Source organism: Pelodiscus sinensis, chromosome 12 (assembly GCF_049634645.1).
Source record: "Pelodiscus sinensis isolate JC-2024 chromosome 12, ASM4963464v1, whole genome shotgun sequence".
In the NCBI taxonomy this organism is placed as follows: domain Eukaryota; kingdom Metazoa; phylum Chordata; order Testudines; family Trionychidae; genus Pelodiscus; species Pelodiscus sinensis.
In genome coordinates this window covers 8456826-8703780 of record NC_134722.1, presented here as the reverse complement: position 1 = coordinate 8703780, position 246955 = coordinate 8456826, and the positions used below count along the sequence as shown (strand labels likewise).

Genomic DNA, 246955 nt, shown 5'->3' with positions numbered 1-246955 from the left:
TCAATAGGTGGCATGGATACAGTGATTTGCTAACTCCAAACTATAATGTAGCTGAAGATTCTAGTTCAAAGGAAGATCATTATGGATGTTGCTGTAAACCTGCATCTGACCATGTGCTGAAGTGGTGGTTCAAATTCCGGGTCACAACCCAGTGCTGGGTCATGGAATGTCAGGCATTGAGTCTCATTGCTGCAAGGTGATCAGGTGACCAGCGGGAGTGCTAAGGTATCTACCTGCCTGTCTTGGCATCGCAGACTGCGCCGCGCCCCAGAAGCAGCCAGCAACAAGCCCAGCTCATGGGGACAGGAGAAGTGCACAGCGCTTCATGCACTGCCCTTGCCTTGAACACTAGCTCTGCACTCCCATTGGCTGGGAACCTGCTGCTGGCCGCTTCTGAGGTGCAATGTGGTCTGTGGTCCCAGGAGAGACAGGAAGCTGCCTTAGCACCCCCTCTGCACCGCTGACCGGGAACTGCTCAAGATAAGCCCCTCCTGCCCCAGCCTTGACCCCCTCAAACCTGGACCCCTCTCCTACACCCCAACGCTTTCATCCTCAGCCCCAGCTGGGAGCCCACACGCCAGTCAAATTGTGTTGTAACTTGTGTCACAGGCTTCAACAATTTCCTTCGACTGGATCGTGAGAATGAAAGTTTGAAAACAGCTGTACTAAACCACCGAGAAAGGCTTCCTGGTCTGGTGGGTGTGATTTATCATACACTCTTGGGGCTCACACTTTGCATCCACCCATTTAAGTGCAGAGAATGCTGAGAAGTTTCATGAATATTTTTTCCCACTCGCTCACGGGTTGCAACTTTTATCACATCACTTCCTCTTGGCTGTAGCAAAGAATACAGTTTAGCTCAGAGCTGTGTCCACTCCCTGCCAAAGTCTGAAAGAAATGTCCTTAGCTATTATGTGTCAAAACATGCCACTCTTGCCCGACCTGTCAAAGCTGCTGGTGGCTTTCATCCTCTCCTTGTCTGCTGGATTGTGACCATTTTAATTTCTTTTCTACAATTTCCTGCCCATCTCCTGAAGCACATACAGCAGCCAGAAATAGCCTGACCTTCTTCCCACAAAATGTCAGCTACACGATAAAGATCCCAGAAACTTTCTCTCCACGGCAGCTTCCATCATGCGCTTGAGGTGAATGAACATCCTAGGCTAAAGGAAAGGCCATTTTCGCAACGTACCCAAGGCTGGGAGTAAGGAATATTAGATTCAGGCACTCTAATTTCAGTAACATCTGGAGTGGGTGGCCATCCATAAGAAATTAGATGGAGTCAACAGCAAGGATTTAAAAAAAAACAATGTTAATATCAGCTGTGTGATGTATCTATTCACTGGAATCTTCCAGCTCTTTTAATAGGGTGATACATATTACATAAGTTGCTTGCTGTATGTTTGCTCTCTGTTGAAAGCAATACCAATTGAGGTGAGGGGTTTTGTTCAGTTGCCTAAATCCAAGGCAGTCTGGTTCTTCTGTTTCAAAGGTACCAGCGGTGGGGCAAATCTGGCTCTTATTTACACTGGTGTAAAGCTGTTGCTTGCTCCACCAAAATCAAGGCAGTTGCTCTGTAACTGAGAGCAGAATTTGACTCCGCTCAAATCACTTATTTCATAGCTCCGATCCATTGGCCTGATTCCTCTACCCTATGGCCCAATGTTCCATAGGGGGTAAATTAATGGGAGAAAGCCTTCAGGACAAATAACACCATCTTGCAGCAAACCTCCTGGGCTGAGCGGATGGTGCAGATGGAGAGAAATCAGCATGGTTTAGTGGTTTGCGTATGGAGCCAAGAAGTCTCCCTCTGACTGCCATTTGCTCACTGTCATTTTTCCTAAGGTGCCTCACCTAGTCAATGAGGCTAGTGACACAGGTGGGCTGACGGGATTCATTCATATTTTGGAAAGTGCCTTGAGGATGAGAAGGGATAGAGCTATGTTTGTCATCAAATAATTCCCACATGCATCAGTAGGGAGTCTGTGGAACTAAGATTGTTGTGAGAGAGAAGGAAACCAGGACTGTAGGAAGGGGGAAAGATGCCGATTCAGATACATACACGATGGGCACAGTGGGATGTAGGACACACATCCTGTACCTGTTTACTCACAGCGAGGCGTGCCTGGCTTTGTGAGTAGCACCGATGTATTTCAGTGAGGCTTTGTCCACACTGCGAGTTTTTGCGGCAGCAAATATGCTAATGAGGGACTCATTAGCATAAGTTGCAATATCATTAGCATATTTTCTGCCGTTTCTTTTTGCACAAGGGGTTTTGCACATAAAGAGGCCATGTAGCCGCTTCCGTTTTGCGCAAAAACCCCATTTTGCGCAAGCTCCCAAAGCCTCTCCTTAATGCCTCTCACGGAGAGGCATACGGATCTTGAGCAAAATGGGGTTTTTGCACAAAACAGAAGCGGCTACATTGCTTCTTTTTGCACAAAAAACCCTTGCGCAAAAAGAAACGGTAGAAAATATGCTAATGATATCATGACTTATGCTAATGAGTCACTCAGCCTATTTTCTGCTGCAAAAATTCCCAGTGCAGACAAAGCTTGAGACGTCTCTCAGTATATGGCACCAATCTGTGTGAGCCTAATATCAGAGCATCAGTATTAGGCCCTGCCCTATATTTATATAGTGTCTTTCTCACTAGAACATGATGAATAACACATCCTTGTTGTCTGCAGCTTCACTACACAAATATTATGGAGGCATCATTCACATGCACTGCAAGCAGCCAGCATCAGCACTTCACCCTTGCTCTTCCTTAATCTTTTATGTCGTGTTTTCCTAGTGATTGAAGCACCTGCCATAGGGATATACTTGCAAAATTGCTGCCCCCTGGCATCATGGTTGCAGCGTCATAAACTATTGAAGAGGAAAGCTTGGGTGCATGTGACCATTAAGTGGACAGAATGCACCACCTACAGAAAGAGCAACTATAATTTTCTGTTTGGAAACCTTGTGCAAAGAAAGAACAAACATGGAGGGAATCTGCAGCTCCAGAAATTTAACAACTAGTCCACCCTGCATGGAGATTTTCTGCCCACTGCCCTAATTTAGCCAAGTATTGATGTCTGTGCTTCACTTTAAGCACATGCCGAAGTCCCGTTCATTTCACATGGATTTAAGAATGTGCCTAAAGAATTACTGCTACCAAGGAACATTAAAAGACACGAGTCAATCTCCCTCCAGTCATGAAATTGGCTTAAAAATCGTGATTTTTTTTTTAATTGGCAGTACTATTATTTGCCTACTTGCTTCTTGCCCTTCAGGTACAATCTGGCCATATGTTCAACTTTTCTCCGCAATCCTACAAGGTAGAAATTCTCTTTTATTTTAAATGAAAACTGAGATTCTCACTTAATTATTTGCCTCCTGGAACTGGGATGTCAAGAAAAGAACCAAATAGCATCAGCCTGGCACCACAATTGCACGTTCGCATTTCACTGTTAAAGTTAAGCAAGGAAGTGGTTGAATGAGGGCCCTAATGAGTGAATTCCATCGAACACCACTGAATTGCTATAACCAAGATTTTCCTCCACAGGACAAGGGGAATGTTATGCCTCTGGGATTGTAGCTTTTCATGTTGAGCAGCAACAATTTTAATTGAAGCCTTACTGTTCAAAGACGACTCCCTGGAAGAAGGATGTGGAAGATAACGAGCCTTCACTCTGCGTTGTGTTTAAGCAACAAGTTGCCAGAGGCAGTTTATTTGAGCAATATTGCAAGGGAAGACAGCATAAGCGGATCTTCAAGTACAACACAATTAAAAACCAATATATATACCATTCCGTTACATATAACATTAAACAATTACTTCCCTGCCCACTCAATTCCCATCGGACACTGTCTTATCTCCAAGGTTCTCACTGAGGTCAGCATTCCACTCTTATCTTGGAGAGTGAGACAGAGAGGCGAACGCAGCGTCTCTTCTAGTTCTCGCGTTTGCAGGAGTCAGAGTGAACCAGACTCTTGCTCTGCTACTGACAGACCCTGAAATGGCCACCCAAATCCCCTCTCCCTTAGTCCAGCTTCCACAAGGAAGGCATCTATACACTCTCTTGCAGCTCTTGTGAAACATAAGAACATAAGAACGGCCGTACTGGGTCAGACCAAAGGTCCATCTAGCCCAGTATCCTGTCTACCGACAGTGGCCAGCACCAGGTGCCCCAGAGAGGGTGGACCGAAGACAATGATCAAGCGATTTGTCTCCTGCCATCCCTCTCCAGCCTCTGACAAACAGAGGCCAAGGACACCATTTTATCCCCTGGCTAATAGCCTTTTATGGACCTAACCTCCATGAATTTATCCAGCTTCTCTTTAAACTCTATTATAGTCCTAACCTTCACAGCCTCCTCTGGCAAGGAGTTCCACAGGTTGACTACACGCTGTGTGAAGAAGAACTTCCTTTTATTAGTTTTAAACCTGCTACCCATTAATTTAATTTGGTGTCCTTTAGTTCTTCTATTATGGGAACTAATAAATAAGGGTATGTCTACACTACAAAGTTAGTTCGAACTAACGGACGTTAGTTCGAACTAACTTTCCTAGGCGCTACACTAGCGCTCCGCTAGTTCGAACTTAATTCGAACTAACAGAGCGCTTAGTTCGAACTAGGTAAACCTCATTTTACGAGGACTAACGCCTAGTTCGAACTAGCTAGTTCGAACTAAGGGCTGTGTAGCCCTTTAGTTCGAACTAGTGGGAGGCTAGCCCTCCCCAGGTTTCCCTGGTGGCCTCTCTGGCCAACACCAGGGAAACTCTATGCCCCCCTCCCGGCCCCGGACCCCTTAAAGGGGCACGGGCTGGCTACGGTGCCCGTGCCAGGTGCAAGCCTGCCAGCACCCAGCTAGCAGACCCTGCACCTGGCACGGCACAGATCCACCCACCCGATGCCCCCCAGCCCACCCCCTCTTGCCGGGACCAGGCTGGCGGCTCCCGGGAGCTTGCCCTGGACCGTAAGAGGCGGGCACCTTCCTGGGCTAGTGTGGACATCGTGGACCTCGTCCACGATCTCCGCACTAGGCACATGAAAGTGGCCGTCTAGGGCAGGAGAGCTGCCAGCCTGGCCACCCAGGAGCAGGTGTGCATGAAAATCAAGGGGGTCCACTGAGACCCCCGACCCTGAGCTTACAATGGCCGTCCTGGGTCAGACCAAAGGTCCATCTAGCCCAGTAGCCTGTCTGCCGACAGCGGCCAACCCTAGGGACCCTGGAGGGGATGGACCGAAGACAGTGACCAAGCCATTTGTCTCGTGCCATCCCTCTCCAGCCTTCCACAAACTTTGGGCAGGGACACCACTCCTACCCCCTGGCTAAGACCACTCCATGGACCCAACCTCCATGACTTGATCTCACTTCCCTTTAAACTCTGTTCTAATTGTAGCCTTCACAGCCTCCTGCAGCAAGGAGTTCCGCAGGTTAACTATTTGCTTTGGGAAGAAGAACAACTTTCTCTTACTAGTTTGAAGCCTGCTACCCATTCCTTTCCTTTGGTGTCCTCTAGTCCTTCTTTATGGGAACTCAGGAAGAACTTTTATGAATGCACCCTCTCCACCCAACCCCTGCTTTTAGAGACCTCTATCCTGTCCCCCCTCCGTCTCCTCTTTTCTAAGCTGAAAAGTCCCAGTCTCTGTAGCCTTTCTTCATCTGGGACCTGTTCCCAACCCCTGATCATGTTAGTTGCCCTCCCTTCTCCCAGCCTTTCTCTTCCCCTCTCCCACCTCCTTTTCCCAGTCTCCCCCAGTTTTTTTCAATAAAGACAGAGTCAATGTTGGAAGAAACGTTATCTTTATTTTGTACATCAATAAGAAGGGGGGCTAGGGAAGGGTAAGTGGAAGGAGGTGAGGGAGGAATGGGGTACGAGCCCCCGATGGGGACGACTGGGCTGGCTCTGGGGGCTTCTGGGGGTGGAAGCTCTCCTGCAGCCCCCCAATTGCCCCCTCTCCCCAGATGGCAGCCTGCGGCAAGTGCAGCCGGGCTGATGTCCGAGTGGTGTGATGTGCCCAGTGTGGGTACTCCGGGCACTCCAAGCCAGAACTTCTTTGCAAGCGGGGCACCCCTTAGAACTGTGTGTCCGGGGTGGGGGTCGGGACCCTTTAAGCGCAGCCCTCGGCTAGCCTGAGACAGCATCTCCATGCTCTAAGTCCTCCTTTTATGTCCTGACGGCACTGCTTCCGGCCATCCTTAAGCCCTGTTCAGAGTCCACTCAATGTGGACTTGCTAGTTCGAATTAGCAAAACGCTAATTCGAACTAGTTTTTAGTTCTAGACGCGTTAGTTCGAATTAGCTTAGTTCGAATTAACTAATTCGAACTAAGTTAGTTCGAACTAGCGCTGTAGTGTAGACGTACCCTAACTTATCTTTATCAGCCCTCTCCACACCACTCATGATTTTATAGACCTCTATCATATCCCCCCTCAGTCTCCTCTTTTCTAAACTGAAAAGTCCCAGTCCCTTTAGCCTCTCCTCATATGGGACCCGTTCCAAACCCCTAATCATTTTAGTTGCCCTTTTCTGAACCCTTTCCAAGGCCAAAATATCTTTTTTGAGGTGAGGAGACCACATCTGTACACAGTACATAGCGAGTAATGTTTGTTCCAGAACTGAACGCTCCTTCAAACAAGTTTCTACTCTGAGTAAATGTTTACACGGGAGTCCATAAGACCCTGAAACACTTAATGACACTTACATAGAAAATTGCTTGTAGGCACTGCAAAAGTTATTTTATTATAAATTCATGGTCAGTCTTTTCCCTGACTGACCATAATTCTACTACTTTGGGTTTAAAATTAATAGCTGCAAAGTAGCATTCTCAGACTGTATGCTTTGTGTGAGCAGAATACAGTTTCTGTCATTCCGGGGAATGGCTCCCCTGGGGTTACTCAGAACTTACTGAGATCAAAATCTGGTCCAATTCATACCTGTTAAGGATTCAGTCCTGCAAGACACTGAGTCCTTTGGTCTTAATCTAGCAAAGCATTTAAACACTGACTTCAGGGGGACTATGCACGTACTTAAATGCTTTGCTGGATCAGGACTAGAGTCAGAGCTGTTCTTACTCATATGCAGAATAGGCAGATGCATAGGGCACCTGAAAATGTAGGACTCCACTTAATGTCTTAATGTCCATCCACTTGCCTCTTCCTATCCCTATTCTGTGGCTCTGATTCCTCCAGAGAGGATCTGGTTAACTTAAAAGTGAAAAAGCCTGCCAGCGCTATTAGCAGAACACTTCACCTGGGAAAGAAGCATTGAGGTGGTAATGAAACTATTTAACAGGATTGCTAATCCCAGGTATATGCTGCTAGTTTCTGAATTTACTGTGTTAGGCCTTTTCTACACTTACCAGCACCATCAGTCTACTTCAGCTACATAAACAGCATAGCAGAAGTTGATTTGTCTTGCGTGTGGTAAGGTGGGTGGGGGTTGCTCTCCTGTCAACGCCAGCTACTTTTCTTGTCCAGGTGATGTACTAGCATCAACAGGAGCACATGCGGAGATTGATTTATCGCGTCTAAGCAGACATGATGAATCAATTACAGTGGATCAGCGTCGATCCACCGCATAGTGTAGACAAGGTCTTAGTCTGCAGGAGCTTAGTTTAAAATTTGCTTTAAAACGATTTCATTAGTGTGTTGCTGAAGATTATAAAATCACATCTCTAAAAAAATCATCCTCCCCTTCCTCCTCCCTCAAGCTGCCATGAGGCACCAGGTTAATAATGCTGCGTAGGGCCCCATAAATCTTAAGGACGGCCCTGACTAGTGTGTTCAGTAACTTGCAGGTTGGATCTCATAATAAACAAGCCAGGGATGCCATGCCATGCCATCATAAAAGGGCTAAATATTTAATATCCCAGCTGGCTATTTACTTTGCTCCCTCTCTCAGTGGGGAAATTGCCTGTTAATCTAATCAAATGCCAGCTTCTTGTCAGACCACTGCCATTTATTCTCGCTGCTCCTAGCACCATGCCAGCTGCTTCAAACACACCCAGGAAGAGAAGGCATAAAGAGAGGGGTGAGGGCTAGTTTTTAAATTGGTCTGCATCCAGCCGCCTGGCCTATCTTCGGAAATAATTCATCTGCCAAATGGGACCTGAGGTGTCCTTCAGAGCCCACACCAGCAAAACGCCCAGTGGCAATCAATGGGAGCTTTGCCTGAGCAAGGACTATGGGTGTTGACCCAAGTTCAAAAGCATCTAAAGGAGTTAAGCTCACAACTCCCATATAATCACAATGAAATTTGAACGCTTACTTCCCATAGGCCCCTTGGATTATCTCAGCCTTTATTTGTAGTTGTATTGTTCAGTTGCACTGTTACTTGAAATCTATTTAATTTCCCCTGGCTTCTGGCCCTGACCAGCCCACAGCCAAACTCCCCACCTCTGTGTTGCTAGGGCTTTTATTTCTCCTCCATCTATAACACTACCAGTCCCTGATCTTTGATAGCTCTACCTAGCTGCAGCAGAAGAATTAGGACAGGTCTACACTAAAAAGGAAGGTTGAATGAAGACACACAACTCAGCAATGTTAATTATGTAGCTAGAGTCAATGTACCTTGATTTGAGTTTTTTTGCCATCCCCATAGTGGGAGATTGACGGCAGCAAATGCTCCCATTAACTTCTTACTCATTGCAGGAGCAGGCATGCTGACCACCCATGGGGGCTTCCTCTGAATTTGATTTAGTGGTTCTTAATTAGATCCACTAAATCAAACTCCAGAAGATCGATCATGGCAACATTGATCTTTCACTTAATGAAGACATGGCTTTAGAGAACTGGAGGTAAGGATTGAAGGGCAGGAAGAGAGAGACAGAGAATGAGAAATAAAGAAGGGAAATTGCAGAACATAGGGAATGAGAGAAAAAAGGAATGGAGTGAGAAAAAGAAGAGCAGGAACAAATATTAGGAGATTCAGAATAACAAACGTGAGGAGAAAATGACATTGGAGACTACAGTGGAAAAGAAACACCCTACGTACATAGTGGAAAGAAAAAAATGGAAGAAGAAATCAAAGAGGATGAAGGCTGAAGGACCAGTGTAAGGAGAGCAAAACCGGTTCAGATTTTTGTTATTACCTACCAGAAAACTTAATGAAAAATAATCCAAATAAAATAGACTGTCTGGAAAGGAGGGATAAGGGGACACATATTCTGAAGTTTGAATATGGCTGCAGTCTGACTTAGGCCATCCTGGTTCACTGGGGTAAGAGAGGTTTCATAGAGGTAGCCATGTTAGTCTCTTTTAGAAAAAACAAGGAGTTGGGTGGCACTTTAAAGACTACCACATTTATTAGGGTATTAGAGCATAAGCTTTCATGAGCTACAACTCTCTTCATCATCTGAGGAAGTGAGTTATGGATCATGAAAGCTTATGTCCTTATACGCTAATGAATTTGGTAGTCTTTAAAGTGCCACCGGACTCCTTGTTTTGTGGGGGAAAGAACAGCCAAATTGCACCACCATGCACATGACCAAGCCTGGGAAGGAGCATGTGTTTGAGCGTGTATATCAAATGTTACTGGAGGGGAACATTTTCAATTTGCTCCTTTAAGGAACAGTTGGAATAGTCCTGCCTGGTACCAAACTGCTGCTTCGCAACCATTTTGAGGGGTATTTTTAGAACTGGAGCAGCTCAGAACATTGTATGAGATGTAAGCGCCTATCAGGATCGGGTCCAATGTGTCCATGTCCCACATCCTTGCTCGGAGTTTGATGATGGATTTTTTTCCCAATATAGTGGGCACTTACAATGAATGCTCTTCAATGTGCTTTTTTCATGATGGGTCACATCACTTTGCACTGTTATTATATGTAGGTTGTACCTAGGAACCCTGTTCATTCACTGCAACCTCTTTGTGCTTGGTGCTGTACAGACAAGTAAGAGAGAGATGGTCTATGTTCCAGTGAGCTTACAATCAAAGCATGGCACAAACAACACAGGCAGCAGTGTGACAATTAAGTAGTTTAGAAACACCATGGGACAAAATGCCTGATGAAATTTTATGTCACCAGGGGTGTGTCTAGACTACATCCCTCTGTTGGCAGAGGGATGTAAATGAAGCACTTCGAAAGTGCAAATGAAGCTGGGATTTAAATATTCCGCGATTTATTTGCATACTCACATAATGGTGCTCTTTCAAAAAAGCGCTATTTTGAAATTGAAACCACAGTCTAGACACGGTTCTTTCGAAAACAGGGCATTTTTTGGAAAGATCCTGTAAACCTAATTTTTTTTGAAGCTTACAGGATCTTCCGAAAAAGCGCCCTGTTTTCGAAAGAATCGCGCCTAGACTGCGGTTACAATTTCGAAAGAGTGCTTTTTTGAAAGAGTGCCATTATGTGATTATGCAAATGAAGCGTGGGATATTTAAATCCCAGCTTCATTTGCACTTTTGAAGTGCTTCATTTACATCCTTTGGCTGACAGAGGGATGTCGTCTAGATGTAGTCTAGGAACCAAACTTCCAACCCAGATAAACTCATGAACTAGGGTGAAATGTTGGCTCCATTGACATTAATGAAAGTTCTGTCACTCAGCCATGATTTGACCTTCAGAACCTGTCCCTCACTAGTCAGTTGCTCATCAGGCCTGTTAATAGGTGCATTGTTGTATCTTTTCTGGATACCAGAAGGAAGAAAGTGGTATTCTTTCTAGAGGGGAGCCCAGTCTCTTTGCAGAGAAAAGGAGTGTTCTGCGCTACATTCAAGGACCTTTATCCAGAAAGCTACATGCTATCCCATCCCTTCTTGCGCAGCTAAGTTCTGTGATTTGAAAACTCTCACTGTAATCTTTAAAAGGCCTGATTTTCACTGGGGCTGTGTCTAGACTGGCCAGTTTTTCAGGAAAATCAGCCGCTTTTGCGGAAAAACTTGCCAGCTGTCTACACTGGCCGCTTGAATTTCCGCAAAAGCACTGACTTCCTACTGTAAGAAATCAGTGCTTCTTGCGGAAATACAGCATAGTATGCTGCTCCCATTCAGGCAAAAATCCTTTTGTGCAAAACTTTTGCGCAAAAGGGCCAGTGTAGACAGCATAGTACTGTTTTGCGCAAAAAAGCCCCGATCGCGAAAATGGCGATCGGGGCTTTTTTGCGGAAAAGTGCGTCTAGATTGGCACGGATGCTTTTCCGTAAAAAGTGCTTTGTGGAAAAGCGTCTGTGCCAATCTAGATGCTCTTTTCCAAAAATGCTTTTAATGGAAAACTTTTCCGTTAAAAGCATTTCCGGAAAATCATGCCAGTCTAGACATAGCCTAGCAGTAGGCCACTCTTACATTGTTCTCACAGCGCAAAGGGGCCTTAAGGTCACAGCCAATGTGGTGTAAAGGGGCTTTACAGGTAATGAGAATTTAGCCCTAAGAAACTGAAGTGAAAAATTCCCCTCTGCCCCCAACTAATCTTTGATCATGGTTAACCAGTTACTGATTTCTTATTTTGGCACAGCAGTGAGATCACTGAAATCACTCTCCAAGATTCTTGTGTGTGCTGCCTTTTCTTCTTCCATGTCTGCAGAGGATAAAGGGAAAGCAAAAATCCAAGCAGACAAGCCAACCACTGGGCATTGAAACAAAATAACTATCGGCCATAGGTCAACCCATAACTGGTACAAGTTGGACCTCCCTGGTCCGGCAACCTCAGGGCCTGAGCGGTCCTGAACAAGGGAGTTTGCCAGACCAGGGGAGGTCAGGTCTCCGGGGCTTCCCTCCTGGCCTGTCAGCTCTGGCAGTGCTACTACCCCTGACCTGCCTGCCAGGCTCCACTGTTCCCAGCGCACTAGTGGGGCTCTGACCCTAGCCGCCGTCCCTGTGGACTGCCTACCCACTGATCTGGCTGCCAGCTGCCTGGCCAGGTCCCGCTCCTGACTGCTGGCCCTGTGGGCTGTTGTTGGGTCTCCTCTGTCAGCTGCCACCCATGGCTCCCTGCCCCCCAGTAGAGCTCCACTCCGATTCACCAGTCTCGGCTTCCTGTCCTCAGCATAGCTCCACTCTGGGCCACTAGTCATGGCTCCCTGCCCCCAGCAGGCTGTTGGTCAGGCTCCCTGTAGGCTGCCAGCCCAAATGTGACCAACTGCTGGCAAACTCTCCAGCTGGGGCTCTCTGGTCCAGCAATAACCGTGGTCTGGCCAGACCACGGATGTTGCTGGACCAGAGTGTTCTGGATGAGAGAGGTTCAATTGGTGTTTATTGACATGCTCTGTGTAAACTATGGGTTGCACTGATTCCCTCCATGAGCAAAACTGCATGGGTGGTTGGATTTTCTGATTTGTATTTTATTTCTTCTTCCTACACACTAACAGACCAATATGGCACTAAAATTACATAATGCCACTTAGCAGAGATAATTTGTGATAGGAGCACCCTTTTGATTGTACACTGAGAACTCTCTCTTGCGATTCTAACGTCCTTAGCTCTATAAAACTGAAATAGTTGCCCAATGGGATTGAATGTTATGGTTAGTGTGGTACAATCAACATAGAAGTCAGTCCATAAAGGCAAGTGAATCATTATACATCCCTCCATATGTGCACATGTGTTATGTTTAATTTACAGTGTGTGAAAACTGTGCTTCAAACAACCACTACCAAGAAATTACTGTCTAGAGTTCCGCGACTAGCTAATCCCAGTGGTATTCAAATATCCACAAACTATGGGGACATTGAGATGCAGATTTTAACTTTTCAGCTGGGACTCATCTCTACTAAAGATGTACCTGGGTAAATCCCTTTGCCCTCTAAACAGAGGATCTTTTGTGAACCTCCCATTCTCCAAAGTGCTCATTTACTTTGTAGCTCAGAATTCTAGCCCTGGTTACAGTGTGACCATCAGGGTGCTGGAATACAGTACAACAACACAATCGAAATAACACAGAAAATGCTGATGATGAGTTCCCTACACTTCTCTAGGACAATGAGAAGTCCTGCGGCACCTTACAGACTAACAGATTTATTGGAGCATAAGGTTTTGTGGGCAAATACCCACTTCATCAGATGCATGTGGGCCTTTGTCCATAAAAGCTAATGCTCCAATAAATCTGGGTATGTCTACACTACCCTCCTAGTTCGAACTAGGAGGGTAATGTATGCATACCGCACTTGCTAATGAAGCCCGGGATTTGAATTTCCCGGGCTTCATTAGCATAAGCGGGGAGCCGCCATTTTTAAATCCCCGCTGCTTCGAACCCCGTGTAGCGCGGCTACACGGGGCTCGAACTAGGTAGTTCGGACTAGGGTGCCTATTCCGAACTACCGGTACACCTCGTTTCACGAGGAGTAACGGTAGTTCGGAATAGGACCCTAGTCCGAACTACCTAGTTCGAGCCCCGTGTAGCCGCGCTACACGGGGTTCGAAGCAGCGGGGATTTAAAAATGGCGGCTCCCCGCTTATGCTAATGAAGCCCGGGAAATTCAAATCCTGGGCTTCATTAGCAAGTGCGGTATGCATACATTACCCCGCTAGTTCGAACTAGCGGGGTAGTGTAGACATACCCTCTGTTAGTCTATAAGGTGCCACAGGACTTCTCATTGTTTATGCAGAGTCAGACTAACACGGCTACCCCCTGATACTTCTCTAGGACAGTCAGCCTTAGAAAATGTAAATTACATGAAAGCAACAACACCGAAACCAGTTCGACTGTATCCCTTTCCTAGAAAAAAATATTATTTAATTCTGTTAAGTTTCACTTGAAATAATAAAAAGCCCTAGAAATTACCACTTTTTCCTAGATAAAGGGCTTGAAGAAGTTATGCACATATATAACCTAAATGGAGATCCTTTTACATTGGCCCAGTATCACAGATCCATGATCTCTTTCCTTCCCAAACATTCTGTTTCCTGCCTGCCAAGCACTATTCATCTCAGCCCACCCTTCCCCACACACCAACTTTCTTCTAATGTGACCCTCACTCATTTTTATGCTCTTTCATGGCACAGCTGTGCTATTTATCGGGTGATTCTGTGCTATTTATGGGGTGATTATCTCTCTCACCAGTTTCACTAAACCGTACCGTGTTCTCAAATCCCTCACTTTAGTCTGGTCTCAGTTGCACTTTCAAGCACAGGTTGTGTGCACATATTATTGTTCCCAGGAATTGTTAAAAAGGGCCAGGAGGAGGAAGCCTCCCCATCCTTGAAAAGAGAAGGAGCTCGCCCACAATTAGGTAAAGACAAATGAGACCCATACTGCAGCAGATGTCTGTGACAAATTTCGCATTTTCCATCCGGTTACAGCCATGCAGTGAGTCACTCCATTAGGGATTGCTGTAGAGTGACAAAGGAGATGGCATGCAAGATCATGTTCAGACAGCACCATAATAGCAGGTGTCACAGCATCTGTTTTCATCACTTTCCACGCCAGAGAGGGCTTGCGCACCCTGATTGCGCAGTCGTAATCGCCTGCTGCCTTTCGGTTTTGTTTGTTCCCGCATGTGTTCACATGGCACGAAACCGAAAAACATTTGAATTGCCCTTTCGGAGCTAACCAACCAAAACGAAAGAACCCACAACTTGAAGACTAAGGGGGGGGGGGAGGTGGAACCCTTCAAATGTTAGAGATAAGCCAAGTCCAAAGCCTGTATTGTAGTTAGCATGTAGAAGTGAGCATTTATCAGTAAGTACCATTCTACAGAATCTGCTATCTATCTCTGAATCTTCTGGATCATTTACAAAAATTAGAATACAATAATCTTCTTATAAATATTTCTGAAAGTTTGTTTGTTTGTTTGTCCCAAAAGATCTCCGAAATGGTAAGAGCTAGAAACACAAAATTTTGAATGGATACTACTGATTTCCTAACTTAAATAACTGGATTGGTTATATCTTGAAATCAATTCCCCCAGAGTCCCACTGCATCACTGACTTTTTAAAAATTCAGATTGGATGTTTTCCTAAAAGATCTGCTTTAGGAACTATTTTGTCTGTGTTATACAGGAGGTGAGAGTAGATGGTCACAATGGACCCTTCTGTTCTTGGAATCTAGGAAACCAAACTTTCTATGCCATTAGTTGTGTTGTGGTTATGAGTCATAACTATTCAGACCAAGGGTAACTCGGGAGCCATGTCTACACTGCTGCAATCAGACCAAGGGTAACTCGGGAGCCATGTCTACACTGCTGCAATCAGACCAAGGGTAACTCGGGAGCCATGTCTACACTGCTGCAATCAATCTTCTGGGATTTGATTTAGTGGGTCTAGTGAAGACCCAGTAACTCAAAATGAGAGGGCACCCCCATCAGCTCTGGTAGTCCTGCTCCTCATGGGGAGTAAGGAAAGCTGACGGGAGCATGTGGTCCCTTCAACCTCCCGCTGTGTGGATGATGCAAAAACGTGATTTAAGATACGTTGACGCTAGCTATGTAACTAACATAGCTGGAGTTGCATATCTTAACTCAACTTTTCCCTTTAGTGTTGACCTGGCCTGGGTATTTAGCACTGAGCTTTATAATCCACTGCTGTTAGAGGTATTTCCTGGGGCTGATAAAAAGAATGTGGTGAAATTGTTACATAGTATTATAGGATCTCAGTAATAGTGATTCTAGCAGAAAAACTTCCAGTGCTTTGAAACGTCTATTTATATGTGTATATATTGAAAATATGGATGCACAGTTAAGTGACACATGCTGTTATCCATTTAAATGCAACACAGTTCATGTCCTGAGAAATTAAATAAGGCATGGCAGGTGATAATTGTTAGCAGACTTTTTATAATATGGACAACTATTATTAATATTTAGATCTTACATGATTTAAAAATCAAAAAGGAGTCATATAAAAAGTGGAAACTAGGACAAATTACAAAGGATGAATATAAGCAAACAATGCAAGTATGCAGGGGCAAAATTAGAAAAGCAAAGGCACGGAATGAGCTCAATCTAGCTAGTGACATAAAGGGTAACAAGAAGACATTCTACAAATATATTAGAAGCAAGGGGAAGACCAATGACAGGGTAGGCCCATTGCTCAGTGAACAAGAAGAAACAATAACAGGAAACTTGGAAATGGCAGAGGTACTTAATGACTTCTTTGTTTTGGTATTCATCAAGAAGATTGATGGTGATAGGGTGCCCAACATAGTGAATGCTAGTGGGAAGAGGGTAGGTTTAGAAGTTAAAATAAAAAAAGAACAAGTTAAAAATTACTTAGAAAAATTAGATGTCTGCAAGTCACCAGGGCCTGATGAAATGCATCCTAGAATACCCGAGGAACTGATAGAAGAGGTATCTGAGCTTTTAGCTATCATCTTTGAAAAATCATGGAAGTTGGGAGAGATTCCAGAAGACTGGAAAAGGGCAAATACAGTGCCCATCTATAAAAAGGAAAATAAAAACAACCCAGGAAACTACAGCCCAGTCAGTTTAACTTCTGTGCCAGGGAAGATAATGGAGCAAGTAATTAAGGAATCTATCTGTAAACATCTGGAAGAAAATAAGGTGATAGGTAACAGCCATCATGGATTTGTAAAAAACAAATCATGTCAAACCAATCTGATAGCTTTCTTTGATAGGATAACAAGTCTTGTGGATAAGGGAGAAGCGGTAGACGTAGCATAGCTAGACTTTAGCAAGCATTTGATACAGACTCATGTGATTTTCTCATTAACAAACGAGGAAAATATAACCTAGATGGAGCTACTGTATGATGGGTGCTTAACTGGCTGGATAACCATTCTCAGAGAGTAGTGCTCAATGGTTTATAGTTATGCTGGAAGGGCATAACAGGTGTGGTTCTGCAGGAGTATGTTTTGGGGCTGGTTCTGTTCAATATCTTCACTGATGATTTAGATATTGGCATAGAGAGTATGCTTATTAAATGTGCAGATGAAACCAAGCTAGGAGGGGTTGCAAGTGTTTTGGAGGATAGGGTCATAATTCAACATGATCTGGACAAACTGGAGAAATGGTCTGAGGTAAATAGGATGAAGTTTAATAAGGATAAATGCAAAGTACTCCACTTCGGAAGGAACAATCAGTTTCATACATACAGAATGGGAAGTGAAGTCTAGGAACAAGTATGGCAGAAAGGGATCTATGGGTCACAGTGGACCACAAGGTAGATATGAGTCATCAGTGTGACACTTTTGCAAAAAAAGCAAACATGATTCTGAGATGCAGTAACAGGCGTGTTGTGAGCAAGACACAATAAGTCATTCTTCTGCTCTACTCTGTGCTGATTAGGCCTCAGTTGAGGTATTGTGTCCATTTCTGGGCACCATATTTCAAAAGAGAAGACTGAGAGAGGACATGATAGATGTTTTCAAGTATCTAAAAGGGTGTTACAAAGAGGAGGGAGAAAAATTGTTCTCCTTGGCCTCTGAGGATAGGACAAGAAGCAATGGGCTTAAACTGGAGCAAGGGAGGTTTAGGTTGGACATTAGGAAAAAAGTTCCTAACTGTCAGGGTGGTTAAACACTGGCATAAATTGCCTAGGGAAGTAGTGGAATCTCCATCACTGGAGATATTTAGAGCAGGATGGATAGACATCTATCAGGGATGATCTAGAACAGTGGTTCCCAAACTTTTGGGCATCATGCTCCCTTTTTGATTTTTGAGAAAAATTCACACACGCACCCCCCCAATAGCAGCAAAACTTGTTGAGCAAAAAAAAAAAAAAAAAGAACTGACTGAGGCCAAAAAACAAAAATAGCAGCACAACTTGCGGAGAGGGGGGGATTGATGGGGAGGCTAGGTTGCCTCACACCCCCCCTAGAATTTCCAGTTTGGGAACCCATGATCTGGAAGGTGCTCTGTCCTGCCATGGGGGTAAGGAACTGGACTTGATGACTTCTTCAGGTCCCTTCCAGTTCTAGTAGTCTATGATTTTATTCTATGATTCTGTAAAATGACATCTAGGGCTGTTTGCCTGGAGGATTAATTGTGGAATTCATAAGAAATCACTACAGATGAACAGGCTGCTTGTCAGAGTTTAATATACTTTAGAAATGGATAGATGTTGGTACCTAGTGAATGGGTTAAGAGTTGGGCGTTCACGCCCTGAATTTAGAACGGACTTGATCTTGGAGGGTAAATAAAGAAGGTTCCCTTGGTTATGTAAGAACTAGAGAGAAGTATCTTGCTTAAAGCTGGATTATAAAATCCTAGGCAAAGTACAGTATTAGCCAATAGCTTCACATCTGGAGTCAGAATTCAGGTTGGGGGAGGGGAGGCATTCATTAAAAATAGATCTGCAGAACAGCTAAGATGATTATTGGACCTGCTTTGTAAGATTAGAGACATGCAACATTCTGTCAGGCCGTTTTTTCTCCTCCTTTGGCTGCACAAAAGGCCTTTATGGTGGGAGGAGGGGAGGAACAGACAGGGAATGCTCAGACTTTTCCAGGGGCTCAGACCGAAATTGATTGTGTGGTCAGAGTTCACTGAAAGGGAGAGAAGAGCAATAATTGGGGTGTGGTGCGGTGACAGAAGGGATGTTCTGTCTAGCTTACACTCATCTGAATTCATGACTTCCTCTCTTCCAACCTTCTTTAAAAACACGAGTGGTCCTGTAGCACATTAGGGACTAACCAAAATATACAGAATCCTGAGCATCCATGGGAAAAACACACTTCATTAGATGAATTGGAGTGGAAATAACAGAAACCAAAATGTGTGTGTGTTTATATTTATATTTATATTTATATTTATATATAGCAACAGAAGGAGTACCTGTGAATTGTAGAACCTGTGTTAATGAGGCTAATTAAGTGGGCTGGATGTGTCCCATGCATAGCTTTTGATGTGGAAATGTAGATGTTACTGGCAGGAGAAATTGGACTTTGTAATGCACCAACCAGTTAATGTCTGGCTAGGCTCAGGAAAATGGTGTCAAATCTCTAGATAAATTCCAGTTCTGCAGACTCTCTCTGTAATTAGTGAAATTTCTTTGTAGAAGAGTGGCTACTTTTAAATCCACGAGTGAGTGTCCAGACAGGTTAAAATGTTCCCCTACAGGTTTCTGTGTGTTACCATTTCTGATGTCTGACTTGTTTCCATTTATCCTTCATTGTAGAGACTGTCCAGTTTGGCCAATATACATGGCAGAGGGGCATTGCTGGCACTTGATGGCATAGATCACATTAGAGAATGTGCAGTTGTCTGAGCTGCTGATGTTGTGGCTTATGTGGTAAGGTCCTGTGATGGTGCCACTTGTATAGATGTGTGGACAGAGTTGGCAACAGAGTTTGTTGCAGGGATAGGTTCTTGGTGAGTTTGTCTGGAGTGTGAGGTGTGGCTGCTAGAAAGAATTTGCTTAGGCTGGGATTTGTCTGTAGGCGAGGATTGGCCTGTCTCCCAAGGCCTGTAAGACTAAGGGATCATTTTCCAGGATAGGTTGTAGATTGTTAATGATGTGCTGTTGGGGTTTAAACTGAGGGCTGTAGGTGATAATCAGTGGAGTTCTGGAATTGTCCTTGTTGGGCCTGCTTTGAAGTAGTTGACTTCTGGGTACTTGTCTGGCTGTGTCAATCTGTTTCCTCACCTTCTCCTTTGTGGAGTGATGTCTGAACCATAGCTGAGCACAGAATTGATCCCTCATAGGCTTATCTGTCTCTCACAATGTAGATGTAAAGTATTAATATGCTCTTTCTGCACGATACGCTGAGCCTCTTCCCCTTTATATTCAAAAATCTGCAAAAAGTTTGTAACAGAAAAATTGTAGGTCTTTTTCCTTGCTAGGGACAGTAATTGAGGAAAGATCTATAGATCAGCCATAGATTTCTGGAAAAATTGGGCTGAGTAAAAGCAGTGGCTAAATTTTATAAGCCAGAATTAAAGATTTCCACATGAAAACCAATCAGTAAAAGCACTGGCTGATTAATGGGAAGAAAAGTGTTGAACATGATTGTAAAATCCAACTCAAGGTTCACATTGCTGGGATAAATTTATCTTTTTGTTCATAATCTCTGAACATTTCAGATGTTCCTTTCTTCTATACAGCTGTTTGTGGAGCTGCTGTTATTTGTAGGAATACACATAACAGAGAGCAAACACTAGTTGCTGGATAAATAGAAGTTTTATTCATCCAGTCAGGCACAGAAACGATTTTCAGTCAGGGAACAGATGACCATGTGTCGTAAGACTAATCACACATAATGAATAATCATAGTGATTTATTCCCAGACAATCCAGAGGCTGTAATTTACTCAGACAAATGACATGGCAAACAATTAGGACTAACAAATGCATTCAGGGAAGCTGCAGTCAGTTCTTGCAAACAGGAAGAAGGGTTACATTCATCAAGAAATGGTTAGAGATTATTTGTTCACCTCTACCTAATTCCAATAGCTGAGAGAATACCCAGCTTCTTGTCAAGACAGTCTAATTAACTGCAACACGAAGCCACCACCTCACCACTTGTATTCAGAAAGTTCACAGACCATTCCTAAAATAGCACATGCTAGGAATGACTGTAAGCCTGTTACATTGGAAATGCAGATTCATGGAATTACTTGATTGTTGTTCTACAGGTTATTAACCACTGGATATCTACACAGCTACAGCTTTAACTCTGGTTGGCTATTTGTTCATATTCACAGTTGTCTAAATCATTGCTGCACATAATCCGGTATCAAAATGTACTTTTCTCACTCTACTTTTATGGTAAGCATTTATGGTCAGGCCTGCATGACAAGGACAGGTTGATCTAAGCTGTGCAATTTGCATTACCTGAGTAGCATAACTCAAATCGACATAGCTTAAATATACTTACTGTGGGGTTCACACTGGGAGGGGGGGAGGAGAGGAGAGTATGACAAAAAAAATCTCATGCCAATTCCCCGCACTCATCGTGTTCTACTGGAGTGCTGGAGTACTGCAGTCAATGGGAGAATGATTGATTTAGTGAGTCTATACTAGACTTGCTAAATTGACTGCCGTTTGATCGCTGCACCCAATAATGAGGATAAGCCCTATGATTTGTAGACATTATTTAAGGAACTGTTCCTATATATCCAAGGGCTCTCTTGTGACATACTACGGTAGTTCAAGACAAATAGAGCTTAAATGCTTTTTGATTCCTCCATCAGCACAATCAAGTGAATGGGTTCCACCTCTTAGTTAGTCACAAACAATTAAAGAAAAGCTCACAAACCCAATTATGGAGGTCATTACATGCAGCAGCACTTCCTACACCTAATGGCTGTGTCAGCATGCAGTGTAGAAGGAATCTAGTTCAGTTCCTCCCCTGTAAATAATAACATGCAGCGGATCTGTGGGAATTAAATCCTTAAAAAGCAGCGAGGTCATCTGCACAGATTCAGGACGCCCTTTATCTAGAGAGCTTGCATTTTGGAAACATGTCCCAGTTATATAATATTCTTCAATCCACGTTCAGCATCAGCTTTGTGGCATCAGGCTTTTCCCATTATTCTAATCATCTTCCTCTCTAGCCTCGCATAGTTTATCTGAGATATGTAAATAGGCAAAACAAATCAAGCCTGCATCTTGTAAGCCATCATCATGGCTTGTGAGGATATAATTAATAGAAGTTGCCTTATCTAAGTGCAGTTTATTTCTGATCTGCGGGAATATTAATGCTTTCTTTCCCATGATCTAATTCAGCATAATGGAAGGGATTTTAGAGATTAAAGGGGGGGTAGTTTAGGATGAATTTGTGGTCTTCAGACTTGATCCTGATGCCAGGGAAGTCAACGGGAGTTTTACCATCAACTTCAATGAGAGCAGGAGTTTATTGTCCTAGAAATTAATAGCTGAAAAATAAATCAGTAAAAAAGCCACATTATCCTCTTGTGAATGCCCTTAAACCACTTCCTGAGAGAAAGAACAAGTTTTCTCTACAGACTTAGGTGAGAAGCAACTAGTTTTTTCTCAGGCTTTAGAGACTTGTGCTCTAAGCTCCAGAGGTCCCAGGTTTGGTTCCTCCTGTTGGCAATAGCCATACCTGTTTCGGCGCCCCCTGCTGATAGCTGTCCCATTCATGCAGTGGTGTGTCCCCTTCTATGCTTCAACCCTCCAGCTGAGCCACAAGCTGCATGCACCCCTTCTGGGGCATGACAACTGGTCTGACAAATCGCAATTCCACTGCCCAGCAAGGGGCTTCAGGCTGCACCTGGCCAAAGACTTAGAGTCAGGATTTTCTGCAGTACAGGCGCTTCCTAGTCCCGAGTGTCTAGTATCAGGGTCATTCTCTCCTCTGGGTTCTGATTCATGGCCCCTAGGGAAGGCAGCTGAGTCTTGCACCCTGGAGCACTACACAACGGCCTCCCTACTTCTCTTTCTACCAGCCTCCCAGCCTTCCCATGGAGGGAGGAACAGCAACGATATGCAAACAAAATAAACAAGGTGTCTAAACTTGCAGGTGTGCAGGGTACTGCTCCCTCTGCGGGTCAGGCCCCAGCAGCTGGGCCTCCCACACAGCTCCATTTGTAGAGCTTTGCTCTGCTCCCCTCCATTAACTATTCCGCTTCGCTGTTAAGCTCCTGCTCCAACCTGTGCATGCCTTGCATTGCCTGGCCTAGAGCAGCTCCTTAACCCTGTCCTCTCCTGTGTGGGTCCTGTGCACCCTACCCCACACCTACATTGGGGTTGGGAGTATTAATATCAGCTCTCCTCTATGTACAGAAAGCCTCCTCAGCTGTCTTTTCCCACTAACCACAAGCAGCATATAGTGGCCATGTGTAACTCATTGTGCAGAGCAGTCCAAACTTTCCAAGTAAGGGCTACCCTGCAACTGGGAGCATTCCTCTCAGCCCAGCTAGAGTGGTCCAAACTAGTGTGAGTCTATCTAGTGTGCTAAAAACAACCATGTGGATGTTAGCGCTCTGGTGGAGACTCAGGCCAGCCATTCAAGTTCAGACCCTCAGCCTCCGCACCCACACTGCTATTGTCTACATGCTAACTGGAGTGGATCGAGTTTGAGACTGTCTACCCGCGATGGGAGGCTTGCTTTCAGCGACAGCATAGACCTACCCTGAGGTAAATCAATGGAGATATAGGGTGTGAGGCACTTCTGTGGATTACACAGCACCTTGCAAGGTCAAGACCTACATGAGTATAAAACAGGAGTGAGGAACCTCCAGCCTGCAGGCCACACACAGTTTGTCAGGGTTTTAGCCACTGGTAGGCCACCAGATGGTTGTTTTCCTGACTCTCCACAGGCACAGAGCCCCCGCAGCTCCAGTGGCTGCAATTCACCGTTCTTGTGGTGGGATCCACTGAGCAGAAAAGGTTTGGTCTTCCCCAGAGACTGTGGTGTGTTCTAAACCAGCTTAGGACCAGTCAGGCCAGGCGTAGTTATTTGTTGCCATCTCCGCTTTGCGATTGTGGCAGTCCGCAAACCATGCAGCACATTGATGTGGAATGCCCAGCATGAAAATGTTATGGCTCACTGGAGGGTATCCACAATCTAACCAGCAACGCTGTTTGCTGGCTGGAGAGTCTGGACGTCCGACTTTGACAAAGAAATATAGGGTTGAACACGACATTCGAAAGAAGAAGAAGACTGTTCTTATCCTCTGGGAGCTATGGGAAGTGGCACAGGCTGGGCCATGCACTTCTCACAGTTCCCATTGGCCAGGAACAGCTACCCATAGCCACTAGGAGTGGCAAGTGGCAAGTGGCCGTTCCTGAGGATGCTCAAGAAAACAAACCATCTGGGGGCCTACCTACAGCTAACCCTGACCAACCATGTGTGACTAGTACACGGGAGGTTCTCCACCCCTGTCATAAGGGAATAACGGAGAAGGAAATTTGCAGGATCCTTCCTTCTCAATGGCTGATCCTAGTAAGCGATTTGATCTGTCTAATGTTACAGTCTGATCACATTTAACCCACATTGGGATAGCTGAGGATTGGTCAGTCATGCATCATGGCATGAAGGTGCTTCTTGTTTTCTAAAAATTCCAGTTGTCTCAGAAACGGTTTGAATATAACTCCTTGTTGAGAAATGAGACACGAACTTCTTCTCTCTGCAACTTAATTAGCTCGTTTGTAAAGTTCCCTGTAAAAAGAAACGAAACAGTTATTAATGATCATGACTCTATGATATATGTTGTGTCATGCTAACAACAGGTGGCTAATACAAAAGGTATTCCTGAGTTATTGTAGATACGCTAAGAATGGAAACCATCAACTGAGGTGTATAAGTCACCCACTCCCAAGGCACAAACAAACACCCTGCTTCTCCCCACAGAGTAATATTTATGCATCCCTCCACCCTACAAACAGATCAAGACATTCAAGACAAGAGAAGTCATTCTTCCACTCTACTCTGAGCTGATTAGGCCTTAATTGGAGTATTATGTCCAGTTTTTGGGACCACATTTCAAGAAAGATGTAGAGAAATTGGAGAAGGTCCAGAGAAGAACAACAAAAATGATGAAAGGTCTAGAAAACATGAAGGTCTAGAAAACAGGGAAGACTGAAAGAATTGGGCTTATTTAGTTTAGAAAAGAGCAGACTGAGAGAGGACATGATAGCAATTTTCAAGTATCTAAAAGGGTGTTATAAGGAGAAAGGGGAGAAATTGTTCTCCTTGGCTTCTGAGGATAGGACAAGAATCATAGAATCATAGGACTGGAAGGGACCTCGAGAGGTCATCGAGTCCAGCCCCCCGCCCTCAAGGCAGGACAAGCTCCGTCTGCACCATCCCTGACAGATGTCTATCTAACCTGTTCTTAAATATCTCCAGAGAGGGAGATTCCACCACCTCCCTTGGCAATTTATTCCAATATTTGACCACCCTGACAGTTAGGAATTTTTTCCTAATGTCCAATCTAAACCTCCCTTGCTACACTTTAAGCCCATTACTCCTTGTCCTGTCCTCAGAAGCCAAGAGGAACAAATTTTCTCCTTCCTCCTTGTGACACCCTTTTAGATATTTGAAAACCGCTATCATGTCCCCCCTTAATCTTCTTTTTTCCAAACTAAACAAGCCCAGTTCATGAAGCCTGGCTTCATAGGTCATGTTCTCTAGACCTTTAATCATTCTTGTCACTCTTCTCTGTACCCTTTCCAATTTCTCCACATCTTTCTTGAAATGTGGCGCCCAGAACTGGACACAGTACTCCAGCTGAGGCCTAACTAGTACAGAGTAGAGCGGCAGAATGACTTCACGAGTTTTGCTTACAACACACCTGTTGATACAACCTAGAATTATATTTGCTTTTTTTGCAACAGCATCACACTGTTGACTCATATTTAACTTGTGGTCCACTATGACCCCTAGATCCCTTTCCACCATGCTCCTTCCTAGACAGTCGCTTCCCACCTTGTATGTATGGAACTGATTGTTCCTTCCTAAGTGGAGCACTTTGCATTTCTCTTTATTAAACTTCATCCTGTTTACCTCTGACCATTTCTCTAACTTGCTAAGGTCATTTTGAATTATGTCCCTATCCTCCAAAGAAGTTGCAACTCCATCCAGTTTGGTATCATCTGCAAACTTAATAAGCGTACTCTCTATCCCAATATCTACATCATTGATGGAGATATTGAACAGTACGGGTCCCAAAACAGACCCTTGCGGAACTCCACTTGATATCCCTTTCCAGCAGGATTTAGCACCGTTAACAACAACTCTCTGACTACGGTTATCCAGCCAATTATGCACCCACCTTATCGTGGCCCTATCTAAGTTATATTTGCCTAGTTTATCAATAAGAATATCATGTGAGACCGTATCAAATGCCTTACTAAAGTCTAGGTATATGACATCCACTGCTTCTCCCTTATCCACAAGGCTCGTTATCCTATCAAAGAAAGCTATCAGATTAGTTTGGCATGACTTGTTCTTCACAAACCCATGCTGGCTATTCCCTATCACTTTATTACCTTCCAAGGGTGTGTCTAGACTACATGCCTCCTTCGACGGAGGCATGTAGATTAGCCAGATCGGAAGAGGGAAATGAAGCCGCGATTAAAATAATCGCGGCTTCATTTAAATTTAAATGGCTGCCCCGATCTGCCGATCAGCTGTTTGTCGGCAGATCGGGAGAGTCTGGACGCGATGCCCCGACAAAGAAGCCTTTCTTCATCGACACAGGTAAGCCTCGTGAAACCAGGTTTACCTGTGTCGATGAAGAAAGGCTTCTTTGTCGGGGCATCGCGTCCAGACTCTCCCGATCTGCCGACAAACAGCTGATCGGCAGATCGGGGCAGCCATTTAAATTTAAATGAAGCCGCGATTATTTTAATCGCGGCTTCATTTCCCTCTTCCGATCTGGCTAATCTACATGCCTCCGTCGAAGGAGGCATGTAGTCTAGACACACCCCAAGTGTTTGCATATGATTTCCTTAATTACCTGCTCCATTATCTTCCCTGGGACAGACGTTAAACTGACCGGTCTGTAGTTTCCTGGGTTGTTCTTATTCCCCTTTTTATAGATGGGCACAATGGACTTAAGATGCAGCAAGGGAAGTTTAGGTTGGACATTAGGAAAAACTTCCTAACTGTCAGGGTGGTTCAACACTGGAATAAATTGCCTAGGGAGGTTGTAGAATCTCCATCTCTGAAGATACTTAAGAGCAGGTTAGACAGACATCTATCAGATGGTCTACTCTAGGGTGGTATTGGGATTGTGTTTTCCAGTGCGCATTACATAGTATTTATCAACACTCAGTTTCAGGGTGGTTAAACACTGGAATAAATTGCCTAAGGGGGTTGTAGAATCTCCATCACTGGAGATATTTAAGAGCAGGTTAGATAGACACCTATCATGAATGATCTAGACAGTGCTTGATCCTGCCATGAGATCAGGGGACTGGTCCTCTCAAGGTCTCTTCCAGTTCTAGTGTTCTATGATTCTATGATCAAGCATAATCCATGCAACTCAACAAGGCGTGTTTGGGCACCAAGAGCGTGTATGGATTACAGCAAGAAATACCAGAGAAGGGGACAATTCCTTATTCATGTAACAAGAAGACACCTAGAGGTAATGAAGAATCACAGTGATTTATTCTCAGACAAGCCACAGGCTGAGGAATTTTAGGAAAACTATGGCTGCTGTTGAGTCTCTCCTGTGAGACAAGACACCTGAAAGGAACCAGACCCGCTATGGGCAAAGGCCCCAGAAAAGATTCTGAAAGAGGCTTAGACTGACAGCCCAAGGAAGAGGTTGTGTTCTGGAAACACAACCAGAGAATACAGGAAGAATTGAAGAAAGCTGAAGTTGTTTATGGGCTACAGAAGAAGCTTAGTTCCTAAAGGACTACAAGGGTTGATGGGACTACTTTCCACCAAGGGCTTAAGGTCTGGAGCTTTCATTCAGCTATTGTTTACCCCAGAGGAGAGGCGCTTACTTTGGAGAAGCTACAGAGATCCTCTGTTCTGGGTCTAGTGCTTTCCTCCTCACCATGATCTCTGAGCATCTTCCATAGGGCCATCGATGACCTGACTAGCTTTTTCTCATCCTTTTCCCCAGATGAGAACTGCATGTACTGTGTTGTTTTGGTACCACTGGAAGGCTAAACTACCGATTAGGGATGGGGGAAATTGAGGCAGTGTCTGGACCAGAGGAAGGTAGGCATGGAGACACAGTTGCATTATGATATCTAAAGCTGATGTGGTCTGAATGAGGAACATATTTCTTAATAGATGTGAAAGGAATCCCTCTCCAGCTTATTGGCTTTTTTGCATTGCTGCACCCAAAAGGCATTTACAAACCACTCTTCCTTGAAAATATTCCCTGCCTTTTTTCTTTTGAAACATTTTGTTTCTGCCAAATTATTTTCTAAGGGTACGTCTACACTAGCCCCCTAGTTCGAACTAGGGAAGCTAATGAGGGTGACTGAAATTGCTAATGAAGCATTGGATTTAAATATCCCACGCTTGATTAGCATAATCCTGTCCGGTTGCCATTTTGGAATTTGACTAGCCCGAAGTAACTGCCCGCGTCTACACGTGGCAGAGAAACGGGATTCCGAGATAAACCCCTTAGTTTGAATTAACTAACTCCTCATGGAATGAGGTTTAACAGTTAATTTGAACTAAGGGGTTTATCTCGGAATCCCGTTTCTCTGTCGTGTGTAGACGTGGGCAGTTACTTTGGGCTAGTCAGCTTGCAAAATGGCGACCAGACGGGATTATGCTAATCAAGTGCGGGATATTTAAATCCCATGCTTCATTAGCAATTTCAGTCACTCTCATTAGCCTCTGTAGTTCAAACTAGGGGGCTAGTGTAGGCATACCCTAATGCTCTTTATAACTCTACTAGATTGTACTTTTGAGTGAAGGAAACTTCTTTTGGAGCTCTTCTATTTATTGGCTACACCACCAACTTAATCTAAGATTTTGTTCCACTTTGACCCTGGCACAAAATGGGATTTCCACGCTCTTGTTCAGAGTATGGCTTCGCTAAACATTTCTGTACAGTACCCAGCGGGTGCTTCTTCGCAAGTTCCTTGGAACTGAGGTGCAACCTCTTAAGAATTGTATTAGCGAATTCTGGACTTCAGAAGGATGGGAATGGTATTACCCCAGGCAAATACCAGCCCAGGGGCCGGACCCAGCCCCCCAGGGTTAGTCCTTGGTGGGCCACCTCTTCTATGTTTACCAGTGCCTCTGCAGGTATGGGTGATCGCAGCTCTCATTGGCCGCAGATCAATGTTCCGGACCAATGGAAGCTACGGGAAGTGATGACCTACTCCACGCCACTTCCCACCACTCCCACTGGCCAAGAATGGTGATCTGCAGCCAATGAGAGCTGTGATTGCCAATAGCTGTGGAGACGCAGGTAAATATAGTGGCAGCCTGCCAGGGCCTAGCCCTGGTGAACCGCTTCCTTTTTATTGTTCACCCCTGTACTACCCTGTATGGTATTAGTGTTTGTTAGCCTAGCATCTGGAATCAATCATAGACTATGTAGGTGCTACACAAACATCGAACAAAAAAGTACCCTGCAGCCATTTACATCTCATGTTTCAATAAAGCAAATTCCATAAACTACTCAGACGATAAACTCTTTGGTGCATGGACAAGCTGTATGTTTTGTGACTTGTACAGTGCCTTGAGCAACGGTGTGATAATGCACGACAAGATACCTAGACACTATAAATAAAATAAAATATTATTATTAATAATAATAATAATAATAACAAATAATCAATAATGTTGCTTTACCACCATAGCCATGACAGAGAGGACGGCAAATGGCAGTGTCTTGGGCAAATTATTTTTAGCTATCCTATTGTGTAAACAGAATCCAGCTACTTGTCTGAAAGACCGGCGAGGAGTCCTGTGGCACCTTATAGACTAACAGACGTGTTGGAGCATAAGCTTTTGTGGGCAAAGACCCACTTTGTCACATGCATCTGATGAAGTGGGTCTTTGCCCACGAAAGCTTATGCTCCAACACGTCTGTTAGTCTATAAGGTGCCACAGGACTCCTAGCCACTTTTGCAGATTCAGACTAACATGGCTACCCCTCTGATACTTGTCTGAAAGACTTTCTTATCCCCAGTCCACTCTCCATGTGCAGCAAAATGGAGTGTCTTATTTAGGCAGAATTCTTCCCTTTAAAATCTTGTCTACTTTAGAGACATTTGGACTGGTGTAACAATATAGTTTTTCTATAGCCATACTGGAAGGCCTGTAGCCATAATAGAAGGCCCAAAGTCTATGCAGACAGACTGAAGAGCAGCAGCCATTAGCTGAAAAGCTTGAAGTCATATATTCACGCTCTATCTAAACTGCATTAAAATAGTGTTGCACCAGGCTGTTAAGAAGGCAATCCTGTCTTAATGGCACCCACTATCACCAGATAAAGAAATAGATCTCAAGATGGGTAGAGAAAACTTAGCTTAACAGCATTTTGTCTGGCAAGAAACTGTTTATCAATAGTTGAGGTTGTGGAATCCTCATTCTATGATTATGGTGTTCACTTTCCTATTGTTATTCTGTGTGATCTCTGTCTGGCTTGTAACTGTTTCTGTCTGCTGTATAATTAATTTTGCTAGGTGTAAATCAACTAACGTGGTGGTGTATGATTAGTTAGGTAATTCTGTTACAGTGTGTTATGATTGGCCAATAAAATTATACTAAAATAATTGGTTAAAGTATAGCTAAGCAGGACTCAAGTTTCACTATATAAACTGGGGTCCAAGGAGACCAGGAGGGAAAAAGGGAAAGAGGAAGGGAAAGAAGAAAGGAATATCAAGAGGAAAGACCTGGAAGAAGAACTCACCTCCAAGACATAGCCTCAGACCAGAGCTGCCAGGACTCTTCTGCACGACCGTGATGTGCAGCAGCTAAGATCCCGAGAGACTGACTTTGCCTAGCCAATGGGAAAGTCTGCCTGCCGGTATCAGGATTGGTGAGCATGACACTGTGTGCTTAGCATGTGTATTCTGCTTGCTTGGGAACTGTCAATAAATAGAGAATAAGGATATTACTGTGTAAGGTTCTTTCAGTGGCAAAAGATCCTGCAGACCTGTAGGAAGTTATACCCTGAGCCCTAGGAATTGGATAAGCAGAGCCGGCCCAAACTATGGGCTGACTGGGCTACCACCCAGGGCGCCCCATTGTAGGGGGCACCACGTGGGGCTGCTGGACCACCCAGAGGCGGGGCCATGCATGCTTGGGTCGGCCCTGTGGATAAGAGTAGCTGTTTAAATTAACAAGGTTGCATGTTAAGCCCTAGGTATTGGGTAAAGCTGTGTATTCCTGAAGTGTGGAAAGAATAAGGAAAATTGTGTAACAGTGTCACTGTATAGCTGTACCTACATTTGCTCAAATCCTTACTGAAGGTGCAGTTTAATTAGATAAATAACACTATTGCAATGTATCAGATGGCTACACAATTGCAGATGGACACACAATTGCAGATCTAAAGGTAGCCATCCTGCAGAAACTTCAGGACCAGACTTCAAAGAGAAACTGCTGAGCTACAGTTCATCTTCAAGTTTGACACAATCAACTCAGGATTAAACAAAGACTGTGAATGGCTAGCTAACTACAAAAGCAGCTTCTCCTCTCTTGATATTCACGCCTCCGGATCAGCTACTAGAAGTGGGCCTCATCCTCCCTGATTGGATCCACCTCGTCATCTCTAGCCTGATTCTGGCCTGCATATTTATACCTGCCTCTGGAAATTTCCACTACATGCATCTGATGAAGTGGGTCTTTGCCCACGAAAGCTTATGCTCCAACACTTCGGTTAGTCTATAACAGGCATGTCCAAAGTCCGGCCCGGGGGCCAATTGCGGCCCGTGTTCCGGTTTAATACGGCCCCCCAGGTAATTTGGCAATATCTATCTTTTATGGCCCCCAACGAATCCATATGTATTGAGATGAATACATTGTAAAATCTCAGTTAATGTCAGTTGGTCTAAATCAGTTATAAATATATTTGGACACAACATGTATACTTGGTGTTATGTTCCTGTTCATATTTTTTGAACTTAAAAGTTGACAGACAACCTTTATTACCAATAATATGTAATGTACTTTACAATGTTCCTGACATATATTTCAGCTTCCTGGATTTTTTTTTTCATCTGGCCTTCAGATATGAAAGGCAGAGTGATTTAACACCTGTTTAGATTTGTCATCCATGTAACGAAATGAAAAGTATGCCATTTGCAATAAACTTTGCATAAAATAGTTAATTTGCATTTAATTTTAATGGTTCAAAGAATGTCAGGCAAAATGGTCGGCCCTCATGCATGTTCACTTCATCAAATCTGGCCCTCTTTGAAAAAAGTTTGGACACCCCTGGTCTATAAGGTGCCACAGGACTCCTCGCCACTATTGCAATGGTGTCATACCATAGCATTCCCTAGACTAAGTATAATCTAAATCAACTGTAAAATAAATGTGGAATGCCTGAGGTTGTGAATATTGACTTTTGTTTTATTATTGGGACAATTGATTTATGTCTGTGGTCTGTAGAACTTTTCTTCGTGTTGCTGGCAGTGTCTGAGAATGGGCATAACGTTTTTTCATGATGTCTGGTTTCTTCCTGCAGAATCTGTCATTGATATTTGTATTACTACTGCTGCCTCTTGACATGTCTAAAACTGTGATGTCCTGGGATTAGAATTAGGAATTAAATAGTGGTCATACAACTATCATTTCTGATATGCCTGAATCATCCAATCTGAAAAGTCTCAGAGGGGTAGTCTGTAACTTTAAAAACAATGAGTAGTCCTGTGGCACCTTAGGCTGTGTCTACACGAGGAAACTATTTCAAAATGACTAAATTTGATTTACTAACTCCCGATTTAACAAATTTGAAATAACGTGTCCTCGCTACATGGAAGCATCAAAATTTGTCCCAGGCAGGCTCCATTAATGTGGATGTGCTACTTTGGATCTAAAGACCCAGGAAGCAAGCAATTAGTAATTAATTTGAATTACTCTGGGAAGTAGTTATTTCAAAATAGCAGCACCGGAGCATCCACACTTCCACTATTTCGAAATAACTATTTTGGAATTAGCGTCATTCCTGAAGAAAAGCAGGAGAATGGATTTCAAATTAAGCAGGCTGTTATTTCAAAATAACGGGCTTGGTAGTGTGGACGCTCATCTTATAAATTCGAACTAAGGGAGATTATTTTGAAATAATAAAACCAGGGCTTAGAGACTAACAAAAATATATGTATAGTATCATGAGCTTTCATGAGCCCTCTTTGTCAGATGAGATGAGCTAGAGAGTTGATCTTATTATGAGAGTATAGAGTATGCTCTTGGAGGTAATTGCTCATTATAATCTTTAAAAACAGACACCTGGTTGAACTTGACACTGCCTGAACTACGGTAAGGACTGAAACAATGTCCCTGACATTTCACACTCACACAAAAGGAGCTGAGACTGTTTGAAGGATGGTAACGCAGTCCAGATGGTGTTAAAATTTGGACCTGTGTCGGAGAGGAACACTAAGTACAACATTCTCTTTTCTGGATTTGATTTCTAACATTTGAAAAGATGAAATGACTAAGAGCTTGGTACAAAATGCCTTGGAGTCAACTGACTGCAGGTTTTTGAGCCCGCTTTTTGAGTCAAGTGTGATTTGTGAGACGGAAACATTTATGTTCCAAATCACTAAGGATTTGGGGCTTAAAAAACCATGTGCCAGTAGCAAAGCTCATGACCATATTGAAACAGATCAGAGCTAACGAGAACCAGGCTCTGGGGGCCCAAGACCGTCTTAGTCATATTACTTTTTATCATAAAACAAACCTTGGTGAAATCATTCCCGAACAATATACCACAGCTGTAACATCTGTGCTGTTTGGTTATCTAAGTTCACAATGCCGGTCTGGTATTTCACGAAAATGTAAGGTTGTAGCAATTCTCCAGCCAGCTAAATCCAGACAGTGATCTCATAATCCTGGTTGCATTTACTAGTTTCCCCTTCTAATCATGTTGGAATCAGCATGAATTCTCCCACGTGTTAATGGAAAGGAGGAAGCCAGCGCACAAACTCGAGTCTCTGGAACTAAAACACCATTCTTCCAGTCATTTATAACAAATCCCCTACATCGGTTTTAATGTTGCAATATATATATGCAGATTTGACCTCCAGACTTTTACTTTCTTGGGCTGGAGTATTAAGGGACTTGCAATGCACAAGAAAGTGCTTTCCTTCCATGAGCAGTCTTCTGGGGAAGTCTGTAAATGTGTGCTGTATATGGTTATAGCCTTTTGGTTTGTTTTTCCTTCATAGAAATGTCTATAATATCTTCCACTAGCCTGTCCAGAGTTAAATCTCTCCTCAAGAACTACATGTACCATAATAATGACAAGAAATGGGCCAAGAGGGTGCATATTTGTATTGTAGTAGCTTCTAGGAGCCCTAGTTATATATAACCAGAAGCCTTACCCGGCGTTGTCCAGCTCTGGAGCTGTCCCCGGGCAGCAGGGGCTACATGGCCCACCCACCAGATGCTCCCTGGGCTGGCCTGAAATGGCAGGGGCCACATAACACAGTGGGTGGCTGTTCCCTGGGGCTGGGGCACTTGCTGCCCTCTTGTGGTCATTCATGAGTATAATTGTCCCTGGTAGCACATGCATCCCTTTCGGTTTGATACAAAACAATTGCATTCCAGGCACATCTCATTGTCCTGGCACACCCAATCCCTGACCTTGCCTCAAGTCCAGGGGAAGCTGCTTACCCAATGCGGTGATCCTAGCCCTGACTGTTCAGGAGCTCTTGAACAAGAGGACTCACAGGCTACGTCTAGACTACACTCTCTGTTGACAGAGGGATGCAAATCAAGCATGTTGAAATTGATAATGAAGCCAGGATTTAAATATCCTGTTCCTCATTAGCATAAACATGGCCTCTGCTTTTTTTCTAAGTGGAGTTTTTAAAAAAAAGGCAGTCTAAACGTGGATCTGTCGAAAATAAAGCCTTTTTTGACAGATCCTGTATTCCTCAAAAAATAAGGTTTACAGGATCTGTCAAAAAAGGCTTTATTTTCAACAGATCCACGTCTAGACTGCCATTTTTTTTTTTAACTCCTTTTTAAAAAAAGCAGCAGCCATGTTTATGCTAATGAGGTGCGGGATATTTAAATCTCGGCTTCATTAGCAATTTCGATGTGCTTGATTTGCGTCCCTCTGTCGACAGAGAGGTGTAGCCTAGACATAGCCACAGATGGACACACAGACAGACACACCGATGACAAACTCTCTAACGTATAATAATTTGCTCCCACGTAATGCGTGTGTCCCCTATACCTGTTTGAGGTGGCAACTTTGTCCACCTCTCACCGCACCTAGTCCAGCTCAATGGTAATGAGCTTGCTACAGTCTCTGCTAAAAGTCCTATGCCCTTTAGCTCATGCTGTACAGGCCTGTAAGACTAAGCTTCAGAAGTCCCAGGTTTGATCCTGACTACTGATGACCGGGGTCTGTTGGCGTTACGTGTGCACAAAGCTTTGCTGTATAGCAACCGAATCTCCTTTTTGGAGCCCTTCTTCCTCGTCCATAACTCATACACTCATAGAAATCTAGGGCTAGAAGGCATCCATTCATTCCTACCCCCTGCACTAAGGTAGGGCAGGGTAAACCTAGACCATCCCAGAGAGGTGTCTATCTAACCTGTTCGTAAAATGATGGGGATTCCGCAGGCTCCTTGCAAGCCTATTCCGCAGCTCAACCATCCTTCTAGCCTCTGCCCATTGTTCTGTTTACCTCTGTCACTGCACCATACCAGGATGATGTGATATAATCTTTGAGACAGAGACTGTGTCTTTCTGGGGGGCATAGTCTCTCGCGTACTTGATGTGCATTTGGGGCAGGTTACTCCACAGTAACATGAAATTAGTAGTGAAGAAATCAATACACAGTGCTCATGCCTCAGAGCTAAATCTTCTAAGACTGACACACGCTGCTGATCAAAGCACTTCTAAGTGCTCCCTTCAAATAGCAGCAGTGCCTGCCAGCGTACTTAATAGGTGTGCCTGCGTTCAGATGCTGCGGAGCAATGCATGAATAGGCTGGTACCCATGAATTTGATCCTTGTGCTAGGACAAGGGTGAGTAATAATTTTTGATGGGGCAGGCACTCCGAGAATGTGGTAAGTGGTCAAGGGCCATACTTTTCTATGCTATCAATTGAAGGGGATGGGGGATGGGAGGCAGTTTGAGATGAAGGAGGGAGTTGTGACTGGGGTTTGGTGTGCAGGAGGGGGTGCAGGAACCCCTGTTATATTCATGGGTGCAGGAGAGGAGTCTGACCCTGGAGAGGAGTGTAGGTGAAGAGGGTTTGGGTCCTAGCCAATGTTCCTTCTAATTTTTTCCCATCCATGTGCAGAATACATTTTGTTATGTGTATCAAAGCATATACAGATGTGCACCACCAATAGTGGTGGTGCACCTTTTGGCTGTGGGTGCGCTGCTAATCACCTGGGTGGCATTTGAATCTCTCCTGCGTGGCTGCCCAAGCATTCGGCTTATAGGGAACGCTGCTCGCAAGGTGGGGTAGGAGACGATTGTGACCTGGGACAGGGATTCAGGAGGGGGGTGCAGAGGGTTTGTGTCGTCACCTGCGGCAGAGGTGCAAATGGGGGAGCAGAGGGTTGGGGGAAGGGAGGAGCTGGGGTGCCAGGAGAAGGCTTTGGCTGGGAGGCGCTTGCCGTAAGCAGCTTCTGCTCAGCAGCCTAGTGGGACTCTCAGGCAGGTTCCCTCCATGCCTGCAAGCCAATGGTTTCTGGCCAATGGGAGCTGTGAGAATTGTGCTGGGGGCACGGGCAGCATGCAGAGACCCCTCTTCTCCCAAGGGGCATGCACAGCGAAGAGACACACATGCTGGCCCCAGAAGCTGGTCGCTTTGACAGGCACGTGGGGGCACAGCAGGGAGGAAGCCTGCCAGAGGTTCCCGCTGGGGCGTGAGACATTGACAGTTCAGAGGATTGTGGCAGGCTGGATCCGAATGGTTGGTGTATTTTGCTCCCCCCTCTACTAGGAGAAACCTAGCAGCCTTCTTGGAGGATCTGGCTGCTGCATTCAGCGGCTGCGTCTAGACCGGCAAGTTTTTCCGCAAAAGCAGTTGCTTTTGTGGAAAAACTTGCCAGCTGTCTACACTGGACACTTGAATTTGTGCAAGAACACTGACGATCTCATGTAAGATTGTCAGTGTTCTTCCACAAATACTATGATGCTCCCGTTCGGGAAAAAGCCCTCTTGCACAAATATATTTGCACAAGAGGGCCAGTGTAGACAGCCCAGGACTGTTTTGTGCAAAAAAGCCCCGATGGCGAAAATGGTGATTGGGGCTTTCTTGCGCAAAACCGCGTCTAGATTGTGTCTGACGCTTTTCCGCAAAAAGTGCTTTTACGCAAAAGCATCCGTGCCAATCTAGACTCTCTTTTCCACAAATGCTTTTAATGGAAAAACTTTTCCATTAAAAGCATTTGCAGAAAATCATGCCAATCTAGATGTAGCCAGCGTGTGCACTGTTACGTGCACATAAAGATTCCCTCAGGAGACCCGCTGTGAGATACATTTGTAAAAGAAATGAGCTATGACAGTAGTGTAGAGTAAAATGTGCTTTCTCCTTTTGAGTTGTCTTCCTCTTGGCTGACTGGCTCCCCTTGAAGCAGGGGATGTGGTGCAGGCAGATTTGGAGTCATCTTGTGATGCTAGAAAGCTCCAGGGAAGGTGTAATCGCCAGAAGAGTAGCAGAGATCGCGAGAACCTGTGGTTTCATTCTGTAGCATTTGGAGCAGGGGTGGGGAACCTCGGACCCGGGGGCCCACAGCTTGCTTGGGTCTAGCCCCCGAAGCACAGGACTTCCCCCGGCATTGGGGAGCCCATGCTGGCACTCCATCCCACTGTCACCCTCCCACCACAGGGCTGGAGAACACAAAATCTACTGGCCCGGGCCCCCTTTGGCTGTGGTGTGTGAGGGGAGTGTGGGAAGTGGCTTTCTATTTTTCAGTCGGGGCCACACCAATGAGAGTCTGTTTGCTTTTCTGCTTGCTTCTCACTTGTGTGCAGCCCCTGACCCAAAAAAGGTTCCCCACCCCTGATTTAGAGGTAAACAGAGAGAGAGGGGAATTGCAGCCAACAGAACCTGCACAAAGGTGGATATGCTGTCAGAAGCTCTAAGGCAAAGGCAAGTGCAAGAATGGGCAAATACCAGCCCCTGGACCAAATCCAGTCAGCCAGGGTTAGCCCTGATGGGCCGCCTCTGTACTTACCTGAGCCTCTGCAGGTACAGGCGATTGCAGCTCCCGTTAGCTGCGGATCATCAATCCTGCCCAATGGGAGCCGAGGAAAGTGGTGTCCTAGTCTGAGCGGCTTCCCGCAGGTCCCATTGACTAGGAATGTTGGTCCATGGCCAACGGGAGCTGCAATCTCCCTTGCCTGTGGAGGTGCTGATAAATATAGCATCTGTGGCTAACCCTGGTGAACCTCATTGTCTTATTGCCCATCTCTGGGCTAGGTTAACAGGTTTTCCTAGAACTCAGAATCTCAAGTCCCAGTGAGTTTGAGAGGTCTTCTGGAACTGTGAACACCTCCCCAGGTCCACGAATGTTCATAGACCTGGACTCAGGCGGACTGCATGGCAGACCTAGAACCGGAGCTTGCTCTAGGTGTTGCATTCAAGTCTAGTCCAAAGTAATGATTAAAAGCCATTATCATCTGACCCGCAGTTCAGTGCCCTAGGTGAGATGAGTTGCTGATCTCCCTGTGATTCCTAGTGGTTGGGACCCCTCATGAGCAACTACCCTGGAAGCCTCAGTAAAGAAAATCAGAATTAAATGGGCACAGTGTTTGAAGCTCAGCTCAGGTCATCCATAGCTAACACATGCCAGTGGTGTAGTCAAGTTTGCATCCTCGCTGGGCTGCATTTGCCGTGTGGCTAGAGAGTTCCCCTTCTTAAGGCTCTCCGATCTGATATCTTTCAGGAGCATTAATTTTTCTCGTGTTCTGTTGTATTTGATTCAGCCGGAGACATTGCAGGGAACGTGTCTGCACTCAAAAATGAGTCTGAATGACGGAAAGAAGTGTTTACCCTTTGACTAATTTCCTCCTGATTTATTTCCCCTCTTGGAAAGCTTGTGGTTAATTTGTAATCTTCTGTAAAGCACCATATGGGAAGTAATTCAACTTTCATCTAATCTGAAATGAGAACCTTAAATCAGTTTCAACACACTGCGGCTTTCTTCAGTTCTTCCCAGTTCACCGGCTCTATTCAGGGTAGATTCCTGGCAAGGAACCAAAAAACGCATAGAAGAAAAGTTGTTCTGACAATCCGATTTGTGAATTATAACTGTAAACTTTGATCACATCCCTCTTTCTCCAGAATGGGGGGATTTTAAGTGTCTTGTTATCAACAATGAATTAAATCAAATGTGACAGAATTCCTGGCTCCATTCACTTCAGTGGGAGGGGTCAGGATTTCATTGGCTGTGATTTAGATTCTCACGATCATTATAATATTTATTGTTTCCATTATAGTAGTGCCTGGAAGCCTTGGCAAAGGACCAGGCTTCATGTTGTGCAGGCATGTAGAGAGCTCACAACCTACATGACTAACAGGATGTAACAGATGCAAGAATCAGACAGACCGAATGCAGGTGGGTTGGAAGCAAAAGGAAAAATAAAGCTAATAGAGCTGGGCATAGCCGCGAATAGACATTACTAGAAAACTTATCGTGATTCCTCCATGCTCCTGTGATGGGGCGATCCAACCCCGCACTAGCCAAGCGGAGAGCAAACTGGCCTGCTGGGATGAGAAGGCCTCTTCCCCCTCAGCCTTGCTGGGTATGCTCCAATTGTGAGCCCGGTGTAAAAGCCAGGGAAACAGCTCAGTCGGGGCTGACCTCCGGAGGGGAAGAAGCTCTTGTACGAGCACCGGAGCAGCAGCAACTGCTGCTGCCGCCTGAGCCAAAGTCACAGGCCCAACCAACACTTGCAGCCACCGTCACCGCACCAGCTGCCGCCGTGCCAACAGCACCACCACACCAGACACCACTGCTGCACCAGACACCAGACCAGCCATTGCTGCCGTGCCTGCCAACACCGCTACCGCAGCAAGAACTGCACGTACAGGTGGGGCCTACGTCGGCCAGGGGGATGGAGTAGGAAGCAGCCCAGAGTGGGGAGCAGGAGGTGCCCTGGCAGGCTTGGCACATTTCGGGAGAACTCCCCACCAAGCTAGTGGTGGGAACCACTCACCACTGATAGGGCCCTGGGCTGGGGCCTGATGGAGAGGGAGGGCCCAACCCCCCATACTCCTCCTTTCCTAGCTCCCGGACCAGGAGCTGAGCCTGAGGAAGACTAGGCCTCTGGGCCTGACGGTGAGAGACTAGGACTCAGGGCCCAACAGGGGAGATCCCCCTTGTGCGGGATCATGGGGCTAAGCACCCCTCCACACCTCCCTAAACTTTAGATCAAATTTTCAATGGCATTCCTACATGACTTAGGGTCAGATTGACGGAGGAATTTTGATGCTGAAGGGTGCAGATAACTGTCTAGTGGGATTTTCAGCAGTGTCTAAGCACAGTGAGCAAATGAGCATCAGGCACATCTCCGGTTACAAATCCCAGGTGCCCATAGACCCTTGAAAACCTGGCCCTAGGATCCATTTGAAAATTCTGCACTGTGTCCATAGCTTTTTACTGCAAGGCAGTTGCTCTGCCGCTGTTTATCACTGCACGTGCCAGTCAAGAAGATAGCTCACCTAATACTAAGGAATAACAGAAATTAAACCTCAAAAGATAAACCATGATGGGGAAAAATCAAGCTATTAGGCACCAACTGGATTCAGCTGGGTACCAAAATCTGAGAGAGGATTTCAGCTGGCCCCAAACCAGCCTTTGAGGTCTCATATGCAAATTTAGTACAGACATCTGTTCGTAGATATGAGCTGTGCAAATATTGGCTGTGGAGCAGTAATTGGAGCCACGTGAATTTGTTCTCATATGAGTGACGGACTGTGGCTGAATATCTAACACTGGTTGTTTTAATAACTACTCAATGCAGGAAACCTGGTATGGGAGAGGTTATTGGCTGGAGGCTCAGGATTACACATGCCTGAATCAAGGATGTTGCATTTGTAATCCACACACCTCCTGGATGTGGGTCACTGTCCCATGTACTGGCACTGAGTCCATTCACTGAGAGAGAGAATGAGTTCAGTCTATGGCCAGCTGGCTTTTAGCTCATGCAGTAGAGGCTCATGCACTAAGCTCCAGAGGTCCGAGGTTTGGTTCTGCCTTCAGCATTACACATGGCCTAAGAATCAATGAGCAGGCCAAAGCTGAAGAAAATCCAAGTTTTCCTACTAGCTCTTACACTGAATCACCATTTGACTTTGGGGAAGCTACTTCAGCTTCCTAGCTTATTTTCCCCATCGGGATATTAATGCCGCAGCTTGTTTCCACCCTATTAGAGCACATGGTAATGTTGCCATTGGCTGCAATGACACCACGATCAGACCACATTTACTTGGAGGTGAAAAGCGCCAGTTTAGGCAAAGCATTATCAGTCTGATACACCTGGAAAGCCGGCTGTGTTGCAAAGATACAGACAGAGATCCGCCGGCAAAATTTGCTAATAAAAACCATTAGCAAACATGTCTCCACCATAGAAGCTGAATTAAACAATGTGACACGTATTAAATGAGCAATCGAAACGATGCAGTAGAAATTGCTGTGCATGTTTGTGGATCGGTGACAAAATAATACCCTGTGTTCTGTGATATCATTAGGCAGGCTTAACAAGCTGTCACGGGACGTGATGTGAAAAGAGTGACATGCACCAAAAGGGATACTAAACCGAAGAGACTCAAAGGCATGCACAGTTAATGCTGAAACCTCTGTCCACATCCAGCCTCTTTGTAGCTAGGCCAGTTGGAAACCTAGGAAGGTAAGACCTAGATGCAGAGGATAACTCAACAGTGATCTGCGTGTATGCTGGGAAATGTGTGTCTGCAAGCCAGAGGAACACACTTTTAAATATGGGGGCTTTAAGCAAAATAAAGAAGCTTTCTGGCTCCCGGTTACATCCCCCTGGGGTGTAGGAGAGGAAGATCTCAGGATTATGCTCCCACATTAGCTCTGTTACTCCGATCTCTACAGCGGAGACTTTGAGGCTGGGAGAGGAAGAAAGAGAAGTCCTTATATGCCGGCCCAGTCTTCTCTCTGTAAGATGCACTGCCATTTCATTCAGGTATATGCAGACTCCGTGGGTTCAAAAGTCCACTCCCAGCAGACTCCATTAAAAAGTCATCAATTCCAGTCGTTATAGTGAGGAATGGGGTTTCCGCCATTTTCTCAGAACTCAGAACAACCCATGACTATGACACTGTGTTAAAATGGTGGATGGTTGTTCTCTTTGTGAGGTCTCCTGTGTATTTTCTGCCCAATGGGGTTCCAATGAAGTTTTTTAAATGGCCGGTTCCAAAAGTTGAAGCAGGCCCTGATCTAGGACTTGATTTTTCTTCCACAGAAGTCAAAGGCCTGACCAAGGAAGAGAAGTCCAATAGGTTTGTTGCTTTAATTCCGCTGCTATTACTGGCCAATAAGCAAAGGCTCCAAATAGTGTAGCAACCATAACAAGTACATTATGACAGTGTCCATCATTGAGAGCATTGGTGATGTGTTTTTGATGGCCAGAAGAAAAAAAGGTAAGAATTATTAATGAATTTTGGTGGCCTAAATCACTTTTTGTCTTTTGAAAATTGCCCTTTTATTATGGAAAAGTAGCTACTGCACATCAGTGTTCCCTCTAAGATTTTCCTACCATGAGCGGAGTGAGTTTTGGCATGTGCACCTCTATTGAGGCTATGTGCGCTGGTTTGGATGTGTGACACCGTGGCACCCAATGTATTAACACACACGTGTTCTGGGTAGTCGGAGCAGACGCACCCCTCCCCTCCTCTCCCTGGCCATTTAGCAGGTCCCATTCCCAACCGCCCGAGAAGACCCCCCGACATCATACAGCAGATCCCATTCCCAGCCCCAGCAGCCAAGACTGGCCCCGCTCCCCTACCACGTGGCAGCTCTGGCCACCAGAGCAGGCCTTCCCCCCGCCACATGGCCATAGTAGGTCCCGGCTCACTGCCTCAGCAGCTCCCTCACCACACCATCTCAGCCAGACCTGCCCACCGGAGCAGGAACCTGCTGCCTGAGCGCAGCTCTGTAGCTCTCTCAAGGAGGTGGGCGGGGGAAGAATTTTTTGTGCACGGCCGCACAGGTGTGCACCGTAGTGGGAACTAGGCTGCACGTGCAAAGTGACCCATTTCCATTTGCACCACAAGTCTTATAGCATCTCTGCATAGTCCAGTCAACTTTCCACTCCATCACATAACCCCTCAGTGACTGGGAAGGATTCGGGATGCCACATCTCCCCGCCAGCTAAGAAGGGATAAACAAGAGCCCACAGGCTCAGCTAGCTCTGCCCCACTGTGCCTGCAGCCAAAGCCAAGCCTGGAGGGAGAACAACGTAAAGAACCTGGCTCAGTTCTGGGCAGATTGGCAAGGAAGCAGGATGGAGCTGTGCCTTTCTCTCTGCATGAAGGGAACGTTGCTAGGGAAGAAGCAGGCCGGATAGCCGGGGAATCACTGAGTGAGACGCACGTAGCCCCCAGAACAACGCTCAGCCAAGAGAAGAGTGGGGATGAGCCAGGAATGAGCTGACTTTACATTTTCCTTGAGAAGAATTTGGGGCTATGCCCCTCCAGTCCCCACAAAGGGGTGAGGGCTGTGCGAGTGCCCAGTGGACACGAGAGGCAGAGACTTTCTCCCCTTCCTAGATCACCTGCGGGGGCACGAAGGGTCAAATGCCCTCCCAGCACCATGGGTAGGAGGGGCTAGGAGCTGGCCAGCACTCAGAGATGGAGCTCGCAAGGGTGGGGTCTGGCTCCAGCAGCAGAGGCCCCCACGCAGCCACTGACAGTGGTGGGCGAAGCAGAGAAATGGCTCCAGCTCACTGAGCTCCTCCAGCCATGTTGCTTGGGGGAGGGGCAGGACCACCCCCACACTCCCTCATGGGAAGTGAGGTGATGCAGATGGGTGGGAGCAAAGTGAGCTGGAGCTTTGCTTGCCCTGCCACAGCTGATAAGTGCAGGGGGGAACGGTGGGGCCCCTGCTGTTGCCGCTGGCCCCTGCGCTCAGTAATCCCCTAGGCTGCATCACTTGTGGGAGGGGGGAGAGGCAGAGCAGGGGCAGGAAGGGGCAGAGCGGAGGTGGGGCCTGGAGGGCAGGGGGTTGTCCCAGACCTTCCTGAGGCTGGGGGAGGATCAAGTGAATGGTGCCCTCCATGTTCCCCTTCACCAGTTGTCTCTGCTCCCCTTCTACTTCCGGGGAGACCTATGGCCTGGGCTAGATAAAGGCATGGGCTAGCCAGGCAGCTGCCTAGGGCGCCAACCTATGGGAGGCACTTGATGGCAGCTGTAAGGGACACACAGCACTTGTTATAGCTTCCATCAGGTGCCACACACCCGTCTCCCGGATCGCGGGCTTCAGCAGCTCCCAGCGGCCACCCTGCAGCGGCCGCCCGGGGTGGGGGCCGCGTTAATCCCCGCAGTGCCGGCCAGCAGAGCCCTTCCCCCCATGACCGCAGGGCCCTGCACAGCTAGGCCTGGGCTGTGCGCCAGTGGTGGTAGCCAGGCTGGGCTGGGCCAGGCACATGCATCCTGCCACTGTCAGCTCTGCGCGTCCTCCCCCATATGCCGGGCGGGGGTGGGGGCAGGGCCATGCATGAGCCCTCTCCCACACACTGGTGCGGGGCTGGGGCCACGCATGCGCCCTCCCCCAACCTGGGGCGCAATTAAACTGTCTGCTCGGAGCGCCGGAATGACTCGGTCCAGCCCTGCCCGTGGCCACATCAGGATTCAGGGGAAGGTCTCCAGTGGGGGCACTACTCCACCTGTGCCGTTACTGGGGGGCAAAGGTGAACCGCTCTGACATATGTGACGTCCGTAGCCGCTGCTACTCCACAAATAACACGCATATGTAGGTCTACGTTTTCGGTACACTTGTCTCTTTCACCAACAGAAGCTGGGCTCATAAAAGATATTACCACCACACACATACACACACACACAAACACACCCCTCCTGCTCGAGTGTAGTTCAGTTAGAAGACAGCATGAGGGCACTCTCTACAAGTCATTGTTGCGTTCTGCACCAACAGCCGATGGCTAAACAGTCAGACTTGAAAGTGACACATTTTTCTGGCTCCTTTGGTTTCTCTCTGCACTGAACTGTTAAGATCTTGCTTTAAAATTGAGGCTGCCCCAGAACTATGCCCAATAGCACCAGAAACAGAGTTATTAGTGAAGATTCACATGGGGCGTTAGCCTAATCTGACAGATATAGCATACCATGCAGGTTTGGCTCCGGGGCTCTTTATTTACACGCACAACAGGAGCGTGTAGAAATAGATTTGGAGCGATGTTCATTTTTTCTCCCCCAGCTGTGCTTTTCCTTTGGATCACATTCTATTTTGTCTGTAAGGGTTCCGTTCCGTTTGGCGCCGTTCTCCTTTGGCAAGCGAGAATGATTCTCCCTGGGCCATCCCTGCAGCACAGAGGTCTGTTTCGTTGTGCCACATGTCTTTTGGCTTGGAGCCATCGACGGCGCTCATGCTGCCTTTGGAGTGGGAGGTTATTCAGACAGGATGTTTCGTGACTTGAGGGATGGAGGACGGGGAAAAGCTGGGGAAGATTAATTGGGGTGGTTGGCGTTTGGGGCTATTACACCAGTCAAGAAATAGGCTGGCCTGCATTGCTCTGCTCATAACACTCACCACTCAGCCTTACAGCAACGACCATAACTGAGGCTAGATTTAGGAAGGGATTTTCTGCTTTGTCAGACTGGCAGGGCTCTTGGGGGTCTTGGCTTTTCTCTGAAGCATGGGTCATGGGCATGCTAGGGTCACCTGGGCACATCTTATCTAATCAATTCCATTGCAGGGCTTCAGGAGCCAATGATGTCACAAACGCTTAGTTTCCTGAACTGAATATGTCTCGTCTGGGTACTCGTCTGTACAGGGACACTCAGGCCATGTCTACTGTACACAGTGATGTCAGGCTAACTTGCCTCAGTCTACAGCAGTTACATTATTTGTGAGCGCACATACTTGGCTTCTGGTGTTGGCGGTGCACGCCCTCACCAGGAAAACGTGTATCAATTGTGCGGTTGTGGGACCACTCCTCAAGACCAATGGTAGTCAACGTAAGCAACGCAATGTCTCCAGTGACACTGCAACAACTTGATTACATCTGCTGTGACTCTACACCACTTGGGGGAGGTGTTGTTACTAAATTGGCATAGAAAGGTGACATTTAAGTGGAGACACTTCCCCAGTGACATGGGCACAAGGCAGCTTATGTCAATCTAGCTGTGTAGCATAGACCAGGCCTCAGAATAGTTCATCCAAGGGTTTATCAATGCTTGAAGTGCTACAGTAATACTGCTACAGCTGTTCCACTATAGTACTTCAGTGTAGATATGACACTGACTGGTGCCAGGCCTCTGGGCAAGGTGGGGTGGCCATCCCATGCTCCTGAAAGGGGTGGGGCAGAAGGGCAGAAGAGGCAGGGCCTAGCCTCCCATCACTAGCCATTCATCACCACCCAGCACTCTAGTGGCAATTTAAAAGGTTCGGGGCTCCGGCTGCTACAGTAAGGGTAGAGTGGCGGGGAGCCTTGGGCCTTTATGTATCACCAGGCCCCAGGGCAGCGGCCCCTTTATCCCCTGCCCAGCCCCACCCCACCTCTCAGTCATCAGGCCTGTAGCTTCTCTTGTTGATGTAGCTACCGCCTTTTGGAGTAGTGGAACTCGTGCGCCGATGGAAGGTGACAGTGCAGTGCTGTAAGGGGAGACAAGCTGCAAAGGTGAAGGGGAGCTCTGCTGTAAATTCTCTAAACACGCTCTCCAGCAGACATCTCCAGGATGAGCTGGAAGATGCTGGCAGTCGGGCTTCATCTATGAAGAGGTATACATTATATAGGCATGTCTACATTGCAATTCAAAACCTGTGGCCAGAGGTGCCGACAGCTTCTGCAAGCCCCAGGGCAAGGTGTGTGTGTGGGGGGGAGAGGGTGGCCATGCTTCTGGAAGGGGCGGGGCCTCAGGTGGAAGGGGTGTGGCCAGGGCAGCCAGCCCTAAGCACCGCCCAGAGTGCAGCACCCCTCTCCCCAGCCCTGAGCGCCTCCCAGAACACGGCAGTGGGTCCCCCCTCCAGCCCTCAGAGCTGCCTGGAGCATGCCATGTTGGGCCTGGTGGTGATTTAAAGGGCCTGAGGCTCTGTGGTCACCTTCCCTCCCACCCCCATCGGCGGGCCTGCCTGTGTCTGGCTTGTGACAGCTGATTCAAGCTTCTAGGAATTGAGCTAAAGGGCTGTTTTATTGTGGCATAAACATATGAGCCTGGCATGGAACACTACGACTCTGCATTGGGGAGGGAGGTGGGGTGGCTAGCAAACAGTTCGTTCCAGAAAAGCTAAACCTAAAGACTTTTTCCTGCCACCAGCATACAGCATGGATTTCTTCCTGCTAACATTTCCATCTAGCTCAGTTGTTGTTTCCATAAAGAGCCGTGGGGCTCGGTACCTACTTCCCTTGCAGTGGTTTGTTTGGTTTAAGTCTAAATATGTGTGGAATGTCCCCTTACTTGCTGTGCCTGTTGTTTATAACTACCGAGACATGAAAGCAGCAGCCCAACATGACCCCCTCTGAAGCAGGCTCCTCACGGATACCACAGGGAGCATCTGCTCTCTGAAAATTAGTTTTCATACAACAGGAGGCTTTGCGGCTGTTCTGAACAGATTTCCATGACATCTTGGTAAGAGTACCTGTGGCTATGCTTCCTCTTCCTCTTCCTCTTCCTCTTCCTCTTCCTCTTCCTCTTCCTCTTAACTCAAACCAAGGTCGGGGTTTAGTTGTGCCTAGAAAATGGGAAGTGCCAGGAATGGGACTGTTCTCCAGAACATGGGAGGGGAAGGCTGGGAAAGAGAGGGGCATGGGGAAGAGGGATGCAATGTTAAGAGTGGCCACTGGGGAGCAGCTGCAGCACAAAGAATAGCCATCAAGGCTGGGTCTCTACCATCTTGCCTGTCACCAGACTCATGAGCAGCCCCTGGGTTCTCCAAACTCAGAGCCTGCCCCGCATGGAGAGCCTGCAGGCTGAGGTGGGGGGGGGGGGGACTGGAGATGGGGGAGCCCCCAGAGCCTGCCCTCCAGACAGCCTTCAGGGTGTGTGGGGGAGTGGACCCACTGGCAGAGCAGGCAGCCCTCAGGGCCTGGCCCCTCCCCACACAACTTGCAAGCCATGGGGGGGGGGGACTCTGGAGGGAGCAGCCTGCAGAGCCTCACTCCCCCCTTCCCCCAACAGCCTGCAGGCTGCAGGGGGGCCACTGGAGAAGCAGAAACTGGATGGGGGGAAGCCATCTAGGAGCTTCCCCGTAGGAGCATTCTTGGCTGAGCAGTGGAGCAGTCGGGAGGCTATAGCAAGACTATAAGAACCACAGTTCTTCTGCAACCTCCCCCCAGGTCTCCATGCATTGCAAGAGGGTTTGTGTGTGTGTGTGTGTGTGTGTGTGTGTGTAGTAGAGACTCTGAGGTAGTGGAAAACTTGATGGGGGAAGGGAGGAGAGAAGATGGGAACCAGCTGGGAGCAGGCAGATTTCCCAACAGAATTCCATCCAAAAGATGCTGCCCGTCAGAACAGCGCTAGCTCCACGTACGTGGCTGTGGAAAGTGAGGACAGCTGCTATCCTGTCATTTCACCACTAGCAAGACACTGTCTGGGAGCAAGGCTTCTATGGGTGCTCAGTTATGATCCTGCATTTAACAATGTGACCCTCAGTTTCTGAAGGCTGTCAGAGCTCCGATAATAATCATGACCTGCTATTCTATTGCAGTTTTCATCAGTAGGTCTCAAAGCAGCTTGCGAAGGAAGTAAATGTCCGATCCCTTTTACAATGGCGGGAAACAGAGGCATCATACTTTATTAAAGTCAAACAAATACATATAAATATACCCTAACCCCTGTCCTCAATGGACATAAATCTACTTCATTTTACTGACGGCAGCAGAATTATGCCTATTTACACCAGCTGAGGACGGGGTCTGGATGATTATCTACAGAGATCAATGTGGTGGTCAATTTAGCAGGTCTAGTAAAGACTCGCTAAATCAAATGCTGAGGGTGCCCCCACAGATGCTGGTACTCCTCAAATCGCAAGGAGTAAGGGAAGTTGATGGGAGTGTTTGCTTCTGTCGACCTCCCACTGGGGAGATGGCACCAAAGTTCAAATAAAGGTACGTCAACTCCAGCTACGCAATTAACATACCTGGAATCATGGGTCTTAATTTGAACTTTCATGTCTGTCTCATACAGCAAGGCCTGATTCAACTGTTGTTGCAGGCCTGCATAACTCTACTTCTTTAGCAGTGGGACGGGAGTCAGAGGATAAGGGAGTCAGACCCAAACACCACCTCTAAATTTGGCCTGGTGTCTTTCAGACACACAAAATGACCAATTCTCCTTTAACATAAATATTACTTACCCCTTTCTAGGCATCCTAACGGAAAAGAGGACAACATCGCCTTCTCCTCACTGCGTCTGCAACTCATTTATTACTTGGGCTGGGATCTGACACCTAATACATACATAAAAGGATAGCTGCTAGCCCTTCAGTTTTGCCGATCAGACCTATAAGCTTCTTACACTCTACAGGGAATTCTTTGGAGATTTAGAAAGGGAACAAAAGAAGCCCCGTCTTCAACCTCTTTAAATCCAATTACTTTTGATGGTGTTACTAGATCAAATGAGTCTTTTTTTGTAGGTCTTCCTAGATACCATTTGAAAAGACATGCCATGTGAACATGGAAACTTTTCAAGTTGGGGGGAAAAAGAAAAGGAGAGGAAAGACTACTTCAAACTGATCAAAAAAATGTCCCTAAGTAGTACTCCACGAGGTTACCTATGGATTAGCAATAAGTTGAGTGCAGAGGGCACATTTTAAATCAATTGTAGCAAATAAATATAGAAACTAAAACAAATAAGAACAGGAGGAAGAGGGGGAGGTGGCCTTCCAAGAGGAAAAAACCCCAGATCTATCTGAATTCAGTTCTATTCTACAAAATAGCTCCAAGTTAAAGCACATCAGAATTTCAGTTATCCGTTGCTGACCGTTAGCATTTACTGCTATCAACTTTAGGGTTGCTCACAGTGGCCTTTTTATTTCCCCCCTCATGAGAATGAAGATTCATGGGTGATACAAGAAGAAAACAACCAGCAAAACTTGAAATAAAAGCAAAGCTGTTCTGATCAATCCTGCCCAAAAGTTTAGTTAGGCCTCCATCAAATAGACTGTGGCTATTTCTCTCTAAGGGTATGTCTACACTACAGCGTTATTTCAAAATATCTTATTACGAAATATCAGAGGGGTAGCCGTGTTAGTCTGAATCTTCAAAAGTGGCGAGGAGTCCTGTGGCACCTTATAGACTAACTGAAGTGTAGGAGCATAAGCTTTCGTGGGCAAAGACCCACTTCGTCAGATGCATGGTAGACTCTCCATCACTGGCAATTTTTAAATTAGGGTGGGATGGTTTTTTCTAAGAGACATGCCCTAGTTCAAGCAAGCATTATGTCAGGGAAGTTCCATGGCTTGTATGAGGCAGGAGATCACAATGGTCACCTCTGGCCTTGAAGTCCACAAATGTCTTGCATCTGTGAGGACAGTGTGAGGAGGAAGAGCTCCAAGATGGTTGCCCTTCAAATTTGATGCCCTTAGCAGCTGTCTGTGTTGCGATTAGCAGCTGTCTATGGTGACTATACCAAAACGCTGGTTGTGAGAGCCGGCAGCAACCAAGAAAATGGCTGATCTATCCACACCGTCCATAAGGCCATGGCAAAGGAGGGCTAACAGAAAGGATTTTAGCTGACACAAGAACTGAAGCAGAACACATGATGGCCGTACATAGGATGGGAAAGAATTTTTCCCCAAGTAAGAGTGGCAGTGACCTTGGTGCTGTCTTCTTCAGCATGTGGGTGTCACGATTGTCGGGGGTATATCTCACTTAATCATTTCCCTGCCATTTAGGGGTGCCTCAAACACTGGGTGCACTTCAGTCCTACCTAGTCTCTGTCTAGGGCACATCCTACAAGGAGAGGGCTAGCTCAGTGGTTTGAGCATTGGCCTGCTAAACCCAGAGTTGTAGTTCAACCCTTGAGGAGGCCACCCAGGGATCTGGGGCAAATCTGTCAGGGATGGTACTTGGGCCTGCTGTGAAGGCCAGGGATAGGACTTGATGACATCTCAAGGTCCCTTCCATAGGTATGTCTCCATATTATCTGTCTTATCTTCTCCTAGTCTTAGTCTCCTTGGACTGTAATACTTTGGTCTAAATTTGGTTGTTGGGTTCAGTGCACAGGTGGCCTGGGATGGAGCTTGGTGTAGGGCTTTAGGGTGCAAGAGTGGGTGTGGGGCCTGAGAGGGAGTTTGGGCAAAGGAGTTTGGGGCAAGGGGTTGAGGTGCAGAGTCCAGGATAGGGTATGGATGCAGGAGAAGATTTGGTCTGAGAGGGGGATGTTGGAGGGATGCAGAGTCTGGGAGGGAGTTGGGTGCAGGAGGAGGTGGGGTGACAAAGGCAGGCTCTGGCTGGGAGGTGCTTACCTAAGCAGTTCCCTGACAGCAATACTGTCAGGCAGGCTTCCTTGCCTGCCAGCAGCCCCGGGCTGGCTGTTCTACATGGATCTCTGCACCGCACCAAGGAGGGGGAGGCTCCACGTGCTGCCCTCACCTCCAGCAAAATCTCTCAGCTTCTCTTGGTCAAAACCCACCCAATAGGAGTTAAGAGGTCTTGCTCAAAGCCTCGCTCCCTGCAGTGCAGAGAGCCACAGGGAGCAGCCAGTCACTTTGAGCAATGCTGCTCCCTGCTGCTGGGGCCAGCAGGCCAGATTGAAAGGCTTGCCTGCCCCTGGACTCGATGCTTTGGAAGTCCCTTCTGCCCAGACCCACCAATGGAGGGAGCAGGGAGGAAAAGCAAAATAGTTTTCCCCAGGGCCCAGCGATTCAAAAGGGGTGGTGTCGGCCAGAGTCCCGGGCCCTTAAATCACCACCAGAGCACCATGTGGTGTGCTCCAGGCAGCTCTGAGGGCTGGCCAGTGGTAGAGGATGTACAGCTTGCTTCAGGAGGTGCTGAGGTTAGGCTGCTTCTAGCCCCACCCCTTCCACCCAAGGCCCCACCCCTTCCAGGAACACAGAGCCAACCCCTCACACCTTGCCCAGGGGCTCAGAAAATCAGTTGACACCCTTCTCCCCTCCCCCCAATCATGTAAGAGTGAGTAAAGCCAGAGTTCAAAGAAGGATGGATATTTTGAGTAGATTCTGAGAATATTTGAACTCGCTGAGGTGACAGCTACACAATCAAATGTCTTGGAGGAACACGCAGTTAAAACATTCCTAGCAGACATGGTGCAATAATGGTTTCCATAGCACTGTTTCAGTCTAGCACTCCTGGCAGGGTTAGCTTCTCCAAAGGAGTGGGCAGGTAAGGGTGTGAGCAGAGCATGCAGGAATTCTAGACATGATAGCTAGAATTCCTCCGATGTCTATCGGTATGCCATGAACCTTCTATCTTACCCTCGCTTGTTGGTCCTGCCACAAAGCCACTCTATGGGCCAAAGAGATAATTTGGAATCCTTTAAAGAGATTTGTAAGGCTCATAGTTTACAGTGGCATTTCAACTAGAAGCTTATGTTTATTCCAACATTTTCTGAGCTGGGAAATCAGTTCAATAAGTTTAAAAAAATTGTGCTTTTCAAATTAAATCAATCACAATAGGATCAAAACATAGCTAACAAAATTGCAGAATAGGAAATACCTTTTAGACATGAATTAGGTATATTCATGCTTCTTTGGTCCATCAACGGCCATTACCCGAGATGGTCAGGAATGAACCCTTGCATTTTGCATGTCCCTAAACCTCTGGTGCTATGACAGGGCTCACTCGATAATTGCTCCATTCTATTCATTCTCTTTGAAGCATCTAGCACCAAAACCTATCGGCAAACAAGATAATGTGCTAGGTAGACCATTGGTCTGACCCAGTATGGCCATTCTTATGTTCTTAGGAGATACAGTAAACTTCCGATAATCCTGCATCTTTGAGACCCAGAGGGTGCCAGATTATTACTCCGGAAGGGGGGCTGTGAGGGGTCTGGAGTGGGGGAGGATCAGCAGGGCGTGGGGCGAACCCTCTGCCGTTTTGCAGGGAGGAGAGGGAAGCCCCGTGCAGCTGCCGGTGACAGGCTAGCTGGGGCTGCAAGTGGCAGCAGCGACGTGGGGAAGCGGCAGGGCAGAGCAGCTGGGGTGCTGCCGGGTTGGTCCCGCAGCGCTGCTCAGGTGGGGGGCGGTGCTGCAGGACCAACCCGGCAGCACCCCAGCTGCTCTGCCCACAGCTTCCCCAAGTCCACTGCTCATCAGTTTCAGCAGCAGCAGACTTATGGGGCAGAGCAGCTGGGGTGCTGCTGGGTTGGTCCCGCAGTGCTGCCCCCACCTCCCTGCTCGGCACCCGGCAGCACCCCAGCTGCTCTGCTCTGCAGCTTCCCCAAGTCCACCGCTCATCAGTTTCAGCAGCAGCAGCAGCACGGAGCAGAGCAGCTGGGGTGCTGCCAGGCACTGAGCAGGGGGGTTAGGGGCTGTGCTGCAGAACCAACCCAGCAGCACCCCAGCTGCTCTGCTCTGCGCCTCGTCCCCAAGTCCATCACTGGTCAGTTTCAGCAGCGGCAGCAGCAGATTTGGGGAAGCGGAGCAGAGCAGCTCCAATTGTCCAGCTGGCTGGAGCACTTCCAGGTTCCAGTTGGTGCTGGACTATCGGGAGTGCCAGACCACTGGATGCTGGACAATTGGAGTTTTACTGTATCATGCCATTTGAAGATGACACTAACAGCATTCATGTTATCCATGTCATCCATTCTTCTAAAAGGCTTTTACATTAAAGTCATTAGAAAGCTTGTGGATTACCACCATTGAGGAGATTAACAGCATATCATACAATCTCAGAGGGGTAGCCATGTTGGTCTGTAACTTTAAAAACAATGTGTGGTCCTGTGGCACCTTAGAGACTAACCAAAATATACAGAATCATGAGCTTTCATGGGCAAAACCCACTTCATCAGATGAATTGGAGTGGAAGTAACAGAAACCAAGAGATAAACAGCAGAAAAATTACCTGTCAATTGAAGCACCCGTGTTAATAAGGCTAATTAAGTGATCAGGAGGTATCCCATACATAGCTTTGGATGTGGAAATGCTGATGTTAATGGCTTAGTCTTTAAGGTGCCATGGGACCTTTCTGTGTATCATACATTTTTGTCAGTATAATTCATCTTTCACCTTACTTGATATGACCAAGGCTATGGAGAATGTCAACTACAGTTTAAAGCAGAAGAAAGGTGGGATTATAAAATACAAGATCTGTCAAATTCAAAAGCAAAGAAGCTCCTGAAGATTAGAAGTGTGAAGTGCCTGGCTTCTAGTTTATTATTCTGATGACTAGACCAGAAAGCTGGTTTGAGCTACTGCAAAGCAAAAAGTAGTGAACCAAGCGGCTTGCTCAAAATTAGTCTTCCCCACAAACCTAAACTGAGTGTCCTTTTGAAAGCCAGGAATGTTTATGAGTTTGTAACAAGAATCACAAAGGAGGTGAATTTCATGGGGCATGCCTAGGCTAGGAAATTATTTTGAAATAATTTATTTCGAAATAATAACTCCCAAAATAATAATTTCGAAATAGCATGTGCACATTATGGCTCTTTTCAAATTAAATCAACCTCCTCTTAGAGGGGAAGCCTCTAAATTAGTCCAAGAAAAGCTCCCTTAGTGTGAACACACTACCTCGAATTAGAGCCCCAGGAAGCACTGGGGAGTAATTACTTGGAATTACTCTGGGGAGTAGTTATTTTGAAATAGCGGCACTGGAGCATCCGCACTACTCCTATTTTGAAATTAGCGTTATTCCTCATGGAAAGCGGGAGTTATTATTTTGCAATAACCAGCCCCTTACTTCAAAATAATGGGCTTTTTTGGATGCATATTTCAAAATAAGGGGAGTATTTCGAAATAACTCCTGAGTGTAGACCAGCTCATGGAGTTTGGGGATTTGCTGTGAACATTTCATATGTCTCTAGCTTGCACTGCAAAGAAAGAACATAGCAGATTTGTGAAAGGAGAGCATTTGCTACAGAAGATAACCATGTAGCTAGAATCAAGATTGAGGTGTAGCATTCAGATCCTGATATACACTCCCCAGCTTGAAAGTATTTGGCCTGAAATTTTGATTCAGTCCATTACCACATTTGAACTCTTCCAAATTCAGAGCTTATTCCAACCCTGGTTTCAAGCCCAGCTGTATTTGGAACACCATGATATTGTGACTTGATTCACACAGTTGTGGTATAATAAATCTGCTTTAAAGAGAATCCAGTGTTCTGAATTATAACTGCTGGTAAAATGAGTCTCTCATCTTACTTCAGCAGCCCTGCCTAAAAGAAATCCACATGAACTAAACCTGGAGTCCTGACTCCATTAAAACTTCAGGAAACAAATAACCCAAGTTGCAAAGTCCAAAAGCCCTGGTTGCAACTGATCTAATAATAATTGCTGCCATTTGAAGAAAACGACCAAAACCAAAACAATCTGATTTAAAATATGTAGCAAGCATATGTTCCCCTAGACAGTATCTCTATTTCTTTTATTACTTAATTAAGTAATTGCAAAGGCTGTTGTTACAGACTGAGAAATCTGCAGCATGTTTACGGAACAAGCGAAAGATAAAGACTTCAGCCAGCTGTCTTATATCTTGCACTAATAAAGGAATGATTAAATGACCTGAAAAAACATTTTCCACTCCCATGCCTGTCATCCTGGGATACACAGACAGATCTCCATGCAGATCCTTATCTCAGTGACTCTTGGGTAAGTTGGAGCAGCTTTATTAAAAGTGAATGGAGATGCACCAACGTGAGTGGGATCCACAGAGTTGAAACAAAAGACAGAACTATGTAGCACTTTTAGACTAACACGGCTGCATCTCTGTCACCAGTCGCACAGAGTGTCATGGAAATCCAAAAGCCAATCCATGATCTGTCTTTGTAGTAGAAAAATCCTTGTTTAGGTTATGCATGTGTTATGATGAAGAATATTGTAATCGTTTAAATATTAAATGTATTAATATGTGTTATCATTATGATTGTGTTAGGCTTACAATAAACATCATGAAATAAGTAAAAGAATGTGATGCTTGTTCTTCTTGAAATTGTAACTTGATGTTCCTGTTCGAATGTGCATATTGCTTCTGTAACAAAGAAATCAGCCCTGTTTTGTGTGAATGAAGAATGTGGGTGTTAAGAGATAAGTGTGAAGGCCATCACCACACCAAAAAACAGGACTATGTAGCACTTTAAAGACTAACAAGATGGTTTATTAGGTGATGAGCTTTCGTGGGCCAGACCCTAATAAACCATCTTGTTAGTCTTTAAAGTGCTACATAGTCCTGTTTTTTGTTTTAGCTAGAGTAGACTAACACGGCTACATCTCTATTACTATCAACGCACCAGATGTTCCAGGGAGCAACCAGGGACAGATGTAAGGGTGCTGGTGATTGCTGTCTAATCCCATTGAGATGTAAGAAGTGGGCAGATTGATGACTCTGAAAGGAGGCAAGCACTTTTCAATTGGGACAAGATAGCTGCGATCAAAACCAGCATGATAAAACAATAAAGGATGAGAAGAACAACTTAACATAAACACTCACTCGTCAAACTTCAATCCATTATAGTAGGAAACTCACTGATCCCAGTGAAGAAAAACTATAGAAAGGGACTGCTTTGCCATGAAACTTTGGGTACCTCCTGCCAAGACTGAAGCATCAGTCCAGACTGAGAGAGCCCCATTCCTATCCGTGATCAATCTGGTTGGCCACCAGGGAGACACAGACTATGGACTGGTAAATATAACAGTGATTGGTGGGACAGTGTGTGTGTCTCTCTGTCTATTAAGGATTTACTAACTACTTTACTATTGTATTCTTAATAAATGTGGTGTATTGCCTTTTCCCCTTTGGTTTCTGGCCAAGAGAAGCTGAGAGGTCTTGCTAGGGGCCAGGTTCCTTAAAGAAGGAAAACAGGAAAAGAGGACAGTGTGTTTTCTTTCTTTAAGGACAACTTCAGACCTAGATTCAGAGGGGAAGGGGAAGAGAAAGGGAAGAGAGAGGAATGTTGTTCCCTGGTTTCTAGAGATACCTTGGGATCATTACTGAAAGGGATCATCCCACAGAATCTATTGGCAAATCTCCCTTCTACTAATTTCTATGGAAGCAGGAACAGGCCAATGCGGAGCTGGGGGCAAACACAGAGCACAAAGCATCAGACGATGTAAAAAAACAACAGCCCTCAAACAAGTTGTGTGCATCCTCTACCCATGACCGTGTGTTTAGTTCAGCTCTAACTTGGGTAGTGCTACAGACGTACCCACAGATTTGTCTTCCCACTTTTGAGGAATACCTGGGGTGCTAAAGCTCACACGTTTCTCTGTGCCCATTGAAAGGCTTTACATTTGCACACTGGAGACTTAGACAGGGAGCTCAAGCAAACAGATTGCATTCCTTTCCCAGTTCCAGTTCAGACTAAGCGCCTTTCCCAGTCAGCTAATCCAAACTGGACAATCAGTCGTACTCCATTTCTCAGGCTAAATGGCATTTCTAAACTTCTCACCTCCTTCTAAGTCCTCACAAGTCTCTATTTAACATGCAGCAGGGCTTCCAGGAGAGAGAGGTACAATCAAATTCAAAGTCTATTATCAGACGGATGCTGATAGGGAAAAGCATGTTTGTAAAAATCATTGCAGAATGATTAGGGTTAGATCCACCCTACGGATTTGGTCAGAATGATCATTTACTCTGGTCTCCCTCAGACAAGGCACAGAGTTGGAGTAACCAGCCCGATGCAGAGCAATGCAGACGCTGAACCACTTCAACTCTGGGAGGATGCCATTCTAGGGAGTAGTACCCAGGAAACCTATCCCCAATTGGGACCTAAACCCCCAAATAAATCCATCTTTCTCTGTGTAAAAGTTTTAGAGTGTAAAAGTTCATCAGGTAAGCCCCCTTTATTAATGGAAGAGAGTGGTTGCTGCCCCCAGGTAACAATTATATACACTGGGCCTGATAGTAAACAAAAGTGTTTTTTATTATGTACAAACAGTAAGATTTAAGTGGTTGCAAGTCAAAAGAGACAGATCAAAGTAAGTTACTAAATGAAAAAGAAAAGAAAATGCATAGCTAGTTCTAATTTACTATGGGTGTGTCTACACAGCATCGTTATTTTGGAATAACAACCGTTATTCCAAAATAACTATGCGAGAATCTACACACTGTTATTTTGAAATAATTTCAAAATAACAGATGGCTTATTCTGAGTTCTGTAAACCTCATTCTATGAGGAATAACGCTCATCCTGAAATAGCTATTTTGAAATAAAGCATGTGTAGACACTCCACTGCTGCTTTTTTGAAATTGCCCCTCACCAGAGCCATTCTAAGTTATTCTTCATGGGGCTCTAAATTGAGATAGCCTTCTTCAGATTAATTTTGAGGCTTCTCTGCAGTGTAGATGTGCTATTTTGAAATAAGCTATTTCGGAATAACTATTCCAGAATAGCGTATTCCAAAATAACTGTGTAATGTAGATGTAGCCTAAGAAATGTATTACATACAGATTCTTACTTAAAGAGATGTTTTAATTTTAGGCATAATCTTCAAGTCAGAGACAAACTCTTTTACTCTTACTTGGATCTCCAGCCCTTTTTGTATTCTTTTAGAGTGTACTGGGCCATTTCCAAGGCCAACCAAAGACAAAGGGCTGATGACTTCCCATTGCTTAAATAGACTTTTCCCCAGGGCAGGAACCCTTTGGTTTACATCCCCCCTTCCATGGAAAAATACCAGGGTCAAAATGGAATTCAGTGCCGGGTGGTATGGTCACATGTCTTTCTAGATTAACCAGCTGCTGAACTTAAAGGATAAGCTAAGGCTGTTTACAAGTCGTTGAGTTGATCACCAATTCGTTAGGCTTCCGGGACACCAGTAATAATTCTCATTGGCACATTTAAAACTATAAACACTTTCATACTTCATACTGCTAACTTTACCTACAAGAATGATACTTGCGCCAAAATAAAATATACCGATCCAGCAGATTGTAACTTTAAAATTTACAGGTCACACGAGGCATTTTGTCTAAAGCATCATCGAGCATCATATGAGTTATGCATATTTATACATTTAGAAGTAAGTTCCCTCTAAGGTGTGCAACTGCACAGGAGCACACCAAGAATTTTAATCCCACCCACCTCTTCAGCAGAACCACACAGCAGCACTCACCTTCCCTGGACGTGGAAGGTAAACCGGTGGTGGTGGGCTTCGCGGGAGAGTGGGGGACCAGGGCTGTGTGGTGGCTGCCCAGATGCTCCTGGGGTGGGGCTATGTGCCAGGCAGCTGATCTGTATGCTGGGGCTGCACCCCGGCTCCAGCTCTGGTATCTGGGGCAGCCACCTGCCATGGGGCCCTGCCATGGGAGCAGCTAGACCGTCACCACACAGCCTTAGCCCTCAGCTTCAACCTTCCACAGAGCTTTAGCCAGAGTGGGCTACGTGGTGGCTGCTGGTGCTGGAGCCAGCGCTGCTCCTGGGGCTGAGGCCACGGTGCAACTTTCCCCAGGAGGAGCCGCACTCTGACCCCAGCACCAGCCCTGGCACATGGGGCAGCCACCCACCATGGGAGAACAGGAGGAGGGGGCTCAGCTGGAGGGCTGTGGGAGCAGGGTTAGTGAGGGGAGTTGGAGCTCAGACGGGGGTGGTGTTGGGGCTTGGCAGTGTGGACACCTTGGCAGGACTTTAGGTTTCCATGGGTTCTAGCCTTTGTTGTAAAGGCCGTGCCTGGACTGTGATCCACCCCCAGGCTGGCACCATTGAGATCCTCCCACACACTCTAGGTGCCTCCCCCCTTGTGTGCGTACCACCGCTGCAAAATATTGTAGCATTTCTTAAAGACAAGGGACTAAACTATGTATCGTTTGTGTTGCTGGTTTCCTGGTGTCTCTGTGAAGTGAGATCAGCCCCGCTCTGCTTCATAGATAATTCAAACACGCCCCCCCCCCCCCCTCATTTTCTGTCTGGCAGCTTTAGCTGTTTTTGTGATCCAAACAGACCTTCTTGTGTGAAGAATGGAGATGTAATAGCACAGTCATAACTATGGAACAAAAATAAATGTAGGGTTTTTTTAAATCTGATCTAATTAATTCAAGCATCTTTATAACTAGTGTTTATTTCAAACAACAGTCTGTATTCATAACACAAAATACAGACTTGTTCACTGGAGACTTTGCATCTAAGAGCATGGATTTCGTGATCAGACAGCAGTTGTCTGCAGCTCAGAACCACCAAGGTAAATGGTTACATAATGTATAGAAATGTTACTCAAAATCTATTTTAAATAAAAGAGGACCATGAAAGTTTTTGCCTTATAAGGATCTTTATTCATTCTTGTTTTTATTTTCTCAAAAAGGTTGAGAAAATATTTTTCTCTGAATACTTTGAATGTCTGTCCTGGAGGTCATAAAATGAAGTAAATACCATATTACATCACCCTTTTTAGTCAAATAATTTACTTCAAAACAATGTTTTTAAAATAACAGCTTTAAGAACCAGATCCAAAGTCCAATTAACTTAATGGAAAGATTCTTATTAATTTCAAGGAGTTTCAGAACACGCCTTTGTTTTCTTGTCTGTACTTTTTTTTGTAATTGCAAGAGATTCATCGAAACTCCCATCCAGCATGTACTTAGCTTTACACAAATTCCTTTGATAGCCTTTCCATTCAAATACACAATTCTTTACTTTGAGGAAAAGTAAGAACTCTTGTAGTTGAGTTGATCACTTGAAATAATACAGTCAAGTGCCTGTGCATTCTGGCATTAAGAATATTATTTGTCACTTTTTTATACATTATGTTTATTAATAGACATTCAAGATTTGAAGAATGCTTATGAGTTGATCAAATCAGACCATCAAGGGAAATCTACACTTGATTCCTCAGAGAGCTTTAGCTCTGATTTATGTGTCTTGTGTGCAGGACAAGCATTCCAGGTAACTACATTGTCTAAGTTGGTGATTTATCTGTAATAAAAAGAACTGTCTAGAATTATACCGGATTGACTTCACCTCTGATCCAAAATACAAGAGAGCTCTTGGGATACAATGTGAATGGGGAGAATATTCAATAAGCTGTTGTTTGGGTGTGCAATGGAAAGTGTATCCGACATAAGCTCAGAAATGTGAGTCTGCAAGGCCAATTAACATGGTTCCCTGAAACGAGATCCAGATCTAATTCAGAGGAAGCCCAGCCGGGAGAGAGTCTGCCAGAGGGCTATAAACACAGGAAATTGGCTACTAAAAATTTTGCAGTATTCATTTTCTTATTTGACTTAATATTAAAATAAATATTTAGTCACACGCCTTGTTAATTATCCCTTGTTTTAGTATTCTTTCTTCCATAACATTTTTAAAAGATAGATATTTGTTAGTAATAAGGGTGGCGCACAGCCAAATAAGTGCACCTCAATATTGGTGCACAAGACAAAACTCACTCTGCTCCTGGATGGAGAATCTTAGAGGGAATATTGATTCAGAAGCCAATTTTCATGAAGCATGAAGGGAACCATCACATCACCACTGCAGAAAAGAAGAGGCAGTTTGGGTCAGCTCCAGTTGAAGATTCAGACTGAAACTTGACTCTGACCTAGGGTTGCCAGATGGTTAAACTAAATTACCGAACACACACCTCCCCCTCCAAGGCTGTGTCTAGACTACAAGCCTCTGTCGTCAGAGGCATGTAGATTAGACACATAGGCAAAGGTAAATGAAGCCGCGATTTAAATGATCGCGGCTTCATTTACATTTACATGGCTGCCGCGCTGAGCCGACAAACAGCTGATCAGCTGTTTGTCCGCTCAGCGCGCTAGTCTGGACGCTCCCCTGCCGACATCAAAGCCCTTTGTCGGCAGCCCCGTTATTCCTCATGGGACGAGGTTTACCGGGGCTGCCGACAAAGGGCTTTGATGTCGGCAGGGGAGCGTCCAGACTAGTGCATTGAGCAGACAAACAACTGATCAGCTGTTTGTCGGCTCAGCGCGGCAGCCATGTAAATGTAAATGCGGCTTCATTTACCTTTCCCAAAACAACAAATCTACATGGCTCCGTCGACGGAGCCATGTAGTTTAGACGTACCCCAAGAGTTATTAAGCAAAATAAAATAAAATAATACAGCATGACAGCATGGCCCCTTTAAGTGTGAGAGGGGAGAGGTTGAGCATTAAGACCCAGGGTAGGCATTTCTTCCCCTTGCTTCAGGTCTTTTTGCTGGCGGACATCTTGTTTTCTTGATCGACTCCCCCGAGGTAAGCAGGGATGCCGGGGGCGAGGGGCCCACGGGGGGGGGGGGGGAGAGGAGGCCGGAGGCTGGTCCCAGTTGCTGAGTGTGTCTTTGGGTTGCCAGGTATCTGGTATTTTCGCCTCCTGGCAGGGAAAAGAACCAGAAAATACTGGACATTTCTGGTGTCTGGTATTTTCTGAATTTTTTTACTGGACAGAAGGCAAAAATACCGGACACCTGGCAACCCTACTCTTACCTGGTACTCTGCAGGGAGGTAGTGGAATGAGCTAGTGATATGATCTTGATAGGTTGCGTTGCTAAGATGGGCAGCCACACTGTGCACCAAGTCAGCCATCTTTAAGACCATAATTTCCATTCCTAGATGCGATAATCAAGTTTAATGCAGCAGAGGCACAGAGTCAGTCCCCTGGCCACCAACATTTAGCAGTGGACTTGGTTACCAGTGCTCTTTCTATTGCTGAAAGGCAGGGCAATTCAACACACAGCCCACGAGCCACATGCAGCCCACGGCCTGTTTGTTTGTGGCCCACAGTGCGGTTTGGGTTTACACGGGGCTCAACATGTGGCCTGCAGGTGGGATCCTTTGAACATAGGCTCCACTGTGAAGACACTCCACAATGGCAAGGTGTCTCCCAGGCAGGGTGAGAAGCATTGAAAGATTCAAGCAGATGAGCTGGCTGGAACAGATGGGTACAGGGTGTCAGTGTTTCTAGCTCCTAGGAAGGAGGTGCTGGGAGCACTGGGGAATTGTGGGAAATTCTGGCTGCTCAGCCTTGTGCACAGAGCCTGAGAGTTATTGACTGGCTCACACTGGTCATACTTGGGTCCGGCACCATGGCTTAAGGCTTAATCTTTGTATTCATGCCCGTCAGTGTGAAAGAATCCATTTGCATATATTTGCATATATATTTACATGTACATGCAACCACCCTTAAGTTGCAGCCCTCGGCTTGTCCTGTGAATATCATTGTGGCCCCTGGGGCTTCCAAAGTTGAGTAGCCCTGCTGAACGGAGTCAAAATTAATTCTTACTCTGCCACTGGAAAGCTAATATCCAGAAGAAGAATGCTGTCTCTCAGGAAGGTCTCTTCCATATGAATCCCATTATTCCTTTCCCTTTGAATCTTATGACTCACGCACCACATAACAGCTCCCTGCATGTCTGAGGCTGGAATGGTTTGGCTTGAAGAATCCCTGGAATCTCCAGCTGTTCTTAGCTCCCAGCCCTTTGAAGAGATCTTTTCCCTCCTCTCCTTTTTTATTACCTCTTGCACTGATTCAAAGGAGTAAAAGCCTCCATCTCCTATTTCTGTTCACAAGATCTTATTTGTGGCCTGCAGGGCTAGTGGACCTCTGCTCTTTTAATGGGTCATTTCATTCTGAAGGACACTAGCGTCCATATGGTGAGACAAATAGGAGGAAAAAGGCAGATGAACCCAATCAAAATCACATGTGAAGGAACAAATAATGGATGGTGATTTTAATGAAGTAATTGGAATGGTCTGCCATTTCCTGCTAGGGAAATGTGAAACTAATTAAATCTCTGACACTTTTTTAACTTGAGCAAAAAAAAAAAAAAAAAAAAAATCCTTCCTAACAACAGAATTCTTTACCAACTATCTTCCTGAAAGCGGGGGCGGGAGGGGGGGGGGGAGAAATCCTTACAAGAAATGATAAAATGTGTTGGCTGTAGCCTTTCTGGATTATGATAAAGATGTTGCTGATGCTGATGAAGATTAAGGTGTCAGGAATGTTTCAAGTACACAATAGGGCTGGGAAATGTCCCGCCATATGAGCTGGGATCTTGTACCCAGTGAGGATGAGAAGAAGAAAGAGAAATTTTCTCTCCATAGCAATTATGCAGTGAATTCACATAATCATCTTGGAGACTCAGGTCCTAGGCCTGTTATGGCATGTCTACACTGCAATCAGACACCCGTGGTTGGCCCAGGCCAGTTTACAGGGCTCAGAATAAGGAACTGTTTAATTGTGGTGTATAAGTGGCCTCCGACTGCTTCCCATGTTCTGTGAACTTCTCTTCCTGCAGTGTCTTAGAGTCTGATCATTAGGCCAAGTCCAAACATCTACCGCAGTTAATAAACAGCCCCTGATCCTGAGCCCAACTCAGCTGGCGTGGGGTAGCGACAGGTTTTTAATTGCTGTGTAGACATGTCCTTAGTGCGCCTCAGCTCTGAAATTGTGCTGACTAACAAAGCTAGGCCTTTCCCTCAAATAGCGGGGACTTGTGCTGAAGGTCCCTGCTTCCATCCTGGCTAGAAACCCACGATGGAGGTCACTGTGTAACGCCGACAGACCCTGGTCTGTCAGATGACCCAGTGGGTTCCGGCTCATGAAAGCTTATGCCCCAATAAATGAGTTAGTCTTTAAAGTGCCACAGGACTCTTGGGCTATGTCTAGACTGCAAGCCTCTTTCGAAAGACGCTCTTTCGAAAGATACTTTCGAAAGAGCCTCTTTCGAAAGAGAGCGTCTAGACTGCACGCGGAATTTCAAAAAAGCAAGCCGCTTTTTCGAAAGAAAGCACCCAGTGAGTCTGGATGCTCTCTTTCTAAAAAGCCTGTTTGCTTTCAAGAACGCCTTCTTTCGAAAGAGCACTTTCGAAAGAAGGCGTTCTTCCTCGTGGAATTAGGTTTACCACCATCGAAAGAAAAGCCGCATTCTTTCGATTTAATTTTGAAAGAATGCGGCTGCAGTCTAGACGCAGGTGAAGGTTTTTCGAAAAAAGGCTACTTTTTTCGAAAAAAACCCTGAGTCTGGACACAGCCTTGCTGAAACAGATTAACTCAGCTACCTCTCCGATACTTCCCCTACGTGAAGAAGTGCTGCCTAAACTCCAGAAATTTCCCAGTGGAAATTCTGGGTGAGCCCCTACTTGTAATGCTGCCAGACCTTAGCCATATGCAGGCAGAACTGAACCTGGGACCCTCTGGAGCTTAGTACATGACCCAAAAGCCAGTTGGATTATTAGCTAAGGCTGTAGAGCAGGTTCATTATTCTGCCTGTAAGTGGTCTCAGGGCCACTAAATAAGGGTGTGTCTAGACTACATGCCTCCTTCGACGGAGGCATGTAGATTAGCCAGATCGGAAGAGGGAAATGAAGCCGCGATTAAAATAATCGCGGCTTCATTTAAATTTAAATGGCTGCCCCGATCTGCCGATCAGCTGTTTGTCGGCAGATCGGGGGAGTCTGGACGCGATGCCCCGACAAAGAAGCCTTTCTTCATCGACACAGGTAAGCCTCGTGAAACCAGGTTTACCTGTGTCGATGAAGAAAGGCTTCTTTGTCGGGGCATCGCGTCCAGACTCCCCCGATCTGCCGACAAACAGCTGATCGGCAGATCGGGGCAGCCATTTAAATTTAAATGAAGCCGCGATTATTTTAATCGCGGCTTCATTTCCCTCTTCCGATCTGGCTAATCTACATGCCTCCGTCGAAGGAGGCATGTAGTCTAGACACACCCTAAGACAGTACACCAGCCCCAGGAGGCATGTGTGTTACAACTGGATCTATCCTTGCACTTCCATTTGCTCTCCATCTTGGAACTTTTCTAGACCTACCTGCTCTGTATAGTGTGGTGTTCTAGTTACAAGACCATGCATTTCTGCTTTTTTAAGGTTGGTGTCATTGGCATCCAAAGTCAAAGGTCATGTGAAAGCCAGGCTGTTTCCCATTTGTTTTATTTTTTATATTTTGCCAGTGAGGAAATTGGAAACAGAGCTGTTGGAATTATTAATAACTAGCCAATTAGCCCGTCATAAGACGGGATTTTCAGGTCTCTCCTCCATGTTGGTCTTCTCTCCTGAGCCTCTGGTCTCTCGCTCCGTGTCTCTCTCTCCTCCTCCTACTGCCTCCCCCTCTCTCTCTCTCAGCTCTCCTCCTCCTCCTGCCTCTCACTCGGGGGACCGCAGAGTCCAAATGGCCTTTTGGGCTCAACACTCCCTGTGCTGCATGGGGAGTGCGGAGCCCAAACAGCCGCTTGCGCCACTTGCTCCCATGTGGCAGCCTGGCTGAGTGGCACAGAAGTCAGCCGAGCGCCACAGCGGGAGGCAAAGGGGGGCAGGGCAGTGACGTTCACGGCCGGGGGCAGGGCCTGGAGCCACTGTCATGCTGCACGTCACCACCCCACCCCCCTTCCCCTCCCACCGTGGCACTTGGCTGACTTCTGCGCCGCTCTGCCAGGCTGCCATAGAGGAGCAAGCGGCTGTTTGGGCCCCGCACTCCCCATGCAGCACGGGCCGCCCAGAGGGAACAGCCAGCATTTCGGCGTTACAGACTCTCAGACACTGGGCTACTATATATATGATGTTTGACTAGTATGAAACTAATATGAGAAATCGCCAAACACCAATGTAGCCATAAATTCCTTTATTAAATCCAAAGGCCAAATGGAGCATTATGCAGTTTCGTTAAACATGCCAAAAAAACTAAAGTAATAAGCAATTTAATACATTCAAACAGTAATTCACGAGGTATCAGCATTTGATCAATATCTCTACAAATGACCTAAACCAAAGGTGGGGAACCTTTTTTGGGTCAGGGGCTGCTGACCTACAGAAAAAGCAGTCGGGGGCCGCACACAAGTGAGAAACAAACAAAAAACAAACCCTTACTAAGGAAGCCACCAACGGAGAAGGAGAAAGACACTTCCCACAATCCCCTTGCACACCAGAGCCTGGCGGGAGCCTGCTAGTAGATTTTGTGTGCTCCAGCCTCATAGAATGACAGCAGGTGGCAGGGCTAGAGTGCCAGCACTGGCTCCCCAATGCTGAAGGGGAGCCTCAAACCTTGGGGCCAGATCCAGGCCACATCCAGCCCCCAAGCCTTCAACTCCCCCCATCCCTGACTTAAACCCAGGAATGTTCTGTCCCGTATTGGTCAGCTCCAATGTGGCCAGGCCACAGACTCTGGCGTGCGAGGGAATGTGAGGAGTGTCTTTCTCTTTCTCAGTCAGGAGCCACGGCAGTGAGGGTGGGTTGGGTTTTTTTGGTTTTACTTCTCACTTGTGTGTGGCTCCCGACTGATTTTTTGGTGGGTCAGCGCCCCCCCCCCAACCCACGTGTGGCCCATCAGGGTAATTTGATTGCAGGTTGCAAGTTATTTTGCTGACGACCATCTGCAGTCACCAGCCCCTGCAGCTCCCAGTGGCTGTGGTTCTCTGCTCCTGGAATGGGAGCGGTGGAAAGTGGCAGCCTGCACATCCCTGCGACCCCTTTGTGATTTGTTTTCTACTGAGCAAGCCAGCCACAGACCACAGCTCCAGTTTGCCTTTAAATTAGAGTCTGCATTTGCATCGAGCGGGGGATTTTTTTTTTTTTTTTTTTGGTGCCTGCCCGCATCAAGTTCACCAAGTGCTTGATAACTAAACTTCCTGCCTGGCACACATCCCATGCCTCCCAACAAATCTAGCCAGGGCTAAAACAAAACAGAGGGCTATGTAGCACTTTAAAGACTAACAAGATGGTTTATTAGGCGATGAGCTTTCATGGGCCAGACCCACTTCCTCAGATCAAATAGTGGAAGAAAATAGTCACAACCATATATACCAAAGGATACAATTTAAAAAAAATGAACACATATGAAAAGGACAAATCAAATTTCAGAACAGAAGGGGGATGCAGGCGGGGGGGAGGAAAGGTAAATGTCTGTGAGCTAATGGCATTAGAGGTGATAATTGGGGACACTTCACCAAAGGATCAATGCCCATAAAACAGATATTAGACAGGATCACAAAGAAAAAACAGTTTCTTGCCATTTCAACCAGAAAGGACACTGTCTCAACGACTTAATTACCTGCATCCTGCTTCAGAAGCCTTTTAAATCTACACTTGAAAGGGAATCCTCTGAACTGTCATTCATGCTAAAATTCGACACTCTACGTGGGGGGGCTCAACAAAGACTTTGGCTATCTTACCCATTACAAAGATAGCCTCCCCAATTATCACAGACTATTTTCTTCCACTATTTGATCTGAGGAAGTGGGTCTGGCCCACGAAAGCTCATCATCTAATAAACTATCTTGTTAGTCTTTAAAGTGCTACATAGTCCTGTATTTTGTTTCAGCTACACCAGACTAACATGGCTACATTTCTATCACTAGCCAGGGCTAGTTATGCATAGTGGCAGGGCAGGGTTTTATTTAGTCGACTCAGTTTACTGTGGTGCTCGGTGTTACACAATTTATGCCTGGTTTCTGGGCAAAATCTGTTGTTCCTAATTGGAGCTTATTAAGTGTCACAGCTGAGAACAAACATTGACAGGTCAGCTGAGCACTGAGGCAATGAGTTAAAGCCGAAATAATCTATCTCGGAAAGGTTCCCCCTAAAACTCCTTATGACATTGGATATGTCCTGTCTAAGCAGTATTGGGTGTGAGCTCTGAAAGGATTCCAGCAAGGAAGTCGAGGAAGGAGGGACAAAGGGAGTGGAAACAATAATCTAGAATGGAGAAGGGCCTTTTGAAATTCTTCATGAAAAAACAGAATGAGAGAGAGAGAGAGACTCACCTCAGAGCATCTTCATGGTTAGAGCAGTCATCTAGGAGACCCAGATTCAAGTCCCTTTGAATCAGATGGAGCAGTGATTTAAACTGTTGTCTCCTAAAGTGAATGCCCTATGCAACTGGCTAGTTGGGGTGGGGCATCTCACGGGTTGTGACCAGAAATTCCATTTTGGACCTGAGAAAATTTCCCAATGAAATTGATACATTCCCGTGAAAAGTTTTGTTTTTGCCAAATCAGCATTTGTCATTGAAAACACATGTTGTCAAAGAATTCCCACCAGCTAGTCTACACAACAAGCATGCCAGCAAACCTCTCTTTCAGGCATCTCATCCTAATACCAATTCCCCTTCCCTGCTCCAAGAATTGACCCCAACTACAGAGAGGCATAGAATCCTAGAATCATAGAGCTGGAAAAGATCTCAGAAGGTCATCAAGTCCAGACTCTCTTGCTTGCTGCAGTGGTGCTCTTTTGAAAAAACGCTATTTCGAAATTGAAACCGCAGTCTAGACGAGGTTCTTTCGAAAATGAGGCACTTTTTTGAAAAATCCTGTAAACCTCATTTTTTGAGGTTTACAGGATCTTTCCAAAAAGCTCTCCATTTTCAAAAGAACCATGTCTAGGCTACGTCTAGACTGCGAGCCTTTTTCAAAAGAGGCTTTTTCGAAAGGTACTTTTGAAAAAGCCTCTTTCGAAAAAGAGCATCTAGACTACAACCAGTACTTTCAAAAAAGCAAGCTGTTTTTCCAAAAGTGAACACCCAGGGGCTACGTCTACACTGGCCCCTTTTTCGAAAGGGGCATGCTAATTTTAAACTTCGGAATAGGGAAATCCGCGGAGGATTTAAATATCCCCCACGGGATTTAAATAAAGATGTCCGCCGCTTTTTTCCGGCTTGGGGAAAAGCCGGAAAAAAGCGTCTACTTTGAAGTAGGAATAAGAGATCCTCCGGAATAAGGCTTTATTCCGGAGGTTCGGGCCAGTCTAGATGCTTTTTTCCGGCTTTTCCCCAAGCTGGAAAAAAGCAGCGGACATCTTTATTTAAATCCCGCGGGGGATATTTAAATCCCCCGCAGATTTCCCTATTCCGAAGTTTAAAATTAGCATGCCCCTTTCGAAAAAGGGGCCAGTGTAGACGTAGCCAGGCAGTCTGGATGCTCTCTTTCGAAAAAGCACAGTTTGCATTACATAGCTCCTTTTTTCGAAATATCACTTTCAATAAAAGGCGTTCTTCCTCATAAAGCGAGGTTTTCTGCGATTGAAAAAACTACCATGTTCTTTCGATTTACTTTTGAAAGAATGCGGCAGCAGTCTAGACACAGGGGAAGTTTTTTCAAAAAAAGGCCACTGTAGTTTGAAAAAACCCTATAGTCCAGATGCACCCTGACTTCGGTTTCGGTTTCAAAACAGCACTTTTTCAAAAGAATGCCATTACGTGATTATGCAAATGAAGTGCAGGCTATTTAAATCTCGGCTTCATTTGCACCTTCGAAGTGCTTCATTTATATCCCTCTGCCGGCAGAGGGATGTAGTCTAGATACACCCAAATCTAAATCCAGCACACCATTTTCTTCTAAGCCTGGAAACCTATGTAGGTACTAAGAAAAAGAACTTGAAAGTCTCTGATTTTTTCCAAAATGCTTTCTTGTTTGCAAAGGACAATTCCAACCCAAGTTCTTCTCCTGAGATTAAGAAAGATTGATTAAAAAATGGTGTCTCTGGCCTCTGTTTGTCAGAGGATGGAGAAGGATGGCAGGAGACAAATCGCTTGATCATTGTCTTCGGTCCACCCACTCTGGGGCACCTGGTGCTGGCCACTGTCGGCAGACAGGCTACTGGGCTAGATGGACCTTTGGTTTGACCCAGTACAGCCGTTCTTATGTTCTTATGGATGTGTCTCTGCAAAGTTATATTTAGCAAACTTCTTCCTTCATCAGAGGGTTGGCTGTGTTAGTCTGGATCTGCAAAAGTGACAAGGAGTCCTGTAGCACCTTATAGACTAGCAGTAATCTATTAGTCTATAAGGAGCTACAGGACTCCTTGTCGCTTTTCCTTCCTTCATGTTATATTGGAATGTATCATTTTAAAATACCACTGTGAGACTAATATGCTTACACTGAATAACCCACTAAATGGTAGTTCCATGGACTGTGAATGCTCATCCCGTTTAAAGGAAATATGCTACTTTAGGTGTGAAATTATCCATCTACTAAATGCAATATCATAAAATAAAATATTTTAAAGGCGAAAAAGTTGAAGAAGAGACTTTCTTTCTTTCTTTCTTTCTTTCTTTCTTTCTTTCTTTCTTTCTTTCTTTCTTTCTTTCTTCTGTTTGGAAACTTGAAAGTGATTTTTAACCAAACTTTATTTCCACTAAGCAAAAAACTATGTGTTATTTATGAATTCTCATGAGAAGTTTGGACCCTGGTGGCTCTGAATTATTTATCTGAGAAAAAACAAAATTGTGTCCACACTGCAGCTGCTCATGAAAGTCTGTAATGCATAACAGTGATTAGTTTTTCAATCATGGGGTATTGTCGTGGAAATATTTCTTCTAAAAGATTACTTAATAGTTTTAATCTGTCCAGCCTGCCAGAAAAATTTGATTTGAGCAAAAATGAGATAATCTAAAGTGTATTAAAAAAAGAAATCTGGAATATGTGATCTGAGGAATTAAGAAATTAAATCCATATGGGTCTTCTTTGATCAAAATCTCTGAAGTGTATAAGTACTAATGTGATAAAGGACTCTAGTGACATTGATGGTCTTGGAATAAACACACATTTTTATATTACCTTTAACAATGAGTTTCATCTCTGCAGAGATGCAATGACTGAGTAGACACTGGTAAAGTTATTTCAAAATAACTGCTGATATTTTCGAAATAACTTTGCTGTGTAGACATAGACCCCAAGGGTATGTCTATGCAGCAAAGTTATTTCGAAATAACTTTTTTAGCGTCTACACAGACATTCCGTTATTTCAAAATTAATTTGAAATAGCGGAGGGCTTATTTTGAAATTGGTAAACCTCATTCCATGAGGAATAGTGCTAATTTTGAAATTGCTATTTCGAAATAAGCGCTGTGTAGACGCTTATTTTGAAATAGGGAGCCTCCAGCCCTTCCCAGGGTGCCCTGCTGCCCACCCTGGCCACAAGGTAACTTCTGACTTGATGCCCTGCCGGAACTGGTTCCAACCAGCCTTAAATGCAATTCAATGTCCACTCAGTATGGACGTGCTATTTAGAAATAGAAAAAAGCTATTCCGAAATGCATTCTGTGTGTAGACGCGTTATTTCAAAATTAGATATTTTGAAATAACGCTGTAGTGTAGACATACCCTAAGGTACTACAGGACCGCTTGTTTTTTATGTTTTTTTCAAATATGGATAGTTTGGGGGGAAGGTAGAATAAAAAAAGTCAAGTTGTAATTGTGTGTATATTTCCCCAAAATTAGAAAGGATTTGAATTTAGTCAAAAGATGTGTGAAGAAACACAAAAGGGAAAATTTCAGGTGGTCTGTCTTTTCCCTTTCCCCTTTGAAAATAAAATATCCTTCATTTATAAACAGTTAGCAGGCAACTGTTGCTGACAAGCCTTTGAAACTATGAGAAGTCCTTTGATTGCGTGTCCCTGATATTCTGTTACATTTTGCCCTCTGACCTCTGAGCTTGCATGGACACTGAAAATTCTTTCTGGTGTCAGAGATTGAGGTCATTGGAAGGGCAAGGTGAGGAGTACGCAGAGTTGAGCTGGGGACTCTTTGCTGCTTGTTTTCTAGCTTTGATAACCCTGTCATTCAGCACCTTAAACAAAAAACATTTAGCATAATGCAAAAAAAAATGTTCTCTAGTCACTCAGGGTATGGATAGACTGTGAGGATCTATGGGAAAAAGATACGCAAAATGCTTTCCGCATTTTGCATATCTTTTTCCGATACTTTTGTCGGAAGAAGCTTTTCCGAAATTTGGCCCGTCTAGACTGGGCCAAATTTCGGAAAAAAACCCTCTTTCAAAAGCCCCCTTCTTCCTCGTGGAATGAGGAATACAGGGGCTTCTGAAAGAGTGTATTTGCTCTTCTGCTTTTTTTTGCAAAAGAGCAAAGGCATTCCCTGGACACGGCGGAGTTTTTTTGGGACACCAGAGGTATCCTGAAATAACCCCCCGCTGTCTAGCTATACCCTTACAGTCAGAAGGATTAACATTACATACAAGCAAGGGATTTCATTCTTGCACAGTTCTTTACCTCTCTTGTGCCATAGATAACAAGAAAGAGAAACCTCCCACAATCACAGTTGTGTTTTAAAATGCTGGCATCTAAATGGTCATGAACTTCCTTTACTCTTTGGAAAAGGTTCTTCTTGTTAGCTGCAGGGTGTGTATAGCATGGGGCCTGGCTATTGAAACATTTCAAACGTTCATGAGTGGTGGATAATATAGGCAAGAGAGGGGCATTGCATTCCCAAAATTGCCCACTTCCTGGCTGCCCAGGAGGGCTGGGGCTGTAGCACCAGAAAGGATTGAGCTTCAGGGCTAGGGTTGGGCAGGGCTTGGCACTATGTAGGGAGGTTGCTGAAGGGGCAGGGTTGGGATTTCACCTGTCACCCATGCAAAGGCCTTCTCTGCTGTCCCAAGAGGATCTGCTGGCTGAAATGTCGCACACTGGCACATTTAATTCCATCTATGAAGAGCATATGCAGGCAGCAGGACAAGAAGATGCCCCGCTACATAAAAAGGACACGAGGGCAGACTTGTATAGACTCAGCAACCAGGTCCTCTGCGTTTCACTCAAGGCAAAATAATCAATCCATGTATCAATCCATGTAGAGGAATCTTTAATTCTTGGCTTCTGATAGCCCATGGGTCCTTATTGATAATAAAACCGTCTGGTGTAGGGCCAATAACTTTGTTTTCCCATTTCAGCTAAATATATGACACTGGGGTGGGGTGTATTATTCAAAACTCTTTGCCCTCATTTATGTTTCTCTTTATAGGTTTTCCTTAGTCTTTATTTCACAGATCTCTCAATTACAGCTGATTAACCATCGTGGGGGTGAGATTCTGCCTTTGCTTATAAAAGCATAAATCTGGGGAACTCCCTGGTAATCAGTAATTACTATGGTTTCATCCTAACGTAGATGAGAGTAGCATTAGGCTTTTTATAAAAAAAACAAATGGTCTGGCAGCACTTTATAGACTAACAAAACATGTAGATGGTATTATGAGCTTTCGTGGGCACAGCCCACTTCTTCAGATGACTGGAGTCTTGACCCTTGGATTATTCTTGGTGCTGTATTACTTGAACTGAAGTAAAACAGCTTAAATCTGGAGACCAGAATTTATACAACCTTGTCATTGTCCTTATTAAGGAGTTTCCACAACAGAGCTACAATAGATGGTTCTATATGTAAATTAGGCTTGGACCATTCCACCAGGTAGCTAGGAGGTTGGATGATGTAGTTAATTTCTTCCGCTATATTATAATTTATAACTGATGTGTGTTACAATGTACAGTCCGTCCTGTCACTGCCTGAATCACATGCCACTCCGGTTCAGTACTAGACAAGAGTGATTAAGTGAATCATAGAACAGTAGAACTAGAAGGGACCTTGAGAGGTCATCGAGTCCAGTCCCCTACCCTGATAGGAGTTACACAGTTGGGCTATGTCTAGACTACATCCCTTTTTTGGAAAAGGGATGTAAATTAGACATATCGCAATTGCTAATGAAGCGGGGATTTAAATCTCCCCCGCTTCATTAGCATAAAAATGGCAATCTCTCTTGAAATAACGGATAAGGGATCTTTCAGTTAAAGGCTTTATTTTCCGAAAGATCAGCATCTAGACTGGCACTTTTTTCCGGCAAAGCTCCGTGCCGAAAAAAAGCGGCAGCCATTTTTATGCTAATGAAGCAGGGGAGATTTAAATCCCCGCTTCATTAGCAATTGCGATACGTCTAATTTACATCCCTTTTCCGAAAAAGGGATGTAGTCTAGACGTAGCCCTGTAGCGGAGGGAAGCTATCCTAGTTTCTGCTGTTAAAGGAGATGTTTTTAGCCTGAAAACCTCCCAGTTGTTCCAACAAGCTTGGGAAAATGAAGGGGCGGGTTCCCTGGCTCATTAGCAAAACACACTAATGGTTTTGAACCCAATTGCTGCTGTTTTTTCTAAAGGGAAAACCTTCCTTAAGAATCACGTCTCCACCCAGCAGGCAGCTTCCGCAATCATGCACACTTGCTCCAGTCAAAAGAAATTAAGGGGACTAACAGCAGTCCCCTAAGGCTTTCCAATGGGAAGCAGTGCTTGCTAATCATTAGGAAATTATGCTAACAAGCTCTAGGCCTGAACTGCAGGAGTTCAATGCACCAGGCTCTGAATTCACGCACAGCCGTTAGTCTATAAGGGCTTTAATGGGCCAGAAAATTTATGCTCAGTGGAGATAGAAAAGATGCTGTCAAGTTCCTCCCCTTCAGAAACTGGTTTATAACAGTGAAATATGAAAGCAACAAAACTTTTTTGGAGGCTAATTCAACTAAGGACTCATGTCGAATGCTGAGAACTTTTTAACTCCTAATGAAGTCACAGCGTGTCAGCACCTCTCTGGATCAAGCCTGTTGTGATTGCCGATCAATAAGTGTGTGGTGTCATTTTGGGAAGGAAACTCACCTTTCAGACAACCTTCCATATTTCCTGCTGTTTCAGGAGGCAAAATGTGCAAGAGGCCCTTAGAACTCATGGCTGATCAAAACACAATCGCTAGAACTGCATGCAACATTTAAAATAAAAGTAAAATGTTGGTCAAATGTAAACTATTAAAAAAAAACAGGTTTTCCCCCTCTTTTCCAATGACCAAACAAAACAAACAAGCCAACAAAAGGAAATATTTCTTCATGCAACGCTCAGTCAACCTATGGAACTCCTTGCCAGGGGATGTTGTGACGGTCAGGACTTTAACAGGATTCAAAAAGGAGATAGATAAATTCATGGAGGTTAGGTCCATCAATGGTTAGTAGCCAGAATGGGTAGGAATGGTGTCCCTAGCCTCTGTCAGAAGCTGAGAATGGGTGACAGGGGTGAAATCGCTTGTGGTTTGCTGTTCTGTTCATTCTCTCCGGGGGCATATGGCATTGGCCAATGTTGGAAGATAGGATACTGGGCAAGATGGACCTTTGGTTTGACTTAGTATGGCTGTTCTTATGTTATTATGACCCCTAAAAGCTAATTATTTCCTTTTAGGGAAATAATTCTAGTGCAATATTCTAGTCTGCTTAGTTTCTATGGCATACTATTGCCTGAATGCTAGGGAATAGCATTTCTTTTTGGACAGCATGAAGGGATGATTGGCCTGTAAAAGGAATATGCATCTGTTCCATTCGCGGTATGTGTCTGATTTAGTTTAGTGAGAATCCCGCACAATACAACCTGGAGAGAGTAGGAACAAATGATGAGTGAAATGGGGTGGAAGCTGTGCACTTGGGCAGCTGCCCAGGACCAATTCAAATGCCACCCAGCTGATTAGCAGAGCACTAGAGCTGGCAGACCGTGTTTCTACTGGTGGTGCACATCCACCCATGGCTTGGTGCACAGAACAAAATTTATTCCGCACACGGATGGACAAAATTAGAGGGAACATTGGCAGCCTCCCCCAGTAAGGGCTAATAGCCTGGAGGCAGCCAGTCCAGTACAGTTAGTCTTGCCTGAGAAGGGGGTTGGGATTTTTACTTAAAAAGAAACAGCTGTGTCTAGAGGAGATGGTGCTCTTAAAACAGGTGTAGGCACAACAAGAGTTAAGCTGGGGGTGAAAGAGTTCAGCGGAAGCCTGCTAAGGCAGGGAACGGCTGCTAGTAGAAAATAGGCTCTGGAATGAGAACTCTGAGGTATCGGCAGGGAATTGAGAACCTATAGCAGGAATTGGAAAACACTACACAGCCTGCTATAAGTGAGCCAGCTGCACAAGGGGGCCTTGAGACTTTGGGGGAGAGACTCTAGGGCAGTGGTCCCCAACACGGTGCCCACGGGGGGCATTAGTGTGCACCCGCCAAGTGCTCAGGGCTGGCCTGGCCCCGGGCATGTGGCGTATGCATGGTGCCGGAGCCGGCCCCGGGTGCATGGCGCATAGTGAGCGCCGGCCCTGGGAGCACCGCGAATTGGCCGCCCGCGCTCTGGGCACGCGGTGCTTGGGGGAGGGGGCACCGGCCCCGGGTGCGCGGAGCTTAGGGAGGGGGATCGACGGCCCCAGGCGCGCAGCTATGGGGGGGGCCCCGCCCCACACCCAGGCGTGCAAATATCCCCGCCCCCTGGCGCCCGGCGGGCGAACGGCCACGCCCCCTGGCACCCGGCAACCTCTATTGGTTGAGGACCACTGCTCTAGGGAGATAGGCCTCATAGGCCCTGGTAGGAAGGATTACACAGTTGCATTTGTGGAAGATTTGAAAGCTCTGTTCTGGGACTGATTGGTCACTTTCCTTGATAAATCCAGCCCCACAAAGGAGTTTTGTTTTTAGAGTTTGATTTGCAGGACTCTGAGTTGAAAGAGAGTGGGGAAACTGAGTCTGGTTTGCTACAGACTGACCTTGGCCACAGGAGGGATTTGGGAGCTGGTTGGCCTGGTTACAAAGGATTTTTCTTCACAATCAATTCCAGTTGGCAACTGGTACGCAGCTTGTTTTCATTTTCTCCTTAAAAGGAACAGCCTGAGAACATTTTTTCCCACTGATCCTGAGAAGAGCTCAGTCAGTGCTTTCATGTGCTAGACGTTATGCACATGTGCAAAGTTAAGGGGTTTCGGCTTTAAAGTTTATAGAGCCTGTACTTAAGCCAGCCTCCTATTACAGCCAATGAACTGTAAAGCCTGACACAAGTGAGGCGGGGGTGGAGGGAGCATAATTAGCTGTTTTGACAAGTGGGGAGAAAGTTTTTAAAAGTTTTGCGGGAGGGGATCAGGAAAATATTGAGACAGTTTAAAAAATGTATAGGGAAGGATGAATCTTTGAACTAATCACCTTCCTTTGGAGATGGGGAAGGATCTTTTTGTTTGCTTTCCGTGCCTCTTATACGTGCATTCAAGTCATGGCATATGTTGGCCCCAACTCCTTTGGTGGTCCTCAGCGGCACATCAATGGACTGTATACACTTTGGCATAATCCCAGCTTCCACGTGGTGTCTCCCACTAGAGAGCATCCTGGAAGTCTGCGTCTCTGTGTGTGGGTTTTATATTTGCAGTCATTTAAAAAATAACACAGCATCTTTATGTTTGCTTTCTGGGTCAACTATTTAGCCTTCTAATCTCTAGGGCAGTTCATCTGAAAAACAAAAGGCCCTCGATGTCTCAGCTGGCATGAAAGGAGTGTCAGTTTCTAGTGCGTGTTTTTGAATCTGGGACTGTTCCTCATCTCTCATCAGCAGTTTTTATCCTGTAATCTTGGCCACATACAAAGGCTCCAACAAAGTAAATGTAATGGTTACACATAAATGGCCAAGATATAATACAATAGCATCAGGCCTTCTGCTGGTCTGACATATTTCTGATGAGCGGAATGAACTTTTGTGAGATCACTTTGCAACTTTTAATAAAATGCCCTTTATGATGTATTGCACCATAGGAACTACAGGATGAAAGGGAAAGTGCCAACTTAAACTTGGCTCCAAATAAACATTTTGCTGAAAGAAGATTTCATGCCACCTTAGACTGATGGGAATGTTTCCATGCACAAACTTCCCAATGAAAACTTAGCTGACGGTTAATAGTCACTCCCCTACGGTGCTTGAAACCCACACATTTCAGCACCAGTTCTGTAAGTCCTTCCTCACTCAAGTGGATGGGAATTTTGCCATTAAGGAGGAGGAGGAACAAGATTTCACCATAAGGTTCAGTAAGCCTGTGATAATTTATACCACCTGAGGACTGGACTCCTTACTATGAAGTTGACCATACCTAAAAGCCAGGGGCTTGCAATTTGAAAACCTCACCCATTTCCAAATACAAAATAAAAGTCATTTCAGGACCTTGAGTTCCCAATATTCTCATTTTACAATCACAGTCTCCTTTTAAAGAATTTCTTTTCGGACGTGTCTAGACTGCATCCCTTTTCCGTAAAAGGGATGCAAATTAGACACATCGCAATTGCAAATGAAGCAGGGATTTAAATCCCCCCAGCTTCATTTGAATAAAAATGGCTGCCGCTTTTTTCTGGCTCGGAGTTTTGCCGGAAAAAAGCGCCAGTCTAGATGCGGATCTTTCGGAAAATAAAGCCATTTCCGAAAGATCCCTTATTCCTTATTTTAAGAGGAATAAGGGATCTTTCGGAAAAGGCTTTATTTTCCGAAAGATCCGTGTCTAGACTGGCGCTTTTTTTCGGCAAAGCTCTGAGCCGGAAAAAAGTGGCAGCCATTTTTATGCAAATGAAGCTGGGGGGATTTAAATCCCCGCATCATTTGCAATTGCAATGTGTCTAATTTGCATCCCTTTTACGGAAAAGGGATGCAGTCTAGACACAGCCAAGGAGCCTGAATCTTAGTCATACTAAGAACACTACATTGATTCCTTCGTGTCACCAGTGCCGGATTTATGCCCAAGGTAAGAAAGTTACAGCTTATAGCCTCAGATTATGAGGGGCCTCCGAATCAAAAAATTACTGGTGTTTAGTTGCATCCTTGCCTAAGTATTTATACTCGTTATTATTTCTATTTTCACTGTCCTTTCTCTTAGAATAATACACATTTTGGGGATAATGCTATGCAGACTTTTAAACTTGACATAGTTTAGGGCCTCAGCATGTAGGGTTGCCAGATGTCCATTATTGAACCAGACAGTCTGGTATTTTTGGTTTCTGTCTGGTAAAGAAATTAAAGAAATAAAATGTCTGGTATTTTCGGCTTTTCCCAGCTCGGCATCAGACGGACGCGCAGCAGGGGTGGGAGAAGTGGCAGGGGAGTGTCCCTTAAAGGGGCCATGACTGCATTTCAGTAGCCCAGCGCTTTTTTTTTTTCTCAACAAAATTTTCCCAGCACTTTTTTGGGGGGGCGGGGTCCGGTATTTTTTAAACTGTCTGGCAACCCTATCAGCATGTCTTGATCCAACCCCACACCAGAGCCATGTAAAGTTGTTTTCAAACTCCTGGGTGGTGGAATGTCAGGCACTGGGTCTCGTTGCTGCAGGGGGATCAAGTGACCAGCGGAGGTGCGAAGGCAGCTTCCTGCCTGCCCTGGCACATCAGACTGCGCTGCACCCCAGAAGCAGCCAGTGACAGGCCCAGCACCTAGGTCTGTGGTGCACGGGGAGAGTGCACAGGGCTCCATGCACTGCCCTGAGCATTAGCTCCACACTCCCATTGACTGGGAACCTGCTGCTGGCTGTTTCTGGGGTGCAGCCTGGTCTGCGGTGCCAGGAGAGGCAGGAAGCTACCTTAGCATCCCCGCTGCACCGCTGACCAGGAGCTGCTCAAGGGAAGCCATTCCTGCCCCAGCCCTGACCCTCCCCTCTCAAAGCCAAAGCCCCCTCCTACATCCCAAAGCTCTCCTCCTCAGCCCCACCCTGGAGCCTGCACTCCAGTCAAATTATGTTGGGTGGCACGAGAGAGAGAAATGCTTGGTGGGCTGGATTTTGCCCACCCCTGCTCTAGGCAGTGCCTCCTGCCCTTTCCACATCCCGGTATCCTGGGGGACAATATGTTGGGTCACTCCCACAGTGCTTGATGAGCCCTTTTGCAGGTTTTTTACCCAGAAACTCAAGGCATCAGGTTTGTAAAGAACTAGTTCACAAAATGCTGAATAAAAAATGTGCTGCCTGACGGCTCAATGAAACTTTATCTATCTATCCCCATACAATCTATCTATCTATCTATCTATCTATCTATCTATCTATCTATCTATCTATCTATCTATCTATCTATCTATCTATCCATCTCCTTCTACATGTAAATGGTCTCCTCTGAAACTGTAAGTCAGGTGTGGGCAATCATTTTTTATGGGAGCTTCTCCAAGAATTTGGAAGTGGTCAGGTATCACCCTCTTCCATGCTATTAATGGAGAAGATGTGGGGTCTGGGATGGAGGTTAGGTGCAGAAGGTTACATTATTGATAGCACATACTGGGTTGAAGTGAGATTAACAATAAACCCAGGGCCGGACGGAGGTATGGGCGAGACGGGCAGCTGCCCAGGGCGCCAACTGATGGGGGGCGCCTGATGGCAGCTGTAAGGGGCGTAAGGCATCCCTTACAGGTGCCATCAGGCGCCATGTGCCTGGCTCCCGCAGCGCCGGCCCACCCGCATCCCCACGGCGCCGGCCAACAACGCCCTTCCCCCCACGGCCACGGGGCCCTACATGGCCCAGCGCATGCGCCAGTAGCAACAGCCAGACCGGACTGGGCCGCACTTGTGCCATGCGCCCAGGGGGGCGGGCCTGCGCCCCCTAGGGGGGTGGGCCCACTCCCCATGGGCAGGCCCGCGCATGCATCATGCGCCCGGGGGCAGCGCCGTGCGCCCGTGCCCAGGGCACCACAATGCCTCAGACCAGCCCTGAATAAACCACCCTACTTTGGGGCAACCATGTACTCAAGCACACTTTCTCCCTACTCCTCTGCATCTCTGGAAGCGACAGCTTTGTTTAATGGGTCAGTGCTTCAGTGAGGGTAGGCTGTGCCTACTGCTTTAGGGTAGGCACTCCTGACTCTGTGTTTGGCTCATCAGCCCACGGGCAGCGCATGTTTCACACACAACTCTCGGAATCAAGGGCCTGGTCCCATACACAATCACGTTCCAAAGTGCTAGCAGGATCAGGCCCTTCACAAAAGAGTCCTTTGCCAAATATTCATGGTGATATCATTAATAGTGCACCCAATTTTAACTTCAACGGGCACCAGTGACGACAAGCAAACTGAAAACTAGAGTGCTGGCTGAGAGGAAGCTTTAGAAGAAATGGACCCAAGCAGATGTAGCTGGGCAGACTTTGATTCTGCAAACAGCTTTGCATGGATGCAAGGGTCCATCTGTGCAGAGCAATGGGCAGGAATAAGCCGTCTTCACGCTAATTGTGTGTAGCTTACTGCGATGGATTTGGAAGTTGGTTTCAAATTGACTTTCCCTTGACCGGGCCGTGTAGAGGGGATCTGTAATGATTTATGAACAGCGTATGGGACTGGGTTGGGCGGTGAGTTTTCACTGTATGGTTGTGTTGGTTTAGTTTTATGGCAGGCTATTGGGAAAACAAGAGGAAGGTAAGACCCTGGCTCCAGTTAAGACACCTGGGGATGTCTGAACCATGAACAGAAAAGATCCCACTTCTTTGTCTCCAGCCACGTTACACAGCGGCTACGTCTACACTGGCATGATTTTACGAAAATGCTTTTAACGGAAAACTTTTCCGTTAAAAGCATTTTTGGAAAAGCACATCTAGATTGGCTTCTCCACAAAAGCACTTTTTGCGGAAAAGCGTCCATGGCCAATCTAGACGCGGTTTTCCACAAAAAAGCCCCGATCGCCATTTTTGCGATTGGCGCTTTTTTGCGGAAAACACTACCGTGCTGTTTACACTGGCCCTTTTGCGCAAAAGTCTTTCGGAAAAAAACTTTTGCACAAACGGGAGCAGCATAGTATTTCCGGAAAAGCACTGACGATCTTACATGAGATCGTCAGTGCTTTTCCAGAAATTCAAGCGGCCAGTGTAGACAGCTGGCAAGTTTTTCCGCAAAAGCAGATGATTTTGCGGAAAAACTTGCCAGTCTAGACACAGCCAGCTTGTTTTGTCAGTGCTGAGAACCAACAGATCAAAAGGACCAGAAAGAGTTAAACAGATTCCGGCCAGAGGTCAGGCTGTTGCAAGGTATAGATTGACACACAGTGTGCTGGGGGGTGGGTGAAAAAGAGGTTACCTGGGCTACCGAAGGGATGGTGAACCTTCAGCAAGACAGCTCTATGAAGGTACATCTACACTGCACACTTATTTCAAAATAAGCTGTTCTGGAAGAAATACTGGGAAATAGTTTATTTCTAAATAGCACGTGTACGCTACAAAATTCCAGGCAGGCTTCCCTAATGTGGATGCACTAACTCAATTTAGAACCCCAGGAGACACTGGAAATTAGTTACTTTGAATGGCCCAGGAGCGTCCACACTACTGCTATTCCAAAATAGTGAGTTCAGAATAGGCATTATTCCTCATGGAATGAGGTTTACAGAAGTCGAAATAAGCCATCAGTTATTTTGAATTTATTTCAAAATAACGGAATTGCTGTGTAGTCGCACGCACGGCCGTTATTCCAAAATAACGCTGCTGTGTAACGGTGTGTCTAGACTACACCTCTCTGTCAACAGAGAGATGTAGATTAGGCACATCAAAATTGCTAATGAAGCAGGGATTTAAATATCTGGTACTTCATTAGCATAAACATGGCTGCTGCTATTTTTTCGAAACGGAGCTTCGAAAACAGCAGTCTAGATGCAGATCTGTCATAAATAAAGCCCTTTGCCGGAGGATCTCTTATTCCTATTTGAAAGATCCTCTGGAAAAGGGCTTTATTCCGGAGGATCGCGCCAGTCTAGGCGCTTTTTTCCGGCTTTTCCCCAAGCCGGAAAAAAAGCGGCGGCCATGTTTATTTAAATCCCGCAGGGGATATTTAAATCCCCCGCGGATTTCCCTACTCCCAAGTTCAAAATTAGCATACCCCTTCCGAAGAAGGGGCCAGTGTAGACGTAGCCTAGTTTAAAACCTCTTTCTCTTACATTCTGCTTTGTTCTGACTGTTCAGATTAAACAACACAGAAAGGTGCCTTGGATCACTGTGTTTACTGTTGGTTATAAGCTCTCAGAGTTAAGAACATGAGAATGGCCATACTGGATCAGACCAAAGGTCCATCTAGCCCAGTGTCCTGTCTGCCAACAGTGGCCAATACCAGATGCCCCAGAGGGAGGGAATACAACACGTAATCGTCACATGATCCCTCTCCTGTCATCCTTTTCCAAACAGAGACTAGGGACACCATTCCTACCTATCCTGGTTAATAGTCATTGTTGGACCTAACCTCCATGAATTTATCTAGCTCTTTTTTGATCCCTGTTAAAGTCCTAGTCTTCACAACATCCTCTGTCAAGGAGTTCCACAGGTTGACTGTGTGCTGACTGAAGAAAAACTTCCTTTTGTTTGTCTTAAACCTGCTGCCTATTAATTTAATTTGATGACCCCTAGTTCTTATATTGTGCAAATAAGTAAATAACTTTTCCTCATTCACTTTTTCCACATGAGTCATGCTGATAGACCTCTATCATATGCCCCCTTAGTCTCCTCTTTTCTAAGGTGAAAAGTCCAATTCTTTTTAATCTCTCTTCATATGGGACCCGTTCTCAACCCCTAATCATTTTTGTCAGCCTATATTTTCCAATGCCAATATATCTTTTTTGAGATGAGGCAACCACATCTGTACTTAGTATTCAAGATATAGACATACCATGGTTTTATATAGAGGCAATAAGATAATCTCTGTCTTATTCTCTATCCTTCCCCCATGCCCCTTGTCACAGATACTTAACCCCATTCACATCTATAGGGGGTAAGCATGCACAGGGTGTTATAGCTAAGGACTCAGTCTAAATTGGGAGAAGGGTAGGATTCCCCCACTGGGAGAGAAAGACCTCATAATTGAAAGATTGCATTCAGAGAAGGGGCCGGTGAGGAACTAGCCTTGTAACTGTGACAAGGGCAATCATTGCTGGCAACTCTGGAGTTGAGAATCTGGACAATCCCATTGGTCAATTATAAGTATTTTCATTGTGTGCCGCAGTAGCAGAGCTCCGTCCAATACACTAAACCTCCCCAAGGTCCTTTGGCCTACATTTATCCAGACAGTTTGTAGAAGTGCAAGTTCTCTTGAAAAAAATCTAAAACTAAACACACAGCAAGGATCCTTTTTCCATTATCTCCTTGAAGATGGGATTTATCCCTCTCTTCCCCCCTCACTATGTAGACCCTGCAGAAAAAACTATAAGGGGGACTTCCCCAAACCTACATGACCCCCAGAAACCTATTCAAGCCCCAGATATCTGCATCAGCTTTAGCAAGTCCACTGTGGCTGCACTACAGAGACCCAGAAGTTGCTCCACAGAAAACATGATCCTGCCCCAAGCTGTTATCCTTGATTCTAGCTACACAGCCCCTCACCCATTACTCTCTCAACTGGCTGATTCCTCTCCCCCACAAGATGGATCTCAAGCCAATCAAGCACTTTCCATGGGATCTGAAGGAAAACTACATTTTGTAAAAGTGGTCCACTCCCTACTTTAGTGTAGGTAGGGCCGATATATAATGCAGTGCCTCTTCACCCATGGTTCACGAGGGGAACAAGACGGGACTTGGAATTTAACCACGCAAGAAACTATGATTTAGTTATTCCACCGTCCTCCTTTTTTACAGCTCTTTGGGGGACTGAGACCACGTACATTACAAAGGAATGCAACGAGGCTGCCAATAATGCAATTAAAGAATCCGGCCCTGTTTAGCAAAGATCTCCAGCCAGCTGGCGTTATGTTGGGACAAAATCAAATTCAATAAAGATTTTTAAGGGAAGATGAGAGAATTTTATTGTGTTATTCAATTACCCAATTAGTACATTAGTAATTCATATAAAAACACAGCAGAAATTACAGGCAGGGTAGGAAGAGAAGCATGATTGTTTGGAATTGAAGTTGCCCCAAAAGGAATTAGCTTCTGGCAGAGCCTCAAATTAGGGAGCCAGGGAATGAGATCAGAAACTCATGCAAAGTCAGCCTGCGTTCGTCTGGTCCAGGGCAAAAAGAAACACACTTAAGAAACCAGCCAAAATAGGATCCCATAAAACCTGAACTTCCCAAACTTTCCCTGTGGCTTTTGATATGTAGGACCAGATGGGTGCTAGCTGTATCCCCTCCGATGAGGAGATACGGGTACCCATGTCCACATTACAGATATTATGGTGATAAGTATAGTGTAAAGGACCTAGTAAAATAGAAGTGTTCCCTTCTTCCCAGTACTCTAGAAGCTGTATTCCACATTCGGAATGTGTCTGGGGAGGCGAGGCAGGGATTGGCTGAGAGCAAGTAGAGGGCGACACCATCCTCCAATGGTTCCACAGAGATTACCCAGGACAACATGGGTTCATCTACGCTGCACCGTTATTTTGAGATAACTAGCGTTATTTCGAAATAACAATGCGAGCATCTACACAGCCATTCCGTTATTTCAAAATAATTTCAAAATCACGGATGGCTTATTCTGAAATCTGTAAACCTCATTCTATGAGGAACAATGCCTGTTCTGAAATAACTATTTCAAAATAAGGTGTGTGTAGACGCTCTGCAATTTTGAAATAGCTCCACAGCAGGGCCATTGTAAGTTATTCCTCCCCAGTGCCTCCTGGGACTCTAAACTGAGATAGCATGTCTCAGTTAGGGAAGCACGTCTACATTAGGGAAGCCTGCCTCGGACTAATTTTGAAGCTTCCCTGAAGTGTAGACGTGCTATTTCAAAATAAGCTATTTCGGAGCAATTCTTCCAGAATAGCTTATTTCGAATAAACGTGCAGTGTAGACATACCCAATATAATTTACATGGTATATTTAGGGCTAGAGATGTGAGGCAGTTTCTCCAAGAATTTTGTTCAGAAAAAAAGAAAGAATCAGGAATGTGGTAGGGATGAAAGATTTGGGTTTTTCTTGTTGTCTGTTGTTGTTTTGTTTTTTCACCATTATATTGAAATAAAAGTGAGCTACGTACTCTGCAGAGCATTAAATTCACATGGCGTGTGACAGGAGAAACTACTCCACAGAGAGCTTTAAGCATATTCCTGTCAGTGTTACAGCTGAGACTGCATTCCATAGCTTCATCAATGCAATTCCATTCATCAATTCGGACGGTAATGACATATCACAGGTCGGTAATGCAATCTGGTTTTGAGCATTGCTCCTAAGCCCAGCACAGATCTTGTAGGGTGACCTAGCTTTTTTCAATTTGTGTTCTGCAAATAACCAGCTCATTTTCCTGCTGAAGTAATGTCTATTGTTAATTCCGGTGGGTAATAAACAACATACTTATATTCAGGCTTTACAGTACATTTTTCATGTTGTTATTTCTCTTGATATAAGCAATTCCCTGAGTCTTCCGAATCTTCATCTTCCTTTCTGTCTGAAATATGTGGTAGCAGATGCACAAAAGGGAACATGGAGGGAAACAGAATGTGACTGAGAATGCAAATCATCAATTAAGGTTTTGTCTACCCTGCCAGCTGAATGACAAAACTTTGGTTATTCACAATCATTTTAAAAAGTCCTTCCTGCCCCCACCCCAAAATAAAAGACAAAAGTTTTGCCGTGGTGGTACAGCCAGTGAGAGTCCCACTCTTAGGGGGTAGACGTAGTTTGTCCACAGAAATGCTGACAAATTGCGTTCACGCTACCAGGTGTTAGCAACACGGCTGTGTCAAAACGGTCAAGTGGCTAAAAGCTATGTAGTGTGGATAAAGACTTAAGGGGGGCACTTGCACAGTACGTCCAAATAATTTCCATGTTCCCCTTTATGTCTGACATAGGAGGATCTCCCATAGATAACACCTGTGGAAAAAGCAAGCTCCGTCATACTTAACAGCCGCGACTGATGGGGACCCTGCGCTTCAACAGTGAAGTTCTACTAAGGACCCTGCTCATCTGGAAAGTTTTGTGCGCAAATAAAATGGTGGCGCTGCTCACGATCTGCTTCCTGCCTGCAGAACTTTCATAAGAAATCCAGCTGGAGTTCGGAACCTTTCTGTTCTAGCCAGTTACAGGGGGACCTCCCTCTGAGTTACTGGTGGGTTTGAGACCTGGACTTTTATGCTTCTTCCAAAACCTGCACAAAACTAAGCTATGGCTCAGCAGGCTGAAAAAATGTGACTTGAACAGTTAAGGAAGTTATATCAGCCAAGCTCCAGATGTGACCCACAAAAAAGTTTCTGTCACTCACACACAAACCTTTACCCAGTTCTTAGAGCTTATGGTGTGACCCTGTTAATTTACATATCCTAGGGCTCAGGGAGTAACTTCCTGCAGGTTTGCAGGACCTTTGACTGGTGAAATAGCCTTACGCCATAATATCCTTACTCTCTATTTATTGATAATTACCAAGCAAGCAGAATACACATACTAAGCATAGAGTGCCATGCTCACCGATCCTGATCAAGGCAGGTGAACTTCCCCTGATGGCCAGGCGAGGTCAATCTCCTTTTGGTTCTTGTTGCTGCATGTCACGGTCATGCAGGGGATTCTTAGCAGCTCTGATCTTACGCTGCGTTTTGGAGGTGAGTTCTTCTATTATTATTCTTTCTGTTACATAAGAACATAGAACATAAGAACGGCCGTACTGGGTCAGACCAAAGGTCCATCTAGCCCAGTATCCTGTCTGCCGACAATGGCCAGCACCAAGTTCCCCAGAGAGGGTGGACCGAAGACAATGATCAAGCGATTTGTCTCCTGCCATCCCTCTCCAGCCTCTGACAAACAAAGGCCAAGGACACCATTTTATCCCCTGGCTAATAGCCTTTTATGGACCTAACCTCCATGAAATTATCTAGCTTCTCTTTAAACTCTATTATAGTCCTAACCTTCAGAGCCTCCTCTGGCAAGGAGTTCCACAGGTTCACTACACGCTGTGTGAAGAAGAACTTTCTTTTATTAGTTTTAAACCTGCTTCCCATTAATTTCATTTGGTGTCCTCTAGTTCTTCTATTATGGGAACTAATAAATAACTTTTCTTTATCCACCCTCTCCACACCACTCATGATTTTATAGACCTCTATCATATCCCCCCCTCAGTCTCCTCTTTTCTGTTCTGGCTTTTCCTTTCTTGCTGGTCTCCTTCTTGGACTTCATTCTATACAGGGCAACTTAGTCATACTTAAAAACAATGAGTGGTCCTGTGACACCTTAGGATATGTCTACATTACCAAGCTATTTCGAAATAATAACTCCCGAAATAACTGTTTCAAAATAAGTTTATTGCTCTTTACGAGCAGGAGTTATTATTTCGAAAGAACAGGCTCGGTAGTGTGGACGTTCGCTGTGTTATATCGAAATAAGGGGAGTTATTTCAAAATAACTACCCAATGTAAACATGCCCTTAGGGTACATCTACACAGCAATGTTATTTTGGAATAACTGACATTATTCCGCAATAAGATAGTCCACGTCTACACTACAAGCAGTAATTTTGACATAATGTCAGAATACTGTCAAGCTGGAGGACTTCTTACTCCGACTCCTGTAACCCTCATTTTACAAGGAGTAAGTGTAATTGGAGGAAGGGTGCTCTTCCTTCGACTTCCTGCTGTGTAGACAGTGCCAAAAGCTGAAATAAGCTATTTCGACTTAAGCTACGCAATTAATGTAGCTGAAATTGTGTCGCTTATTTCAGCGTTAGCCCTGCTGTGTAGCTGTGCCCTAAGAGACTAACAAAATATATAGAATCATGAGCTTTCATGGGTAAAATCCACTTCACAGATGAATTGGAGTGGTACCACAGGATTACTCCCTTTTTTAAAGTTACACCACTCCACGGAAGCTCATGAGTCTATATATTCTATATACAGTGCATCTACACCTCACCGTAACTTGAAGTAAAATACGCAATTTGCACTCTCTAATAGCTATTTAGCATACACATAGCCATAGAGCACATCTCGCAAGGAATCGTTTGTCTCCTGAATTACACAGAGGCACCATTCAAGCTCTCAGGGGCGATGCCCTTTAAAGGGTCTGTGCAGAAAGCTACCCAGCTCCCTCCTGCTTGTGACAGAGCATCCTAGGCTTCAGAGCTTCAGTCGAGAAGCTGATAGGCAGCTGCTGCTGTGTCTTCCCGCAAGCCTCTGGAGAAAAGAATCCCTCTCGCATTATTCATTGCTGGGAGAAGGATTTCTCACCTGGGAAGAGGCCACCGCCGCCCCACACACACACACATTGTGGTGAGGGCTCTGAGGTAAATATCAGACAGTCCCAAGATTATGGTAATCTCCACAGGGCTGGAGGAGGGCACAATGTGTCAGTCTGGCTCCACCGGCCTACCTAGGCTTCACTTCTGCCCGCTTCACAGATTTCGAAGGTGCAGAGAGGCCTCATGGAGGTCCGGAGAGGTGAGGAAGTATGTTATGGAAGGAAAGGGCCGGAAGGGGTGGGAGGAGCCACCATTTTGCAAGGGACAGTCCTGCCCGAAGAGCTATTTTGGCTTCCCACACGCTCTTCTGAGGGCATATTGAAGTAATAAATGCTACCCACCGTGCAAAAAAGGCACAATTGTTCTCTAGGCTGAGTAAACATGGCTCAGAAATGTGTCTCTCTCGCCAACAGGAGTTGGTCCAACAAACGATCTTACTTAAAAAACAAGGAATAGTCTAGTAGCACTTTAAAAACTAACAACACATGTAGATGGTATCATGAACTTCCATGGGCACAACCCACTTCTTCAGATAACTGGGTTGTACCCATGAAAGCTCATGATGCCATACATGTTTTTTTAGTCTTTAAGGTGCTGCTAGACTATTTGTTGTTTTTTAAGTTTTTCCAGTTAACAGACTAACTCGGCTCCCCCTCTGAAGCTTTTAAACAGAAAAGATTTTACCTCACCTATCTTGTCTCTCTAAACTTCCTCTTTGTAAGTGGCAAAATGTTTTGAATACATACATCCAGGACACAGTGTGAATGGGAACATTTCTCTAATCAAATTCATTTGCCTAATGTATCTGATGCACCATAAAACTCGTTAACAAGAACAAACCCTTTACATCCCATTTGCCCTGCTTGAGGCAAGCCGCTTGTACAGAATCACTTGCCTGCATTTTGCATTCCCTTTCATCTTTATTCCATGCTATACATTTCCTGCACCCATTGGTAACACACATCTGACATGGCATCCAGCAGTCAGCTTTCCCCCCTCACAGAAGAAATAAACATACAAAAGAGTCAATATTTTTAGATGGTACTGAGCCTAATACACTGTCCTAAGAGGAGAGAGTTGCCTGGACTTTATGGGTATGTCTAGACTGCATCCCTCTGTCAGAAGAAGGATGCAGATTAGGCAGGCTGACATTGCAAATCAGGCAGGGATTTAAATATCCCGTGCCTAATTTGCATTAAAATGGCTGCCGCGTTTTGTCAGAAAAAAGCAGCAGTCTAGAGGGGGATTTGTCGAGAAAGAAAGCCTTTTTCGACAGATCCTATAAACCTCCTTGCTCGACAGATCCCCCTCTAGACTGCCACTTTTTGCCAACTAAGTGCTGAGTTGGCAAAACGTGGCGGCCATTTTATGCAAATTAGGCACGGATATTTAAAATCCTGCCTCATTTGCAATGTCGACCTGCCTAATCTGCATCTCTCTGCCGACAGAGGGATGCAGTCTATACATACCCTATGAGAGGAACAATTGGCTCAGCTCAGGTCTTAGTAGACGTTTTTCCACCAGAAGTGGAGTTGATTATAACTTTTTGATTATGCTCTTATTCCCCTATTTGTCGGATTCATTCATCCGTTTCTGGATGTTTGACCACTTAGAAGGTATAGCACAAGTAAATATGAATGCTGATAATATTTCAGTGGAATGATAGATATATTCTAGTAGCTTTTTTATTCTACAAGCACAGGCAACCAATCTTGCATCCAAAGTGCAGGGTCCAGCGGTGCACAGTTTTGCAGCAGTCTCACTTTGATCATAATTCATCGGCAAAGAAAAGGAGGAACATAAGAACAACATAAGAATGACCATACCGGGTCAGACCTATCGTCCATCTAGTGCAGTATTCTGTCTGCCGACAGTGGCCAATACCAGATGCCCCAGAGGGCGTGAACACAACAGGTAATCCTCATGTGATCCCTTCCCTGTCATCCATTTCCAGACAAAAGGAGGAGGAGGTAAGGAGGAGAGAGAAAAGGAGGAGGAGGAAAGAGAAATGGCAGATTTTACCTCCCATCCTCATCTACGTATCTCATTGCATGAGCTTAGTGGTTATCCAGTTACATGCCAGCTCTCAGTCCAGCTCCTGGGGAACTGGCTGCTGCCCCATGCTGCTGCCTCTGTAAATTTTTAGTGGCTAGACGGTTACTATAATAACCATTTTTAACAGCTGTATGTTCTAATAGAACATATCATCCAGCTGTGTGCGATAATAGAACATACAGATGGATGATAACATTGAAAGCAGATGTTCTTCTATCTGTCTGTAGGGCATGTCTACACTAGGAAACTATTTCAAAATAACTAAAATCAACTTAATAACTCCCAAAATAACAAAACGGAAATAATGTGTCCTCACTCCAGGGAAGCCTCGAAATTAGTTTAAAGCAGGCATCCTTAATGTGAATGCGCTACCTCAACTTAGAGCCCCAGGAAGCACTGGGGAAGTAATTGGTTTGAATTACTCTGGGGAGCAGTTATTTCAAAATAGCGGCACCGAAACGTCCAACTGGCAGGGAAAACAGAAAGCTGCAAGCTCTCAATGCAAGGAATTCTTGAGAGCTCTGGCATGCCAGAACTGGACTGGGTCTGAACATTGAGCGTTACTCTACCCTGCAGCATGGTATGAGCCGTGTGTTCTCGGGAAAGAGCCTGACTTAACCTTTCCCTTGGAGCCAGACCTTTCCTGTAGGAAAGGAGGAAGTCTTGGCATTGTCTGGCCAGCTTAGTCCCTTTTTTGGCTGGACAATAGCATTTTTCTGTGGCTGCACAAAACACCCCGTGAGTTCTATTTGGAGCCTCTCCGAGAACATTTTTTTAATTGTCATTTAATTTATTCTGGTTCAACAGGGAGAGTCTAATTCCAAGAGTGATTTTGTTCTCCAAGTCCAAAGAAGTTGTCTTCCCATCCACATGGTGCTAGCCCGATCCAGCATCCTGTGCCTCTCCACAGTGAATAATGCAGCAGAAGCCTTTAGTTGTGTCTTGCAGGTCTTTGGGCCATATGCAAGCTTACATCATTGGATTCATTCTACTACAGGTCGCATCCGATCCTGGGGGGCCAAGTCTCAGGACAGCTAGACTATGTCTACACTGCTCCCTCTTGTGCAAAAAAATATGCAAATGAGGCAAACGGTGGACTATCACTGCACCTAATTTGCATAATTAATGAGGTTCCATTTTTGCGTAAAACCCCCCTCTTGCGCAAGAGCCATTCATCCTGAAAAAAAGAGGAAGAATAGCTCGTGCGCAAAAATGGAGCCTAATTAATTATGCAAATGAGGCACGGCGATATTCTTGTGCAAAAGTTCCTGCACAAGAGTGCATCCACAGTGCTATGTGCTTTTGTGCAAGAAAAGTGCTTTTTTGTAAGAGTGTCCATGGCAGTGTGGACGCTCTCTTGTGCAAGAAAGCTCTGCTGGCCATTTTAGCCATAGGGGTTTCTTGTGCAAGAAACCCCTGTTCCTGTCCACACTAGCCTTTTTGCACAAGAGCTCTTGAGCAAAAAGACGTATTCCTCGTGGGGAGAGGAATAATTCTTGCGCAAAAAGCCCTTTCTTCTGATGATCTACTGTAAACTTTCTTGCACAAGAACAGGCTTGTAGTGTGGATGCTCCACAAGTTTTTGTACAAGAAGCCTACAGTGTAAACATAGCTCCTGTTTGTACCATCATGATGACTACACTGGAATTACACCAATTTCCACCACTGGGGGATATGGCCCATCGCTTTGTTTTATACATTCATTGATTGAAAAATTACATTGATCCCTGCATGGAGGAATGTGGTTTTTCCATATGTAAGGATACCCAGTCAGGGCAAGGAAGCTGCCTCGTCAGAAGGGTTTGAAGTCAAAGGACATTTTGCCCATGAAGACACAAGCCCCACAGCTGTCCCACCATTTTTATACACACGAGTGCGGGAAACTGGACTTCTTGCAGAATTGCGTATCCCCAGGTTTTGACTCAAGACAAAAGATAAAGAATATGGAATAAAATATTTTGTTAGAGGAAAGATCTTTTCCAAATGTGTCCAAGACAGTGTCTGGATTTATCAACTAAGTCTACACTTATTTTTGATGGTATAAACTTTTGTTTGGGAGGGTGTATGATTGTACACTGTGGTAGTGCACACTGCTGGAAATATTTATGTGGACACAGTTATACTGGTCTAAAGATGGCTTATTATACGGAGACAGCTGATTGCCTTTCCCATATGGGAATGATCAGACTGATCCAAGCATCATTATATTGGTAACACACCATCAGTGACACCAATTGCGAGCCTTCGAGGAGAAATAATCCCCTGGTGCCCTCTTCCAAAGTTTTTGTAGTTTCAAAATTCCACAGGCTGAAGAGCCTCTGTGTGTGTGTGTGTGTGGGTGTGTGTGTGTGTGTGTGTGTGTGGGTGGGTGTGTGGGTGTGTGTGCGCGCGTGCATGCGTGCATGCGGTAGGGAGAGGGAGGGAGTCATAACCCAACCATTTTTAAACAGTGACTCCATATTTGATTATTACAGATGCTAACAAAGCATTTCTCCAGCTGTGTGGTGGCAATACCACTGACATTTGAGCCAACTTCTCCTCTGTACAAACAGAAGGACACATTTCAGTGAATCCCTAGCAAACAAGGACTGGCAGGGACCAGATGTTGCCTGTCTCCCTTGTCCCCACTGCATCCCCTCTAAAGGGTTTGTAATTCTTCAAATGTATTAATAAAGTTGCAATAAATGCATGAACCACAGAGTATGAAAGCGTAGGATCTCCACAAGTGACTTGGGCCAGCCTTCTCTGTCCCCTGGCTTTCCGTCTCCTATAGAGACCAACCACAGCCAGAACACAAGGACGGATTAACTACACCCATGCAGCTGAAGCGAAACAACTTTTTCTGTTGCAGATAAGCCCTAGTTCATCAGAACAAGCGGCTAACATAATCCCTGTGTTGCTATCTCTGTTTTTAATACTTTCTTAAATACCTCGCAGTTAAAGCAATACAATTCAGAACTCTGCTGAGAAGTACAGTTCAAGATTTCAACAAATCATAAAAAAGGTTAGTTAGGGGATATTCCTTTTAAACTTCTAATTATTCCCGTGGCCTCTCTTTGCAAAGGATTTGTGCCTGATTCCGATAATTACATCCCAGGCTGCCAAGACTCCTTTGGAGCAATTGTGGGAACCATCAGCCTGCTGTGAACTACTTTGTTAAACTAGAGGCTCTACAGCAAGAGAACGCTCCTTTTTTCTGAAAGGGTTGTTTAAATCCAAGCGTAAAAGTGAACTTGACAAAACCTAGCAACGGGAAACAAAGCTGGGCCAGCTGGTGGGCTCTTATTCAGTCTACTGCAGAATTAAAGAAGCAGTAATTTGTTCCCTCCTCTCCCCCGTTCCAGTCTGGGTGAATCTGCCCAAGGGTATGTCTACACAGCACCCTAAACTGAAAATAAGATATGCAATTTGCCCTGCACACATTGCATATCTTATTTCGATTCTATTTCGAAATCACTTATTTTGAAATTTGGCGCTTCTTATTTTGAAATTTGGCGCATCGTGGAATGAAGGTTACAGGAATGCCGAAGTAGCACACCCGTTATCTTAAAAAATATTTCAAAGTAACTGGCAGCTTGTTACGATGCAGGGTAGCTATTTCGGGATACCTCAAATTGGTTGTGACAATTTTCTTCCACTATTTGATCTGAGGAAGTGGGTCTGGTCCACGAAAGCTCATCACCTAATAAACCATCTTGTTAGTCTTTAAAATGATACATAGTCCTGTTTTTTGTTCCAGCTACACCAGACTAACACGGCTACATTTCTATCCCTAATTCCAATAGGTGGAACTGTGCTCATCTAATTACACATTAGGCCAATGTTTAGCAATTTGGTAAGTGGCTAAGGCAGGGGGAGAGGCGTCAGGAATCGGAGCTTCATCCTCAGCTCTGTCATTAACTTACCCTGTAATATTCAGCAAGTCCCTTAAAAAAAACACCTCTCTCCGTGACTCAGTTTTCCCCCTCTGTAAAGTGGGGTTAATAATGCTCTTACAGCTTTGAAAATTTAGGATGAAAGCTACCAAGTAGACAAGTGCTAAGATTTAATAGAACTCATGTGTCTGCTAGTGACATGAACAGCTTTAAATCGCGCCTTTAATCACCTCCTGATATTTAGTGATGCAAGGGAATTCTGCAATCTATAAATCAGGATGGGGGGAAGGAACTCTAGCCCACTGGCTGCATGCAGTTCACCAAAGTTAGCTGCTGGTGGGCCATTGATTGGGAACAATGAACTCTGGCCATTGAGAATTGTGAGCAGCTGTACCTGTGGACGTTCAGGCAAACAAAGCATTTGGTGGCCCGCCAGTACTGAGCCCTGGCAAACCATGTCTTCCCCCACCTATAAACATGTGTCCTTATTTCTAGCAGGTAAGTGTCAAAGCTGCATATCTGTCAAGAAAAGGGTCAGCAAATGATTTCTTCCCTGACCCTTAATCTCTAGAATGAATAGCTCCAAATCCAGCATGTGCATGTATTCAAGAGCCAAATGAAATCAGCACAATTCATAGCAAACAACTGGCAGTTGACACATGTTTTGGTTTCAAAGATGCAGCAAAGACGTGAACTATCTGCACAAGTATGTTGATGAAGTGGGAATACTGTCCAGAAAATGACATTTCTTTCAGACATTCAGCCCTGCCATTTATCACCCAACTCTTGATACTCAGAACACACCGATGCTAGCTACCAATTGTGTCTGATCAAAGCTTTGTCGAAGTGTTCTTTATTATTAATGACAGCGATAACAGGAGGAACTGCATTCTAAAATGAATGAAACCCATTTGAGGTGTGTAATCATGTCAGCTGAAGACAGATCTTGCTATTGGAGCTTTCCGAGCAACAACAGAATCTAAAGCCAGCCACAAGCATGATGATGGATTTATATGAGGGGAAAATTTGTCTCTGGTGGTACTGAGATATCTCGGCAATGCTCCAGGTTTATGCCGGGTTTATGCCGCCAAAATTTAGGATTGAGTATAGTGTTGCACTGAGGTCAAAGAGGGCATAAAACATGGATTTCCTCTTGCAGTTGCAAATCCAGTCTTCAAGTCTGGGTGCATCAAGATTGGGGCCTTCAGCTCAGGTATCAATAGCTTCCTGCTGCTAGAGGCACTTGAGAGTGGGTTTAAGTGGCTAACACAGGACGAAATATTGATTTCTGCATCTCAGCCCCACAATCAAGTCTGAAAATAGGGTCCTACATCGTTATCTGAGATAACTGTCTCAAATCCAGCTCAGTTTCACCTATTGTATGGCCCTGTAAGCCAGCCATTCATCTCCAGGCCTGCCTATGGGGGGCGGGGCACAATGGGCTGTTACTCTGGAGCCCGTTGACTCAAAGGGGTCCGGGCTCTGGCTACCACCACTGCTGAAGTAGCAGCGGTGGCAGCTGGTGCCAGGTGCCCTTTAAATCATTGCCAGGATGCTGTGCGCTCCGGGCAATGCTGAGGGCTGGAGGTACCACTTTTTGGGCAGTCCAGAGGACCTGCTGCCTTCTGCCCCACTTTTTCCGCTCTGGGTCCCACCACTTCTGGGTGTGTGGGGCACCTTGCCCAGGGGCCCACAGAAGCTGTTGTGTCCACTGTTTCTATTCTATGTTTAAATAAACTCCTTTCCCATGGACACACTATTTCCAGCATGCTCGCAGGCCCTTCTTTCCCCAGTGGCCCCCTCTGCTCCTCATGTAAATCAACCTTAGAACGAACGCTAAAGCCAACTTGTTTTAATGCACGTGTCCCTTTGTTTGTCAAGTTTTTAAAGAATGTCCTTCCCAAAATGACACCTCCCTTAGAGAATAAACCACCTTGTAGAACTAGGGGCCCATCCCACCCATCAGGGCATCTACTGTGTGGGGGGAACGGGGGGAGAGGACACAATGCGAGTACTTGTGATCTTGGAAAGTTTGCAGCACTCACTCTTCCAGGACCTTGATTTCCCCTGGCAGCAGCTGCCATTTGATCCCCTGCTTTGGCTTTTGAATGGCGCGCCCTGAGAATGCCAGATGTGGTGAACAAAGGTCTAAAAATAATCCGTCCAGTGATCAGTCCAGGGGAATAGGCGCCTCGTGGGAACACGAGACGGGAGAATCTGATCTATTTTTGCACAAGAACGTTCAGCAACCGCTCCAGGCTCCTGGCTGTGGGCTCCAAAGCTTTTTGTGTGTTTGTTTGATTTTTTTTCCCCTCCCAGAAGCTGTACAGCAAAGAGCCGTTTGCTCCAGCAGTCAGCTCTCTCTCTCCCTCTGTCTGATTCGCCGGGCTCCTGGAAAGCTGGGATCCTTATTTCTATTTCTCACCAGGAACATGGAATCCAGCAGCAATGGGCTGGTGCCCACGCTGCATTTCTGTAAAAAGATCTTTGCTGCAGCCTTGTGTATGTCAGTCTTGCTCCCAGAATCGGGCTTGTCCAAGAATCTTTGGAAACGTGCGCTCCATCTGAAACGGACAGAGAAATATGATGTGAGTACCTAGCTGGGGAGGGGAGGGAGCTTTGCGTGTGAACTAGGCAGAGTCGGATGTAATGGTGTGAGTTTTCTATGTCCTTTTAGGATAAGTACGTGAATCCTAAGCTTTTTGGCTACGTCTAGACTACAAGCCTCTTTCAAAAGTGGCTTTTTCGAAAGAATTTTCGAAAAAAGCCCCTTTCGAAAGAGAGCGTCTAGACTACAAGCAGATTTTTTGAAAAAGCAAGCCACTTCTTCGAAAGAGAGTCTAGATGCTTTCTTTCGAAAAAGCACAGTTTGCATTCAATAGCACCTTTTTTCGAAAGAGTACTTTTGAAAAAAAGGCATTATTCCTTGTAAAATGAGGTTTACAGTGATCAAAAAACTGCCGCTTTCATTCGATTTACTTTCAAAAGAACACGGCTGCTGTCTAGATGCAGGCAAAGTTTTTTCAAAAAAACCCTGTAGTCTAGACACACTCTTTCTGTTTGGAAGAGCTCTGGTTCAGGCTTGTGACGCTGTGTTAAACTTTTACCCCAGATCTGCTGCTGCATGAGACAGGCAGAGAAGGGCACACTGTCCACGGAGAAATAAATTTGTAACGCAATAGCTTTGGTCAAAGGAGGAACTCTGCACTGGGAGAGGCCGGAGAAGGGACATGTGAATGGAGAAATGTGGTTGCAAGTGGAAAAACCCATATAAATGTGCATAGAAGTGCTAGCATGAAATACCAAAAGGAAAGTAGCATGGTCTGCTGCTTAATGCAAAAGAAGTGGGAGTCAGAGTTTCGGGGCTATATGCCCAACTCTACCACTGGCGTGGTGCGTAAGATAGGGCAAGTCACGAGCTAGTGACTCGTGTTAGCCATCCACTGTAAAGCGCGGATAATACGTGCCATAATTCACAGGGCAGGTTGAGAGGCTAACTAGTAAAAAATTAAAAGGCCACGCCCTTCCTCTTTCTTTTCTCTTCCCCTCTCCTATTTATTTCCAGTTTTCATATCCTCTACTCATAACTCCAGTCATCTGAAGAAGTGGGCTGTGCCCACGAAAGCTCATGATACCATCTACATGTTTTGTTAGTCTATAAAGTGCTACCAGACCATTTGTTGTTTTTTTCTGTAAGGGTGTGTCTAAACTACATGGCTCCATCGATGGAGCCATATAGATTAGGCTGATCGGCAAAGGGAAATGAAGCTGCGATTTAAATAATCGCGGCTTCATTTAAATTTACATGGCTGCCATGCTGAGCCGACAAACAGCTGTTTGTCGGCTCAGCGTGCTAGTCTAGACGCTCCCGCACCAACCTGAAAGCCCTTTATCGACCTCCCCGTTATGCCTCATAGGATGAGGTTTACCGGGGAGGTCGATAAAAGGCTTTCATGTCGACAGAGGAGCATCCAGACTAGCGCGTTGAGCCGACAAACAGCTGATCAGCTGTTTGTCAGCTCAGAGCGGCAGCCATGTAAATTTAAATGAAGCCGCGATTATTTAAATCGCGGCTTCATTTCCCTTTGCCAAACAAACACATCTACATGGCTCTGTCGACAGAGCCATGTAGTTTAGATGTACCCTAATAGACTAACTCGGCTACACCTGAAGCATTTAAAGCGGTTGTTACTGCAGGTAGCTCAGGGGAGAATTCATCTGCATGTCTGCCTCTTATAGCATCATCGAAATTCAGGACTGGAGGGGATCTGGTCCAGCCTCCTGGGCTGAGATAGAACCAAAATACCTAGAACCATCCCTGACTACAGGTGTTTGTCTAACCTGTTCTTTAAAACCTCCACTAACAGGGATTCCACAATCTCCTTGGGAACCCTATTCCAGAACTTAAATATCCTTATACTGTAGTTAGAAAGTTACCCCAATCTCAAACCTAAATCTCCCTGGCTGCAGATTAAGCCCATTTCTGTTTGTTTTGCCATCAGTGGACGTAGAGATTAATGGATCACTTTCACTATCTTCTTTATAACAGCCTTTAACATATTTGGAGGCAATTCTTAGGTCCTCTTTGTCTCCCCCGCCAAGACTGAATGTGCCCTTTTTTCCCGCCTTTCCTTACAAGTTAAGGTCTTTTAGACCTTTCATAATTTTTGTTGCTCTCCTCTGGACTCTCTCCAATTTGTCCACATCGTTCTTAAAGCGCTGCCCAGAAAAGGTCTCAGTACTCCAGTTGTCTCACCAGTGCCAAGTAAAGTGAGACAACTACCTCTGGTGGCCTGCATACCCCTTTTCCACAACTCTGTCCCATTGTTGGCTCATCTCTAATTTGTGGTTGCCCATAATCCCCAGACCCCTTCCTGCAGGTTTACCACCTAGCCCGTTATTCCCCATTTGTGCAGGTGATGTCGCCTTCCTGGGTGCAGAACTTGGCGTTTGTCTTTACTGAATTTCATCTTCTTGATTTCAGATCGATCCTCCCATTTTTTTCAAGGTCATTTCAAATTCTAATCCCCTGCCCCCAATGTGCTAGCAGCTCTTCTCAGCTTGGTGTCATCTGCAGATTTTATAAGCATACTCCCCACTCCCTTATTCACATCATTAATGACAATGACAATGTACCAGATGCAGGAAAAGCCCCTGCAAGACTTCACTAGATATACCTCCCGCTCCCCCACCCCAGTGAACTACTCATTGAGTACAAACAAAAAACAGGACTATGTAGCACTTTAAAGACTAACAAGATGGTTTATTAGCTGATGAGCTTTCGTGGGTCAGACCCACTTCCTCAGATCAAATAGTGGAAGAAAATTGTCACAACCATATATACCAAAGGATACAATTTTAAAAATGAACACATATGAAAAGGACAAATCAAATTTCAGAACAGAAGGGAGATGCGGGGGGGGGGGGGGGGGGAGCTAATGGTATTAGAGGTGATAATTGGGGAAGCTATCTTTGTAATGGGTAAGATACCCGGAGTCTTTGTTGAGACTCACGCGTAGAGTGTCGAATTTTAGCATGAATGACAGTTCAGAGGATTCTCTTTCAAGTGCAGATTTAAAAGGCTTTTGGAGCAGGATGCAGGTGATTAAGTCGTTGAGACAGTGTCCTTTCTGGTTGAAATGGCAAAAAAACTGTTTTTTCTTTGTGATCCTGTCTAATATCTGTTTTGTGGGCATTGATCCTTTGGCGAAGTGTCTGAGACGTTTGTCCAATGTACAAAGCAGACGGACACTTACGGCACATGATAGCATAAATTATATTTCTGGATGCGCAGGAATATGTGTTCTTGATCTTATAACTCACTTGGTTAGGTCCAATAATGGTATCAGCAGAATGAATATGTGGACAAAGCTGGCAAGTCTTTCAGCCAGTTTTGCACCCACCTTACGGAAATTTCCTCCAGACCACATTTCTCTACTTTGCTTATGCGAATGTCCTGTGGAAAGTGAAAGTAGTCTGGACACAGTTTTTTCCAGAAAAAAACACCCCTTCTTTGAAAAACCACGTAAACCTCTTTTGTTTAGGAAGAGCAGGGTTTTTTTGAAAAAGGGTTTTTTTTCTGAAAAAAAAAAAATGCTTCCAGACTACTTTCACTTTCAAAGGACCCACTTTCAAAAAAGCAATTGGAAGAAGATATACAAATTCCCGCACAATTTGCATAGCCTCTTTTGAAATTATAACATAGTCTAGACGTGCCCAAACTGTGTCAAAGCCTTACTGTGATGAACATATAGCACAGCTGCAGCTTTGCCCCCAATCCTGTAAGCCAGTCATCCTGTCAAGGAAGGAAATTGGATTGGTTTGGCATGGTTTGTTCTTGAGAGATAAGGCAGGTGAAGTTATGTCTTTTATTGGGCCAGCTTCTAATGGTGTAAAAACTAAAGCTAAGGCTGTAGATCAGACTCATTAATCTCTCTGGGTATGTCTACACTACCACCCTAGTTCGAACTAGGGTGGTTAATGTAGGCAACCGAAGTTGCAAATGAAGCCCGGGATTTGAATTTCCCGGGCTTCATTTGCATCTTGCCGGGTGCCGCCATTTTTAAATCCCCGCTAGTTCGGACTCCGTGCCCGCGGCTACACGCGGCACGGAGTAGGTAGTTCGGATTAGGCTTCCTATTCTGAACTACCGGTACACCTCGTTCCATGAGGAGTAATGGTAGTTCGGAATAGGAAGCCTAATCCGAACTACCTACTCTGTGCCGCGTGTAGCCGCGGGCACGGAGTCCGAACTAGCGGGGATTTAAAAATGGCGGCGCCTGGCAAGATGCAAATGAAGCCCGGGAAATTCAAATCCCGGGCTTCATTTGCAATTTCGGTTGCCTACATTAACCACCCTAGTTCGAACGAGGGTGGTAGTGTAAACATACCCTCTATAAGGGGTCTCTGTGCCACGGGATGGGACAGTGCACCACACCCAGCAGGTGTTTGGGTGACACATGGGTCTTGTGGGCATGGGTCATTGTAGCACAGCTCCGTCTGCCGGTTTTATATCTGTTCTGGCAAGGTCTGGTGCATCTGTGAGTTGGTAACGCTGTGGGAAGCTGGCTCCCAACTATGAGCTTGGCAAGGTTCAGAGATGGGCAACTAAAATGATGAGGGGTTTGGAACGGGTCCCATATAAGGAGAGATTAAAGAGACTGAGACTTTTCAGCTTGGAAAAGAGGAAACTCGGGGGGATATGATAGAGGTCTATAAAATCATGAGTGGTGTGGAGAAAGTGAATAAGAAAAGTTATTTACTTGTTTCCATAATATAAGAACTAAGGGCTACCAAATGAAACCAATAGGCAGCAGGTTTACACCAAATAAAAGGAAGTTCTTCTTCACACAGCGCATAGTCAATCTGTGGAACTCCTTGCCTGAGGAGGTTGTGAAGGCTAGGACTATAACAGGGTTTAAAAGAGAACTAGATACATTCATGGAGGTTAAGTCCATTAATAGCTATTAGCCAGGATTGGTAAGGAATGGTGTCCCTAGCCTCTGTTTGTCAGAGGGTGGGGATGGATGGCAGGAGAGAGATTGCTTGATCATTATCTGTTTGGTTCACTCCCTTTTGGACACTTGGCATTGGCCACTGTCGGCAGACAGGATACTGGGCTGGATGGACCATTGGTCTCACTTAGTATGGCCATTCTTATGTTCTTAAGGTTGGGGTGTGATTTGAAGGCCTCACGAGGGGGTTCAGGAAAGATTTCTTTCAGGATGCGGCACCCATTGAGTATGGCCGGCAGTTGTTTGTTGATATGCTGTGGGGGTGCCAGTGTGGGTTAGCAGGCAGGGTGATAGGTGACAACTAAAGGTATAGAGAGGGAGGGGGTTTACTTCTGTACTGAAGCTGGTTCTCTCAGGGCACTTGGTGCTTATGTTAAACCATCTGCTCCCCTTTGTATTGAGCTGTGGCACTTCCCAGACCCAGAGAAGAGCTCTGTGTAAGCTCGAAAGCTTGTATCTCCCACCAACTGTCTTCAGTCACCAACTCCTGGGGGAACTGCTCCTCCTGTCCCCTTCCGGGTCTCCAGGCCTGCGGACACTACAACCGCAGCCTTCCAGTTCTTAAAGGGTGTCCATCAGGATCAGCAGCAGCCATGCTGGCACTGTTCTGGGTACACAGAACAGAAGGGGGTGGGTCTGAGCACGTTTCGGGAGTTCAAAGTGTTCTTCTTCTGGAGCTAAAAGCCGCCTCTCGGTATTGCCAAAGGTTCAAAAATCATGAGTCAGGCTCACCCAAAATCATGAGAGCATAGAAACATCATAGATGTGGTGCCTTTAGGAAGCACTAGGCTCACATTGTGAAGTCTTCTTTGCAGCTAGGAGGGCTAGTTGCTTACTTTTTTCTTTGAGAATCAAGGCCGAAACCAACCCATAGCTGCGTGATTCCAGGAGCCCGGGCTACAAGGAAACCAATAATTACCATAAGACTGATGACAAAAAATAAGGAGGGCTGGCAGTACAGTCTTCTAAACAAAAAGAGGGGAGGGAGGAGGACTGTCATTTTTGTAAAAAGGAAATTCCTATTTGAAAATTCCAGGCATGCTATTTAAAGGAGATCTCAGAGAAATCGTTGCTGTTGTTTGTTTAAAGTAGCAAATCAAAACAAATTCAAGTTGACCATGTCCTTTTTAAAGTCAGTATTGCCTAATGCCTTTTGCCTCTTGAATATCTTGGGTCAAAGGCTATGTCAACACAGCAGCGTTATCTTGGAATAACTCACGTTATTCCGAAAAAACATAGTCCATGCCTACACACAAGCAGTTATTTCGACATAATGTCGAAATAATGTTGAGCTGGAGGACGGCTTACTCCGACTCCTGGAACACTCATTGTACGAGGAGACAGGGAAGTCAGGAAAGAGTGCTCTCTCTCGAAATAACTGCTGTGTAGACAGCACCAAAAATCAAAATAAGCTATTTCAACTTAAGCTACCCCATTAGCATAGCTCACCTTGCGTAGCTTATTTCGATTTTAGCCCAGCTGTGTAGACATGCCCAAAATTTCAGCCATTGTTAAGCTGGCATCTGTTGCTGCAAACTCAGGTCTGACGGTTTCCACAGTAGATGCCAAACTTGTTTTATATGTGCACTGTTGGTTCAGGCTACCCACTACCCCAGAGGAGCATAGGTAGCAGGTTGTGCACACCAAGAAGTTGGACACCGACAGACCTGCTGACAGGGGAGTGGAAGCGGAAGCAGTAACAATGGTGGCCAGAGTCCGAGGTGCTTTACATTGTTGACAGCCGTGTGGCACACTGTGGGAAGCACCGAGGGCTGTGGGGGAACACGTGTCGCGCTCCAGGCAGTGCTGAGGGCTTCCTAGTCCCAGCCCCGCCCTTCCACATGAGGCCCCGCCCCTTCCGGTGGCACAGAGCAGAACCCCAATGCCTTTCCCAGGAGCCTGGTGAGACTGTCAGCCCCGCTGGACACTAACATTAGCAGGCACTATCAGGGACCATGAAGATAAAATTCACAGCCCACAAGGCTGGAAATGACACGTTACGAAGCAGACTGGCTCTGCGCCCGTGACAGGTGTTTTGTGGACTGTGGCGCACGCATCTGATAAGCAAAGGCCCAGTAAGCAGAGATGGATGCAAAATTTCTGCTGTCTTTTCAGGAACATTTTCCAGCAAAATTGTCCGGACAATGCAAAAAATGTTTCATTGTCCAATTTACCTCACTTTCAGGAGTTTAAGAGCCTTCACTGGACTTCAGCAGTCTTATGTGAACATGCGAGGCTGCGAATTATTTTGCAACCGAGAGCAAAGAACAGCTTTGGCTTGCTGAATCTCACAACTGCACTGGAAAAAAATATCTTTAACAACAGTAATAATTCTGCCATGTTGGAAAACCACTGTAAAGTCAAAGTCCGCAATCTTCTGCTTTCCACAGAAATTATGACGCAATGGTCCGGAAAGATAGGATCCTAACTGTTGGTGTTCAGATAGCTTGTTCTATATACAGACAATCCTTTCCCTTAAGGCAGGGTTTCCCAATCTATGGGTTGGGACCCAAATATGGGTCATCATTACATTTCAAAAGGGTCGCCAAGTGTCTCCCCAGGTGGCTCTGCCCCCGTTGCTCCCCCCCCCCATTTTTGAATTGCCTTGAGTCACCAAGTCTTCCTGAATTGTCCAAATGGGTCCCCATCTGGAAAAGGTTGGGAACCACTGCCTTAGAGCTATGTCCTTCTCCATGAACTAGATGTACCTGGCCACCAGGTGAATTTGAACCTGGGACCTCTAAAGCTTAGTATAGGAGCCTCTACCCTCTGAGCTAAAAGCCAGCTGACTCCCAGTCCATGCTGTAGAGGTGTCTTGAGTTTAGCTGTTGCTGTGGTCTAGGTGCCACTGCATTGGTCAGTGAACCACACTAGGTGTGTGGGTTACATAGACACTTTTCAAAGAACTGTTTTTCTCCCAGCTGCTAATCCAGGTGCTACTGCTCTGGCAAGCTCAGCTTGAATTGCTCAGAAGGGAGAGAACCTGCATTTCTCTTTCCTTTCCCTTGCAAGCTTGAAGAAGGAGAGTTCCAATGTCTGGTTTTCTCCCTTAGCAGAAGTCTTGTCTTGGGGGTGGTCTCTGGTGTGCACCAAATGCACACAAGTCACACAGCGTGGGGAATGTGTAATGCACACACCTGCTGGGTGTGGTGCACTGTCCCCTGTAGTAACGTGTAGATCGCGTACAGTGAGCGAGAACAAGTTTGCTCTACAGCTGTAGCTATGCGCCAATGAGATTTTAGCTCAAGCGGAAGAGGCTCATGCCCTCCGCTCCAGAGATCCCAGGTTTGGTTCCCCCTCTGGGTGTTACAAATGCTCCTGTGATCTTCCTTAAATCCTCACATACAGAGCTGTCCTTAGCAATGCTGGTGCCCTGCAGCCCAGTACCTGTATTGTCCCCCCCCCCCACCATAGGCCGGCCGGCTGGCCCCTTTGTGGGAGCATGGAGGGTGGTGTGAACTGTGGGGTGCAGCATCCGTGCAGAGCAGGGAAGCTCACTTGCAGCCTCAGTGGAGGTGTGTGGGCACTGGCAAGCGGCGGACTGGAGGATTCAAGAGGAGCAGTGGGCAACAGCACCACTAGCCAGAGAGAAGCAGCAGTTTCCCACGGAAAAGGAAAGTGCCGCTTCTCTCCAGCCAGTAGTGCCTTCGCCCGCTGCTCCTCCTGAATCCTCCAGAATTTAGGCTCATGCTGCTCACTGCCCCCTGGTGAACATCAGCTGGGCACAGCCCCTGGGTGGGGAGGCAGCAAGGGGGTGAGGCTGGCCACCAGTACCATGAAATTGGGGGCAAGTTGGTACCCCACATTTCGTGGCACCCTATGCAGCTGCGTAGTTTGCGTATCGATAGGGACGGCCTTGCTCACATCTCATTGAACAGTTAACTCGTTGGGGGAGAGAGGAAGAAATGGGACATTGTACTTAGTCCGTAATGTATCGGTGGCTCCCTGCTTAGACCAAGAACAGTGTTTGGAATTCATGCAGGATCGTGCTTCAGGCCCGTTGCTTCTGATGTTAAAGGGAAGGAGTGGATGTATTTAGGACCAAACATTACACGCAGGCCTGCAGACCGGGAGTGGGGTGGGACGGTCCAAAGGGGGCAACTAGAACAATGAAAGAAAGCCAGCCTTGAACTTATAGGATCAGACCCACAGCTGCTGCAATTGGTGTGGTATTATTGACCTGAATGGTGCTGTGCATATTTACCCCAGATGAGAATCTGGCCCTTAATTGCACTCAACAGGAACTCCAGTTAGAAATATGTCTCACCAGATCCCATTCTGCATTGGAATATCTTTATCTGCAGCAGAAATCTATTTAGATTTCCGTAGCATTCGGGTATCAGAGCATTGTGCAGAGATACAAACTGGTTCTCATTTGCAGACAAGGAAACATCTAAGGCTGGGTGGAATTTTTATGAGGCAGGTCATATCCCTCAGATGTTATTGAAAGTCTTGGACTACAGCGAGTAATTTAGGATAATGAGGCGACATTCCATTTTTTTCTACCCACTATGGACTTGGCTTTCCAGGTTCCTTAGCTGAACTTTTAACTCCACCCACCCACCCCACACACACACCCTTGTTAACTAGTTCCTGGATGTCTTTAATGCAGATATCACCATTAAAATGGGTTCACGAGTCTCCTGTGACAAATAGCAACTTGCCTCCAGGATTGAAAAATATCCTCACATGCAGAAATTTTAAGATGTGCCAGCGTTCATAAAATTTAAAAATCCAAGTCATGCTCATAGCCAAAATGTAAATCACAGGCAAGCTTTTAAATGGGCACTTGTGGAAACCATTATTTCAAGGCAGCATTCATATGAGACTTTTTAAATGAAGGAATTACTTCCCCACCTTTTTCTTAAAAATCTTATGATACCTAAAGCAGTGACAACATGTTGATTCATTAAAGACTGCAAACATGCTGTAGTGCAGTGAATTTTTAAGTGCCGGGATATCAGAACACTAAGGACATTAAGAAAATGAGAGAACTCAATAAGGAAAAGGCCATGCTGTGAATTCTTGGCCTTAGAACTTTTATTGTTCTCAAAGGGAAGTCACAATCATTATGGTCAACTGTTCATTATGAATTTTGTCCTTTTAATTATTGAATCTTTTGTGAACCAATAATGTTCATTTTCTTTTAAGTAACCATTAGTCATCTCAGAGGGATAACTGTGTTAGTCTGTAAATTTAAAAACAAGCAGTCCTGTGACATTTTTGGGTATGTCTACACTACAGCATTATTTCAAAATAAGTTAATTCGAAATAACGCGTCTACACACAAAATACATTTCGAAATACCACGTCTACACTGAGTGGATATTGAATCACATTTAAGGCTGCTTGGAACCAGTTCCGGCAGGGCATCAGGTCAGAAGTTGTCTTGTGGCCAGGGTGGCCACCCTGGGAAGGCCTGGAGCCCCCCTATTTCAAAATAAGCGGCTACACAGTGCTTATTTAGAAATAGCAGTTTCAAAATTGGCACTATTCCTCGTGGAATGAGGTTTACCAATTTCGAAACAAGCCCTCCGCTATTTCAAATTAATTTTGAGATAACGGAATGGCTGTGTAGACGCTAGGAAAGTTATTTCGAAATAACTGCTGTTATTTCAAAATAACTTTGCTGTGTAGACATACCCTTAGGGCTCGTCTACATTGGCCCCTTTTCCGGAAGGGGCATGTTAATTTCACGAGTCGTAATAGGGAAATCCGCGGGGGATTTAAATATCCCCCGCGGCATTTAAATAAAAATGTCCGCCGCTTTTTTCCGGCTTTTAGAAAAGCCGGAAAAGAGCGTCTACACTGGCCCCCGATCCTCCGGAAAAAGCGCCCTTTTGAAGTAGGAATAAGACCCTCCAGAAAAGGGCGCTTTTTCCGGAGGATCGGGGCCAGTGTAGACGCTCTTTTCCGGCTTTTCTAAAAGCCGGAAAAAAGCGGCGGACATTTTTATTTAAATGCCGCGGGGGATATTTAAATCCCCCGCGGATTTCCCTATTACGACTCGTGAAATTAACATGCCCCTTCCGGAAAAGGGGCCAATGTAGATGTAGCCTTAGAGACTAACCAAATTATATAGAATCATGAGCTTTCGTGGGCAAAACCCACTCCATCTGATGAACTCTAGTGGAAATAACAGAAAACAAGAGATATAGGCTATGTCTACACAATCAGACACAATAGCTGACATTATTCTGAAATAACAGTCCATGTCTACACTATAAGCAGTTATTTTGACATAATGTCAAAATAATGTCAAACTGGAGGACTTCTTATTCCGACTCCTGTAACCTTCATTGTATGAGAAGTAAGGGAAGTCAGAGGAAGAGTGCTCTACCTTGGACTTCCTGCTGTGTAGACAGGGCCAAAAGCTGTAATAAACTATTTTGACTTCAGCTACGCAATTGACATAACTCAATTTCGTAGCTTATTTCAGGTTTGGCTGAAGAAGCAGAAGTAGTACCTGTCAGTTGTAGGACCATAATAATGAGGCTAATTAAGTAGGCTGGATATGTCCCATACATAGCTTTTGATGTGGAAATGCAGGTGTCAATGGCAGGAGAAAACTGGCTTTGTAATGCACCAAACAGTTAATGCCTTTGTTCAACCCCAGGGGAAGGGTGTCAAATCTGTGTAGATGATTTCTGGTTCTGCAGACTCTCTCTGTAATTGGTTAGTGAAATTCCTTTGCATAAGAATGGCTACTTTTAAATCCATAATTAGTCATCTGCATTTGCTAAATATTTTGGGCCAGCACATTTCAGACTATGGGTTAAGTGACAATAGCATTGGAAGTAGGAGAATAACAAATAATGCACTTCTGAAATGAATGCTTTGATGAACAACATTTTCAGTGATATCCAGTGTTTGGATTGGACGATGAATTATAAATAGACGTGGTGCAAAAGAAGAAAAAATATGTTGTGATTTTTTTTGCAGAAAACTCTCATTTTCCAAAATTCAAATTTGAATTTTTTTTATTTTTTTTTAAATTCAAAACTTCAAAATTGGAAGTTAGTGTTCCGAGAAGTTCTACTGCTGGTTAAAAATGGGAGGGAGAGAAACTGGGGATATCATTGTGAACAGCTTTCTTTTTGTGGTTGCATTTATCATTTGGTGTTTTGATGTTGGGTTGTTTTTCTGTTTGTTTTTTGGAGAGGGGTGTTTTTTTGTGTTTTACATTTTGAAAAAATGTAAAATATTGATTTAAAGAAAAATCAAAGAGTTCTCATGGTTAATAATGTGGCCCATCAATTTACAGGGAGAGATTCTGATGGCCTTCCTCATTTGAGCAGCATCTTCTTCCATGTGTAGCGTGAATGTGTTAAATACATGGACTGCTAGTGGAATAAGGTGATAGATAACAGTGTGACTATATCTCGGAATACGCCTACATTGCAACACTATTCTGAAATAACTTAGTCTGCATCTACACATCAGGCAGTTATTTCGAAATAGTGTCAAAATATTGTCAAGCTGGAGGACTTCTTACTCCAATTCCTGTAACCCTCATTGTACGAGGAATAAGAGAAGTCGGAGGAAGAGTGCTCTATTTCAAAAGAAGTGCTGTGTAGACGCTTCCTATTTTGAAATACGCTATTTTGAAATAAGATTCACAATTGACATAGCTCAATTTGCGAAGCTTGTTTCGAGTTAAGCCCTGCAGTGTAGATACATTCTCAGGCTATGTCTACATTATAGCCTTTTCCACAAAAACATATGCAAATGAGGTGATGCCTGGAATATCGCTGCACCTCATTTGCATAACTAATGAGGCTCCATTTTTGCACAAGAGGCTTTTGTGCAAAAAGGAGTTGTCTGCGCTGCTCCTTTTTCCGCAACCCCCTCGCCCCCCCCCCCCCCCCCGCACCTCTATTGAGCAAGAGCCGTTCTTCTGAATTTTTTCCGGAAGAACGGCTCTCGTGCAAGAGGGGGTTTTTTGTGCAAAAGGCTCTTGCGCAAAAACTAAGCCTCATTAATTATGCAAATGAGGTGCAGCGATATTCTATACTTTGCCTCATTTGCATATGTTTTTGCAAAAAAGGCTATTGTGTGGGCATAGCCTCAGTGTCTTCATTTGTGCAAATACTGGTGAATTAGGTTTTTCCCCTCACTTCTCAACACGTTAAAAACCAACCATCATCTCTATCTTCCCTATCACACCCCAGGATCTACAAACTCCAACTGTTTATTTATTTATAACCTGGATGGGCTTATACTACAGTTTCTATGTAATATATTGGCGGAATCTCCATCAAAAGGCATTTCAGCCATCTGGGAATGTTCACCATTATTAAGGGTGGTTTTCATCATTGCACAAATATATGAGATTGGATTAATAAAGAAATATTCTATTCTTACTATATGTTATGTATGATCCATTGCAAAGAAAGTGGAGGTAAAACCTATCCTGTCACCATTAGGTTTTTCCCCTCACTTCTCAACACGTTAAAAACCAACCATCATCTCTATCTTCCCTATCACACCCCAGGATCTACAAACTCCAACTGTTTATTTATTTATAACCTGGATGGGCTTATACTACAGTTTCTATGTAATATATTGGCGGAATCTCCATCAAAAGGCATTTCAGCCATCTGGGAATGTTCACCATTATTAAGGGTGGTTTTCATCATTGCACAAATATATGAGATTGGATTAATAAAGAAATATTCTATTCTTACTATATGTTATGTATGATCCATTGCAAAGAAAGTGGAGGTAAAACCTATCCTGTCACCATTACAAATAAAATACACCATTACCCCTTATCCTGTCAAACTGAATTACATCAATTTTCTATTAAATGAGCTATTAGTCATTCCTAATTACATTTTTAAATAACTGATTATGGCCCAGTCATTCATAACTGCAAGGCCATGTAGTAGCAGCAGCCAGTCCGAAAGTTAACAGTTAATATTTGTGCACTATCTCATAACAGTTGCAAAATGAGGCCACCTGTTGGACTCTAAAATTATTACCATGAAGCCCCCAGAATCTTGCTCCAATGTTTCCTTGTACACTGACGTAATGACAGTGTTTGAATGAAGGACTCCATCTGATGAAGTGGGTTTTGCCTGTATTTGGAAAGAGACGAATGAGGCTGCATCTACAATCTATGTCACGTCCAAGGAATGCGTCCGCTTTACTGAAAAAATGTTTGGAAAAGCGGACGTGTCCTTTTACCATCCCTGTAAACCTTGTTGTATGAGGAAGAAGGGATGTGCTGAAAGAGGAGGTTTTTCCAAAATCTGGCTCCGGGTAGCTGTGCCAAATTTCAGAAAAAACGTTTCCGAAAAAAAAGCGGGAAAAGATACACAAATTGCGATTCACAATTTGCGTATCTCTTTCTAACTTTTCTTTGTAGTGTAGACACAGCCTGAGTGACTGGAAAATCTAGTTGTACTCCCACTGAAACAAAAACAGTTTCCCAGACACAACCCTTACGAGGCCCACAGAGAGAGGCAGAAACTCTGTGACTGAGGCTGATCCACTTACTCAGCTCCCCTCCAAAGCAGGGGGAAGCTGAGGCAGCAGTAGTGTCTACAGAGCACCTGAGGTGGGGAAATATGTTCCTCCTCTTTCTCACAGAACTTCCCCCTGCCTCACACAACATGTCTGAGCACCAAGCAGGTGGGAACATTTTTTAAAATGGGGGCACTGAGCCCCCTTATCCCTGTTCAGCCTCGCTCCCTCCCCCCCCCCCCCCCACCCAGCAGAGGCAAGGAGCAAAGCCCCAGCATGCAGGGCAAACAGCCATGATCCTGGGAACTGGGCTGGCAGCAGAGCCCCCTGGCATGAGGGGCAGCAGCTGGAGACCCAGAAGTGAGGCCAGGAGTCCCGGTGTGCTGCAGCACCCCCTACACCCGTAGTTCCCACACCTATGAGCACAGGGATGAGGGCTGGCCCATGGGGAGTATGATTTGGGCTTGAGTGACTTGCCAATTTCTGTGGAACCCAGGGAGTTGACTTCTCATCCGACAGCCACCTGTGTGAATCAAATTGCCCTGTGTGCTGCTCCTAATTCTCATTGGGGAAAATGCCACCCACTGCTAACTCCACTTCGGAATTGTCCACATTGTTGGAGTGTGATTAAGAATAAAGAATATTTCCCCCATATCCCAATACAGTTTGATTGGCATGTGATTCAATGGGCATATGTCCCACTCTGCAGCATCTGGTACAAGGAGTTACTCTGGATTTACACCAGTAACTGAGATCAGACAGGGAATCTGAAGTTCCGCATTTTACACACATCTGGAAATTCAGAAATATTTATCTTTAAGGCCAAGGGTGGCCAACACTTTCAAAAACAGCCCTGAGCTCCTGCACTCCGAGGCTTTGTCTATACTGCAGGGTTCTTGTGCAAGAAGCTTTTTATGGAAGAGATCTTCTGCAAAAACTTCTTGTGCAAAAGCGCATCCACACCTCAAAAGCTCGTCGCAAAAGTGATGTGCTTTTGTGCAAGAGAATGTCCACACTGCATGGACACACTTGCACAAGAAAGTTCTCATTGCCATTCACAGGATGGCCATCAGAGCACATGTGGTTTTTCTTGACAGGCTCTTTTTGCTCAAGAAACCCCTGTTGAGCACTCACACACACCTTTTTGTGCAAGAACTCTTGCGCAAAAAGGAGTTATTCCTCATAGAAGGAGGTATAACTACACCGCAAAAAGCCCTGTGTTCTGCCATTTTACTATACATTTTCTTGCACAAAAATTCACTTGAGGTGTGGACACTCCATGGCTGTGTCTAGACTGGCAAGTTTTTCCACAAAATAATTTGATTTTGTGGAAAAACTTGCCAGCTGTCTACACTGGCCACTTGAATTTCCGGAAAAGCACTGACGATCTCATGTAAAATCATCAGTGCTTTTCCGGAAATACTATGCTGCTCCCGTTCGGGCAAAAGTCTTTTTCCGAAAGACTTTTGTGCAAAAGGGCCAGTGTAAACAGCATAGTACTGTTTTCCGCAAAAAAGCCCCAATCGCAAAAATGGCGATCGGGGCTTTTTTGTGGAAAACCGCGTCTAGATTGGCTTTTGCGGAAAAGCATCCTGCCAATCTAGACGTGATTTTTCCGAAAATGCTTTTAACGGAAAACTTTTCCGTTAAAAGCATTTTCAGAAAATCATGCCAGTGTAGACGTAGCCCATGAGTTTTTGCGCAAACACCCTGTAGTGTAGACATAGCCTGAAAAAGAAACCCCTTAAAGTTCTGTATATTGGATAAGTCTAAACTATGGAACCATGAATCTTGCCAAGGGCTTTCAAAAGTAATAGACAATATTTAAACTTCTTTATCCATGGGCAGAGAGATTTTCAAACCTGCTGAAAATCCCGTTTCCCTCCAACCATTCTGTAAGCTACCCAGATCATCATCTATATATATATGTTAGAGTGCATCTATCTGCATGATTGTCTGTGAATCTGTTTGTTCAAGAACTGCTCCTAAATGGTAAGAACTAGGGCCGCCAGATCGGGTAGGCAGCTTCCTCTGATCATCAAAGGAGGGTCAGGGTTTGGTTGTACCAGGACAACCGGAAGCCCCAGGAAAAGGGCTGTGTTCCATAACATGCAAAGGGAGGGGCTGCTGTTCTGAGGGACGTGATACAAGAGTGGCCACTGGGGGCAGTGAGCCCACAGGGAAAAGCTATCAGGGGGATAGCCATACCACCAAGGGAGAGGCCAGCCGGGCGGGGGCTCTGCCATATTAGCTGCCAGCCCACAGGTAAGTAGCCCTCTGCCCCAAACCCTTTCCCTTCTCACTGGGCCTTGGCCACGGTGCTGGAGGGGAGACAGAAAAAAGGCCCCTGACAGCCAGGCGGGGTTGGGAGGAGAAAAGGCCTGTAATAGATGGGACCACCTGCCCTGAGCCCTGAGCCCCCCAGTCCGCACTATTGCACCCCCCCCCCCAGCCTCCTGGACTCCCTTCCTCCACCACATCTCCAAAGCTCTGCCCTAAGTCCTGCACCCCCGCATCGCCAGCCCCCTGCCTAAGGACCCAGGCAACGCCGGGTAATCTGCTAGTGTGTTTTATAACATGGCCAAAATTCCCTATAGCCCCTGGATGTGAACTTTCATTTAAAAGGTTGGAGAAAAGGAAAAGGAGAACCTTGAGAATTCTGATACTGCGGGCGAGGTGGGGATGTTAAATATCGATTAATTGAATAGTCGATTAACCTTGTGAATCCTTATTGGTTACTCAACTATTCTATAGTCCCTAGTGTGGGGCCGGCACCCAGTGCACTCTGGCCCCATTCCGCACTGTATCAGAGGCAGTAGCTTGGGGTGACAGGTAGGAAAGGAGCCAGTTTAAAAACCAGCACCCTTCACGGACTGGATGCCTGCCATCCCACACTGCTGCCTCTGACACAGAGATAGCAGCACAGGGTGGCAGCAGCCCCTGTCCAGGGGGTCTCTGAGCGTGTGGACCTGGCACGAGCCAGAACTGAGCTGGGCTGCCTGCCCGCCTGGCTCCTAATACACTTTAAATGCAGAACTGCAGCAGGGGTAGGTCCCGGACCCAGAGCAAGCTGGGACTGAGCCAGGCAGCTGGCAGCCTGCTAAAAAATGTACTGGCAAGGAAGGGTGAGAAATGCATGTAGTCAATAGCATTAAGTGATAAGCTTTTGCAGATCAGTTAATCAACTATACCAGTGTTTCCCAATTTTATGTGGCCACGGAACCCTTTTAAACTCAAAATAATTTTGCAAAACCCCTAACAACAATCTAATGTATGGACAACAGCGCTGAGTAGTGACATCATCATCCCAACTCTCTGACTAAGCTGGCTTTACACAGGGGCACTTATCGTGGAAATTGTTTTCCATAAAATTAATAAATGCTTAAATATTCATTATTTTTAATCATAAAATGTTATTGTAATGGAATTTTCTTGTGGAACCCTTATTTTCACTTTGCGGAACCCCAGGGTTCCGCAGAACACCATCTGGGAAACTCTGGACTACACTATTACATGCCTAAGGAGAGACACAAAATATTGGTCAGAAAGGGAACAAATGGATTAGGCAGCAAATGCATGAGAGAAAGATCATCGTTTCAAGACATTCAATTGCTAACCTCACTTCACTGGAAGGTTTTAAATTAGTAAGAGGCTGATGTAGTGAATCATCTGCAATACAAAACGCTTATCAAACACAGGAACAATAAAGCCTATGTTTCATCATCTTCATTTCACAACTTCTCTCTCTTTCTCGCTAGGGTATTTTTAAGGCATCTGTTACTGAAGCCAAAACAAAAAAGTAGTCAATATAATGGTCTTCTGTTGATATGTATTTTAGTAGTTAAATTCCTGGACGGTCATTGCTGACTTAAAGTGCTGTCATATGGGTGGAAATTGGGTAAATATTGTATTTTATTAATACCGGCAGAACTAACTTAAATGGGGCCTGTGTGTTGTGTAGTCTTGCCTTAATGTTTGTATTCATACCCATCAGTGTGAAAGAAGCTATTTATTTGCATATTTATTTGCATGCATATGCAACCACACTTAAGTTGTGGCTCTCGGCATGTGCTGAGAGTATCATTGAGTAGCCATGGCGTAGTGGATGGGATTTAGAATTTAGGCTCACAAATACTTCCACATCCTGAAACAAATGTAATAAACAGTAATACTTGGTCCTTAGCGCATTTCATCAGGTGATCTCCAAACACGTTGCTTAGGTAGCGATAGAGTAGTGTCTTAATTTTGCAGGTGGGGAAACTGAGGCACCGTATGGTGGGGGTCACTTCTTTGATGCATACGTGAAGTCGATCGCTTCTTAATGCTCACTCCAGTTATGTCAGCTGGCAGTAGGTTGGTTTTGGCTACATGTTCTCCCTTATGACAAATCCCTGTGTTTTTTTCCCCTTTTTTTCTTTTGTTTTGCAAGGATTATGAGTACCCTCTTCATTCTCACAGTGCCCACTACCAGAAGAATGACCGCTGCCCTCCGCCCCCGCAGACTTTACCAGAACGAGCATGTGAGGTGTCCAGCTGCCGCTCAGATTCCGAATGTGAAAGACACAAGCGTTGTTGTTACAATGGGTGTATCTATGCCTGCTTGGAGTCAGTACAGCCACCTCCAGGTATGGTGGGTGGTGAGATCAAACTGCCTCAGAACAAAATTTCCAAGATGTTGCCCAAATACAAATAGAAACAGCTTCAATGGTAGGCTGTACAATTGTGGTAGAGCCTCTTCTTATTTGGTCTAAATTAGGACTTGGGGATTTAGTGTGAATTGAGAATTGAGCTTTGGTTTCATGGCAGTGAATAGTTGAAAGCTTCTCCAGGGTGATTTTTGGCTCAAGAGAGAGAAAATTGCACATGATTAGTTGGTCTGGCAAGATTTCCACCAACTTGAATGGCAGAAATCCCTGGAAAACAGTTATTTTCACTGTATTTTACATTAGCCCAGTTCATGGCCACCTGGCTGGTAACTAGAGAAAATGGACAAATCTCAAATGTTCCAAATTGCAGTGAAAACTTTTGGAAAGCTTTAAAAACATCTGAGAACATTTTTGATGGTTTTAAATTGGTTTTGAACTTTTTCAAAAACTCAAAATTATGACAAAAATGGTGTCTGCATTTTGGACCACTTCTGCAGATAACCTTTTTATAGGAAAGCCCAAGATGCTTTAACTCGCTATTTCCCCAAGTCATAGATTTTGATGACTGTTAAAAACTTGCTTCTGGACAGTTATTTTTCTTAGGGATTGTCTACACTAGGAAACTTTCAAAATAACTAAAAATCGATGTAATAACTCCTGAAATAATAAAATCGAAATAGTGTGTCCTCACTACGGGAAAGTCTCAAAATTTATGAGGCAGGCTCCATTAATGAGGATGTCCTACATTACCTTAGAACCCCAGGAAGCACTGGGGAGTAATTAGTCTGAATTACTCTGAGGAGTAGTTATTTTGAAATACCGCCACCAGACCATCCACACTACCGCTATTTAGAAATAATTATTTTGAAATTAGTGTTATTCCCTGAGGAAAGCAAAAATACAGATTTTAAAATAAGCAGACCATTATTTCAAAATAACAAACTTGGTAATGTGGATGATCTGTTTATTAATTCAACCTAAAGGGGGTTATTTCGGAATAAAGCCCTAATGTAGACCAGGGCTTAGAGGGGATACTTTTCATCATGCAATGGATTGAATCTCTGCCTATAGATGAATTTATCTGAAATGTTTGAGCAAAAGCCTTTCTTCTGTTCCCAAGTTCAGGAGGAATTCCAAAAAAATTCTCTTCCAACTGTGCAATAATTCTAACACCATATTTTTAAGTAGGTCTACACTTGCGGTAGTGTAGAGAGTACAGATGTTGCATGCCCAGCTAAGACAGGTGTAAATAGTAGTGTAGAAAGTGAGGCACTGTTTAGGCAGGTAGAGAGGAGCAAGTGTCCTACATGCCTGAACCCCTAGGATATGTACCCTACTTTGCTATTTTTAGCACTGTAGTGTCTCACTGCTGGAACCTTTCCCCACCTCAGTGAAAGGCTCTGGCAAGGGGAGGAAGAGGGGAAAGGTCATGGCAGTGGGGAAAGTCTCCTCTTTGCTGACAGAACCTTTCCCCACTGCATAGAATCATAGAATACTAGGACTGGAAGGGGCCATCAAGTCCAGTCCCCTGCCCTCATGGCAGGATCAAATACTGTCCACTCTAGACCATCCCTGATAGACATTCATCTAACTACTCTTAAATATCTCCAGAGATGGAGATTCTACAACCTCCCTGGGCAATTTATTCCAGTGTTTGACTACCCTGGCAGTTAGGAAGTTTTTCCTAATGTCCAACCTAAACCTCCCCTGCTGCAGTTTAAGCCCATTGCTTCTTGTTCTATCCTCAGAGGCCAAGATGAACAAGTTTTCTCCCAAGTTTTATCCCAGCTGCCGGAGACATTCACGGCCATGGTTAGCTACACGCTGCAGTGTCAGGTGTGGACCCAGCCTGTCTGCCATGCAGCTTGTACAAGATATAGTAAAAATAGCTTGAAACTTATCACGGACACTGTTCTCATTGAGCTATGGCTTCTCTTGGGTTGTCTAAGGAGCAAGGAGAAAGCTTCTGAGCATGCTGCAGCGGGCATTTACCGTAACATTTAGCAGCACTCAGTGAAGCTCTGTCCAGCCTGGACCTGAGTTTACAAGGTGCAAAGACATGTCTCAGTCCCAAGTCAATGGAAGTTAATGAGAGCCCTTCTGTTAACTCCAGTGGATTTAGGATGTCTCTCAAAGGTTTCTCAGCATTATGCAGGCTTAGGCCCTTTGTGTCCCCACGTTGCCGGGGTCCTTGCTGTGATTAGGTTGTGTCTGGGACATTCTGAATGACTGTGAATGTAAATACATCACGGAACCACACCCAGCAGAACCATCCTTCGAGAACATCTCCCCCACCCCACGCTTTATCAAGGACTGGAGAAAATCAGTGGCATGAAAATAACTCTGCACCCTGTGACCACTCTTCCTTAACAATGTGGGTTTCTTAATAGTTTTGGACTGGTTGGTGCAGCCGAAACCTCGCTGGCTTGGAGGAAACGGATGGTTGTTAGATGGACCAGAGGAAGTTTTACAAGGTACTGTGAACGTGACTCGGCATGTTAATCACCTGGGTATTGCGTGGGTTGTTGAATTCTCCTAGATGAAGGACACTGATTGGGAAAATAAGATGCAAGTCAGATGCAGTTCGGTGCCAGTACATCAGCCCTTATTCAAGGGAGAGTAGTGAGTCTTGTGGTTTCAGTTCAGAGCCTCCAGCTCCTTGCAGAATCAGCATTAGCCAGGAAAGAACACTTCCGGCAAACAAATCATCCATTAAATGAGATGCCAATGTAAAGTGCAAAAGGTCACATATTAACAGATTTGCGGCTGCACCTATGTGGAAAGGTGACTCCATGGCTTGTGAACAGTATTTCAAATCTAAAGCAAAAGGTTTGTTTTAAATACAGCTCTGCTGAAAACCTGCTTAGTAGAGGCAAAAAATCTCTTCCATCTGCCATGCAGATGCATAACCAGTCCTCATTAGCATATGCAAATTTGATTAGTCAGGGGAAGTGATGTTAAGAGGATGAGCAATGCAACTTGCAGAAGGTTTTGCCCTCAGGGATGGGCATGACGTGATAGTATACCCTGACAGTTCAATAGTGCATATCTTTCTACATGAGTGGTTGTTTCCATAGATGAATAGGTAAAAGAATTTTCTTCCCAATACATAACCCCAACTACATATATCTGACTTTCAAGAATCCATGGCAAGATTAGTTTATGTGAAGTATTCAGTGACAGACGAGAGCCATTCCAATTTGGGCTTAAATCATTTTGTGTAATCTTTATTTTGTACATTTTAAGACAGTGTTATTACTACCTATCACTGACATACACATGCAAAAAGATCAAATATGCCATGAACAAGAAGGGAAAGGGTGACATTTTTTTTCTCCAAATCTTTGGCCTGTGCTACATTCTTCCCGTGTCTTCTACTGTTTTTTGTACCCTGTTCCATGACTTTGCACAGCCTCAGTTACCTCATCTGTGTACCCTCCCATTCTAAACCAGACTAAACATTTTTATGCACAAGTCATTAACCTAAACGGATGCATTTATGCTTATCCTGCTAAAACTTTTCTTTGGTCTGCTTCTATACTGACCTCCTTTGTATTTTCTGCTGTTAATTCTACTGGCTCCATAGGGTGGATTTTTATCTGACTGGTGTTTTTTGTGACCTTGGCTTTTTGCTTGTTAGCTTGTCTTGCAAGGCACCTGAAGTTCACAATTCCCTCGTGGCATTCTGTTTCACCCTGATATTTACTCAGATTAAGTTTTACAAAGCAAGACACACAAACTAGATTTCATAGTTTATACAACCCCAAAGCTCTTAAGTGTTGCATCAGCCGGAACAAGCCAAAAAGCAAAAGTGCCTTTGTATTTTTCTGCTCTCTATTGTGGCAAAGCTCCAGCCATTCCCTGTGAGTCTCATGCTACTGGCGGATTGTTAGCCTCAGAGGTTCACTAAGGCCCTCCACAGTCTCTTTCTCTTTACTAGAGGCAGCAGCCACAGCCTGCTGAACCATACTCATCACAGGCTAATTCATAAGTTTAGGGTAAAATCCCCCTCTGGCATCCCAATCTCCCTTCTCGAGGCAGAGGTTGAGATGTCATGAGGAGGTCTGGCAGTAACCCAGGCTCATCCACTACACCAGGTTCCAGCCCAGGGACCCTGAGATACCAGCAACAGGCAGGGTTACTACCACTCCCAATCTGGTAGCTTTTCCCTGGGCCATTTTCCCAAATCATCCCCCCTAGCATTTTTCCTTTAGTACCTGCTCATGACACCCACACAACACTTCCTATCCCTCACTCTTTTCCATCCCCCTTTGTAGCCTGGGGGAGCCCTTTTAAAGCAGCACCACAGGCCTTAACTGGCTGCAGGTGTCTAATCAGCCTGTAGCTTCTAGCAAGCTGGAATAGACCCCAGGTGCTTGCCTGATTATACTGCAGTTAGATTTGGGACTTTCATAGACTCATAGGGCTAGAAGAGACCTCAAGAAGTCACCTTACTCAGAGAAAAGAAAGCGGTTCACCCAAGTCCCAGTGTGTCTTCCCTCCATCAGTGTGCGGCAGCCAGCTAGTCTAGGTCTGACACACTATATAATTCATTTCTCCAACACTGTTTAACATATATATTGGACTGACACACTTCATTGCACTGTTTTCCTACAGATGGTTGAGATGCACTTCATTTAAATGAGTTTTAGATTAATAGATTTCAAGGCCAGAAGGGATTAGTGTGATCATCTAGCCACATCTCCTGTATAACCCAGGCCAGGTGATTTCACACAGAAAAGTCCTGCATCATGCCCTGGAGCAAGTCACGTCCCCTCAGTTTACCCATCTCTAAAATGGGGATAATAATACGGCCTTCCTTTGTAAAGGCTTTTGAGATCTACTGATAAAAAGCTCAATGTAAGAGCTAGCTGCCATTATTTTTATCTCGTTTTTAGCCAGCATTTCTATAGTATCAGTTTCCAACTACTCGATTTTGTTAGGTTTAGTCTTCTAACTTAAACACCCCTTTATTAAAAATCTTCACCCTGCATAGGTGCTTGTAGACAGTGGTCATGTCATCTCTTAAACAAACATGAAATCACATCGCATTACCAATGCTCTGAGCCATCCAGTCCCACCTCCATAGAGAGATGTGTGAGCAGAGCAGTCTTAGACAGTGGGCACTCAAGAAATGGCATCCCAGCCCTGACACTGATGACCTTGGTGGCTGTAAACCAGCCTCTTGGGCTCTGATTTTCAGACATGCAGATTTTGCTCATGCTGGGCCATGTGTGTTTCCCATGCTTGCATAGCTGAGCATACAGAAAGAAGGCTCCCAAGTAAGCACAGGCCTGCGGTCTGAAAAAACAGGCCTTATTGCCTCAGTTCCCAGATGTATAAAGTGAACATAAAGCAATCAGCCTGGCAGGCTTAATTATTTACTCACTGGCTCTAAAGTGCTTGAACAGCCTTACTTCAAGACTTAGATCCGTCACTGTTAGGGACCAGGATGAGATCTAAGAAAAGAGGCAAATTATCCCCCATGTGCCTATCAGGGATCCTTCCACCTTGCTCTGAAACATCTAGGCTACGTCTAGACTGGCAAGTTTTTCCGCAAAAGCACCTGCTTTTGCGGAAAAACTTGCCAGCTGTCTACACTGGCCGCTTGAATTTCTGCAAGAACACTGATGAGCTCATGTAAGATTGTCAGTGTTCTTGCGGAAATGCTATGCTGCTCCCGTTCGGGCAAAAGACCTCTTGCACAAATGCTTTTGCGCAAGAGGGCCAGTGTAGACAACGCGGTATTGTTTTGCGCAAAAAAGCCCCGATGGTGAAAATGGCGATTGGAGCTTTCTTGCGCAAAACCGCGTCTAGATTGACACGGACGCTTTTCCACAAAAAGTGCTTTTGCGGAAAAGCGTCCGTGCCAATCTAGATGATCTGTTCCGCAAATGCTTTTAACGGAAAAACGTTTCCATTATAAGCATTTGCGGAAAATCATGCCAGTCTAGACGTAGCCCTAGGGTGTGTCTAAACTACATGGCTCCATCGATGGAGCCATGTAGATTAGGCTGATGGGCAGAGGGAAATGAAGTCACGATTTAAATAATCGTGGCTTCATTTAAATTTAAATAGCTGCCGCGCTCTGCCGACCAGATCATGATCAGCTGTTTGTCGGCAGATCGGGGCAGTCTGGACGCGCAGCGGTCGACAAGGAAGCCTTTGTTGACTGGTGCAGGTATGCCTAATGAAACCAGATTTACCTGAGCTGGTCGACAAAGGCTTCCTTGTCGACCGTGGCGCGTCCAGACTGCCCTGATCTGCCGACAAACAGCTGATCATCAGCTGGTCGGCAGAGCGCAGCAGCCATTTAAATTTAAATGAAGCCGTGATTATTTAAATCACAGCTTCATTTCCCTCTGCCCCTCAGCCTAATCTACATGGCTCCATCAATGGAGCCATGTAGTTTAGACACACCCCTAGGGTTGGTCATTATCAGAGATAGAGTATATAGATGACGAGTCTGATCCAGTCTGAAAATGCCTACTGAGAAACTTACACTGTCTTCACTACAATTGTACAAGTGTTAGGAAAATATTCCCATCCATAGCCAAGTACAGAAACAGGCGGTAGGAGTCCCAGCTTCTGTCCCCAACTCTGACACTCACTTGCTGTATAGCCTTTGCAATGTCACTTAACATCTCTATGCTTCCGTTTCCTGTGTTACTTTCACAGAAGTCATGTGTGAGCATTAATGAATTAGTTAGCTGATGTAGAGCATGTTGAATAGTTTGATCCCAAGGGGGAACTACCAGGTTGTACTTCTCTGGGTCTCTCAACCCAACCCTGGATTGATGGCGGCTTTAAATTGTGCCAGCTGGTAACAATCCTGCAGAGGCCACCTGCTATCCAGAGTGTGGTCAGCCTCCTTCTTTTCCTCCAGTCTCCAGCCCCAGCACACACCCTGTTCAATGGGCTGAAGGAAGAATGGTAAAGCAGCCAGCTAGGCGGGTTCAACAGGGCATTGCCTGTCTTTTAATCAGAGCCATTCCTAGGTGAGGTATGGGGGCTGGAGCAAACCTTCACCCTGTGCCAGGCCTCACCCTGCCTCTTCCCACCCTTGCCCTGCCCTCTCCTGCCCCCTTTGCATTCCTTCTTCAAAGCTCCCTCCCCCAAAGCCACCTCCCCCAAGCAACACGAGTCGGGGGATTACCAGTGAACCTGGCACAGGGGCAGCAGGCGCTGAGGTAAAGCAGAGCCACCTGGCTGGGAGACGGCATCAGAGCGGAGCAGGCTTCTGAGTCACTCCACTTCACCGCCGCTCCCGCCAGCCCCAGGCCCCCAGAGGTAAACTCCCAGGCCTCACAGGTTAACCTCAGAATGGGAGGCCATCTTGTCCGCAGGACAGTTGGGGTAGCCAGCGTGCAGGGCCTGGGACGGCCGCCCCAAACCGTTCTATGGATGGGACAGCTCTGCTTTGAGTGGAGTAGGCGGACATGCCGTGTCCAGTTCCCTGTAAGTGTTAAACGTTCAGTGTTATTGTTTGGGAAGCACTTTGAGGTCTTTGCCTGGGAGGGGCTATCAAGAGCAGGGTTTTCCTTCTCTGCTTAGCCCTGGGCGATAAGACCCAGACGTGTGACCCGCAGGCGTGTTTTGCAGCCGAGGCCTGCAGCACCACTGAGGACGGGGACGAACCTCTGCATTGCCCCACGGGGTACGAATGCCACATCATCAGCCCTGGGAACACGGCCGAAGGGATCCCCAACAGGGGTCAGTGCATCAAGCTACGTGGAAATCCTGGTCAGTTCATTCGAAATCGCGCGGCCCCGCGTCCTCTGTCCAGCCTAGGAACTATGCCAAGGGGCCTCTCACCTGCCCTGCAGCAGATTAGGCCTCAGAATATCAGGCCAGGCTAAGTAGTGTTCGTGGTTTCCACCTCCTCCTGGAGTTGCCAATTTGGGTCGGACGTAGTCCTAGAGATTTAACCACGCCATGATCTTTAATTAAAGGTTAATCTCTCATTCCTGGACACTCCAGGACAGGGGTCACAGGGAACCTGGGAGGCTACCAGCCTCGTGACACCCTCCAGCCTGAGAAAGGGTCAGAATAACCCTCTTTCACCAGGCCCCATCCATCCCTCTCTGCCCCTGCTCTTGTTCCACCCCACCTCTTCTCCCAACCGAGGTGGCCTGGGGAATTAGGGAGCCTAGGGGCCCAGGGCTGGCAGCAGGGGTCCACCCCCTCTCTGCACTCAGCAGCAGCAGCAGGGGAAGCAGAGCAAGGTGGCTCCAGCTGCCTTGCTCCCCAGCTGCCACGTCACTCCACTTCCCACTGGGGGAGCACAAGGGTCATCCCCCCACAGCTGGGAGAGCCAAGCAGCAGGGCTACCTGGCACCGCTGGTGAGTGCAGGGGGGCTGGACCCCTCCTGCAAGTGCCAGGCTCCTCCTGCTAGTCCCTCCTCCCCCCGTTGGCTGCTGGCCAGCCGTTCCCGCCCGTGGCATGTGACACGTGACCCCTTGTGCCCTCCACGCATCACCGCTGCTCCAGGCCAATCCTGTAGGGCTGGCAGTCCTACCGCCTCCCTCTTTTAATCCTGGGTTCCTCCAGCAACGCACCCGGTCTCTCGGGCCTGGTTCCCTCACGCTTCCACATGCCACAGGAAATGCTCCGGCCGTGTGGCAGCACATCATCTCCTGCCCCGCCCCTGCAGCGTCTCCATTCCCCGCTCTCTCAGGCACGTGCCGGCTTCGACACCAAAGTTTCCCTGGCATGTGGCTTGGCTTGAAAAGAAAATACCCGGGGACCAACTAAGTTCAGCAAGAGACTGGGAGTTGAGAGAGCAAGGACCACTCTGTATTAACATGGCTGGGAGGGCTAACATCTGGTCCCAGTCATATACTTGTCCCCCCCCCCCCCCCCCCCCCAGAGAGAACAGTGGACTGCCATTATGTAACTTGGGGGGCGGGGCAGAATCTGCAGCATGTTTTTGTGGGTAGTCATTATTGTGTGTTCTGCGGATCACACTAGTACGAATCTCGCAGATGCAGGATAGGAAACCAGTGAATTGGGGAACCCACTGAACACTTAAAAACTGTGTACAGACAAGCGAAAACTAAGCTGCTGCCTTTGAAAGATGCAAAGAGAACGGTCAATACCAACAGCTTGTGTTATGGTCTTCCAGAGCTTTTAGGAAGATGCTGAATGACCTCCATCCCCATAGAAGCCAAAGGGAGATGAGTGTTCAGCACTGCTCAGGATCAGCCCCTAAAAAACTCCTAGCAGCAATTCACTTCTCTCTCTTTTTGCTTTCACGTGTGCAGTGCATGGCATCTGTAAGCCAATTCCTCATTGTAACTCCACTGGGTTCTTTAACACCTGATTGAACAGAGCTAGGCCAATTTACAAGCTGCAGAACAGGCCTTGTAAATTTATTGTATCCCTGTCTGTGCATTTGCCTTTTGGCTGAGACAAGAAAGCACGGATCCCTGTCAACAGGCGATGGTAAACCTTTGCTCATTCTATTTAAATATCAAATAGCAAAGTTCTCAGTAGAAAAGCAAGGCTGCAATTGTTTTCTGTCATCTGACCATGATTTCTATTCAATCATGAATAGAGTCAAAAAGAGTAAAAAAGATCATTCTTTGCTTCTCACGGGAGTATTTGCCAATAAGAGCTCACACATGCTGAGGAATCTTCAACCTCTGCCATGGTGTGCAGTTACTGTGAAAAATTTATGGAATATATACTCTGTGATGCAACCTATCACAGGCCAAAACCATTAGCAGCCCCTTTTCCTACTTAATCACAATAAAAACCAGTAGAAGTATCAAACCAGAGTCCCTTGGAAGGGGAAGTTATAATAAAGACTCAAAGACTTCAGAATTTTCAACTTCCTTTGCTTTTTTCATGTTTTTAATGTCCTCTGGTCACTAATGTAATACTATATCCCCACATTTACATTGCTCATGCACAAGATGTTTCTTTGAGCCATAAAAGTTTCAGACAATGTGGTCCCTGGTAAACAAAGGTGATGAAGCAGGAACTTGAACAGTGTGGAGCCTGTTAGATTGTCTCAAATTCCAGCAATGTTTTATTTAACAAAGGCTTTCTGTTTAAGAAAGACTGTGGTTCCCTACATTATGACTCCTTTTAATGGTCAGAGTATTTAGGAGGATGAAAATTTAAAATCAATACAAATAGAAAAAATGCTTAAAAATCTGTTGGAATTATTTTAAAAAAAATCGAATTCTGCCAAACCTGTTCATAATGTATCTTATTGTTTTGCAGATGGACGGAACCTTAGGAATAAATATTACAAGGAGTATTTTGGTAAGGTGCCATTTGGGGGGGGGGGGGGTCTTTGGCATTGCCAAGCTTTACATTGGTCAAATTGTTTAAGAGGACTTTGCTGCTCATGAAACGGCACAGTGGAGAGGCATTCCTCAGCAGCTTCTCTGCATACCTCTGACACTGCCAAGAGTGTTGCAATGTGTGGTGGGTTTATGACATGGAAGACACGTCTGGAATGGGAAACATCCCATCAAATTCATTTTAACTTGTGATTTAATCAGGAAAGGCATCTTGTTCTTGCAAGGGGGAAAGCTAGAAAAAGCTTCATTACAGGTTGACCCTCTCTAGCCTGGCATTCTCTGGTCCAGAAACATCCATGGTCTGGCATGGTTTTAGTTCACCGGATGTCCACTTATCATGGTTGTGGCCAAATTTCCTGCAGTCCCATAGAGTTTGTCTACAGCCAACAGTCCTGGCTGTCAGTGTTCTGTGCTGTTATTTAGCTCTAATTCATCCCTAAATGTCTCCTAAGAGCCCAGTAAGCAGTGGAAGTGTTGGAAATGCTGCTAGACAATATTGACATCCCATGGTTCAGCAAATTCTCTGGTTCAGCACCGGTCAGGTCCTGAGGGTGCCCGACTTGAGAAGTTTAACTGTACTTTTGCACCTTTTATTTTCTTGTTGATTTTCCATATCTTAGTTTGGTCATGGAATGGTCATATCAGGTGAGAATCTGCCCTTATGTAGTCCTGTGTAACCTAATGGATGTGCTAGAGTAATGAAAGGCAGAGTTTAGGGACTTCGGTGGTGTAACTTAAAGAAACATTTGTCCCCAACTCTAAACCTAGCACTGCTACCAAGAGCCTCACTAAAGAACTGGGAAATACGACACATACCATTTAAAATATACAGCTAGGAATATTTTTGGAAGCATTCATTACTGAAAGGACACACAGCAAACCCTAATTTTGCAGAATTTTGTTTTACAGGGAGTAATTCCAATAATGTAGTTGGATATGTGAAACAGCAGCAGAAGCACTTAGGTTAAGCCGGGTAAGTACCTTCTGAATAAAAGGATGGGAGTTTGAACATAAGGACGGCCACACTGGGTCAGACCAATGGTCTATTTAGCCCAGAGTCCTGTCTTCTAACAGTAGCCAATGCCAGCTGCCCCAGAAGGAATAAACAGAACAGGTAGCCATCAATTGATCCATCCCCTGTCGCCCATTTTCAGCTTCTGACAAACAAAGGCTGGGGTACCATTCCTATCCATCCTGGCTAATAGCCATTGATGGACTTATACTCCGTGAATTTATCTAGCTCTTTTTTGAACCCTGCTAAAGCCCTGGCCTTCACAACATCCTTAGGCAAGGAGTTCCATAGGCTGACCGTGCATTGTATGAAGAAACACCGTTCTTTTGGTTTGTTTTAAAACTGCTGCCCATTCATTTTGTAACCCACACATGTAGGCTATGTCTACACTCGCAGCTTCTTGCGTAAGTAATATGCAAATGAGGCTAAGTGTGGAATATCCCTGAGCCTCATTTGCATACCTATTGAGCCACCATTTTTTTCAGAAGAGGCTCTTGCGCAAGAAGAAGTGTCTATACTGCCTCTTCTTGTGCAAGAAAAACCCTCTTGCGCAATGCCGTTACACCTATTACTTTTCAGGAAGAACGGCACAAGAGCCTCTTCTGAAAAAAATGGTGGCTCATTAGGTATGCAAATGAGGCTCGGCGATATTCCACACTTAGCCTCATTTGCATAATACTTGCGCAAGAAGCCGCGAGTGTAAACATAGCTCTAGTGTGGTTACTGAGTAATGCAAGTGGTACCTAGACCACAGCAACAGTTAAGAACAAGAGATCTCTACAGCATAAGCTGGGAGCCAGCTGGCTTTTAGCTCGGCGGGTAGAAGCTCCTATATCCAGCTCCCGAGGTCCCAGGTTCAAATTTGCCTGGTGGTGGTTACAATTTCATTTGGTGAAAATGCCTGATGGATGCCCAATCTACAGAGATTTAAAGAAACAGCCCTTTACAGGTGAAATTACCCCTCCCTAGCATCAGGCATAAGTGCCACTTAGGTGTCCTTGTGGAGCTGAGACCACAAGAACAGTCATACTGGGTCAGACCAACAGTCCATCTAGCCCAGTATCCTGTCTTCCAACAGTGGCCAACGCCAAATGCTTCAGAGGGAATGAACAGATAATACCGGCCCAGATAATACAAGGACATTCATGCTATGGTATGTCTATGCTGCACTGTAGCAGACTCTGCTTTGAACTCCTTCCCCCTTCCATCCACACACAAGCCAGCATGACTCAGACCTATGGACCCTGCTGGAGAGGTGGTTCAGAGACTGTGGCCTCTGTGGATGCAGCTCTAGCCATAGACTCGAGTCAGAAGAGCAGCATACGTTAGTGTGACTGAGACCTGGATCCAGCAATTGTGAAGCCAGGTTTATGATGCAGTGTGAACGGTCAAGCACCAGCTTAGAAACTTCCAACCCACGAATGTAGGTCCCAGCGTCCCAGACTCACAATGCCAAATCCACATAAGTGAATTTAATTGGAAGGCCATTCACTGAAAACCAGGAAATGATATTTACCATTCCACGACAGGCGTGTGCTGCAGGGGGATCGCTGCTAAATATTCAAGGGGAAATTCATCTCGTCAGGCTCTTTCCATTTTGTTTCAATTTGTCAATGTTGCCCAGTTTCCTGAGAAACCTTTGACATTTGATGGGTTCCCCCTGCCCCGCGCATTAAGAATAGGCCCAGGCAGCAAAACATTGGGATTCCCACACATTTCATAACAGCATTTAGGCAAATCTTAGCATTCCTGTCCATACATTGGATCCCAGCCTTTGGATAGGAGATGCCCAAATGTTTTATACGGTACATCTGGGACCCAGCCCTAAGGCAGCCACGGCTGATCCTGAGGGAGAAAACACAGAGACTGCTTAATTAGAATAGACCCCAATGGAACCCAATCTGGCAAACACGTAGGCATGGGAATGTAAGCGATGAATGTAAGCAATAGTGGCCTTGCACACAGTGAACTGTTAGGCCTGGTCTACACGAACAGGAAAGTCGACTTAGGATATGCAACTCCAGCTACATTAATTACGTCGCTGGAATCAACGTATCTTAAATCGCATTTTGGTGCCATCTACATGGCGCAAGGTCGATAGGAGCACACGTTCTCATCGATTTCCTTTATTTCTCTCAGGAGTAGGGTTACTAGCACCGACGGGAGCACCCTCTCAGTTTGAACTAGCGAGTCTTCACGAGACTCGCTCATTCGAACTCCAGAAGATCAACTGTGGCAGCTTCGATTTTCTCTGTAGAGTAGACAAGCCCTTACTCACACAGGGCCTGATCCAAAGCCCATTGAAATCAATGTAAAAGACCTTTTGTGACTTCAGTAGGTTTTTGGATCAGACTTATATGTAAGAATTTGCAGCATCAGACAACCTGTCCCAAACTGGTGGTCTCTTAACTTTCAGAATCACATGCATCCAAACAGAGAAAACATGAATCCTTTAATTTTTCATTAGACCTGAGGCCAATTGTTGAGGTTACACGCTGGGCTAGAATGTGTTGTGAAAACACCACAGCAATGATAAACAGTGCATTTTGTTTTATTCTATTTCCCCTCAGTGGATCTAGCTATTAAGTGGATCTAGCTATTTTTGAAAAAAAGATGCCACCCAAGAATTGTCTGGTTCAGATGAACTGCAGCCCCAAATCTTCAGATTCAACCCTTCAGCATCTTCCTGATATCACCACATTGTGGATAAAAGAACTGCCTGGTGCAAGAACAGCCATTCTAGACCTCAGAGCTGTGACCAGTGGGAGAAATCCATTCCTTTGCAAGCAGCTGGAGAGTTTATGAGTGGCACCGTTACAACTGGAACAGAAAACCAGCCTGATCCACAATTTCATTTCAGAGCTGTATCAGCATAGCACACACGTTAGCAGACTGATTCTGAATTCGCTTACAAAGGTGTAACTCAGGAGTGACATTGGTCTAAAAATGGTGCCTTGGCATTTAGCATTAGACCATTGGTTTTTCAAATATATGTGTGATGAACACATTCAGTGACCTTCATATTGTATGTACATCATATTAAGAGCACTCAGGGGTCCCATAAGGAAATGAATTGATTGGTAGTTTATGCATAGCATGACTTTAATATGTTCACTAATGAAAATGGGCCAAATTTGTCTCGGTTGCATCACCATTGAAATCAGTGAAAGCTCCACCAGGGATGAATTTACCCCAAGGAACAACTATTTTTTATTTAGTCTGCAAGGTGATCTATGTAATTAACAACATGTGTTTGAAAATGGTCTACCATGGTGCTCGTCTGATATTCTCTTAGGCCCGGTCTACACTAAAGGGGAAAGTCGACTCAAGATATTTTGACTCCAGCTATGTTAATTACATAGCTGGAGTCAAAGTATCTTAAATGATGTTTTGTTGTCGTCCACACAACAGGAGGTTGACGGGAGCACATGCTCCTGTCGACTTCCCTTATTCTTTGTGAGGAGCAGGACTACTGGCGCCGACAGGAGAGCCCTCTCCATTCGAATTAGTGGGTCTTCACTAGACCTACTAATTCGAACCTCAGAAGATCGACTGCGGCAGCACTGATCTTCTCCATAGCGTAGACAAGGCCTTAAAGACTAACGTTTGTGCAAATTCTTCCTCTAGAGTTTGGAATCCCTATATGGTAAAGGGGAAGATAAAAATGCTCTGCATTCTATATAGTTTCTTTTTGACCAACTAAAATGTCCAGGTTTTGTAAAATTTCATTCCAGTGTTAAACTTATAGACTTTAAGGCCAGAAGGGACCACTGTGGTCATCTAGTCTGATCTGCACATTGCAGGCCACAGAGCCTCATCTCTGAAATCTCTCCCATTCCCCCCCCCCCAACCCGCAGCCTCTGGCTGAGTTACTGACATCCTCACATCATGATTTAAAGACTTCAAGTTACAACAAATCTACCCTTTACTCTAGTTAAGGGATGGGGAGCATCCAGATCCAGCCCCCTGGCTTGCGTTGCTTCTAAACCTAACCCTAAGTGGAAACAGCAGTGCAGGGAAGCTACCGCTTGCCTACAGGTGCTGCTCCCATTGGCTGAGAATTGCAGCCAATGGGAGGGTGAAGGGTGGTACCTGCCAGTGGGAGCTGCCCCAAGTAAACACCACAATCCCCTGCTCCCTCCCGCACCCAGCCTCCTACCCGGACCCTACATCCCCACACCCGCTGCTCCTGCCCCCTACCTTCTGGCCATGACCCTGCACCCATCTCTCACCCAGATCCCACTCCCTAAATTACTCTCCAGCAGCCCCTCCCACACACTGAACCCCTCATTTTTGGCACCGCCCCAGAGCCTAGTCTCCCCCCAAAAATCTACTAGCCCAGGCCCCCAGAAAAATTAATCCAGGCTGGGGTGGGAACCATGAGCCTTGGTTCCACCCTGCAGGGCTGGAGCATGAGGAGAACATTGGCACCTCAAGTTGTGAGTGGAGGTGAGTTTTCCGCTTCTGAGTTGGGGGCCATGTCAGGGAGGGTTTTTTTCCTTACTTGGGTGGACCCCAACTGATTTTTCTGTGGGTCAATGGCCCACAACCCAAAAAAGATCCCCCCACCTCTGCGCTAGTTTAAGCCAGAAAGTGACTCCTCGCCCCACACTGCGACGGAAGGAGGGGGAAAAAACAAGGTCCCTGACAACATGACCTGAGGGAAATTCCTTCCTGAATACCCTCTCCTCCCGCTCCATTAAAGTGGGGAAAAAATGTGCAAACATTTTACTATTTTTGAGTCAGCTCTAGAGCTCAGAGCCCATAGCTCCCATTGGTTTCAGACAAAATTATGCATTAGAAGGCCCTCAAAGGCTCAAACCCCTATGCTCCGGCCTCATTGAGCAAAACACTCAAGCACGTGTTTAACATGAGGCGGGCATTTTGCTTTGCAATGCTAGTTAAACTCATGGCTAAGGGCTTTGCTGGATTCGAGCTCTGGAACAGGCATGTGCTCATTGCAAATTGAATCTTTATTAAAAAAAGGAAGACTGATAAAATAACATACTGTCAAATGACTGCTGTTTATTACAGGCTGTAGATTAAATGCAGCCTTCCTCCTGGTGCTAGGGTGTTAATTTTTTCTTTTAAAGTTCTTTAAATTGTTAGACACGAGAAAAGTCTGCATGTTGCATTTCTAACATTAAAACCTATGCTGCTTTTGAAGACACCATCTATTGTAAGACGAATTTTCCTGAGTTTTTACTGCTGCCAAAGTTTTACAGCCACAGCATCAAAGCTCAACAGGAAAGTGGTAATGTTAGCTTTTAAATAACACCTCTGATGTGTGCATAGTGTCATTTCCAAGCCTGGCTGGTGCTACAGTGAACTTTTCATGTAACATTATATGCTCATTATGCTGCTCAATTCTCAGCTGGTGTCAGGCAACGCCATCAAGGGAGCTGCTCTGATCTCCCCTAACCTGAGAATCAGGCCCAATGATTCACTCATGTTTTTGTGGTTAGAAATGTAGGGTCTCCTACTTCGGTGCTCAATAAAAACAAATCCAGTCTATTTTTCAACTCTGTTTGGTTTCAGTTGGGTGTTTTTAATAGGGACTCTGCTCTTCTTTACCTTAAAAGAAAGTACATTTCACAGTGAATTTCCTTCCTGGTGAAAGTTTCCAGAGCAGAAGTCCTGCATTTATCCATATGATGGTAGAGATAACCTTTTCCGTCCTCACCGATGTACCTTGCCCATGTGGAGAGGACACAGGAAACTGAGTTGCCAAAACCCATTCGGTCCTTGGGGACCCCACAAGGTTATCAGGGTGGATTATTACAATATTGCCAGTTGCCTGCTGGGAACTGACTCTACCCGCACTCTACTCTGGAAATGTTTGGTCACCGCAGGTAGGCTTGAACTAGAAGAGGCTTCGCCTTCCAGGAGAGAGGCCCAGCTCTGCATCCGAGTCAACAAGAACACAGATGAGTAAGGGTTGAATGACCCCACCCCCTAAGGTGAGTGAGCTAAAGAAGGGGGAAGGGCCACATGGAGTCTCCAGCCCTGTGAACCCACCGCCAGCCCAGCCAGCGTGGAGTGCAGGCCTGGATGCTGCTAACAAGGAGTCTCAGATGCTACCAGAGCCATGACCTGTCTTCCCCTACTCCACCCTCCTGTCTGTAATGATAAATGTAGCCAGAGCAGCGAACCGGTTGTTTACCCAACAGGGAGAGAGAACTCTTTTTAATTTTGCTTGGGGAGGGAGCTCGGGGGCAGATCTGATCAAGTGGAAATAGGATCAGGGCAGGTGTTTGTGCTAGTCCTGAAATATTCTGCTTTTAGCATGGGCCAGCAGAGCAAGAAAGACTGGTTTAGCTGGGGAGCCTGTGTCAATCCAACTGGTTGTATCGAGCTCCTTTGGGTACATAACTCGTGTACACCCGTCTCTCACTCACACGGAGCACTCAGGTTACATGCTCGGGAGCGGGCCTGTTTCTTCTATGACTTTTCCTGCTCGTGAGAGGCACGCTGCCATCCAAAGTTTCCTCTCACGCAGTCCCTCTCCTCAGAGAGAGGGGCTTGTGTAGCAGGCTTGGTTTCCCAAAGCTCGTCGGCTGAGCAATTTGCATTTTAATGGCTCCCACTTCTCTTATGGCAGAACAGATCTCACTGGGACGCTCACAGCACAGACGGGTAGGACTGGAAGGGACCTCAACAGGTCACCTAGTCCAGTCCCCCTGCACTCAAGGCAGGACTACGTAATAACTAGCCCATGCCTGACAGGGGATTGTCTAGGCCTGGAAGGTGACTGTCTAACCGCTTCAGGAAAGCTTCCCGTGACAGGGAGTCCACCACCTCCCCAAGCACTTTGTGCCATTGTGTAACCACCCTGACAAACTTCAAGATAATATGTCATTTCTAGCGTGGGTGAAGTTTTAATACAGGTTGGACCTCCCTGGCCCTGCGCCCTAATTGATCCCGGATAAAGGATTTGTCTGGACCAGGGGAGATCATTTCTGGTTTCCCTGCTTCTGGCCCTCCCTGTTCTGTCCCGCCCTTCCCCTCCCCGCAGTCCAGTTAGGCTGTGCGTCACTCCCCTCCACTTGCATAACAACAAGTTCCTCTCCCTCCTCCCCCAGCGTGCTGGGATTCTCTGATCCTGGAACATCCATCATCCTTCTGGACTACGGATGTTGCCGGACCAGAGAGTTCTGGTTTATAGAGGTGCAACCTGTAGTGTTATTTAAGTAACAAAGAAAGAAAGGAACCTTTTGATCAGAGTATTCCACAGCCAAAGAAAGTACATACAGGTCAGTCTTGCATTTGTTGATGATATTCTGTTTATCGACACTTTTTTATACACAAACACAAACAAAATAGCAAATCCGGAGGGTGAAGGGGGGGAGGAATCATGCATAAAAAAAACCCTTGGCACTGTCCATATTCCCCATGGAGACTCTAAGGGTATGTCTAGACTACATGCCTCTGCCAACAGAGGCATATAAAATAGGCTACCCGACATAGTCAATAAAGCAGGGATTTAAATATCCCTGGCTTCATTAAAATATAAATGGCCACCGCACTGTGCCAGCTCAGCTGATCGCCGGCAGAGCGCGAGTCAAGATGCAGATCGGTCAACAAGGGAAGCCTTTGTCGACCACTCCGTTATGCCTCGTGAAACGCTCGGCATAATGGAGCGGTCCACAAAGGCTTCCCTTGTCGACCGATCCACGTCTTGACTCGTGTGCTGTGCCAACAATCAGCTGAGCCGGCACAGCGCGGCAACCATTTTTATTTTAATGAAGCCGGGGATATTTAAATCCCCACTTCATTGACTATGTTGGGTAGCCTATTTTACATGCCTCTGTCGGCAGAGGTATGTAGTCTAGACATACCCTAAGAGCACATATGTAACTAACACATAGCGTGGCTATGAACTTCTATTGAATTGATCTTCACTGGAGTTCTTCTATATGCTTTTACCTTAAAAATAAAGAGTCGGATGGGATTCTGTAAGTGCTGACAATGCACTGTCAGAGTCTTGAGAAAGAGCAAAGCACAGACATGGGCTGCTGGACAGACTTGCTATCAAATGTAAGGCAGGGAGCTAGCAGTCTGAAAACCCCTGGTCAAAAGGGAGTAGATCAAGGATCTCTGCCCATTGGAGGATACAGCAAGAGGCATGAAACCTTAAGGGCTTCTCTACACTTACTTCAAGAGCGATGCTCCAGAGAGCGATCTCTCAGGGTTTGATTTAGTGGGTCTAGTAAGGACCCACTAAACCGACCACTGATGGTGTCTCTATGAATCCTGGTACAGCACCAGGTTGTGAGGAATAAGGAAATTCAACAGGAGAGTTTCTCCCATCTACCTCCAGTAGTGGCAACCTAAAATAGTAGAAATTCAACCTAAGGTACTTTAACTCCAGTTACACTATTTACTTAGCTGGAGTTGCGTATCTTAGGTTGACTTTCTCCAGTAGTGCAGACCTGGCCTAAGTGAATGCCCTCAAAAAGACCAGAAAGGGGCAGAGGGAGGGTGTCAAAGTGCAGTTAATCCTGAAATGGGGACACTATTGTGACAGCAAGCGTGGGGTCTATTGTAGTGCGAATTGCTGTGCCTGCCAACACCAGGGAACACAAGAAAAGTAGAAGGAAAAAGCATCTCAGACCAAATGTAAAAAGAATGCTCAGATTTAACTGCACACTAAACACAGCAGGAGTCAGTTTATGGGGCCCTGGTGGGCCAACAAGGTTCTTCCGACCCGTCTATGAGGGCCAGGGCTCCCATTGGACAGAAGGTCCCATCCGTTTGCTGGATCAGAAAGAGGCTCTGAGTCACTGCAAGCTCAGCTTTTTAAACCAAAGAGCCTTTCTTGGTTTGAGTCTCATGAAAATTCAGCCTCAGGGGATGGCACTTTCTGCGGGTTGTTTACAATCCCCAGAGTAACCACCCCTCACCCGTTTCTAGTTCCTGGAGGAGCTGCAGTCACCGTCCCTCTCTCCCCCAAATGAAACACACATTTACATAAACCATTTGTAAATGTAATTCAGTGGCCTGATCCCATAGGTGGTGGGTATCAGGGGAAGGAGAAGGCATTGCCTTCCCAAACTGCCAGGCGTGGCCCTGCACACACGCCGCACCTTGCTTCAGCGTGGGGCCCGTGCTGGCCCCTGTCAGCTGGACTGAGGCTGGGGAGATTGGGACCCTGCGCTGCCATCTCTCCCTATGCTCCAGGGCACACACGGGGGGCTGGAGACCTGCCCTGCAGTGGAGAGTGGCTTATGGGGGGAGGGCAGGAGCTGGAGACCTGCCCCTATCACAAAGACCTGCAGGGGGTCTGGCCTCACTTTCCCCAACCCTCAGTTCATCCACCACCCATGTCTGATTCCCAAAGACAATGCCCAGGGTTACAATATCCGTCCCACTAGCTATACCCAATGCCTCCAGACACATCAGTTCTTTGCTGTGCTCAAGACCTGATTCAATGCAGTCTAACCCTTAACGGAAGAAATCCCCCAGTGAAAGTCAAAAGTAGTAGGCAGAGGGCAGCACTTAGCTTATGCCAGACACTGCTGGACAAGAGTGAATAGAGCCATGAATCATCTAATCCTGGAATGGTGAGGAGGCATTTTGCAAGCATATAATAGGTATGTTTCCTTGCTAGGAGTCATGTGCACATTCTTCTCATTAACACCCTGTGCAGAGAAGCCTCCTTAGAATGCCGTGGAGCAAGACGTTAACCTTCACGGTGATCTCTTTGACAGAGGGTGCGGGTGATTCCCTGCTCCTTGCGACCCTATCTAACTACAGACACACCTTAATAGTTGTAATGACGCGTTGGGGTTCCCCCGCTTCCTGCACCCCCGTAGCGGCACGAACAGACTCCACCAGCCAGTAGAATAGAGGGAGTTTATTGCTTCTCCAGGATACAGCAGAGCACAGATGTCAGCTGGTTACAGGAACTGGGGCTAAGAGGCCTCAGAGCCCCCCTTGAGATGAGGGTGGCTGGACCCTTCAGTTCCAGCCCCCCTCCCCAGCTTTCCAGACCCAAAACTAACTCCCTCTCCTCCAGCCCTGCCCCCCGGCCAGGGCAGCATTCCACCTTCCTTCGTTTCTCTCCTTGGGGGGTAGCTGGTCAGACAGGTTGAGAGACCCTCTTTGCATAATGTCTCACTCCCTGTCCTTCTGGGCTGTGGTACCGGCAGCAGCCAGTGCGGGTTACCACAGAGCCAGCATAGAAAGCAGCCCAATACCCCCACTACATCACAATAGTAGAGCAGCTTTGCTTTAGATCACTGGCAACCAGGTGGCATCTTTTTTTCCCCGGATGAGCCATTTTACCTTCCTGCAACCCAGAAGGGTGTGATTCGACAGTGACTCTGCCCTCTGTGTGCCTTGGAGAAAAAGGTCCTGGCCTATTTACAACATGGGCACTCCTAGAGCTATTTTACTTTAAAATCATAATAGAAATAACAATCCTATGAAATAATACGGAGCAGAGTTGCAGTGCCAGCACTTAGGAAATACAAATTGTATCTGAGACCCATGTTGTTAGCATTACTACAGTAAGTTTCTTGCATGCTATGACTGGCCCTTTAAATAGGTGTTAGCTTAGAATATGAAGTTATTTGTTTCATGCTGTATTTAGCTATGACATACAGGATTTCCTTCCCAGAGCTGAAGAAGAGCTCTGAGCATGTGTAACACTATGGTTACATCTACACTGCAGACTTTTTGCACAAGAACAGCCGTTCTTGCGCAAAAATTTGAGGCACCTCTACACTGCACACATGTTCTTGTGCAAGTAAATTTACAGTACGGTGTCAGAACAGAGGGCTTCTTGCACAAGAGTTATTCCTCTCCCCACGAGGAATAAGCCCTCTTGCACAAGAAGGCAGTGTGGACAGGCAACAGGGGTTTCTCACACAAGAAACCTCTATGGTTAAAATGGCCATCAGAGCTTTCTTGCGCAAGAGAGCGTCCACACTGTCATGGACACTCTTGTACAAAAGCACATCTCTTGCGCAAAAGCACATGGCAGTGTGGACATGCTCTTGCACAAGACCTGTCACGCAAGAACTCTTGCACAAGAAGCCTGCAGTGTAGCCCAAGAGGCAGAACCAAACCTATAACCTCTAGAGCTTAGTGCCTGAGTCTCTACGGCTTGAGCTATAAAGCCAGGGCCGAACTAAGGGGTAGGCTAGCCGGGCAGCTGCCTAGGACACCAACCTACGGGGGGTGCCTGGCTCCCAGCAGGCTGCAGCAGCCACCCAGGGCAGAGGTCGTGTTAACCCTCACAGTACCGGCCAGCAGAGCCCTTCCCCCCACGGCTGTAGGGCCCTGCACGGCCAGGCACAGCCTGCCCTGGGCAGCTCCGGGCTGTGCGCCATCCACCTACACGCCCTGGGGGTGGGCCCATGCATGCTTCGTGTGCCCGGAGGCGGGGCCACATGTCCCGGGGGCAGCGCCGTACACCTGGGTCCCAGGGCGCCAAATTGGCTCAGGCCAGCCCTGTATAAAGCCAGCTGGCTCTCACGGAAGGCTGTAGAACAAACTCTTTCTCTCTATAAGTGGTCTAAGTGCCACTCCCTGGAACAGTGAAACACACCCAGCAGGTGTGTGGGTTACAGGAGCAAAAGCTTGTCTCTCTCTCCCCAAGGGGAAAAGGCTCAATCAAAGACACTACCTCACCACTTTAGCTTATGTACCCTCCATGCTTGGCACACTTATTAAGGACACCCCCCACCTTGTGCACGAACTCACCTGAATTTGTGTAGATCTGCTGCCTCTGGAAAACCCTGTCTGCCTAGTGCTGAAATGCAGCACACAATCAATGCATTTTCTCAGCAGGTGTGGAAGGCAATGGAGCTGAAAGAGCTCCTGGGGTTAAATGCAATTGCATTACACTCCCTTCATAGCTACTGTTTCCTGGGGGAAAGCCAAGTCTGCTCGCACAAATACTAACCATGTAGGACTCCTCTGCATGGTAGCATAAGCAAAGGACCTTCTAGGTGTCTGTTGCTCTGAGCAGCTGGTATAAAGGAAGTTGTGCAGCCTCTCCCAGACACCTGTTGCTGGCCAGGGGCGTGGCTTCCTCTGTAGGCATCAGGTAACACCTGCCGCTCCCTCTTGTGTAACTACAACCCCAGGCTTGCAAGGGAATTTGAGCCACAGCCAGGAACAGGGGACATTCAAGCAACAACTGCTCCTCTTTTTGCTGCTGCAGTGGCTAAGCGAGGATGGTAGAAAGACACTTCTCCAAACTCTTCCAGAAAGGGTCACTCTTCCGCTTGTCCCAGCAGTATCAGCCACTGGGCAATGGGGAGCCAGGAGGGGAGGTAAGGAGTCCCTGTGCCTCTTGCCTGTTTATTGTGAAATATGGTGTGTGGATGGGGTTAAGCCGGCTGTGCGTTGCTGGCAATATTCTCTCTCTGTAACTAGGCCAGCTGTGCTGCTCTGTTGTATTATACATAAAGTGGAGGCTAATATTTATGGACGATGCTCTGTTGCCTATGGGGATGTGGTGTGGGTTAGTTAACGTCCGTGCACAATGGAGGGCGGGATGGTCCATCTTAAGGTATTAACATTCAACTTTATGTCAAGGCTTTGCCAGCCATACTCAGGTTTGCAGCATATGTCGTGGTGTTTGCACTCACTGGGGGGTCAGCCAGATGTACAAATCTAGGCCAGTATTCCAAGCACAAAAGCCCAGGCATGTGAATGAGTTCTCTGGCTGAACTTCCAACTGGCTGATTCCTTCAGTTCAGAATACAACCTGTTTGTGGGTGGGGTGAGAGGTGTGATCCAGCTGGTTTTTTATTATTATTATTATTTTACAACAACAACAAAACCCCACACCGAGCCATGAAATGTCAGTCACTTTCAGAATGACTTTTTGGTTGTCTCAAACATGTTCATGAAATGTGCTTTGGAGCATTTTGGAAATATACATTGCTTGGTGCTCACGCTATTCACCACGGAATGAAAGGTTGGTGTCTGTATTTTTCCATCAGTTCAGCTTTCTTCTTTCTTTTTTCCTCTAGCCACTCTCTGAAACTTGGCCTGCCTCTTGCTAGCATGGGTTTGCCAATGCAGTGCTACTCTGGTGTCTGTTGAAGCCTCTAGGGTCTATTGTAATTGAATTAATAATAATGATAGGATTTGATATTTTTAAGTAACAAAGAGTGTACCAGATCCTGAGGCTTGCCATACTCATGTAGGTATTGACCTTTGGAACCATTCACATGGGTAAGAGGAATTGGATTTCATCCTTTCTTCAGTGCCTGGATTGATTACTACTGATTATAATACTACCCCTGACTGGTGCTGAGCCACAGGAGGTCAATACTGTCTAGCAGTATTACCAATACTTCCACTGCTTACTGGGCTCTTAGAAGACATTTAGGGGTAAATTGGAGCTAATTAACAATGCAAAATGCTGAGAGCCAGGACTGGTGGCTGTAAACAGACTTTATGGGACCGCGGAAAACTTGGCCACACCATGATAAACAGACATCCAGCAAACTGAAATCATGCCAGACCATGGATGTTGCTGGACCAGAGGATGCCAGACTAGAGAGGTTCAACCTGTATATTGCTTTCCCTTTGTGGCATTTGCACCTTCCAAATGCTTGTAGGCAGTTATGTCCCTCTTAATTCACACTTGCCCAAGCTCTCTATATTGTACCTAGTATTCTTAATTTTTCTTCAAAAACTATTCCTTCCAACTCCTGTAACCTTTTCTTCATTCCTTCCTATTTGTTGTCTTCTTTATAATATCCAGTTGGCCAGAACTGTGGGTAGTAGCATATGTGTTGCCTCCGTTGTGCTACAGAGAAAGAGGGAGCCCTTCTTCTTTCTGCTACTGTATACACAGCCCAGCTTCACAGAGTAAAATGGAGGTACAACAGGGATGCCAAAAATAACTTCTGATCTTGCTGTGATGTGTGAGTAAGGGAGCAAAATAATTTCTCTCGTTGGCTAATATGTTAGCCCAGCAAAGATGAATTTGACATTTGGGAACTCCAGTCTATTGTTTTGGCCAATATTTGATGAGGGTCCAGTCAGTTGTCCACAATCAGGAAATTATAGTCACAGTGGCTTGTTCTGAATAGGAACTGGTTCTGCCATTCTCTCTACAGCAAAATAATTAATTATGAGTGTCTGCTCTCAATATGAGCACATGATCTCCTTGAATTCCAGTCTAAGTCTATGCAGACACTACAATGTGCACTAGCATGTGAACAAGAGTGAGCTGGTATATTTGTACCTTCAGAAAGCCTTTGACCATGTCTCACAACAAAGGCTCTTAAGCATAGTAAGCAGTCCTGGGATAAGGGAGAATATCCTTTCAGGGATCGGTAACACAACTACTCGTTGTTTTTAAAGTTACAGACTAACCAGCTACCCTTTGAGACTTTTTACAATTCGAGGCACTGCATTTAGCCATATGAAGTGGAAATCCATCAACGTCATAAAGGAAACTCACACAGAAACAGACATCATACTGCTTTTGCTGTTCTATATTATCTTTCATCCTGTTGTTTTCACTCCAACTCATCTGATGAAGTGGGTTTTACCCATGAAAGCCCATGGTCCTAAATATATATTTTTTGTTAGTCTCAAAGGGTATGTCTACACTACCCCGCTATTTCGAACTAGCGGGGTAATGTAGGCATACCGCACTTGCAAATGAAGCCTGGGATTTGAATTTCCCGGGCTTCATTTGCATAAGCCGGGCGCCGCCATTAGGTTTCCTAATCCGAACTAGCTGTACTCCTCATTCCACGAGGAGTACAGCTAGTTCGGATTAGAAGCCTAATCCGAGCTAGCTACTCCATGCCGCGTGTAGCCGCGCGGCACGGGGTTCGAACGAGCTGGGATTTAAAAATGGCGGCGCCCGGTTTATGCAAATGAAGCCCGGGAAATTCAAATCCTGGGCTTCATTTGCAAGTGCGGTATGCCTACATTACCCCGCTAGTTCGAACTAGCGGGGTAGTGTAGACATACCCAAAGGCAGGGGAACCTCAGGCCTGGGGGACGGATGGGGCCCTTTGTTTGCCTGGATCTAGCCCCCAAGGTTTGGACTCCCCCCAGCACTAGGGAGCCTGCACTGGTGCTCTAGCACCTCTGCTGCCTCCCTGGGGGCTGGAGTGCACAAAATCTACTAGGCTGGGGATCCCTAATCTCTGGTGTGTAAGGGGAATGCGGGGAGTGACTTTTTTTTTTCCCTCAGTCTAGGGTCACAGTGAGGTTGTTTTTTTTTTTTTTTCTGCTCCTCACTTGTGTGCAACCCCCAACTGATTTTTCTGTGAGACAGTGGCCCCCGACCCAAAAACGGTCAGGTGCTCTACGGTGCCACAGGACTACTCGTTGTGGTTAAAAGATAGGAAACAAAGGGTAGGAATAAGCTATCAGTTTACGTGGTACCGTAAAGTAAATAGCAGAGTCCCCCAAGGATCTGTAACTGGGTTTAGAACTTGTATTCTTCAATGTTCTGGAAAAGGAAGTAAACAGTGACGCTAGGTCTAGACTGTGGGGCTTTATCGGAAAAAGCTACACAAATTGCGCTCTACAAATTCCAATTGCTTTTGCGGAAGAGGCTTTTCCACCATTTGGCCCAGTCTAGACAGGGCCAAATGGTGGAAAAGCCTCCGCTTTTGGTGGAGCCCTTATGCCTTGTGAAACGAGGTATACAGGGCTCCCCGAAAGAGCACGTTTGTTCTGCCGCGAAAAAAAAAGCAGAAGAGCAAACGTGTTCCTTGGGCATGGTGGGATTTTTGTGGGATACCTCTGGTATCCCGCTAAAACGCCATAGTCTAGACGTAGCCAGGGGTGGCAAAGTTTGCAGAATTACACAGAATTGTAACGCTTCATCAGTCAGCTTTGGAATTAACTAAGGGATCAGGGCGGCAGGTTTATAGAAATGTTGGTGGTGCTCAGAATGGGTCCAAGCCCCACAATGCTCCTGCTTATGGCTCTGGGAGGGAGTTTGGGTGTGGGAGGACTGGGGTGTAAGTGCTTGGATGGAGTTTGGATGCAGGCTCTGGGCTGGGGCAGAGGGTTGGGGTGCAGGCTTTAGGAGGGACTTGGGGTGAGTGGTGCAAGTTCTGGGAGGGAGTTTGGGTGAGGGAGGGTGTCTGGGATGCAGGCTCTGGGGTGGAATTTGGATGCTAGATGCAGGCTCAGAGTCAGGGTATTGGGTGCAAGAGGGTCACAAGCTCTGGGATGGAGATGGGACATGGGAGAGGGTTTGGGACTGCAGGGTCTGTGATGGAGTTTGGATGCTGCATGCAGGCTCTGGGCTGAGCGGGTGAGGGCACAGGAGGAGGTGAGGGGTGAAGGCTCTGGGAATGGTTGGGGAGTGCAGTGCTTACCTGCCCTCTCTCCCACCCACTCCCCACATCTGTGGACAGGAGCTCTTCATATACTGCTGTCCATGGGCACTGCCCCACAGCTCCCATTGGCCGCAGGGGCACTCAGGATGGGAGCAGCATGTGGAGACACCCCCTCCCCTGCCCAGGGACTGCAGGGACATGCCAGCAGCTGCACACGGGGACAGCAGGCGGGGCTGAGGATGCTCTGGGTGAGATGTGCAGGGTGGCAGGCAGGGCCAGGAAAAAGACCCAGCCCTGAATTTTGCTGGAGCTGGACCCCTGGACCAGGAATATCCCTGGAGCCTGGGCACCATGGGCCCATAACTCACTTTCCCTGAAAGGGATCAAACAAAACAGCGGATTGGGCAATTATACGCCACATGAAACTGAGTGTTGATAAATGCTATGTAATGCGCACTGGAAAACACAATCTCAACATCACCTGCAAAATGATAGGGTCTAAATTAGCTGCCCCCCTTCCAAGCGCTGTTGGAGTCATTGTGGACAGTTTTCTGAAAACATCCGCTCCATGTGCAGCAGCAGTCAAAACAGAATGTTAGGAACCATTAGGGAAAAAGATAGGTGGTAAGATTGAAAACATCATAATACTGCTAAATATATCCATGGGATGCCCAGACCATAAATACTGCACACAGTGTCTGGCTGCCCTGTCTCCAGAATTATATATTACAATTGGGGAAAAAAGAATAGAATCATATAACACTAGAACTGGAAGGGACTTCAAGAGCTTGAGTCCAGTCCCCTGCCCTCATGGCAGGGCAAGCACAGTCTAGAGCAGTGTTTCTTAAACTTTTTAAGACCGAGGAACACCAAACAATATTTTTTTATGAGGAACACCAAGGATTTTTTGTTGGGGGGGGGGGGGGAGGGTAAAGGGGGGGAAGTTATTGAGCAAAAAAAAAAAGTTGCTTGTCACTTTAAGGGTGGCCATTTTGAACTCAGTTGTTCTCTGTGGCACACCTCTGACTGCCTCGTGGCACACCGGTGTGCCATGGAACACAGTTTAAGAAACACTGGTTTAGAGTAGACCATCTGATAGATGTCTATCTAACCTGCTCTTAAATGTCTCCAGAGATGGAGATTCCACAACCTCCCTAGGCAACTTATTCCAGTGTTTAACCACCCTGACAGTTAAGAAGTTTTTCCTAATGTCCAACCTAAACCTCCCTTGCTGCAGTTTAAGCCCGCTGCTTCTTGTCCTATCTTCAGAGGCCAAGGAGAACAATTTTTCTCCCTCTCCGTTGTAACACTCTTTTAGTTACTTGAAAACCGCTATCATGTCCCCTTTCAGTCTTCTCTTTTCTAAACTGAACAAGCCCAGTTCTTTCAGTCTTCCCTCATAGCTCATGTTTGCTAGATCTTTAATCATTCTTGTTGCTCTTCTCTGGACCTTCTCCAATTTCTCTATATCTTTCTTGAAATGTGGTGCCCAGAATTGGACACAATACTCTAATCGAGGCCTAATCAGCGCAGAGTAGAGAGGAAAAGTAGAAAAGGGTAACAAATATGATTGGGGTATGACATGGCTGCCATACAAAAGATGAAAAGGACTGTTCAGCTTAGAAAAGAGACAATTAAGAGGAACCGGGGTATATGAAAGAGGTCTATAATATCTTGGGTGGCATGGAGGAAGAAAGAAGTGTTATTTACCCATTCACATAATGCAAGAACTAGGGGTCACCCAATGAAATGAATAGGCAGCAGGTTTAAGACAAAATGAAGTACTCGTTATGCAATGCACAGTGAGCCTGTGGAACTCATTGCTAGGGGATGTTATGAAGGCCAAAAGTATTAAAAAAAACATGAGAGAGCCTCTGATGAACATATCCTCCTTGAAGTTATTAGCCAGGATGGTGAAGGATGTAGCCCCATGCTCTAGGAATCCCTAACTATCTGCCTGCCTTGAACTGGAACTGGCCAAGTGGGGGGAGAAAAAGGGGGTGGATCATTTGACACTTGCCCTGAATGGTTCATTCCCTCTGAAGCATCTGACACTGACTTCTGTCAAAAGACAGGATACTAGGACAGATGCACCATTGGTCAGACCCAATATGTCCATTCTTATGTTCTTAAACGCCTACGTTTTCTGGGTAAGCCTGAGAAGTAGCTGAAACAATGGGAAATTGGTCTCCATTCAAGTCCACAGAATTCTCCGTACAAAGCAAACACAATGTCAGAATGATTACATTGCAAGTCTCACAAAGATACTAAAATCATTTAAATGTACAACTGGAGACTCTTCCACAACGTCATTATGATGGGATATTAACATGTCAAACCAATTTCAGGATGAACTTATGGGGAATTGATTAGGATGCCATTATATTCTGAAAGCATAATGCCAAACATGGTTGTTGCGTGCAAATGTAAGAAAGGTTTTGATCTACTATACACGCACGTGCTCAAAGATTTTATTACATTATAAATAATTAACAATGACATAATTAATGTGATAACTCACAAATAACTTCCTGTCTTTTGTTATTGCCTGGTAATTGACCGATACACTCTCTATTAGTCACTGTAAAAGTCTTTCCAAATAGAAAATAGAGGGATAAAGAAGTTAAATCCCCACTTCAGAGAATGGTGTAATGGTTAAGGCATCAACTTGTGCTCTAGTAATCCTCAGTTTCATTTCACCTTATGTTATAACCCTCCAAGTCATGGAATTGCTGCATGCCTCAGTTACTCATCAAGAAAATGGTGATATTCATTCTTTGCCTTTTCTGTTTAAACTTGTTGCAACTTTTGTTCAAGATGGTTAACTTTTTAGTTCTGAGTTGGTGTCTTAAAATACAGGTGTACAGGGCTTACCAAAATGGGGCTGTGAGTTCAGTTGAACTGAGTTCCTAGAGCTTCAGAGGGGTAGCCACGTTAGTCTGTAACTGGAAAAACTTAAACAATGAATAGTCTAGCAGCACCCTAAAGACTAATAAAACATGAGGATGGTATCATGAGCTTTCGTGGGCACAGCCCACTTCTTCAGATGAATGGAGTATTAAAGTTCCTAGAGTAACATAAACACCAGTAAGAGGAGAGCTGACACACAACCATGATTTAAATAGGAAATTGGAAAGTTTAGAGTAAAAAGGAGACAACTCTGAAATATTTATGTAATGACACTCACAGCCAGGTCAGCTGCAGAAACAAGGACTGCTAAAAACACAGGTTCTGATAGTCTGGGCTAAAAGACCAAGGCCTGGATCGTCAATTTCATTGGAAGCTAGGAGCCTAAATATGTCTGGGGATGAGGGCTCAAACTCCTTAATTCAGAGTCGGTAGTCAATGCAATACCGTATTTAAGGTATTGCCACAACAGGAAGGCAGTTTCATGAGTTATCAGGAATGTAAAATCCCAGCTAATTTAGTTAAGTGATTAAACCTTAGGTTTAACTGGTTAACCAATTAAGTAGGATCCCGCTCCCAGCCCTCCTCCCTGCATGGTGCTGCTGCTGCTGGCCCCACACATGGGAAGTCCGGCTTCTGCTCCCACCTCCCTGCCTCCGCATTGTGGGTATCTCTTCCAACTCATGTGGGGATGGAGCAGCTCTCTGCCTGTGGCCAGCCATGGGCAGGGGGCTGCTCCCAGTAAAGTTGATGCAGAGTTAAGTGATTGTTTGTTCACATCCATAGTTCATATCAAACCTCTAATGTAGCTTCAGTTTGAACTTTGATACAAGCAAATATGCCTGACCAAATTAGGATGCAAATCAGATAGGAAAATGTGTCCCTTTCCAGTGAAGAATTTATTAAACAGTAGCTCTTGTTAAAAATGTCAAAGCTGGATTTATTTTTATTTTTTTGGGATGAAAAGAAGGAAAACATTTATCATGAAATGTTTCTCATTTTTCTACCATTCTCATTGATCATTCTATTTTTCCGTTCCTTTCATTATACTGTGTCTTGTACTTTGGCTCATTTGCTGAGTTGCAATCTGTTCGTGTCTAAATTACTTATAATTTAGTATCCTATTAGTGAACCTGATGCTGCATACGTTCATGCAAATAGCTCTAAGACATACAGATTCTTCACACACACACACACACACACACACACACACACACACTGGGTCAAAATGTTACAACATTTTTTTTTCTTCTGACAACTGCATTTTTTTTCATATTTGGACTAGAAATAGTTTTAAAGGATATTTCAATAATTTTTATTTTTGACCACAAAATAAAAAACAAAAGCAATTCATTTTCAAAAAATATCGTTGTTTCGTGTCAAGTGTTGGAAAGCCAAAAACAAAATGAAAATTTCCATTCAAAACAATTTTAAAAAATGGCGTGTCTATTTCATTTATTTTTTAAATCAAAATACTTTGCAAAAAGTTTTAAACAAAACTATTTCATTCAAAGTACTTAATGGAAACCAAAACTTGGATTTTTCTACCAGTACTACACAGGATATGTAAGGGTTTGCTGGATCAGAATGTAGGTTTGTTCGCTGTCAGACAATGGAGAGAGCTTAGCTATTGCTTTTTTGTCCTAAATGAGGTGCAGAGTTACAATTGTGCTTTTCCTTATTTTAGCATCTACCATAATGGGATATGTTCTTTCCCTTGCAACGTTCCCATTTCTCAACAGAGGTGTATAAGGCTACACATAATTATCACTCTTTACTTACGACTGTTATTGCTCAACTGTATGTTTACCCACTGAAAGCAAAACTGGTAAAATGTGCCCTTTAAAAGAAAATTGCCAGGAGGAAAGCAATGCTATTTAAAACCAGACAAAGTGAAAGGTCAGCACAGCGTATTGCACATTAGCAAAAAGTCAGAGCTTGTTTACATAGTCTTTAAGCCTTTGATTAAAGACTTTTAAAGGAGCAACTTTGCTGGCTGACACATTTAGCTCCTTACTGGTCATCTTGTCCTTGATCCTTCTGAATTTGCAACCAGAAATACTAAAGGTGAAAAATGTTGCCATGGAAACCAGTCCTTTGACTGCCTTTTGGTTCCTAGTCAGGTGCCCAGGCCTTGAGCAAACACTAGCTTCTTCCTTTAACCAAACGAAACAGAACTTGTCCCTAACAGCTTGAAGGAGACCAGTGGGCCTAATGTTTTTCAGCAAGCTGGGAGTTAACTTCATTCTCTGTAGTTCCCACACAGAGGTGGAGTAATGAAACAACCCAAGCAAGCCCTCAGGAAACTTTATAAAAGCAGCTACCTTATAAAGCTGAGCTCCCCCAGTCTTACCCTGTTACTGAGTGGGTGGAACTGTATTCCGTGTGGGTCTGTGTTTAGGTTAAAAATGTCTTGTGGCTGTAATCTGCACACCCAAGGACATGAGTGAAAACCTGGAACGTGTACTGTCAGTCCACCTAGGGTTGCCAGGTGGTTTAACAAAAAATACCACCACCACCCCCAAAAAAATACACTGGGAAAATTTCTGTTGGGGGGGGGGGGGGAAAGGGGGGAAACCAAAATTGTTAAGGGGGGGAAGAAAGGGTGCTGCACCTGTAAATGGCCCCGCGCTCCTTATTCCCCCTCCAGATGTGGCAGGGGGAAATTCTCCCCACTGGGCTTTTGTCCAAGGGAAACAGGAAACACCAGACATTTCATATGTCCAGTATTTTCTGGTGTGTGGTTTTTTTTGTTTCGTTTTTTACTGGATGGGGGATCCGAATACCGAACTGGCCGGGCGAAAACCGGACACCTGGCAACCCTAAGTCCACCAGACTTGACTTTAGGCTCAGGCAATACAATGAGAACAAGAATGTACAAGTTTAAAATCTCTCTCACGGGGAGAAAGTGAAGGTGCTGTGTGTGAGGGGCGCTGTGTAGCAGCAGTGTAAGGAACTAACTGGGGTGCAAGCAGGCTGAGGTGAGGAAGGGGGATCTCTTTACATGGGACCTGTCAACTGCAACAAAAGCCAGGAGTGGGGCCATCTAGGCTTTGGGCGATCTAGGCTAGCGAGTGGCCCTCCTTCATCTCCATGGGCCACAAGAGGGTAGTAACCAAGGCGCTCTCCCGGGACAGGGTAGCTTTGCTAACCACACTTGCGTACCTAGAATTTGTGGGGGGGGCTGGTTGAACCGCAGCGGCGCTTTGATTGGATGCAGATGGAGCTCAGGGCTCTCACAGCGTTGTGTGCAATCAGCACGCCCCTCACTTCATGTGCCCTTGCTTTGTAGGCACGTCACGTTAGTAATACTGGTAGGGAAAAAAACCTGCACAGATGGAAACCAGTGGAATCTGGCAACTCTGCTCATGGACAAGAGTAAGAAAAACATCTCATGGACCACCCATAGGATCCCCATGGGCTGCATGCAGGTCGCGGGATGCCCACCACTGCTTTAGAAACTTCATTCACATTTCCAGTACCCATGAAAGCTAGAAACTTTTTTTTTTTTTAAGTGAAAGCTGAGAACTTTAGAGCCAAGGGCTGTTAGAAAAGCATCAAATATTGAGACTCGCAGTGAGAGTTAGCACCGCTGCTTAAGCAGAATTAAACGGCATTGGGGCCACAACACCACGGGCTGGGAGGTTGAATACCGTGCAATGGAATTCTGGTTTGATCTCTCTAAGTGTGTGTACTAGACCTATTGCTGGTGTGCCAAGCAGTGTAGAATATTTCAAATATGACACCACATGCACGTACATGTACATGGCGTTAGTCTTTCTGGCGTTAGTTTTGATCTGCTTCCAGTAAATACTACCGTGGGGAGGGTGGGAAAGCAAGGATCAAGTTTTACATTTGGAAAGGGTCCTTGTTTGACCAAATTCAAGTCTGTAAGCCAGCTCAAATAAACCTACCCAGGAGAGGGGAGCAAACAATATCCCAGAACAAACAACCCTAACCAAACAGAAACTAAAAGTCAGTATATCCTCTTGTGAATGAGAAGGAGATGAGCATTTCAGAGTCACAGAAAGTTCTGCCTTTCTCACCCGTTCCAGATTTACTTTCTGTCCAGCATGATATGGATTGAATCAAGCACAACAGTTGCAAAAAGCTGTGACGTTTCATAAGGCGTGGTGGGGCAGAACATGAATGACTCCTCTCCTAAACATCTGCTCCTTTGAAACTTGCAGCACTGCCAAACAATAGTTACTCTAATAATTTTATTTTCTCCTGCTAACTCTTCCTGGAGTGACATGCTCTTTATTGTGTTTAATTTAAGATGCAGCGCATTGCTTACTTTCCTGGTGCAAGATTGCTGTTTTGAGAAGAGGCTAGTTCAGCAGCACTTATGCTATAGAAATGGTAATATATCTTAGGAAGAGATCCATTTATCATGGACAAACTATGTTTTCGATACACAGTTCCAAGTGGGGAAGGGGAAGTTCCGAACAGGTGTGGCTTTTGCAGCTATGGGGAATTAGGTAACCCTTCAGTCTATTCAAGTCAAATTACAATCTACATGCTTGTCTAGCAAATGCCAATTCATTTTGAACATTGTAATCTTGCAAAGCCATGCTTCGTTTACCAAGTGGCATGTCCTAACACATGCAAATGAGCTCCTATTAACAGTTCTTTTGTAACAATACACTTTATTTCAGCAAGACTTCTCACATATGTATCACCAATAAAAAAAAAATAATGGCTTTGCAAGAAATCTTTCAACTTTCATAAAAGGAGTCGATTATGATTATAGATGAGACTTATAAAACATCTAGTTGATAAACCACTGGGCTGAGACTCAGGTGACTTGAGTCCTTATATCTGGCTCTGTCATTTATCAGCAGTGTGACTCTGAGCAAGTTTCTGTGCCTCAGTTTCTCTCTGCACCTTCTGTCTGGCTTGTCTATCACAACGGATTCCTGTTCTCAATTACAGTGTCTAAAGCCTACTATCATACACACTATTATTTGACATGGGCTACTGAGTCTGTAAAGGAAAATCATGCTGTCCCTTCCTATCAGAATTTTTTCTATCGGGGGCTTTTCCAGTGGTGTCTGAGTGTCTTTGAGAGAGTTAACAAATTAAAGGACAAAGGAGAACTGATCATTTATCTGGGCGCTGATAGAGTAGGGAAACGTGCTTAATCTAACTGCCCGAATCAGCAAACTGAGTGTGATACTGCACAAAGATGTCCAGTGGGATGCAAATCTTAATACAGCCACTCCCCGAGTTATGACCACCTCCACTTACGACCATCCGCACTTACGTCCAAAGCAGTCGTAAATGCGGATCCGAGTTACGAACAGCGATCCTCGCTTACGAACAGCACGGTTGCCATGTAACTCTATGGGATCTGAGTTACGAACACTTCGAGTTACGGACCAAGTGTTGGTCCGTAACTTGTTCATAACTCAGCTGTAAAGAGTTTGGGAAACTGAGGCTATGGCAACACTGCCGTTAATTTTCAGGAGAGGATATGCAATTTGCGCTTGTATTTGCATATCTTCTTCTGATTCTTTTTGCAGAAGAGGTTTTGCCAATGAAAAGCCCCTGTAGACGGGGCCATTTGTTTGGAAAAAAACCCTTTTGCGCAAGATCCTGTAAACCTCGATTTTTGAGGAATAAGGGATCTTGCAAGAGAGGTATGTGGGGGTTTGTTTGTTTGTTTGTTTTTTTCCTGACAAATGGCTGAGGAAGTGGGTCTGGCCCACAAAAGCTCATCATCTAATAAACCATCTTGTTAGTCTTTAAAGTGCTACATTGTCCTGCATTTTGCTTCAGCTACCCCAGACTAACACGGCTACATTTCTATCACCTGTCTATATGGCGCTTTTTTTCAGCAAAACCTCTTCTGCAAAAAGAATCCGAAGAAGATATGCAAACGTGAGTACGACTTGCATATCCTCTTTGGCAAAAAAATGGCAGTGTAGCCATAGCATGAGTGACTGAATTACAGAGGCCCCAACCCTGAGGTGCTATGATAGTAAGCCCGATGGCCATGGCCATGCCACAAGTTACGGTAGTGTAAAGCTGCCATGGTTAATATGTCTTTTATGCCAAGTTGTCCTTGGAGGACTCCACGGAAAGTGTCGTTGCAGTCCTCTGAAAGTAGCATGGACAAAACTGGAGACCAACTGGACAGATCTTTGGCTTGAGTGCCAATATGCTCAGAGAAGAAGGCTTTAACCGAAGTCCGTGCTTGAAAACCTTGTTTGTTTGTTTTTTTAATTTATGGGAGAACAGTGTTAGCTGAAACTGATCATAAGCCACTTATTAGCATTGCCAAAAGGGGCCTCTTAAACCTCCGCCCTTTGCCTTCTTCCTCCCGCCCCAGAAAACAGATGTTTGATTTACAAATCAAATAGAAACCTGGGAAAGATGTCAGGTGCAGACGCATGCTACAGAGCATTCAGCTGAAGTACAGGTTGAACCTCTCTAGTCCGGTGCCCTCAGGACCTGACCGGTGCCGAACCAGAGAATTTGCCAAACCATGTGAGGTCAGTATTGTCTAGCAGCATTACCAACACATCCGCTGCTTACGGGGCTCTTAGAAGACATTTAGAGGTAAATTAGAGCTCAATAACAGCAGATAACACTGGGAGCCAGGACTGGGAGCTGTAAATAAACTCTATGGGACTGCAGGAAAGTTGGCCACACCCATGCTAAGTGCACATCCGGCTAACTCAAATCATGCCAGGCCATGGATGTGGCCAGTAACGGTGCTGAACTAAAGATGTTCAACCTGTACCAAGGAGCAAAATCTAGAGCTAGCAATTATGCATGTTAATTTTCTCTCTCTCTTTATATGTTCTTGCTGGACAACAGAATGACATCATGTGATCAGTATCAACAGGCTCTCTCAGCAAAGCGGAAGGAGGGGTAGGCGAGCATAAAGAGCAGAGGGTGCAGCCCACTAGTATTTTACAAGAGAACTCTGTGGTCTCCCAGAACACAGAACTGGGATTGCCAGCAAAGCTACAGAAGGCACTAGCACAGAAGGCCGGGGACATACTGTCCCGGTCACCATCACCAGTTCAAGCAAAGCTCTCAGTCTGAGGTAGGATTTTGTCAAGGATCACAATTCTGGTGACACTAAAGTGTTGGAGAGAAGTGTGCTAAAGGGATACACAGAGGTCTTTTAGAGATTGTAAACTCTAAGGCTACGTCTAGACTAGCATGATTTTCCGCAAATGCTTTTAACGGAAAAGTTTTCTGTTAAAAGCATTTGCGAAAAAGAGCGTCTAGATTGGCACCGATGCTTTTCCACAAAAAGTGCTTTTGCGGAAAAGCAAAGTGTCCGTGCCAATCTAGATGCGGTTTTGCGCAAGAAAGCCCCAATCGCCATTTTCGCGATCGGGGCTTTTTTGCGCAAAACAATACCACGTTGACTACACTGGCCCTCTTGCGCAAAAGCATTTGCGCAAGAGGGCTTTTGCCCGAATGGAGCAGCATAGCATTTCCGCAAGCACACTGACAATTTTACATGAGATCGTCAGTGTTCTTGCGGAAATTCAAGTGGACAGTGTAGACAGCTGGCAAGTTTTTCCGCAAAAGCAAGTGCTTTTGCGGAAAAATTTGCCAGTCTAGACACAGCCTAAGGGTATGTCTAGACTACATGCCTCTGGCAACAGAGGCATGTAGATTAGGCTACCCGGAATAAGCAAAGAAGCGTTTCACGAGGCATAACGGATTGGTCGGCAAAGGCTTCCCCAGCTGACTGATCCGTGTCTAGACTACCGTGCTGTGCCGGATCAGTTGATAGTCGGCACAGTGTGGCGGCCATGTTTATTTTAATTAAGTGGGGATTATTTAAATCTCCGCTTCTTTGCCTATGCCAGGTAGCCTAATCTACATGCCTCTGACAACAGAGGCATGTAGTCTAGACATACCCTAAGAGAAGGCACATGCATTGTTTATGCTGGCCTCAAATGAACAGTGAGAAAGTTGTTGAGGTTGGTCTCCTATACTAAAAGTACAGACTAAGTCAAACAAAAAAAAAAAAAAACCAGTTAGTGACACAGGAATAATTGGTACCTTTGGAGCAGTATAAGAATAGATGTGTTTATGTTGCCTGGAAAAAACTATGCCCTCGTTCGTAACTTGTTCTTGCTTCTCTGAAATAGCTTTACTGCAAGACTCCACACTAAACAGGTAACTGTGCCCATCAAATTTACTATTGCTGGACATGGCGTATTTAGTCTCGTAATGCCAGACCATGGACAGCACTTGAGTGTGATGGGACCTCTGGGATGACATATAACCCCCCCCCCCCTTTCTCTGTCCACCTGGACCCACTTTTACTTGGTCTTGCTGAGCCAGGCCCTCCAGTCTCCTCTAGCAAATCCCGCAGGCAAGACCACCCCCAGCTGCAGCTAAAGACCCTGAGATCAGCTCTGGGAAGACTCGGATTAAGGGATTTACTCCAGCATCCTGGAACCATTGGAGAATAAGCTTCCACTTCTGGCATAAAAAGGACACATGCACACGCAGAGAAAACAAGAGGGAATGGCATCCCCTGTCATGAACATATCAACTTGTGCGTCATAGGTATAACTGAAGGGGTCAGACCAGCCATTCTGACTACTCTTGTGATTTTTGAGCAAATAATTTAACCTCTCTGCCTTAACTTTACCCATCTGTAAAAGAGAAATGATAACGATATGTACCTGCCACAGGAGGGGGGGAGGGGTTGTAAGGGTTAATTATTTAATAGTTAGTGTGAAGACCTTTAACTGAAGGAAAAGGGAAGAAAGAGGCCAGATAAAGAGAGGAACCAAAAAACTAATGAAATAACTGTGCAGATTATTCTGGCATTCTTTGGTCTGGCAACATCTGTGGTCCAGCATGATTTTAGTTACCACACGTCCACTTATGAGTGTGACCGAGTGTCCTGCAGTCCCATAGAGTTTGTTTACAGCCACCAGCCTTGGCTCCCAGTGTTATCTGCTGTTGTTTAGCTCTGATTTACCCCTAAATGTCTTCTAAATGCCCAGCAAGCAGTGGAAGTGTTGGTAATGCTGCTAGACAATATTGACCTCACATGGCTTTGCAAATTCTCTGGTTCAGCACCGGTCAAGTCCTGAGGGTGCTGGACTAGAAAAGTTCAACCTGCACTAGCTATGTCCTTCTTCCCTAACAACTGCTTTATCTGTCTTACCCAGAGAGATGAAGAACGGGCATTGACAGCAGTTAAACAAGTGAAAGAAGTGATCGCTTTGCCCCCCAAAGAAGCTTGCAAATGCCGTAAAGAAGATTTGGCAAAAAGTTTACAAGTAAGGATTATTACATATTGCGTAACTGCACTTTATGGAAATATGGACCTGCCCCAATGTCCCACATTGTTTTACTCAGAGAGGAAGCCAAGCTGTGAAATTCATGTCCAGTTTTAGACGTGAACATCTGTATGCTTCAGGTAGGGATCCGGTCTATCCTTTTCATTTGGGTGGCTTTCTGACACTCAGGAGTTGAATAATTGATTTACTTTGTTCAGGTCAGTGATGATGATGAGTTAAGGGAATTTCTGACCCACAACTGCATTAGTGTTTGGGCAACACAGGCAGCCAATTGCTTTTGGCTCATCACTAACAGGATCTAACACAGTTCTGCAAACTCACCTGTAAGAGGCACAGCCATGACACTCTGTCCCAGCTCCGTTCTAGGAAACTCTTCACAGTGGATATAGGGCTGGAAGGAACTTTCTGGGTCATTACATCCAATCCACTGCTGTTGCAGGCTACCCTGACATATAATCCCTTGTTTCCTTTCATAGATGTATCCTTCTTAAAACCTGTTAGGTGGTTTGTTCCCACTACTCCTATTAAGAGGCAGCTCAACAGTCTCACTCTTCTGATGGTGTTAGGAACCACTTTCTAATTTCCGTTCTAAATGAATTCAAGTTCTATTTATACCCCTTTTCTTCCTGCAGCATTCCTAGCATCTAACTCTATGACCTTCACTTCATGGCTCTAGAACCGTAGGGATTCCCTGGTACATCTTCTGGGGCTTTCACTGGGCCTAGGCCACTGGCTTTCAAAGTTGTGGGGTTTTGTTTTTGGCTTTTTTTCCTCGTGACCCATTTGAAGAAAATTGATGCTCGCAACTCTTCATAATTACATCTTTTGACTAGAGTGTGGGCTCTGGGGTGGGGCTAGGAATGAGGGGTAGGGGTGCAGTATCGGGGCTCAGGGCTGGGCCAGGGGATTGGGGCACCGGGTCGGGCACAGACTCCCCTCCAGCAACTCCCAGTCAGCAGAGTAGCAGGGATTCTAAGGCCCTGCCCTGGCACCTCAAACCACGCTGTGCCCCATAAGCAGCCAGTGGCAGGTCTGAGTCCCAAGCAGAGGTGTGCAAGTGGCTCTGCATGCTGCTTTTACATGCAGGCACCGTCCTCCCCAGCTCCTATTGGCCAGGAACCAGCCAATGGGAAGGCAGAGCTGATGCTCAGGGGGAGGGCAGTGCGTGGAGCCCTGTGCCCCCCTCCTAAGAACTGGAACAGGTAGGAAGCTGCCTTAGCCCCCTCACTGGTCACCCTACAGCAAAGCAACCCAGAGCCCAGTACTGGCTTGTGATCTGTACTTTGAAAACCACTGGCTTAGATCATGTGATTTATACCTTGCCACGGGAAAGGGATGATGTGGGGTGTGCATATATATTCAGCTTCCCCTAAGGAACCTTAGGATGCATTCTGCCTCTGGAGGAATATTTTAAATATTCTATCTATATTACAGTTTGCAAGGGGCAGGAACTAATAATACAATGTCAGTAATATATAGATGTAAAAGGAATATGCTGGAGGATAGAAATCTAGAAAACACTGATCCACCAAAGCACCAAAGGGAATATTGTGATACTGAATATATGATATAGTTTTTCGTTTTTATTCTCCACTGAAGAAACTAAAAATCCATCTTTATTTCCGTGTTGGTTTGTTCTTTTTTATTTGGCAAAACATTAATTTTTTTTTTTAATTTCTATTGAACCCAACAGCCAGTTTTTATTTCGTGATTCATCAACTTTGGAAATAGCATTTGTTAATGAATTTGTGTTCCTTCTTCTAAATCTATGGGCAAAAGCAGTGTTTATATTTTATTTCATTATATCTATCTCTATATTGTTGTTGTTTTTATATCTGATCATTTATGTCTAATAAGAGGATGTTGTGAAGTCCAAGTCTATAATAGGGTTCAAAAAAGAGCTAGATAAATTGATGGAGGCTAGGTCCACCAATACTTATTAGCCAGGCTGAGCAGGAATAGTGTCCCTAGCTACTGTTTGTCATGGACAAGCTGGACATGGATGACAAGAGTGGGATCACCTGTTCTGCTCACTTTTTCTGAGGTACCTGGTGTTGGCTACTGTCGGCAGACAGGATACTGGGCTAGATGGACCTTTGGTCTGACCCAGTACGGCCGTTCTTATGTAGGTCAGTGTCATACTCTCCACACAGATAAGTTGAAGACATGGTGACAGTTTAGACATGAGCTTCTAGGCAATGTTATTTATTTTGAATGCTGTTTGATTGCACGATGCAGTTTTCCTGGATGATTTTACACTGACTTTTAACCTCCCTCCAGGTGGATTTACAAACTGGACTCTCTGACTTTTCTGTGCTACAACGCAGAATAACACATGGCTGGAATGAATTTATAGTAGATAATAAAGAACCAATATGGAAGAAATATCTAGACCAGGTAAAGAGTCCACGTGTGGTTATAGCGCAGTCCATTCAAAGGTGGTTTCACATTGCTGTGGTGTGCCCTAGTACCCGGCAGTGAGAAAATCTGTTCTGAATGGATCTGAATGCTTTCATGTGTTAGAAATTATATGGCTTTTAATTATTTCCATGACTCCAATCCACCAAAGAGCATAGAGACATGGGGTTTCACTGAGCCTGGGGGAGAGTCATTAGAAATCACGGGCCATGTTTGTATTACAGTGAGATAAGAAAAAGGTGGATCTTTAAATTTAAGACATTGTACACTGTATATACATTAAGAGCTTTGTCGTTCTTTGCACCAGTTGCATAACAACACTATGGTTTTGTTAGTCTTTTAAGTGCTATCAGTCTATTTGTTGTTGAGTTTTTTTAAGTTTATCCTGTACAGACTAACTTGGCTACCCCCTGAAACCTCTGAACACTATTGTTATTACCCTCAAGCCAGTGACAGAAGAATGAAAGCCAGGCTGAATAAAGCAAATAATACTTAGAACCCACTCTGATTTCAATTATAACACAGTACAGTGAATGAAACCAAAGAGCGCTAAATCTTCAACAACAAAAGATGGCATGTTTAAAGCTCAGATGACCGTTAACTTGAGCTCTCATGTAACAGTAATAAATGCAAAATTGCGATATCACATTGAGGGATGGAGTGGTTCAAATAATGCAAGAAACACACAGAGGGGTGGTCTTCCATCTTCTCCTTCCAAAGCTGAGTTTTGCTTCATTAGGTGCACGTTGAATCTCATTTTTAATTCACAGATCTCACGAGCAGAATGTAATTTCGTCTGTGCCTTGGATTTTTTTACCACAGTTGGGATTATTTTTGATGATGTATTGTTGTCATTTTTGGTTTTACTTCAGCTGGATTTTCTTTTTCTTTTTTTTTTTTTTTTTAAGGGTTCATTTTTATTTCACTGCTTTCTCCCTCCTCATTATTGAGTGTCCTTTGAGCAGGTCCATATGACCATCAGTACATTTTCTCAGCTTGTTTCTAAAGCATTCTTGGCACCTAATTAAAAATGACTCTTTGGTGCTTTGCTTCCCTGCCTTGACCCTTTTAACAAAGGGATTTTCTTTTGAGGGTCCAGTAAGAGAACACAACTGTACAAAAAATCCTAACTCTACATTCTCCTTGGAAGTGTTTCTTGCGGGGGTGCCCAATTCACACTCATCAACTGGAATGGCCCCTAACATCCGGTTTTAAATGGCCTGACTCCTTTCACTGGCTGTATTTTATGCCTCTAGGGCCAATCTTTTGGTAAGGATGGCAACTAATGACTTGAATTTCACCATTGACTTCAATGAGAACTGGCTCAAGCCCAAACTCCTTTTATCTGCATCTTCATAACTCCACTTGGGGGGGGGAGGGTTGCTTCCCCTCTTATTTTACTTAACTAAGTTACCTCAGTTCTAGCGGTTACTAAGTGAGACTGAGGCAGGGCTATGTCTCCCAATGCTGATATCCTACACAGCCTGAGTACTCTTCCCCCTCCTCCCCCCCATAGGTGGGGACAGCTCTTCAGGGGGGCCAACCCCTCCCCAGGATTGTGCTTCAGGGTCATAAGCTAGGGAGGCAGACCCAGAACTGTGGGGGGCAGGAGCAGGGCAGGGAGGCTTATCAGACAGCCTGAGGGGAGCAGGCGAGAGGCACAAGCATCTGAGAGTGGTGGGAGTGAGGGCTGGAGGACTCAAGTGGAACAGGAAACAGTTGTGAAGCTGGCCACCTCCTCCCCCTCCCGCCCCCACTCCTCCTGAATCCTCTGGCTCATGTTCACACCACTGTCTGGTGAGCGGCAGCTGGGCACAGCTCATGGGGGGCTGGCCTGCTGCAGTCAACATCAGTATGCAGCATGCACCTGCCTAGAGTACCGCAACATTGGGGCAATTGGGTGCCCCAGATTTCATGGTGCTCTGTGCAGCTGTATATTTTGCATATTAATAGGGCCAGCCCTGGGCTGAGATTTTCACTAATGGAAGCTTAAAGTTAGGCTCCTAAATCCATAGTTAGGTTCCAAAATAAGTGACCAGATTTTTTCAAAAGACCTGAGCATCCAATAGTTCCCAATGATTTGGCGCAACTGGTAATTGCTTGCATTTGTCATTAGTCAGAAGACAGCACGTGTGCTGTGGTCTGAACTTTGGAGCATATTCTCCGGGTCAGTGAGTAACCTAGCCGCTCCATGCATGTACTCTTATGAACACGATTAGACTGATGCTAGACAGGGAGGCAATTTAATTTTCACTAATTCTGACTGCAGAATGATGCAGTAGCACTAATTAAAGGAATTCTTTATATCAGTTGCATATTTCTTATTTTAAAGGTGTGCAGCATTAAACTATGTCTCTTAACAGTGAACAAATAAGCATTATTTTTCTTAAATGAAATGTGTTTGAAACAAAATCTCTTATTTTATTTTTAGTTTAAGAATCCGCTCATTCTATTGCTGCTGGCTTCTGCTTTAGTAAGTGTAATTACCAAAGAATATGAGGATGCTGTGAGTATTACTATGGTAAGTTGTTTACCTACAAGTGAATTCATCTGGAAACTGAAGCTAGGCAAATTCAGACTGGAAATAAGGCATGTGGGTTTTAACAGTGAAGATAATTAATCAGTGGATCCATTTTCCAAGGCTTATGGAGGATTCTCCGTCACTGGCAATTTTTAAATTGAGACTGATTCTTCCACACTCTTCTGCATTAATTAGGCCTCAGTCAGAGTGTTGTGTCCAGTTTGGGGCACCACATGTCAAGAAAGATGTGGAGAAATTGGAGAAAGTTCACAGAAGAGTAACAGGAATTATTAAAGGTCTAGGAAACACAGCCTATGAGGGAAGACTGAAAGAACTGGGTTTGTTTAGTTTGGAGAAGAGAAGACTGGGAGGGGCCATGATAATAGCTTTCAATTGCCTAAAAGGGTGCTAAAAGAGGAGGGAGAATTATTCTCTTTATCTTCTGATGATAGGACAAGAAGCAATGGACTTAAATTGTAGCAAGGGACGTTTAGGTTGGACATTAGTAAACAGTTCCTACCGGGGTGGTTAAGCATTAGAATAAATTGCCTAGAGAGGTTGTGGAATCTCCATCGTTGGAGATATTTAAGAGCAGGTTAGATAGACATTTGTCAGGGATGATCTAGATGGTTGTTAGTCCTGCTGTGAAGTAAGGGGACTGGACTTGATGACCTCTTGAGGTCCCTTCCACTTCTAGTATTCTATTATTGGATGTTTTTTCCCCCTAAAAGATCTGCTCTATGAATTATTTGGGGGAAATTCTGTAGCCTAGAGATAATCAGACTTACAGGATCACAGTGATCCCTTCTGTGGATAGAATCTGAGAATCACCTGTAATACAAGCATGGCATTAACCGCATTTAACATGAATTTAATGTTTCTTTCTCCTCAGGCCGTTCTAATTGTGGTTACAGTGGCCTTCATTCAGGTATGTCCTAAGAATCCATAACATTGCAGCACAGCTCTGCATCTTCCATTTGGAGTCGTCCTGATTTTGTAACTTAGTTTTATGCTGCTTTCTCATAAGGAGTATCGCTCTGAAAAATCTTTAGAAGAACTCAACAAATTAGTCCCTCCAGAGTGTAACTGGTAAGTCATGCATAGCTATTCATTTGCCTTTAGTTCGGATTGTGGGGAAAGAGCCAGCTAATGAAGGCAACAGTTCTGATGCTTATGCATGCAATGAATTGCAAGAGAACATACTGGATAAATGTGTCCCTGGATAGGGGATTTGATGGGTGTCCAGTTGGTAATACGTTGCCATAGTGCATGTCGTCGTAGCTCCCTCTAATGACTTGTCCTCCTGTTCACAGTTGCAGGAGTTCTCCTTTAGCTGAGGGGGTCCAAAGGTCATGTTTTGGAACCTATGTTCCTCAGTTTGAGCCCTGATTATTAGCATTGGGTTTATATGTGTACAGCCGGTGCCCAAGTTGCGAACAGTCGACTTACGACCGTTCACAGTTACGACTGAAGCTGTTGTAAATGGCGGACCCCGAGTTACGAACGCGATCCGCGCTTATGAACAGCGCAGTCACATGTAACTCTATGGGGTCTGACTTATGAACAAAGTTACGACCAATTGCTTGGTCCATAACTGGTTCGTAAGTCGGGAAGAGGCTGTATAGCTAAAGATCCTTTACATGTGATCCAAGAGAACAGCTAGCTTTAGTCAAGTCCAGTTACACCTGCAAGCAATGTTCCCTCTAATTTTTTCCATCCATGTGCAGAATAAATTTTATGTGCACCAAGGCATGTGTGGATATGCACCACCTGTAGACATACATGCTGCCAGTTGCGGACACTCTGCTAAACAGCCGGGCAACTGACTCTCCCCTAGGTGGCTGCCCAAGAGCTCAGTTTATAGGGAACACTGCCTGCAATCACATATTGATTTCTGATTAAAGTTAGGCTGTGTCTACATTGGCGAGATTTTGTGCAAAAGCAGCCTGTAGACAGGCAGCGAGTTCTTGCGCAAGAACACTGACGTTCTAGTGTATGAAATCAGTGCTTCTTGCACAAGAGGCCAGTGTAGACAGGCAGCCAAGACATTTTGTGCAAAAGCAGTCTCAATGGAAAAAAGCCCTAGTGGCCGCTTGGACACTCAGTACCTGCAGGCAGCTCCTGGACTTCCTGGTAACCCGAGCCCCCTTAAAGGCAGACACAGCCTGCAGAGGCCACAAGGCAGAAGCCCTTCTGCCACCTCTGCCCAGAGCTCTGCCATGCGGCTCTGCTGCCTTCCCCAACAGCCACCAGAATGGCCACTCCAGGGGGGGAACAGTCACCCGCACCCCCAGCGCAGGAGGCCCCAAGGGGCAGGAAACGGAGAGCCTCGTCCTGGTCCCCAGGGGAGCTCGAGGCCCTCCTGGACCTGTGGGCAGAAGAGGAGGCCCTCCACGACACCCGGGGCACCTGTGGCCGCAATGCGGATCTCTTCTGCCGCATGGCCCAGGCGCTCTCACACCAGGGACATCCAGCCCGGACCCTCGAGCAGGTCGGGGCTAAGGTAAAAGAGCTGCACCTGGGCTATGTCTGGGCCAGCGAGATCCAGGGGGCAGGAGCCGACAGCTGCCCCCACTACCAGTGGGTCCACCGCATCCTGGACCAGGCAGCACCCCACGGACCATCCATGCCTGTGGACACCTGCAGGTGCCCTCCCGTCACCAGGCCCAGCGAGGTGGGGGAGGAAGATGAGCCACCAGGGGGTCAGATGAGGAGGACGACCAGGGCAGCAGCGTGACCCTCCAGCTCGAGGTCATCTCCAGCAGCCCTGACGTCTCCCGTGCATCCTTGGAGGCCGGGGAAGGATCCAGTGGTGAGTGTTTCACTTTGCACTCACAAGGGCGGGGGGTGGGGGGGGAGGAGCCAGGTGCTCAGGGGGACAGAAGAGGGAGGGAGCGTCACTTAGGAAGTGTGAGCTGCACACTGTGTAGCGTTAACAGTGTGCAGCCTGGTGACCGAGTGGCACGTGGCCGTGGCAGGCAGCTCCAGGTCACACCTGGTACCGTGCTGCTCACTCACGTCCGGACCAGGGGAGAGGGTGGATGCCAGTTGGAACCAGCCAGGGCCCCAGGAGCTCAGGCCGCAGCCCACAGCTCCGCAAGGGTGCAGCACACAGAACGGCACCACTGTTCCATGCCTCGCTGTGAGGCACTGCCAGCTGCTGGTGGGAAAACCGCAGCGTCACAGCCCTGTGAGCGTGGCCCCCACTGAATCCCTTGTCTGCTCCCTCCTTGGCTGGCCCTCGAGGGAAGTCCCCACTGCGGCCACACACGTCCCTGGGCTACTGTATGTGAGGGCTAGCGGGAGAGGAAGAGGGAAGCGCTCGGAGCGGCCTTAGAGCCACCTGAGTTTCGCTCCAAGGATGGTACACTCCCCAGTCACCCCTGGTTCCATCCAAGAGACAGTCACGTGATGGGGATCTGACAGCCCAGACCACGTCTGCCATATGTGCTCCCAGGCACTGTGTGGGGATTCATCTTGCTCCCTGCCAAACACCACTGATTAGCCCAAAGCCTCACAGCCTCCCCTAGCAGGGAGTTCCACAGGTTAACACAACACACGCGCCCTCCCACCCTCCGAGGGGCCAGGAAACAGACCGGTGGTTATAATACATGGAGGAGCATCCTTCTCGGGGGGCAGTGCTGTATGCAAACATACAATACGGGGGTGGGGGAGAGTGGGCCCAAGCCACAGTACCGTGGTGTCACCTGGCCTCAGGGGCGGAGGGCATGAGGTGCGGGGACGGTGGCTGGGCTGCCTGAGTGACCCGTCCTTTCCTCTGTTCCCTGCAGCGGGACCGAGCAGAAGCGGGGGACCCTCCAGCCCTGCGGCAGCGGCAGTTTTCCCCCAACCACCCAAGCCCCAAGCCGGCGGGTCCGGCAGCGGGACCAACTGCTTCGGCAGCACGTGCAGGCTGTTGAGCGCATTGAGGCGGCCGTCACCCGGTGGGTGGAGGTGGACGTTGAGTGGCGCCAGCAGGCCTGGGGTCACTTCCAGGCCCAATGTGAGCGAGTGGCAGATGCCATCACTGCCCTCACCGCTCACATTGGGCATGCTGTGTACTATGGCATGGCAGTGCCCCATCCACCTGCCATCCCTCCCATAGCAATGTCTGTGCCCCCCCCCCTCCTGCCTCTCCTGCTCCCGCAATGCCTCCTCCTCCTCCTGCCCCTTCGGCTCCCACAATGCCCCCTCCTCCTCCTGCTCACCTCCCTGTGCTGCCTGCCCCAACGCGGCCTGATCCCCATGTCCAGGTCCGCCCCCGCAGAGGCAGTCGCAGGGGCCACCCCTTCCAGCAGTAGCTCCCCCGTCCCAGTTGAGAGCCTCCTCCCCACTCCCCCCCTACATTCCCCCTTCCATTGTAAATATAATAAAGTTCGAAATATTGTGTTCCAAAAAAACCCTGTGTTTTGGTTGTTTGTGGGGAGGGGAAGAGAGGGGAGGAGGGAAGGGTTGGGGATGGGAAGGAGATGTCAAGGGAGACAGAGCCGACCCTACTATGGAGATGTTCTCCCAGGCCCCATCAGGGCCTCCCAGAAGCGCATCCCATCGTGGTGCACCTGGCAGATGGCAGCTGTGCGGGGCTGTTCGAAGGCCTGGCCCTCGCCTGCCATCCATGCCGGGAGGAAGGGCTCCCCCTTCCGCTCCACGAGATTGTGGAGCAAGCAGCATGCAGCCACTACCTCGGGGACATTCTGCTCCCCCATCTCCAGACAGGTGAGCAAACAGCGGAACCGGGCTTTCAGACACCCAAGGGCGCACTCTAGCTGGTCGTTGAACCGTGCCCGCTGGTGGTCCATCCGCCCCGTGTAGAGCCGCATTAGCCAGGGCAGCAGGGGGTAGGCTGTGTCCCCCACAACACACGTGGGCATTGGCACATCCCCGACAGTAAATTCCCGCTGGGGGAAGAAAGTGCCTGCCTCCAGACTGTCAAACAGGCCGGAGTTTCGTAGAATGCGGGCGTCGTGTGCCCTGCTAGACCAGCCCACATAAATGTCCAGGGAGCGGCCACGGTGGTCCACAAAGGCCTGGAGTACGATGGAGACGTACCCCTTTCTGTTTATAAAATGGGCTGCTCAATGCTCTGGGGCACAGACGGGGATGTGGGTTGCATCCAGGGCTCCCCCGCAGTTGGGGAACCCCAGGGCAGCGAAGCCGGCCACCATAGGCTCCATGTCGTGCAGGCAGATGACTCTCTGGAGCAGGTCGTCATTGATGGCACAGACGACCTGCAGGAGGGTGCAGAGAAACACAGGGGAACACATCACATAAGGCAGGGTGAGTGCGTGCTCCCTTAAGGGGTCCCCCCCCCATGATGCCCTCTGTCCTCTCACTCACACACACTCCAGGGCCCCCTCGGCCCACGGGCAACCCCCCCTCTCCCACCACCACCAGCAGGCCTGTGCAAGGGACGGACGGCCCAAACCCTTGGGTGACCCAGCCTGGAGTCTTGCCTGCCCCTGGGCATGGAATGCAGCACCCTCCTCCCACCCCACTCCCCCTGGGACTTACCTGCATGACAACGGCACCGACGGTCAATCTGCCCATCCCGAACTGGTTTGCCACCAATCGGTAGCTGTCCGGGGTGGCCAGCTTCCAGAGTGCGATGGAGACCCTCTTGTCCACGGGGATGGGTGCCCGCAGTCGGGTGGTGCTTCTCTGGAGCACAGGGGCGAGCCAGGCACATAGCTCCAGGAACATCTGCTGTCGCATGCGACAGTTCCGGAGCCATTGCTGGTCGTCCCATTGCCCCAGGACCAGCCGGTCCCACCAGTCGGTGCTGGTGTCCAGTCTCCACAAGGACCTCTCCACGATGGGGTGGGGATGGCACAGGGACACCATGGCCTCCCTGGTGAGGGAGTCCAGAGCAACCTGCGCCTCAAGGTCCTGGAGAAGGAGTGAAGCAGCCTGGAGCAGCAGCTGCAGCCACTCCAAAATGGCCAGAAGGGGCCAGAGCAGGCACAAGGCCACCCCTGGCTCCATGGCACAACAAACGAGCTGAGATCAAAAAATCAGCCAAAGGCACTAAAGGCAGAAAACAGTGGTGTCCAATAAGGCAGAGGGCAACCACAAATAGAACTGCTACGGCTGTCAGTACCTGCAAGAGGTCCTAAAGCTCACAGCAGGAGAGAAACGGCTGTCCGGGGAGATCCCTTTAAGCACGTGTCTCAAAGGAGCTTCAGCCCCCGCCCCCGGAAAGGGCTGGTGCCCTTTTGCCCTCTTCAAAATGGTTCCGGGCTTCCGCTTTTGCGCAAAAGCATCCTGCCAATGTAGACGCACTTTTGCGCAAAAGCGCATCGTTCTTACAATGAATCCCTGACCAATCTAGATGCTCTCTTGCACAAAAACTCTTGCGTTAAAGAGTATTTGCACAAAATCATGCCGGTGTAGACGTAGCCATAGAGACAACTATAAATCCCAGGTTGGCATTTGTGTCCGATGGGCTGAGACATGATCCGACCATATTTGTTAGGCTTCCCAACCCTGACTAAAGTGTGTCGGGATAAAAGAAGGATTTCTCATCTGAATTTATCCAAATCTGTCTGATTTCCCTTTCCTTTAGGGTTTTTGGCCTCATGACTGAATCCCTTGAAATAATCTACCCTGTGCCCTCTTTGCACCACTGCTTTCCGTAATTCAGATGTACTGAAGGCTGCTCTAATTTGTACCAGCTGCCAGTAACCCAAAGGATAAATCTATCATCTGGAAATCATGTCCCCTTTTCCTTGGGTATAACTCCACTAAACCAGAATCTGGAGGGACTTGGAGAAGAGACACTACAGCAAGTTTACTCTGATTCCCTGATACAAGGGGAATCCCCCATTGGCCACACCCCCATTGGGAAACCCATGGAAAGCAACTCAAATGTGCAGATTAGGGATGTTCATGCACGGATACCTGTCTGCTGATGTGCATTTGCAAATACCCAACTTACATGCACATGCAGGATATTGGGCAAATGTCAAGACAGTATTTGTTGCCCATAATGAGTTCAAAAACAGACCTCTGCAGGTGACAAATAGAGACTATATTTATGTCTAGTGTGGTGTATTGTATATCTGATGTTATTGGTCTGACTGCTTTGGTGTTAAGGATCAACTTTCTAGTTTACAAAAAGCCTTTTACTACTTGTATCATTGAAAATCAGCTCTCTTGTGGCCAATACCAATAAATGGTTCCTGTTGGGGCTATAATTGGTCAAAATTGAGGCATGGGCTTCTCTAGTTCAGTATTCACAGAAACTTGTACCTTACAAATCCTCTGGTTACCTTTTCCTGTTTCCTCCAATGAATTTCACAAAGTAGGCTCCTAATCTTTTCCAAGGTGACCATTTAGTGCGGCGTTCAAAAATACCAACTGTAATTCTACCTTTCAACAGCTTGCCAAGCATGATGATCTCTCGCCTCTGCCTTTCGACGCCCAAATAATGGGGAAAACACTCTAGTTCAGGACATTTCAGGTTAAATGTACATGATTACTGAAATCTAAAGCTTCCGTAATCCACCCATCTGTTTGTGCATTAAAACTGAATTCAGAGTAGGAATATAATCCCCTTTCCTCATTCTTAGTTAGATGGTAAACTTGTATTTGGAATAGAAGGACTTTGGGGGAGGGCAAATGTCCTTACATTTGCCTAACATGATGTTCAGCAGTGTTCCTGCTAAGATTTTTCCATCCATGACTGGAGTAAGTTTTTGTCTTGTGCATCGATATTGAGGTCATGTGCTCTTGTTTGGATGTGTGCCACTGTGGCACCCAAGTTTATAAACCTCTCCCTTTGCTGCCATATCTCCCACCCTTCCCTCATCTGGTCCCTGCTGCTGCTCCCCACCCCTCACCCTCCTCTGCTGCCCTGGCTCCTGCCCTTCTCACTCCCCTCAGCTCTCCGGGCACCTGCCCCTTCCCCATCCTTTCTGACTCCTGCACTTGCCCTTCCCTCCCTCCCGCTCAGTGCCCACCCCTCCTCTAGCTTCCCTTACCATACACTCTCCTTCCTCTACCCAGCTGCCCTGCCTCTCTCCTGTGCCCTCTGGTCCCTGTCCCTCCCCTCCTTTTCTCTTCCCCCCCCCCCCTTCCCTGGTGTCTGTCCTTCTGCTTAATCCCCACAATCCCCTGGCCCCTGCACCTTCCCTATACCTCCTGGTGCCTCCCCCTTCTCTCACTGCCCTTGCCTGCCTCCTTGTCCTCTTCCTCCCTGGTGCCCACCCCCTTACCACCCTCTGCTCCAGTTCTCCTCACACCCCTCTGCACCCTCACATATTACTTGTTCCGTCACCTGCCTTCCTTATGACCACCCGTCCTTTCAACCCCTCTTTTCCCAGCACCTACTCCTCGCCTCTTCTGTTCCTTTCTCCTTTTCCCCCATTACCCCTCCCCTCTGTCTCTCCCCTTTCCTCTCCCAGGGTATGTCTACACTACCACCCTAGTTCGAACTAGGGTGGTTAATGTAGGCAACCAGAGTTGCAAATGAAGCCCGGGATTTGAATTTCCCAGGCTTCATTTGCATAAAGCCGGGCGCCGCCATTTTTAAATGTCCACTAGTGCGGACTCCGTGCCGCGCGGTTACACGCGGCACGGACTAGGTAGTTCGGACTAGGCTTCCTATTCCGAACTACTGTTACTCCTCGTTTCATGAGGAAACCTAGTCCGAACTACCTAGTCCGTGCCGCGTGTAGCCGCGCAGCACGGAGTCCGCACTAGCGGACATTTAAAAATGGCGGCGCCCGGCTTTATGCAAATGAAGCCCGGGAAATTCAAATCCCGGGCTTCATTTGCAACTCCGGTTGCCTACATTACCACCCTAGTTCGAACTAGGGTGGTAGTGTAGACATACCCCCACTGACACCTTTCCATCCTCTCCCCCATGCTTTTCCTGCCCTTTCCCCTCTTTGTCTCCTCTTGTACCCTTGGCATTTGTCTCTCCTCCATCCTGCCCCTTGGTGCCTTCCCCTTTCTTCTCCTGCCTTGGCCCCCTCCTGTCCCCTCTGCATGAGCCTCTTCCTCTCATCACCTGAACCTTTCCTTTAATTCTCCACCCGCCCCTTTCCTCCCCATTTGCCATCCTGACACCTGCACCTGCCAGGCAGGGCAGCATGGCAGGTGGCTTCCCTGTGTGCTAGGGCTGAAGCCAGAACTGCGGTGCTATTTTTAGTATCCTGGCCCTGGGCCTGGCCCAGAAGCAGCTGCACCACAGCCCAGCTCCAGTCCTGGCACATGGGGCAGCCACCCACCACGCAGCCTCACCCCCGGAACAGCCGGGGCCGTGGCTATGTGGCTTTGTTCAGGGGGTGGCAGGACTGAAATTCTTGGTGTGCACCCGCAGAGGCACAGACCTTACAGGGAACCCTGTTGTTCAGCCTGTAGAAATAGTAACCATCATTTAAATAGTATCATTCTCTCAATGTAACGCAGCATACGGGAAGGAAAACTACAGCATCTTCTTGCTCGAGACCTGGTCCCAGGAGACATTGTGTGTCTTTCTGTTGGAGACAGGGTGCCGGCAGATATCAGACTGATTGAGGTAAACACCAGCTTACACACTAAGATTGGTTTGCTGGTCAGCGCTATGATAACGGCTCCACACAATTACATTTTTTATTAGGTTACAGACCTGTTGGTGGACGAATCCAGTTTTACTGGAGAAGCTGAGCCTTGCAGTAAGACTGATGAGCCCTTACTGGAAGCTGGAGACATAACAACGCTAAGTAATGTTGCTTTCATGGGAACACTGGTGCGCTACGGGAAGGGAAAAGTGAGTCCTACATACACTCCACATCATCCACCTCTAGATAAAAGATTCTCCAGCTATTAAGTAAACACAATATTTTGCATAATTCTCATTGTTACTTTCCTCATCCAGGGAATAGTTATCGGAACTGGTGAACACTCGCAATTTGGAGAGGTGTTTAAATTGATGCAAGCCGAAGAGGTAAGGGACAAGAAGTGTTTTTGTTTTGTTGGCACTGTGCTGTCATTTTCACAGCGGTGCTGGGAGGTACCTAAGTCCTTGTTTTGTCACTCAAATACTGGTGATCACATGGCTGTAGGGAGGATGATCTTGTTTCAGGCATTGTAGTAGGGTTTAAGACAGCTGGACCAAAGTTACAAACTTTGTGTGATCTTTGGCATGTCACTTATTCTCTCTGTGCCTCAATTCCCCCTCTGTGAATTGACAAGTCCTCCTATCTTGTCTATTGAGATTAGAAACTCTAACAAGCATTTGTCTTTCACTGTATTTGTGGTGTATATGCACAGTAAGCCCCCTATCTCAGTTTAGGGTTGCTCCAACAATAACTGGATTTATTGGTGTTACTGTTACTAGAAGGATTTTCCTCATGCACTTCATTTTACAGAACAGAAATCAATTTTTTTTCTCTTCACCTTTCCAGACGCCTAAAACGCCTCTCCAGAAAAGCATGGATAAACTGGGGAAACAACTCACCCTTTTCTCCTTTTGTATAATCGGTGAGTTGGCCCGAATGCATTCCCTCTGGTGCAGTCCATTATGAGAGTATTCCTGTGCTCCTCCCACGGGGCTGGAACCATGTTTATAGTGTGTGTTGGGGGGGGGGGGGGGGGGAAAGAGGATGCACCTTCAGCACCTCTAGTTCAGCACCGCTGGGGTCCCGAGGCAACTTTTTCAAAAGGGCCCTTTCATATGCAGGGCCTCGGCCAGAGCCATCCCTCAGGGCAGCTACCCCAAGCCCCGTGCTTTGGGCGGGCCCTGTGGTGGCTGCCGCAACTGTCCTACGGACAGAGCCCAGGGCAGCATGGGGGATTACCTGGGGATCTGGCGTGGGGGCAGCAGCAAGGGTCACTCCCCCATCACCACAGCAGTGGGAGCTGGAGTGACCTGGCAGCCCTCTCCCCGTGAACTATGCAGAGCGCCTCCGCTGCTGCAGAGAAGGGGAGCATGGTAGACTGGGAGGGGGCAGAGCAGGCTGCTGGGTCACTCCAGCTCCTGCTACCACATGGTGAGCATGGGAGGGGAGGGCCAACCCCTGCTGTTGCCCCATGCCAGGCCCCCAGTAATCTCCTGGGTCATGTCTCCCAGGGGAGGAGGCTTTAGGCAAGAGGGCAGAGCAGGGACAGGAAGGGGCAGTGCCGAGGTAGAGCAGGGGTGGGGCTTAGGGAAAAGGTGGCATGCCCCACATCTAGGCTTTGGGCCCCACATCTAGGCTTTGGGCCCCACATCTAGGCCACTAGGGGGAAAGGGGTTGCCCCCCAGGCCCTACACCTCCTCAGAGATGGCTTTGGCTGTCCAGACCATGGGTTCCCAAACTGGGGGGCATGAAGAAATTCCAGGGGGGGCGTGAGGCAACCCCAGCTCTCTCCCCTTCCCCATCAAGCTGCCCTGGTCAGTTGGTTCTTTCTTTCTTTCTTTCTCTCTTTCTCTCTCTCTCTCTCTTTCTTTCTTTCTACAAGTTTTGCTGTTGGGGGGAGGGGGCATGAGGGATTTTCAAAAATCAAAAAAAGGGCCCGTTGCCGAAAAATTTGGGAACCACTGGTCCAGACTATGACACTTGGAGAGGAGAGATCTTAAAATCCCACACCGACCCTTAACTTCCATTTTTCAATTGCCTTTCCCTCCTTCTCCCAGGTTTAATAATGCTGATTGGCTGGTTGCAAGGAAAGCATCTTCTCAGTATGTTCACTATCGGAGTGAGGTGAGGATTGAAAATAATTCTTGTGTTGCTACAGAGAAACACATCCCACTGAGTTTCAGCATTTCAGAGGTTGTTTGATTCAATGGAGGGTGTGTGTTCTCTCGAACACAAGAACTCAGAATACTTGTGTTAGTCCCTTAATCTATGGCTGCATCTCTGAAGCCAATGGGCGCTTCACCATTGACTGCAGTAGATGTAGAATCTGTGCCTTACTAGTCATTCAATGGCAAATGGAGGGGGGGGAAAGGCTTGAGGTTTAATTTATTTATTTTGGGGAACAGAACAATGCATTTTGATATATTATTTCACAAATGTCCAAATTCTGCCATGAATGTATTTCTACAGAATAGTGCTTTGAGAGGCATCCACATCAGCACAGCCTCCCCTACCTGTACCCCTGCCCAAAAAATTCCTGCAACATTTTTGTATGCAACAATGTGAAAACAACCCTAAGAAAGTACTTCTTCACACGTGTGACAGTACATCACATATGCATGAGATAATTTCATGGAGAGCAGGTCCATCCATGGCTATTTAGCCAAGATGGTCAGAGATACAGCCCCACGTTCTGGTTGTCCCAAAGCCACCAACTGCCAGAAGGTGGGATGGGCCAATGTGATAAGGGACCATTCACAATTGCCGTCTTTTGTTCATTCCCTCAGAAACATCCAGCACTGGCCACTGTCAGAGACCGGCTACTGGTCTAGATTGGCCACACTGGATCAGACCTATGGCCTTTGTTCTAGTCTTATGTCTATGCTATAAATTAAGAAGGAATGTTACATTTGCAAATATTAGCCTTTCCCTGAGTTGTTTATAAAGCCAGGAATGTTACATTTGTACTTGCCATATGGAAATATATGCACAGCCTCTTAATCAAACACAATAAACTGTCTGTTTGAGTAACTTTTGGAAAATGGGTCCTTATGTGTTGCCATAGCTCTAAAATTATTCATTAACTAGCACTGCATGGAAATAAAAATGGAAGGAACGGAAGTAGTTCAATTTCATTCTCGCAAGGGCTAGGAGAAAAGGAGAAAAGAGTTTTGTCAGCAGTTCTTGCCTGGGAGTTTCAAAGGTGCTGAGACACACACAGCTCCAATTGGTTCCAGTCATGGCTGAATCTAGGTCTACTGCATTCCAAGGCAGTGCCCTGAGCTCCAGTTTATTGGCTTTCCTGGGTGTCCTTGCTCTCAAGTGTGTGTGTGTGTGTGTGTGTGTGTGTGTGATTTTCTTTTTCCCCCAAAGTCTCAAGTTTTGTGCTTAATATAAACATGTATTGCCTTATAACAGCAGTTATCTTAGGCCCATTCATACCTTCTGGCAGAATAATGGAGGGTTATAAATGACTGTTGGTTTGTCGTTTCTTTGGCATAACTCTGCACAATGACAGATGCCAATCTGGTTGACTATGGCACCAAAAGTTCCTTTGGCAGTACAGGCTGCTCCAACTAGGATTAACTCTCAGAATAGCTTTGATGCATCTAAGGCCTTGTCTACACTTACCAGGAGAATGACTCTGCAGAGTCAATCTCCTAGGGGTCGATTTAGCAGGTCTAGTAAGGACCCGCTAAATCAACCACTGATCACACTCCCATCAACTCTAGTATTCCACTGGGTTGTGCGAAATAAGGGGAGTCAATGGGACAGTTTCAGCCCATCAACCCCTCCACCCATCCCCCAGTGAGGGCACTGCAGTAAATTGAACTAAGATATGTTGACTCCAGATACGCTATTCAAGTAGCTGGAGTTGCATGTCTTAGTTTGACTTTGCCCCCTAGTGTAGACCTGGCCTATGAGAGGAAGTCAGTTTGACTCTTGATCTTCTGAGATTCCAAGTAGTGCTCATTCTCCAGATGCATTCAAACAGCAAAGGATTGGCCGGAGATTATTGTAAACATTTCTGTTTCATTATGGAAACTGGAGTCGCTAATATGCAATGGTCTCAAGATTTCCACCCTAGACCTTGGCATCCAAGAGGATGTTTAAACCTCATGCCTTCTAGAAATGCTTATTTGCAATATCCGACTATCAGCTTGGCGCAGGGCCTGGTAGTGTGATGCACTGTAACCGGAAACCCGTTTTTTCCCTATCCTGTTACCCAGCCTGGCGGTGGCCGCCATCCCAGAGGGGCTGCCCATTGTGGTCACGGTGACACTGGTGCTGGGCGTTCTAAGGATGGCCAAGAAAAGAGTGATTGTGAAGAAGCTGCCCATAGTAGAAACTCTGGGTAAGGCTGATGATTGTCTCATCCAAGGAAACAAAGCAGTACGTTTGTCTGTCCATGCTATACAAATCTAACATTGAACTGGCTACTGGCTGGCGTAGATAACCCTGGGGATGGGTATATTAAAATATTGTGATTAGACTGTAGGCTGGAGAAACCCAATCACCTACGTTCTTGGACTTTGGCTCTATCTTCCTCTTCACCCTCCAACTGCGTTCTTCATTCTTCTCCCTTTAGACCCAACGGCCACTAAAGTGGCACACCAGAAATGCTGCTGAGATCAAAGGCTACAGCCATGTGTCTCTGTAACCCTTTCTTTTCATGGAATTGCCTGGCTTGGACTAGCTCTTCATACTCCTAAGGTTTGTCTTGCTCACGCTCCCATACCTACCTCTTTGCTTCCTTCCCACTCAGTTAGTCCATGTGTTTCTCCTCTTCGGTGCCTGGCTGGGCAGCAGTAGCTGCCTCTGTACTAGAGCAAGGTACTATGGCATAGGCCAGATCAAGTGCTTCCACCTCACTGATACTCCTCTTCTCAATGGCACCTCCAAAATCACTGTCTCCTACGACCTGGCATCCTGGCCCCATGGGTTAGTATGGGGCAGTGCACGAGAGGAAACAAGGATGTCCTAGACTGAGCAACACTTGACTTCTGACGATAGAATGAACTTATCGACAAGGGTCTAGGACCATAAGGCAGCATCATGCAGCTTTAAATGGCTATGGTGGAGCCTTGTCCTGCATTGCTGACACAGACGTAACTCCCATCGCCCGAGGACCGTGGAACACAGGCCTGGAAGGGACCTCCTAGGCCTCTGAGCCCAGGCCCCGGCTGTCACAGGCAACCTGTCTCGTAATCCCATTTAGAAATGTTTTGAGCTCCATCTTCAAACCACTTAGGCCCCCTCTACTAGCACTGAAAGGCTGTGCCAGTACCTCAGTCCTCTAATGGTCAAACACCTTCCGATTTCCAACCTGAATTTATTCATCACGGGTTTAGCCCCATTTGGTCTTCTGCCAACAAAGTCATTAGCTTAAATTAGTTTTTCTCTCTCTCTGGTGTTTATCTCCCTAATATCGAAAGCAATCCTATTCTTTTTTCCCTTTCCTTTCTTCCTTTCCTTTAGGATCAGGGCCCTTGTATTCAGAAAGTCTTAACACCTCATCTACATCTTATCTGCACTGACTCTTATGCCAGGACACGTAGAGCTTCCCAGAAAGAACTGATGGAATTCTGAAAGTACCAGCTCTAAACGGGGTTTTTTTCAGACAATTAGGAATTTTGTAATAATGTCCAAGCATTAAACGCAGCCACATTCTTGTACCTTTTAATGACACAGGGCCACAAAACTTTCTTAAGGCGTATGTTTGTGCTTATTCAACTTCCTTTTAAAAAAATCAGCAAAGAATTATGTTCAAAATAATCAGATAATGATTTGCTCTGCACTAATCCTTCAAAATTGCAATTAGCTTAATCCCAGATCAATGTTCTATCTTCTTTCTGTATTCTTATACAGCCTTACTGTATCTGAGCTCGGCCCATTTTGCCACCTTCTGGGCAAATGATTCAGTCCATTTAAATGACTAAAGTGAGCGAACCTGATTTTTCCTTCAGACTAAAACCTCCTTGTGCCACATCTGTCTAATTCACTCCCACCCTGAATCTGCTATCCATCATCAGTGCAGTTCAGAGGGGCTTTTGTGTAAATTAATTGGGCCCAGAATTTTTATACTTGTTGTATTGAGATGCTTTATCATTTCAAAGGAGAGTGGGAATGTGGAATTGCCTCTCCCAGACTCTAATCCACTTTAGGAACTCTTGTGCTCAGCTCAGAGAAATTGATCACTTCCTCAGAAATGAATGCCGTCTCAGAACTGTGCAACATGTGAGGGTCAAAGGTGAGGGAGCCTTCCTTCCCAAAGCTATCTCCTAATAGAGCCCAAACCCAAATCCTATACAGGGTACTACAGTAGGGGTATGTCTACACTAGCTCGTTAATTCGAGCTAGGTAGGCAAATCAGGCAACCGCAGTTGCAAATGAAGCCTGGGATTTAAATATCCCGGGCTTTATTTGCATGTTCCCGTACGGCCGCCATTTTTAACACCCTCCTCCCCCCCTCCCCTTGGAATGAACTGCCCGCGACTACACGTGGCAGTTTAAAGTTAATCTGAACTAAGTCCTTAGTTCAGATTAACTGTTACACCTCATTCCACGAGGACTTAGTTTGGATTAACTTTAAACTGCTGCGTGTAGCCGCGGGAAATTTGTTCGAACTAAGGGGGATTTAAAAATGGCAGCCGGACAGGAACATGCAAATAAAGCCTGGGATATTTAAATACCGGGCTTCATTTGCAACTCCGGTTGCCTGATTTGCCTACCTAGCTCGAATTAACGAGCTAGTGTAGACATACCCTATGGGATCAAGCCAGTAGAGAAGCACAAAGAAATGTTTGCACCTGGTTTTCTCTCTAAGCCCTAATGAGGGGTTAGAAAATTCATCCAGCTTTTTTGTATTTTGTTCTTTCTCTAATCTAGGTCTTTGCCCGGTAATGGCTTATGTTTGTAATGTGCAAGCAACCTATTATCACTGTAATGTGGCACTTGATTGAGCTGCTCATTTGCATGTTGTATTAGTTCTGAAAAATACATTTTCCTCCCCTCAGGTTGCTGCAATGTCATCTGTTCAGATAAGACAGGGACTTTGACAGCCAATGAGATGACAGTAACTCAGCTAGTAACCTCCGATGGATTCCAGGCAGAGGTATTGTCCCTGAAATTACACACACTTCGTTGTTCAACCCCCCAGTTGCTCACATTTAATTCAGCATAGGCCTAGTCCTGCACATTCATCAGTCTCAATTCCTTGCACAGTCAATTCCTGCGTAAGCTGTTCTAAATGTACGTAAATTTGTATTAGACAATAGGCATATCCTTTGTGCCTCTGAAGTTCCTGTCGACATGAATGGGAGTGTGGGGTGCTGGAGGAATGCAGAATGAGGCCTGTAGCCACAAAACCGTTCACGCGTAGCGAGCGTGTTTAATGAAATCACAAGGGTTTTACGCACACAGCTGCAAGCACTATCATGAGCATAAATACTAGGGATGTGAACAGATAACCAGTTAACCCTTAATGGGTGATGTTTACTGGGTAATGATTAACTATCACTAGGGACCAGACCCCGCTCCCCACCCTGCGTATGGCCAGACAGCCACAGGCGGAGGGGCTAATCCAGCCCTTCAGGGCTGTTGGCTCCCAGCCCGCGAGGGAAGGAAGTCGGCAGCTTCCCATTGGGGGGGCAGAAGGAGTAGGGAGTGGAGGGCTGCTGGCTCCCTGCCCACGCTGGTAGCTTAGTGCAGGGTTGGAAGCAGCTGGGCTGGAGTAACAACTGGCTGCAGTGCGGAGGTCGCTCTAACTTGGCCATGTAGGGCGTGGGGGGGTGGGTGCACTCTATCCCAGCAGGCTGGAATGGCCTCCACACCCATCCCTGTTTAATCAGTTAACTGCTTATGATTAACATTTAACTAATTAAACAGGATTTTACATCCCTAATAAATACAAATATTAGACTCTTTATTCAGATATTGCTGTTGGCATTTCTAGAAGAAACATTTTTAATAGGTTGACTTGATCCTTGCCACTTTTTCATATAGCCATAGGACCTGATTCACCATGGCCTTACATGTTATCATCAGTTACACATGTGCATAGTGGGTGTAAACGGCTACCATATAAAATAGTGGAGAATCACATCTGCAGCAATCAATAATCATAGAACAGGAGCACGGGTTAATATATTGTATTCCAGCTGGTAAATCCAATGTAGCTGCACCTAAGTAAGGATTTGGTCCATTGATTGAACTGTACCCAAACTTTCCAAACCAATGTTCAAATTAAGACTGAAATACGACACACTGAGTTTTATCATCCCTCAATAAAATTGTGCTTTGATTATTAGCAACCTTAGCTATAAATATTGCTCCCAGCAAAGCATGCTAATCCCAGTGTCTTGAAAATAAATCATGAATGGCCCCAAGGATGACATATTGTCTAAGGAGAAAATATTGAGAGTCACACATTTCAGCTAGACACTAGGAAATTTTGTGTGTGCACCTTCCCCATTTATTTTCTCCCAGGTGAGCGGTGTTGGATACAATGGGCAAGGAAGCGTATGTCTGTTACCATCAAAGGAAGTTATTAAGGAATTTTCCAATGTCTCCGTAGGAAAGCTAGTGGAGGTGAGTATAAAATATGAATCAAACTGCTCCGTTTTCACTCTGTCATTATTCATGATGCTCTCCTTATATGATTTTTATGGACCCTAATGGAACACGTCCTTGCTATAGCAAGAGGACCTATAGAAGGGTTTGGGGCAGTTACAATATCAGACATGAGAAAGATTTAGAGCAGGTTACAAGCATCAGAAATATATCTAGGGAAAAGCCAGAGACATTGGCTTGCTGAAATGCTTTACAGTTTTGGATGAGTGTGTAGTGATGCTTGAGCCTAAAGAGCAACTAGCATTGGTAGGTTTTGTTTTTATAAAGTAGTGGCAATTCCAAAATGCAGCCAACTGGTTAGGTAGAATCTCTTGTTAATTTCCAAAAGTACAGGAGGTCCAATTTTCATAGACATTCGTGTGCAAATTTTACACCTTATTTTGTACACACAATTGTACATGAAAATCAAATATATGCATATGCAAATAGGAAACTCAGATTGAATTGTCTTTCAATCTTGGGATGGGTTAGATTTATATTGCATGCCAGAACCACAGTGAGAAGGAACTAGTTTTCCCATGTCTGATTTGTAGAGCTGAATCGAAGGAGGAGAGGGGATTCATGAGAATATAATCCAACTTTTTTTGTTAATTGGAAATATTTAAAATGTTTTGATTGGGCTCTACTTGTTTGAAAGCTCCTCCAAAATGATGAAAAAGTGCAATAGTTCCTCTGGTGAGAGTGTTGGTATTTTGATTGGAAATATAAATGCAGTGGCTATGCCATTGAACTTGATTCTTATTCAGTCTTGATGCCAATTTCAGATCCTGGATTTTACCCACCTTGAATCTGGACCCCACCTCTGTAGTTTAGCTCTACTTGACATGACCAGAAAGTTATCAAAATGTAGCCATTATAACTGCAATATTTTACCAGTTAATTAGAGGGAGCTATAGAATGGATAATGTTTTATATAAAAATAATGTATGCAAATATATCCCTTCTAGGCTGGCTGTGTAGCTAATAATGCTATTATCAGAAAAAATACTGTGATGGGTCAGCCAACGGAGGGAGCCCTTATTGCTCTTGCAATGAAGGTAGGGTGTCTTTTGTGGACTCTTTCAAGATAAGACCACGTTCTGTGTAGGTAGTAAAATGATATTCCCTTGCAAACACTCGGAGGGTGCGGGTGTGAGGGAGAAAAAGGTACAGAATAAACTGAAGCCAAATTCACTGAACATTAGGAATTGAAGTCAGTCTGTTCAGTTACTGACAACAGGTCAAAAATCTCTGTTCCCGCTACCCCAGCTCACATACACATGCATCTATACCTGCTGCCATAGGCAAACACCTTCACAGAGTGTTTCCATGCTATAGCAATAATGTTTTTCCTTGGCTGCTTTGTGTAATTACACTGCACGGTGGATTTCTTTGGGGGCGGAAATCAGACTCCTTTCCATTGTTCTCCAGGCACCACTGAGAAAAGAGCAGAAAAATGAACAGGTCTCAGCCAGATAGAAATCCTACGGTTTCCTTGTATGCGTGCCCTAAAGTGGAGAACAAAGAACTCGATTGAATGTTCTATTGACCCTCCTGTCTAGAGTGCAAAATCCAGTCCCCCCCACAAATAATGGGCCTGATTTAGTGCTGCATTGCTCCTCCTATGCTCACTTTCCCCTGTGTGAAAGCTACCTTTGTGATTTGAAAATACCAGCGCTGTGTGATTTGGTTGGTTGTTTTTAACAAAGTGATCAAAACCAGACTGGCAGGAAACCTATCCCAAAATGGAACCTTTGGAATGTAACACTTCAGTGCAGAGCATGGCTTATTTGACCACATGACACTCAGTGTATTTAATACGAACGTGTCACAATTTTGGACACATTTTCAAATTACTTGTTTTTCAAATTGTCAGCTCCCTAGAGAAACATGCTGAGAGAGCTTTTCTGGAGGTCAGCTCTTTTCTGAGCCAAGGCAATGTGAGCCCTTTGTTTGCAGTTTTCCCTTTTTTTTTTCTTTAAGGTAGAATAGATACAAATTAACAGAACTCTGGTCTTGTAAATAAAGCACAAGCTCAGGAGTCGGATAGTTTGGTTTCTCTTCCGAGCTTTCACACCAACTTGAGAGAGCTACATGGGCCTACATTTTCATAAATTTCCGTTAATTTCTGGGGGCCCAAATTAAGACACCGAGGTCCTGACAGTCAGAGCTGAATATCTGCAACTGCCAATGAAGACAATGAGCATCATCGCTGCTTTGCACTTTTGACAATTAAGCATTTCGTAAATTCCAAGGCCAGAAGGGACCGCTGTGATTGTATAGTCTGACCTTCTGTATAGCCACAGAATTTCCCCAGTGTAATTTCTAGCGCAGATCTATTAGACACCCGTCCACACAGGCTTACCATCATGCTGCCAATGGGTGTGTGTGCGTGTGTGTGTGTTCTGGGATACAGTGATTCAAAGGGGTCGGGAGTCCTTTAAATCACCCCTGGAGAGCCACACAGAGCACTTCAGGCAGTTCTTGGGGCTGCCTGGAAAAGCAGGAAAGAGGGGGACACTGTGCCAAATGCTCCAGGCAGCGCTGAAGTGGAGCGTGCTACAGTCCAGCCAGCGCTGAGGACTGGCTGCCCTCTGCTTCACCCCATCCAGGAGAACAAAGCCAGCTCCCCCTTGCCCGGGCCTGGCATGGCTGTCAGCTCCCCTGCTTACGGTATCTCAAATTAGGCATCCTACATAAGCAAAAGCTTCTGAAACTATAGGCTTTACTCTTTCTCTTTGCTTCTCTGTCCAGTAAAACACCACTGCATAAAGACATGCGATTATTGTTTAATATTGGTAATTCACTGTACATCAAGATGCTTTGACATTGCTTAGTATGACAATATTTTTATTTTTCCTTGTTTTAGATGGAATTAAGTGACATAAAAGATATTTATGTAAGAAAGAAGGAAATTCCATTTAGCTCTGAGCAAAAGTGGATGGCAGTGAAATGCATGTTAAAAAATCAGGTACGACTACTGTTCTATATACTGGATTCATGCTTCCCATCTGATGTGTGAATATCAACAGAAATGAAGTGAAGTTTCTTAGGCAATAGTCAAACAAAGGATTTCAGACATGAGTAGACAGTGCTTTCATAAATTACATCAGCATTTTCAAAAGCCTTCATTTCAATGATGTTTGTTTTGACATTCTGGATCTCATTTTAAAAAAAGCAGGATGTGATTTTCAGTGTAGATTTCATACAAAAATTCATCCTGTTTTGCAAACAGCTGTAAAAACAAATAAAAATAAAATAAAATTTAAAAGTGTCAATGTTTTGAATCAAAATTTCAATGGGAAGATATTGACATCTCTGAGAAATTGCATCCTTTGATTTCCTACCTCCTTTAATTGTTTGAATTGTATTCATTCTCTATTTAAAAACAAAACAAAACAAAAAAAACCCACTTTTTACTTCCGGGGCTACTCACATTCAGTACATAAAGGGCACATCTCCACAGCAGGGCTCAACTCAAAATATGTGACACAAATTGAGCTATGTCAATTGCATAGCTTATTTCAAAATAGCTTATTTTGAGTTGTGGTGCTGCCTACACAACACTTATTTCAAAATAGAGCACTCTTCCTCCGACTTCCCTTACTCCTCATAAAATGAGGGTTACAGGAGTCAGACTAAGAAGTCTTCCAGCTTGACAGTATTTCAACATAATGTTGAAATAACTGCCAGCTGTGTAGACGGACACTATATTATTTCGAAATAACGCTAGTTATTTTGAAATAATGTTGCTGTCCAGTCATAACCAAAGTGTGCACTACATAAATGCTGCATAGCTGGTATGTGTCCATGTGTTTTATGGGACAGATAACAGTACAGCCAACAGAACTTGCATGTCTCAGATGCAACAGATTTATCATTGTCAATATTTTTAATAACGTATCTTGTCTCCTTATTTTAAAGGGGCAGGAAGATATTTATTTTATGAAGGGAGCTTTTGAAGAAGTTATTCAATATTGTACCATGTACAACAATGGTGGTATCCCACTTCCTCTCACACCACAACAGAAAACTGTCTACATCCAGGAAGAGAAAAGAATGGGATCGGTAGGCCTGAGGGGTCAGTTGGTATTAAGATTACAGGTTATCTTATCTGAATGTTTTACAATATTATAATAATAATAAATAATAACTCTTTGCTTCTCTATTGCCTCATGCACAAATTGTAAGAGCATGATGATCCTATTTATAGAAGCAGCAAAATACTTCCAAGTGAGAACTCTTCCCCCATTTTCACTGGCTGGAATTCTTCTCTGCCTAGCAATAATCAGTCATCTGCTAATGTCTTTGCTCTCTTTAAAAGTACTCGCCAGGAGAGGATTTAGGGTTGGGTCATTGGGGGGGGGGGAAAAAGTATCAGATGCAAATTGTTCATGGATAGTTAATTCTTTTATGTTCCATCATGTGAGCCTTACTCATGCTAGTTGTCCCAAGGAAGGATGAGGTATTCTAGGGAAATTTGGCACAAATTGGGAGGCTGGAATTTCTGATTTCCAGGCCCCATGCTGGTAGTGACTCTGTGACTTGCCTCAAGACACAAGCACCTACTTGCTTCAGATCTCACGAGTACAATGAGGGCAAGAATAATAATACAGGAGATTGCCTATCTCCTAGAACTGGAAGGGACCTTGAAAGGTCATCGATTCCAGTCCCCTGCCTTCACAGCAGGACCAAGTACCACCCCTGATGAATTTTTGCCCCAAATCCCTAAATGGCCTCCACAAGGATTGAACTCACAACCCTGGGTTTAGCAGGCCAATGCTCAAACCACTGAGCTATCCCTCCCCAAATACTTCATCTATTTAACACTGAGGCGTGTTTGGGGGGACTGTTAGAAAATATTGTCTCAATTACTCATATGAGTAACAGAAACTGGATATTTTTATATTTCCTTTCTGTTTCCAAGAGCCTTGTCCTGAGTTTGCTGGCTGCCCACTTAGTAATACAAATCTTCATTTCTTGGTGGTTCCTATCAGTGAAATGCAAACCACTGTCCGCAACCACTGGAGAGTGTGAACAATTTTCCTCTGCATACAATTGCAATCATCTGAGACATGATGACTTCATATCAACAAGTGTCTCACAGACAGGCTAAGGCCATTTGCTGCACCGAAGATCCATCTTCTGGAATTCGATTTCGCAAATCTAGTGTGGACTTGCTAAATCAAATGCTGTGGGCACCTCCAGTGGGCGCCGGTACTCCTACTCCTTGTGAGGAGTAAGGAAACCCAACAGAGAATTTTCTCCCATCAGCCTCTGTCTGTGAAGATGGCACCAAGCTCAGCTTAAGGTATGTCAACTCCAGCTATGTTATTTATGTAGCTGGAGTTGTGTACCTTAAGCTGATCTGCTGGGTCTAGTATAGACCTGGCTTAAGTACTATATTTATATACGTGCTGTGCAGAATCAGAGTAATGTGGAAGAGCCCTCCAGGTCATCTGGTCCTTCCCTGTGTGGTGAGGCAGAACCAAGTATACCTCAACCATCTTGCCAGGTGTATGTCTAACTTGTTCTTAAAACTCCAGTGACAAGAATTCGACAACCTCCCTTGGATCTTGATCCCAAAACTTTATCCTTCTAGTTAGAAAGCTTTTCTAATAGCCAGCCTCAATGTTCCCTGCTACAAACTAACGGTATGTCTAGACTACATGGCTCCGTCGACGAAGCCATATAGATGAGGTTTCTAGACATAGGGAAATGAAGCAGCGATTTAAATAATCGCCGCTTCATTTACATCAAAATGGCTGCCGCGCCGTGCTGGTCAGCTGTTTGATGGCACAGCACAGGAGTCTGGACGCCCCGCAGTCAACAAGAGAAGCCCTTGTCGACTGCCCCATTATGCCTCATGGAATGAGGTTTACCGGGGCGGTCAACAAGGGCTTTCCTTGTCGACCGTGGAGTGTCCAGACTATCGCGCTGTGCCACCAAACAGCTGATAGGCACGGTGCGGCAGCCATTTTGATGTAACTGAAATGGCGATTATTTAAATCGCTGCTTCATTTCCCTTTTTTGAGTACACGAATCTACATGGCTCCGTCGACGGAGCTATGTAGTTTAGACGTACCCTAAGCCAATTACTTCTTATCCTGCAGTGGACATGAGAACAACTAATCACTATCCTCTTTATAGCAGCCTTTTATTTTAAGGCTGTTAGCAAGTCCATCCCGCCCTTGGGCCTTTTCTGTATATAAATAAATATATGTTTAATTTGAATATTTGTACATTTCACAAGTTCCAAAAAACCAAAATCCAGGGACCTCACCATGATCTCACTGTACAGATGTGTAATTACAATCCTCAGAAAAGTGATTATCCCCTGGCATTTGTGATAGGTTAGAACAATGATGGCAATCTAGGCCAGAGAGTGGACCCTCCTCCATCTCTCTGAGTCACAAGATTGTTGCAGCGAAGGCAGTCTCCTGGAATAGGGCCGTTTTGCTAACTCTGCTTGTGTGCCTAGAATTTGCAGGTTGTGCCGATTGAACCGTAGCAGCGCTTTGATTGGCTGCAGAGGGAGCACATGGCTCTCACAGTCAGTGCTGTGCACAAGTAGCACACACCTCACTTCACGTGTGTGTCACTAGTAATATCAGTAGGCAAACAAAATGTCTTGCAGGCCACACACAGACTCATGATGGGCCACCGGTTGCCCTCCACTGGGTTAGAAGGGTCATTTAAGACACTTCCATACACACATCTGAGACAATATCCTGCAAATTGTACTTGTAAAATCTATCATTTAGATTTTTAGGCACAAATTACAGCATCTGTCTGTTGGCTACCTGGAATGGCACATGGGTCTAACTAAAGGTTAAACTGTTTTAAAAGATTTCATTCAAATAATGCAAGCCTTTGGGTGGATGCTCTTACTTTAATTTTGTTTTAGCTCCAGTCAATAAGCCTGGTCTGTGTGCACAGCTGCACCAGTTTAAACATATGATTTTATCCTGATTGAGTGAAATTGGTGCAAATCTCTGCAAAGACATTCTCTTGCCAGTGCTGGTAAAGTTACACCGACTCAACCGACACCAAGAAACTGAGTTTCAAATTGAGATACAAGAATCTGCACTGATTAAACTAAACCAGTCTAATTAAGCTCCTGTAAATTTATGTCTAGACATGGCCTAACTACTAGATTTGCAGCTGAAAATGTGGAAGTCGCATTAAGAATCTTTGAAAATGTCAAACTAAATGTAATATGGATTCTTCTGTGGAATAACTTGGTCTTTTGCCCATCTCTCTCTCCAGTGCTTGCTCTGGCTTCTGGTCCAGAACTTGGCAGACTAACATTTTTAGGGCTGGTTGGAATAATTGACCCCCCAAGAGCTGGAGTTAAAGAAGCCGTTCAAGTCCTTTTTGAATCTGGTGTGTCAGTGAAGATGATAACGGGAGATGCCTTGGAAACAGCCATGGCTATTGGTAACAAAGAGCTCTTTTCCCACAAATGTGCATTGTCTGTCAGACCCATTCTAGATTGTATGTATTTTATTGGCCTTGTTAAGATAAAGTGAGCTCATTTACCTTTCTTTTCCTTTCTTGAAGGAGATTCTTTGAATGTCAGGTGTGACATTGTATAGTACAGGTTGAACCTCTCTAATCCAGAACACTCTCATCCAGAAACATCCATCATCCAGTCCTGGCGCTCAGTGATCTGTGCTCTTTAGTGCTAATGTACCCCTAAATGTCTTCTAAGAGCTCAGTAAGCAGTTGGATGTGTTTGGTAATGCTGCTAGACAATATTGACCTCCTGTAATCCAGAAAACTCTCTCGTTCGGAACCAGTCAGGTCCCAAGGGTTCTGGACTAAAGAGGTTCAGCCTGTAGTGTACTTTGTCCCGGCTATGCTGGCAGAAGGACAGCAGACATTGAGTATGGTTCAGTTAGGTTGCAGCTTCATCCCTACATGCCTGGGGGTACCTGGCAGATAAAACTGTACAGTGCAAGTAATCCTATTATCATTTACCTATTTCTGGGGGCTGTTAGGAGCTCTCTCCTCCCCCCCCCCCCCCATCCTGGTCTCTAGTCAGCCTGCTGCTGAGACATCACCAGCCCTGCTCAAAGGGTAAAAGTGGGGGCCCCAAAGTAGGATGGGGTGGATATTTGCCATACCAGTCATAGGAGCCCTGAAACCCCATTGTTTCCACGCCTTTAAAGAATACCTCCTTTAAATCCTCTCCCAATTCATTTGATCAGATCCTTGTGTCCATTCCCTTCAGAGCACTGCACTAAAGATCTACCCCAAGCTTGCATAATAAATCATGACATCATAGCCTAACCCCCTTGCCTTCTTTTGCCCCCTACTAAACCCTCCACTTGCTGTGGGGAAAGCCGGGAAACCCACCTCCCCTTGGCCAATCTGGCAGTGATGGAGAAATGCTTTTCCTGTCCCTTGAGAAATGAGTGACTAGCAGCATGCCCCAAGAAGGTCAAGATGAAACCTGTTTTTTCAAATTCGTCCATGGTGGGGAGGGTGGGGACCGCTCAGCCTGGCCCATGTGAAATGAGATTTTTACTGCTTGGATACTGTGGGCAAAAGTAGCTACCTTCATGTCTAGCTCCTTGGCCATCTTAAAGGGACAACACCCCTTTTCTGGCAAGCCACACAAATGTCCCTGCTGCTTAATGTGTGCCTGTCCTTTTGCTGCTCCACTGAAACAAATCTAGTTAAATGTAGGGACCTAATTACAGAAGCAGTCTGGGTCCATTTCCAGCACTATAAAATTCACTCTAGAGGTACAATAAATGATATAAAGTTACTTCGGATACCTTAAACAAATGAGGAAAAGGTCATTGCTGGGATTAATCTCTCATTTCATACCACATGCAAACATCTTGCATAGCCTGTTGTTACATTCAGGGTTTGCACATCCGGCAGGAACAAGAGGGACATATCCTCAGCTGGGATTTATTGGAATTGTTGTAGCTGAAATCACTAAGGGTCTGCCCCACTGATCTCCTCCTTAGCCACGTGTGCTTCCTTACTGCTTATCATATGTTTGGGAGATGAATCCATTGGGATATCCATGGCAGAGAGGTTTAAACGGTACCGTGATTTCACCCAAAGAAAACGATTAGGAAGAGCCTCTGCAAATGGAAACACGTGATGTTTCTTGGTCTCCGTAAGGTTATTCCCCAGCAAAACTAAATCGCCCTCAGTGTAAATGCACCTTAGTAGTACACCCAGTTCTTCACTCATGCAAAATTCCTAGTGAGTTAGAAGTGCATATCTGACGTGATAGAGACATAGGCTTGGTCTAGACTATGCCCCCATCAATCTAAGTTGCACAACTTTAGCCTAAGTCTCTGTAGTTCGGCCTACTTACGGTGGTGGTTTCCATGCAGTAAGGTTGGTGGCTGATTCCCTTCTGTAGACTCTACTTGTTGTTCTCATCCTACCAGAGTTGACAGCAGAGCACTCGAAGGTTGATTTATTGTGTCTAAGCAGACATGATAAAAAAACGGTCATTGGATCGTTTGCTGCAGCGTTGAACCACTGTGGAGTGGAGACCAGTCCCTACAAAGAGAATTTTTGCCCCATCCCTTCATAGGTGACCTCAGCTCATAGCCAGTTATTTTCGGTAACCCTTTTAAATGGGGTCTTTTGTTTCAAATCAGAAAATAATTACCACTCCTGGTGATAATGGGGGTGCTCTTCTGTTGGGTTTTCTGTGCAGGACAGAGTATTGGACTCAGCAATGGGCAACTGAAAGCCATGTCTGGGGAAGAGCTGGACCATGTGGCCGAGTCTGAGTTATCATCTACAGTAAAAAATGTAATGCTGTTTATACCGTTTCTAAACAATAATGCTCTGGAAAAGTCCATTGGTCTGATCCCTTTCCCCCACCTTTGTTCCTCTTCCTCATCCAGGTTTCTATCTTCTTCAGAACAAGTCCAAAGCACAAGCTAAAAATCATAAAGGTACCGATTGACTCCTAACACTATTATTTGAAATGGAAACCCAATGTAGGGCATTGGAGAATCTCCTGCCAAATAAGATGGGGCTCTTTGAAAGATGAAACAATATAATAACCCTGTGATTATGTGGGCAACTTAGTATCTACAAGAGTGGAAGTATCCACCACTCCTGTTGATGTCAGTTGAAATAATGGGGGCCGTGAACTTCTGGAATCCAGGACCTGAGTAGAATATCTCAGTCATGTCTGTTTTTGCTGTTCATATTCCCAACTGAGATGTTCACCAGTGTTCCCTCTAATCTTTCCCATTCATGTGCGGAATAATTTTATGTGCAGTGAGGAAGATGTGAATGTGCACCACCATTAGCTATAAAGCCTCGCTGTGGGCACTCTGCCAAGCCACTGACTTGCATTTGAACCTCTCCTGAAGCCACACAAGCGCACAGCTTATGGGGAACACTGATGTGCAACCCCCCCAAGTGCAATGGACTATAAATGACAAACATTGCAACCACTGCAAGATCTAGTTGATTGCCATGTGAAGAGACCATCCCTGAATGTATTCCTTTCTCCATATCCACAGGCTTTGCAAGGGGCTGGTGCCATTGTGGCAATGACAGGGGATGGGGTCAATGATGCAGTGGCCCTAAAATCTGCCGATATTGGGATAGCAATGGGACAAGCAGGCACTGACGTCAGCAAGGAGGCTGCCAACATGATACTGGTGGAGGACGACTTCTCAACTATCATGTAAGTTGCACTTCAGCTACTTACTTGACATGGAATGCAGTGCGCTTCTAAGGGACTAGCACCGAGAATATACCAACGGCCAGAGCCTCAGCTGGCACAAATTTGCATGCAATCTGTGGAGCTAATTTCCACTTGCTGCAGGTCTAGCCCATCGTCTCTTTGAAGGCACATCTGGAGGACTATGTCCATTAGACCTCTCTCCATTCTGCCTCCCTCCCCTAGAAAGCTTATGGAAAGGGCTCCTGTAGCTTTTAATGCCCTGTGGTTCAGAATAGAGTGCACAGGCTAAGTGGTCAGTAAGACATAAATATGCTTCATGTACACTTATGCCCATGAACCAAAACAGAGTGGACATATCTCATCTCAGGCTTTCTAGTTCTGACTAGGGATGTTAAAATGTGGTTAATCAAGTAGTTGATGGAATTTTGACTACTCGACTAGTCAATAGGCACTTCCACATTCCTCCTTTGAAATGTACAAGTGGGAGGGGGGCTCTTGTACATTTCAAAGGAAGAATGTGGAACTTCACATACAGTCTGAGGCCAGCGGGAAGTCCCGCTGACTCCGGGCTGCATGTGGGTGCCTGCTTTGAAATGTACAAGAATCCCCAGTGGGGAATCAAACATATGTACTCAAAAACCTGTCGTTTTAGGGTTTTCCAAAAACTAGTATTTGGACTTCCGTTGAAATGAAAGTGACAGAGGGAGTATAAACCAAGAGGCTTCCTAAAGTTGCCTAAGTGATTACTAGATAGGACATGAAATATCATGAAAACCTAACCGTTATTAAATCTCTCCCCCTTCCAGGAATGCAATAGAGGAGGGAAAAGGAATATTTTACAATATAAAAAATTTTGTCCGGTTTCAGCTTAGCACGTAAGTACCTACTTACTTAAACTCCACTGATGGGCAGTTTTTTGGCTGGGCTTCATGAAATAATGTGTCGCTCCTTCATCTGCTTTGCAGGAGCATTTCAGCATTGAGCCTAATTACTCTGTCAACAGTGTTCAATTTACCAAATCCACTCAACGCCATGCAGATCTTATGGATCAACATCATAATGGATGGCCCTCCAGCTCAAAGGTAATGAAAACACATAATGGGCTAAAATTAGGTTTGGAGAAAAGTGATGCAACACCATTGACTTGTAAGGCATCAACAAGACTCTGTTAACAAAAGTTGTCATGGTCACATGTTGAGCTTCTTGCCTTGATCTGTCTTGGGATGGAATGTTACAAAGAGGAGGGAGAAAATTTGTTATCCTTGATCTTGGACAAGCAGCAATGGGCTTAAATTGCAGCAAAGGAAGTGTAGGTTGGACATTAGGGAAAAAATCCTACCTGTGAGGTAGTAGTTAAACACTGGAATAAATTGCCTAGGGATGTTGTGGAATCTCCATCACTGGAGATATTTAAGAGCAGGTTGGATAAACATCTATCAGGGATGGTCTAGATGGTGCTTGGTCCTGCCATGAGGGCAGGGGACTGGACTTCATGATCTCTTCCAGTTCTATGATTCTATGAATCTCCAAATTCTTCCACCCTAACACTGGGTGTGGACCTACTACTCTGTGTATACCCACTATCTCATATGCAGGTCCGCCTGGGTTTTGGTTATCTGGAGTCCGTCCCTGTGCCCAGTAACGTAGTACCCACAAACATGTGTTTTTTAAAAAGCTGGTATTTGATAGCTGGGGAAAAAAAGGTCTTAATGCCCAGCCTTATGACTGAATCTACTTGTGCAATGCTGTGTTGATATTGTCAGCTCCTCTCTGTTAGTTCGGCACGACATTTTACGGGTTGGCTACCTACATCACATTTTGGGCTACCAAGCAGGAATTTCTTACCAAACACCTCTACGTTTGTCCCATCCATCCCAAACAGAATTGAGGTATAATGCCTCCATAGAGGAGCTAACATTAAAATTGCTTGTGCTTTGCTCCTCCCATGACTAAGCAAAGGGTTTCAGCTCGCTGGGCTCTGTCTAGTGCCGGTGCATGGAAGTGAAGTTTTAGGACACATGTAACCGGTCTGTATCTGCTAAACAAGTTTTGTCTGATGACAGCTTGGGAGTTGAACCAGTTGACAAAGATGCCATCAAACAGCCCCCTCGAAGTATAACGGATACAATTCTCAGCAAAGCGTTGATCCTGAAGATCTTTGTGTCTGCTCTAATTATCATCAGTGGGACCCTCTTTGTCTTTTGGAAAGAGGTGAGAGAAATGTTTCGTCCCATCTTGTTTGCACTGACATGGAGCCCAATTCAGAACAGTTTATGGACAATTTTCTCAGAAGGTAGAAGATCCAGGGGAGGGGTCTTGGGACATGTCATGAAACCTGCCTCCACCTCAGCTTGCTTTGCGGTCTTTTCACCTCTTAATATCTGAGTTTCCCTTTGATAATGCAAGCATAAGAATGCTTGACCTCCCTTTAAAAGTTCATTGCGGTTTAGTACTGTGTACGGGTTAGGTACTACAAATACTTCAATTTAGCTATTTCAAGGATTACATTTAGAGGCTGGGTTTCTGACTTTTTTATGCCATGAAATTCAGCTACCGTGTAATCTATTTTATTTGTAAACCATTGCAATTGTGCCCTTTAGAAAGTCAAATATGTAGGGTGTTGACACATTTGATTGTTTCATGGGAGTGTTTGTACCTAGGTAATATCCCCCATAAACCACACAAGAATCATAAACCTGTTTAAAGGGAAGTGTCGGGCTATAAACTCGTGTCCAGGGTCAGTACTATTAGGTTAATCACAGTTGCTAAGAAACTTAATTTACAGCACTTGTCCCCCATATGAGACCTTTATGATGATGCTGGCTTTGGAGTGCATTTTATCTGTGTAGTCAGGGGAGCTGGGCTGCTGGACAGTGTGTGTGTGGGGCCGGGGGTGGCTCTGTGAGTCCGGTAGGGCCTTCAGTGGAAGGGGGCGGGGCTGCGGTAGCCAGCCCCTAGCGCCTCCTGGCTGGCACAGGATACCCTCTCCCCACTGGGCCTTCAGAGCCAGAAGCACATGGCACAAGGTTCCCTAGAGATTCTAAAGGGCCCAGGGCTCCACCCTTTGGCTTCCACAGTAGCAGCAGCAATGGATGGAAGCCCTGGGCCTTTTAGAACCACCAGGCCCTGCAGCAATTGTCCTTTTTGCCCCCCAGCCCTGTGTATAGAAGTACTAGAGGACACCAAATAAGTTAATGGGTAGCAGGTTTAAAACTAATAAAAAAGTTCTTCTTCACACAGCGCGTAGTCAACCTGTGGAACTCCTTGCCAGAGAAGGCTGTGAAGGCTAGAACTATAACAGAGTTTAAAGAGAAGCTAGATAAATTCATGGAGGTTAGGTCCATAAAAGGCTATTAGCCAGGGGATAGACATGGTGTCCCTGGCCACTGTTTGTCAGAGGCTGGAGAAGGATGGCAAGAGACAAATTTGCTTGATCATTGTCTTCGGTCCACTCCCTCTGGGGCACCTGATGCTGGCCACTATCGGCAGACAGGCTACTGGGCTAGATGGACCTTTGGTCTGACCCAGTATGGCCATTGTCCGTATGTATAGTTCATCAACAATAATTGCTTATTAGACATAATTTGCAGATGAATTCTCGACAGGGCTTAAATTCATCACTCACCAAAGATTTTAAAATATTGGAAGATTTGATTGTAAAACATAAATAATGGTAGTAAGGGGGTCCAATTCCTCAGTGGTATTTAGGCATCATTGAAATCTGAGATTAGTGCTAGCGGCAGTGCCTGTCACTACTGTTCTCTCTCTCTCTCTCCTTTTTAAATTGGATTAGATTTCAAGTTGACTGTGACTTCTTTTGAAGCAAAGTGGCTATTTGTTAGGCTAAAGTGCTGTGTTAACATGCTTTTATAAGGCCCCCGCCCCAACTTGTTTTAAACTAAGCGTGAAATGTACATGTATTTCCAGATTCCTGGAAGTGGCACAACTCCCAGGACAACAACGATGACTTTTACTTGCTTTGTATTCTTTGACCTCTTCAATGCCCTGACATGTCGTTCTCAGGTGAGATGGGCAGTGGCCATGTCAACGTTATCTTTAAATAACAGCTTAAATATTTGCTTCCTGTTGGTGGTAATCTAAATATTCTGAGGAGGAAGTGGCACATTTTCTTCATTGTAACCAAAAAAACCTTTAGGTTATCCTATTAACCAAGTACGTTTTAGAACAACAGTAACGATTAACCAGTTTATGATTAACCAAGGTTATGCCTGTCTGAGTTAGCACAGAAATAACTTGAATTTGTTAAAGAGATATTGATGTGGGCAGTTGGACAAATGTCTAGGTTCTTTCAGCCTTATCTGTATGTGATTTGACGTTTCATCTTTCTTTTTCTTTCCCCTCCAGACAAAGTTGATCTATGAGATAGGCTTTTTCCGAAACCACATGTTCTTGTATTCCGTGCTGGGGTCGCTGTTGGGACAGATGGCTGTTATTTACATCCCTCCATTACAAAAGATCTTCCAAACAGAGAATTTAGGCGCATTAGGTAAGTTACAAAGGAAATGACAATATGCTGGGTTGTTTTTTTTTTTTAAAGCTATTTCAGATGAATATGAGATTTTCCAGATCAGATTAGACCTCTGTGCCAGCCAGTGCCACTCTCATTGTTACAGGATGACTCCGAAGGTGGGGAAATAGCACATCCAGCCAGTTGTGTTATGTTGCACATTGCTGGGGAGGAGGAAAAGTCTTCCCTCGGGCAATCAGTTTGATTTGTTTGTTCTTTTTTCTGCTTGCCTAGGTTATAAATGTTTATGTTCATGTTTTTTATCCAAGTCCCTTTACATTCCAGACAAAATGTTGTGCATGGTCGTATGGACATGTCTGCATATTTAGACGTGTCAAGTTCTTCGCACAACTTTGTACAGCAACACCAGTCTCCATTAGAGAAATTTGCTGTGCTGGAATTACCTTGACACCAGTGCAAACCCCCAATGTACCTCTATAAAGCAAGGTTTACATGGGTGTGTTTTGCCATCAGACTGAGGCCAGGTCTACACCATTGTTGGCCATCGATCTAAGTTACCCATGAATAATGTAGCAGAAGTCAACATACTTAGGTCGGCTTTACCAGGGTGTCTTCCTAAAGGTATGTCGACAGCTGACACTCTCCTGTCAATTCTGTTTACTCTTCTTGTGCTGGTGGAGTACTGGAGTTGACAGGAAAGCACCCAGTGGTCGACTTATCGCATATGTGATGCGATAAATTGATCACCGCTGGATCGATCACAGCCCGTGGATCCAGCAGGTGGTGAAAACATGCCCTAAGTCTCAGCAGTATAAAGATTAACTAGTACACCTGAAGTGGGTTGTGCCCACGAAAGTTCATGATACCATCTACGTGTTTTGTTAGTCTATAAAGTGCTACCAGACCATTTGTTGTTTTTTAAGTTTTTCCTATTACAGACTAACTTGGCAACCCCTCTGAAGCTTTAGTACTTTTACATTGGTGCATAAGAAGTTACTAGAGTAGAACTCCTATATAAGAACTAACTGGGAAGTGAGACTGTCGTAAAATCCAAAAGTGCAGAAGACTGAACAGGTCCAAATGGCAGCAGGGCCAGAACATGAGTTGACTTTTAATCGTTCAATGATAGTGTAAATAACCACTGATAATGAATGGATACAGTGTGCCTGATTTCTCTTTGTTTGAGTGAACTGCATCTCTTCTTTGCTGCCAAATCTCTCAGCCTTTTCAAACCATACAGCCGCTTGGCCATTAATCGAGGAATTAAAGTCATGTCTGGCAGCCAAAAGATGGGTTATTTATAAAATCAATGCTCATAAAATCAGGGTTCATCAGTAGATCAAACTAGTAATATCAGTGCAAATTTCTCTGATATGGTCAGGGCCTTCTCTGAATACTCTGGCCCAGCACAAAATACAGCTGACCCATTGTGTTCCACTTTCTTTCCTCACTTCTGGGCAGATCTGTTGTTTCTCGCTGGCCTCTCTTCTTCAGTTTTTATTGTGTCGGAGCTCATCAAACTCTGTGAAAAGCACTGCTGCAGAACAAAGAAAGTGAAGATTCCTCATGATGTATAAGGGCGACAAGCTGTTCTTTGAATTAAACTTGCCGTTTTGTCATTCCAATGTGTCATGCTGGGACTATGCAAATCCTTGTGGAAACTAAAATGTGAATCTAGGTCAACAGCCCTTCCCACATTAAGTAATATTCCTGACACTTTCTTTGCCCAGTCTATAGCCAGCTTTTGTCTGAGGCATAAACACTGCCTCTGTGGCACAGATTTATATATATTTTCATAATATGTTGACCTGTCCCTTGAGTTGAAGCAATCACTGGGAACAATGTGGATATGCACCTGTACAGACAAATCTACCGCACACCACTGATGTTTTGTTTATTTAAATCACAATGTTTTTTGTTAATAAAATCTGGATTTAAAACATTAACTAGTGCTTGTCTGAGGGAGAATCTTGTTGTTACTTATGCAGTAATCTCTACTTTAAAAAACAACTTTCCATACTTTTGCCTTTCCTACCAGGACCCTGTGTAGCCCACTTCTGGCTGGTGAATGCTGAGGCTTTAGAGCTCAGACCAGTTGATCTTGATTTAGCAAAGGTCTTAAGCAAGTGTCTCGTCTGGAATGACTCATGTTCATTCTTAAAGAGCTGTGCATAGAATCGTAAAAGATTAGAGATGGAAGAGATCTCCGGTCCTCAAAGCAGGACCAACCCCCCCCCCCCCCCCCCCAGGCTGTGTCTAGACTGGCAAGTTTTTCCGCAAAATCATCTGCTTTTGCAGAGAAACTTGCCAGCTGTCTACACTGGCCGTTTGAATTTCTGCAAGAACACTGACGATCTCATGTAAGATCGTCAGTGTTCTTGCAGAAATACTGTGCTGCTCCCGTTCGGGCAAAAGCCCTCTTACGCAAATCAGTTGCGCAAGAAGGCCAGTGTAAACAGCACAGTAGTGTTTTCCGCAAAAAAGCCCTGATCGCGAAAATGGCGATCGGGGCTTTTTTGCGGAAAAGCGCGTCTAGATTGGCCACGGACGCTTTTCCGCAAAAAGTGCTTTTGCGGAAAAGCATCCTGCCAATCTAGATGTGCTTTTCCAAAAATGCTTTTAACAGAAAATGTTTCCATTAAAAGCATTTTCGGAAAATCATGCCAGTGTAGACGTAGCCCCAGTGTTTAGGTACCTCACTGAATAAAGAGTTAAAGAGGGTCTGACTTTGTGTTTAGGTTGTCCTCCCCTGCAGAGTCTGGGCCTGTCAGCTGACTTCACTTTATGGTAGGGTAATGGAGCAAGATACCTAGCAGCTCGACCAATGACTCGGTGCTGCTTTCTCTGTCTTCTTTCACATCCTTTCAAGAGCCTTTAATATCAAAAGCTTCTTGCTTTACAGACTGTGGGCTAGATTTCTAACGTACTTGGGCATTGCTACACCCAGCATTACAGTGTCTAACTGATTTAGGAGCCTAGATCTCATTTTAACAGGGAGCCTAAATCCTATTGATGGTTCATGTGGTTTAAGCTCCTAAATCCCTTTTGAAAGTGAGAGTTAGGGTCCTAAATCAGTAAGGTGTTGCAGTGCCAAATACAGTCATGGAACACAATGACCTTGAATTAACTGCTCCTTATCATTCAAAGACCTTTACAAAAAGTCAGTGGTTCTCCAACTGAGGTCCGCGGATGCCTTGCAAGTGGTCCATGGCTTGAGCTCTCCTCCCTTCCCCTGGCTTCCCATTTGATGGGGAGGGGAGAAAGTCTTGAGCCTCTCCATTAGATCTGGCTCACAGGGAAGAAGTGGAGCCAGAAATGACTCGGCATGCTGCCACTCCCGCTCCCCGGGCTGGGGGAAGAGCAACACATGGACACTCTGCCTGGAAGCTTTCACCGCTGCTCCTATTGGCCGGAATCTGGCCAATGGGAGCAGCAGGAGGCCATGCCTAGGACACGCTGTCTGGGAGCAACATGGGGTGCAAAGGCAAATAGGTGCCTCCCTTCCCCCACAGGCCCAGCCAATGGACCATCTAAGGACTGAAGCTTATTTGCAATCCAGACTGGGAGATTTGGCAGCTGGAATGGGGCATATCTGAACACTGCCCCCAAGCCCCACCCTCTTCCCCTGGGATCCTTTCCCCCAAGGAACGCGACTTTAGGGATTACCATGGGGCCCTGGCACAGGGTGGCATCTGCAGTCAGGCCCCCCTGCAGCAACAGGTAACACAGGGAGGCAGAGTGAATGCACCTGCTGAGTGAGATCCACTTCCTAGTGGCTCCTGCTGCTGTGGAAAGTGCACGGGGAGGTGGGCGACGACTGCTACTGTCCCACGCCAGCCCTCCTCCTGGTCATCCCTGAGGCCATGTCCCTTGAGGAATGGGGTGCAGTGGCTGGAAGGGGCACGGTTTGGTGGCCAGGTTCGGACATAATCCCTCAGGCTGTCGGGTCTCCTGGGCCAGACGGAGAACACGCTCCAGCCTATAGGTGTCCCATGGGCCAGGAGTTTGAGATCCCCAGGTTAGACAGATAAGCCTATGGGTACAAAATACTAACAAAACCCACTTGCAAATGGACTGTTTTGTATCCTGGCATTCAGTTTCTATACCCAGGCTACGCCTACACTACAGAGCTTTTGCGCAAAAAAGTCTGCAGAGCGTCCACACCTCAAATGCATTTTTGCGCAAGTAAATGAAAAGAACAGAGGGGTTTTTGCGGCGTAAGTATTCCTCTTTCTACGAGGAATAATTCCTTTTTGCGTGAGATGTCTTGCCCAAAAAGGTGTGTGGGGACAGGCAACGGGGTTTTTGCGCAAAAAGAGCCAATCGAAAAAAGCACAGGTGCTCTGATGGCTATTCTGTGGATAGCAGAGCTCTCTTTCGAGAGACCGTCCATGCAGTTTGGATACTCTCTTGCATAAAAGTGCATCGCTTTTGAGTTGTGGATATGCTCTTGCACAAGAAGTTTTTGCGTAAGAACTTTTCTGCAAAAAGCTTCTTGCGCAAGAAGCCTACAGTGCAGACATGGCCCCAATGTCTACGGCACAGCAGAGTTTAACTAGCGCTCAGGAAAAACGTCCTAACCGTAAGAACAGTTGAACAATAGAACAGACTGCCCAGGGATGCTGCAGAATCTTCTTCACTGGAGACTTTCAAAAGGAGGCTGGAGAGCCATTGGTCTTGGATGGCTTAGACATAACAAATCCCGCATCTTGACAGGGGTTAGTGGCCTTTGTGACCCCTCCTAAGCCTAAAATTCTATGCCAGTACACAACGTGGAGTTTCAGCAGTAGCTTTTGTATGGAAATAAATCACTTCTTGGAACATCCCTCCATCTTCAATTTCACCCCCTCTGTTAAAGTTACACTTTGTCTGAGTTTATACTTTAGCAGGTCTGGAAAAAAAAAGGCAGTTTGTGTTCTTTTTGTTTAAACAGTATGGTGAGGGCGGGGCGGGGAAAGTTTACTGTGTACATCTTTCGTTATCCAGTAAGCATTCCATCAGCAATTACAACATCCAAAGCTCCTTATTCACTTAGCTGGAAGTGCCTTGTTTCAGCATCGTCTTGCTGAGTAAGGCTGTAACTAGAGCCTTCTTCAAATCATTCAGTAAGCACCAAACTATTACATTCTTCCTCCCCCTACCCACACACACAGTCAACCACCTTCACGTTCTATGATTTGACTTAAAAACCAGCACCTCAATGGCCACAAATCACAGTGCAGTGAAACGCTATGCTGATTTCCAATAGGATGTAACCCATGAATTTCCTTGACAGTACCAACTCTGTTGGCTCTTTTTTGCTCTGATTCAGACTGGTTCAAAGACAAGTCAGGTCTTCATATGAAATTTTTCGGGGAAAGCCGTTTTCAGTAATCCATTTAACAAAATTAAATACGAACAACCAAAATAGCTATTCTTTGTTAAAAACAGCCTCCGCTTGTTCCTGCTTACTGTAAAATAGGAACTGGCTCTTTGGGGGTTAATGTAAATTATAGTCTATTTAAAAAACTGTGTTTTAACAGCACTCAACTCACAGTACACAATCCTCAAGTACAGGCAGTGAATAATTAAATGACGTTACTGGGGAAAGAGGCAGGATGTTAAATAAAAAAAAACCAGTTACATAAAGAACCAAATACATGCATGAATTTATTCTCTACAGCTATTCTGCTACATATTATTTGAAATGATTATAAAAACACTCAGAAAAAACAATTGTGTAAAGTTTTAGTGTAATTACTCAAGACAGAATTTTGAGCATATTAAAGATTCTGGACCTTAGCTTGAACATTTTAGACAAACACACAAGAATATTAGCTTAAGCTATCCACAACAAGGGTTGATGAAAAGGTACCACATTTACATTAAACATTTTTATAGATAAGGAATAAAATACAGCTGATTACCAGAGTCCACAGTAGAAGTGATTTCTCTGTTTTCCCCTTTCAACAATAATTGTATATATTGTAATCATGAATAACACATACTATTCACATTATTAAACCAAAGGCTAATTTTAATGGCATACTTTGGCACCCTGTGAAGACATAGCTAAGGGTACACCATAAAATACCCTTAGTAGCCAGCTAGCTAAGGGTACACCTGAAAATACTTTCAGGGTAACATTAGATTTGATTGGAACTTGATCAAAGTAGTAAATAAGCATGTACGCTGTTAAAGTGTATTTTATGCACCATGCAAGTGTCAGCAGAGGAAACCTAGATCCTTTATATGACAATGAATCCATTCTAATAGAAAGATGCTCGATGTGATGCTCTGTTTTACTGTGAGAGAGTCCTCAGTTATAGCAATAAAGAGTTAAATAATAATTTTCCATTCCCCATGTCAGTTGCTGGAGTGAAAATTCTAGTTCTTAGTAGAAGTGGGTTTTTTTGGGCAAGTAAATTACATAGCTAGAGTGTTAGCAATACTCAAGGTACCAAATTATTGATGGCTGTGGATGGATTGTAGTAGAAAAAGCTCTGAATGTGACTGCAGCTACTCAGCAGCACGGACAAGTGTTATAAATAACAGACTACTTTTTGTGCTCCTTCTCTATTGGAGGTCAACATATTAAAAAAATCAGTAATAATTGATTTTATTATGTAATAGAAAATATTTTCAAATATTTTAGCCATGAATCCTAACATTTTAAGGCACTTGGATACAGCTATAAACCTATCCAAGAGAACCATCTCTAAAGGCATTTTCCAAAAGATTTTCCTCTGACATCCATGGAAGTTATACCTGGGTTCAGAAACAGAGGACAGGCCCACTGGTAGGAGTCTTTGTGGTTGAATCCCTGAATGACTCCAAGATTGTTTTACAATGTGCCGAATTCTGTGCTGCCTTAACAACTAAAATTTCACTCAAATGAAAAATGTTAGGAGTTCCTAGGCTGGACAGACATTTGAGTTGATTTTGTTGCATATAAGGAATTATTGTCAGATGAGGTATCAAAAGCTGGTTTTGACATCTTTGAAATTCTACATCCAGTAAAAGTTAATACTCCATGGACTGGCAGTAGGGATGTTTGAGTATAAACGATCAAGCATTTAACTGAGATGCGGATGCTTATCAGTTAACAGTGTCATTTATCCTCAGCAAAGCCTCTTCCCCGGGAACCAGACCGGTAAGTCCACTCAACGCCCAGGGAAGAAGAGGTTTCACTGTGGGCTGAGCACTATAAAGCTAAGCTCCTTTTATTTGCAGAGCCCATGCATGGATAACCATGTGACTGCTTGAGATTTTCAGCAGTTACGTGGCTACCCCAATACATGATTTTTAACATCCCTACTAAATAATAATAATTACTTTTTCTGCTTAACATCAGTATACGAAGAGGAAAACTAGCATATTACAAATGCTATCAAATTTATTTCCAGCTACAACCAGGACTCAGCCAGCTATCTAAATACTCATTCTTCCAAAAGAAACCACTTGTCGTCATGCATCTTTCTGGATCTATTATGCTAGCATCCTTTACATTGTATTCTTGTTTTAAGTAATTATACAAGTGGAAACAGATGAGAAAATATTCCTGTTCAAGGAGTATCAGCACTTGATGTACTCAAGCAGAGCAATCCAAGTCACATGGGTCATTAGTTATCATCATCTTCAATCGGCTCTCGCAAACCGTCGCTCTGACGACTTTTTCCAGTCATTTCCAACAAGGCCTGAGCCTCAGGGTCTGTATCCAGGATGCTCTTCTTTGTCTTAAATCAAAAAGATAGTTTGGAATGTCATCAGATAGGTCAGGTCACAATTAAATTAAGCTTGAATTTCCAGAAGCTGGTTGGTCGGTTGTATAGATTGTTAGGATGAAGGTGCATGCTTTTCTAAACACAGAACAGATTCACAATCACTTCATACCATCCCAGTGACATGAGACAGCTTTATATTGTCTTAGCAGGCCAGGTTACTGTTTATGGTTGCTTTGGGTCACAAACCAGTCACTACACTAGAGAGAAGATCAACTCTCTGGAGGTCGATCTTCTAGCATTCAATTTAGTGGGTTTAGTGTAGACCCCCCCGCCCTCCCAAATGAAACACTGAGGGCGGCTCCTACTGGCATTGTGTACTGTTTCTTCTGTGAGGCATCAGGGAAGCTGACAGGAGCACATGCTCCCATTGGCCTCCTGCAGTTCAGACTCTGTGGTGGCTTAGCTTCAGGTAAGCCAAATCCAGCTGTGCATTTTGTGTAGCTAGATGATGTTCCTTAAGCTGACCTGCCGGAACAAGTGTAAACCAGGCCTCCAAGCACACTGGTTAATTTGACCCAATATTTTAAGTGCAGATATGAACTTTTAAGTGATTCAAATACAATTTGACAATCTTCCTGACAGAGTAGGTCTGTTTCTATTTACAGCTGTGTGCTCACTGTATAGCTCTTGAGGACATTTACATAATGCGAAAAGAAAATATCGGCTGCCTAAAATAGATATATTGACAGGCACAACTCAGGAAGACTTACTATAGAGGCCCCAGGCTGGCCTCAGGAACAGAGAAACTTTCTACAGGTTGAACCTCTCTAGTCCGGCATTCTCAGGAACTAATGCGTACTGAACCAGAGAATTTGCCGGACCACAGAAGTCAATATTGTCGCGAGTGAGTGGCTCAAGGTTTTTTTGCAGAGGGGAATAAATGAAACAATACAATGTTAATGTATGATGGTACTGATATATCCTACATAAGCCTACCCCAAGCCATGGTTTATCTTCTCTCTTCATAACAAAGTGTTGGTGTTACATAATTTTCCTGTGTTGGCACAAGGAAATAAGTAGATAAAGCATAAAAACCATGCTTACAATTAGTAGCATTACCAGCACTTCCACTGCTTGCTGGGCTCTTAGAAGACATCTGCGGTAAATTAAAGCTAAATAACAGCACAGAACACTGAGAGCCAGGACTGGCGGCTGTAAATAAAATTTATGGGACCATGGGAAACTTTGATAAGCAGACATCCAGCTAACAAAAACCATGGGCGGACCACGGATGTTGTACAACCCTGTCAATGCACATCTTAGGCAATAAGATCTTCCCATTGTTCCTACTGAAACCAAGCCCCACAAAGACTTCCTGCATCTCCAACTAAATTATGGCTCTCTAGATCGCCTTCTCTCTAAGACCCCGCAATAATCCCACTCTCTCCTTGTAATTTACATGCTTCAACTATAGCTATATCTTTTAGAGATGTGTGTGTCTGTCTGAATCCATTTGTTCAAGAACCCCTCCAAAATGGGTAAAGTTAGGACCATCACATTTGGTATGCAGCTTTCTCTTATAACTTAAAGCCAGGCTGGGGTTTGGTTGTGCCAGGAAAATGGGATGTGCCTGGAATTTGATTGTTTTCCATCATATGAAAAGAGAGGGGGAGCTCTACTGCAGTGTGACCACTGGAGGCCGTCAACACCAGAAAGAAAGTGGCAGCTTGGGCCTGGCCTCGCCATCTTGCCGGTCACCGGCCCAGGTAACTGGCTCCCCTGCCCCAAACCCCTTCTCCCAGCCCTTGGCAACAACGCTGGACTGGGTGGGAGCCCTGTTGCCTCCCTCCCTGAGCACTGCCTGGGTCAGGCAGTCCAGCTCCCCTCTACCCCCCCTTTCCAAGAGCCGCAGGCTGCCCTCCAACACGGCTAGGCTGCCTGCATTCCCCACCACCCTCTAGGCCAGGCCCTGGGAACGCTGGGTAAGTCTTCTAGTAGAATTGTACCATTATTAAAAGGATTGCAATAGCACAGCCAATGTTTCATAGAGACAGCTACAGCAGTCGTGGTTTGCTTCATTGATGCCTCTTCTTCCAGTTGGCATATGTGTTTTAAGATTGCTGAAAGTACTTCGCTGCCATAGCCATGGGTGTTAAATGAGTAAAATGTGATTTCTCACAATATGGACAAAAAGCCAACCTATTTAAAAACATCTTAGAAATCTGTGAGAAATAGTCCCCTTCTATCTTTCCACACACAGGTTCATTTTGCCAACTTTTGAAACACCATAGTCACTTACCACTGAGCTTTCTGGGAGCTCTCCCACTGCCCACACCTCCATGCCATCCAGTGTGAAGTTTTCGTTAGCTGACAGCTGAGGGCTGTTGTAGGTGGTACATCGAGGTTTTGCTCTGCTGTGGCCCTTCCCATAGTCACTGTCTATCCAGAGCCCAAAGTAATCATGCTGGCCACCCATGCCCTGTAGAGTTAAATAAGCACATTAAATATGTTTTACACACACACAAACCAGACACTGACCCAGGGCTGAGGGCTTTCCATTTTTGTGGCAAATTTGCAAAGCTAGTGAAATAAGGCATTTCAGATAAACCTGTTTACATACCCAAATTGAATCTCTGTGCATGCAATAACCTACCTTGCGTGTCTTGCAGGAGCATGACAGTTCTGCAGACACATCTGCTGTGCCTTGCCTGGAAATGTAACCTGCTATGCAGTCTAATGGCTATTGTTTGCTTGAAACAGGCCCATTTTAAGAACGCAATACCCACTGTAGCCAAGTCTTCCCATTTAAAGCAACAAGTAGAAGCTGATGTGGCTTTCTGTAAAGCAAGATTGTACAGGGATGCAACTTGGATGCAACAGGGATGCAAGATTGTACAGGGATGCAATGTTGACACGTTCAGTCTTAAAACATTTGCCTGCTTTGTTTAAAAGAACTGAAATCCATCATGGAGCTCTCCATGATGAGACCCTGCGTGGGGCTGAAACAGAGAACTTCTAAGGGGTAAGCACAGAGAGACAAGCTTAAACTTTTGAGCATCATCTGCAATTTCTTTGTGCCAGCCATGCATAAACTAGTAAAGAGAGTGGCAGTGAGAAAAGACTAAAGATGGTCATCTGGATCTTCATGCTTTAAATGTTGTGGACATGTCCACCAAATCTTCCAGCCAACAGTTTGGTGTGGCAGCATCTTGACGCTGCTGAATTTTGTTCCCAACCTAAGGATGGATTCTGCCCCTTAACTCCTCAAATCTTCACCCACACAAAGCCCAGTTACATGGGTTAGAAATGCATGAAATGGATTTTACTCTAAACAGCTTACTGTTTTCATATGAATATCAGCTGTAAATAGTCAGATAAACTGGCTTATCCACATAGCTACAGCTTTCATCTTCCTCTGAGTGAAGGTGTATTAAGGTAAGAAATCCTCATAATAAAAATGCTGAGCCAATACACAAGGTTAAAAAAAAAAGCCAATACAATTCCCTTAAGAATAACACCATATTCCCCCTCTTCCCCTTTTCCACCCCGCCTTCCCTTAAAAGTCCAGATTGAAGAATAAATAATACTCCAGACATCTAAAGTGGGTTGTACCCACGAAAGCTCATGATGCCATTTACATGTTTTGTTAGTCTGTAAGGTGCTGCTAGACCAGTGTTTCTTAAACTTTTTAAGACCGAGGAACACCAAAGATTTTTTTGTTGAGCCCAAAAAAAAAAAAAAAAAGGGTCAGGGGAAAGTAATTGAGGGAAAAAAAGGCAGCCATTTTGAATTCTGTTGTTCTCGGTGGCACACCTCCAACTGCCTCGCAGCACACCAATGAGCCCTGGAACAAAGTTTAAGAAACATTGTGCTAGACTATTTGTTTAAGTTTTTCCAATTACAGACTCACTCGGCTACCCCTCTGAAGCTTTTGAGCATATACAATGTCTGCTTAAAAAGGCAATGAAAGAAATACAAACACAGACCAGCCATGAATCTGATTTCCAAACTGGCATGGCATAGTACTCACAAGTCCATTTGGTATCATTTGCTGCCCATGATTCAAGTACATGTAGTGGTCGTTATATCCAGTGTCCGTGTGCACCGCGAGAGAGGGAGAAACGGAAAACAAAAAGCACCTGTTGTCACCTGCAAATGGCAACAGAGTAAAGTGTCAGAGAGAAAACAATGGATGACAGTGTGACTTACTTCAGAGCAGCAAAACAGTTCAGAACAAGTGCTGATATGCCAGCAGAGTCAATATAGAGGCTTACTCCAGATTCAAAGCTAGAGTCTATTCTCTTACAACTGCGCAATATCCCCTGAAATCAACGGGACTGCATAGCTGTACGTGAGGGCATACTCTAGGAATCTGGGGTATGCCTGATTACAACGTAAGGACTGAACTACCCACAAAATATGCCTGGGTTCACCAACAGTCAGTTTTTCAACCCATTTAGTTAGATCACTGCAAACCCCGTATGTGTAGACACACTTGGTATTTACCATCTACAACTGGGATGTATCAGTAAAGCTTGATCAATGTAAACACACTTTTAGTTAAGTTTCATGCAGGCTTTGTACATAGAGAAGGCCTCGGGGTCTGGTGTTTCAGTGTTTACAACCACTCTTGTTGACACCAAGGATGTTAGGAGATGGGTAAGTTGCTAACGTTAGTTGACAGAATTTTAGCTCGCGCCGGGTCCGGGAGCTACCCCAACGACGGCTCTGAAGTTTAACTGTAAGAGCCGGGCAGACAGGCTACATTTAAATTCCAGAGCTGCAGCGGAAATAGGTCATGGACCCGCCGTGAGCCAGGGGTCCCAGCAAGCAGTCTCCCCTTACCCCCACACACGCTGCTGCCTCTGACAGACAGAGGCAGCAGCGCGGGGGGACAGGCAGCACCACAAAAGATGGTGCTGGGGGAAACTGGCTTTTAAGCTGGGGCTGGGAGCTAACCGTGCTGTGGCTCCCCCTGCTTATCGACTAATCGAAAATTCCATCGATTATAGTTGATTGAACTAAATTTAACATCCCTGATCCCTCACTGACATCTGTACAAGCTAGGTGTAAAATGCCAACTAATCAGTATGCAGCACATTCTCTTTATCTTGCACAGAGATGTTTACACGCAGTACAAGACAGTGGTGAATCAGGCCTACATTTTCACAAATTAGGCCCAGTTCAGAGAAGTATGTGCTCAAGTAGGTTGCTGATTCAAGACGACTTCTACTACTACCCTCGGAGTGTAAGAAACTCAGCACAAACGTGAAACGATGTCTTGGCCATATCTACACTCGAAGAGAAAGTCGACCTAAGACATGCAATGCCAGCTGGAGTTGACATAACTTAGGTTGAATTTCCGCAGTGTTCTCACTGTGGGAGGTCGAAAGGAGAAACTCTCCCATCCACTCCCCTTGCTCCTCATGACCCGGTGGAGTACTGGAGTCGACAGAAGTGCAATCAGCGGTTGACTTAGCAGGTCTTTACTAGACACTGGACTGACGCCCAGGAGATCGATCTCTGCAGCACTGATCTCCTGATAAGTAGGAACAAACCCTTTCATAGCATAATCCTGAACAGTTGGCAAGGGATCTAGACTGAAAGGTTAATTAACACCAAGAAGGTTTTAGAAATAAGTACTATGGAGTATATCAAGTAAATATATAACTTAGGGAGTTCTATCACTAAATGATAATGCTCAGCGGGGTAAGTTATCTTTTGAGTCAATGCCAACAGAGTTTCTACACTTGCACATCCATTTTCTCTGCAAAATTTCACACGGAGTCAATCAGATCAAATTGTGCTTGATTTAAGAGCTACCAGTTTAAAAGTGTTCCTTACAGTACAGTGTCAGGAATGTATATAACCTGCCAGCCATAACTGTTCTCTAAGGAGCAGATACTAAAATCAGTGGCAAGAAGTCTCATCAGAAAATAATTGTGACAATGCATAAGGCAAGCTGCCTTTAAAAACAATATAACTTGGTGTAGTGGGGCTGTGCCTCCCCCCACCAGGAAGAGGAGGGAGAAAGCAGGCCAGAGGAACCCTGCACAATTAGAGAAGGGCTCATTAAGTGAGCTAGTCGGGAGATAGCTTGTTGGGGCCAGCAGGGGCCGTAAATATAAGGCTAATTGATGACGTAGAGGCCAGTCTCTCCCGGATCCACTAGAGGGAAGAACTGGCTGCCTAGGAGCACCAGGGCTAGAGCAGTGCTGGACAGGGTAGCAGAACCAAAATTGCTCCTGGCAGGAAGGGCAGATAAGGTACTAAGGCGACAGGGGAAGTAGTCCATGGAAAAGAGACAGCAAAGGACTCTGAAGAGGGACAATGAGTGACTGCCTGCTAGAGGATCCCTAGATTAGGACCTGGAATAGTGGGCTGGCCTTTGTCCCCCCTTTCCTTTGCTCTACTTGCCCTGAGGGAAGTGGCCACCACAGACTGTAGTTTGCCCCTGGAGCCAGGGATAAGACAGGTGACTGCAACAGGCCATCAGCAGGCCTGGCAGAGGCCACCAAGGCAAGTGGCTGGACTTTACACTGTAGGTTCCTCCAAAAGGGGGAGGCACAGTCAGTGGGTTGTGCCCAGAAGATGATGCTGTGGTCCCAGGAGCAACGTGGGTCAAAGAGCAACAAAGACAGCAAAGTGGGAGTAATGGCAAGTGACACACCAAAGGAGGGCACTTGGTGGGAAGACTGAGCTAATTCCCAGGACAGCCAGCAGGAGGCACTGCGTTGGGGAGTCCACCACTTTACAGTTGGCCATTTAAAATTCTTCAAATCATCTCCTCAGCTTCCGACCAACCCAAAGGTACTGACTAACCCACGTGATTAACTGGCATGCACTATATTTCACAAAACTAACCTGCTGGAGTGAAATACAAAAATCATATTAATCTTTGATATTTTTTTCTTCAGTTGCTTCTTTAAAAACTAAAATTTCCTGCTTCCCAAGTTTTGTAGAGGGAAAACAGAAGCTTCAGCTAGCCCGAGTGAGAGCTTTTAGATTCAAGAGAAACCCTTTTATTGTATTTTGAACAGGACCATAAATGTCCATCCATCCATATGCAGGAATATCCATTGGTTAGATTTCAACATACTGAGATAAGTTCTGCTAAGCTCCAGCAATGTAAATCTAGAGTCATTCCAGTGCAACAGAGCAGAATTTGGCCATGTGCACTAGGGATGTCAATGTGTAGATGACTACATGATTAACCAATAAGCCTGGGCTTATCGGTTAATCTTGTTGATTGCACACACTCCCCCCACTTGCTGCCTCTGTATTAGAGGCAGCAAGGCTGGGGGGAGCAGGAGCTGTTGCTGGTGAGGAGCTGGCTCAAAAGTTCCCCATGAGCATTGGATCAGCCTGCTCCCACACCCTTCCAAGGGTGAAGGGGATGGGCAGCGGCCCATATGCGCACAGAGCTGGCTGTCAAGCAGGCTCCCCATGCGTGCCAGCTCTGCGGACCTGCCTCCCTCCCCCCTTGCTGTCTCCTACAGAGGCAGCAGTGCGGGGTAGCAGAGGCTCCCTGGGAGTGGGGTCGGAATGCACTGGCTGCCAGCCCTACCCCCTGGGAATTATGGAATAGTCATGTAGTGGCTAAAATTTCATGCAGTTACATGACTATCTAACAACACTAGTGTGTGTATATATTGGAACATATTTCACTATGCAGAGCAGTGGTTCTCAAAATGTAGGTCAGGACACCAAAGTACATTGCAACCAATGTTCCCTCTAATTTTTTCCATCCATGTGGAATACATTTTGCTATGTGCACTAAGGCAAATGCAGATGTGCACCACCCGTAGAAATTCACGCTGCCGGCTGTGGAGCTCTGCTAATCAGCTAGGTGGCTTCTGAATCTCTCCGGGGTGGTCAGCGCACACTTTACAAGGAACACAGGTTACAGACCCATTTTAATGCCGTCACTAGGGCTGGTGTTAGACTTGCTGGGGCCTGAGACACAAGACAAAGCCTGAGTCCCACTGCACAGGACCAAAGCTGAAGTTCTCAGGCCTGAGGCAAAGGAGCTCATGCTTTAGCTTTGGCTTTCCTGTCTGGGGTGGTCCAGGCTTCATTTCCCCCCTCCTTGTGGTTGTGTAGTAATGTTTGTTGCCAGAATGGGGTTGCGGTGTCATGACGATTAAGAACCCCTGATATAGACCAACAGCTGAACAAATGTAAGACTGCCATCTAGTGGACTCTTATTTTAATCTACTGAATAATGAAGCTTGCTGGACCATGTTCTTCTCTCAATTACACCAAGGGAGATCCAGTGAATAGAACTGAAAAGAGAATTTATTCGAGGGCATTTGTTCTGTGCTCAGTATGTCCTAGTGATTTAAAAATGGTCAATGAATAACAAACTATACGCAATCACCAGTAACGGGTCTGAGTTTGCAGTAGAGCAGAAGGACTAGCCAGGTTTTAACCAATATACAGAATTACAATTTCATTCTGAATGTAAGAAAGAAAGCATCTCCTACACTTTAGGCATATGTGTTATCCCAGTGAAACTAGTGAGTTCAGGAAGTGGGCATAGAAAGTTATTTCTGCTGAACAACATGAAAAGCAACAGATACCAGGAACCACCCCTCAACAACCCTAGCGGCTACATTTTGCTTTTGTTAGAACAGGGATGGGAAACCTCAGGCCCAGGATGCTGCCTCCGCTTGATGAAGCGTTCAGTAATACATGCCCTGGTGCTACTCTAAACTATGGGATTTTTGCAGAAAAATAAAGAGATTCTTACCTTGAAACTGTGGTTTAACTTCCCATGACTGTGATGCAAACCCACCAAAGATATAGCCATCCATGTCTTTCAAGATCAATATACAGGGACCCTTGTTTATGATGTGCCCACACAGCTGTGAAAAACTTTCTCCATGAACCCGAGAAGAAAACAGAAGCCTCCACTTGTGCTGTAGCTCCGAAGGCAGGTGGGAGTTGATGAATATGATGGATGGGATGTCAAGGAGACTAACAAATTCTCCTCCTTTGGATCCCTTGCACTTTGGGACCAAACTGACTATGTCTTTAGCCTGATCTGGGAGTGAATGCAGGACAAGAAGCCCCTGTCTGATGATAACGCCGAGGAAAGCAGAGATCTGCGGAACTTGGAACACCCAATTCTCAATGGTACTTTGATCACATATGGCATCCATGAGATGAGATCCTGCGAGTTTTTTCCCATCTACATAATGAACACATTAACACAAGATAGCTGGTACATTTCTCACAAGGGATCTGCAAAGATGCTTATAGCCCCCAAGTCTACATCTTAAGGACTAAGATGGTGAGAACAAGGAACTGGACTTTGAGGACCTTGCCGGTTCCGGCATTCTGTGATCTTTCCCCAAGTATATGATTATTTGCCTTATTTGAACAAATCTTAACTGCATCTGGAAGGAGCTAATACAGGTTGTACCTCCCTAAGCCAGGACTCTCTGGTCCAGCAGTACCACTGATGCTCCTGGGCCAGATAGCCCAGGGACAGGGATGCTAATGGCAGCCCAGGAGCCCTGCGGTAGGGAGCTCAGCTGGCACAGCCATGAGCCCCACTGCAGGGGCTCAGGAGGTGCAGGGAGCCCCACGGCAAGAGGGTCAGAAGTCTCGGGGCAGAGGCATCTGTCTGCATCGCCAGGAGCCCTGAGGTTGAGGGGTCCGGCCAGAGTCAGCAGCACAGTCAGCTGAAGGTAGGGCAGCCAGGGTAGGAAGCAGAGACGGCGGGAGGTTGGGAGGCCGGTGGCAGGGACTTCACGTGACCTGGAAAATTCTCATTCATCCAGCAGATGCAAAGGCAGCCATGCAAGGATATAGATGCACCAAAACATCAGCGTAAGCCAAGTAATTCTACCAGGGTGACGAGGTAAAACAAGTAGCTATAAATTTGCATGACTTCAAATGAGACTGAATTGGGAATTGACAATATCTTTTCCTTATTTTTTTCCTTCTCTTTCCTTCCCCATCCCCTCTCTTTCACTGCTATTTATTTGTACCCTGGACCCCTTACTTCATTCATCTGAATAAGTGGGTTGTGCCCACAAAAGCTCATGATACCAGCTACGTTTTTTGTTAGTCTCTAAGGTGCTGCAGGACGATTCGCTGTTTTTTTCAGTTAGGGTGCATCTACACTGAAAATAAGTTACGCTAGTTGCACTACACAAATTGCATATCTTATTTTGAATCAATTTTGAAATCTGAAATTTGGCGCATCTACACAGCACCAAATTTCAAAATAACGTGCTATTCTGAGACATCTCGAGGGTTACTGGGGTACCAAAAACAAGTGTAAAGTAATGTACATCGGGAAAAATAACCCCAACTATAGGTACAGTATGATGGGGGCTAATTTGGCTATGACAAATCAGAAAAGAGATCTTGGAGTTATCGTGGACAGTTCTCTGAAAACTTGCACATAGTGTGCAGCGGTGGTCAAAATGGCAAATAGGATGCTAGGAATTATTAAGAAAGGGGTAGAAAATAAGATACAGAATATCTTACTGCCCCTGTATAAAACTATGGTATGCCCACATCTTGAATACCGTGTACAGATATGGTGTCCTCACCTCAAAAAAGATATTTTGGCCTTGGAAAGGGTCCAGAAAAGGGCAACTAAAATGATTAGGGGTTTGGAACGGGTCCCATATGAGAAGAGGTTAAAGCGACTGGGACTTTTCAGCTTAGAAAAGAGGAGACTGGGGGGGATATGATAGAGGTATATAAAATCATGAGTGGTGTGGAGAGGGCGGATAAAGAAAAGTTATTTATTGGTTCCCATAACAGAAGAACTAGAGGACACCAAATGAAATTAATGGGTAGCAGGTTTAAAACTAATAAAAGAAGGTTCTTCTTTACACAACCTGTGGAACTCCTGGCCAGAGGAGGCTGTGAAGGCTAGGACTATAACAGAGTTTAAAGAGAAGCTAGATAATTTCATGGAGGTTAGATCCATAAAAGGCTATTAGCCAGGGGATAGAATTGGTGTCCTTGGCTTCTGTTTGTCAGAGGCTGGAGAGGGATGGCAGGAGACAAATCGCTTGATCATTGTCTTCAGTCCACCCTCTCTGGGGCAGCTGGTGCTGGCCACTGTCGGCAGACAGGCTACTGGGCTTGATGGACCTTTGGTGTGACCCAGTACGGCCGTTCTTATGTTCTTATGTTCAAAACAGCGCGCCCATTATTTCGAAAAATATTTCGAAATAACGGGCGACTTGTGTAGACATGGAGTAGCTATTTCGGGATACCTCCAGTATCCCAAAATAGCCATGCAGTGTAGATGGACCCTTACAGACTAACACAGCTACCCCTCTGAGACTTGCAAGAACAGCTGACTCTGAACAGATCTGTACCATTTTGGCATAATTTATTGCAGTATTTTTGCTGCTTACCTTGAAGTTTCAGTTCCGATAACAGCTGAGAAGCCAGAGCCTTTACTCCCCTGGCAGGATCTTGAGTCTTCTCCGGATTCCAGCCTGCCAGCAGATTCCTGTAGCTCAGCACATGAACTACAGAGGTGATCAGATCCTCTGTGAACTTCAAGGGCATCATATTACCATAACTACCTTAATTCCATATTTCAAAGAAAACTGCCAAGAACTTCACAGAGCACCCCACACTGTGGCCCCCAAGGACATCGATCAGTGTTTATCACAGTGGTCTGGGCAATCTGCACGGTTTTGCTAGATGTAAATATTATAAATAATATCTGCTATAGTTCAGTGTCACAAATACTCAGAGTTCTCTTTTGTTCAGCACGCTTCCCCCCAAGGATCTCCGGTATAAACCTTAATTCTCCATCATGCTTCCATGATTTAATAACGATTAAACAAGCTGTACATATGGGTAAACTGGGAAGAAACAGAGGGCCAGATTGTAAATTACACTGCCTGCCTCATCCTTTTCAGTTTGTGCAGCCTGTTCTCCCTTTGAGCTACTCTGCACCTCTTTTGGGGGTGTGAACCTTGAGTGTGCCTCGAAGGAGCAGGCCATATTAGGGATGTTAAAAAGAGAGTAATCAGCTAATTGTGTAGTCGACCACATTTCTATCCATTAGTTGATAGGGTTAGAAGCCTCCGGGAACTACCCCCCTCTGCGGCTATGCAGTTTAAATGTAGTAAGAGCTGGGCACACAAGCAGCCAGGCTCCTACTTCATTTAAACTGCACAGCCACAGTGGGGGTAGCTCCTGGATCTGGCGCAAGCCAGGACTGAGTCAGGCTGGTTCGGTCCCGGCTCGCGCTGGGTCCAGCAGCCAAACCCAAAGGTAGCAAAACAGGCTGGGCAAGCCCGATGCAGCATCCCAGCACCCCACCCTCCGCCTTTCTGTCCGGGCCCTGGCAGCTGGGGGCATCCTCAGCAAGTGCCTGCCCGCTGGGCACATCCTGGAGCCAGGAGAGAAAGCTGAAGGACTGTGGGCTGTCTGGATAGGCTCCGGGAAGGCAGCACTAGGTCGGCAGAGGGGCGCCTTGCTGGAACGAAGCCAACGCTATTTATTTCCCTAGGAGGGTGGGGAAGCACTGGGATGGGTTCCCTAGGGAGGGGGTGGAGTTTCCAACCCTAGAGGTTTTTAAGTCCCAGCTTGACCAAGCCCTGGCTGGGACGGTTTAGTTGGGGTTGGCTCTGCTTTGGGCAGGGGGGCTGGACTTGATGGCTTCCTGAGGTCTCTTCCAGCCCTAGGATTCTACGATTCTATTTCGGAACGAGGGCTTCCCATCACACGGAGGCTGCACACTGGCTGCCCGACACATTGAGTAGCAGCTCCCAGGCACCATGCAGGCTGGGAACAGCGTTACTCCTCATGTAAAGCAGGACTACAGAATTCAAATTTCGTTGCTCCTTATTCCAGAATAATAGGCTTGGTAGTGTGGACGCATCACTTAGAAAATCGACTTTGGGGGGCTAATTTCGGACTAAGGGCCTTATGTAGCCCAGGCCTAAGGTGCCACCAGACTACTCATTGGCTGTGTCTAGACTGGCAAGTTTTTCCGGGAAATCAGCCGCTTTTCCGGAAAAACTTGCCATCTGTCTACACTGACCACTTGAATTTCCAGAAAAGCACTGACGATCTCATGTAAGATCGTCAGTGCTTTTCCGGAAATACTATGCTGCTCCCGTTCGGGCAAAAGTTTTTTTCCGAAAGACTTTTGCGCAAAAGGGCTAGTGTAGACAGCACAGTACTGTTTTCCGCAAAAAAGCCCCGATCGCGAAAATGGCGATCGGGGCTTTTTTGCGGAAAACCGCGTCTAGATTGGCCACGGACGCTTTTCCGCAAAATGTGCTTTTGCGGAAAAGCATCCTGCCATTCTAGACACGCTTTTCCGAAAATGCTTTTAACAGAAAAGTTTTCCATTAAAAGCATTTTCGGAAAATCATGCCCGTGTAGACGTAGCCATTGGTTTTAAAGTTACAGGCTAACACGGTTACCCCTCTGAGACTACCTCCCCAGAACATTTATGAAAACAAAATCCAAAGACACACACATGAGTTTTTTTCCTTTACCTCTTGGATTTGTTTTCCCACCACAGGCCCTTCAGTGCTAGATATCATTCTCATTATTATGCCGCTCTTTTCCTCTGCATTGCCTTTCAAAAGGGCGGACATAAAAATAACGAACTGCTCCTTAACAATCTGTTCACTTGAGCCAGGTGACTTCCCAGTCAGGTCAACACAATTCATTCCACTGTAGAGCCGAACGGTCATTTGCGCTGGCAATGCTTCCTGGACATGGGCCTGCCAGAGACAGAAGCGTTAAGGACAGATTTTTAATGAAGAAGAACAAGATTTCTATATCCAGCTAAAACAGTCCAGCTACCCTATGCCTAGGTGTACTGAGGGGGGGCAATCAGTTTCTAATATCTAACTTTTTATATATAGTAGAGTAAAACCCTCATAGAGGATCAAGCCAAGAAAGACAGCATCATATTTGCATATGAAGGCTAATCTCTGTAGAACAAAGACCTGAATGGGCCATTATTATAAAACCAGCTTTCCTTAGGATCAACACCCAATTGACACCAAAAGCTAAGTATGGGACACTTCCAGCCCACTCAATTAGCCTCATTAGCACCAGCACTACAATTGACAAGCACCTCTCTCTCCCCCTCCCACCCAACCTTCTTTTTCTGTTATAAGTTGTGAGGGTCCCCCCTTTTCTCTTCACTCTGCTCATCTGATGACGTAGGTTTTGCCCACGAAAGCTCATGATACTCTCTCTATATTTTTGTTAATCTCTAAGGTACCACGGGACTACTGGTTTTTAAAGTTACTGACTAACATGGCTAACCCTCTGGGACTACTGGAAACTCTGGGGATCCTATGAAGTCATTGATGATGATGTTGATGGGGACCACCTCTTTCAGACGTGATCCTCTATGAAGGTTTTACTCAAATACAGGGTTGGGGAACCTTAGGCTGGGGGCTGGCTGTGGCAACCTGCTTGTTTGGATTTGGCCCCCAAGGCTTAGGTCTCCCCCTGCCAAGCACTGGGGAGCTCACTCTGGCGCTCCAGCCCCCACAGGGTTGGAGCACACAACATCTACTAGCCTGGGCCCCCTGAGCCCTGGTGTGCAATGGGAATGTGAGGAGTGTCTTTCTCCTCCTCAGTCGGGAGTCATGTCATTAAGGGTCTGTTTTATTTTTTTGCTTCTTACTTGTGTGCGGCCGCCGACCCAAAAAAGGTTCCCCACCCCGCTCTAATATATATAAAACGTTAGATATTCTGAAGAGAACTAATTACATTACATTACAAGGCTCTCTTGAGAAGACACAAAATAGCAATGCCTATTTTATCCCTCATCACATCCATTCATTATTATTTGTACGATAGTAACATCTAAAACCTTGGGCTAACGTCGAGTTAAAATACCCAACTTCAGCTACATTAATTGCGTAGCTGAAGTTGAAGTAGCTTAACTCAGCTTCAGACTCTGTCTATCCAGCAGGAAGCTGAAGGAAGAGCTCTCTTCCTTCTACTTCCCTTACTCCTCGTGAAATGAGGGTTACAGAAGTCGGAGTAAAAAAAACCCATTATTTCACAATTATTTTGAAATAACGGACTTGCTGTGTAGATGCACACTCTTATTTCAAACGTGAGTTATTTTGAAATAAGCATGCAGTGTGGACATAACTGAAGTGTGCTAGGCAGTGTAAAACTGGGAATAACAGTAGCTGTCCCAAACAACCTTAGGACAGATTTTTAAAGGAAGGTAGGTGCTTTTGAAAAAAAAATCACTCTGGGCAGCTCTCTCTTCATTTTTAGGTGTTAAATACCTTTTAAAAACTGGCCCTCACAATGTAAGAGTAGTTCTACACCCGTTGTAGCATGTGGAGTAAAACATTGCACACTCAGCTAGCATGGGTTTAAAGTAGAGAGGTAAGAGCTTATTGGTTACCAAAAAGGTTACACATGGCTCCCCGTCCAGCACCCGGGGAGCCGCCCCACACTGCTGCCTCTGTATCCCGCCTGCTGCCATTTTCAGCGGCTACACAGTTAGCAATCTAGACACATTTTAACACCCCTAGTTTAAAGAGCGGTGTAGGTGGTGAGGTGCGGCTTAGGCAAGCAGAGCAGAAGCACACGAAAACCTTAGGGCAGATACCCTACGTGACTCTCTTCAGGCCACATCTGCACTGCTATTATTAGCGGTGAACTGTTCCTCTGATTCCTCCCTCCAATGCCATTCCCCATCACAGGGAACGATTCTGGCAGTGGGGAGAGGCTCTAGCAGAGGAGAGGCCGTAGTGAAAGGCTCCAGGCAGGCAGAGGTGCTGGAACAATTTTTTAACAGCAGGAGTGCAGAGAGCTGTTGAACCCAACTGGCAACCCTGTCTAGAATGGAAACCACTTCAAGCCAGGAGCGCCCTGCTGCTAGAGGCTGCCCCAGCTGCTTCCTCCTGCCAGAGCCTTTCACTATTGCATGGAGCTAGACCTCTCCTAAATGCCACCCCCAGTGTGAAGGGTAGCTAGGAAAACAGAGGCACTGCTGTTCACAGAGTAAATTAGTGGAAGAGCTGGGAAGATAACTAGATCCCTGCTTGACTGCGGATTTCTGCTTCATATCTGCGAACAGTGGAGTGGGGATACCTGCACAGAACTCTCCCCACACACCCTCTGTCAGGTGGGGAGGCCAGGGCAGGACACACATGGCTGCGTCCTAAATCTCTGCGCAAGAGGGGCCAAGTGCTGGACCTGCCTGGTCCTCCTCCTCCACACAACCCAGTGAACACTGACCTGCAGATCCCCAGTCCCAGGTTCTGCTGCTCCTTACTCCCAATCCCTTCTTTCATGCTGTCTGCCCCTTCCCTACACAACCCTACACCCTCCAAGCTCCTCTGTGCTCTCTCCCCATTCCCTCCAGAATTGTTGTGCAGATACAAGTAAAATCCAGATTGCGGATTACGGAGCAGATGAGGAGTTGAGCCTGGCAGATGCAGATGCAGATCCATTTTTGTATCAGCGCAGGGCAGTCTAAAGGTAACTGAGGTCTCTTGGATCCCAGTCCAGTATCCTACTCATTGAACCATGAGCCCCTTTTCACTGAGCCCTTATTTACCTGATCCTGTTATGCAGTGTACGTTAAAAAAAAATTAATATGATTTCATTTGACTGCTGTCACACTAAAGTTGTCAAATGCTACAAAAATATTTTTCCTCCTTTTACTTGATTAGAAAATTAATGCAACATTAATCACTGAGTATAATCTATGTTAATTTGCTAAAACAGACAGCCATGGCTTAATCAGGCAAAATTAAATGTTCTCACTTCAGTACAAGGGTGAAGATTAGTGGCAATAAGTTCAGTCAAGAATGATATAACCAAACATGAATCTAATTATACTACCACTTGCCAAGAAATTCTGTAAACAAAAACACACCCATAAATTCTGCGTAAGAGAAATAGTCTCTACATTTTGTTGCTTTTTGCAAAACATATTAATATTGCTGCTAAAATACTTCAGAATCAGACTTGTTCTGTTGGATGCAGTTGAAGAGATACTGAGTACAAATAAATCTCAGTTTTAAGTAATCTTGAACTGTAAGAAAAAAATTGTCTCCTCCTGCCCCCCCGATATATTTAATATGCAATTAAAATGAAATAACAGTGAAAATTAACTACTCATGAATCTCTATTTCCTCTCTAAAATAAGATTCAATATATTACATTAGACATATTAAGCATGATAGATCTTGCCTTTAACATTGCTAGGGTCACAGCTTTTCTGGCAGCTTTTCCAGTCTTTACTCCTCCTGATCCATCCAACCTAGCTAAGGTATCAAATACTCCATCGATGTCTGCTTGCTCCTCAGGAAGAAACCTTGACAGGTGGTTCTCATAACAGCCGCTTTCAACATTTCCCATCTTTTCAAAAAAGTGATGGAATCCTATTAGGAAGAAGAAAGGGAAAAAGAAGGATAAAAGCATGGGAAAAACAAGTCAGTGGGGAGAAGAGGGGAGGCCCTCAACACGGAAGAGAAAAAACTCCTCACATATATGTGCAAGTTTTGTAAAAGGGAAAGAGGGAATCATACAACATCGTCATTAGGACTCCGCGAAAAGAGAGACTGACCACAGACAAATGTGAACAGTAAAGATGATTTTAAAAAACCAATATGTGGTGTAAGTTAGAAAGGATGGACTCATTGTGTATCAATATAAACATCATTTGAGGGTTATCAAATGAAAAAATCAATATGATTTAATGATTAAATTAGCTTCAACAGAGTTAATGTGAAGCTGTCAGTTGGAATACATCAGTAAAGGCAAGGGAACAAGCTAGTTATGGAATCTTTATGATGGTTTCTGCTATTTCTTTCTGAGGGGGTTATGGACTGAAGCCGGTTCTGCCATTAGTATGTGACGGGGGGAAAAAAAAAAAAACATCGGTCATAGGTAGAGTCTCCAAGAAGAACAGATGGTAATTTTCTTCTGGGCTACGTCTACACTGGCCCCTTTTCCGAAAGGGGCATGTTAATTTCAGAGATCGTAATAGGGAAATCCGCGGGGGATTTAAATATCCCCCGCGGCATTTAAATAAAAATGTCCGCCGCTTTTTTCCGGCTTTTAGAAAAGCCGGAAAAGAGCGTCTACACTGGTCCCGATCCTCCGGAAAAAGCGCCCTTTTCCGGAGGATCTTATTCCTACTTTGAAGTAGGGGCTCGTCCTCCTTTGAAGTAGGAATAAGATCCTCCGGAAAAGGGCGCTTTTTCCGGAGGATCGGGGCCAGTGTAGACGCTCTTTTCCGGCTTTTCTAAAAGCTGGAAAAAAGCGGCGGACATTTTTATTTAAATGCCGCGGGGGATATTTAAATTCCCCCCGGATTTCCCTATTATGATCTCTGAAATTAACATGCCCCTTTCGGAAAAGGGGCCAATGTAGACGAGCCCCTATAGTCTGACTTCCTAAATCATTCAAACAACAGCCATGGAAAATAACATGACAGAACTACAGTAAAATTCCAGTGGTCCGGCATCCAGTGGTCCGGCACTCCTGCTAGTCCGGCACCACCTGGAACCCAGAAGTGCTCCAGGCAGCCAGACAATTGGAGCTGCTCTGCCTCGGGCTTCCCGGAGTCAGCCACTGGTCAGTTTCAGCAGCAGCTGACTTGGGGAAGTCTGGGGAAGAGCAGCTGGGGTGCTGCCGGGTTGGTCCCGCAGTGCCGAGAGGCAGCGCTACGGGACCAACCCAGCACCCCAGCTGCTCTGCCCCGGGCTCCCGGAGTCAGCCGCTGGTCAGTTTCAGCAGCAGCTGACCTGGGGACATCTCGGGGCAGAGCAGCTACGGTGCTGCTGGGTTGGTCCCACAGGGCCGCCCTCCCCTTACCCCCACCCCACCCCAGACCTCTCATAGCCCCCCCTTCTGATAGTCTGGCATATCTGATAATCCGGCACCCCCTGGGTCCTAAAGGTGCCGTATTATTGTAAGTTTACTGTATTATGTTAAACAATGGCCCTGTTCTGTATTCAGTAGACTCTCCAATATTCCCATGAGTCCCCATACTATTTAGGTAGGTAACCTGCTTGACAATATCCTAACCAGAGATGTTAAAAAGCGGTTAATTAGGTAACCATGTAACCGCTGAAGATTTTAGCGGTTACACGCCACTGGCTCTGCAGCATAGGGCTTACAGTGCTGAGCCCGCTCCCCGCGGACAAAGGCTGCTCAGGCATCCTATGCCGGAGAAGCTAAGTACGTTAGCTAGGTAACCGAGGAAAAATTGAGAAGACAATAGAAAACTCTCTCCATGGCTACAACAGAACTGATGAGGTTCCTCCTTATGGTGAGCACAAGAGAGGTAGGACCACACGGAGGGGTCTGTGCAAGAGTTCATATGGGAGAAGCAAAGTGACTCGTGTCCCTAAAAAGATGCTGGTTGGACAGGGGTGGGATGGACTGCTGCCTTGGTGCTGGGGTCACTGTGCAGGCACCCCTGCAGAATGAAGGCTTTTCAGAAAACCCAACAAACCCCAAGTCAGCAGCTGTTGGGTCAAGGACCCTTCTCTAAGCACTAAGCAGATCCTCTAGCCTCTCCTGCCTGTGAGTGGCAGGGGTGGCGTGTGCCAGCCCTGTGGGGCTACTGAGCTTGGAAGAGGGTTTCTTGCCCATCACGACCCTTCCCTGCAGATCTCCCTGTGCATAGCCTCATCATTGGGATTCTGAGCAACAGCATTACTCAGCCCTACAGAAGCACTCAAGAGTTTCCAACAGATTTGCCATCCTCTCCCAACACTGCTGTCCTCACACTGAGGCCTCCCCTGGGTGCAGGCTGCATGACTAGGGATCTGAGCGACTAGATGACTACCGGATAAGCACATACTTATTGGGTAGTCGAGTCACTACTTGACTAGTCACTTCCCCCCATCTTGCTGCCTCTGTATGAGTCGCTTCCCCCCATCTTGCTGCCTCTATATGAGTCGCTTCCCCCCACCTTGCTGCCTCTGTATGAGTCGCTTCCCCCCACCTTGCTGCCTCCGTATGAGTCGCTTCCCCCCACCTTGCTGCCTCTGTATGAGGCAGCAAGCAGAGGAGTAGGAGCTGATACTGAGGGGAGCCAGCTTAAAAGCTGGTTCCCCCCAACACCATCTCTGTGGGGAGGGGAGACGGGAGGCAGAGGCGCAGCAGGGAAACAGCAGCAGTCCCCACTCACCCCAGGTTCCCCACTCCGCCACTGCCTTTGAAATGGTAGCAAGTGCCCTACTTGAGTCCCCGCTTACTCCGGGATCCCCACTATGCCTCTGCCTTTTAAAAGGTAGAGGCATAGCCGGGATAGCAAGTGCCCCACCTCTTATCGACTAACCGAATGGAAATTCCAATGACTACTCGATTAGCCAATTAATCAAAATTTAACATCTCTATGTATGAACCCAGCTGAGGGTAGCACCCTCCACTGTCCAGCCATCATCTCTGAGTTTCCTGCCGGCTCTTAATAGATTTAAAAATTAAAGGCACAGCGGGGGGGACCTGAAGCAAGCCGGAACAGCTGATTCCCAGTTCACACTGGGTCCCCCTGCTGCACTCCAGTCTTTTTACATTTAGTTGATTAAACTAAATTTAACACCCCTACCTCTCACACTCCAAACTCCTCAGCCCCAACCTGGAGTCCCCTCCTGCAGACCAATCCCTTCATCCCTGGCTCCATCCAGAACCCACCTCTCCCGCCACAGCCCTCAATTCCTACCACACCCCAACTCCCTCCCCCAGCCTGATGAATGTGATGGAAGGAGGGAGGGAGAGAGAGAGAGAGAGGGAGGATGGAATAGGCAGGGCTGGCGCCCTGGAGAAAGGGAAGGGCATAGGCATGTCCTCAGGAAAGGGGTACAGCAGGAGGCGGGCAAGGATGTTTGGCTCCCACCCTTCTGTCTTGACTGGTAGCAACACTGCAGGGGGCCTTCCCAGCTGCCTCGACCTGCTCAATGCGGCCGCAGCACCTATGGGGACCCCTCCCACTTTTGCTCCCTGGGCTGAGCAGCCATGCACAGAGCAGGGCCCGCGGCCAGCCACTGTCCCACAGCCTCCCCAAACTCCGGCCACAGACGGGGGGAAGGAGGCAGTGCTGTGAGAGGGAGCCATGTGGGGTAGGAAGCACTCCGTGCAGAGGCATTATCTGGAGGTGGGGATGCAGGGGGAAGAGAGAGAAAGACAGATCGCCCTTATAGCCCCTTCCTCTAAGCCTGTTCCTCCCAACCCAAGCCACCGGCTCTCAGTGACTAGCTACCCCCTCACAGAGACTCTGCACCCTCCCCCCGCCATTTCCTTCTTAAGTCTTGCAGGGTGGAGGATACCAACTGCTCCCGCAGGGAGGGATGTTGTGGAGAGCGTAGGTGGTGCGTTGCCAGCACAACCTGTTACTGCTGCAGGGGTCACTGCCCAGAACAGAGTGAACTTTCCTGCCATTGGCTGGTAACACGTATCCGTATGACAAGCGAATCATATCTAAATAATATTTCAGTCCCTGGGTTTATTGAAATAGTCCTGTAGGATCTCTCGGATAATGGCAGAGAAAACTTATGGCCCTTACAATGTGGTGGGGTGAGTCTCCTGCACTCGCTTCTGGTTTAGCAAAACGGCCTCATTACCTAATATTTCTAACCACTGTCCTTTGTGTCTCTTTAATCACTTGGCTAATTGTTTAGAAAACAAACAGAGCCTCTCTAGCAGCCAGAGAAAACTAGCTGTAAAAGATATTTGATCTTTGGTGCTTCACTAGCTTTCTAGAACCTCCCTCCAAATCTCCGTGAAGTTAACACTGCTGTTAAGGAAACTGTTAGGTGTAGAACTGAAAACAAAAGTTGTTTACGGAACACAATTACACAGCCAATGCTAACCTAATCCAGAAGTTTAAGATTGTGTGATTAGAGAGTTAGAAACCCTACTTCTAATGGACACGAGCAGGTGAGAAAGGCTCAGAGTGTTATCTGTAAACATCGTTAAAAGTCAATCTCATTGGGCACCCGCAAAGAGCCAACTTCCGTGGATGAAGATCAAAATTCACAGAAGGGCAAAGTCAGCAAAATGCTGCTTGAGAACTTACTAGAGTTTGATGTAGGAATATTTTTGTGTCTTAATGTTGACATTGTGTGTTTTAATGGTTTGAAAGCCGGGACGTTGTGATTCTCGACACTTGTTGTCATTAAAGAGTTATGGCCTCCCGTCCCCCAACACTATACAACTGAAACATTTGAAATTGATTAAAAAAAAATTAAAAACTGAAAAGTATCACTGAGAGAGCAATATTTTGCCAGTCCTAGAGAAGCACCTTCAAGCTCCTGGCCAATAATTCCTGCCTCCCAGGGACAGGGATATTAACCACCCTCATTCATGCAATAAATTCTCCCTTTCTTATTGGCAACTTAGGGTATTGCTAAGGCATCGGCCACCACAGCAGCCAGGGGCTAACATCTAGGGCCCCCCAACATGAATATTAATGAGCCAATCTCAGTAATATTAATAATTAGTCATAGCTATACACATGCCAACTAATTAAATGAACAGACAGGCTTATGAATACAGGCAGTCCCCGGGTTACGTACAAGATAGGGACTGTAGGTTTGTTCTTAAGTTGAATCTGTATGTAAGTCGGAACTGGCATCCAGATTCAGCCGCTGCTGAAACTGACCGCCAGTTCTGACTTACATACAGATTCAACTTAAGAACCCCAAGTCAGCTGCAGCTGAAACTGATCAGCCGCTGATTCCAGGAAGCCCGGGGCAGAGCAACTGTGCCTCGGGCTTCCTGTAGTCAGCGCTGGTCAGTTTCAGCAACAGCTGACTTGGGGACGCCTGGGGCAGAGCAGCTGGGGACCGTCTCCAGCAGACCAGGGGCACCGCGAGCAAACCCGCAGCCGTGGCGGGGTCCCACGCTTCTGAGGCTTTGCTCTGGCAAAGCCTCAGAAGGGGGGGAACACGCCGCTGCTGCAGCTTTGCTCGCGGTGCCCCTGGTCTGCTGGAGACGGTCCCCAGCAGCGTAGGGACACCGGGAGCAGCTTTTCTCGCCCCGGAGTTCGAGGTGGCTGACTGCTGCCTGTGAGCTCCGGGGCAAGAAAGCCCCGTTTGTAAGTGTGGATCCGACGTAAGTCGGATCCGCGTAAGTCGGGGACTGCCTGTATCATAGAATCATAGGACTGGAAGGGACCTTGAGAGGTCATCTAGTCCAGTCCCCTGCAACAATGACAGGAGGACTAAGTATAATCTAGACCAGTGGTGGGCAAACTGCAGCACACAGGCCGTAGGCAGCCCCTCAGGGTAATCTCATTGTGGGACGTGAGACATTTTGTTGACCTTGACCGTCCAGAGATCCCACTCTCCCCTCAGCTCTCAGTGGGCTCTCTCTCCCTGGCCCATGGGAGCTGTGGGAAGCGGCATCTGCAGGCAAAGAGGCAGCACAAACATGTTGGCTGCTGCTTCCCACAGCTCCCATTGGCTGGGACTAAGGATGTTAAGTATTGGGTAATATACTAATCAAATAGTGGATGCATTTTTGGAAGTCCCCAGCTGATCCCAGGCTCCTCCCGGCGCTGCTGCTTTGAAATGCTGCAAGGAGCCTGATGCTGGGCTCCCCGTGGCATTTCAAAGCGGCAGCACCGCATGGAGTACCCAGCTGATCCCAGGCTCCGCACAGCGCTTCCGCTTTGAAAAGCTGTGTGAGCCTGGGATCAGCTGGGGACTCCCCACCTGACCCTGGGCTCTGTGCAGTGCATTTCAAAGCGGCAGCACTGCTTGGAGCCCGGGATCAGCTGTCCGCAGCTGATCCCAGGTTCCAAGTGGCATTTCAAAGCGGCAGCTCCGCACAGAGCTTGGGGTCAGCTGGGGAGTCCCCAGCTGATCCCGGGATCCACGTGGCGCTGCCGCTTTGAAATGCCACGAGGAGCCTGACGCCGGGCTCCCTGCAGCATTCAAAGTGGCAGCGCTGCACGGAACAGCTGATTCCGGGCTGCGTGCCGCACTGCCGCTTTGAAGTACCCCCATCTTCTCCCCTTCTTTTGCTGCCTCTATCAGATAAAAGCAGCAAGGGGAAGGAAGTGACTAGTCGACTATCCTGCAACTAGATAACTGTAGCCACTAGGAACTGGGGAGAGGGGAGGTGCCTGAAGATGGTCAATATCAGCAAAATGTCTCATGGCCTGCAATCAGATTACACTGATGGGCTGCATGTAACCCGCAGGCTGCCTACCACAGACCTAGACTATCCCTGCAAAGCGTTTACGTAACTTGCTGTTAAAAATCTCCAATAATGGAGATTCCACAACCTCCCTAAGCAATGTATTACACCCTGCTAGGAAGTTTTTCCTAATGTCCAACCTAAACCTCCCTTGCTGCAGTTTAAACCCATTGCTTCTTGTTCTATCCTCAGAGGCTAGGAAGAACAATTTTTCTCCCTCCTCATGACCCCCTTTTAGGTACCTGAAAACCGCTATCATGTCCCTTCTCAATCTTCTCTTTTCCAAACTAAACAAGCCCAATTCTTTCAGTCTTCCTTCACAGGTCACGTTCTCTAGACCTTTAATCATTCTTGTTGCTCTTCTCTGGACCTTCTCCATTTTCTCCACATCTTTCTTGAAATGTGGTGCCCAGAACTGGACACAATGCTCCAACTGAGGCCTAATCAGCGCAGAGTAGAGCGGAAGAATGACTTCTCGTGTCTTGCTCACGACACACCTGCTAATGTATCCTAGAATCATGTTGGCTTTTTTTGCAACAGCATCACACTGTTGACTCATATTTAACTTATGGTCCATTATAACCTCTAGATCCTTTTCTGCAGTACTCCTTCCTAGACAGTCGCTTCCCATTCCGTATGTGGAACACTTTGCATTTGTCTTTATTAAACTTCATCTTGTTTACCTCAGACCATTTCTGCAATTTGTCCAGATCATTTTGAATTATGACCCTGTCCTCCAAAGCAGTTACAACCCCTCCCAGCTTGGTATCATCTGCAAACTCAATAAGCATACTCTCTATGCCGATATCTAAATCTTTGATGAACAGAACTGGTCCCAAAAGAGACACCTGCGGAACCCCATTTGTTATATATACCTTTCCTGCAGGATTGGGAACCGTTAATAACTACGCTCTGAGAATGGTTATCCAGACAGTTATGCACCCACTTTATAGTAGCCCCAACTAAGTTGTATTTGCCTAGTTTATTGACAAGAAGATCATGTGATACCGTATCAAATGCCTTACTAAAGTCTAGGCATACCATGTCTACCGCCTCTCCCCTATCCACAAGACTTGTTATCCTATCAAAGAAAGCTATCAGATTGGTTTGACATGATTTGGTCTTTACAATTCCATGCTGGCTGGTCCCTATCACTTTATCTTCCAAGTATTTGCAGATGATTTCCTTAATTACTTGCCCCATTATCTTTCCTGGCACAGAAGTTAAATTGATTGGTCTGTAGTTTCCTGGGCTGTTTTTATTTCTCTTTTTATAGATGGGCACTATATTTACCCTTTTCAAATCTTCTGGAATCTCTCCTGTCTTCCATGATTTTCCAAAAATGATAGCTAAAAGCTCAGATACCTCCTCTATCAGCTCCTTGAGTATTATAGGATGCATTTCATCAGGCCCTGGTGACTTGCAGACATCTAACTTTTCTAAGTGATTTTTAACTTGTTCTTTTTTTATTTTATCTTCTAAACCTACCCCCTTCCCACTAGCATTCACTATGTTAGGCGTTCCTTCAGACTTCTTGGTGAAGACCAAAACAAAGAAGTCATTAAACATCTCTGCCATTTCCAAATTTCCTGTTACTGTTTCTTCCTCCTCACTGAGCAATGGGCCTATCCTGTCCTTGGTCTGCCTCTTGCTTCTAATATATTTATAGAATGTCTTCTTGTTTCCCTTTACACCTGTAGCTAGTCTGAGCTCGTTTTGTGCCTTTGCCTTTCTAATCTTGCCCCTGCATTCCTGTATTGTTTGCCTATTCCTTTGTAATTTGTCCTAGTTTCCATTTTTTATGAGACTCCTTGGCTACGTCTAGACTGGCCCCTTCTTCGGAAGAGGCATGCTAATTTCTAACTTTGGAATAGGGAAATCCGCGGGGGATTCAAATATCCCCCGCGGGATTTAAATAAACATTGCCTACTTTCAAGTAGGAATAAGAGATCCTCCGGAAAAGGGCTTTATTCCAGAGGATCGCGCCAGTCTGGACGCTCTTTTCCGGCTTTTTCCCAAGCCGGAAAAAAAGCGGCGGCCATGTTTATTTAAATCCCGCGGGGGATATTTAAATCCCCCGCGGATTTCCCTATTCCAAAGTTAGAAATTAGCATGGCTATTTCGAAGAAGGGGCCAGTCTAGACGTAGCCCTTTTTTATTTTTAGATCATTCAAAATCTCCTGGTTAAGCCAAGCTGTCTTTTGCCATATTTTCTATCTTTCCTACACAGAGGAATAGCTTGTTTTTGGACCCTGAATAATGTCCCTTTGCAAAACTGCTGACTCTCTTCAGTTGTTTTTCCCCTCGGTCTTACCTCCCATGGGACCTTACCTACCAGCTTTCTGAGTTTACCAAAATCTGCCTTCCTGAAATCCATTGTCTCTAATTTGCTGTTCTCCTTTCTACCACACCTTAGAATCATGAACTCTATGATTTCATGATCACTTTCACCCAGGCTGCCTTCCACTTTCAAATTCTTAACCAGTTCCTCCCTATTTGTTAAAATCAAATCTAGAACAGCTTCCCCCCTAACTAAGTGGGAAAGTAACACAGCGGGGCATAGACTAGTTCTTGGTCTGCACTGAAGACAACTTTTTATTTCAGAAGGTTGAAAATAAACAACTCCTCCTCCCTTTTTTCCCCATCTGTCCTTCCTGAGTAAGGTGTACCTTTCTATACCAATATTCTAATCACGTGTATTAGCCCACCAAGTCTCTGTGATGCCAACAATGTCATAGTTGTATTTATTTATTAGCACTTCCAGTTCTTCCTGCTTATTACCCATACTTCTTGCATTTGTATATAAGCATCTAAGCTACTGATTTGATCTTGCTTCCCAGTTCAGCCTTATTCCTCCATTCTCTCTGCTACTATAGCCCACACTCCCTCCCATTTCTGACCCATCTCCAAAGTCCCCATGTTCTTCACTTACCCGTGGGCTTTGGTCACCTGTCCCGTCAAACCTAGTTTAAGAGAGAGGTGCCTCCTTCTGCTGTCGGCTTAGTTCCGGTGCGGCCGGCAGGCAAGATCAGCCACTTCGGCTGCCGCTGCTGAAGCCAACTGCTATACAGGAGTTCAGGGGGCCAGCGCTGCCACGAACAGCCAGCTTCAGCTCCAGCAGTTGCCGTGGCCTGGCAGCCCGTGGTTTGTAGCCCAACACCGGTCCACAGTCCGGCAGATGGGAACTGCTGCAGTAGGGGACGGAGTAGCAAACTGCGCTGGGAGTGCAGATCCCAGCACTGTAGCCTGGTTTACACCAGCACTTTACAGAGCTATAACTTGCTATGCTTGGGTGTGATTTTTCACACCCTGCACCAGAAAGTTGCAGTTGAGTAATGGGCCAGGTCAGATTTAGCCTGAAATGTGGCATCCAGAACTGGACACAATAATCCAGTTGACGCCTAATCAGGGCAGAGTGGAGCGGAAGAATCACTTCTCCTATCTTGCTTACAACACTCTTGTCAACACTCCCACTTTCTTTGCACCAGGATCATGCTGTTGACTCACGTCTTACTTGTGACCCCCTATGACCCTGGACCTGGTTTCGCAGTGCTTGTGCCTGAGAGGTGGGGGGTGGGATGTAGGGTGTAGGGTGTGTGTGAGGGGGATGTAGGGAGGGATGTGTGAGGGGGTGTAGGTATGGGGTGGGATGGGATCTGTCTGTGGGGTGTGAGGGTGCAGTGTGGGGGGGTGTATAGGGGTGCAGTGGGACATGGGGGAGCACAGGGGTAGGATGTGTGTGACGGGGTGTTCAAGTGGGGTGGGATGTGTGCGGGGGTGTGTAGTGGTGGGATGTGGGATGTGTGAGGGGATTGTAGGGGTGGGATGTGTGTGGGTGTGTAGGAGTGGGGTGGGATGTGTGGGGCTGTGGTTGGATGTGTGGGGCTGTGGTTGGATGTGTGGGGGGGGTTGTAGGAGTGAGGTGGGATGTGGGGGGTGAGGGACCAAGGGGAATGTGTGTGAGGGGGGTGTAGGAATGGGATGTGTGGGTGGGATGTGGGGGGGTGGAGCCGGGGGGGATGTGTGTGAGGGGGGTGTAGGGCTGAGGTGGGATGTGTGGGTGGGAGGGTTGTAGGGGGATGTGGGGGGGATGTGTGGGTGGGAGGGTTGTAGGGGGATGTGGGGGGGATGTGTGGGTGGGAGGGTTGTGGGGGGGGATGTGGGGCCGGGGGGGTGTGGGGGAGGGGGGGACCGAGGGGGGATATGTGTGAGGGGGGTGTGGGTGGGAGGGTTGTAGGGGGGATGTGGGGCCGGGGGGGATGTGTGTGAGGGGGGTGTAGGGCTGGGGTGGGATGTATGGGTGGGAGGGTTGTAGGGGGGTGTGGGGGAGGGGTGTGGGACCGAGGGGGGGATATGTGTGGGGGGGTGGGACTGGGGGGGATGTGTGGGTGGGAGGGTTGTAGGGGGGTGTGGGGGAGGGGTGTGGGACCGAGGGGGGGATATGTGTGGGGGGGTGGGACTGGGGGGGGATGTGTGGGTGGGAGGGTTGTAGGGGGATGTGGGGCCGGGGGGGGGTGTGGGGGAGGGGGGACCGAGGGGGGATATGTGCGAGGGGGGTGTGGGTGGGAGGGTTGTAGGGGGATGTGGGGGGATGCAGGAGGTGGGGGGGATGTCCCCCCCCAGCGGGTCACTCTCGGCCCGCACTGAATCGCATCGCTCCTGGGCGCGCCCGGCAGAGGGCAGCGAGCAGCCCTGCTCATCGATATTCATGAGACTCATGAATATTCACCGCGCGCTTTCCAGCTGCGATCCCGTCCTGCTTACTATGCATGGCCACGCCCCCTCGTCGCTCTCCCCAGACCCCTCACCTGGCCGCGGCTGCGCGGAGCCGCTCTCGGTCTCTCCCCGGAGTCTCGCCGCAGCGGCCGCCTCGCTCCCAGCCCGAGCGACAGCGAATGACGGCCCCGCCGGGTCAGCGGCGAGCCACGAGGGGGGAGGAGCCGCGGCGTGACGGATGGGCCGCTGCGCCAGTAGGAGGGCGGCTCGCGGTAGGGTCCCCGGCATCAGGTGACAAGGAGCCCGCGGTGTGCGGGCGGGCCTGAGGCGTGACGTCAGGGATGGGCGGGGCTCTACTGCAGGCCTTCACACAAGATGGCCGTTCTGGGCCACGCCCCCTCCTCGGAATTGCCGGCCGCCGCAGTTAGCTGGGGGTGCCTGGTCCACTCCCCCTCCCCCCGAGTAATGGGCAGCGCCCACGGCCCTCTGCCAGGCCACCCGTGTGTCATATCCCTGCACTGCCAGGCCAGCATGTGTGTCATATCCCCCGTACTGCCAGGCCAGCATGTGTGTCATATCCCCTGTACTGCCAGGCCACCCATGTGTCATATCCCCCGTACTGCCAGGCCAGCATGTGTGTCATATCCACTGTACTGCCAGGCCAGCATGTGTGTCATATCCACTGTACTGCCGGGCCACCCGTGTGTCATAGGCCCTGTACTGCTAGGGCACCCGTGTGTCATATCCCTATACTGCCGGACCACCCGTGTGTCATAGTCCCTGTACTGCCAGGTCACCCATGTGTCATATCCCCTGTACTGCCAGGCCAGCATGTGTGTCATATCCCTGTACTGCCGGGCCACCCGTGTGTCATAGGCCCTGTACTGCTAGGGCACCCGTGTGTCATATCCCTATACTGCCGGACCACCCGTATGTCATAGTCCCTGTACTGCCGGGTCGTCTGTGTGTCATAGGCCCTGCACTGCTGGGCCACCCGTGTGTCATAGTCCCTGTACTGCCAGGCCACCCGTGTGTCATATCCCTGCACTGCCGGGCCAGCATATGTGTCATAGTCCCTCTACTGCCGGGCCACCCGTGTGTCGTAGGCCCTGTTCTGCCAGGCCAGCATGTGTGTCATATCCCTATACTGCCAAGCCGCCCGTGTGTCATAGGCCCTGTACTGCCAGGCCACCCATGTGTCATATCCCTGTACTGCCAAGCCAGCATGTGTGTCATATCCCCTCTACTGCCAGGCCGCCCGTGTGTCATAGGCCCTGTACTGCCAGGCCACCCATGTGTCATAGGCTCTGTACTGCCAGGCCACCATGTTTGTCATAGTCCTTGTACTGCGGGGTCACCCGTGCGTCATAGTCCCTGTACTGCCAGGCCAGCATGTGTGTCATAGGCCCTGCAGTGCCGGGCCACCTGTGTGTCATATCCCTGCACTGCTGGGCCAGCAAGTGTGTCATAGTCCCTGTACTGTCGGGCCACCCGTGTGTCATAGTCCCTGTACTGCCAGGCCAGCATGTGTGTCATAGGCCCTGCAGTGCCGGGCCACCCGTGTGTTATAATCCCTGTACTGCCGGGCCAGCATGTGTGTCACAGTCCCTCTACTGCCAGGCCACCCGTGTGTCATAGTCCCTCTACTGCCAGGCCACCCGTGTGTTGTAGGCCCGGTACTGCCAGGCCAGCATGTTTGTCATATCCCTATACTGCCGGGCCGCCCGTGTGTCATGGCCCCTGTACTGCCAGGCCACCCATGTATCATATCCCTGTACTGCCAGGCCAGCATGTGTGTCATAGGCCCTGCAGTGCCGGGCCACCTGTGTGTCATATCCCTGCACTTCCGGGCCAGCATGTGTGTCATAGTCCCTGTACTGCTGGGCCACCCGTGTGTCATAGTCACTGTACTGCCAGGCCAGCATGTGTGTCAAAGGCCCTGCAGTGCCAGGCCACCCGTGTGTCATAGTCCCTGTACTGCCGGGCCAGCATGTGTGTCATAGGCCCTGCAGTGCCGGGCCACCCCTGTGTCATATCCCTGTACTGACAGGCCAGCCTGTGTGTCATACTCCCTGAACTGCCAGGCCAGCATGTGTGTCATAGGCCCAGCACTGCCGGGCCACCCATGTATCATAGTCCCTGTACTGCCAGGCCACCCGTGTGTCATATCCCTGCACTGCCGGGCCAGCATGTGTGTCATAGGCCTGTACTGCCTGGCCACCCGTGTGTTACAGTCTCTGTACTGCCAGGCCAGCATGTGTGTCATAGTCCCTGTACTGCCAGGCCACCCGTGTTTCATAGGCCCTGTACTGCCAGGCCAGCATGTGTGTCATATCCCCTGTACTGTCAGGCCGCCCGTGTGTCATAGGCCTTGTACTGCCGGGCCACCCATGTGTCATATCCCTGTACTGCCAGGCCAGCATGTGTGTCATATCCCCTGTGCTGCCAAGCCACCCGTGTGTCATATCATAAGAACATAAGAACGGCTGTACTGGGTCAAACCAAAGGTCCTTCTATCCCAGTATCCTGTCTGCCGACAGCGGCCAACACCAGGTGCCCCAGAGAGGGTGGACCGAAGACACAATCAAGCGATTTGTCTTCTGCCATCTCTCTCCAGCCTCTGACAAACAGAGGACAAGGACACCATTTTATCCCCTGGCTAATAGCCTTTTATGGACCTAACCTCCATGAAATTATCTTGCTTCTCTTTAAACTCTATTATAGTCCTAGCCTTCACAGCCTCCTCTGGCAAGGAGTTCCACAGGTTGACCACACGCTGTGTAAAGAAGAACTTTCTTTTATTAGTTTTAAACCTGCTACCCATTAATTTCATTTGGTGTCCTCTAGTTCTTCTATTTAGGGAACTAATAAATAACTTTTCTTTATCGGCCCTCTCCACACCACTCATGATTTTATAGACCTCTATCATATTCCCCCTCAGTCTCCTCTTTTCTAAACTGAAAAGTCCCAGTCGCTTTAACCTCTCCTCATATGGGACCCGTTCCAAACCCCTAATCATTTTAGTTGCCCTTTTCTGAACCCTTTCTAAGGCCAAAATATCTTTTTTGAGGTGAGGAGACCACATCTGTACACAGTATTCAAGACGTGGGCGTACCGTAGTTTGATACAGGGGCAGTAAAATATTCTGGGTCTTATTTTCAATCCCTTTCCTAATAATTCCGAGCATCCTATTTGCCTTTTTGACCGCCGCTGCACTCTTTGTGGAAGTTTTCAGAGAACTGTCCACGATAACTCCAAGATCTCTTTCCTGATTTGTTGTAGCCAAATTTGCCCCCATCATACTGTACGTATAGTTGGGGTTATTTTTCCCGATGTGCATTACTTTACACTTATCCACATTAAATTTCATTTGCCATTTTGTTGCCCAATCACTCAGTTTGGCGAGATCTTCTTGGAGTCCCTCACAGTCTGCTTCTGTCTTGACTATTCTAAACAGTTTGGTATCATCCGCAAACTTTACTACCTCACTGCTTACCCCTTTCTCCAGATCATTTATGAATAAGTTGAAAAGGATTGGTCCCAGGACTGACCCTTGGGGGACACCACTAGTTACCCCTCTCCAATCTGAAAATTTACCATTTATTCCTACCCTTTGTTTCCTGCCTTTTAACCAGTTCGCAATCCAAGAAAGGACCTTCCCTCTTATCCCATGGCCATGTAATTTACACAAGAGCCTTTGGTGAGGGACCTTGTCAAAGGCTTTCTGAAAATCCAAGTATACTATATCTACTGGATCCCCCTTGTCTGCATGCTTGTTAACCCCTTCAAAGAACTCTAATAGATTAGTAAGACAGGATTTCCCTTTACAGAAACCATGTTGACTTTTGTCCAACAAATTATGTTCTTCTACATGCTTCACAATTTTATTCTTTACTATTGTTTCGACTAATTTGCCCGGTACTAAAGTTAGACTTACCGGTCTGTAATTGCCAGGATCGCCTCTAGAGCCCTTTTTAAATATTGGTGTCACGTTGGCTACCTTCCAGTCATTAGGTACGGAAGCCGATTTAAAGGATAGGTTACAAACCACAGATAATAGCTCAGCATGTGTACTGTACTGCCGGGCCAGCATGTGTGTCATAGTCCTTGTACTGCGGGGCCACCCATGCGTCATATCCCTGTACTGTTAGGCCAGCATGTGTTTCATAGTCCCTGCACTGCCAGGCCAGCATGTGTGTCATAGGCCCTGCACTGCCGGGCCACCCGTGTGTCATAGTCCCTGTACTGCCAGGCCAGCATGTGTGTCATAGGCCCTGCAGTGCCAGGCCACTCGTGTGTCATATCCCTGCACTGCTGGGCCAGCATGTATGTCATAGTCCCTGTACTGCCGGGCCAGCATGTGTGTCATAGGCCCTGCAGTGCCGGGCCACCCGTGTGTCATATCCCTGTTCTGCCAGGCCAGCCTGTGTGTCATAGGCCCTGCACTGCCGGGCCACCCGTGTGTCATAGTACTACAGGGGCCAGTCCTATGTATCATAGGCCCTGTAGTGCTGGAGCCAATCTGTGTATCATATCCCCTGTACAGTGGAGCCAGCCTGTGTGTCATAAGCCCTGAATAAAATACACGGATAATAGACTTCAGCAAGAAAGGTGTAAAAATATAATGATGCATTAAAGAAAATTGGTTAGAGCTGATGGGAAATCAAAAGTGAAAAATGAGGATGTATTTCAGATACTATCCAGGAGCCTGCAGTTAGAGTGCCAGACCTACAGTAGGGCATATAAAAAAACCCTCTGATGTGCTCATAAAACCCATGATTTGGACAGTACTATATACTCACATAAAGCAGGACAAGCCAGGAAAGCCAAAGGGAAAGACTATTGAAATTTAAATTGAATATAGATACTTGTCTGCTGTTCCTTTGAGTGAGTTCTAAGTTAGCAGCTGGAGGAAGCAAGATGAAGTAATCAAACAGAATTACCATGTGTCCAAGAAAAATTGGGCATGGGAAAGGAATGAGCCTGGATGTACCATATCTAAGCTGCAGCCCAAAGAGACTGTGTGTCTTTGTGTTTTGATCGGTTCTTTTCTTGGTTGCTCTGTAACACCTAGCAATCAAGTATGCTCTATCGAGTATACCTTTTTGTTGTGTTAATAACGTCACCTTTAAGGCGATGATTTGATTCTAGTGTCCTAGGAGGTAACAGGAAGGCTGTGTGTCTGCCGGCCTCGCCTGAGAGGTCAGCTATCAGAGACAGTTTGTTTTCTGTGGGGTTTGTTCTTTCTTTCTTGTGGCAAAAGAGCTTGGGATACCCCGTGAGAAGAAGTTTGAGTGTTTCTTCCTGGTTTTCAGGGGTTTTCTTCATCCCTGGAAGCCCTGGGAAAGAGAATGCAAAAGCAGGGGTTACTGTTCAGAGGGACATGATAGGAGAGTGGACACTGGGGGCAGTGAACCCACAGGGGAGAGCTATCCGGCAGAGTGTCCACTGGGGCAGTCATACCTCCAAGGGCATGGCCAGAAGGACTGGGGTTCTGCCATCTTGCTTGCCAGCACACTGAGTAAGCAGTCTCTCTGCCCCAAACCCTTTGCCCCCTCCTGGCCCTTGGCCACAGTGCAGGGAGTGGTGGGAGAAAAAAGGCCCCTGGCAGCCAGTAGAAGAGAAAAGGACCCTGGTAACCTGGGGGAGGAGGGAGGCTGGGGAGAGATAAACCCCCCCTAGTGGCCAGGGGCATCCGGGGGGAGAGAAAAGATACATGCCAGATGAGACCCCCCCCATAGCCTGAGCCCCTCCTCACCCAAGGGTCCCCCTCACCTCCTCCAACCTCCTGCACTCCCCTCTACCCTCACATCTCCAAAGCCCTGCTGTGCATCTCCATACCGCCAGCTCCCTGCCCTGAAGGACCCAGACAACACCAGGTAAGTATGCAAGTGAGATATAAAAGAGATAAGATTGGAAGTCTGTGGTCCTAGAGGAAACTTAAGGTCCTTCTTTAGTTATGTTCACTTATAACGCTTAGGTCCTGGCTAACCCCCAAACTATGAACCATTAACTGAGGTTCAGGGTGTGTCTAAGCTACAAGTTTTTTTTAAAAAAAACTTCACCTGTGTCTAGACTGCTGCCGTGTTCTTTCAGAACAAAATCGAAAGAACATGGCAGGTTTTTTGACCACGGTAAACCTCATTTTACGAGGAATAACACCTTTTTTCAAATTGCTCTTTCGAAAAAAGGTTTTCTTGAACGCAAACAGTGCTTTTTTGAAAGAGAGCATCCAGACTGCTTGGGTGCTCTCTTTCAAGAAAGTGGCTCTCGTTTTCAAAAAAAGTGGTTGCTGTCTAGATGATGTCTTTCGAAAGAGGCTTGTAGTCTAGATGTACCTTCAGAGGGGCAGCCAAGTTAGTCTGTAACAGGAAAAACTTAAAAAAACAACAAATAGTTTAGTAGCACTTCAAAGTGTTGACTGGCTTCACCTTGCAGTAGTGCTAAGGTTATACAGTTAACAGCAAGCTGGTGATGTTCCAGCAGGTGGCTTGCAAAGGCAGCTAAACAGAGCTCACTGATAGCTAGCTAAAACAAAAGGAAAAATTATGTAGCACTTTAAAGACTAACAAGATGGTTTATTAGGTGATGAGCTTTCGTGGGCCAGACCCATTTCCTCAGATCATATTCTGGAAGAGAATTGGCATGACCATATATACCAAAGGAATACAATGAAAAAAGTGAACACATTATTAAACTGACAAATCAGATTTAATACAGTAGGGGCTGTGTCTAGACTGGCCAGTTTTTCCCGGAAAAATCAGCCGCTTTTCCAGAAAAACTTGCCAGCTGTCTACACTGGCTGCTTGAATTTCTGCAAAAGCACTGACTTCCTACTGTAAGAAATCAGTGCTTCTTGTGGAAATACTATGCTGCTCCCGTTCGGGCAAAAGTCCCTTTTGCGCAAAACTTTTGCGCAAAAGGGCCAGTGTAGACAGCTCAGATTTGTTTTGTGCAAAAAAGCCCCGATCGAGAAAAGTGCTTTTGCGGAAAAATGTCCGTGCCAATCTAGACGCTCTTTTCCAAAAATGCTTTTAACAGAAAAATTTTCCGTTAAAAGCATTTCTGGAAAATCATGCCAGTCTAGACATAGCCAAGGTGGGGTGAGGAAGAGGTAGGGAGGGAATAGCAATTTGTGAGTCAATGAATGGCTAATCAAGGGTGATAAGTGGGAAGCTATCTTTGTAATGGTTAAGGCAGGGATTCTCAAACTTTGATACCACTACCCCCTAAAATGATAAATGAATTGTGTGACTCCCTCCCCACTGCCCTGGGTCACTTCCTCCCCCCTTCTCACCAGACTCCTTGCCCTCCTGGGGTTCCTTCAATGTGTTTGCAGTCCTTAACGCCCTTCCGCCATCTCTTTCTCCTCTGTGTCTCTTTTCCATTCCATGTCCCTTTGGTTCCTTCTCTCCTCCATCCTCCACTCATCTCCCATGTCTTCTCTGCCTCCTCCTCTGACCCCCACATGTCCTTATTTACCTCCTGGTCCTCTGTCCCAACCCAATCCCCCAGCCCGCTGCCTGAGGGACCCCCACCCTCTCCCAGCTGGGGAAGTGTTTGGTCACCTGGCAACCATGCCCCGGCCGGCCTCTCGCACGTTCATTCCTGCGCTGGCCTCACTCTTCCGCCACCTTGCCTCCTCCTGAGCTGCACCCCTTGAGTCCCGTGGCTCCGACCATGCTGCGCAGCTTGCCAGCGGCTGCCTTCCGCCGCCCTGCTGCTCTTCACGGCCCAGGAGAGAGTGAAAAACTGAATCCAGCTGCGACCTTCCTCTAAGTTGCTCGTGACCCCCCTGGGGGTCGCGAGCCACAGTTTGAGAAATGCTGGGTTAAGGTAATTAGCATCTTTGTTAAGGCTGTTGAAGCAAAGGCTTCCCTCTGTTTTGGCAGCTAACAAACAGCTTTATTGATCAATAAGGCAAGAGTGAGCCAAACATGACCCCAGCAGAGCCAGGCCCAGTAAGGCTGCTTAACACAATCAATCCTAGTATTTTATACCCTTAACCAAACAAGTCTGATGCCAGGGCATTGCATCAAAACAAACTTCAAAGAGAAATGGTTATCAGCACAGAAAGAAACAGGTTTTTAGGAAGTATGAGCTTTAGCTTAAAATAGTTCATTAACACATACCAACGGCTCATCTCACTGGCGTACGTGCAGGAGCAAGAAACTGAAATGCTTTTGTTATACAGAATGGCTTCTGGCTAAATATGAAATGGTTTCCACAAAGCCCATTCGCAAAGTGTCAAAGTTAAGCATGAAAGAAAGTTCTGAAGTTTCCCTCTGTAATCTGGTGTTAAAGTCTCTTTAAAGTCTGGTGTTAAAGTCTATCTGTGAGGGACTGTGGAAACAGTTTACTTACCAGACATGGGTAGGGTTGCCAGGTGTCCGATATTGTACCCATCCCATGAAATATGTCAGGTTTTTTTAATGACCACCTGGTAATCCCTAGCGGTGATCCAGGTTCTTGGAGTCTTTTTTTTTTTTCTTCCAATAAAATTTTTTCCCGTGTTTTTTTTTGGGGAGGAGGGGGGTTCGGTATTTTTGTTTCAGCCATCTGGCAACCCTAAGCATGGGGAGAACTAAAGACATAGTTGGGAGAAAAGAGGGACAAGAAGGCAGGATGGGAGAATAGAGCAGAGCTTTCTTGGCACCTCCTTCCGGTTAAAACTCTTAAAGGAAGATGTGACAAGGTCAGGTCAGAGGGCTGCTACAGAGTGGGAGAAAGGCCTGCTGATTAGAGGTGGAGGGCTGCAGGACTATTAGGAGCAGCTGGCAGGGAGCTGGCACAGGAGGACTGAGGCCAGCTGACTCCACTCCAGGTCTGCTGGAGGCCTTTAAAAGCTTTCCCAGTTAGGGTGGGAGCTGGAAGGGATAGAGGCTCAATGGATAATAGAGGGAGAGGAAATAGTAGGGGAGTGAGTTCTAGAAGGAGTGGCTGGGTTCCTTACCCTAGGAACTAGCTGCAAGTCCAACTTCTGGTGAAGGGAGAAGTTTGCCAGCCCAAATGCTGGCCAGGGGAAAAGAGGCTCTTACCACAGAGGCTCTATAACAAAATCTCAGGTTCTAAGGGTGAAGTTCCTATACTGCTGCTGGGAAAATAATTAGTGTTGTCCTGGTTTGCTAACTGCAAAATAAAGGCTATAAATAGTGTGCTGAGAGTGGAAAGCAAGGTTACAAGGACAGTGTTGGGTGTAGGAAGTTCTTTGAATCTGAAATACAAAAATTTACAAGAAACCTGGCTAAAACTGAGGTTGATGCCTAATTGCTCATAGAAGTTGCCATGTTTGAATTGATCATTGTTTCCAGGGTTTTTTTGTTTTTTTTTACTTCAGGGCAAGTAGCCTTCAATAAAGAGAAGCTGCTTAAATTGCACATTTTTTGTGTGTCCTGTCAAACTGCATAGCTGAGGTTTAGGCTTGAGAGGAAGATAAGCAAATTCCTTGAAAGCAACATTGGGTCCACTTCACAAATCAGATGCTAGAACAGCAAGGCTATGTCTACACTTCAGGCTTTATGCACGCGAACAGCTAGTCTTGTGCAAAAACCTGCAGAGTGTCTACACTGCATGTGTGTTCTTGCACAAGTAACTTCACAGTAAAGTGTTGGAAAACAGGGCTTCCCCTGTGCAAGAGTTATTCCTCTCCCCATGAGGAATAAACCCTCTTGTGCAAGAGCTCTTCCACAAGAAGGCAGTATAGACAGGCAACAGGGGTTACTTGCACCAGAAAGCCCTATGGCTAAAATGACTATCAGAGCTTTCTTGTGCAAGAAAGCGTGCACACTGCCATGGACGCTCTTGTGCAAAAGCACATGGCTGTGTGGACACATTCTTGTGGAAGACCTTTTGCACAAGAACTCTTGCATAAAACAGTTCTTGCACAAGAAGTCTGCAGTGTAGATGTAGCCCAACTGTTTAGCAGCTTCATTCACATGCAGTAATGGTTGCGATGCAGCTTATTCTACAACTTACCATCATGTCACTTTTTCACACACAGAAAATATTAGAGACAAACCTATCATCGTACTAGTCAAAGTAGATATTTCATTACTTTTTAAACCTTTAATGTGAAGTAAGGGTCCTGTAGAAATACTAGCATTCAATGTATTGTGTCCTATTAAAACTAGAGGGGTTGACCTTTGCACCAGGACTCAGGAGACTGTGTGAGATTCCATTTCCTGTTCTGTGCCTGGCCTGCTGGGTGACCGGACAAGTCTCTGCACACGAATAATATTGACCTTCTTAGTAAAGTGCTTTAAGATCTACTGATGAAGAAGACTGTGCTCTTACTGTGTAATAACAATACCTTACTCTGTCATTAAAATCACCTGGTCCTTTTAAAAAAAAAATACTGTCAACTCATAGAATTAAAAGCTCTTTGATGGTACTATAGACCTTTAGAATAACTTTTTTTCCAATGAATAATCTAGCAAAACTCACGATACCAGCTACAAGTTTTGTTAGTCTTTAAGGGACTGCTAGACTATGTGTTGTTTTTTAAGTTTTTCCAGTTACAGACTAACTCGGCTACTCCTCTGAAACTTTTTTCCAATCAGGAGAACAGAATTCACAGGACTCAAAGTTGTGCAATGAGTAATCTGATGTCATTTTTTGTTCTAAGTCTTGTTCACAGCTGTTTTCACATATGGTGCAGCATTTGGTTTCAGAAGGTTAGGGAGTCAGCATGTAAACACACACGTCACATACATAGCATGCTTCTAAACATAAATATCATTTTCCTGGCAAAGACTCCGTGGCTCCGTCTAGACTGGCAAGTTTTTCCGCAAAAGCAAAAAACTTGCCAGCTGTCTACACTGGCCTCTTGAATTTGCACAAGAACACTGACGATCTAATGTAAGATTGTCAGTGTTCTTGTGCAAATACTATGATGCTCCCGTTTGGGAAAAAGCCCTCTTGCGCAAATGGCGATCGGGGCTTTCTTGCACAAAACCGCATCTAGATTGGCACGGACGCTTTTCCACAAAAAGTGCTTTTGCGCAAAAGCATCCGTGCCAATCTAGATGCTCTTTTCCACAAATGCTTTTAATGGAAAACTTTTCCATTAAAAGCATTTGCGGAAAATCATGCCAGACTAGTCGCAGCTCATCTGTTAACTGAGTTTGGTTAAAATGTAACTAAATAATAGGAGCTGTCCTCACAAACTAAAGTACAAAACATTCTCTGCTTATCACTGATAGAGAAGTAATCTTGTTCTAACAGTGCCTGTAGTGAGTATAGAAAGGCTAGATAGCTGTACCTTCTAAGCCACAGACTGGTTGAAGTTTCATTAATATAAGGGGGCATCTTCAAGTGGAATCAGAGGTGATTGTGTAACCCCCACCATGTGGATTTGAATCTGACAACCTCTGAAGCTGAGTATAGGAGCCTCTACCCTCTGAGCTAAAAGCCAGCTGGCTTCCAGCCCATGCTGTAGAGGTCTCTTGGTCTTAACTGTTGCTGTGGTCTAGGTGCCATTGCATGGTAACCACACGAGGTCTATGTCCAGGGCTCGACAAATTATACAATCTACTCGCCCGTGGCAAGTAGATTGTAACCCGGAAGAGCCGGGTTCCGGCGATCTGCGCATGCACAGAACGATCTGCACATGTGCAGATCGCCGGACAGCGCGGCTGGCGAGTGGGGCTCGCCGCGGTTCGGCAAGCCCTGGCTATGTCTACGCTCACGGCTTCTTGCGCCAGAAGTATGCAAATGAGGCTAAGCGTGGAATATTGCAAATCAAAAGGGGCACTGCAAATATGAACTTTTAAAATAAATTATTTCATGTATAAAAATTAACTCAGGAGCAGAATAGGTCTATACCTGACACACACATTTATCCTTTCTTTCCTTCATTCTGTGCCTACATGTTTGTATATTTTGTTATTGCTTAATGTGGTGACTGACTGTAAACACCTGGTCATTTATCTCTGCCATCAGCTTCTGAGGAGACCAACATTTACCTGTTTCCTTGAAATATCCATTAAACCATTATTTGACAATCCTTAATGGGCTTAGAAAAATGATCCTGCCCATTTACAACCGCTGACAATCCCACGGGGCTTTTTCTAAAGTATAAGGGTGTTAACTTATTCTAATCGAATTAATTATATTTTGCGTACCTTAAAGGAAATAATTCCTCTTGTTGTTTCAGTGATGTACATCATTCTTTCCAGTTCTACTGGTCTTCTAAAATCTTTGTAGTTTTAAAATGAAAAGGTATGTGTGCCAAACTGGCAATACTATATGATAACATCAGAAAAATAATGGAACTTTACTGACCAAATTTAAGCCTTGTAAAAAAGATCAGAAGAGTGCTCTATAAATTAAGAGAAAATTGGCATAATAAAAGTTAAAACTTTTAGAAGATAGTAGCTGTTTATAGATGTCAAAATTGTTATACAAATTGGTCTTACATCCACAAGGTGGCAGTAATGTGTTTACACCAGAAAACTAGACTGTAACGATTATTTAAATATCCACTGATTTGTGACATCAGCCTTGGCAGTAGTAAGAACACTTACAAATTCACACTCAGCAGGATAACTGTAGGTGTGGAATAAGCAATAGAAGCAGATGCTGTCCAGAAATTAAGATGATTAAAAAGTCATTTTTCTTTTGCATGAAACAAAGAAACACAAGAAGTCTCTTAATAAAGAAAATTGCGTAAGTACTAATTTTCAAATCTTGTGTTTTCATAGATCCACATCTGAGTGCTCACATCTATACTTAAGTGCACAGATACACATTTTATCTATCTTTAACCATAATTGTTTCATTTTTCCCATGATCTCTAAAGACAATATGTAATATGAGCTACCTAAATATTTTTTATATAAATGTGCAGTATTGTGAAAATACTTTTGTTGCTATTTTTAAAATGGCTGTTGTGTTGGCTGACAAATCACCACTTGGTATTCCAATTACACTTATTCAAGCTAAAATTCTAACTAAATTTACAAATAAATTTTGTTGTGGCTCTGATTTAGAGACATTTAGTGGCACTATATGGGGCTGCTATATGGTACTTATCTTGGCTACTGCAAAAACATTTTGGGGATTGAGTAAAGGATTGTTAGGATATTATAAATTGCAGTGAGTTAAATGTCATTAATGCCAATTAGAAAAATTATGCACATAGGATAAGGGAAGACCATGCCTCTTAATCTGAGTTGGATTTTTCTTCCATCTCTAATTAGGCCAATACCTACAGTGAATGTATGGTTTACACATTCTTGTTTTTCTGTTGCATCAATTTTCCTCATTTTTAATGGATTAATCATATAAACTTGAGGCCAGATACTCTAATCCTTCTGAGCTTTGCTTGGTCCAGGAGCAGCATTGGGGGATGGGAAAAAGAAAAGGTGGCCTTTGTAAATCCTGAGCCTTCATGGTTGCTGTAAAGTGTCCCCAACTTCCCATAGTCTCAAGAGACCATTCCAGCAGACAGAGATTGCTAGAAAGCCCCTTTTCCTTGGCTAATCCCCACTTCCAGGGGCCTATATCCCCTGTGTTAAAGGTGACTTTGATCCTCTGTTCACTGGTTTGCTGCCACCTAGAGTCTTCCCTCCCCTCCCCCTTGGGGAATGTCCAGAAAGCCAGCAAGTTAAGAAACTTTATGGACTGGACAGCATGAGGCCACACAAAGAACAAATAGCAGGGCTGAGGACCTTGTTAATAAATAGATTATAACCCTAATGAAGAAGCATTCCCTAGAGAGTATTTTTAGTGCTCTGTTCAATCTAGTTTAAATATCTCAAGAGATAGGGCTCCTCTGAGAAATCCAGAGTACATATAAAAAGGCATTTAAGGAAACTGGAGCAAATACGACAAAGAGAGAAAGAAAGAAAGAAACCGCAGAGTCCAGGAAGCCTTTGTGGCCAGCACTGTAAGCTAGAGATAAATGTGTATTGGTTTGCAAGGCCATTTTTTAAAACCCTGTAGTTAGTCACTGTAAGCAAACTAAAAGAATCCTCCACCCACCACTGCCAAAAACCAAGTTATAGAATATTCATAGAGGTAGATTAGGCTTTAATTTTTTAGTCCTTTGCCAAGGCTGCAGAAAACCTAAATTTCAGGAATGAAAGACTTTAGTTGCAGCTGAATAAACATTCTAGATAGTGCTTCATCAAAAGTAGTCAGTGTCTTGAATAGAAAATCCCGGGTTTTAATTCCAGAATAATAAATTATTTCATAAAGCTGCTACGAAGTGTCTCTTAAAGCACAGAGAGACTTTTCTCAGGCTGACAATTTAACCTCTAATTTGAGTTATATATGTAGTAGCCTATGCATTTTTCCAACAGGATTAGCTACCTACATTTAATATTTCTTTGAGGGAAAATTTGTTTTGTCTTTTTGAGTTAGAGGCTATATCTGAATTGTTTCTTCATCAGATTCACGCTGGCCTAGTATATGTATCAAAGGGGCTATTACCCTTCAAGGCATTAAAACAGAATATAGAACTTTTAGTTTACCTTCCTCATAGATCTCATACATCTTCCTTTGTGTCAGAACCCTTAGCTACATTGACATATGTATCCAGAGGCACACTAGCCCTCTCAGATACTGTAGTCGTTCGAGGGAGTGTGTGTAACCAATGGCACTGTCAGTTCAGTTGCATTTTCATCACCCTATCATCCCAAAGATAGCCTGGAACCTTGATTTATCACGCTATAGTACAACACCCTTGCTGTCAGGTCATTAGGCTTTGGTTATGAAATTTACTTCCTAGCATTATTCAGAATAATCTGTAATTCCTATCATTTGAAACCAAACAGAAGGAATATGTTTTTACTGCTGCTTTTAGCTTCTGAATATTCATCATTTGAATTGCTGTACAGGTTGGATCTCCCTGGTCCAGCACCCTCAAGACCATGACAGCCCTGAACCTGGGAGTTTTCTTGATCAGAGGAAGTCAATGTCCTGTTGGCTGCTCCACTTCCAGGCTTCTCTCCCTGGGGCTCCAAAGGCTGGGGCTCCCCCACCCTGCTGCCTGTCTGCTACTACCAGGGTTCCCTGGTGTGCCCACCCGGGACTGCCTGGCCACTGCCAGCCCTGCTGCCACCCGTGGTTCTCTGGGTTTCCCCAGTCAGGGCTCCCCAGATGCCCCCCCCAACTCCACTGCCACCAGGGTTTCCCCAGCCAGGGCAGCCCGCTGCAGCAAGCCCCGTTGCTACTGGGGTTCCCCAAATGGAGCTCCTCAGCTGCCGCCAGCACTACTCCTGCTGACCCAGCTGAGGCTCCCTAGCTGCCGCATTCTCTGCTTATGATTTTGGTCTAGGTTGTTGCCGGAGCATAAGACCGACCATACTGGGTCAAACCAAAAGTCCATCTATCCTAGTATCCTGTCTTCCAACAGTGGCCAATGCCAGATGCTTCAGAGGGAGTGAACAAATCAGGAAATCATCAAGTGGCCCATTCCCAGCTATGTCTCCTGAACTCTG

At 45.9% G+C, this 246955-nt stretch overlaps 3 protein-coding genes and 1 long non-coding RNA gene across 7 annotated transcripts; 3 read left to right on the top strand and 1 right to left on the bottom strand.

Moving 5' to 3' along the window:
* The first annotated feature begins 59639 nt into the window (after positions 1-59639).
* LOC142831138 (uncharacterized) lies at positions 59640-88023 on the top strand. The gene is made up of 3 exons (XR_012906795.1): positions 59640-59863; positions 60440-60564; positions 86938-88023. It is a non-coding gene; the product is annotated as an uncharacterized LOC142831138 (long non-coding RNA).
* A 9264-nt stretch (positions 88024-97287) lies between these two features.
* On the top strand, positions 97288-133715 carry WFDC1 (WAP four-disulfide core domain 1). 2 transcript variants are annotated; one of them, XM_006134873.4, is made up of 7 exons: positions 97297-97827; positions 116651-116846; positions 119258-119341; positions 124470-124610; positions 127099-127140; positions 128091-128154; positions 130764-133715. In XM_006134873.4, the coding sequence occupies exons 1-6, from the start codon at positions 97348-97350 to the stop codon at positions 128147-128149; spliced, it is 1002 nt and encodes a 333-aa protein (XP_006134935.1). In that variant the 5' UTR covers positions 97297-97347; the 3' UTR covers positions 128150-128154; positions 130764-133715. The 2 variants fall into 2 exon arrangements, with proteins under 2 accessions (XP_075796099.1, XP_006134935.1); XM_075939984.1 differs by lacking the exon at positions 124470-124610 and having other exon boundaries at positions 97288-97827.
* Positions 133716-140231: 6516 nt separating this feature from the next.
* ATP2C2 (ATPase secretory pathway Ca2+ transporting 2) lies at positions 140232-196880 on the top strand. Of its 2 annotated transcripts, none has more exons than XM_014579380.3 (27): positions 140232-140477; positions 156545-156655; positions 158957-159073; positions 161526-161615; positions 162508-162543; positions 162643-162704; positions 171027-171135; positions 171217-171366; positions 171475-171543; positions 172004-172079; positions 173215-173281; positions 175387-175511; positions 178174-178271; positions 179645-179746; positions 180736-180825; positions 182637-182738; positions 183692-183848; positions 187037-187207; positions 189462-189559; positions 189655-189705; positions 190285-190451; positions 191258-191326; positions 191417-191533; positions 192515-192662; positions 194379-194474; positions 194817-194958; positions 196402-196880. In XM_014579380.3, exons 1-27 carry the CDS (start codon positions 140379-140381, stop codon positions 196515-196517), a joined length of 2835 nt encoding a protein of 944 aa, XP_014434866.2. In that variant the 5' UTR covers positions 140232-140378; the 3' UTR covers positions 196518-196880. The 2 variants fall into 2 exon arrangements, with proteins under 2 accessions (XP_014434866.2, XP_014434867.2); XM_014579381.3 differs by lacking the exon at positions 140232-140477 and adding an exon at positions 151716-151745.
* Positions 196881-200564: 3684 nt separating this feature from the next.
* Positions 200565-231831, bottom strand: MEAK7 (MTOR associated protein MEAK7). Of its 2 annotated transcripts, none has more exons than XM_075939983.1 (8): positions 231605-231831; positions 219834-220024; positions 216143-216373; positions 214034-214178; positions 211396-211836; positions 206674-206792; positions 204943-205122; positions 200565-202655 (listed from the first exon to the last, which is right to left on the bottom strand). In XM_075939983.1, exons 1-8 carry the CDS (start codon positions 231798-231800, stop codon positions 202542-202544), a joined length of 1617 nt encoding a protein of 538 aa, XP_075796098.1. In that variant the 5' UTR covers positions 231801-231831; the 3' UTR covers positions 200565-202541. The 2 variants fall into 2 exon arrangements, with proteins under 2 accessions (XP_075796098.1, XP_025046368.2); XM_025190583.2 differs by lacking the exon at positions 231605-231831 and adding an exon at positions 229729-230293.
* Between the last annotated feature and the right edge of the window lie 15124 nt (positions 231832-246955).

Bases quoted from the DNA above. Each gene is read 5' to 3' on its own strand.
- ATP2C2 (XM_014579380.3), top strand. From the start codon at position 140,379: ATGGTAGAAAGACACTTCTCCAAACTCTTCCAGAAAGGGTCACTCTTC. The intron at 162,705-171,026 runs GTAAGTCATGCA...AATGTAACGCAG, and splicing joins GTCCCTCCAGAGTGTAACTG to CATACGGGAAGGAAAACTAC. The intron at 190,452-191,257 runs GTAAGTTGCACT...TCCCCCTTCCAG, and splicing joins GACGACTTCTCAACTATCAT to GAATGCAATAGAGGAGGGAA.
- MEAK7 (XM_075939983.1), bottom strand. From the start codon at position 231,800: ATGCCGGGGACCCTACCGCGAGCCGCCCTCCTACTGGCGCAGCGGCCC. The intron at 206,793-211,395 runs GTAAGAATCTCT...TGCCATTTGCAG, and splicing joins AGTTAAACCACAGTTTCAAG to GTGACAACAGGTGCTTTTTG. The intron at 205,123-206,673 runs GTGAGTACTATG...TTAACTCTACAG, and splicing joins AAATGATACCAAATGGACTT to GGCATGGGTGGCCAGCATGA.
- WFDC1 (XM_006134873.4), top strand. From the start codon at position 97,348: ATGGCGCGCCCTGAGAATGCCAGATGTGGTGAACAAAGGTCTAAAAAT. The intron at 97,828-116,650 runs GTGAGTACCTAG...TTGTTTTGCAAG, and splicing joins AACGGACAGAGAAATATGAT to GATTATGAGTACCCTCTTCA. The intron at 116,847-119,257 runs GTATGGTGGGTG...GTTTCTTAATAG, and splicing joins GTCAGTACAGCCACCTCCAG to TTTTGGACTGGTTGGTGCAG.